The sequence below is a fragment of the Sparus aurata genome, chromosome 6 (assembly GCF_900880675.1).
Source record: "Sparus aurata chromosome 6, fSpaAur1.1, whole genome shotgun sequence".
In the NCBI taxonomy this organism is placed as follows: Eukaryota; Metazoa; Chordata; class Actinopteri; order Spariformes; family Sparidae; genus Sparus; species Sparus aurata.
This window is the reverse complement of record NC_044192.1, coordinates 2934296-3222653: the sequence shown is the minus strand read 5'-3', so window position 1 is coordinate 3222653 and position 288358 is coordinate 2934296. Positions and strand designations below refer to the sequence as shown.

Sequence of the window (288358 nt, the reverse complement as noted above, 5' to 3'; positions counted from 1 at the left end):
CATTGGAGGTGTCTACCTCGACCGCGAGCTGACACTGCAGATCTGGCATGGTGAGGAGGATGAGGATCATGACCACCATCTTGGACTGGTCGGTGGGGAAAGCATTGGGGGTTATTCAAAATGAAATGAGTGGTCAATGAGGAAAGTCCTACACAATCCCAGTTCCCCAGAAAATTGCGCTGGTGGGGCCAACTTACTACCAACCCCGACGATCGGCGTGGTCGGAGCTGGTGCTGCAGCAGCTGCCGGAGCTGCTGTGGTTGGCTGGGCGAACAGGCCCTGTAGCTGGGATGAGAGATGGCCCAGGTGAGAAGCCATCGCCGTCTGGAACTCCTCCTGATGGGATAGATTGGCTTCATGGGCTCACAGGACCTCTGACATCTGTCCCGCCTCTGCTGGGTCCATACGGGCCAGAGTGTACCTTCAGGCCTGGCCTAGAAAGAGGACTCAGATATACAAGCTTTTATTCTGAAATTCTTAGGCTCTTTGACAGAGTGACAAAAGAATAGGCTGTGAGATATTATCTAGAGCAATCAAAATCGAGGAAAAGAAACAAAAACCTACAAAAATCAAACCACTCCAAAAAGGAGGGAAACTCAACGATAAGAAAAGATAACAAATTCAATCAACAGGAAGCAAACAAAGACTCCAATCTAAACTGATCCATCAGATCAAGAGACCCCTCAGAACACAAACATGTTCCTCGCAAATGATTACAGTTGTATTATTAAAATGGTTCAATATTGTTTTGTTCTGATGCCATGTTTGACATTCTTTGTTTCAGGTATAAGTGTAATAAAGTATATAGGATACATGATGCAAGACAGCATTAAGCTAGTATACACTAGTATTAAAAGGTATTCCAACAGGTAAAAGAGGAGCCAGTGTGCTATAATCTTTCAAATATAACCACCAAGAGTGAAATCAGGTCATTTTCATGCAGAAACAACCTTTCAGCCACAAGGTAGGAGCTGCAATCAGTTTTTGATACTGATTGAAATATCTGCAATCGGGGTACTGTTTAGCAAATTCTATCAAATGTTCATTATCATATTTAAACCTCAAAATCCAAATGAAACGGACAACATACTACTTACAGGGATTCTCAAAGACACATGGCCAATTTAGGTGAGCACCAACAAACAGTCACCATGGTGAAAGTTTGGACACAAAGAGGAGGAAGGCCTCCGTTTATAAAGTGGGAAGATCAGTGGGAAGTGCTTGCACCACTATTCCACTTGGTCTCCTCTACTGTCACTACACAAAATTATTTTCAATCATGGATGCAACTCTGTTCACTCAAATCACTCACTAAGGTTTAAAACCAATGGAAGTTATCCAAATGAGTTGACGGAGTCCCAAAAGTCAAACTTTAACAGAAGCCGTCAGAGCTTTGATGTGTGAGTTGAGTTTAATATATATATGCTGGTATTAAATGCACTAAATGCATTACATGCATTAAATGATTCAAGATTTAAACTGTACTTAAATTAACGCCAGCACACATCAACGGTAAAATGAGAGCAAAGACGATGAAGTGGACAAGGCCGTGTGACGTCACACATCATAACATGGAGGAACAGCAGAGACAGACCCAACGTGAGAGGAAACAACCTTTAGCTTTCTCTAAACAAAGTCATTAACTGAAAATGACCTCAAAAAACAATTCTAAGCTCAGCCAACCTGTATTAGTCCCTCTCTGATCTTCTCTCAGACATACTTTTAACAGTTCATCACATTTTGTTCCCCGATATGATGGATCTGCTGCAGTTATCCCTCTCTCCCAAATATGTTCATGAGTTTATTCTTTCTATTCATTTCTTACCTTGTATACAGATTTTGTTTGTTGTTCACCATTATTGTTTTTAAAACACTACAGTCCTTTTGCTGCTGTGGCAAAGAAATTTCCCCATTTGTGGGACAATAAAGGAAAACTGATTCTGATTGTGGGGGTCGTCAAAGGTCATCACTGGATGCTCGTGGTCAAAGTGCAGCATGATGTTTCCTTGCCGGCGTTCACCAAGCCAGGAGAATCCGACCCAGGTACAACCAACACACCTTGGTCAACTAAGCCGCTAAGGACAGCAGCTTTAGTTCTCTACAAAGTTCAGCTGTTCCACATGAGTAGCCACAAACTCACTCAACACAAAAGTCTCCATTCTCACTGTACAGCAGACAGAAATCACACAGCTGGTTCAGAGCCGCTCACTACTGGGGCCAAACAAACTACAGCTGATCCATAAAACTAAACTCAGTCACCACATCTACCAGCAGCGACCGCGGTAACACTGACGTCCGACGCCACAAACACAATTATTACCCGTCCAGCCGTGCGAGAACCAGCTCCTCAGATCCTACCTGTCAGAACTGTACCTGCTCATCTTCTGGAGCGTGCCGGGCTCGAGGCCACTTGAAAGGCTTCCATCAGCGGCCGAGGCCCTGAAACGCCTGCCTCCGACAGGGAACGCTGTCCCCGCCCGGGATTACCCCGAAAATAAAAAAGGCAAAACAAAAGAGTGCCCGAAGGAAAGGCTGATGAACAACCAAGCTGGACACTCACCTATTCTCACCTGAGGAGCAGAATCTCAAACAGCAGCAGCAGCTAAACAGACAAACCAGACAACCAGTACTCACCACAGCCGCTACCGCAGACGGACAACTGTCACTAAAGTTTCTCAGGATCCTTTAACGAGCCCCCAAATATGTTGTTACGTCCCTGTGAGGCTGAAGGGGATGAAGGGAGCAACATGGTGTGAATAAAACCAGGTGTAGAGGAGGGAAAAGAAACTGTAGGTAGAAATAACTCAAACTGGTTCATTTACAAAAAGGAAAAACATTCATCAACAAAGGTTGTAGCTCTCTGGCTCCTGCACAAAACAGCTGCCCAGCCCACTGCCACCAGCAGAACTTTATACCACCGGACTCAGTGGACAGTAGACTCAGGTGTGGTGCTCAACACACCTGGTGAGGAGGAGGAGGAGGAGCCTGAGTAGAAACAGAACACAAACACGCCCACAGCACTGAGGCTGCAACAGCAGTAGAGAGGAGAAGCTGTTCCACTGGGGAAGATACAACACTGCAAGGACGTCACCAGGTCAATTATTCTATCAGCATAGTTTTAAAATGAAAACAGTCTGTGCCTTAAAGGAAAGTATAAATAAAGGATTCATAACAAGTATAAATACTGGACACCTTCAGGGTACTGTACTGGGAAAGGAAAGTTATTTTAGTCATATTGATATTTAGCAGAACCATCAAATAATTATAGAGCATCATGAATTTCACATGATCGGGCGACACATTTAGTTTGAGGAAAGTGTGAAATGTTCAGAGGTCAGAAGCTCAAAGAAAAGGATTGTACATGTTGGAATGAATAAATATAGGCTTGTTAGCAGGTTTAACTATATTTGATCCACCTGCCTCTAAATAACTGTTCCTGTACTGGTTGTATTCTCTCTTTGTTGCTCTCTGGCGCCCTCTCTTCCTTTTGCCTGTGTCATCTTTCAGGAAGACACACCTGTCCAGGTGTGTTGAATCACCTGACGACGTATTTAAGGAGGATTGAGTGGAAGCCTCGCTCTCTCTCTCGGGTGCAGTAGCAGCAGTCATGTTTGGTAGGTAAATATGTGGCGAGTGATGCTCACTCAGGCGCTTTGTGCAGCAGAGATCCAGAGTGAGAGACTCAGGTGAGCCTGTATGTTGTTGAGGCTGCACTATGTAGCCACGCTGTGCTGCTGCACCACCTGGATATCTCTGTAGCTCCAGAAGGTGAAAGACCAGTAAAGGAATTTATTTTCAACTCCTACCAACTGGAAGTTCCTTTGTGTGTCCGGGTGCAAAAAATACAATCAGAAGTGTTTCTGTTTAGCTGCTACATGATGCAAAGATGGAAACTTGACCATGTTGAACTAATTTCACTGAAAATGTCAAAAGAACATCTGTTTTACAGCATTCAGAATGACACAGCCGGTTAAAATGATGTTACTATTAATTTTTTTCCTGACAGGTGAGACAGTGTGTGGCATGTCGGACCTCCACCTCCACCATCTCCTCTGGGCCTTCCGCCACCTCCACCACCTCCTGTACTGGACCATCCACAGGTCGCTGGGACTCTCCTACAGTGGGCTCTCAGATCATCAAGAGTATGTTTCATAATTTGTAAAAAGAATTGATTATAATATTGAGAGACTTTGCACAGTACTGGTAAAAATCTAATTTTTACACTCCTTTTATAGCTGTGAAAGATGCATGGGAGGGCAAGAATAGGTGTGTCCTCGGAGCGATTATTTTTTAAGGACATTTTTTCCACTGCACCACAGAGACCACACAGGTGAGGTGAGGTGTCAATTTACTACTTTTTTAAAAATGGTTTTCCTACTGACAGTTTTCAATGAAATCTTACCTTGATTTTTGACATTACCAAGTGTGTTTTAACCCGGTGTTTTTATGACAGGTAATGAACACATACCTGGCCCTCCTGGTCATTGAGTTTAATAAGGAGGGTCGAGATAAGGCCTATGCACTGGACTCGGGGAGGATGAGGACTGTGTGGCAACACAAAAGGCCAACTAAAACGAAGGTATTTAACAACATTATCTCATGTAGTTGTCCTAGTAAGTAATCCACACATATTATTAGGAGACGAGAGGTCTTTGAGGAGGCTCAGGTAAGCAGTGGACACCGCGGCATCGCTCATGTTTGTGTTAAAATGGCTCACGAGAAGTACAAACACCCAAAACAAGACTGAAACAGAAGATGACCTGCTGTGTCAACAGAATGATTTGCAACTTTTTTTTTTTTTTTTTGGTTGTCCAGTTCAGATTGGCTGCTGTTCCCTCGATGGTCTCGCAGGAGCCCCCCACCTCCTCCTCCTCTGGGCCGGCCCTCCACCCCCACCACCACCTCCTCCTCCTCTGGGCCGGACCTCCACCCCCACCTCCTCCTCCTCCTCTGGGCCGGCCCTCCACCCCCACCACCTCCTCCTCCTCTGGGCTGGCCCTCCACCCCCACTCCCACCACCTCCTCCTCCTCCTCTGGGCCGGCCCCCCACCCCCACCACCTCCTCCTCCTCTGGCCATTGTTTTTAAAACATTGTACTTTTGCTGCTGTGACAAGAAATTTTCCGAATAAAGGAAATCTGATTCTGATTGTGGGGGTCGTTGATGAAGGTCATCATTGGACGCTCGTGCTAATAGTTTCTTCAACTTGATGGTCTTGTGAGAAAAGTCAAGTGTCATGTCAGATTTCTTTTCCAATGCATCTTAGAAGAACACAAGGTGTTCTATCCAGCGTACTCTGCCTTAAAGAAATGCATCGGAACAGTAAATTTATCAATTTCCTGCAAATCTGAGCTCATCTAGATGTTCACCATGCTGTAGTTTCTCTGGACAAATGTTGCAATAATCAAACATTTCAAAACATCGTAATTTAAAAATGTTGAGGACAAAGACGAGCTCTTTCTCTCTGTTCTATGTTGCTTTTATTTTTTTCCACCTTATCCCTGACTTTGTGAGTTTACCCATGGTTCGTAGCGGTATTCGGTTATGCTCTTCGTTTGCGTAGCTGTCATGCTCGCTCTAAAAAACGGCTTTTAACACAAAGAAAGCAACAGAATGGATAAAAGTCGAGGGTGGATACACAGTACAGATGTTTAATAAGTCGTGAAGACAGCTCTCACAGTGCCTCACCCATCAGTTCTCACGGAGTGGGCAGATGACATGACGGATTAGCCCGACGTTAGCATATGTCGATGTAGCAAACGTCAGGCTAATGCTTATCTTACAATTACTGAAGGTGTTGACGGCGGAGAATTACGCAGTTCCAAACGCACAGAAGCATACAACTACCTGCACAGTAACGAAATGGGGAAAGTACCGATGAAGAAACACAGCTAGTTTATATTTCTGAAGGCAGCAGTAGCGCCCAGCCAGAGTGTCAATCCAGCTAAACATACAGCGTGGATAATGCTGAAGAAAGTGGAGTCGTGGAGACAGGCGGCTGCTCCGACGTTGCCGGGTTAGGGAAGTCATGCAGCAGCTATACTATGGAAGATATTCAGAAACCCAAATATTTATTTCAGTGTCAACGCCGCGAGCCGCGCTAGTCTCGTTCCTCTTTCCTCAGCGTGGCGTGTAGGGTGCAGGGCACGGACATGTTTGTCTAAGTTGTTGATGTACTCTACACGAGACATTTCTGAGAAAAACTTTAATTTTCATGAATTGTTGTGACAACCAGCAACGGCACATGTTGTACCTGAGCTCATTTAAAAAAAACAATTTAGCACTTATGACCTAACGCTAGTTGTTTAGGGCTAGCTTAGCGGCGGCGGTCAGTTATGCAATTGCAAGGCAACCGGAAACAGAAAACCGCCGGCGGAAGTAGTTATCTGTCATGGCAGCACCCATAGGCTTCCGAGGAAACAGGTGGATACTCTGATGATCTGATGCGTCTCTAGCAGCTGGTCAGTTAATCACACGTCGCTGGTTGGATCCCCGGCTCCTCCCGTCCACATGTCCAAGTGTCCTTGAGCAACAGGCTGAAGCCCAAACTGCTCCTGATGGTCAGACCAGCACCTTGCATGGTAGCTGACTGCCATCAGTGAGTGAGTGAGTGAGTGAATGGATGAATGAGGGCAGCAGTGATGTATAAATGCGTCTATTAACCAAATCTTCTCAGACTGCTTGTAGAGCTTAAAGCTCCTGACTGAGCTCCACATGTGCTTTAAAACCATCAGACTTCACTGAACTGAAGCTGCTGTTAACGCTGTCAGTCTCTGTGAATATAATGTGACTTTATGTTTTACATTTGTGTTGTTGGCATTATTTGGGTGGAGCCTGTGTTGGTTCTTGTTTGTGTTTTAAGGTGCTCAGCAGTCTGTCAGGTCCAGTTCCACACTGATGGTTCTGTTGTTCACTGATGATGCTCTTGTCGTGTTTCAGGTCATTTCAGGCAGCGCTTCATCATTTCTGTACGTTTGAATAAAACATGAAAACTGTCAAACTGTGTGTTGTGACTGTTTATGATGTTTCTGTGTTCAAACTGGGATCAAAGAAATTAAAGTGAATTTAATTTCTGGGTGTGATTCTGAGATGATCTCTATTTTACAGACATTAAAATAGTTTGAATGAAACAATATTTCAGATACGTCAGATTTAAAACAAAGCTTCTAACAAACAGACAGTTTACTGCACTGACAACTTCATTAATGGAGATTCAAACTGAATATTAATTAAACCAATAGATCATTTATATCCTGATGCAATGAACTGTAGAAATATGAGCTCCTAAAGTCTCATAAGATATTTTTAACTTTGCAGTTTATTATTACATTAATAACTTGTATCAGTGACCTTTTTTCTGTGTGTGAACTGAATTATTGTTCTTCATTATATGAAGTCGTGAGAAATTATGAAGACTCAATATTATTAAATGTTTTGCATTATCTTCATTTATAAAGATTTTGATTGTTAACATTTTTTTTATTTTAAAACTTTAATCAAAGTGAAAACACTCCTCAACAAAGGTTGTAGCTCTCTGGCTCCTGCACATCACAGCTGCCCAGCCCACTGCCACCAGCACAACTTTATACCACTCGGACTCAGTGGTAAGTCGACTCAGGTGTGGTGCTCAACACACCTGGTGAGGAGGAGGAGGAGGAACCTGAGTAGAAACAGAACAAACAGCTCTGAGGCTGTAACAGCAGCAGAGAGGAGAAGCCTGTCTGTAGATCCACTGGGGGAAGGAAAAGGGAAGATACAACACAGCAAGGACGTCACAAGGTCAATTATTCTATATCACCTATGTCACGTCCTGCACCACGTGATGCTGCACACCGCCCACATCTTAATTGGTTAATTGCATCCAGCTGTGTGCGTCACCTGGACACAACACAGAAATCGTAAACGACCATGGAAACGACTATGTTTAGTCAGATCTTCCAATTTAAAATGAATGGAATTTATCCAAACGATATGACGGCGTCTCAGAAGTCCAATTTTGCAGATGGCGAGTACCCACACCGCCAACACCCACTCCCCCTCATCACTCCCTACAAACGGCCGGTGCAATGTGTGGCAGCGGAATGATGAAGACCAGGTTCAGGTCCATCTTCCTGCAAGTGCACCACACCTTTGTGCCTCAGGTACCTCATCACTCAACAGGATTCTTTTATTTTTTTTTTAGTGCTGAAGCAGAGAAAATTTAAAAATATGTACTAAATATGTTTTTCATTTCAGGTTATAACAGCATGTGCCAGAATCTTGGGATATTTCAGAGCGCGAAGGATCGTAGCTGTGCGTCATCCAGAGAGGGAAAAAGAGGCCAGATTTGGAGGAGTCTTCAGACTGGGACAACCTTCTCTGTGCAATTACTGGGTGCAGATAGAAATGCTCAGTTCTGTTCTTTTCCCTGTCTGCTCTCGATAATAACTGGTACATAAAACACATATGAACTTTGATTGCTTTTCCATGGAGTCATAATCATACATTTTCATCCTTGAGCCGCAGAACTCTATTGCACTCGGTAATCGACTTGTCAGGACTTCCCCACAACAGGAAGCTGCTGCAGGAGAGTTGAGAGCTGTGCTCACTTCACAATAGAAATGACTAGCTGAGCTAGTGGAGGTTTGATGCCTCGCACAGTGTGTTGAGACCCTATTTGTACTGTTGCTGTTCTGAGCATTATTTGTGGCTTTTTGGTGGCGGTTTATATTTGGATCCATTTACTGCAGTGTATTGTTGTCGTGCGGCTGTTTCTGAGGTTGCTTAAACTACGCAAATTAGCGGTCTGCTAACTTGATTTGTCAAGAGGGAGTCTAACAGTTTCACGGTGATTTAGACCATGGATTAAATTTACATAAGAATATCCCTTTAATATCGTGTAGTTCTGACGCTGCTTCACCACCTGTATATCTCTGTATCGCCAGAAGGTGAAAGACCAATAAAGGAATTTATCTCTATTAAATCTCACGCACAGCTGGAAGTTCCTATGTGTGTGTTTCTGTTTAGCTGCTACATGAACCAAAGGTGAAAACTTGTTGATGTCAAACACATTTCACTGAAAACCTCTGAAAATCTGCTTTACTCCCCTGTCATTCCCCTCCTCTCTCTCTGATCCTGTTTCATGTCATCTTTCAGCTGTATTTACAATAAAGCCATAAAATAGGCCAAAAATGTTGAAACATTTTGAAAAACTACTGATAAAAAAAAAAAAAAAAAAAATCTCATTTTTTAACTTTATAGAAGTGAAAAAGATGAACGTCCTCATCGAGAATTGGACCATACAAGTTATTCTTCAGTGACATTTTCAACACTGTTCCACAGAGAGAAATGGAAAGTGAGGTCATCAATGCATATCTGACCTCCTGGTGGGCAAATTCAATAAAGAGAGCGCAGACAGGGCTTTTCCACTTGACTTATTTGAAATGAGCATATGGTAACACAAAAGACCAAAAACTAAATTACTTAATATTCTCATTTAGTTGTCCTTTTTATTTCTATAGATTGACCTGCACCTTATGTTTCACTTATCTCAGCATTTTATTGTATATAGTATGCTTATGTTAGTAACGTTCAATTTGATGCATATTGACATTTGCCCACGAGGAACCACAGCAGCTGCGCCAATATCAGGCCTGGGCTAGAAGGAGGACTCGGATGCAAAGTGAGATCAGATATACAGGCTTTTATTCGTTAAATTCTTAGGCTCTTTGACAGAGTGACAAAGGAATAGGCTGTGAAAAATTACTAATCTAGAGCAACGCAGACTAATAGAACAAAAAAACCCCACTCAAATCGGAGGAAAAGAAACAAAGCCTACAAAAACAAAACCACTCCAGAGGGAAACTTAAACTAGAGAAAAGAAACAAAAATTCACTCCACAGGAGGCAAACAACATGGCTATGAAACAACTACACTTAACAGGCCGGACTGTGAAAATTAACCAAACAAAGGATCACTCCAATGGACAGTGAGACAGAGCTGCACTATAAAATAAAAAAACAAAAATCACTCGTAAAGGGGCAAAAGAATACAGACTTAACAAGATCAAGACTAGGACAAGACAAGGACTGTGGCGAAAGGTTGGGGTGCACGGTGGATTGAGACACAACAGGGGAGGCAATCAGACGGATGACACATTAGGAAGGGCAAGTGACCTGAAACGAGAGGCGAGTTAATATTCAAAATAAAGAACAGATAGCAACGAAACAAAAACCCAGTGTAGGATACACTACTTTGATAAATATTTGATAATTAATCACTGGTGATCAATTTACACTCGTTGATCAGGGCACGAACTCCGATATTTGAATTCTAAACAAATTTGAGGTAATTAGTTAAGATATCAACTGTCCAAGTTTGGTAGACAGATAAAATCAATCTCAAGTGAATCTTGTTTAATTTCAATGTCTATTTGCTCCTATTCTGAAGCAGTGAATTCTTTCCATGATCCCATCGATTTCCCACTTCAAATTAAACGTGCACAGACAACGACATAAGATTAAATATGTTTATCAACTAAATAAATGCAGATTAAATGACATGAGATAATGATTCAAACGGGTGACAAAGTAACAAAGTGTGAAGACTGGAATTAATTATTGATTGGATGGATTCAGACAATGGTGGATTTTAACCTATGGAACCGTTAATTCGCAACTACGGGATTAATTTCCAACGAAATTATTTTAATATATATTCGAAGCTTTCACAAACACCAACTCCGATTTCATTCACGTGTGACTCTTGTGTGTGGAGTTCTTAGCCTGCTTTTGTTGTAGAGGGGAGATATCCAGAATTTGGATTCTCCTGGTCAGCTCCGTCTCAGCTTAGATGCAGAAGCAGCGTCTGTCCAGCCACTGGGTGATGATGAAAACGGCTTCCCCTGGTGACGCATTTGCCGGCACAGCGGGGATTCCGTCGGGGAAACTCTGCGGCCTGTCTGCTTCGGAACCACTGTAATGTGATTTTGTCTCGGGTCAAACTTCCTCTGCCCAGCGAAGTGTCTCGCTTGAGATCGCTGCAGGCGGTTTGGGCGCGGTTGATTAACAATTCTGTTAACCTATAGACTGTTTCTTCATGGCTTCTTGAGCAGCTTAACTGCACAGACTTTGTGATGGCTTAAGAATGATCAGAGTCTCGACAGAATTGGTGATTAAGGAGCTCCGAATATATATATTGAATTGACTTCTTGCGTAAAAATAACTGGGAAAGAAACGCCGGCCAGACGAGCTTTCTTCGTAACTGAATACAAGAAAACAAAAAGTTACTTTGGCTTTAAATGCGATACTCTAGCAATAAGAAAAATATGACAAAAATGAAAGAATCAATTTCGTTCTTGCTCAAATTTAAAAGAAAAATCTTTTCAGAATAAAAAGAGCTTCACCTGGAGAGGCATCTTACAAATGGCTAAGATCTCTGGAGATTACCAAGTATCAGAAGCCTCAAAAATCTAGCAAAGTTGCGCGTACTAAAAATTAAAGTAAGTACGAAGGTAGCAAATGAAAAGCAAGCGTGTAGACGAGCATGTAGAGATTACGAGAGAAGAGAGCGAAGAGCGGGATGCGTGAGCTTTTAATGTGTCAACCGAGGGCGGAACCTAGGCGGACTTAAGGCGGCCTGGTCACTTGCTTCCTCCGGTGACGTCACAGCTCATGTTACCGATTTCTTACTCGCTAAATCAAAGTAAGGATTTGATGAGTTTTTAAATCTCGACTGACTATGTGCTGAAATCCACCATGGTCTCACATGAACATTTGTTATAAGAATATAAAAGAACACAACTGAAGTTGCCCAATAGGCAAAAGAGAAACTATTGTTTAGAATAAAACACAAAATCATCAAAGGCACTAATGGCTTAAGAATATCTCGAGCAGTGACAGCTTATACTTCCCAGACATGTATCAGAAATTAAATGCAGTCTAAATACTTCGAAATAGATCATAGAATAGAACATTCCGTTAGTATTGGCCTTTGAAATTATACCAAAACCTACCAGGAGGTGGAGCTCTAGCTCCACCAGAATATTGACATTAACACTGATTCTTGACAGAAGTTTTCTTTAACACAAATGAGAGTTAAAAACATATTGTTAAAAAGAAAATGAGTTTGTAGTCTAATGCTCCTCTAGCATTAAAGGAGAAATCAAGGCTTTTGGTTTCTTTACAATGAATGTGGAGACACCCTGCCGGGTTTGAGTGTCGGAACTTATTGGATGACATCTTAATAGTACATGCCATATGTGGGCCTGGCCATTTGTTGACCAGCACGGTTGTAACAAGGGATAAACCTGATGTTCTCCAGTGACTGAATTGGCACTGAATGTAAACAGTCTGTGGAAGAGTAGACAGGTACTGATGTAACCCAGATGCTGATTGAGTCCTGAGCCTGATGGTCCATAGAATTGTTATAAAAGGCTATTAAGGCCAAGGAGTGAGAGAGGGCAATAAAAGGGGTCAGGTCTTTTCCCAAGGCGGGGGAAGGAACAGAATCAGGAGGTTATCTGGTGATTCCACTCGAGAACTCAGCAGACTGTTCTTTCTCGCAGGCGAAAATGCATATAGCTGGCTCACATGCTGCTTTGTCAATAGTATAGTGTCAAAAAGAAAAGGGGGCAAAGGAAGGATAGTATCCAGGCCACCACAATATGGCCGGGAGTGGGTGAGAGGGGAGATGGACACTGACATGCCGCTCACACCTCCTGTGGTGAGGGGAACAGAGGGCAATGGCTGGTTCCTTCACCAGAATGAGACAACCCTCACCACTGTGTGACATTATCCCCCCCAGGCTGTTCAGGGGGGCCCCCATGAAAATCCTTTATGAGGCGAGGGTCTGGAACATGGCGTGAGGGAACCCATTGCCTCCCTCTTTGTAACCTTCCCAATCAACCAGGTACTGTTTGCCCCGGCTGCATACCGCCAGCAACTGCTTGACCTTATACACTGGGCTGCTATCTATCACTTCAGGTGGTGGGGGAGGTGCGGCGGCTGGGACTAATCGACTCTCTTTGGCTTGTTTGGTATACCGAGGGACTGGGGCAAACAAAGTCGTACTGCTGCAGTGCTAATGACTCTGGTGATGGGGAAAGGACCCATAAACTGTGGTGCCAGCTTCTTGGAAGGGACTAGAAGATGTAGGTCCTTGGCGGAGAGCCATACTCTCTGGCCTGGCTGGTAGGCGGGAGCAGGACGTCTTTTACGGTCTGCAGCCTTCTTTACTCGATCTCCCCGTCGTATCAGCACCTGCCTGGCGGCGAATCTTGGTGTGGGCGGCGGGCACAGACACCTCTTTCTTGTTGGCTCGACAGACTGTGGGCTGGTACCAAACATACACAATTGAAAGGTTGAGAAACTGGTGGCTGAGATGGGCAGTGAATTGTGGGCATAACCCTCCATGTAAAGGGATTATGGGGAACCAGACACTGGAGGACGGTTTCCAGTTGCTGATTGAGGCATTCGGTTTGGTAGTTGGCCTCCAGGTGATACCGAGGTCAGGCTGGCTATAGCTCTGATGAGCCCGCAGAACTCCCTCTAGAACCCGGACACAAGCTGGGGCCCTCGGTCAGAAACGATGTCCTTGGGAAACCTGTGGACCCTGAAAACATTGTTTATCATCACCTCTGCCGTTTCCTTGGCAGAGGGCAGCTTTGGCATATTAATGAATCTTGCCATCTTCAAAAATCTTTCCACCACTGTGAGAAGAGTGGTGTTACCTTGAGATACCGGGAGCCCAGTGATGAAGTCTATGGAGATGTTGGGCCATGGTCTGGAGGGGATGGGAAGCGACTGCAGGAGACCCATGCGGGACCTGGAGGACGTCTTGCTTTGGGCGCAGACCAAACATGCCTCTACGTACACAGAGCTCCGGCGCCATAGATGGCCACCAGAACCGCCGTGAGATGGTGAACATAGTCTTCCGAACTCCCAGGTGGCAAGAAAGCAGCGAGATGTTGGCTCAGTGGATAACCTGTGGGCACAACTCAACCGGGCAAATAGATTCTCTGAGCACCCTCTAGGTGGCGGGGCCCCACCATTAGCCTGCTCAACCTATTTTCCTATCAGCCAAGTCACTGCTCTAACCACACAGGTCAGTGGAAGGATATTTTATGGTCCTCGGGGTCAAATAATTGGGACAGGGCATCTGGTTTGAAATTCCCGGACCCTGGCCTGTAAGAGAGAAAGGAGAAACAGTTAAAGAAAAGCACCCGACTGGCCTGTCGAGAATTGAGTCTTTTAGCTTTTCTGATGTATTCAAGGTTTTTGTGGTCCGTTTAGACAATGAATGGATGGTTAGCCCCCTCCTACCAGTGTCTCCACTCCTCCAAGGCGACCTTGACCACCAACAGCTCCCGGTTGCCCACGTCATAATTCCTCTCTGCTTTGAACAGCCTCCGTGACAGGATGCTGCAGGGGTGTATCTTGTCGTCATGCTCCAAGTGTTGAGGACTGCCCCAGCCCCCTCATTGGAGGCGTCTACCTCGACCGTGAGCTGACACTGCAGATCTGGCATGGTGAGGAGGATGAGGATCATGACCACCATCTTGGACTGGTTGGTGGGGAAAGCATTGGGGGTTAATTCAAAATGAAATGAGCTGTCAATGAGGAAAGTCCTACACAATCCCAGTTACCCAGAGAATTGCGCTGGTGGGGCCAACTTACTACCAACCCCGATGATCGATGTGGTCGGAGCTGGTGCTGCAGCAGCTGCTGGAGCTGCTGTGGTCGGCTGGGTGAACAAGCCCTGTAGCTGGGATGAGAGATGGCCCAGGTGAGAGGCCATCGCCGTCTGGAACTCCTCCTGATGGGATGGACTGGCTTCATGGGCTCACAGGACCTCTGACATCTGTCCCGCCTCTGCTGGGTCCATACGGACCAGAGTGTACCGTCAGGCCTGGCCCAGAAAGTGGACTCGGATATACAAGCTTTTATTCTGAAATTCTTAGGCACTTTGACAGAGTGACAAAGGAATAGGCTGTGAGAAATTATCTAAAGCAATCAAAATCGAGGAAAAGACACAAAAACCTACAAAAACCAAACCACACCAAAAGGAGGAAACTCAAATTCAATCCACAGGAAGCAAACAAAAGACTCCAATCCAAACTGCACTATCAGACCACGAGACCCCTCAGAACACAAACATCTTCCTCGGAAATGATTACAGTTGCATTATTAAAATGGTTCAATATTGTTGTGTTCTGACGCCATGTTTGACATGTTCTATGTTTCAGGTATAAGTGTAATAAAATATATAGGATACATGATGCAAGACAGCAGGTGAAAGTTTGGACACAAAGAGGCGGAAGGCGATGAAGGCGATCACACATAACATGGAACAGCAGAGACAGACCCAACGTGAGAGGAAACAACCTTTGGCTTTCTCTAAAGTCATTAACTGGAAAAAAAACAAAAAAAAAAAAAACAACTCTAAACTCAGCCAACCTGTATTAGTCTCTCTCTGATCTTCTCCCAGACACACTTTTAACAGTTCATCACATTTTGTTCCTCGATATGATGGATCTTCTGCAGTAATCTCTCTCACAACTATGTTCAGGAGTTTATTCTATTCATTTCTTACCTGGTATGCAGATTTTGTTTGTTGTTCACCATTGTTTTTAAAACACTGTCCTTTTGCTGCTGTGGCAAAGAAATGTCCCCATTTGTGGGACAACAAAGGAAAACTGATTCTGATTTTAGGGGTCGTCAATGAAGGTCATCATTGGACGCTCGTGCTAATAGTACAACATGATGTTTCCTCGCTGGCGGCCACCAAGCCAGGAGAATCCGACCCAGGTACAACCAACACACCTTGGTCAACTAAGCCGGTGAGGAGAGCAGCTTTAAGCTCTCGCAGTTAAAACGGGTATCCCATAATCAGCAGCAGTTTCTACACAGTTCAGCTGCTCCACACGAGGAGTAGCCACAAACTCACTCAACACAAACGTCTCCATTCTCGCTGTACAGCAGACAGAAATCACACAGCTGGTTCAGAGCAGCTCACTACTGGGGCCAAACAAACTACAGCTGATCCATGAAACTGAACTCAGTCACCACATCTACCAGCAGCGACCGCCGTGACACTGATGTCCGACGCCACAAACACAATTATTACCCGTCCAGCCGTGCGAGAACCAGCTCCTCAGATCCTACCTGTCAGAACTGTACCTGCTCATCTTCTGGAGCGTGCCGGGCTCGAGGCCACTTGAAAGGCTTCCATCAGCGGCCGAGGCCCTGAAACGCCTGCCTCCGACAGGGAACGCTGTCCCCGCCCGGGATTACCCCCAAAATAAAAAAGGCAAAACAACAAAAGAGTGCCCGAAGGAAAGGCTGATGAACAACCAAGCTGGACACTCACCTATTCTCACCTGAGGAGCAGAATCTCAAACAGCAGCAGCAGCTAAACAGACAAACCAGACAACCAGTACTCACCACAGCCGCTACCGCAGACGGACAACTGTCTCTAAAGTTTCTCAGGATCCTTTAACGAACCCCCAAATATGTTGTTACGTCCCTGTGAGGCTGAAGGGGATGAAGGGAGCAACATGGTGTGAATAAAACCAGGTGTAGAGGAGGGAAAAGAAACTGTAGGTAGAAATAACTCAAACTGGTTCATTTACAAAAAGGAAAAACACTCCTCAACAAAGGTTGTAGCTCTCTGGCTCCTGCACAAAACAGCTGCCCAGCCCACTGCCACCAGCAGAACTTTATACCACCGGACTCAGTGGACAGTAGACTCAGGTGTGGTGCTCAACACACCTGGTGAGGAGGAGGAGCCTGAGTAGAAACAGAACACAAACACGCCCACAGCACTGAGGCTGCAACAGCAGGAGAGAGGAGAAGCTGTTCCACTGGGGAAGATACAACACTGCAAGGACGTCACCAGGTCAATTATTCTATCAGCAGAGTTTTAAAATGAAACAGTCTGTGCTTTAAAGGAAAGTATAAATAAAGGATTCATAACAAGTATAAATACTGGACACCTTCAGGGTACTGTACTGGGAAAGGAAAGTTATTTTAGTCATATTGATATTTAGCAGAACCATCAAATAATTATAGAGCATCATGTATTTCACATGATCGGGCGACACATTTAGTTTGAGGAGAGTCTGAAATGTTCAGAGGTCAGAAGCTCAAAGAAAAGGATTGTACATGTTGGGATGAATAAATATAGGCTTGTTAGCAGGTTTAACTATATTTGATCCACCTGCCTCTAAATAACTGTTCCTGTACTGGTTGTATTCTCTCTTTGTTGCTCTCTGGCGCCCTCTCTTCCTTTTGCCTGTGTCATCTTTCAGGAAGACACACCTGTCCAGGTGTGTTGAATCACCTGATGACGTATTTAAGGAGGATTGAGTGGAAGCCTCGCTCTCTCTCTGGAGCCCAGCTCTCACTGAAAGGAGGAGATGTTTTACCTTGTGTCTCCTTGTTACCTTTTCCTCCTCACATGTTTTCACTGCTGCGTTTTGTTCTGATCATTTGTAGTTGAAGCCACTCAGTTTCATCAGATAATCAATTAAAAAAAAAAAAAGTTTATCCGACAGAATGTCGGCAATCCAGCGGTCAAACTTCAATTGCAAGTGTAAAGAGCTTTGATGTGCAGGTGAGTTTAATAGATGTATGCTGGTATTAAATACACCGTTTTATTTGACTAAAGACTTAAACTGAACTTTAATTAAAGCCAGCACACACATCGATGTACAACGGTGAAATAAGAGCAAAGAACATTCCTTATTCACAAAGATAGAATCCCAAACATTATGCTGCAGTGGACCAGACCGCGTGGCGTCACACATCATGACGACATCGAGGATCAGCAGAGACCCAACATGAGGAAACAAACTTTTGCTTTCTCTAAACGAAGTCATTAACTCGAGAGAAACTCATTAACAACGATCATTGCAAGCTCAGCTGTCTTTAAGTGCTGTGATTAATCTAACATTTCAAAGCGTGTTATACAATTTGTATTACAATAAAGTTGATAAATGAATACATGTACAAATTGTATCCTGTTGATCATGGCATAGTGCAACTGATTCTGAGCTTTTAACAACTCACGTATTCCTTTCACTCATTACAGGTGACTGGTTGTACTACACAAAGTACCCAGGTACAACACGCTCAATGGGAGTGAAGGTCCTCTGTGGGGACAACGAGGCAAAAGAGGCCTTTGAGGAGGCACACTTGAGCAGTGGGCACCGCGGCCAGAAAGCCACTAGAGAGGCAATGTCTCTCAGGTTTTACTGGCCCGGAATGTCTAAGGACATCAATTTGTGGGTCAGTATGCTGCTACACTTTCCATACACACTGCTGGTCTCAAAGATATTGCCGTTCTTCTGATAATACAATGTGTGGTTCGGGTGCAGTAGCAACAGTCATGTTTGGTAGGTAAATATGTGGCGAGTGATGCTCACTCAGGCGCTTTGTGCAGCAGAGATCCAGAGTGAGAGACTCAGGTGAGCCTGTATGTTGTTGAGGCTGCACTATGTAGCCACGCTGTGCTGCTGCACCACCTGGATATCTCTGTAGCTCCAGAAGGTGAAAGACCAGTAAAGGAATTTATTTTCAACTCCTACCAACTGGAAGTTCCTTTGTGTGTCCGGGTGCAAAAAATACAATCAGAAGTGTTTCTGTTTAGCTGCTACATGATGCAAAGATGGAAACTTGACGATGTTGAACTAATTTCACTGAAAATATCAAAAGAACATCTGTTTTACAGCATTCAGAATGACACAGCCGGTTAAAATGATGTTACTATTAATTAATTTTTTTCCTGACAGGTGAGACAGTGTGTGGCTTGTCGGGCCTCCACCTCCACCTCCGAGCCACCCACCACCTCCACCTCCTCCTCTGGGACTTCCACCTCCACCGTCTCCTCTACTGGGCCACCCACCACCTCCACCTCTGGGCCTTCCACCCCCACCACCTCCTCCTCCTCCGGGACTTCCACCTCCACCATCTCCTCTGGGCCTTCCGCCACCTCCACCACCTCCTGTGCTGGACCATCCACAGGTCGCTGGGACTCGCCTACAGTGGGCTCTCAGATCATCAAGAGTATGTTTCATAATTTGTAAAAAGAATTGATTATAATATTGAAAGATTTTGCACAGTACTGGTAAAAATCTAATTTTTACACTCCTTTTATAGCTGTGAAAGATGCATGGGAGGGCAAGAAAAGGTGTGTCCTCGGAGCGAGGATTGGGCCCTTCAAAATATTTTTCAAAGACATTTTTTCGACGGCACCAAAGAGACCACTTACAGATGAGGTGAGGTGTCAATTTCCTACTTTTTTTAAAAATGGTTTTCCTACCGACTGTTTTCAATGAAATCTTACCTTGATTTTTGACATTACCAAGTGTGTTTTAACCCGGTGTTTTTATGACAGGTAATGAACGCATACCTGGCCCTCCTGGTCATAGCGTTTAATAAGGAGGGTCCAGAGAAGGCCTATGGACTGGACTCGGGGAGGATGAGGACTGTGTGGCAACACAAAAGGCCAACTAAAACGAAGGTATTTAACATTATCTCATTTAGTTGTCCTAATAAGTAATCCACAACATATTATTTTGTTTTTGTTTCATCATTATTATCATCATCATTATACAGATCGACCCGGAGCATTTCAAGTACATTGTGGGGGTCTACAACGAAGGCCATCACTGGATGCTCGTAATAGTTTCTTCAACTTGATGTCATCTTCTAAGCAGCACATGCAGTCTGCACAGTGCTGCTGGAAAACTACACAGCTGCTAGTGCAGCATGATTTTAATTTCAACTCTAAAATATGTAGGTGATGAAGCCTGGAGAGAGGAGGACCCTGTTCTTGGATCCACTGGGGGAACATGAAGAGAAGATGCAGCACTGTAAGGACGTGACGAGGTAAATGAGTCTATCAGCATATTTTCAAATGAAAACAGTCTGAGCTTTAGAGGAAAGTATAAAAGGATTAATAAAACTACTGAACTGTAAATACTGGACACCTTCAGGGTACTGTACTGGGAAAGGAAAGTTATGTTGGTCGTCTTGATATTCAGCAAACCCATCAAATAGTGTATCATGCATTTCACATCCTAATGTATTTTGGATTGTTCAGGAGACACTTTTTCATAAGATTTGTTCCTCCCCATAAATCATTCTTGAACCCTTCAGTCAGCTTGCCGAGTGCATTTTGAACGGTTGTCCAGTGGAATTTAATGGATCTCCTTCAGTGCTGACGCCATACGACAGGAGACTGCAGTCTGTCTTCTGGAGAATACACTCTTAAAAATATACGCATGTTGCGTGTGGCCATGACATCACTCACTTAGACATTCATTCAATCACTGTGCTGTGCCTAAACCCCCATGTCTTTCCTTCCTCATCAGGCCGACACACCTGCAGCAGATCCAAAATCTCTACCGCCCAATTACCAGCCTGCTATAAGCCAACAAGTTCAGTTAACTGAGACACAGACCCAGCAACACCTTAGACCCACAGTATGATTTGTTAAATACACTTTTCTTTAAGTAATCTTTGATTTAGTTATTTTACTTTGGCTGGAGATGGCCGGCAGTCCTACTTTTCAGTTTAGTTTATAATGTGGTTTTGTCAGGCAGGGAGGGGGCAGCTTGGACGTCCCTATAGGGGGCGCCTGGTCCCCCCTCCATTCTGCTGAGTTTGGCCGGCTTCTCCAGGTCTCTTTTGGATTGCTGACTTTATCCGGTAAAGTATTTATATTGCATTTCAGATATGGTTTCATCAAAGAATGTTTATTTCCCTGTGGGAAAAGATGGTTAAAACGTCCTATTTTCTGGTGTCCTTTTTATGTAGAGGTCTCCAATTTGAGCCACTGATTCATTAATTTAATTGTTTGGATGCCGTAACAACATTTTAGACTGGTTGGAAACGTGTTTCATGTACATATTTTCAAAACTGTCCAAATGATCAAATTAACTATGATAGTGTTAACTCACACAAACCTTGCTCATTATTAAGAGGTAGTTATTATCTACTTGTTTTTGTAGATGACTTGACTGACCTTTGTCATCTCTGCAGGATGGCGACACCCACTGGATAACTGCTGATGTTTCACATGTTCAGCTTAAAGGATGATCATCAAAAGGCAACATTATCTTTTTATATTCTACAGAACATGAACACACAAAACGAGACTTTAAACAGATGACCTGCTTTGTTAACAGAATAATTTGCAACGGTTACTATTGTCAAACTATCTCACCATGATATTTTAGTTTTGTCTTTTGTCCATTCAGATTGGCTGCTGTGCCCTCGATGGTTTCACAGGAGCTGTGCCAAGAGACCCGACACAGAGGACAAACATTTTTCTGCCTCGCATGCCAGGAAGTAAAATTTATTAAAATGTTTTAATATTGTTTTGTTCTGAGGCTGTTTTTGTTGAAATATTTGATTTTCCAGGTCAGGGAGACCAGGGACAGTTGTAACACTTTTAGCAATAAATCAAAAACCATTTACACTGGAATAACCAATTTGTTATGAACTTCAAACTGTCAACTGCTGAAATAGGTTGCATTTCACTCTTGGTGAAGGTATTTCAACAGGTAAAAAGAGGAGTTAGTGGGCTATAATCTGTCAAATATAAACCTTTAAGCCTTTCAGTGACAAAGGAGGAGCTGCAATCACTTTTTGGCAGGTGGAATATGTTACACTGAGGGGGAAACTAGAGGAGGACCTAAATGCAGGATAGGGGAAACAAAAAGAGAGCTCTAATTTACAAAAACCAGGAGAGCTAGAAAAACCAAAAATGTGTCAAGGACCAAAAACTAAGCGGCAATAAAACAGCTTAAACAAAGTGCAACAGAAAAGCAAAGTTCAAATCAAATGGTAAGAAATGTAAATCCAAACATACCAACGGGGAAGACACAGGAGGAGACACCAGAGGCTGACGGAACCACAGGAGAACTGACAAGAACCTGGGGGAGAACAAAGACTATATACACAGAGACACTAACGAGGGGATCAGAAACAGGTGAGGTGAGTGAGGAGGGAAGAGGACAGGTGAGGCAACCAACTGAACAACACACAAGTAAAAAGCAAGAAGTGACACAAGAGGGCGTGATATCACAAATAAAACAAGAAAAAAAGAAGACTCTGAATCATGACAGAATACTAACTTTTATGAGTTGTATTGGCCCTTTAAAGGTATTTCAACAGGTAAAAAGGAGTGGATTGGTTATAATCTGTCAAATATAAACACCAGGAGGGAAATCAGGTGAATATGATGCAGAAACAACCTTTCAGTCACGAGGTCGGAGCTGTAATCACTTTATGGCAGTAATAACCACAACAGACTAATTTAATGAATATCTCTCTTCAGTCACAGCACATCATTTACACATTTACACATTTACAGTAACCTCCTCACCTGGCTGTGAGGGCGGAAGGTTGGATAGGGACGGTCGGGACAAGTCACAACCAAAGTTTGGAGTTGTCCCTACCAATATCTTGATATATTTTAATAAATACATATATTTATATTTATTTTTAAATATATATTTGTTAAGTTTTACATGATGCATTGAATATAATATTTTTCGCAAACTCATTCGTAGTATTTAGCACATGTAGAGAACTATTTTTCCGACCTGCCCTCTCATCGGTCTTCAGTGTAACCTGCCCGGCAACAGGTTCAGATATGCTGCAATTTGATTGGCTGGAGGGTGATCACGTCCTCAGCACGTGAAGGTATCAGCGCGCCTCTCGTCACCTCCCGTGAAGAACACGCGCTGTCTGTGTGGCAGAGTTGCTGACAGACAGTTGGACTGACGGTGAGATATCAGGCTGCTGCTGCAGACTGTGCTGACGGAAATACTCCAGGAAATCATCAAAGTTCATCCTCACATCAGTCTCTCGTTTGGTCTCAACATTTTTGCCCGTGTTCCTGCTTTGTAGGTAGAAAATACCACTGAAAAGAAAAGAAACATCCGAAGCTGTTTCACCAGCAGAGAGTGAGTAGTAGCCTAGCTGCTAGGCTGTTGTTAGCTAGCTAGCTGCCCGCACAATGCTAGCCTGCTAGCCTAACATTAACACTCATTCTACTGTGGAACAGTGTTATTAAGGTGTTAGTGTAGTGAACGTGGGCTAGTATTAAAGCTAACTGACGGAGGGTTCTGCAATGTTGCCGGTGGATTTGAAGACAAGTGGATGCGCTCCCACACAAAAGTGAACATGCTAGCCTAGCGTAATATCACCAGTCTTCTACTGTGTAATACATAACTGGTGTTCAGTTTAAGTTTCGAGGGTTGTAATAAAGCTAACTGTGTCCCCTCTAGTCTTTCAACCAATGTTAGCAATTACAGGAGTTAAACTAGTGAGTAAGTGGCTAGTAACTATGAATCACCTTTAGGATGCTTTGCAGTTGTAACCTATGAATCTCATCATCATGCTGCTTATTGTGGAAATAAATGTTGGATTTTCATAATTAAAGGTGTCAAGAAGTCATTATTCAAATGTTACCCAAATGTTCATTCTTATAAGTTAGATATGTGTAATGGATATAAAGATTACATTATATTCATTGATGCATTCTTTTGAAATATATTCAGGAATGTCAGAATTCCAGTTCAGATGTAGAGCAGGTGGAGGAAGCAGCAGCTGGACCGTCAGGGCTTCAGGTGAGGTCTGAAAATGGTTCTGGTTGGTTTTATTCGACCTTTTAAATTACCATTTTTTTTATCATAAGTTGTTTCTATTTTTTTTTAATCCCAAAGTTGGGTCCATATAGCCTGAACCTTGGCTATTCCCTTAATATACACAAGTTCTTTCTTATACGTTATTTTTTACACTTTATTTTTTTTCCCTTTTCATAACACAATCATGAGTTCATGTACGTACATTCAGTCACATTGAATGATACACTTGAATACTCGCCACAGGATGATACACTTTGGTTCACAGCTGTTTACAACAATTTCACCCGTCACACTCTGCATCAGCTGAATGTGTAACCCATTTAGCCCAGTAATCGTTCCCCTTCTCCTTCTGTAATCTCAAAGTGAAAGTTATACGCTCCATACTGTATATGTCATTTATTATATTTTTCCATTGGTTCAGGGTGGGAGGTTCTCTAAGAAGCCAGCATCTAGTTATTGCTTCTTTATTGCTGCCATGAGGATCTTTAATAAATATCTGTCCCTGTTATGCAGATCCTTTGATACATTCCACATATAAAAAGAAAGACAAGTAAAGTCAGTGTCATATCCCAGAATCCTCCTTGTTGTTGCCTGTGCTTGAGTACAGAAAGGTCCAAAACATGTGAGCATGGTCTGTCATGAGCTGTCCACATTGTCTCCAGCAGTCGGTCTGATGACCAGTTTGTTTTGATTTTATTTTTGGGGTTTTGAAAAACTTCATCAAATTCTTCCAGCTGGTTGTATTCTCTCTCTCTTTGCCTGTTTTCTCTCCGTCTCTCTCTTTGTTGCTCTCTGGCGCCCTCTCTTCCTTTTGCCTGTGTCATCTTTCAGGAAGACACACCTGTCCAGGTGTGTTGAATCACCTGACGACGTATTTAAGGAGGATTGAGTGGAAGCCTCGCTCTCTCTCTGGAGCCCAGCTCACACTGAAAGGAGGAGATGTTTTACCTTGTGTCTCCTTGTTACCTTTTCCTCCCCACATGTTTTCAGTGCTGCGTTTTGTTCTGTTCATTTGTTTGTAGTTTAGTTTTGGAGATCACCAGTTATCCAGTTTTTGGTTTCTTTAGTTCATTAAGGTGAGATTAATTTCTCTCTCTGATGAGGTTAGAGGGGACAGCTGGGTGCGACGGCCCAGTGATTTCCCCTTTTTGTGTATTTCAGCTGGATCTCCAACCTCTCTTTTGGTAAGTAGTTTTTACTCTTTGATATCTAAATTAAATTTGCTTTATTTGTTAATTTGTTCACTGAGCATCCTTTTTAAACATGTAGCATCCTCTATGTGAGCTACAGGCTCTGTAACAACTGTATCCAACAGTTTAGTTTTCATATTAAAATTGTAAACTACATTATAAAATAACTTTAAAGGTTTCCCAGTACTGAACCCTGAATGTATTCAGTATTTACTGTTTTTCATGTTAATGTTACTCCCTCCTTCTCCATTGTCATGTCTTTGTCAAGTGCTTCAACTTGTTACATGTAATTTATGTTTCTAGTATTAATTGGAGCATCTTTATTTTTTTAGGTCATTCATCAGACACAAAGGACTAAATCCTGGTAGATGGGCGTGTGAAACAAAACCTCACCCACTTCAACAGGATGAAACTTCATGTGGGGTCTTTGTACTGAAGGTCTGTATCACAGCATGATTAAAGTACAATGTGAGGATTTGACTGAAACACATTTTGAATCTCCAGCAGCAAGACCAATTGAATGTTAAACCCCCAAATTTTAATATATTATGCACATTTTAAGCTAAAAACTGTAAATTATGTCACAGACATGTTTTGTCCCAGGTCTCAAGAATCACTGATACTGACACTTTTATTTTTTTCCAGCCTCACCAACGTCATGCTGCACAGCGGCCTACATCTTAACTTCATCCGATTGTGCACACACAGTAACAAATTAACATGGAACCCACTCTATTTGATCAGATATCAATTTTAAAAAGTTTATCCGGACAGCATGTCGGCAATCCAGTTTTTTGTAGTCACTGGTCACATATCATATGGAATAAAACGAAGTGTTAGACAACATGAAAACACACTTTGTGGTGCTACCCATGTCCTGTTTATGATTTTAGTTGGGCTTTTTAAAATATATCATGCACATTTTAAGCTAAAAACTGCTACGTCATGCTGCATGGTCTATATCTTAACTGCATCCGATTGTGCGCGCACACGGTGACCAAAAAAAGATAACATGGAAGCCATTCTATATGAAAAGATTATGAATAAAAAAAATAAAAAAAACTGCCTTCATCCTGCCGATATGTCGGCAACCCAGCAGTCAAACTTCAATCGCAAGTGGAAGAGCTTTGATGTGCAGGTGAGTTTAATAGATGTATGCTGGTATTAAATGCACCGTTTTATTTGACTAAAGACTTAAACTGAACTTTAATTAAAGCCAGCACACACATCGATGTACAACGGTGAAATAAGAGCAAAGAACATTCCTTATTCACAAGGATAGAATCCCAAATATTATGCTGCAGTGGACGAGACCGCGTGACGTCACACATCATGATTGTGTTACAATGGCTCACAACTCACTTCTTCCTTTCACTCATTACAGGTGACTGGTTGTACTACACGAAGTACCCAGGTACAACACGCTCAATGCGAGTGAAGGTCCTCTGTGGGGACAAAGAGGCCTTTGAGCAGGCACTTCAGCAGTGGGCACCGCGGCCAGAAAGCCACTAGAGAGGCAATGTCTCGCAGGTTTTACTGGCCTGGAATGTCTAAGGACATCAATTTGTGGGTCAGTATGCTGCTACACTTTCCATACACACTGCTGGTCTCAAAGATATTGCCGTTCTTCTGATGATACAATGTGTGGTTCGGGTGCAGTAGCAACAGTCATGTTTGGTAGGTAAATATGTGGTGAGTGATGCTCACTCAGGCGCTTTGTGCAGCAGAGATCCAGAGTGAGAGACTCAGGTGAGCCTGTATGTTGTTGAGGCTGCACTATGTAGCCACGCTGTGCTGCTGCACCACCTGGATATCTCTGTAGCTCCAGAAGGTGAAAGACCAGTAAAGGAATTTATTTTCAACTCCTACCAACTGGAAGTTCCTTTGTGTGTCCGGGTGCAAAAAATACAATCAGAAGTGTTTCTGTTTAGCTGCTACATGATGCAAAGATGGAAACTTGACCATGTTGAACTAATTTCACTGAAAATGTCAAAAGAACATCTGTTTTACAGCATTCAGAATGACACAGCCGGTTAAAATGATGTTACTATTAATTTTTTTCCTGACAGGTGAGACAGTGTGTGGCATGTCGGACTTCCACCTCCACCATCTCATCTGGGCCTTCCGCCACCTCCACCACCTCCTGTACTGGACCATCCACAGGTCGCTGGGACTCTCCTACAGTGGGCTCTCAGATCATCAAGAGTATGTTTCATAATTTGTAAAAATAATTGATTATAATATTGAAAGATTTTGCACAGTTCTGGTACAAATCTAATTTTTACACTCCTTTTTATAGCTGTGAAAGATGCATGGGAGGGCAAGAATAGGTGTGTCCTCGGAGCGATTATTTTTTAAGGACATTTTTTCGACGGCACCACAGAGGCCACTTACAGGTGAGGTGTCAATTTCCTACTTTTTTAAAAATGGTTTTCCTACTGACTGTTTTCAATGAAATCTTACCTTGATTTTTGACATTACCAAGTGTGTTTTAACCCGGTGTTTTTATGACAGGTAATGAACGCATACCTGGCCCTCCTGGTCAATGACTTTAATAAGGAGGGTCGAGATAAGGCCTATGCACTGGACTCGGGGAGGATGAGGACTGTGTGGCAACACAAAAGGCCAACTAAAACAAAGGCATTTAACAACATTATCTCATTTAGTTGTCGTAATAAGTAATCCACACATTATTAGGAGACGAGAGGTCTTTGAGGAGGCTCAGGTAAGCAGTGGACACCGGCATCGCTCATGTTTGTGTTAAAATGGCTCACGAGAAGTACAAACACCCAAAACAAGACTGAAACAGAAGATGACCTGCTGTGTCAACAGAATGATTTGCAACTTTTTTTTTTTTTTTTTTTGGTTGTCCAGTTCAGATTGGCTGCTGTTCCCTCGATGGTCTCGCAGGAGCCCCCCACCTCCTCCTCCTCTGGGCCGGACCTCCACCCCCACCACCACCTCCTCCTCCTCTGGGCCGGCCCTCCACCCCCACCACCACCTCCTCCTCTGGCCATTGTTTTTAAAACATTGTACTTTTGCTGCTGTGACAAGAAATTTTCCAAATAAAGGAAATCTGATTCTGATTGTGGGGGTCGTTAATGAAGATCATCATTGGACGCTCGTGCTAAGAGTTTCTTCAACTTGATGGTCTTGTAAGAAAAGTCAAGTGTCTCATGTCAGATTTCTTTTCCAATACATTTTAGAAGAACACAAGGTGTTCTATCCAGCGTACTCTGCCTTAAAGAAATGCATCTGAACAGTAAATGTATCCATTTCCTGCAAATCTGATCTCATCTAGATGTTCACCATGCTGTAGCTTCTCTGGACATCGTAATCTAAAAATGTTGAGGACAAAGACGAGCTCTTTCTCTGTTCTGTTTTTTATTTTTATTCATCTTATCCCTGACTTTGAGTTTACCCATGGTTCATAGCGGTATTCGGTTATGCTCTTCCGGTTGAACTGGCTGACCTCGTGTTTACGCTTGCGTAGCTGTCATGCTTGCTCTAAAAAACTGCTTTTAACACAAAGAAAGCAACAGAATGGATACAAGTCGGGGGTGGATACACAGTACAGATGTTTAAGAAGTCGTGAGGACAGTTCTCACAGTGCCTCACCCGTCCTCACGGAGTGGGCAGATGACATGAAGGATTAGCCCGACGTTAGCATATGTCGATGTAGCAAACGTCAGGCTCATGCTTATCTTATAACTACTGAAGGTGTTGACGGCGGAGAATTACGCAGTCACAAACGCACAGAAGCATAAAACTACCTGCACAGTAACATAGGGAACGTACCGTTGAAGAAACACAGCTAGTTTATATTTCTGAAGGCAGCAGTAGCGCCCAGCCAGAGTGTCAATCCAGCCAAACATACAGCGTAGATAATGCTGAAGGAAGTGGAGTCGTGGAGACAGGCGGCTGCTCGGACATTGCCGGGTTAGGGAAGTCATGCAGCAGCTATACTGTGGAAGATATTCAGAAACCCAAATATTTATTTCAGTGTCAACGCCGCGAGCCGTGCTAGTCTCGTTCCTCTTTCCTCAGCGTGGCGTGTAGGGTGCATGGCACGGACAAGTTTGTCTAAGTTGTTGATGTACTACACGAGACATTTCTGAGAAAAACTTTAATTTTCATGAATTGTTGTGACAACCAGCAACGGCACATGTTGTACCTGAGCTCATTTTAAAAACAATTTAGCACTTATGACCTAACGCTAGTTGTTTAGGGCTAGCTTAGCGGCAGCGGTCAGTTATGCAATTGCAAGGCAACCGGAAACAGAAAACCGTCGGCGGAAGTAGTTATCTGTCATGGCAGCACCCATAAGCTTCTGAGGAAACAGGTGGATACTCTGATGATCTGATGCGTCTCTAGCAGCTGGTCAGTTAATCACACGTCGCTGGTTGGATCCCCGGCTCCTCCCGTCCACATGTCCAAGTGTCCTTGAGCAACAGGCTGAAGCCCAAACTGCTCCTGATGGTCAGACCAGCATAAAAAAACTTTATATACTGGAAATACTTTGAAATACTGGTCATAATGGTTATTCTTAAGTGATCATTTACATGTTTACACTTTTTTTCCTGATATACCTGATAAAGTTAGACACCAATTTACAGTAAAATCCCCTGATTGTTTCCTCTTAATGCAGCGTTGCTCACCTGGCTGAGATGGTTGGGGTCTGTTGTTGGATCTGCTGAGAGGGGCGGAGACAACTGACTATCTTACTGAACTCTGACCTGCACTGATTAAATGTAGGTCAGAAGGAGTGAAATGTAGCTTATGTCCCTGTGGACATCAAGCTAACAGGATCATTTTAACTACTCAGACTAAACCCACCTTTCTTTGAGAAAAAACGGGTGACAAACTAGCATCATTCACACTGCTGTTTGGATGAGGAGATCCTGCACCAATTCTCCACCTCTGTGTGAATCTCTCGGAGGCGACGAGGGGTGAAATTTTACTCCGGCACTGATCCGCCTCTGGAGGTAATATCAGGGGCGCAGTACTGGAGAACTGAACCAGGGTGAATGGATAAGCCTGTGGTGCAAATTGAGGGCGTGTTGATTGGACAGTCTGATAACTACACAAGTCCTTCACTCAACTATATAAAGATCAGTGTCTCCCAAAGCAACGTTAGAGTAAGCAACAGTAAGATAACTGTCTTTGGCAACTGATGAGGAAAAAAATACTGCAGATCTATGTGGAGAAGCTTCTGTTCTCCTGTCTGTCCCCCAGAAAACAGCCTCCGTCCCCGCGAGTGAGGGAGTCAGACAGCGACCCCCAAACCAACATTATGTGAAATGAAATGAATTCATAAAACACAACTGAAGACTGAAGCTGCACAGTGACGAATAAAAGTCAACACAAAATAAATGTCAGAGGAAAACTTGGATTTTATTCACTTCAAATCCTTCAGTTTGAACACATTTGAATCATTTCAATACACGACTTCAGACAGAGGACGAGGATCTCCAGGTTCAGCTCCGATCTGACCTCTGATCAGTCTGACGGGTCTTCACAGCGTTCTGTCCACAGCCGTGAACAGCAGAGTTTGAAAAGGCCTCAGCTGATTGGTCCTCAGCTGCAGAAGAAACAAACACAACATGGATCACAAACACATCAGTGATTTGTGCCGTCACGTTAACAACAATTATTCAAGCAGCCAAAGTTTCACAATGACTTGAAGCTGTTAGAATCTTTAAAAGTTGTTATTGGACCCTTAAAGATAAATAAAGTTTATTCACTTTGTTAAGAAGCTGCTGAGGATTATTATCAGCTGTGTTCAACAACCATGTTCTGATGGGTTCTGTTCTGCTGAGCTGAGCTTCACACACTGTTCTGGACCTGATGTTCCTCTGAGAACAGCTCGTTTATTCACTGATAGAACAACCTTTGTGTTATTACTCTTTAATATTCAATATTAATGCTGTCAGTTTGGATGTCTTCTCCAGAACCAGAACCAGAACCACACACTGCTCCTTTAAATCATCAATAATAAGAAACAGTGTGTTACTTTAATTCAAAACATTCAGTTTGAGTATAAATGTAAGTGTGTGTGTATGTGTGTGTGTGTGTACTTACAGTCAGTTAAGCCTTGATACATTTGACCTGACAGTTATATGGACCTTTCTCCATGGGGGCTTTGATCTTACAGATATCCTTCTTGTCACAGCTGGAAACAGAGAGGAGACGTGATCAGGACCAGAACCAGAGGTGGACCACACACTGCTCATCTCTACATTTGTCCCATAGTAACCAGTAGGTGATTTGTTAATTTTCAACAAGGGGCCTGGTCCAATGGGGGCACCACCCTGCCCCGACGCACCTTCATAAAACCTCATATTTAAAAAGTGTAACAAAACATAAGCCACCATGTTCTGAACAGACACACTTAAAATGCTAACAAAAAGTAACAATTTGGTTTTAGAACATCAATAGCAAACTTTTATTGATCTGATCATTATTTAGTTTTTATACAATTGGGAGTCTGCACATGGCGTTTTATTTTGAAAATTGACCGGATGCTCTATGCCTTTCCTGTGTCTTCCGGTTGGCACGATCTGCTCTGTGCAGCTTGTTGCAGCTTCTGCCAAAAATAAACCGGGTGGATCGCAAAGCAGCCGTGCCCGGCTTGACTTCACTGCTCGTCGGAGCTGATCACGACCGCTTGTGGTTTGCAACACACTATCTGCTGCTAGCGGACGGAGAGTGATGTCATGTTAACAAGGGGGATGCTTTTTGGTATTTTTGCTAACAAGGGGGACGGCATCCCCCCTCAAATCACCTACTGATAATGGCCATGTTTTTGTTGCCCTCAAGTGGACAGAAAAGGAATCATGTGGATGTTGTCTTACAGCGTCTTTATGCGTTTGTGTTCGCCCCTGCTGATACACTGCACGGAAAACCAGCCGAAGTACGGCTTAGAACATGGTCTTGTCATCTTTTTACACGTCCCGATGCTCAGCACCCTGCCAAAACCTGGAGGAGAGAAAAGTGTCACACAGTTAAGGCGTCGCTTCATTAGGTCACAAACTGACAAACGGATTGAACGTAGTCGAAGAGGACAGAAAGACGAGTGTGTCTTACTGCAGTCTATTTTGTCGTACAACACCTTCCCTCCTCTCATCCCTATTCCGTGTCCCACTTTACCAAGGAAACCATTAGCAGTGGAACACCAAGCTGCAACCAGCACTGTAACACGACGCAACACTGTAACACAACACTGTACCACAACTTTGTAACACAAAACCAGCACCAAATCATCAGTGGTCTTTAAATGTACTCCACTACATCTGAGAGGATACTCACGGCCGAGGACGATGAGGCTCAGTCGGACCATGTTTGCTTCTCTCAGCTTCTCTTCTGTCTTCACCTGCAGACCGTCTGATGCTGAGAGCGTCTCTACGACAGGTATTTATGCTTCTCTCCTCGCAGCACACCTGGTGACTCCTGTCCGCCGCCGGCGAAGGCAAACAGGACCTGGTGATGTGACCAACATGTAATCCCCTTTAGAGCTGCAGGGCAGAAGCTGTTATCCAACAGAGGAACTGGTTTACAACATGTGCTGGTTCTGAAGGTTTTCTCACTCGTTCTACACGACTGGTCAAATACAAGGTCTCAAAGGAGAAGTGAATCTTTGTGGCAGATTAAAAACAGACCAGTGATCTTTGGATCTGTCCTTCATTTAGACCAGCTGAGTCATTCAGAACACGTCATGAAGTTAAAGAGCAGCAGTACCAGGTGTGGGCCACAGGGCCGGACCCGTGTGGCCTCTTCTGGGCCCATAATCCATTAACCCTTTATTAGAAACCCAGCAGGCTGAAAACTGACATTTGGGACGATGATCATTTGCAGTGATCATGAAACTCGCTGTATTAACAGCCAGCGCCAAAATGAGCCAAATTACAATTCACCGAAGTTCTGTTCTGAAGTCCAACTGGGAGGAACTTTACTGTGGTACTTCAGTGTTACTTTTTATTTCCACTGCAGTACATTCATCTAAAACATGTAGTTACTAGTTACTCTGCAGATTTAGATTACTAAGTCTTAACTGTGACGTGTGACCAATCAGACAGATAATCGTTCTGTCGCGAGCAGCAATATTCACATTTCATATCAAGATATTGTCCCGGCCAAACATCGCGATGGACGATATTATTGTCTTACAGCAAAGATGATAAGAAGTCTCTTTTAAAGACCTCAGCTGGCCGGTTTCTTCAGCTTCAAAGTAGAAATATTCGTGACAAGCTTTTCTCAGTAACTGAGTCGTCGTGTCTGTATGTTTTCGCGCTGTGTGCATGCAGCTGCATCAGGCCAGTTCACCTGTAGTGACCTCTGTCAGCCCGTCTTATTCTAAAACTCCTGTCCAACATCTCATCGTCCTGATTTGTAAGTTCTGGCACCTCGAGCAACACAGTGTGCATGTACAGCCTGCATACATGGAAAACCAAGGGCAGCAATGTTAGCTGAAGTGTAATGAAGAAACATACTCAGAGTACTGCTGCAGTCAAACTACTGACTGAACCTTCATCTCCCTGAATATTACAGAGGAAGAGAACAGAAGGATTTTCTTTTTACAAGTTGCAATTGGTCTGAATCCACTGAACTCTGTTTAACTGGAAACATTTCTCGTCTCTACAAAGACGACACGTGACAGGACTGAAACAAACACAGTGTCGTGATCAGGACCAACGTCCTGTTACGCTACGTGTCCTGTTTTAACTGGTCTAATGTGTATTTACATGGAGCTGTTGACATATGTTAAGAATTGTAATGTTTCTCAGGAGACAGAGCAGTCAACAGGCCGACTGCTGGAAGCTGTTTGAACATTTACATGTCATCATATTTGTTCAGTAGGTGCGGAGGGCTGATGTCGGGCCTCACGTTAACTCGCCTTCTTGTATTTCTTAATGTCAGTGAATGTCTCACTGTCTCCATGATGTTGGACTGTATCAAGAGCTGCAGCTGTTTCACAAACTACATCTGAGAAGGACGACAGCAGAGATATTGAAATAGATATTAGCTGCAGCTTCTTAAACAGCCTCAAGGAAAAAATGCTGACTTTATTTTGTTATATATTTATAACAAATATTCGTATAAAATATGACGAGCACTAAAATCTATAAGAAAGACGTGTGTCCTAATTATCCAGAGCAGTGAAATGGACCGGCATTGATCTGGAGTCTCTGGGTCACATGACCTGCTATAATCTGATGAACCATATTCATAATATTTATGGACGGGCCCTCAGTAGAACCTCTGTGTTCTGTAGGTGATCTACCCGTCCTCTTACTGCCAACACCAGGTCAAACTAACACAGCTGGATCTGAATCTGGACTCTCACCTCACCACAGTCCCAGGATGTTGTGAGCGACAGCTGCATGCTCGCTCTGGCTTCAGCTACAATCAACCATCCTCCAACATTTGCACAGCGGACCAGAGATATGTTGGACTTCATGAAGCTGGAGAAGATGAGACACGATGTTCGGGGCTCAGCTGACAGGTTGACTCTGATATGACGACCTGTCTTCAGTCAGACTGATGCTGGAGGTTCTGATAACTTGATGTTGGACCAGACTCCTCTCAGCTCCGCTCTCCTGCTGGTTTTAGTACATGTCAGTCATCATTCATTAGTTAGTGTGTATATATACACATGTACATGTATTATTATTATCATTGTATTAGTTATGTGTTGTTTGATTAATGAGTATTGGACAGTATGTGTATGTTGGTTTCTTTATCTTCCTTGTGCATCGTTTCCCTCTGAATGTCATCGTGGGTGGAGGATGTTAATACGTTCAGACATGTTCATGCAACTATTTGTTAACTGTTGTAATCAAATATAGAATATAGAATAAAGGTGTAGTGATCGTTAGCAGCATCCTGTCCTGCTGTGTGTCATGTGACACCTGGAGGCTGTTTAATGTCACCTGGAGCTGTTGACATACGTTAAGAATTTGAATGTTTCTTCTGTTTGAGAACAACAACTCATCATTTTACACCTCATCATACTATCATCATATGTGTTCAGTTGGCTTTAGGGCCTAATGTGGGAGTCTTCTGTAACATAACAGACTGTGGATGGGAGATGAGTTTGCCTGATGTTAATTCATTTGTTACTCCACACCTTGTCATTTCTATTTGTTAACTTCTTCATTTCTAATCTTCTTCTATAATCAGACGGTGCATGTCTCAGTGTCTGATGATGTTGGTTTCCTCTTGTTACTGTCAAGACGTTGTTTTTGTGTTCTTGTACTTTTGACAGTATTTAAAAATGACACATTTAAATACCTTTTATTACAGATATTGTCCTTCAGGCTAATTTCAAACAGCATCAGTTAGAGTAAAAAAAAAAGTGTTATGAAAGAGTCCTGATAAAGTGTCTGTGTGTCACCTGGTCAGTGAGCAGAACAAGGATGACTGTTAACCAAGTGTCCAACTAACTGCCTGTCCAACATCATGCACAATCATTGATCAAGCTCCAGTTTCATACAAATGTCAGAAGATGGCAACAAACAGCTATTTATTTATTTATGGATTTATTGATCTTTATTTTCAGTGGGTTGTGTTTCTTCCTCCAGCATATCAATGAGCATTAATGCAGTGAGCGCTTTCTTCCTGTTCTCTGGGATAGACATTAGTGACAGAAGACACAACAATATTGATAAAATCTAGCGTGTTAACAACACGCGAGATGCTGAGAAATCAACAAACTTACTTGCTAATTTCAGTAAATGAACAACTGCATGAGCCTGATTAATTCTGACTTGCTTCAGGTAACTTACAGCTGCGTGGAAGTTCGGTTTCATGCAGTTTACAACCTGCAAACCCGGCAAGTCACCTCAAAGGACATTGTAATCGGCGGCACCACCAGGGATTTTGGACCCCATGAAACATTATCATATTGGGCCCTATCACCAGCGACCACACTGGCCATGTGTAGCTGCTGTGATCACGTCCCCAGGACCCAATCGACCCATTCAAAGCTTTACAGAACTCCACCTTTGCAAATGTCTTGTCTCTTGTAGTCCAACACTGACAGTCTGATGTTCACTGCCAGGGAGCTGTGCACATACAACACTGTGCAGACTCACATGCAACAGTCTGCATACAGTGGATCCACTATATGATGCCAGACTAATATGCTTTATAAGAAATGTGTAAAGGCATCTTCAGCAGTCTGAATGTCATTTTTATTGTAAAATTGTTGATATTAATAAACAGTAATGCAGAATATTGACCCAAACTACCTGCAGTTCAGTATCAACACCACTGTATGATATTTTATTGTGTTCATTAAGTTTATTTATTAAGATTATTCATAGATTTGGATTCATTTGTACCTCCCGGCTGTATTAGTTTGCATATCGCTGTGTTTTTGTTTTGAGTTCAACAAGCTGCTCAATCTATGGTGGGATTAATAAAGTCGATATCTGTTGATGTCATTAAACTTCAGTCTGCATCAGAGCATCTGAAGGTTTTTACTTTAGTGTCGGCTGTGACTTCAATAAAGACTGAATCACTCAACGCTTCACACTGTCAGCATTCGGTACAGACTGTAGGCTGCTTTGTTTCATATCACGATCAATATGATGAATATTTATATCAATATGTGGGAAAATAATTAGAGCAATAATTTCCACAGACCCCCACAATGATGTTAACTGACATGTCATTCAACACAGTGTTGCTCACAGTGACGGACTGGTAATCTGGAATTTGGGCAGATGCGAGAGGGGCCGCCGGCCCACGAGGGCCATTCAGGCCGGGTGACCAATCAGCGACCGGCCCCAAGATTGTTACTTTCGACCCGTTTAATAAAGTTCTTACGCCAATTGAAAGCAAAATTACTCCCTGGTCTTCACATTAATCTAGGATTTATTCTAATCAGTATTTATATACCACATACAAGTCTCGATGTCACAGTCATGGTTACACTGTACAGTCACAAAGTTTTATATCACTCTGCATTGTTTTGTAGCGAAAAGTGTTATTCAGATATTCAAAAACGTTTTTTATTTGAATAGTTGTTTGCAAAAGCTAATGAAGCAATGCCTTCTGGGAATTTCAAGACTGAATCGAGTGGACCGTCTGGGTGTGGTTGTTAGAAGTTGGAAGTTGACTGAGATTAAGCTAGCAAAAAAATGAATCAAGGCAGCCAATCAGAATGGATTATTCAGTCAAACGCTGGTGTAAGTCATTTATGAAACATCCTTGTATGTTTTGTAACATACGAGGAGTGAACAGCTCGTCTGCCAGCGACCCCTAAACCAACATTATGTGAAATAAAATGTCATAAAAACACAATTTAAGACTGAAGCTGCACAGTGACAAATACAAGTCAACACAAAATAAATGTTGTCAAAGGAAAACTTGGACTTTATTCATTTCAAATCCTTCAGTTTGAACACGTTTTAATCATTTCAATACACGACTTCAGACAGAGGACGAGGATCTCCAGTTTCAGCTCCAATCTGACCTCTGATCTTCAAAGCGTTCTGTCCACAGCCGTGAACAGCAGAGTCTGAAAAGGCCTCAGCTGATGGTCCTCAGCTGCAGAGAAACACGAGCAGTGATGAGAAACAGCAGAAGAAACGAACACAACATGGAACACAAACATAGTTTCACAATGACTTGAAGCTTTTAGAGTCTTTAAGAGTTGTTATTGGACCCTCAAAGACAAAGTTCATTCACTTTGTTAACAAGCTGCTGAGGATTATTATCAGCTGTGTTCAACGACCATGTTCTGATGGGTTCTGTCCTGCTGAGCTGAGCTGAGCTTCACACAGTGTTCTGGACCGGATGTTCCTCTGAGAACAGCTCCTTTATTCACTGATGGAACAACCTTTGTGTTATTACTCTTTAATATTCGATATGAAATCGAAACTCTCGCCAAAATTCAACCTAGGCTTTTTTTGTGAATGTATATGAGTGTGTGTGTGTGTGTGTGTGTGAGTGTGTGTGTACTCACAGTCAGTTAATTCCTCCATATACATGTGTAATCACAGGCATACGGACCTGTCTTGATGAAGCCTGGGAACCTACAGGAAGTCTTATTGAGACAGCTGGAAACAGAGAGGAGACATGATCAGAACCAGAACCAGACATGGACCGCACACTGCTCATCTCTACATTTTTCCCATAATAACCATGTTTTTGTTGCCCTCAAGTGGACAGAACATGATGTTGTCTTGTCTTACATCTTCTTAAAGTTTTTTTGTGCGTCGTAGCTGACACACGTCACAGATTTGTTGGTGAAGGACGGCCCAGAACATGGTGTTTCCAGCATGTACCACTCTCTATCCATATCCGGGAATAAACTGGAGTAGAGAGAGAAGAGTCACACAGTGAAGACGTCGCTTCATTACGTCACGAGCTGGCAGACTGAACGTAGTCGACGAGGACAGAAAGATGAGTGTGTGTTATCTCACCGCAGGACAACTGTTTGTAGATACGTGTCCCGAATTGTAAGTTCTTGATTTGCACTTCCCCTGTGAACACACACAGGTCAGACTGCAAGCAGTGACATCATCGCCATCATCATTTACATTATGTATTTATCACCAGTACATATATTTTGATATTAACACTCATAAACTGTTCATTTAAAACAGAACAGTAAATAATAGTGATGGTCGAACAGAATGAAAACTCACTAGCAGCTCCAGTGGAACACCAAGCTGCAGCTAGCACTGTAACACAGTAACACAACACTGTAACACATCATCAGTGGTCTTTATTATAACTCAAAGCTGTTGTGAAGGAGTGAACGTGTCTGGACCCTGTGAGGGTTCAGAACATCATCACCTGGGATAAGTTCACCTTCAGCACCAACATACGTGTAGGAAAAAAGTCAGTGACACATACGGAGTCACTGAGAGTAACTAAGTACATTTACTCAGTCAGTCAGTGAGTACTGGACTGTATAAATGTACTCCACTACATCTGAGAGGATACTCACAGCCGAGGACGATGAGGCTCAGTCGGACCATGTTTGCTTCTCTTAGCTTCTCTTCTGTCTTCACCTGCAGACCGTCTGATGCTGAGAGCGTCTCTACGACAGGTATTTATTCTTCTCTCCTCGCGGCACACCTGTTGACTCCTGTCCACCGCCCGCAAAGGCAAACAGGACCTGGTGATGTGACCAACATGTAAATCCCCTTTAGAGCTGCAGGGCAGAAGCTGTTATCCACCAGAGGAACCGGTTTACAACATGTGCTGGTTCTGAAGGTTTTCTCACTCATTCTACACAAATGGTCATGTACAAGGTCTCAAAGGAGAAGTGAATCTTTGTGACAGATTAAAAACAGATCAGTGATCTTTGTATCTGTCCTTGATTCATTCACTTAAACCGGGAGTGTCAATACAAGCACACTTCCAAAACACACGTCAAAAACACAGGTAAGTCTCAGGTCTTAGATGTCTCAGAAACATGAACTCTCAAAAGGAAAAGGGAAACTTGTTAGCATGGCTGCTGGCTGTTGTTCTTTTTGCCCCTGTGAACTGTGCTGTTGTCACTTATGGCAGCAGGGCTATGAGCAAAGTTCAAAATAGAAGCCTTTTATACAGCTGCCCCCAAATGTGCATGGCACATTTGCATCAAATAAAAGGCTCAGTCAGTCTTAGAGGGTCTAGAGGTCAGAGGAGGATCTTCCTCTGCAGATGGGAGAGCTGGTAACATCACTAACTGGACTACTGGCCGTGTGAAGATGTGTCCTTTAATGTCGACATCAGCTGATCTGACACGACCATCATCACTGCGATGGACCTTGACCATATACCCAATTGGCCACTGGGCCCGTGGTAGCTGGGCTTCCACCAACATGATGACTGCTTTATCTTGTAGGTCAGGAGGAGAGGACTGCCATTTCTCTCTCGTCTAAAGACCAGGCAGGTATTCCCTTATAAACCGAGACCAGAATTGGTCAGCAAGGACCTGTGAATGTCGCCAGCACCTGCGGCTCAAGATCTCAGTCTCTGGGTACACCACTTGAGGGAGCGAGCCATCAGGCCACCTCATGAGCAGACTGTTTGGTGTCACAGTATCTACGTCCACGACGTCAGCAGATACATAGCCCAATGGTTTTAAGTTGAGGATGGCCTCGACTACCAGAAGCACGATGAGTAGCACTTCTTCAGGAACTGGTTGTGATCCGACACACGTGCAAAAGGGCTGACTTGACTGACTGAACTTCCCGCTCCCATACTCCACCGAAATGGGGAGCAGCAGGAGGGTTAAAGTGAAACTTGATCTTCTGACAGGCAAGCCATTGCTGCAATACTGGAACCATGTTGGCAAAGGTTTCCCTGAGTTCACGTTTGGCTCCTTTGAAATTGGTCCCTTGGTCTGACCACAGTTCAGCAGGAGTCCCTGATGAACCACCTAAATGCCATAAAATAGGCATCAGAATCCATATTCACAAGGAGATCCAGATATTGGGCTCTCGTCATTAAACACTGAAAGATGATTCCCCAAAATGTATCTTAACGTCTGCCTACTTTCACCATCATGGGCCCAAAACAGTCCACACCAGTAGAGTAAAAGGCGGATTTGTGTAGTCTGAGGTGAGCATCAGGAAGGCTGGCCCCTCCAACGCTGACATTCAGCGCAGGCTCTTTGATGTTTACGGACTGCCTCTTGCCCTCTTATGATCCAGAATGATCTCCGCAGCTCTGAAAAACTTGCTCGGGACCACGGTGATGTGGATCACTGTCATACTTCTGGATGAGCAGATGTGTCACTGGATGAGTTGCATCAAGGACAACAGGATGCAGGGGAATGTCAACATCCTCCAACCGTCTGAGCCGACCACCTAATTAGGCCAGAGGTTAAATTGAGGACAGGTGCTAAGGTGAATAGGCGACTCGAGGGTGACACTGGTTTCCCTGGAGCAAGGAGCTTGTAGTCCTCAGGAGAGGACTGCTTCTGAGATCTCAGTTGGATTTCGGTTTCTGCTTGCTGATAATCCTCGGCCGTGGGTGGGGTGTTAGAGGAGGTTGCTCCCTGGAGCTCTTTTACAGTGTCATCCATAAGTCCTTACCAGGAACTATATCCTTTATCATCTGGGCCACAGTCAATAGGTGAGGTGATTGTAGCCTTTCGGAGCTCTGCTTGATCCTCTAGAGGTTCAGTGCTAGGCCTCTCTGGCCAGTTGTCTGGCCTTCGCAGCAGGAACAGAGGTCCCTGGAACAATCTCTTAGGATCCTTAAGCTCTTGCAGAGTTTTACCTCTTGTTAGGTCATCTGCAGGATTTTGGTCCAAATAGCGGCAGATGCAATCCTCCATTAGCTCCTGTATCTCGGCCACTCTTGCCCCAGCGAGCACCTTGAAGCGGCAGGACTGGGAATGGAGCCAGGTAACCACCGTGGTAGAGTCAGACCATAGAGTCATGTGAGTCACTTCCAAAGTGAGTCCCCTGGCGAGGAGACTGCTTATTTGTGCTGCTACAAGACCTGCCCACAGTTCAAGGTGTGGAATTGAATGCACGCGTTTGGGAGCTACTCTGGAACGAGCAAGGATGAAGGAAAGATGAATTCGACCCTCTTTGGTCTCTGTCCTCAGTTAGGCTACGGCTCCATAAGCATTTTTTGAAGCATCAGCAAAGATGTGCACTTCGCTGGTGACAGCCTTGAGGTCAAGGTCTGTGGGCATGTATGCTCGAGGAAAGGTAAGGAGGGGTAGGTACTGAAGCTCATCCTCCCATCCTCCTGACCAGGCTTGAAGCAAAGCTGCAGGTAAGTTTGGGTCATCCTAACCTCGCTGTTGTCCCACAGTTGTCGGATGATGAGCTTTGCCCTGGTGGAGAAAGGTAGAAGGTAACCTAACGGGTCTTATCATCATAAGACACTGGCCTGTGCCTGTAAGTCAGGGAGTCTCTCTCCCAGTTCCAGCTGAGATCCAGGGTGGATTCTTGAGGGTTGGCCTTGTCCTGTGCCAACCACAGGTTTAGGCTCTGCGATTGGGCCTCTTGTGGCAGGTAGTTCATGACACTTGGCTCATTACAGGCCCACTGTCTCAGCTCGAAGCCTGCCAAAGACAGAAGATCTCTAAGACGATCCACCAACTGCTTGGCATCCCGGTTGTACGCACACTCTGTGGGCAGTTATCGACGTATAAGCAATGGTCAACGGAGAACCTCAGGATGTCTTCAGGCTGGCAATGATCGGTAACAGGGCACTGCAATAGGATTAATAAAGTCGATATCTGTTGATGTCATTAAACTTCAGTCTGCATCAAAGCATCTGTATGTTTTTACTTGAGTGTTGGCTGTAACTTAAATACAGACTAAGTCACTCAACACTTCACACTCGACGCCATGTTTGCTGTGTTCTGAACCAAAACAACACAGCACGTGTGTGACGACATTATCCATTTGCAACGAGCGGAATCGATAAGCGGAATCGTTAAGCAGGCGTGCAACAATTCCAAGGAATCGACTCACTGGGCGCCCTTTGTGTTTTCTACCGAGCTTCCTGAAAGGCAGCGAGCCGCAGAGCTCCTCCAGGTCTCGCTGCACAACCTAAGGCTGGACTGGACCATTATAATGCAGATACAGGGGGGTGGTCAATATGGATGGATACTTTTTGCCAAAGTCAAGTAAAGACAAAGAGAATGTTAGATTTGTTACTACATTTTTGTTACACAAGTATCATATTAATTATGGGTTAATAATTTAACATTGTTTTTCTTAATCTAATTTTTGCCCCCCTCCGTCAGTCATGCCCACCCCCATAAGGAGCCAGTGTGAGGATGTTTAATGTCTCTGACAACCTCTGTAGTTTCATTCAGACAGTAAGCAACCGCTAACTGTTTTTAACACATGAAGAGCTTCAGAATTAAACTGTAGAATATTTAATGATGATTTCATTTTAACAAAATGTGTAAATATGTTCAGCCTGCTTATTTCACACATTTAAGTGAAAACACATTCAACACACTCGCACTCACTTTGAGGCGAGGATACAGGATGTGCTAACATGCTAACTGATTTCTGAGTTTTAAGACTGCTGGAAAGTCAATCAGAACCGAGTATTCAGTCAGACACTGGTGTAAGTCATTTATAAAACATCCTTGTATGTTTTATAACATACAAGGAGTCAACAGCTTGTCTGCCAGTGACCCCCAAACCAACATTATGTGAAAATAAATAATAAATAATGTCATAAAAACACAGCCTAAGACTGAAGCTGCACAGTAACAAATACAAGTCAACACAAAATAAATGTTGTCAGAGGAAAACTTGGATTTTATTCATTTCAAATCCTTCAGTTTGAACATGTTTGAATCATTCCATACATGACTTCAGACAGAGGACGAGGATCTCCAGTTTCAGCTCCAATCTGACCTCTGATCAGTCTGACGGGTCTTCAAAGCATTCTGTCCACATCCGTGAACAGCAGAGTTTGAAAAGGCCTCAGCTGATTGGTCCTCAGCTGCAGAGAAACATGAGCAGCGATGAGAAACAGCAGAAGAAACAAACACAACATGGATCACAAACACATCAGCTATTTGTGCCGTCACATTAACAACAATTATTCAAGCAGCCAATGTTTCAAAATGACTTGAAGCTTTTAGAGTCTTTAAGAGTTGTTATTGGACCCTCAAAGACAAAGTTCATTCATTTTGTTAAAGAGCTGCTGAGGATTATTATCAGCTGTTCAACAACCATGTTCTGATCGGTTCTGTTCTGCTGAGCTGAGCTGAGCTTCACACAGTGTTCTGGACCGGATGTTCCTCTGAGTTGCTGTGTGTGTGTGTGTGTGTGTGTGTGTGTGTGTGTGTGTGTGTGTGTGTGTGCGTGTGTGTGTACTTACAGTCAGGCCTTCTAATGTCGGTGAACCCTTCTCGGATGTCCGTTCTATTTACATCTGTACTTACAGACAAATGAACCTTTGATGAGGCTGCCTGGGACTCTACAGGAGTTCTTCCTGTTACATCTGGAAACAGAGAGGAGACATGATCAGAACCAGAACCAAAGGTGGACCAAACGCAAATCATCTCTACATTTGTCCCATAATAACCATGTTATTGTTGCCCTCTAGTGGACGGAAGATGAATCATGTGGATGTTGTCTTACGTCCGCTTAAAGAATTTTTGTGCGCCATAGCTGAGACACCTCACAGAGTCCCATCTGAAGGTCGGCTGAGAACACGATGTTCTTATCTTGTAACACTTCCCGATGCTTATCCTCTGGTTATGACCTGGAGGAGAGAGAAGTGTCACACAGTCAAGACGGCGCTACTTTGATCATAAGCTGACAAACAGACTGAACGTAGTCAACGAGGACAGAAAGACGAGTGTGTGTTGTCTCACCGCAGGACAACTGTTTGAAGACGCGTGTCTTGGATCTTAATTGTTGGATTTTTATTCCCTCTGTGAACACAAACAGGTCAGACTGCGAGCAGTGACATCATCACCATAATCATTTACATTATAAATGTATCACCATTACATATATTTTCATATTAACACTCGTAAACTGATCATTTAAAAAAGCTGTAAAATCACCAGAAAATAATTAGTAAATAAATGATGATGGTGATCAAGCAGAATAAAAACTCACCAGCCGCTCCAGTGAAACACCAAGCTGCAGCCAGCACTGTAACACAACACAGTAACACAACACTGTAACACAACACTGTAACACAACATTGTAACACAACACCAGCACCAAATCATCAGTGGTCTTTAATTGTGACTCAAAGCTGTTGTGAAGGTGTGAACGTGTCTGGACCCTGTGAGGGTTCAGAACATCATCACCTGGGATCAGTTCACCTTCAGCACCAACATCATTATTAGAAATGACAACATACGTGTAGGAAGAAAGTCAGTGACACATACGGAGTCACTGAGAGTAACTAAGTACATTTACTCAGTCAGTCAGTGAGTACTGGACTGTATAAATGTACTCCACTACATCTGAGAGGATACTCACAGCCGAGGACGATGAGGCTCAGTCGGACCATGTTTGCTTCTCTCAGCTTCTCTTCTGTCTTCACCTGCAGACCGTCTGATGCTGAGAGCGTCTCTACGACAGGTATTTATGCTTCTCTCCTCGCAGCACACCTGTCCACCGCCCGCAAAGGCAAACAGGACCTGGTCAGTTATCAATGTAAATCCCCTTTAGAGCTGCAGGGGAGAAACGGTTATCCAACGGAGGAACCAGTTTACAACATGTGCTGGTTCTGAAGGTTTTCTCACTCGTTCTACACGACTGGTCATATACAAGGTCTCAAAGGAGAAGTGAATCTTATGACAGATTAAAAACAGACCAATGATCTTTGGATCTGTCCTTCATTTAGACCAGCTGAGTCATTCAGAACACGTTGTGAAGTTAAAGAGCAGCAGTACCAGGTGTGGGCCACAGGGCCGGACCCGTGTGGCCTCTTCTGGGCCCATAACCCATTATTAGAAATCCAGCAGGCTGAAAACTGATATTTGGGACTGATAATCATTTGCAGTGAAGATGAAAATCGCTGTGTCAAAATATCAACAACCAGCGACGAAATGATCCAAATTACAATTCACTGAAGTTCTGTTCTGAAGTCCAACTCGGAGGAACTTTACCTGAGTACTTCAGTGCTACTTTATATTTCCACTGCACTACATTCATCTAAAATATGTATAATCGTTCAGATAATCATTCTGTCTCGAGCAGCAATATTCACATTCCATATCACGATATTGTCCTGACCAAACGTCGCGATGGACGATATTATTGTAAGACCTCAGCTAGCCGGTTTCTTCAGCTTCAAAGTAGAAATATTCATGTCAAGCTTTTTCTAACTGAGTCATCCATGTCTGTATGTTTTCGAGCTGTGTGCATGCAGCTGCATCAGGCCAGTTCACCTGTAGTGACCTCCATCAGCCCATCTTATTCTAAAACTGCCGTCCAACATCTCATCGTCCTGATTTGTAAGTTCTGGCACAGAGAATCCACCTCGAGCGACACAGTGTGCATGTACAGCCTGCATACATGGAAAACCAAGGGAAGCGATGTTTCTACTGTGTGAGCGATGTGAGCTGAAGTGTAATGAAGAAACATACTCAGAGTACTGCTGCAGTCTACTGACTGAACCTTCATCTCCCTGAATATTACAGAGGAAGAGAACAGAAGGATTTTCTTTTTACAAGTTGCAGTTGGTTTGAATCCACTGAACTCTGTTTAACTGGAAACATTTCTCGTCTCTACAAAGGCGACACGTGACAGGACTGAAACAAACATGGTGTCGTGATCAGGACCAACGTCCTGTTACGCTACATGTCGTCTTTTAACTGGTCTGACGTGTATTTACATGGAGCTGTTGACATATGTTAAGAATTGTAATGTTTCTCAGGAGACAGAGCTTCAGTCAACAGGCCGACTGCTGGAAGCTGTCTGAACATTTACATGTCATCGTATTTGTTCAGTAGGTGCGGAGGGCTGATGTCGGGCCTCAGGTTAACTCGTCTTCTTGTATTTCTTAATGTCAGTGAATGTCTCACTGTCTCCATGATGCTGGACTGTATCAAGAGCTGCAGCTGTTTCACAAACTACATCTGAGAAGGACGACAGCAGAGATGTTGAAATAGATATTAGTTGCAGCTTCTTCAACAGCTTCCAGGTCATTTGACCCCTTGAATCAAACTCAGTCCTGGTTGGATGTGACACTCCTCTTTTTATTGGTCTTCAGTTCCTCCCGATCACAGACATGACAAGACTGACAGCTCAGTCGACGCAGCTCATCCCGGCTCAGCTCACATTATACAAATAAAAGTGTTATTGATAAAAATATGAAGAGCTATAATTCAATAAAAAGAGGTGCGTCTCAGTCAACAACAAGACTTTTGTGGCATTTTGAGTGATCTGGAAGCTTCTGAGAGAAAAATGCTGACTTAATAACAAGTATTCATATAGAATATGATAAGCATTAAAATCTATAACAAAGACGTGTGTCCTAATTATCCAGAGCAGTGAAACGACCCAGCATTGATCTGGAGTCTCTGAGTCACATGACCTGCTATAATCTGATGAACCATATTCATAATATTTATTAACGGGCTCTCAGTAGAACCTCTGTGTTCTGTAGGTGATCTAACCGTCCTCTTACTGCCAACATCAGTCATTAGTTAGGTTGTATATATACACATGTACATGTATTATTATTATTATTATTATTATTATTATTACTGTATTAGGTGTGTGATGTTTGATTAATGAGTATTTGACAGTATGTGTATATTTGTTTCTTTATCTTTCCTTGTGCATTGTTCCCCTCTGAATGTTATCATGTGTGGAGGATGTTAATAAGTTCAGACATGTTCATGCAACCATTTGTTAACTGTTGTAATCAAATATAGAATATAGAATAAAGGTGTAGTGATCGTTAGCAGCATCCTGTCCTGCTGTGTGTCATGTGACACCTGGAGGCTGTTTAATGTCACCTGGAGCTGTTAAGATACGTTAAGAAGGTGAATGTTTCCCCTGTTTGTTATAGTCCAGGAGACAAAGATCAGTCAACACTGCTGGAAGCTGTTTGACCTGAGAACAACCACTTATCATTTTACACCTCATCATACTATCATCATATGTGTTCAGTTGGCTTTAAGGCCTAATGTGGGAGTCTTCTCTAACATGGGACTGGATGGGAGATGAGTTTGCCTGATATTAATTCATTTGTTACTCCACAGCTTGTTATTTCTAGTTGTTAACTTCTTCATTTCTAATCTTTCTTAATCTTTCTTCTGAAACGTGACCAGTGTTTGAACTGCGACTGTGTAAAAAGTATGAATGCTGAGATAAAACTGTGTTGTTCTTCCTGTAGACGAGGAGAAGAGAGAGCCTCAAACTGAACCCAACTCATCCACCTCGTTGAAAGAATAGAGCTGATCCAGAAATGTGACTCTCTCAGTTTACAGAGCTTAAACGATATGACTCGATATTTTTCAAATACATTTTTACTCTGTATACTGTCACTTATTGTCCCATTGTCTCTACAATTCAAAGTTAGGAATGCCTGAATATTAAACATGTGTTTCCTTAAACTCCTTCCATGACAGAGACAGTTATTGTACCAACAGTCATTCTGTTTGTCAGGATTAAAATGTTATGAAACAACTTTAATATCATGAAAATCAAAGTTTTATTTTCAGTCATCAAACAGTTGAAGAGCACAGAAACACGCTGTAGGACTGAAGTGTGTTTGATTGTGTTTTGTTTCTTTTAACAGCTAAAAACATCAGAAACAGTCACAACACACAGTTTGAGGTTTCTCATGTAAATGAAGTTCTTTAACATTCACCAGGTGAGGATTTAAAACAGTTCAAACTGGCTCCACCTGCAGCTGCAGCAGGAAAATGCTGCTTCAGTCACAGTTACAGTCAAATAACTGGACCAGAACAGAAACTTCACTGGTCCAAAGGGACATTTTACCTCTGAAACTAAAAGTGCATTCTGCTGATAAAACTTGTGTACTTTTCCTTGAGTTACTTTGAATGCAGGACTTTAATGGTGGAGGAGTGTGTTTGTGTTGTGTTGGTCAGATCTGAGTATTTCCTGCACCGCTGACCAAACGGTCCAGTGTAAAGTAACTGATGCACTTTGAATGAGAATGAACAGGAAATGATCATCAACCTTTTGGGTTAATTCAGTTTATTAAAGTGAGTAACGAGCGCTGACAGGCTTCATGTTCAGGCTGATATACAGTTCAACTGATCAATGACCAAAAATCTCTTTGACCCCAAACACAGAGTGTTTAATTAAACCAGAAACAATATAATGTGATTGTTGATTGTTTTTACTTGTATTCCTAAAATAAACACAAAATAACGTTTTAAAACTTGTTGTATCTACTAAGTTTGAACCAAGTGAATTGAAATATAATAAATTCAGTGCACATTTGTCTTCGAAGACTCTTTCATAACACTTCAACTATTCAGAAACAGTCATTACAAAACACAGAGTACAAAACCAACACAAACAATAAAAAAACAATAAATCCAAAATCCTCCTGTACTGATAGTAAATGACTGAATGACTTTTAAAGCCCCAGCAGTGATTTCCACTGTTCACACACATGCAGCTTCATTCAGGAACATTTTCACGCTGCAGCTGGATGCAGGAACAGAGACAGCTGAGCGTCTGGCAGCACATCTGGATAACTGCCATGAAACCCAACAGAAGGTCCACGTCGGTGGTCGCAGCACAAACACCAGCTCTGTGTGCAAATAAACATCTTTGTCTTCTGAATACATGAACATCACATCACAATAAGGCCGAGTCTTAACTGCTGCCTGCAGTTTGCTGCATGTCGTGTTACAGCAGAGGATCAGAGGCGCTGCAGCTGCAAGTTAAACTATAACTTCTTATTTTATATTTACATGGCAACACATTATTCCTGCATGAATACACAAATATATACACATATCTACAAACAGGGATAATTTGTGTTGGACTGTAACAACTAGACAGATACTAATAATACCAAACAAGCTGGAGAAAGGTTTTCACCTTGTTTATCTCCAAAAGGAGCTTCGAACAAGTCAGAAAATCAATTATTGATCTGAATAAAATCAATTGGACGACAAAACAAGGTCCTGATTTCTAAAATTCACTCACACGTCCAAACATTTAAAGGCAAGTTAATCATATAAATCCATTCAAAATACTTTGAAGTCAAGAAAACAGGTAAAAGTGGAAATTTCTTATCAGTTCTAGTTTTATCTGTGTGTGAGTGTGTTCCTCCTTCATCTGCATCAAACTGTCCTCACTCACAGATACCAGCTGCCTAAATACATCTGATGTGTTTTTATCATGATCCACATTATTCTCTGAGAAATTAACACAGATGTAAAAGAAAACAAAACATATAATGTTCAAGAAAGCGAGGAAAACACCTTGAATCCATCTCTTCATACAGACCCACCAAAAGTTAATGGGGTCCATTTTGGGCCGAGACACATCCTCCATCTGAGTTCCATGAGAACTGTTTTTGCATCTGCTGACAAACCAGCCAACACACAGACAGACAGTGACATCAAACCGTCCTCGGTGGAAGGAACTAAAACAAGGCCTGGATTTCTACAATCCACCTGCACATCACAAACCTTCAGTGGCCACGCTGGTGTCCTGACTGTTGTGTTGTGGGCAAGTGGACTTTTTTCATTTCCTTGAAGATGTTTCACCTCTCTAGGAAACGTTGCAGCCAAGTTGACCACCTTCATCTCCTGGGTCACAGGCACCTGCAGAACACAAACGTGTGCATTACGTAGAGTCGAGCTTTATATCAAACAGAACAGATTTTGCTGGACAACAAAAGATTTTAATGTTTGTTTCATCTTTCAAACGTCTGTTTTCAAACAGTCAGTAATAGAGAATGAAAGATTTATCTGACTGGTTTAAGTCAGTGTGTTTTAAAGACTCTGAACTCGACACCAAACAGAAATCCTGTTAAATCACTGACTCACATTTAATGATGTCATGATTTCAGCTTCCATCACTTCCTGTCAGGATTATTATAAACATCTATTTTAAGACTTAACTGTTAATATTGATCACTGAGCAATCACAGCTGAGAGTCACAGAGCTGATACCAGAACATGTTCACATGAAATCACACAACTGTAAAGAAATCTTACACTTCATGATCCAAAACAGATTCTAAGTCCTGTGGACACTTCTGTCCCTCTTCCCTGCTCGTCCACATATGAGCTCTGTCTCTCTGCTACAAGTCTGATCACTCCTATCCATCAGTGTTTTAATAATGCCTTGTTTTAGTGGAGCTGCAGCATCTCTGCACCCTTCTTTCCAGACACCATACTTACGTCTCTGTGTAGGCTCAGTATCAGCTCAGTTCACTGACACTCTGCGGTCATCATCCAGCTTCATGTCATGTGGAGTCGTGGCTGTGGTAGATAAAAGAGCGTCAGCAGACCTGGGACCAACTGACAATCTACTCAAGTAAAAGTATTCATGTCAACGGCTCCCCCACCTCCACTGTAAACGGTGTTGGTGGAGGACTGCTTCCCCCAAATTGCCAGAATTTCTTTGAGGCCGACCGGTAGTCCTCCTCAATGGCCTCCCAGAACTTTTCCCAGACCCAAGTTTTTGCTTCCGTGACTGCCCGTGCTGCCGCACGCTTGGCCTGCCGGTACCCATCAGCTGCCTCATGAATCCCCCGGGCCAACCAGGCTCGATAGGACTTCTTCTTCAGCTTGACAGCATCCTTTACTTCCGGGGTCCACCACCGGGTTCAGGAATTGCCGCCACGACAGGCACCGGAGACCTTACGGCCACAGCTCCGGACAGCCGCGTCAACAAGTGGAGAGACATGGTCCCTTGGGATCTGGTCAAAGCTCTCCCGGAGGTGGGAGTTAAAGATCTCCCTGACAGAGGGTTCCGCCAGACGTTCCCAGCAGACCCTCACAACACATTTGGGTCTGCCAGGTCTGTCCAGCTTCCTCCCCTGCCAGCAGATCCGACTCACCACCAGGTGGTGATCAGTTGACAGCTCAGCCCCTCTCTTCACCCGAGTGTCCAAGACATACGGCTGGAGGTCAGATGACACAACCACAAAGTCGATCATTGACCTCCGGCCTAGGGTGTCCTGGTGCCACACATATGGACACCCTTATGCTTGAACATAGTGTTTGTTATGGACAAACTGTGACTAGCACAGAAGTCCAGTAACAAAACACCACTCGGGTGAAGAGAGGGGAGTCTGTTCCTCCCAATCACACCCCTCCAGGTAACACTGTCGCTGCCCACGTGGGCGTTGAAGTCCCCCAGGAGAACGACGGAGTCCCCGGTTGGAGCACTCTCCAGCACCCCTCCCAGGGACTCCAAGAAGGCCGGGTACTCTGCACTGCTGTTCGGCCCATAAGCTGAGACAACAGTGAGAGACCTATCCCTGACCTGAAGCCACAGGGAAGCGACCCTCTCGTTCACTGGGGTGAACTCCAACACATGGCGGCTGAGCTGGGGGGCTATAAGCAAGCCCACACCAGCTTGCCGCCTCTCACCGCGGGCAACTCCAGAGTAGGAGAGAGTCCAGCCTCTCTCAAGGAGTTGGGTTCCAGAGCCCAGACTGTGCGTGGAGGTGAGCCCGACTATTTCTAGGCAGTACCACTCAACCTCCCGCACCAGCTCAGGCTCTTTCCCCCCAGTGAGGTGACATTCCATGTCCCCATGGCTAGAGTCACCGTCCGGGGATTGGGTCACCAGGGCCCCCACCCACGACTGCCACCCAAATCACACTGCACCGGCCCCTTCTGAACCCTCCTACAAGTGGTGAGCCCACTGGAGGGCGGGCCCACATCGCTCTTTCGGGCTGCGCCCAGTCAGGTCCCGTGGGCAAAGACCTGGCCACCAGGCACTAACCTGCAAGCCCCAACCCCAGGCCTGGCTCCAGGGTGGGGCCCCGGTGACGCCAATCCGGGCGACATCAACTTCCTTGGTGTTCTATCTTTCATTAGGGGCTTTTGAACCGATCTTAGTCTGACCCATCACCTAGGACCTGTTTGCCTTGGGAGACCCTACCAGGGGCATTAAGCCCCGGACAACATAGCTCCTAGGATCATTCAGGTGTTCAAACCCATTCACCACGATAAGGTGAAGGTTCAAGGAGGAGTACTCAGGTAGTAATTAAATTAAGTAGTTATTAACAACAATTTTAGACATATCAGAAAGTGAAGGAGGAGAACTCTTTGGTGATTGTTTTGAAGAGACGTGTTTTGGGGGATTTTTAATAAGTGGAGTAAATGTAATTTGTTACCAACCACCATTGTTGAGAGGAGACTTACATAGCATCTCCGGATCATCACAAGAAACCATTACCCACTCACAAATACCTACAGAAAACAAAACAAAAGTAAACATTATAGAAAGTCAACTTCTATATTTTAATGCTGTTCCCTTCCTTCCCTCTGCACCCTTCGTTCCAGCCACCATACTTACTGCTCGGTGTCAGCTCAGAATCAGCTCGGTCCTCTGACACTCTGCGGTCATCATCCAGCTTCATGTCAGGTGGAGTCATGGCTGTGGTAGATAACAGAGCGTCAGCAGACCTCGAACCAGCTGACAATCTACTCAAGTAAAAGTATTCCATAATAAACTACTCAGAAAAGTACAATTTATTCATAAAAGTTACTCAAGTATATGTAATGTAAATAATAATAATCAAACCTTAAACGTATAGAGCTTTTCTAGATATTAAAGTCACTTCACAAAGGAAACAACAAAACAATAACATGTATCTGTGAGTAAAGGGAACATATCAGAAAGATAGGCATGTAACAGTGGAATCAATCAGCCATCAGTCTCTCTGTGACAGAAATCTAACACTGGTAAGAGTATTACTTAAGGTGTTGAACAGTCCCTTTAAAGGATACAGCCTGACATATCCAGGCTTTTAACAAACCGTTCTGAGAGTTAATCCAAAGAATCATTTGTTAAATGATGAACTGGATTAAAGGAGCATTCCGTAGTTCTGTGAAAGACTTTTAATCAGAAGAGAAAGATCGTCATTGACTGATTTGTTTTCATGAATGAATAAACTGAATAAATAAACAATTTCATGCTGTTTTACTTTGTTTATATGTGGCGGACCCTGCCACTTTTCTACCTTCAAGCAGTGTTCTGGGACCTTATTTTCCTCTGAGAACAGTTTGTTTATTCATGTATGGAATAAATAAATATTTCTGAGTTTGTATCATTACATCATTAATATTGTAAACACTAAAATTCTGAGTTTGAAATTCTTCAAAACAAAATTGCGCTCCTTTAAAGGATATTAATTTGTATCCAGATGAGCCTTTTTGTTCAGCAGAAAGCTTCAAGATGTAGAGCCTCCACTTTCAAATGTTACGAAAAACATGGGTGAGTGACATTCAGAGGTCTGTCTGATGGAACTTAATCAATAGTGTTATGAAATTATCCATTTAATCAGTCAGTATTAGAACCAGAGGCCTCATGGAAATAAACAGAAGAGTTCAAATCTGAGGAAACAAAAACAAACTGGACGTGATCGTATCACACAATGTTTCTGTTTGGTTGATGTCTCAACAATGTGTTGATATATATTTATACAATACATAACATTAACTTACCTCGAATACAAGTTAGTGTGATGCACTTTGTAGCTACAAGCAGAGCAAGAACTACAACAAGAAGTGCAGCTCCTATAACGATTCCACCAAACAACAATCCAATGACCACTTTGGTGGATGGGTTTTCTGAAACACGCTACAAAGATCACAGACAGCACAGAAAAACATTTAAAGGTGTCTTAAACATTTCAAACTAAAAACACATGGACAATTTTGAGAGTAAAACATCAAGACACAAATCTCACCATTGATAAACACGAAGGTCTCAGAATGAATCTGATGGTAAAGTTCCTCCTGAGTGGCTTCACAGCGGTAGCGTCCTGTCTTGGTCACAGTGGTGTTGATGGTAACGTAGTAACGACCTCCTCTCTCTGAGACCTGAGGCTCCTCAGCAGGAAGGATGTTTCCAGAGCTGTCCTGCCACTCCACTTTAGGTTCTTGAGACGCTCCTCGAACTTCACACTGCAGCAGAGACCAGTCCTTTGTTTGATCCAGTGTGGTGATGTGTGGCTTTGGAGATGCACCTGTGAACATCATATGAACAACAGCTTATTAAGGGCAGAACAGCATTTACTACTGGACTGTGAGACATTAAGTATAACTGAGGCACCAGTGATGTAATCATGGCATGTTGTTTTTATCCTTCACTGACTGAAACACACTGTGTTATAGAGAGAAGACAGCAGAGAAGCAGAGAAGCACAATGTGAGGCTCACACTAGATTTACAACCAGCTTTGTGTCACTACAATGTTGGAAGTGACACAAATGAACAATGTTAAACTTCTCTCTATCCTGCCTGCACCCACAGACACCTCACCTTCTCGCCCGCAAAACTCCAGCAAAATACTTCATCCGTCAGATTTCAGGGCTGTCACATCAACTACAGACTGTTGATCCACACACACACAGAGTTCAGTCAGATCTTGAGGAGGAGAGATAGCTGCCGTCTCTTTTGTATCCTGTGATCAAACTGTCTAAACAGTGTGTGTGACGGCTGTGTGGTGACAGAAACAAGATTCTGTCACTACACAGCCTGTTTCTTAGTGACTGTTTAGCTGCAAAAGAGAAAGACTGTGAACTGAAAGTCACTGACATGTTGTTTCTGAACCGTGAAAACAGAGGCTGAAATTAAACTGTGAAACACGACAGTGATCAAATAAGAACCACGATCCTGTTCTCTGTCTGTTTCTCTGCTAAAATGCTTTCAGAAACATATTTTAGTGACTAAAGAACATGTTTATCATGTAAGTCTTCAGTTCCAATTATTTCTACAGCTCTTGTTTTTCTGTGATGAATCAGAGGAACACAATCTATTTTGTCACTAAAACATTCATTAAGTTTGCTTTAAATCTGAATGTATTATAAGTCCTCTGAAAATGTGACCAAATCTGCTGGCTCAGAAATATACATACAGTTACTTGAACAATCAATTATAGAAAGTTGTGTGAATCAAATTCTGTAGCACACCTTACAGGTACAGAGATCAGTGACATCATCACTCACCTGTGGTTTCTCCTGATCGGTCCTTCAAGATCCGTCCTGAAGGACAAATAAGAACATTTGCACAGGTCATGGGTGATATTATGAACTCGTTACATGTTATCAATGGATTCATTTTTCAACACAACAAAGGGTTAGAGTATCGACGTACATATTTACTGAGACAGCTGCATGTTCAAACATCTGATAACTGGATGGGTGAAGAGAAAACTGCAGTAAAGCTTCCTGTCCTGAACCGCATACAGGAATGATGTTGATAGTGTCATGACTCTAGATTCATGTCTTTGTGTTATGTTCAGATATTATGGTTTTGCGTCTTGTAGTTTCCTGTATTTGATGTTCCATGCCCTTGTGTGTCCTTTAAGTTCTCCTGTGTATTCCCTTGTTGCAGTTTGTCTCCCTCTGTCTGTCAGTGTCTTCTTCTCCGTGCTTCTCCCCCTCGTTACCTCACCTGGGCTCCTCCCTCCTCTCTCCTCACCTGTTCCTCGTCTTGTCGTTAGTGTCTGTGTATTTAGTCTGTGTCTTCCCTGCACTCCTTGCCTGTTCATTGCCTCTGACCTTGCTTATGTGTCCAAGCTCAAAGATGTTCCTTGTTTTCCGCCTGTGTTTTTTGGATTTAGATTTTTGCATTTTTTTTTTGTACTTTGTTGAAACTTTTCTGTTGCACTTTGGTTTTTGGTCCTCAGACTCATTTTCATTTATGCTCCTTGGATTTTTTGTTGCCATCAGCTTTTGTTTTATTAAAGCTTGCCCTTTGTTCTCCCTCAATCCTGCCTCTTGTCTTGAGAGTAACTGCATTTGGGTCCACCTCCTATTTCCATAGTTTTCCCCTTTAACCCAGACCTGACAGATGATTCTAAGCAGGTTGACAAACGTTTAAAGAACCTGTGCTGACCCGCTAATTTTGTTGGAAAAGCAGCAGAATTCTCTGCAGGAAGCAGAGCTTTTTCTGTGCTTTTTAAAAAAAAAAAAAAAAATTCCCAGGAACCTTAAACTGTTCACCTGTTCCACCTCAGTCTCACTGATGCAGATAAGGATGTGTGTCTTTGCCTCCTTATCTTTAAAATCAACCATCAGTTCCTTAGTGAACAATCTGCTGCTGTACGTCAGCAGATTGTTCACTGTCGCTCTACAAGACTGTTGATTTCCTCCTGACAGCTCTCATCGTTGTTTATAATGCAGCAGATGATGGTGGTGTGTTACTGAGCCCTGTTTAAAATGGTAATCTGACAATTATCCCTATTTTTTTTTTTACAAAAATAATCTGTAATCTGATTACATTGTTTTCTGTAACTAACGAATATAGTTACCTTTTCCTGTTTCCTAATAACATGTTCTAAATTCTGTGTACTCTCTTACTCCCCGAGCCTGCCTGTCATACAGAACATTAACTGTTTAATGAAAATACTCACCAACAACAAGCTCAATGTTGAAGGTTTGTCTCAGTTCAAGAAGTGGAAACAAACATCTGTAGTTCCCGCTGTCGGCCATCTTTGTATTATGGATCTTTATGGAGGCGTTGCCGTTCTTCAGTTGATCTTGAAAATGAGAGACTCGACCTTTGAACTGCTCATCTTGATCTGGGAGGCCGTTCTTGGAATGAAATCCTGAACGATATATGAACACATCCTTCTGACCATCTTTCTTCCAGTCAAAGGTTTTTCCTGTGATGTCCTCCTCTGTGCTGATCAAACAGGGTAAAACAGCATCACTGTCTTCTTCAACGACCACTTTGACACCTGGACATGAAAAATAAAGGAAATTTAATCATGATGTTGAACAGAGAGCTGTCAGGTGAAAACAGTTTACAAGCATGTTAGTTAGTAATCAAATTATTTCTGTCTCTAAATGTTCCTCCACATCACACCTACTGAAATATTCTCCCTCAGGAGAAGCTTTGATAAATCAGTTTGTGTGACTAATGCAACCTCAGCATTATTTCGGTGATGACATCATCAGACCTGGATGACCTGGATATGAAAACTGTGTTCAGAAACATTTGAAGAGAGATATTTTCTGATGTGTCTGGAGCTGCTTCTGACCTGCTGACCTGCAGGCTGACAGAACCTCACACTGTCCAAAGAGATATTCACAACGCTGGACAACCTGCAGCCTTTCTTTACACTCTCACTTCTTACTCAGAGAGGTTAGAGTTTAGAAACATGTGCATATCATCACACACACCATTATTAACACAACACAAACACATTTCTCTACATTAACAGTTAAAGGGCCCCAAAATCTGCCCTGATGTTTCCTTTGCTTTTCTGTTTTAGTTAAATTAACTGGTATATCTGATGGATTGTACATTTTTATAAAAGATGAAGAAATGAAACATGTTTGCACTGCTGACAAGTTTAGCTATAATATCAGTCTAAAGTGAGCAGAAGACAGCCTGTTTATGAAATATTAAAGGGATTTAGTTTTTTAATTCTAACATCATGTTTTCCTACTGTTGCGTCTTTGTCATTGTGAAGTGATGAACTGTCCTTCTGAACTAAAATGAGTCTGCAGAAACATTCCAGTCTTAATTTAGAGGCTTCACAGTGAAAATATATGATACTGTGGTGAACTCTGCTGTGTTATTGGTCTGAGAAGACTCTTAATGACAGTCTGTCATTTAGATCCACATGATGTTTCCAACTTTATCTTTTATCAATAAGTTTGACTCGTTATTCACAACTGTGATGACAAAGTGTTCATATTCAAAGTCACAATCTTTAAAATCCAAATTACAGGCAGAAGTTATTTATTCATTATTAGTTTGATTATTTTCATACATTTGTTAATTTGGTTTCATTTGATTCATTCAATATTGACAGACTGACCTAATGAATGTGAGCTTAGTCGCTTTTATTTTAAAATCAGTTGTTACGATCTTACCGTAATGCCTGGTATATAAACGAAGCGCAAATCATCGTTGTTGATGGATGAAGCGCAGTGAGCAGGCGAAAGTGAAACTAAGTCATATAAATAAAAGTTGAAATTAATCAAAGTTGATCAAATGAGTTAATGAGTCGATACACAAGATACAGAGAAGAATTAAATAGAATTAAAATAATAAATAACGTGTCGACCAGACAGACAGTGGTTTCTTTCATAAAACAATACGATGGAAAAACATTTACATAATCACATTTTGGTGATGATCATCTTTCTTACCGTACAGTACAGGTGTTATTCCACACAGAGTCAGCAGACAGAAACACAGATCCAGAGATGTTCTCATGTTGAAGATGAAGGTGGAGGACGAACTTAACACCAGAACTTCTTCCTCAAAGTTTCAGCTGTTGTCAAATAGTTATTTATAGTCAATGAACTTGATAGTCACACTGGTCACTCCTGCAGTCATGAGTGAACAGAAATAGCTCCTCCAACTTCACACTGCAGCAGCGACCAGTCCGCTGATCCAGTATTAGTGATTAGGACCAGAGAAGTTTCTGTTCTGGTCCAGTTATTTGACTGTAACTGTGACTGAAGCAGCATTTTCCTGCTGCAGCTGCAGGTGGAGCCAGTTTGAACTGTTTTAAATCCTCACCTGGTGAATGTTAATCAAACACACTTCAGTCCTTCAGCGTGTTTCTGTGCTCTTCAACTGTGTGATGACTGAAAATAAAACTTTGATTTTCATGATATCAAAGTTGTTTCATAACATTTTAATCCTGATAAACAGAATGACTGTTGGGACAACAACTGTCTGTCATGGGTGGAGTTTAAGGAAACACTAACTTTGAATTATACAGTATAAAAAGGTAAAAGATATGTTGTTTAATTTCTGTAAATTCAAGTTGAGATTCGAGTCCAAAAAGCTGCTCAGCGTGGGAAGCTTCATTGGACTGCAACTTAATTTTAAGGTTTATGATATAAAACAAGAAAATCTCTTTTTTTATACTAACGTGGAAGATAAAGAGGACTTTGTTATCATCTTTACATTTACAGTGCAGTGCTGAACTTAGAGGATCTCTGTGCAACATAAATGAATAATGACACATTCAGAGGCAAAGGTGTAAAACAACAGAATATAATCAGAACAAAGATAACATGTAGAGCAGGAAGACAAGAGATAAATCTGTAACACTTCCATTTCATCGGCAGTATTCATCACAGTGAATACAGACAAATTATTTTCAAACTGCTGTTAATATGCAGTTAATACATTTAATTCAGAGAGGGAGACACGTACTGATGCAGTAGGAACAGAGATTAAAACATTAACATCAATGTGTAAAAGTCTGAGAGATGATTGGGAAATATAGTGTGTTTTAAACAGACAGTGTGTAAAATGTATTAATTTATATTAAAGCAAACGGGGAAATGTATTATTTTTATTTATTTATTTATTTATTAGCAGCCAAAGGACAGTAATATTACAACAACAACAACAAAATAAATTATATAATACAATATACAATAATAATGAGATAATAACACAAACCTTTTTTTTTTTTATCAGTGAATAAACCAGCTGTTCTCAGAGGAAAATAAGCTTCCAGAACTCTGTGTGAAGCTAGAGAGGTGGCAGGGTCCGCCACATGTAAACACAGTGAAACAGTATAAACTGTGTTGTGTTTTAATGTCAGTTTGTTTGTTCAGTCATGGAAATGAATCAGTCACTGAACATCTGTCTCTGCTGGTACAGAGTGGATCCTTTAACTCATCTGAAGTTCTGTACCGCTGATTCTGATGATGGGCTCGACACAAACTGACAGCAGGGGAACATGTGCGCATGCCTCGTCTGCGGGCGGAAGTGTGCTGATTCAAACTACAGAGAGGCGGGACAACGAGCCATGCGTTCACACCCGAACAGAACTATCTGATACTGAATGTTTCTGAAGATAAAACAGGGCGGGTTTCATTTATTACTGCAGGAACTAAACAAGCTCACCTGGTCCAGAGAGTTACTGAGGTATCGGACCTTGAAGGCAGCACGGAGGTAAGAGAGCCTCAGTATTAACATCATGTTACCAACATGTCGGCTGTCCAACAGTTCAGTTCATCTCCTGATCTCAACTGTTTCTGTGAACAAGTCACATTAAAACGGTGAACAACTGGTAGAAACTACGGAGTCCTGGAGGGGACATGGATCGCTTTTTTTTGTTTTTAAGTCGCACGTGGGAGATAGTAATTCATGCACCTTCTGACGTAATTAAACAGTCACAGTCGGTTAAATGAAGGCTTATTATCATGGATCGAGACCTTCTCATAATTTCAGTTGATTCATTAATTAATAAAAGTGTCTTATTATTGTTATTGTGTAACGGTGAGAGTTGCATGTAACAGTTATTTTGATGATATAACTATATGGCGCATATTTATAATAGTAGCCTGCTACAACGTAACTTTTTTTTTATTTACCATTAAATTTTATTGTATACATTATCATATTTTATAATGTTCTGTCATGGAGTTTATCTCTTCACTGCTGAAAGAACAGAAAGCAGCTCACTGCCAGCTGCAGTTTCTTATCTTGATTCGCAGACTTTATTTATTTATTTATTTATTTATTTTTGTCTCCATGATCGTTATTTTAGTACTAAGATTATCAAAAATTAGTGTATTTATTTTTAAAAAAACGACGTTGGTGCTTTTTATTCTCACAGATGTCACATTTACATGTCAGGATCTGGTTATTTTATCTGAGTCATCACAGTAACAGCGTTACATACATTAGCAGCTGTAAACGGTCATAAAAACATTATAATAACATCCGGTGGTTTGGTGCCGTCCTGTAGGTCGGTAAAGTTAGAAATATATTCACAGATTCGAACTTCCCGGATCAATAACTAATAAGCGAAACATTGTTAAAACACGAACGACGACTCTTTCCTACCGTAGAGAGATAGACAACTTCTAACGTATTTCCATCAGAACCAGCTCCTCCATATTTTTACTAAGGAAAATGACAAAAATAGTAGTAACGCACTGTGATTTGATTACGTAACTTCAATCTGATTAGTGGTTTGGAAATATTGCCACGTTAGATTACTCCTCACTTAACTGAAATAAGTGGTCAGATTAGAGTAACGCGGTACCGGCATCACTAAACGGGCTCGGCTCGGTTCGGCCAAGCTCTAAGTGTAAGTGTGTGCTTATGTATGTTATAAATAATTTACATTTGGGCAATTAAATGCATTTTGCTGAAGGTGCAAATCCTGAAAGTGATTTTGCATCGTGCATCCTGTCATGATATCAAAGCAAATGTTATTGCATTTAATCATGACATGATTTGGCCTCATTCCCTGAGCGGAGTCCATCTGACAGCACAATGATAATCTACAGGTTATATTTTATGTGCACCAATATAGCTATGACAAGGAATTATATGGGGTTTTACGTTTGTGTGTAATGTAAAACATGGACTGTGAGGAACGAGGCTGAGCACTATCAGTGTCTGACTCAGAGTCAGTTTCTGGTTCTGATGGCTCAAACAGGTCGGGCTGGGTCCGTCCGATGATGCTGCTAGCTTCCATTGTTACTGTAGGTTAATTTATTTCTGCTTTACACGGACTTTAATATATAACTTAGGAGGGATGCGTCGGGATGTTTAAATGGTCAAATTTAATGATATCAGCCTGAAAATCACAGGACTTATCTATTGTGGGGAAAGAAGTCAGGAGTATGAATTTGAAAGATGTGTGAGCCTCCTTTCATACTGAACAGAGGGGGAACAGTATCTGACAGTAATATTCCAAGCTGTCAGGATGTGCTGTACCTGCAATGATGGAACTGGATTTAAAACAAATATGATAAAATAGCGATTTATATTCGACTATAAATGAATGAGCACATTTTGTTCCGAAAGTTCATAATATTCGAAATGAAAAGTCTTTCACAAATATAATATTTAAATAACAGTAGTTGCGTTAATAAAGACATAAAAACACAAACATTTGTGCTGTTGTCCCAGTTTAAAAATATAACTTGACAGTCATGAAATTTGGATTTCACGTCTACAATACAACATCCTCAGATAAAACTCGCTAAAAAAATAAAGTCCGTTTCGAACCTCAGCTCTCTCCGTAGTGCCTCTGTGGTACGTGCACAACAGCTCGGGGGCGAGCTTTTTGTGCACACGCGCTTCCTTCGTAATTCGGGGCAGGGGAAACACACTACGGTAGGAAAGAGCCGTCGTTTGTGTTTTAACAATGTTTCGCTTATTAGTTATTGATCCGGGAAGTTCGAATCTGGAATATATTTCTAACTTTACCGACCTCCGACAGTCATACTGAACATATTTGGAGTAGTTAACATTTATAATCATCAGAGAAGGTTACAGGCGATGTTTTTGTTTCCTCACTTTTTCCTGACCATATCCGTACGTGTGTGAATGTGTAAATGAGACATTAACTTACAGCACTTTATAGAAGGAGCTTTATAAAGTTCATTCCGCTGACTTGTATTAGTTCACGGGGCGGAACTGCCGGCGACGTATCGCAGCAGCGGACAGTCCGCCCAGTGTTGCGTCTGTGTGTCTATATATTACCACAACTAAAAAGCTCGACTGGTCGGAACAAAGTCTGTAAATGTGGCACCTTATTAATCTATCAGTGAAGGCAGCACGGAGGTAAGAGAGCCTCAGTATTAACATCATGTTACTAACATGTCGGGTTGTCCAACAGTTTAGTTTATCTCCTGATCTCAACTGTTTTTTGTTACTTTCTGTGTGAACAACCAAGGACGTCACATTAAAACCGTGAACAACTGGTGGAGACCTGGAGAATAATTATACTTAAATAATAACTCGTCCAAAAGCAGCAGAACTAAAGCCTTGTTTCCATCAAGAAGTCTGATTCTGTTCACTTTAGTTCGATACTTTTTACTACCAGGAGCTGTGAATCATAGAAAACACATCGCGCTGTCTGTTTTTCACCTTTACCCAAAAAAATACATTTACTGGATTACAACAGCGTACTCACTGTAAATGATAACAGATCAATATTGTAGTCTGTGCCACGCGCCTCCCAACTGAGCCACGAGGTCTCTGCCTGCAGCTCAGACAGGAGTGGGTCGAGACAGAGGAGCAGTATAAAAAGAATAAGTCCCAAAGAGCCCAGTGGCCTCCATGATTATTACATATAAGAAGGATCTCTCAGAGGACCAACGTGGACAGAGTAGGGCTGTCACTTTTTATTTTAAATTCGAATATTCGTTCGAAAGTGGGGGGAAAAGTTCTTATTCGAAATAGAAAATGCACGCAACAAATAAGCGCAACAGTCCCTTTGAAGTAGTTCGCCTTGTGATCCAGCAGAGGGCGCTCTTACACTTCACTATCAGCTTGACCCATTCAAGTCAGCTGGTAATATTATGTTGTTTGCTACGATTATGGAGGACACCAGCGAGCAGAGCCGCCCCGAACGGACAGTCACGACACCAGAACATCTGAGAAGAAGTAGTGTATGGAAGTATTTTGGACAAAGCAGCTGTCTACGACAACATATCTGCGGACTCACCTAGTTTACAGCCTCATAAGCTAACATTAGCAGGTGAGTTTACAACATCGTCTCTCTGCCTGTTACTGCGCACATTCAGCTTCAGCAGGCCCTTTACAAGCAGCTCTTAAAAAGGCCATCACCGACCAGAAAGCACGATTTATATGCAGTCATGCGGCCCATTGGTACCGTTTCGGGATCTGATGATGGAACCGGAGCCTAATGTTGTGTTGGGTGTGTGTGTGCATACATTTGAATAAATTGCGTGTCATTTCAAATTCGTTTGAAGTTACGTCACAGAGATATCCTTAATAAAAACCTGGTCCAGAGCGCTCAGAACCTCAGACTGGACCGAAGGTTCTAGATCCAACAGGGACCCTCAGCACACAGCTAAGACAAAGAGTCTGAACACTTCAGTCAGTGTGATATTTCAGTTTTGTTTTTTCTTTTTAATGAGTTGGCAACAATTTCTAAAATTATGTTTCCACTTCGTAATCATGATGTATTTAGTGTAGACTGATGAGGGAAAATATGAATTTAAACTATTTTTGCGTGCAGCAGCAACATAACAAATGTGACACAATAATACGTCATCCATATTGTTAATGATCGTATCATTATCAATAAAGTACTCGTGATAATTTTCTTTCCAGTCACAGTTTAATATATTCCATAATACATTTAAATATTTTATTATCTAATAATTTGCTATAATATTCGCTCCTCCTTATTCTCATATGAACTTATTTTATATATTGTTTATATTTATTTATTTATCTTTGGTTCTATTTTCTATGAAGTCGCTTTCTAGTGTATTTTTATTTCTGCAGATATCTTGTAATCCCTTATTGATCCATGACTGTCTGAATCATTTTAGTTTGTTATTGATTTGTTTTATTGGACACTTTTCCTACAACAATATGAATACCCTTAAGAATATTTCATATATCCTTCTTTATACAAAATTTCCCAGTTTTGGTTCAGTAATTGATTGATTGACTCGTCTGTGCTCCAGTTTAATGACCTGCTTTTCCTTCTTGTAGTCACTGTGAGACTGTAAACTCTGGTTGTGATCACTGATCAGGTCATTGATCAGTAATCCATTTATTGCATTGTTGTCTCCAACATTAGTAAACATTAGTGTATCAGTGTGGCTCAGTGAGATATGATCCTGCTGCTCTGATGATCTTTGGATGAAGCCTTAAAATGCTCATTGTGTTGATAAAGTCTTCAGTCGGTTTGTGATCACCTGGATTAAACAGGTCTGTATTAAAATCCTCACAGATGAACGTGACCTTCTAATTTGACTTGTAAACATTTAATTACTCGAAATTTTCAATATGGGTCGAGCAGCTGAGATCAGGAGACAAACAGGATTAATGCGTATTCCATGATCTGATCCCACTCCGCTGCTGTAGGAGGCGGTGACGCACCTCAATATCCCAAAACAAAAAAGGAAGCGGGAAGTTTTTGCTGTCTAGCTCGGTTGGTTCGATCGGAAGCTCAGTGTTTTCGAGATGGCGGCGGAGTGGTAACATTTTCTGCAGGGTCTAGAGAAAATACGTGAATATTTATAAAAAAGGTTAGCTTTGAAGCTAATACACACACACCGCTCCCCCAGCTATCCGGTCATCCGCGATTTAGTTTTTAATATCTCAGTTAACGGTGCTCAACTTGTTAGCTTCGTGAGCTAAGCTGTCAGCATGTCAGCTAAACAGAGCTACAGAATGTTTGGATGTTTGCTTAAAGTTCTGAAGCTTCTGTCAGTCTGTGTGTGGCTGCTGACTTTGTCTGGAACAACAGCTGGACATGAAAACGGTAAGAAAGTAACTTTTATCATCGTCAGAACAGTTTCATGTTATAACTACTAACACCTTATTCATCTTAAGTCCATGGCAGGACCTCAACCTCCACTTACACCTTTCCCCAGGTTCATTAGGTGTTTATCTTAATTTTAGGGTCCGTAAGATAAAACAGCTAATAAACAAACTAATGTGTGAAACAGTCTAAAATAACGTCAGCGTGCTGTTTGTTTGTGTTCCTGCTGGAGAGCTGTGTTGTTAAAGCGGTTTAATGTGTCTTCAGATGTTGTTGCAAAACTATTTTGATCAATACTGAAGTGGATATAACACAAAGAGACGATAAATATCCATTCATTCATTCTGAATCTGGTGAGCAGCTTCATCACTGTGTCACATCACATTTTAGTGTAAGGACTCTCTGTTTTGGTGACTGAGGCTTTGAAAGTGAAATAATTACTTTCTTGCTTAATACATCTGAAGTGTTTTTACCAGTCTGGTGTCTTCATGGTTGTATTTCCTTCTTCATAATGCGTCACACATTTTCAGTGGGAGAAGGTGTGGGGTCGTGGACGCATGCAGGCCCTCTTTTAACTCGAAGCCACAGTGTTGGCTGCAGTCTGTAGTTTGGCGTGGTCTTGCTCCTTACATGCAGAGATTTTCAGTGTTTCCTTTTATTATATTTGGAGTAGAATCCAGCAATTGTGCGTTGACAAACGTTCCTTAAGTTGTTGACCCTCGCTCCATCCTTGCTTGTGAACGACTGAGCCTTTTCCAGGACGCCTTTTTCATACCTAATTGTGATACTATCAGCTGTTACTAATGAACCTGTTTACCTGTGGAATGATCCAAACAGGTGTTTTGGAGCATTCCAACACTTTCACAGTCTTTTGTTGCCCCCTATAAATGCAGAACACTTGACATAACATCCTAAGATTACATTCAGACCAAACGCAGGTCTTCCTATTTATTTTAATGACAGCAGTCCGTTTTGGCGGTGCTGGTATCAGGGGGTTCCTGGAAAGAAAATGCCACCAGATGTGACATTGTGGCGGCCAGTTAAATAAGCTGGTGATCAGACCTGCAGCATGAATGAATGAATGAAACCACAGTGACACATATTATGTGTCGTGTGTTGTCACTCACTTTCACACATCTGTGGATGCTGACGATCACTTTAGGACCGACATGTTTAACCTACTGTAGCAGATGTATGACTTCAGATCAGAGGCACCAGGTCAGCAGCCGGGCATCTTACTCACACTGGATAATTGTTACAGAGGGAACACTACAGTCACTTGTCTGTGTAGCGTGGTGTCACACCTGTGAACACGAGTTATTTTTAATCGGTCAACATCGACAAACAGTCACTCGTAGGCCCAGCGTGCTAATAACATAACAGCATAACAGCTTCGTCTTTCAGCTGATGAAACTGATCGGAGGGGGTGGAAAGTTCACAACACGTCACACACACGGGCCATGGAGTGACACTCCAACACTGCTGCACTGCTGGGTTTGATCTGAATGTACACTCATTCATACTATAGCTGGGTATTGATTGCAATTGCCACCAATGGACAGCAACTGTAGTTGTCCAGATACTAATTACCTAAAATAGGGGACCAAAGAGACCAGGGGGCCTGAAATAACTTTCCACAGACCACTAAAGAATAGATGAAAGATGTATCCTTTACATATAAAGCTACAACAGTTATTAATCTAGCTGTTAAACTAACATTGACCTGTTAGTTTAAGTTATAACTAGCAAATACTGTTTTAATGTGAGCTATGCTAACTTAGATCTCAGTGATAATGTTGAGATGAAGGTCCAGCCAAAAGTGACTGTGATTTAAATAAGGTTTCTTCCCTGTTTGAAAACATGCAGCTGCAAAACATTATAACTGTAAAAATCCATGAAACAAATACCTGTACAGTGATGTTGTTTGCACTACAGCTACGGAGGTAGACAGTTTAGCCATAAGACTGAAGCGTTAATATGAAAGAATCAATTAAGTCCACTGTATTTTGAGACTAGTCAAGTTCTTTGTGGAGAAGAACAGTATAATACTGAACAATGTTGTTGTTTTAGATATCTTATTCATTAATATTATTTATGTCCAGAATTGACAGAGAGGGTTTGTGTTATACGTCCACCACATGAAATGTCTGCATCATTACTGCACTGCATTTTTAGAAATGCGTTATTTATGTTCAGGGTTCGTACGGATGCTTGAAATCCTGGAAAGTGCTTGAATTTCTATGTTGTGTTTTCAAGGTCTGAAAAGTGCTTGGATTTTAGTTTAAGTGCTTGACATTATAACTCTGTGTCTTGGCAACACTGGGATCAGACTGGGTAGTTTTCTTATGACAAGGAGAAATAAAATCAGTGTGTGTGTATCATCACACACACAACCTGGTAGCATTAGAGAAGGATGGCTGAGGAGAAGGTGAATTTGATGCAATTTCGACTGATGACACGTTCAATATTAATAACAGGGTTCGTACGGGTGCTTGAAATCCTTGAAAGTGCTTGAATTTCAATGTTGTGTTTTCAAGGTCTGAAAAGTGCTTGGATTTTTATTTATAAGTGCTTGAAAGTGCTTGACATTATAATTCTGTGTCTTTCACAAAATTGGGATCAGACTGGATAATTAATTTCTGAAGTTTTTGCTATTATGAAATATAATTTTAGATATTTACAGCATAATACAATTTACATAATTGTGATAAAAAGTGAAGAAAAAAATTGATGTATATACTCCTTTAGATATTTATTTTACCCCAGCAATAAGGTGCTGGAGAATCTTAAAAATGACCCTTAAAAGTGCTTGAAAAGTGCTTGAATTTGACCTTGAAAAATGTGTACGAACCCTGTAATAAACTTTGATGAGTAAGCGAAAAGCTTATGAAAGTTTATTTAAAAAAAAAAAATTACAGGGTGCTCTCAGGTCTCTCTTTGTACCTGAAGAACGCCAAGTGGCTTCCCTTTTTTTGGATAAAACTTTGTGTTCTCCTTTAATTTCTAAAATTTTTGCTGTCATGAAACATCATTTTAGATGTTTACAGCATAATACAATGTACATAATTGTGATAAAAAGTAAAAAAAAATAAAAATAATCATGAGTATATAAATTCCTTTAGATATGTATTTTACCCCAGCGATAAGGTGCTGGAAAATTTTGTAAATGACCCTTAAAAGTGCTTGAAAAGTGCTTGAATTTGACCTTGAAAAATGTGTACGAACCCTGTAATAAACTTTGATGAGTAAGCGAAAAGCTTATGAAAGTTTATTTAAAAAAAAAAATTACAGGGTGCTCTCAGGTCTCTCTTTGTACCTGAAGAACGCCAAGTGGCTTCCCTTTTTTTGGATAAAACTTTGTGTTCTCCTTTAATTTCTAAAATTTTTGCTGTCATGAAACATCATTTTAGATGTTTACAGCATAATACAATGTACATAATTGTGATAAAAAGTAAAAAAAAATAAAAATAATCATGAGTATATAAATTCCTGTAGATATGTATTTTACCCCAGCGATAAGGTGCTGGAAAATTTTGTAAATGACCCTTAAAAGTGCTTGAAAAGTGCTTGAATTTGACCTTGAAAAATGTGTACGAACCCTGTATGTAACTGTGCCTCAGACAGAATTTGAGGTAGAACATATAACATATAGGCCTATGTTGCACTGTAGACTAATTAACAGAATGAGTGATTTAAAAGAGAAACTTCCTCCCTGAGTGTTGCCAGAGAACTTGTGAGTGAGGTGGAGGTGTGCAGAGATTGTAAGAGAGTATAACTGCAAACTGTCAAGGCTTTATTAATGGTTATGTAGCGCAACATCACATTATAGTACAGGTGTGAATCGTCACTGGCATCACGATTAATATGATTACAATTCAGCTGTCAGCGATCTCAATATGTCATCATTTATCTCAAAGAATGGCATCCTCAATTTTCTATAATACAGACACGGCGACGTCTTTATCATTTGATAACATTTGTCGTCAAATAAATCCAAGCTCACTTTTTATTTAGGAAGTCCTTCCAGTAATCTGTAAATCTGAAACAGTCTACAATATAAAAGCTGCATCTTTTCAGTAGCAGCTTCTGTGTGACCTGTCTCAGTTCAGGACACACACGAATTTGGCAAACACCAAAAACACGACTTTGCTGCACGTCTCTCAGGTGAACACTGGAGCTGTCAGCGCCTCCTCAGTTCTTGGCTGATGAGGTTCTTAGTGGCTGCAAATGTTAGCTTCAGGTGAAAACTGCTGTCTTCAAATCTAGACCAAGCAGATAATAACAACAATCAGCTGTTTACCAGTTGAACATCCTAAAAAGTTTTACTCCTAGAACATTTAGTCTCAACTTTTCTTGACCTGCAGGTTGTATATAAATAATCTGACTACCATCTAACATACTTTGAACCGTTCTTTCAGAGCAAATGAGGTGACATGTAAATGTGTTACCTGAACTTCTGCTTTACCCTGATGGCTCTCTATGCAACATAATGATTCAAAAATGCTTTGTCTTACAGGTTCAGGTGTCAAAGTGTACGTGAAACAAGACAGTGATGCTGTTTTACCCTGTTTGATCAGCACCAAGGAGGACATCACAAAGAAGACCTTTGACTGGAAGAAAGATGGTCAGAAGGAGGTGTTCCTGTACGATGAAGGCTCTTATTACAATAACGGCCGTACAGGTCAAGATGAGCAGTTCAAAGGTCGAGTCTCACATTTTCAAGATCAGCTGACAAACGGCAACGCCTCCATAAAGATCAAAAATACAAAGATGGCCGACAGCGGGATCTACAGCTGCATTTTTCCACATCTTCAGCCGAGACAAACATACAACATTGAGCTTGTTGTTGGTGAGTATTTTCATTAAACAGTTAATATTAAAGTTTGTCTTTGTAACTTCTGCGCTGTGCTGACTACTAATTCACTTTAGCTACTGTTGCTCTCTGTTAGCGTTTGAAAACACATCAAAGAGCCAACATTTTGTTTTGGGAGTTATGTTCCCTCATTACCACGACCACACACTGACACTAGAAGAATACTATTAAAGTTAAAGGTAGAGTCAGTAGGATTTGTCCCAGCTGTTCCTGAACGCACCACAAAGACAGTTGATTGTTGAGTCTCATTCCCAGGACGTCAAATAGACACATGTTGGGTTGGTAAAGCGTCCCGAGCAGCAACAAAGAGAGAAAATCAGAAACTCTCTGCAGATACGAGACACTAACACGCCTTTTCTCCACATTCCAGTCTCCCTCTCTGTCTGTTTACGCCTTCTTACGGCTTTTACGTCTTTGTCTCGTCTCGCTGCGTCTGCCGTGCATGATGTGCTCTGATTGGTCCACATCAGTCTGCTGATGGTGGGAAAGTGGCATGATGATGCCAAATAAAAAATGATAATAAGTGTGGTGCTGTCTAATCAAGCTCAATTGGACAGATTCAGACACATTTTATCATGCATGTTTGTTCTAGACGATAGTTCAATCTTACAACTCAGTGGCGAGGCTGAGAGCAGATGACATGTTTATATCATCCATGCAGTGTGTGAATACAGATGCTCCTCCTTGTCTTTCAGAGCGAAACTTTAAAGACCGATCAGGAGAAATCCCTGGTGAGTGATGTTACTGATCGCTACATCTGCAATCTTTATCAGCTACTGAAACACACACACAGCATTCACTCTAAACTACTCAGTATTGTTTAGCCAAGGCTCTACAGCCCGTTAAACTCTCATGAATCCATATTTAAGATATGTAACTGTAAGAACAAAGTCATCTGTTTTCTTAAATCAGCTGCACTGAACAACATTTTGACTGATCATTCAAAGCTGATCAGCATCTGAGCTTAAGATATTTCTGAGTCAGCTCTTATTGATCCAGTACAGAGTTGGTGGATGAAAAGGTTTGGTCGTTGGCTACATTGCAGATGTAGAAATCAATGAATCAAGGTATTTGCCGCTGATTTCTCCTTTTCTGGTAATGAGAAGAAACTTTTCTGTGATCAAAATTAAATTGTAATACTGATTAGAATTGAACTTGTTTGAGTTGAAAGCAGATGACATGTACAGTGATCATGAAACTCTTTCTATTTTTTTATTCAATAAATTGATGGTTTAGTGAGAAGTTTATTAGATTTCAGAAACTGGTACCAGAAAATATTTAGACTTTTTGTTGTTAAACAGTAATCATATGTTCATTGATTTAGATGGTCTACACAAAAATCACAATCATCACCAATTTATAAATACTTTTTATATTGGACATGTTCATCAAACATTGTGGGGGTGTGAAGTCAGTACTCAGTTTGCTTTTCTGTTTGTCTTTGTTCATCTCATACAGAAACAGTTTATTCCACATCCTCAGTCATTGGAGGGCTAAACACAACATGCCCTTTGGTATATTTTTATTTCCATAGCTGTTCTTAACAAGCTTTTGTTTATGTGATGTTCACAGGTGCATGCCCAAAACCATACATTGAAATACTTGATGAAACAAAGGACTGGTCTCTGCTGCAGTGTGAAGTTCAAGGAGCTTCTCCAGAACCTAAAGTGGAGTGGAAGGACAGTGCTGGAAACATCCTTCCTGCTGAGGAGCCCCAGGTGTTGGAAAGTGGAGGCAGCTACAGCGTTACCCTCAACATCACTGTGACCAAGACAGGACGCTACCGCTGTGTGGTCACTCAGGAGGAAATTAACCATCAGACTTATGCTAAGACCTTCGTGATTGTCAGTGGTGAGTTTTCTGTCTTGATGTTTTTACTTATCAAATTATTTTAATTGTTCATGTGTTATTAGTTTTTAAAGATTTAGACACCTTTAAATGTGGTTCTGTGTAGTCCATCTTCAGTGTGATGTCCGTTGTAATCAGTAACACTTTGAGTTTTACCTGAACTCTTTGTGATGTGTTTTAGAGAACCCATCCAGTGTTTCAGAGGACCCATCCAACAAAGTGGCCATTGGATGGCTGGGTGGAATCGTTATAGGAGCTTTACTTCTTGCTGCAGTTCAGGCTCTGCTTCTAGCTACAAAGCTCGTCACAGTGACCTGTCATCGAGGTAAGTTAATGTTATGTATATGTATCAGTATATATCAACACATCATGTGCAGACATCAACATTACAGAAACATTGTGTGATACAATCATGTCTCCTCAGATTTGAACCCTTCTGTTTATTTACATCAGGTCTCTGGTTCTAATACTGACTGATTCAAATTAAAAGAAAATGAAATACACACTGACCTTAATATTGTTTCCAGATAGTAGATCTTCAACTATGTGTATCTGTTCTTACTAAATCAATAAACTACAGAGTGATCATTCCTTTTACAGCTCAGTATTTCAAGTAATATGAGTTTATGTGTATGGTTGAAATTATTGGATTAATTTAATACTAAACTGATGTTAAATTAAATCATCGGACATATATACACATCACATCACATTAAACGCTCAAATTAACTTTTACTTGTTATTATTGGATTGTATCTGAATTTGAATGCTCAAATGTATCTTATCACTATTATTCACTATGTAAACCTGCCTACACACTGTATACACAGGCTTAATAAGCATGGCTGCTTTCAGCATGTAGTTGTTTTACGCTCTGACCACCAGAGGGCGCTCAAACATCTCCAATAAACACCTGGAATACCAACAAGTGGTAGCTTTGTTCATAGGTAATAATTGAGCTGAGGCTCTGATGAGGACGGAGGCATCATCAAGCTTTTTAGATATTTTCACGCTGGAGGTTAATGTAAACACACTGAGTGTGAGAATCTGATTCAGAAAACGTTATTGTTATGTGACAAAAGCATTTAATTTTAAATTTAAGGAACCCAGAAACGATCCCATTTCCAGGAGCAGATCAGCCGGACGCTGAATGTTGTTGCTGTGTAGCTGCCCATCTATTAGGATAGCATGAAGTTAGCTACCTGGCTAATATTGATCAGAACCCACATTCAGAGTGTCTCTCTTCTCTTACTGCAGAGACACACTGAAACTATTCAAAGCAACTTTTCATTCTTCATTCTTGACTGTTAAAAAGATGAAACAAAAATAAAAATCTTTGTTGGCCACCAAAATCTGATCTGTGTTTTATAAAAGTTGATTCATTGTAATATCCACTTGTGTTTTCTGCAGGTCCCTGCCGGCAGAGAGGCGATTATGAAGCTCCTCCAGAGAAGCAGCCTAACTCGACTCTTTGAGAAGATTACATCCATGTGAAGGTGGATGTGTGTGTGTGTGTGTCAGCTGGTGACACACAAAAAGAGCAACAAACCCAAAGAGCTTTGTTGATACTTGGATCAGTTGTTGGTCAGACTTACAGAGTGGTTTAAAAAAAAATACACATCACGATATAAAGCAGCTCTTTAACACTTTAACACAGTGTTTCCCATCGGTTGAGAATTTAGTCATTGTCATTGAGGTGAGGTCAGTGAGAAATCAATCAATCAAAGGTTTATTAACTCTTTCGGTCCACAACATGCTGTCCTTTATCCTATCACCCTGGTCAGGTCAGCTGTCGTTGGCTGTCGGATATTAAATTCTGTCCTGTCTCAGCTCGCCATCAGCTTCAAATCAACTAAAAGAACCTGACTTGTTATTTTATTCATGCATCAGTCGACTTTCTGATTTCTGATTTGTCAGAAATTTTAAATTCCCTTTACATTGGATCGATGATGAACTTTATTGTTTTCCCAACAAGAGACAATGAATTTTAACTAAATATGTGCATAAAGTGTATAAATACATTTTACAATCACATAAATTAGGAAATTGAGACTTCCATTTTAACTCAATTGATTTTATATACTTAAAGTATAATATTTAATACTTAAATATTTGAAATACTTGATGAATGACAAACTATACAAAGTAAACTGAACACAATGTTACATCTTCTGTTCTTTTTTTAAAATTAGGTTCAATATACCAAAGAAATAAAATGTTGAGAATATAATTATGTTGCTGCATTAATGAACATTTCAGTAGTTTTACCAGCCAGAAAAATAACACTAATTAATAATCTACACTAGTTGATTTCAGCACATTATGCTAACTCTTTTAGCTCTGGGCTTCTCCACTTGCACTCGTTAGCTTAGCACCTTTCAGCTCAGCTTTTATTTATTTATTTATTTGTTCTTAGCGTCACTCTCCAATCAGGACTTCCTCCGTGTCAAAACAAACACACACACCTACGAGCTGACAACAAGTCCACTCTGTTACCGTTCTGATTTCACAAAGTTTAACTTTAATCATGTTTTGCTGTTTTGTCTCAGCTACATTTTTTCCGCTCAGCATCAGCTCCTCTCACCACATCTGACTGAACGCTGTGACAGATGTTCCACATCCACAGACAGCTGTGGACTTGTTCTGGTCACACATCGTTCCATTCGTACTGTAATGAGCCCAAGTAGAGTATATGTGTGGGAAACACGAGTCAGTGAACCAACATGAGCTGACTCATTAAATCAATCAACATGTCTTAAATGTGACAGCTTTGAACCGTCAGTGTCAGCTGGTCTGTGTGCTGTAGGTTACTGTCACACATTCACAAAATCAACAGCAATGAATATTCATCTTTACTAATATCCTGTAAGGACAAAGAAATGTAATAACTGTGTCTTTACAAGGTCAACACCACTCTGACAGATGATCAGCAACAATCTACCAAGTTTCACAAAGAGCAGTTTTATGCTAATACACCTGTAAGTGTGAATGAATTCAGTGTTTTGTTTTGTGTGTTTTTTGTTAGTTTGTATTTTGTTAGTTTTGTAAATAATAGTCATAGGAAGCTGGAGAAGTGAAATAATTATAGTGGGAGCTCTGGACCAGGAGGAAGCTGGTCCTGAGCGGCTGTAGCTCAGGAGGTAGAGCGGGTCGTGTAGTAATCACAAATGGTCGTTGGTTCGAATCCCGGCTCCTCCTAGCTGCATGTCGAAGTGGCCTTAAGCAAGATACTGAACCCTAGATGGCACCTTGCATGGCATCCTCTGCCATCAGTGTATGAATGTGTATGAATGGGTGAATCTCACTGTGTTGTAAAGCAGCTTTGAGTGCTCAGACTGGAAAAAGCGCTGTAGAAATACTCGTCCACTACTTCTTAATAGCCCAGATGAGAAAAGAGAGAAACAAGTGACTGTTTTAAAACTGAGATTGTTAAAAACATGAATGTAGCAAAGTTTTCGGATTGACTGAAAAAGGGAAAAAGATTCTCTTTTCTCACCTGGATTTTAAAGAAAATGTTGAGAGATAGTGTGTCGTAAATAGTTAAGTTTGTTTAAGAATATTTTTTTATATAATGTGAAATCTTGCTTTTATATACAAATATGCAGTATTTTTTTCAAGGCAAGCCATCTTTGTTGGTGCCTTGTTGGGAGTGTTTACTCTAATATCTTGTCTTAGTGTGTAACGTGGATGCTGGCTGATGTTTCCTCCACCTGTGGTCCACATGTGAGAGCATCACTGCGTATTCAGCCAGTCCTCACCAGTAAAATTATGAGGTCAGGTTTTGGAAAAAAATGTAACCTGTTTTTGTTTGTTTCAGTGCAGCTAAAGTTGGGCTTGTTGACTTTTAATGATGATTATAATAAGCCATTACAATCATTGTCTGTCTTCCTGTGTGACCAGAGTCCTCCAGAGAGCAGCCAAACTATCCAAATGCTAACATGCTAGCTCGACAGTGGTGGGTGCAAATGAACCACTTCTTCTGTCTACGTAATTTATTTATTTATTTTTTAAGAGCCTGACACTAAACTGACATCAGAGAGCTAGCTGCATTAAAGGTCGACTCTTGGTTTCTCTTTACGCTTGACTTGTTGTGCACTGCCTCACATGATCAGACAATCAGTGTGATTTCTCTCACCAGCAAGCAACTGATTCTATGTGCTGAATTTGCCAAAAAGCCTCTGACAAGTTCTGTCCAGCTACAGCCACAGGCGCTCACTGACTGCCTGTCCTGACTGTCGACTGTCAGCCTGGTGTCAATGAGACTTGAGGACGTTAAATACGATTATCAGTGGCAATGATGCATTCACAGCCACTGAGCCCGCTGTAGGGTAGTGCAATGATGATGTATCTTTGTAGGTTACTTGAAGATAGCGTCGTCCTCATCCACAAAAAACACATACATTTTGGAAATAATCCCTGAAAACCACAAGTTTATGATTTTTATGATGATTTGTTCGGCAGGATAATCTTATGACTTTGGGCATAAATACTAACTGAGTTCTTGGTTTTCAGACTACAAACTAAAGTATTAAGCATCTTGATGACTCGCTAGCAATAAGCACACAACCTCTGAGCCAAAGAACGAGTGATCAATAGTGACAGACTCATTCAGATTCAGCCGCTAACGAGTAGCACAAAGCACACAGCTGCAGCAGCGGTAGTCCAGAGGTGTTCGTGTGTTTGGTGGAGAACATCTGGTGTTTTGTAACTGGATACTTTCAAATTGTTGCTGGCTCTCAATGTTTTCTGCAGTTTTACCAACCTGCCTTAATTAAAAAACCAAAACATAAAACGGCTGCCAACATTAGAACTTTCTCTCGTCTTTGAAGAATGATTCTTATGCTGAGGGTCGTATACATTCACCAAATTCATGTTTTTCTACGGTTAAGTGTCATTTGCACTGAAACTTCAAGTTTTTCCTTTGAACTAGTTGACCAGACCAGCTGTATTGTCACCATGTATGCTCATTGTTGAACTAAGATTTTTTATTTATTTTTACTTTTTTGTAACTCACTTTATGGCCTGAAGATTTTTGTGTGCTGAACATTAAAGCTGCTGTAAACTTCCTGTTTGTTTTGCAGTTAGCTTTCCCTGTCCTGATTGTATAAAGTGGGCAGGGACACCAAAAAATGTCTGTTGTCTTTAGTTACTGACCAAACCCTCTGTAACAGTGATTACTGTGGGAATACAGAGCCATTTAACACTGACACCAGCTTTAATAAATATTATGTTTGATGTCTGAGAGACTTCAGTCTTAAAGAATGAGCTGATTTAAAGGACGACTGAATTTGTACATCACTCTGTATACAAAGTTTTGTCAGGCCTTTGTTTATCAAATAAACTGAATAAACACAAAGTTATGGTTTTTGTCTGAACCTTGCTTGATAATCACGTTAAATAATTATCATGTTAGAACATAGGACAGCAGCATGAAGTTATTGTACTCTTTGGTCTGAGGTGGGAGAAGTACTCAGATCCTTTACTTCTGTAAAAGTACTCACACAACTCTGCTGAGTTAAAGTGATGGAACAGAAGTTTTATCAGCAGATTAAACTCAAAAATAAAAATACATTCTCAGTAAAATACCTCTTGTAGCTGATATCTGATGCTATGTGACATTATTAGATGTTAATACTGATGCATTAATGTTCGAGCAGCATTTAAAGATTCAGAACTTTATTGTCTCAGCATGACTTACAGGAATGTGTTTTGGTGAGCTCACTCAAAGCACAGAAGAGAAACCACACACTCGTTAAAAACACACGAACTCCAGCACCTGAAGGACGGATCAGCAGCGACACCATTAGATAAAGTGCACAAGTGCAACATAAATACATCTGCTAGCTGCAATATTATTTAAAACCTCCAGTACCAAGCAGAATGTGAAGAAGGGAAACAGCTTCAGGATATGTGCTTTATTCTGAAAATGTGGTTACTGTAGCTGTTATTATTTTAAGTCTTTTGTTCGAGGAAATGAAGAAGGCAGTTAGCTTGGTGGAACGATCCTTCATCACCTGGCACCATCATATCTGTCTGAACTGATCCACATCCACACACCCTCCTGCACTCTCCGCTCCTCTTCTACCAACCAGCTCTTCACCGTCTGCCAACAGAACCACCACGAGGTCCAGAGCTGTCAGCCGATCTGCCCCCAGCCTCTGGAACTCTCTCCCAGCAGACATTCACACCTCTGACACTGTCTCCACCTTTAAATCTCACCTGAAAACACACTTATTATTCTGAGTGGCCTTCTCTGTGTCAGACTGATCACATAATCACACTCTATTCTCTATTCTCACCCTGGAAGTCTGACCCTGCCTGACCCGGCCCGGTTCACTTCCTGTATGGTGACGACTGCAGAGTCTGAACTCTGTGCCGAGCTCCTGGAACCATGTCATTACATCTTCTTATTTATTTTATTTCATTTTATTATTTTATTTATTATCTTCATTTGCACTAAACTGTCTCCTGTTTTTTGTTGTGCTCTTGTTGTTATGGTGTCATTGAGTGCTTTGAAAGGCGCCTTCAAATAAAATGATGATGATGATTATTTTTACACAGAACTACATTAACACCACACAAATTAAATTAAAACTACACAGAACTACATTAACACCACACAAATTAAATTAAGTTTTTGGGTGAAGCACACTTTACATTAGTTTTAAACTAATCTGCCAAACACGAGGTGACATTTGTAGAGGTGGTAATAAAACCACAGTGCTCAGTGTGCAGGTTAGAGTTTCTACAGAGGAGGGGTCACGGCCTCAGCATGACACTGCATGCAGAAGTTTGTGATCTAAACCACGTCTCAGTTTCCTGCACAGCACCGACCGTGAGACCGCAGCTCAGATGAGGAGGAAGAAGAAGAAGAAGGAAGTTGTTGGTTGGTAGACTTCAATTTACACGTAAATCTACTGAATATCAACGTATTGACGGACGGGATTAACGTTAAACTGGACTGTGTGTTCAGCAGCAGGATGTGAGGAAGAAGTTCTGTTGTGAGGTTCGTCCTCCACCTTCATCTTCAACATGAGCACCTCTGGATCTTTGTTTCTGTCTGCTGACTCTGTGTGGAATAACACCTGTACTGTACGGTAAGAAAGATGATCATCACCAGTAGGCCTACTTCACCACAGTTAAATGTTTTTCCATCTTATTGTTTTATAGAAGGCACCACCGTGTGTCTGGTCGACACGTTATTTATTATTTTAAGTCTACTTAATTGGTTGTGAATGCAGGAGGCAGTCACAACATATGTTCTTTATTATTATCATTATTATTATTAAAATAAAAGCGAAGAAGGTGAGTTCACAGTCAGGTCAGTCTGTCAATGATGGATCAATTAATCAATTAATAAACAAACAACAAGCAAATATAATAATCTGACAAAATAAAACACTATTAATAAATGTGTTTCAGCAATAGATTTCTATAGATTTCAGCTAAGAGTCTCTTGTTTAATATTATTAATCTTGTTAATGTACAGAAATGTGTTTGTGTTGTGTTGTCTCATCAGTAGGTGTGATGTGGAGGAACATTTAGAGACATAAATAATTAGATTACTAACTAACATGCTTGTAAACTGGAGTCTCAGAGCAAATGTTTTCACCTTACGGCTCTCTGTTGAACATAATGATTAAATTTACTTTATGTTTCATGTCCAGGTGTCAAAGTGTTCGCGGAAGAAGGCAGTGATGCTGTTTTAAACTGTTCACCCAGCACCAAGGAGGACCTCACAAGAAAGGCATTTTACTGGAGGAAAGATGGTCAGAAGGAGGTGTTCTTTTATGATAATGTAATATATCACAGTGACAACTTCACAGATCAAGATGAGCAGTTCAAAGGTCGAGTGTCACATTTCCAAGATCAGCTGAAGAACGGCAACGCCTCCATAAAGATCCATCATACCAAGCTGGCTGACAGCGGGAACTACAGCTGCATTTTTCCCCATCTTCAGAGTCAAACCTTCTACATTGAGCTTGTTGGTGGTGAGTGCTTTCATTAAACAGTTAATGTTCTGTATGACAGGCAGACTTGGGGAGTAAGAGAGTACACAGAACTGAGAACATGTTATTAGGATACAAATAAAGGTAACTGTAATCTGTTAGTTATAAAAAAAAGATGTTATCAGATTAATGATACATTTAGTAAAAATAGTTGTCAGATTACCATTTTATACAGAGCTCAGTAAAACCCCAGGACTGTGTGCTCAGCCCCTCCTGTTCACACTGTTCACTGTGTGACTGCATTGAGTTCAAAATAACTTTATTGTGATGAGTGCGGATGACGCCACATTCATCTGCTGCATTATAAACAAAGAAAAGAGTTCACATAAAGAGAAAATCAATAATCATGCAGAGTGGAGTACAGAGAACAATCTACTGCTTCCCCCAGAATAAGCAGGTCAACCTGCCAAAAATCACCTATTGACCTCATTCCCACTTCCTGCTGGAAAGGCAGCCTGTCTGTGATTTTATCTGAAGTGTTACGTTGTACATCAGTGAGGTCATGTTTCACATCATGAATGTGCCGTAACCAGGAAACAACATCAGGTAAAGTAAATATAGCAAGCAGTAGGCAGCACGGAGGCCAGTGATGATGTTCTGTTGATCAACGGTTTGTGTATTTGACTCAAATTTACTTTAACAACTAAACGCTGACTGAATGATTGTCGAGCACCTGTGCATCCCAAATGTCTTTGTTATTAACGTGGCAACACCAGCTGTTGACAACATGTCACCACTTTGTGTGGTGTGAAATATGTCAGAATTTAGTGTGTTCACCCAGTTCTTAGCTTTTAGATCAAAGCTGAGCCGAGGTGATTAAAACCCAAGTCTACTGCAGATACAATTGATGCAGGTGTAAATGAATGAATCATTGAATTAACACATTGATATTGTACACAAAAGCCAGATCTTAGCGGGTTTAGGTGGGATTTTTGGTGATAACAAATTCAGATTAGAAACGTAATGAATGTTTTAGTGACAAAGTAGTTTGTGTTCCTCTGATTCATCACCGAAACATGAGAGCTGTAGAAATGATTGGAACTGAAGACTGACATGATAAACATGTTCTTTACAAGTGTATGTAAAGTGTTGACCACGACTGTTTTACATCTAAACAGTCACTAAAATATGTTTCTGAAAGCATTTTAGCAGAGAAACAGACAGAGAACAGGATCATGGTTCATATTTGATATCTGCCTTGTTTCACAGTTTAATTTCAGCCTCTGTTTTCACGGTTCAGAAACAACATGTCAGTGACTTTCAGTTCACAATCGTTCTCTTTTACAGCTAAACAGTCACTAAGAAACAGGCTGTGTAGTGACAGAATCTTGTTTCTGTCACTACACAGCCGTCACACACACTGTTTAGACAGTTTGATCACAGGATACAAAAGAGACGGGCAGCTTTCTTTCTTCCTCAAGATCTGACTGAACTCTGTGTGTGTGTGGATCAACAGTCTGTAGTTGATGTGAAATCTGATGGATGAAGTGTTTTGCTGGAGTTTTGCTGGAAAGAAGCTGGTGTGTCTGTGGGTGCAGGCAGGATAGAGAGAAGTTTAACATTGTTCATTTGTGTCACTTCCAACATTGTAGTGACACAGAGCTGGTTGTAAATCTAGTGTGAGTCTCACATTGTGCTTCTCTGCTTCTCTGCTGTCTTCTCTCTATAACACAGTGTGTTTCAGTCAGTGAAGGATAAAAACAACATGCCATGATTTCATCACTGGTGCCTCAGTTACACTTAATGTCTCACAGTCCAGTAGTAAATGCTGTTCTGCCCTTAATAAGATGATGTTCATATTATGTTCACAGGTGCATCTCCAAAGCCGTACATCACCACACTGGATCAAACAAAGGACTGGTCTCTGCTGCAGTGTGAAGTTCGAGGAGCTTCTCCAGAACCTAAAGTGGAGTGGCAGGACAGCTCTGGAAACATCCTTCCTGCTGAGGAGCCTCAGGTCTCAGAGAGAGGAGGTCGTTACTACGTTACCCTCAACACCACTGTGACCAAGACAGGACGCTACCGCTGTGAAGCCACTCAGGAGGAAATTAGCCACCAGACTAGTGCTGAGATCTACGTGTTTATTAATGGTGAGTTTTCTGTCTTTATGTTTTACTCACAAAATTGTTCATGTGTTGTTAGTTTAAAATATTTTAGACATCTTTAAATGTTGTTCTGTGTTCGTCCTCTGTCATCTACAGTAACACTGTGAGTTTTACATGAACTTTTTGTTACGTGTTTCAGAGAACTCATCCACCAAACTGGTCATTGGATTGCTGTTTGGTGTCATTTTTATAGCTGCACTTATTCTGCTTGTAGCTACAAAGTGTTTCACAGTGAACTGTAATCGAGGTAAGTTAATGTTATGAATTGTATTGTAGTGGGTGACTACCATCCTTCTCCGTCAAATTATTCCACTATGAGACCATATAAATCCGCTCATAGGTTAAAATCCAAATTAAAGGAGAAACAGCTCTGAGTCTAAGTCCCAATTAGAGGAGAAATCCGCTCAGAACCTAAGTCCAGACCAGAGGTGAAACTGCTCAGAACCTAAGTCCCAAAATTGCTCCAGAGCCTAAGTCCCAATCAAAGACAAGGCAGCAGGTCTTCAGTTCAAAAAGGCGGTAATTCCAAGAGAAGTTATAAATCTATGAGGTACCCCGGGGCAACTGAGAAATCTCCCCGGATCACCCCCTTTTATACCTGGGGTCAGTGTCACCAACGCCCTTCTTGGACCACCCCCCTCGTAATGATCACGCGAGATCATCTTCATTTTATAATGTGTTCCTTAATGCCTACAAAGTGTCTCACCCAGGCCTCCATCTGTGGCCTTGGGTGCTCCCTCACTCCAGCCTTGTTATTATACAGGGAGCACCTGACCTTGGTCTTACATCAGGCTCATATTCACTGTTAGCACACAACTGTAAGGTGTATTTCTCAAATCAATTTATATGCATGATCATGACCCAGTTTATATTTGCCACTACAGTATAAATATATATATGAACACATGTGCAGACATCAACATTACAGAAACATGGTGTGGTACAATCACATCCAGACAGTTGTTTTTTGTCTCCTCAGATTTGAACCCTTCTGTTTATTTCCACGAGGCCTCTGGTTCTAATACTGACTGATTAAATGGATCATTTCTTAACACTATTGATTAAGTTCCATCAGACAGACCTCTGAGTGTCACTCACTCATGTTTTTCGTAACATTTGAAAGTGGAGGCTCTACATCCTGAAGCTTTTTGCTGATAAACATAATTAAGACAAACAAAAAGACTCATCTGGATTCAAATTAAGTAAGGGATAATGCCCAACGAGGTGTCCATAATCAGGAGTTAATGGACGACGCAGAGGCCGCAAAGTCCAAATCAATATCAAGATTTTCATGAACAAATGATCAGCCGTGTGTAACGTTACTGTGGCTGCAGCCTGAAGCAGAGAGCTGAACAGTGAATAGGAGGTGAGATTATTCAGGTAGCAGTAAGTTTAGAGGGGAAGTGAACTTTCTGCAGCTTGTGTGTTACAGTCGCCACCCTGTGGTGTTCAGAGGATAAGACACTGAAGGACTGACGGACTGAACTAAGTGCTGGAAATAAAATATTCAGATTTGATAAGCCAACTAGCGCATTAATTTACAGCGGTGAACAGTCAATTTGACTGGAACTACTTCGTAGGTGTCCATATATCAGGGGTTGATGGACACCCTGCAGCCAATCAGAATCCAGTATTCCCCCAGACCATGGTATAAATATCCTTTAAAGATGCACGATGTTGTTTTGAAGAAATTCAAACTCAGAATTCTAATATTTACAATATTAATGAGACAATAATACAGACTCAGAAATATTTATTTATTCCATAAGTGAATAAACAAACTGTTCTCAGAGGAAAATGAGGTCCCAGAACACTGCATTTAATCCATTATATTATTTAACAAATGATTATTTGGATTAACTCTCAGAACGGTTTGTTAAAAGCCGTCTGACTGCAGAAACAGACTGAAAACAGGATCCACTGGACCAGTTTTCAGATCTGTAGGTTTAATACTTCTGGTCTGAATGTTGTAGGTCTGAATATGTCAGGCTGGAACCTTTAAAGGGACAGTTCAACACTTTAAGTAATACTCTCACCAGTAGCCCTTTTTAGATAGTAAAGGCGGCAATGTGCCGCTCTGTCTTTCTAAAACCGAGGTGTAATATTCCTCCTTTTCCCAAAGCCGCCTCTGAGGTAAGCGTAAACATGTGACATGACGTGAAGCTCCAAGTTGTGCTGTGAACGGTGACATAGAATTTATCTTCAAAATAAGAGCTTTACATTGCACCCCACTGGAGTTTAGAACTGGGTTCTTAGCGGGGGGCTTTTAATTTGAAAGTAGCGACCGTCCTTAGCTTGCTGACACAACAACAAGCTAACACAACCAAACAGCTACAGAGACCGAGGAGACGCTAGCATCTCCTGGATCTCAGCGGCTGTCCAGTTGCTCATCTTAATGTCAGTGGATGAAGTGATGGACTGACTGCTGTGATCAGCTGTTTCCTGGTTTTAAAACTCCCCGGCTGTGAGTCGCACAACAGTGCAGGTCATTCACACCTCCGCCCATCTCACACAGAGGCCGGCACATTTCCGCCTCGTTTTTAGATAGCAGGCGAGGTGGAAATAAGTGTTCCCTCCGAGACAGAAAATCGGCGGACCACAACAGACCCCCAATATGCCGCCCTCTGTCTAAAACCGCAGACCGAGCCGCCAAAAGGACGGCAAATTGGCGGCTTGGAGCTCTGTCTAAAAACAGCTAGTGTTAGCTTTCTGTCACAGAGAGACTGATGGCTTATTGATTCCACTGTTACATGTCTGTCTGTTAATTGTGGAGTTAAAGTCAGGAGGTGGTTAGCTTAGCTTAGCTTAGCTTAGCTTAGCTTAGCTTAGCATAAAGACTGGCTGAATCATGACATCTAATTAAATGAGAGACGGTGATCTAATGTTCTGTTTGGTGGTCGACCTCAGTGGAACATTGAACATTGAGATTCTTCTGTAAAACAATGAAAGTAAAACTGAAACCGTTCAGACCAACTTTCACTCTCCATTCTTGACTGTTTGAAAACAGACTTTTAAAAGATGAAACAAACATTAAAATCTCCACCAGAATCATTTCTGTGTCATATAGAAGTTGACTTTCTGTAATGTTTACTTTTGTTTTGGTCTGCAGATTTCCAACAGAGAAGAAACCGGTCAGGTAAGTCACCTCTAACAATGATGGTTGTTAACAAACTACATTTTCTCCACCTCTTCAAAACTGCTGACAATCACCAAAGAAGTTTGTTCTCCTCCTCCACTTTCTGATATGTTCCCTTTACTCACAGATACATTTTATGTTGTTGTTGTTTCCTTTATTAAGTGACGTTAGTATCTAGAAAAGATGTATCATTATTATTATTTACATTACATAGGCTGCTTGAGTTACTTCTTTTGATAAATTGTACTCCACATGACATGAAACAAGATAATGACTGAAGCTACAGCAGCAGTGTGGCTGTCAAATAACACTCACTGTTAATATTTACAGACGAATCGACTCCAATAGCTGCAGAGCCTCAGAGACCGCAGGTGACATACAGCAGTAAGTATGAACTCTCCCTTTTTGTCCTCTTCTCTCTCTTCATCTTCTTGCTGTAATATGTTGGTGTTTTAGTTTTCTGTCTGTTGTAGTGAAGAATATATATATATATATATAAGTTATTCTGATCATTCAAATTAAGTTCTTTTGTTCTCTAACTCTAGTAGTTACTCTGATTACTGCTTTTACTTCTTGAGTACTTATTTTTGGTTACTCTAACACTGAACATGTATCAGTGATTCTGGAGTGAACTGTCCCTTTGAGCCAGTTCATCATCTGACATGAGATTCTTCACATTAACTCTCAGACTGATTCCTAAAAGCCAGCTGGCTGCAGGAAGGGACGGAAATACAGGATGTTGACCAGTTTTCAGATCTGTAGGTTTAATACTTCTGGTCTGAATGTTGGAGGACTGAATATGTCAGGCTGTAACCTTTAAAGGGACAGTTCACCTGTATTAGCTTTCTGTCACAGAGAGACTGATGGCTGATTGATTCCACTGTTACATGTCTGTCTCTATCAGATTCCATATTGATAATGAATGAATTGATGAGTTTATGAAGCCAAAGAGCTGAACATGTTCTGGTATCAGCTCTGTGACTCTCAGCTGTTGGTGCTCATTATTAACACTCAGGTGTCAAAGTGCTTCATTTGGCAGCAGAGTGAGTTTGAATTCGTTGTTTATAATAATCCTAATCTGTAGTGATGAAGCTGAAATCATGACATCTCTCTATAAAAGCAAGGAATCTCTGTCTGTCTGTGTGACTGTGTCTCAAATATCTCTGCAAATCAGGATCAGACTGACCTGAGACTTTCAACATGGCTGCTGCATGGTTCAAGGGTGTGCAGCTTTGCATTTGTTTGTACTGCAATGATACTGTGATTGAATTATTTCATAAATGCTTTACAAATTCTGAGCATTGTCCACTGGAGCCACCACAGTCACGTGCGCACCAGAGCAAATCACTGCACACTGTAGCCACGTGCGCAACCAGAATACTTCTACTTGAGTAGATTCTCAGTTGGTCCCAGGTCTGCTGACACTCTGTTATCTACCACAGCCACGACTCCACATGACATGGAGCAGGAAAATAACCGCAGAGCATCAGTGAACCGAGCTGATACTGAGCTGACACTGAGACGTAAGTATGGTGTCTGGAACGAAGGGTTCAGAGATGCTGCAGCTCCACTAAAACGAGGCATTATTAAAACACTGATGGATAGGAGTGATCAGACTTGTAGCAGAGAGACAGAGCTCATATGTGGACGAGCAGGAAAGAGGGACAGAAGTGTCCACAGGACTTAAACACTGTTTTGGATCATGAAGTGTAAGATTTTTCTACAGTTGTGTGATTTCATGTGAACATGTTCTGGTATCAGCTCTGTGACTCACAGCTGTGATTTCTCAGTGATCATTATTAACAGTTAAGTCTTGAAATAGATGTTTATAATAATCCTGACAGGAAGTGATGGAAGCTGAAATCATGACATCATTAAATGTGAGTCAGTGATTTAACAGGATTTGTGTTTGGTTGTCCAGCAATATCTGTTCTGTTTAATATAAAGCTCGACTCTACGTAATGCATACTTTGTGTTCTGCAGGTACCCCTGACCCAGGAGATTGAGAAGGTCCTCCACATGGATATGGGTTCTAGAGGCCCCCAGGGTGTGTGTGTGTGTGCGTGTGTGTGTGTGTGTGTGTGTAAATATGTTATCTACAGCCTACAGAGAGACATTTGCGAAACATGATCATCTGTTGGTCAGACTGAGTTGAATTCAACATGATTGTTGACGTCAACATATTATTGTGTATTTTTTTGTTTTTAATGTTTTATTTTAGTTCTGTGACATAATGTCTTGTTTCTTCATCTCTTTATCTTTCTCATTGTGTTTCTCGTCTCACGTTGTTGTTCAAGAAGACTCTCAATTGAACTGTTGTTAATGACATTATGTCACATAAATGAGCGACATGAAGTGTCACAACTCATCAACAAAGAGCAGAAATGTGATGATGAAACTAACCTGAGTTACAGGTTTTATGAATCAACATAATTATTGTTTCCAATATAAATATTTAATTCTCTCCAAGAGGCCAAAGAGTGAAACTAAACCCTGAATCAGGTGACTGTCTCACCTGAAGACCCTGGTTCTTGGGCTGTATTACAAAATATATCATGTATATATAATGTAATTAAACCATGTGGTGCCTTTTAAAAAGGACAAAACTACATCTGGATCAATTAAAGATAACATGACAATAAGAGGGAAGGAGTTAAAGAGTTTTTACAGGAAGCTTCATCAGATAACTCTGATGTTCTGAGTGGTGATATTATTATAGAACAAGTTAAACAGACTGTAGGAAAAGCTCAATTAAATCTGGAATAGAAGATATTAAAACCTCAGAGCCTGGCAGATAAACATTCATCATCAACTGTCATCAGAACTACATGTTGGAGGAAATTCTACTTTTACATGTTTTGTAGGTTTTCAAAAGTCTTTTGATGTGCAGGTGGATTGTAGAAATCCAGACCTTGTTTTAGTTCCTTCCACCGAGGACGGATTGATTTCACCTGTTTCTGATTGTGTTAATTTCTCAGGGAATAATGTGGATCATGATGAAAACACATCAGGTGTATTTCTGCAGATGGTATCTGTGAGTGAGGACAGTTTGATGCAGATGAAGGAGGAACACACTCACACACAGATAAAACTAGAACTGATGATACTTTGCTTGAATTCAAAGTATTTTGAATGGATTAAATGATTACCTTGCCTTTAAATGTTTGGACGTGTGGGTGGATTGTAGAAATATCAGGACCTTCGTTTTCGTCGTCCAGTCTGTATTCAGGAGACAAAGATGTTTATTTGCACACAGAGCTGGTGTGTGTGCTGCGACCACCGACGTGGACCTTCTGTTGGGTTTCATGGCAGTTATCCAGATGTGCTGCCAGACGCTCAGCTGTCTCTGTTCCTGCATCCAGCTGCAGCGTGAACATGTTCCTGAATGAAGCTGCATGTGTGTGAACAGTGGAAATCACTGCTGGGGCTTTAAAAGTCATTCAGTCATTTACTATCAGTACAGGAGGAATTTGGATTTATTGTTTTTTTTATTATTATTTGTGTTGGTTTTGTACTCTGTGTTTTGTAATTAATATGACCAGTTTTGAAATGTGTTACCAAAGACTGAAGACAAACTTGCATCTTTTCAATTTATTAATTTTAAATACATAAAACAAGATATAAAAAGCATTAGTTACTTCACACTGGACATTCAGTCCTTCAGCATGTTTCTGTGCTCTTCAACTGTTTGATGACTGAAAATAAAACTTTGATTTTCATGATATTAAAGTTGTTTCATAACATTTTAATCCTGACAAACAGAATGACTGTTGGGACAATAAGTGTCTGTCATAGGAGGAGTTTAAGGAAACAAATGTTTAAGATTCAGGCATTCCTAACTTTGAATTGTAGAGTATACAAGGTAAAGTTGAGTGTCGAGTCCACAAAGCTGCTCAGCGTGGGAAGCTTCAGGAAGCTGCGTCTTCATTTTGAGGATCATAATATAAAATAAGAAAATCTTTTTTTATGCTAAAGTAAAAGACAAAGAGGACTTTGTTATCATCTTTAAATTTACAGTGCGGTGCTGCAACTTAGAGGATCTCTGTGCAACATAAATTCACCACAGTGAATACAGACAAATTATTTCCAAACTGCTGTTAATATGCAGTTAATACATTTAATTCAGAGAGGGAGACACGTACTGGTGTAGTAGGAACAGAGATTAAAAACATTAATGTCAATGTGTCAAAGTCTGAGAGATGATTGGGAAATATAGTGTGTTTCAAACAGACACTTTGTAGTTTTTGAGGAATTCAAAGTCAGAATTATAAAATCAGAATCGGAAAATACCTTCATTTTCCGCAAACAGGGATTCATTTTTATTTAATTTTTTTACCACAGCAGCCAAAGGACAGTAATATTACAAAAAACAATAATAACAGTAAAAATAATAAACAATATAATACAATATACAATAATAATGAGATAATAACACAAACCTTTTTTTTTTTTATCAGTGAATAAACCAGCTGTTCTCAGAGGAAAATAAGCTTCCAGAACTCTATGTGAAGCTAGAGAGGTGGCAGGGTCCGCCACATGTAAACACAGTGAAACAGTATAAACTGTGTTGTGCTTTAATGACAGTTTGTTTGTTCAGTCATGGAAATGAATCAGTCACTGAACATCTGTCTCTGCTGGTACAGAGTGGATCCTTTAACTCATCAGAAGTTCTGTACCGCTGATTCTGATAATGGACTCGACACAAACTGACAGCAGGGGAACATGTGCGCATGCCTCTTCTGTACAGGCGGAAGTGCTGATTCAAACTAAAGCGCGGCAGTTTAACGAGCCGCGCTGAGAGTTCTCAACGGAACAGAACGATCTGATACTGAATGTTTCTGAAGATAAAACAGGACGGGTTTCATTTATTACTGCAGGAACTAAACAAGCTCACCTGGTCCAGAGAGTTACTGAGGTATCGGACCGTGAAGGCAGCACGGAGGTAAGAGAGCCATGATGAGTGTCCAGGTGTTGGTTTTATTAGCTGTTATTCCAGCCATGATGATGGAGGAGTTGTTGAGGTAATAGTAACGTTAGTTTGGTTATAATTAATTTATGAAATAACGTTGCAGCAGTGACTACTGGCAGTCGGGACAGATGATTAACAATGGAGGCAGGTGCTTATAGAATCAAATACATGTTAAAGTTGTGACAGAAAACCTGAATTTACTAAAATACCTTCAGTTTTCCAGACATTCTCACACATTCTCTCGGCTTTCACACGTTTGTTGTGCTTTGCTCTTTATACCACAAGGGGGCGCTGTTGTACAAGGCAGGTCGACGTTAACACGCTGTACGTAGAGACGTCAGAGTGCCAAGGATCAAGAAACGGTACAGGAGCAGCTTTTGTTGTGCAGGGATGGAATGCCAAAGCTTCTAAGAGAACCTCAAATTTCTCCTCAAAGTGTGTTCACAGTGGAATTTATATGCAATCCTGATTCAGCAGATTCAGAACCATAAAGTGTTGATATGTAGTGACTCAGCTATCAATAGTGTTGGGAAAGGGTCATCAAAGAGTCGACAAGACCTTGTATATGATATTCTTCTGGCAATTAGAGATGTGAAGAGTAGAGGGGTAGAAATATCATTTCTATGGGTCTCAGCTCATGTAGGTGTTGCAACAAATGAAAAGGTTGATAAGTTGTTAAGGAAGCTGCTCTAAAGGAAACTGTAGATGTCAGAATAAATCTATCCAAGGCAGAGCCTGCATGATATGAGGAAAATCTGCGATAACACTGTTCAATATTGCGATGACGATATAACTTGCGATAAATAAACAAATATTGAAGTTTGCATATTATTAACTATACAGTTTATGATGGCTAACGTTAGTTTTGAATTGTTGGTGTAGGTCTTTATGGTTGTATTGCAGCTGGTCATGGAGGTTGGTTGTGTTTCCTGCTCGGCATGTTTTACACAGCTCCTGTGTTTGGAACATGATGCTGATTAATTTTGTCAGGGTAGCTAACGGCTAGCTAACGGCTAGCTGGGGCTTCATCTGATTGGCTGTTGTATCCAGGGCTCCGCTAAATGTTGGCATGCTCAAGGTGCATGGCGCATGTAAACAAAATGATTTTTCTTATTCAAAGCGTGACAGGCAGTCTTTTGCAATGTGTTTTGCAAAGATAAGAAAAATGTGAAAATTAACCCTTTAAATGGTGACTACTGGTGAGATTTAAAATAATAATAATAATAATAATAATAATATAATAATAATTTTCAGAATTTCAGAATCAGAATTTAAGACATGAGACGAAATAGTGTAGAAGTTGAAAATATGTTAACCTCTTGAGCATTAGAGAACTTTTTTGCCTTTATTTTCTTTATATTATATATTTTTTATGGAAACAGAATCTGTTTCAGAAGTCAGTGGGCAACATGACATGGAAGATATTGAGAAAAAAAATCATAATTTCTGCAAATTAATATTCATATACAATAGAGGAAGTACAATAACAAAGAGCCGTGTCTCATTCCTCCAGTTTACTAAAACAATCTGCTGCTGGTTTGGAGTCACTGGGTCACATGACATGGAAGATATTGAAAAAACTACAACTATATTGTATTAATATATTTATGCTAAGTAATGTAATGACGGTCCCTAAATCAGTCTCCAGTGATTCAGCGTGGCTCTGGAGGTGAGCTGACCGTCCTCCTGCTGCTCACACTGGGTTAGGGCTGGGCGATAAATTCGAGTTTTTGGTTTAGGACGATTTTAAAAAATGAAAATCGACTGCAACTTGCAACTTGCAACTAAAGGCAGCGGACCGAACCATTTATTTCAGCATCTCAAACAGACGCCTGGAAACCGTGGGACACTTGTTGTTCACTACGAGAAAACCGCAGCAGCCCACAAACACCCGCAATAAAGCAGCCAACATTAGCGGAATCATGTAATAATTGTGTCCCGTATGACCAGAAAGCGGCCCCAGCTTTTACGGGTGCAGTCACATTCATATAGTTAAAGATATGGTGCCCGTATGTGCAGTGGAAAAGCTGGAGGTTCATCCACATGCTGAAATGTTCGACTGCAGGTTTTTGCTACAAAGCCACATCCGGTCCTGACTCAAACCAGAGGAAGCAGACAGGCTCGTCTTCCTGGTCAGAAATGTGTAAAACAGACAGCAAGCACACACCTCATGTCCTGTACATCTACCAACATGTCATGTTTACTATGCAGTGCATGCAGATGTTTAAATTAGTTTACATATCTTCAGGGATATAAAATACTTTTTTAGAAACAAAAGGCACCTTTTGCAAAGTAAAGGATTTTAATGAAAGTTATATTAACACTTAATCAATACCAATATGGAAACTTACCTGTTTTTATAATAGCAAGCAATCTGACATGTTAAATTTATGTTTAGAAAAGCATTTTATCAAATTGGGACAGTCTTTTCAAAAGGATTCACTTTTATATATTTTTTCAAGTGAGTTTGAAGCTGCACTGTTTACAACGGCAGGGCAAATTTATTTAAAATCATAGCAAAAAAAAAAAAAAACGCAATGCTTTTAATAATTTATTTGTAATTTGAAGTTTGTTCTTGAGAAGGAAAAAAAATCGATTAAAATCATAAATCGAGTTTGGTGTGAAAAAATCGGAGATTCAATTTTTAGGCCATATCGCCCAGCCCTCCACTGGGTGAACCTCAGTAAAGTCTCGGCTGGACCCGAGTGAATGTCCGCCGAATATCCAAACTGAAACTAACTTCAGCCCAGTTCGATGAGTCGCCTGTTGCAGCCTTTGAATAGGATGAGAGGATTTCAGTCACTCAACTTAAACGGTGACTTGTAGAAATTATACAAATAGCAGTAAAGACAATAATAATCGATTTCCAGACAACTTATGTAGTGCTTTCACCGTGTGCAACTTAAATTCGCCATTTGCCCCCCGTGATACTACACCTTACGGTTGTCACGATACTAAAATTTTCAACTCGATACCGATAGTCAAGAAAATACTCGATACCATTTTCGATACCACAAGGATAAAAAAAAGACCCCAAAATTTAAAAGAAATATTTTGATTAACAAGAAAAATGCAAAAATAACCTCTGTTACAACATGTAACAATTAACAGAACCACACGTTAAATATTTAAAATAAAAAACAGTTGTGCAAAAAGAAACTGCAACTCTGATAACAAGTTTCAGGTCTGAGGTAGTGCAAAAGTATTTGGTATCGATACTTTTGAAAATGAGTATCGTATCTGGATACAACATTTTAGTATCGATACTTTTTTGAGTTTCGATACTTTTGACAACCATACTACACCTACAAAAATCATGTCTTTTTAAATGTAATTTCTTTTTGCGGCGCTGAAAATCCAGCAGCAGAATGCATATAGAGGAAACACTGACACATCAGATAACCTCCCGCAACCATTGCAGGCCCTTTGGTGGAGCTCTGCTCTGAATGAGTTAGTTGATTCTCAACACTACAAATAAACGGATTCTCTCTGCACGTGACGGTCGACCTGCGGAGCGGCGCAGGTACAGAGGAGAAGCAGCGCGTGAGAAGAGGATGATACCAATTACTAAGCGGGGGTGTTTCTATTTTCGTCCTTAACATCTACATTTTAAACCACAAACTACGGAGTATGTTTTTGACATAATTTAACCTTGTCAAAGATGAATACAAATTTTAGAATAACAACATTTCTTACTCCAAGTTTTAGGGGAGCCTCGCCCATGGCGATGACAATGAAAATTCGATTTATTAGGCAGCCCTACCCAAGACAGAGGGTAAAAGTATTGTGTGGCAGGGAACAATTTTAAAATGGCAACCACTTTGGGAGCAAGAAAACAAAGGAGGGCACCTATTCTTGTTGGAAAAAAAACGCTGTTTTTTCAAACCAAGACACTGGTCTGTATAGCAGGATATAGTGCACTAAGGTGCTGCTAGTTCCGGGTCAGAAATCATGGTCACGTTACTGCATAAACCCGGCCCTGCTGTGGAAGTGGTATAAATACATTCAGCGCATTAGCTTTGGTGGTTTTTCCGCTCGCTCTTGAGTCTTGGATAGCATCTCTTACAGTAGTTTGCAGCTAGCTAACCAGCTAGCTAACCAGTCAGCTAACCAGTCAGCTAAACAGTCATGTCTCGTCCACATCGCTTGTGCATCTTTCCTGGATGCCACAGTGTGCAGAGTGACGGCGCCGTTAGCTTATTTAAGTTTCCTACGGACGACAACGTAAGGAAACGGTGGATCAATTTTGTCGAGAGGAGCTTCTACTACTGCGGAGAGTTTAAAATCACCACCATCACCTGTCTCTGCAGTGTCCACTTCACAGTGGCGGTTCTAGACCAGTTTTAATAGGGGGGGCCATGGTTGGGGCTGTCTTTTTTGTTAGGGGCACATACAACCCGGAAAAAAGCTTAAATCCCTCATTCAGACAAAGCAGTGTTTACAATTTCAACAATTTTGATCAGACTGAGCTCCTGGAGGAGACAGTGAAATTCCCCCAGGTCCGTGCGTCTAGGGAAGACTTCATGAGCCCAAACAGGACGGCGGGTGGTTTTCCGTCGTTTCTGGGACTTGTACAGCAGGTACAGCGCAGCAACGGCGGTGATATCAGCCATGATCGACGTGGAAAGAGAGCGGGTTCAGAAATTTCGGTCGCGTCGTATTTTTTTCCCCTGAGCGCCAAGTGCGAATGATGTGAATAGTCTAAAATAATCGATATAATATGAATCGATATTTTCAACTTTATTTGCATAACTTCAGACGCTCCATTCGCGCCGCCGCCTGAATCGCGTGTCATCGCGCCATTTTTTTGTTCGTTGTTTGTTCCGGTCTTGCAGCAAACCATCGACGTTAATTAATCGATGCCAAATCGTCACGTGACACCTTGCGATGCGTTGCCACTTAAAATCAGATTATTTTTTTTGTGATCAGTAATTTTTATTGCTTTAAAACAAGACAAAAGACAACACACCAGATAGCATCATCACAATGCTATAAGAAAACCGACAAGACACAAACAACATTGTACAGTTAACAGGGTTTCCGCGGGGTCTTAAAAAGTCTCAAATTTGACAATCTCAATTTTAGGCCTTAAAAAGTCTTAAATACGTCCATATTTTGCACATAGGTCTTAAATTACATATAGTTAGGTCTTAAAAATGTACATTCATTTACCGCTTCTGTCGTCGCCTTATTTATTTTGTTTCGGGGAAATGTGTTGGTGAGATTAACAGTCAGCTCTGTGTGTTGTACTTCTGTCTGAAATATCAGGAACGTAAGTGGCATTTTACAAATGGAATTTATCGCTGCACACTTTACCAGTTCCGGAAAGACTTGGACTGCGGAATCTGCTACAACTATGTGAACATTTATATTTAACACGTGTTGACTTGAACATCCCAAATTCAGTTGGTTAAAAGCCGTACTTGATAATGAATCTGAAGCGCAGTGCACGCTCTGCAAGAGGACCCTCAAACTGGGCACACTCGGTGTGAAAGCACTAGTATCACACACAAAATTGGAAAAACACCAGTTAGCTTCTAAAAGTCTCCAGTGAAGTCATGCTATCACACACTGCTGTATGCTTTTGTCACCAGTTCCCGGTCCAAGTTCATCCACTTCTGCTCGACCAGATCTCTGACGTCTCGTAGTCAGGCGACATTCAAAGCTTGTTCATCTCAACTCCGACGTTGAAATCGGAGGTGCTTTGGATTTTGAGCACCGTGTGTATAGTTTCTGTGTGTGTGTACGTATAATAATCCTGGTGTTTGTGTACAAAATGAATAATAAATAAATCCTATAAAGAAAAAAACAGGGTTATTATAGTTAATAAATTAAATTCCCAGATAAAAACTGAACTAAAGCTACTTAATACCGTGTTAAACTAATTCAAACCAAACTGAAATAAAAAGCAAACTGAAAAAACAAATTAAAATAAAAACTAATGAAATTTGAAAACTATAATAACTGACACACTCACTCCATTCTTAATTGCTTGAGTTGCCCTGTGAATGGCAATAGATTTAGTTATTTTTAAAAGTAATTCGGGGACTTTATTTTTCCTTGCTTTTTCGTAATTCGTGTAGGTCTTAAATTTTGTTGAAAGTGGTCTTAAAAAGGTCTTAAAAAGTCTTAAATTTGACTTCTTCAAGCCTGCATAAACCCTGAGTTAAACAGGAGAGCAAGTCTGCTGACACAGATTGGATCAAATAAAATTAACAATGCAAAATAACAGCAGTTAATTAAAAATACAAAAATTACAGAAAACACACATTCATACACGTTCACACATACGTAACTATACTTTGGCAGATGTGTTGGTAGTTAAACTGCATATATCACAATTAAAATAATTTCCTTAAGATTTGAGCCAGTATGTTGTTACATAGTTATATTAGGGACCTTTGATAAAGGACATGTAATTCCCCAAGTCCACACAGTATTTTAAAGGAAGCTGAGAAAACCACATCCTGACTGCCAACTCAAAGTCTGATGTAAAAAGAGAAGATAAGCTGACATGTGACTCAGCGTATAATGACTGTAAACCTCAGAAGTGAGCGGGTATTGTGCTGTGAAATGATAGATGAGTGTGATTAAAGGGATGGTTCAGGTTTTTGAAGTGGGGTCATATAAAGTACATATCTATAGTCGATCTCTTCTCTACCGTAATCACCGATCAGCGCAGCCTCAGTTTGGAGCAGCAGAGAGCCGCTCCAGTCCAGACGCTCAGCTTTGTACTGCAGTGAACGGAGTCCAGAGAAAAAGCGAAATTAACCACCTACAACAAGGCTCACCTAAAAAAAATCTATATAAGTTCAAGTGTACGTTGTATAGGTAAAATTCACATCGCTTTACATCGCTGACAGACTGCACTTTCTTTTGGCACTACATTTTCTCAACCGTAGAACCTCCGTATCACGCATCGTACATACATACCACATCAAACGTGTGCTCTCAGGGATTGACAGACTGTGTGCAGACACCGTACCGTAACCCTAACCCCCCCCCCCCCACTTCCCCTTCCTCCCCCAAAACCACCATCTTCCTGGAGGTGTAGTGCACCTTCCTGGTGGTGGTTTTCAGCAGGAAACATTGGCAGTTTTTAAACAGAGCTCCAAGCTGCCAATTGGGGGTCTGTTGTGGTCCGGCGATTTTCCTCCTCGGAGGGTACACTTATTTCCGCCTCGCCTGATATCTAAAAACGAGGCGTCAATGTGCCGGCCTCTGCGTGAGGTGGGCAGAGGTGTGGATGACCTGCACTGTTGTGCGACCCACAGCCGGGGAGTTTTAAAACCAGGAAACAGCTGATCACAGCAGTCAGTCCATCACTTCATCCGCGGACATTAAGATGAACAACTGGACAGCCGCTGAGATCCAGGAGATGCTAGCGTCTCCTCGGTCTCTGTAGCTGTTTGGTTGTGTTAGCTTGATGTTGTGTCGGCAAGCGAGGACGGTCGCTACTTTCAAATTAAAAGCCCCCCGCTAAGAACCCTGTTCTAAACTCCAATGGGGTGCAATGTAAAGCTCTTATTTTGAAGTCAAATTCGTTGTCACTGTTCACAGCCCGACTTCGAGCTTCACGTCACATCACATGTTTACGCCTACCTCAGAGGCAGCTTTTGGAAAAGGAAGAATATTACGCCTCTGTTTTAGAAAGACAGGCTGGCACATTGCCGTTCTTACCTTGGAGCAAATGTGCTGCCTTTTCTATATAAAAAGGGCTACTGAAATTCATACAGAGACAACCAATGCTACAGCCTTCCGTTAGCTGAAGTCAAAGCCATTCAAACAAAAAAAAAAAAAAACTGTGCCTGCCTGGATATTATAGGTTACAAATCCCTTCGAGACCGCTCAGCCAGTCCGAGACATTGCGAGACCGAGAGACCAAAGCCGAGACCAAAGACTGTCGAGGCCGTGACAAGACCAAGACCACAAAAAAGTGGTCTCGAAACCAAGACCGGTATCGAGAACTACAAGTCTAGTTACAATTACAGAGCAATGTGCTTAAATATATTTTTACATTTATGTAAATGCTTGTTCAATATTTGCACAGTTGAATAAATGATAATTAAATGCAGAGACACTTATTTGTTACAATATTTTACAGAGTAGTTAAATTCATACAGTCTTACAGTTACAACCGGCCCTTTAAGGGCAACCATAATGTTGATGTGGCCCGGGCCGAAAATGAGTTTGACAACCCTGTCTTGTTATTGCTGTCGCTACTACTCCTTTCGCTTCTCCTTCCTCTGTCAGTCTGCACGTACGCACGCTCCCTCGCTCTCGCTGGCCCACACACAACAATGGCAACTGCAGATGCAGGACACCCATCGACAGAACTTGAACTCACTCCTCTTTCACTGAAGTTGTTAATGTTTTAAATTTGACAATGTAGTGTGGTACATTGCGAACAAAGGTCAGATATTATATTGCTTAAAAGTCTAGTCTAAAAATGGCATAGCAACCTGTGCTTTAAAAAAAATAAATGTAAAAATTGAGAATCGAATGGAATTGTGACCTCAGAATCGAAAATGTAATCGAGTAGAGGAGAATCATGACACCCCTACTAAAGAAGCATATGTCCTGCCCACTAGTTTTGTCCCACTATGATGTCAGCAAGCCTGTGACACTTACCTGTGATGCTTCTCAGTATGGACTTGTTGCAGCATGTTTGCAGGGAGACAAGCCTGTAGCCTATGCTTCACACACACTAACCGACACAGAAACCAGATATGCCCAAACTGAAAAAGAACTGTTGGTGGTGGTTTTTACATGTTCAAAATTCAATGATTACATCTACAGAAAGCCGGTGACCATTGAAACAGACCACCAGCCTCTGGTCACCATACTGAAAAAGCCTATCCATGCAGCACCAGCGAGACTGCAACGGATGATGTTAAGACTTCATAAGTACAGCATCACTCTTGTATACAAGTGCGGAAAAGAAATGCACCTGGCTGACACTCTGTCTTGAGCTCATAGATTGTCCACAGTTCAACAACCTGATGAGATGGAGTCATGATGAAAGGCCACAAGGCAGTCATCCCTGAGTCACTACAAAAGGAGCGCATCAGCATCACGCACAGAGGGCATCCTGGTGCTCAAACTACTAGACAGAGAGCGAGAGGCATAGTTTTCTGGCTCACTATGACAGATAAGATAAACAAAGAGACTGAGTCACGTTCTGTGTGTAACAGTACAAAATCACCTGCCTTGATTTAGATTTAGATAGATCTTTATTGTCATTGTACAACGAAATTGAGATGCAACTCCTTATTAGTGCAAATTATAGATAAAAACATTGATAAATACCAAGCACACACCTCACATACACCATGTCATACTCATTATTGCACACACATTCTTTTATGCCTTGATAGTATTCAGCGACACTATTGCTCTCGGGTAAAAACTGTTCTTGAACCTATTTGTCCAGCATTTTATTGTCCTGTATCTTTTCTTCTTCAACTTTAGAAGTTCGGGTCGGCTGTAGGCCCCGTCCAGACGACAACGCTCTTTTGCGAAAACGCACATGTATTGCATCGTTTTGGCCGATCAACCATACGGATCCTGAAAACGCACTTTTTTGAAAACGGGTCTCAGGGTGGAGAAATCCGAACACGCAGCCCTCCCGTTGTCATGTGGACGGCGAATCCGCATACTTTCCAAAACGATGACGCAATCGCTCGACCTCTTGCCTCTGACCTCTGAACCCCGCGACGTCCCATAACAACAACAACAACAACAACAATGGCGGCCTACATGCTCGTGTTCATGCCGCGGAAGATATTGAGCCTTTCTTGCAACTTACTCTCCTTGTAGTTGAGTGTGAGTCGCAGCAGCAGTTCAACCTCATCGGTCCACACAAACGATTCTGGTTTCCTTGCACTCGCCATTTTCATCTTCTTCTTGTGTTCAGTTTCTCCGTCTACTGTCTGTTTACAGCGCGCAAGCTTAATGCGCGTGCTCCGTGTCTTCTTCTCCGTTTTTGGTGAATGTCAAGCGCCACCTAGAGGCCTGGAATATAAACTACAGCGTTTTCTGTCGTTTTCAGTGGATCCGTGTGGACGCAAATATTCTCGAAACGATGCCGAGGAAGACGGAGAAAATAAAGATCGTTGTGGACGGCCCCTGTAGATGTTATTAACTCGGCTTAAAGTGAACAGTTCCTGTGGGGGGGGCTCTGCCCAGTTCCTGTGGGGGAGGGGCCTCTCCTCTGCTGTCCCAGACTGCCAGCAATCCATGATTGTGAAAAATGTGTTTGTTTTGAATAAACTATGTTAAAAACGCTTGCTGCTGGTGGTGTTTGGAGGATGGGAAGAGGGGAGTCTCATTCTCTTGTTGCACCAGGGTTTCCCCTAGGCCCTGGTCGTAACACACCAAAAGAGAGCGCTCTGAACCGCTGCGTCTGTGCGTGCCGCCATCTTGCCTTCAACTGTGGCAACAGATACCTTGGTGATAGTGGACTCATATTCAGGCTGGTATGAGATCGACCTGCTCCGTGATGCAACCTCTGCAACAGTTATCACAAAACTTAAGAGACATTTGTGACGGTCCCTGTCTAGTGTTGAAGTGCTGAGGTGGTTGATCAGTTATGGTTTTTCCTATGTGTCCTTGAAGGTAACATCAGCAGAGTACAGATTGGGAGCACCTGGTGCAGGCGCTCCTAAAAGGATAAAAACCCAGTCACAACCCGGCCCTCGCTCTCTCTGATTGGGCTGCATCCCCGCCAGCAGCCGCAGCACATTTTCTTTGTTTGGTTTGTGCTTTGTTTTCACTTTACAACATTTACACCCCATTTTGCCCACACATCCACATTTACATGACTGATGTTACTGACTAACACACTTCATGTTTGTATTTATAACCTCAGTTGTATAAGTTAATTTAATAAATTCACTAATTTACTGCAATCTATTGTGTCCTATGCCGTATTTGTCATAACCTATGAGCCGGGTTATGACAAATTGGGGGCTCGTCCAGCCGTGTTTGTTTCCTTTTTTCGTGCAGGTCCTTTAGCGCTTGTTTGTTCTTGTGGGAAAGTGTAGAGGAAAGGACGCGTTGGATAATGGCTTTTTTGGGTAAGTTGACTATTTCAGAGAGATTGTGTAGTGTTTCGTACCTGGATTTGGCCATTTGAGTATTTCTATGCTTGCCGGTTGTTTGTGCTTCTATCAGCTGATCCGGATAACATGATCCGGGGCATGTCCGTGGTTTTGGGAGGGTTGCTAGCTCGCTAGTCGCCTTCCTGATCCAGCGGTCATAGATCCATACTATTCAGTTGAGGTCGAAGGTGACAAACGTCCTAAAGAACGTTAAAACGGCTATAAAAGCTAAACTAATTAATGATGGTATAATGTCTGAGTCTAAGGGGAATTTTTCTCCAAATCCTCCTGCTGTGTCTTCTCAGACTCGTGGATTAACTTTTGAGCAACAAAACGAGATTCTGATGTTGCAGTTGGACCATGAAAAAATGAAACAAGAACTGGACGGGATATCGTTTGTCTCTGAGAGATGGCCTATTGTCCGGCGAGGCTGGGAGAAGGCAGCTGCCCAGGTCTTCGGAGCGGTTTGACACTAATAACTTGCGTTTGTTGCCACGATTTAATGAAAAAGACCCAGACACTTTTATCTTGCTATTTGAACACGTAGCTAAGGCTAGGAGTTGGCCTGATGCCGACTGTGCCCTCATGCTTCAGAGTGTGTTATCAGGAAAGGCGCAGGAAGCATATTCATCTTTGACTGTGGAGGATAGCTCTAGCTACATGGATAAGAGATGGAGAACAGACATGGAGTAAATTGGGGAAACCGTGTCGTTGACAATTAAATTGATTAAATGACATACTCCTGTGTTTGTTTCTATCATAACAAATCAGTAGACAATGACTGTCTATTATTTTAGACCTAAGTATATTTGATTGCAGTGTAAGTTAAATGGGCAAATACACAGATTAGGAGGACCGACAACATTGATATTATTGATGAATAAGATCATCATATACTTACACAAATGCAAACAAATCCTGGAAAGGAGGTTGACATACAAGGCAACTGGTACTGAACATACCCTGTGGACACACACATCAAAGACAGACATGGATAAGAGATGGAGAACGGACATGAAGAAAATTGGAGAAGCTATGCAGTTGACAAGTAAATCAATTAAATGGCATACTCCTGTGTTTCTATCATAACAATATATATCTTTTTTTACCAGAAAACGAATGTTAAAAACTACTAAGCTTTTTTGAAGCAGAATTCATGGCAATGTTGCTGTTCTGGATGGCATTATATTGTACAGATGTGTCAAAAGAAGTGGAATATGAGTATATAAGACAATTGTGATTATATTTCAACCTACTTAAAAAAGGCTCCAGCAGGTCTTGGAGTCATCTTTGCTGGAACGGCTTGGAGCGTCACATTCCCTCTCATCTGCAACATCGCCATCTGCCAATTCCAGATGATGATTTGAGCAGTGCCACACATACAGGTGTGGAAATCTGGTGCAAAGTTGTGTAGCAACTCCGACTCTTCTGCCCAGCATTACTGATGCTCCATCACATCCAAATGCCACAAAACACTCATCCAAGAAGTGGTCATCAAAGCCATTTTTATGAAGACATGCTAGCAGTTTCTCTGTTGTATCATTTGCTGTGGTCCAATCCAACTCAAGCAGGTCAAAAAATATTGTGTCTGGCTCTGCGTTGGCAATAGCTGACCGCAAACACACAACCAATACAGACTTTCCACTGATTGTGGTGGATTCATCAATCAACACACACAATTTTCGTCTGTTCTTGACTATGTCATCAGCTACTTTTTTCTTCCTCTCTGTTGAAACATGATTGATGATATCAGCACGTGTTATTTGAGTAAAGAACTCGACCCATGTTGACTCCGTTCAGCTCCTGCAGTCTCACATCAACTGGCATATCCGAAAATGGACGTCCATGCTTGCCAATTTTGAATGCTGTTCGGGAACACTCTTCAACTAATATCATACTCAGGGCCTGATTTACTAAGATCCCAGATAAGGGGCGCTAAATTGCTTGCGTGCGCTAAAAGATTGCACGCGTTGTTGGTTTGCGTGTTGTGGGTGATCAACTAAGATTGCTTGCGCAATGAATAACATGGGCAAACGTGTTGGAAACCGCCCTATTTAAATGAGGTTTTTGCGTGTGTTACTAGTTTTCACCATGGAGAACGTGGGAGAGAGTGGGCGCAAACGAAAGATGAAATTTGAAGCTATTGAATTGGAGGTGTTAGTGGAGGAGGCAATCAAACATATTCACGAGTTACAACAAAGAATCATTAATATATTAAGGAGAAACGGGAGGAAATATGGGAGGATATCTGTGACAAAGTTAATGCTGTTAGCAAAACAAAAAGAACGGCCGATGAAATTAAGAGGGGATGGCAAGATGTAAGGAGAAGAGCAAACGAAAAAATGGCTTATAATAAAACCTCGGCAAATAAAACAGGTGGTGGACCGACAGAGGACATCCCCTGTCTTCAATTGAGCAGCAGGTACTGCTGACTTTCTCCGATAAACAGATTTGGGGAATTCAAGGATTTGACACCCTTGAGCCAGAAACTGCAGAGCAAGGTGTGCCCATAATAGCACAAACACGCATTTCTTTTATTGGATACATTTAATTTATTCAGATATGTGCCAAAAAAAAGAAAAAAAGAAAAAGAATGTGCTTCCTGTGTTAACGTTTAGTTGAATATGCACTGAAAACGCGTAATTTCATAATTTAGGCTACAAAAGTATTTTTGCTTCTGCATTTATCAGAGGATTTTATTTTCCAAAAGTGACGCAGAAGTGTGTGCGTTTCATTTTACAGTATCACAAGATGTTTTTCCCTATGATGAAACAGTCTGTGGCACTTGAAGACGGGTTACATTCCATGACACAGGAGGTGCGAGCTGTGGCCTCTGTGACGCGCGCGCTCAGGCGGGACACTCGTGCCATCGTTACGCACACCAGGCAGCTGGTCAGTGCTGTATCTGGGCTGACGATGGCCATCAATGCCCTGGCAAAGGGGATCGAGGGTGGCGTACAGGGAGTCGGGAGGTCATTAAACATCAGTGGTGTTTCATCTGAGCAGCCGGGAGAGGGAGGGGAGATCGCAGGAGATGGACTCGCGTTACGCATTAGTGGACACCAGCACAGCCTGCGAAAACGGAAAGAAAATAGATAATGGCAATTTCAACATTCATTATGTTTAAATTTAGGCTGGGTTGTCGTCTTTTGGTGGCTGTTATTGTTTGTTTTGTTTGTTAGAGATAGTTCGTTCGTTGTGCCTATGCCTCCTCCATGTGTGCGTAAAGCTGTGCCAGTTAATACATGACTTTCAAACGTGCTAAATAAAGACGCAAAATCAGCGAACGCAATTAGTTCTAGGTTTGGTAAATCACATTGCGTGCGCTAAATTAATCTATTTGCATCTACTCCTCCCAATATTTTGCGTGTTCTGGCCGAGACGCCCATATTTACATATTCATGAAGGCAAACACGCTAAATGGATTGCGCGTGCTATTTTGCCCGTTTGAGGGACGCAATCCTCCTTGCGTCCGGTTATTAGATCAGCTTTAACACGTGTTTGCACGCGCAATCAAGTTTGCACACGTTTTTACTCACGCAAACCTTTAGTAAATCAGGCCCTCAGTCTTGTGCATATCTTGAATGTGTTTTTGTATTTCGTTGCGTGACGAGATTTTTTCTATCTCGCTCTCTATCGCTTTTATGTCTGACTTAGTATCTCGGTGTACTTTAATCTTCTTACGCAAAGACAACAGTTGTTTTGCCTTGTCAGCTCCAAATACAGAGATTAAACATCCACTCCATTCGTGTGACAACCTCAGTCCCTGTTGTGATTGGATAGCAAGGGAGTTAACTTTACTACATACCTTGCATCCAAGCCTTTTGTCTTTACTTATAAGCCACTCATTCTGTGAGCAAAAATACATTTTTGGTCCTGTGACCAGCAGTCTGGCCATTCTTGTCTTGTGGGGTTATTGTTGACATCACTGGCAACAGGTGAATCAGAAGCCCCCTCTGTGTACAGAGGGGGACCTCCTCTAGCGAGGGGCAGGAGTGCGGTGCGTACCAGTGCACACTGAGTAATGTAGTATAGCCATAGGAGTATGAGTATCACGAATCGCAAAGAGAGAAATAGAAGAGGACAGGGTACTGTGAGCTCATGAGAAGTCCCGGTACGCCGTAAAAAGTCCCGGTACGCCAGAGGCTAAAATTGAGAAGTGCCGGTACTCTGTACCGGTGCGTGCCGGCCCACTTAAAGCACTGGCTATGACAAAATAAAAGCAGCTGTACTTACGGCTTATGAACTTGTACCAGAAGCATATCGCCAACGCTTTAGGTCCTGGGAAAACAAAAATGGTCAAACATATGCAGAGTTTGCCAGAGACTCATTATAAGCGTTGGTTAACTGCGCTTGAAATCACTACTTTTGATGAGTTGTGAGATTTGATGATTTTGGAGCAATTTAAAAATGGTCTTCCAGAGTGCATTGCAACATACAAAACGGAACAGAAAATTACAACAGCTGCTGAAGCTGCGTATTGATCCATAAGAGCAGTTTCAGAGAGCGCTCCGTGGCTCGTGGTGTTGGTGCGCGAGGACATCGTTTCGATGCCTTTTCGTTTGACATGATGCGTTCAAAGGGAATTGGTCATTTCAAACCTGACCCTAAAGCAAGTGCTAATTTTGACAATGGAAATATCTAACTATTGTCACAGGAAAGGACATTGGAAAGCAGATTGTGCTGTATTAAAGGCTAAAACCAGGGGAGTGAAAGCTAAAGTGAGACCTGTTGCATGTGCTGCACCTGTTAAAGATTGTGTCTCTGAGTTGCTTACCCCTCACACTTGTGAATCACAGGTTTTGGAGGCTTATACACCTTCATTTGTGGTGGATCTATGTTGCTGGTGGGAAGTGATGTGGAAGTCCCAATAAAAATCCTGAGGGATACAGGGGCATACAATTCCTATATTGTTGACTTTATATTGCCTTTTTCAGGGGACACTTTTACCGGTGATTCGGTTCTTAGCTGGGGAATCATTCCCCAGCTAAGAACCGGGAAAACGCTTAAACCCATTCCGAATGTTGCTGGTTGTTGGCTCATCTGCCAGAGTCAAAATGCAATGAGCTGTCAGAGTAATATCCAGGGTTGTTTGGTGACATCCCTTCAAGAACTGACTGGATTGAGCACGTTATAGATGTTGGAGATGCTGAACCGATTAAACAGCAGTTCTATCGTATGGCGCCAGTTAAACACAGTTGTTTAGATGCTGAGGTGGCATATATGCTCCAGAATGACATTGCTGTTCCATCATCATCCAGCTGGGCTTCTCCGTGCATTTTAGTACCAAAACAGGATGGAACACCTAGATTCTGTACTGACATGAGAAAAGTAAATTCTGTCACAAAATCAGATTCTTTTCCTTCACTGCGTATGGATGACTGTATAGACCAGGTTGGATCTGCCAAATTTGTCAGTAAATTTGATTTGCTAAAGGATTATTGGCAGGTTCCCTTGTCCAAGCGGGCACAGGAGATATCTGCGTTTATTACACCATCTGGTCTGTATTCCTACAAAGAGATGCTATTCGGATTGAAGAATGCCACTGGCCACAGTGACACACTTGGGCCGTGTGGTGGGACAGGGTCGTGTGGCTCCGGTCCAGACCAAAGTCAGGGCAATAACAGAACATCCACAACCTACTACCAAAAAAGAACTTCAGAGGTTCTTGCAGTTGTTGGGATACTACAGGAGATTTTGCAAACACTGTCGTGTTTCCTCTCACCGAACTGCTCAAAGCCAAGGTGAAATTTGATCGGTCGTCTGATTGTCAGCAGGCTTTTGATAATGTCAGATTGCTGTTATGCTCGTCTCCTGTTCTCGCTGCTCCTTGTTTTGATCGAACCTTTATGCTGCAAGTAGATGGCAGCCAGGTGGGAGCAGGTGCTGTCTTATTGCAGAGTGATGAAGACCAGTCAGTTTCTTCTCTAGAAAGCTTAATAGTTACCAGTGTAATTATTCTGTTATTGAGAAGGAAGCTTTGTCACTCATTGTGGCTTTGCAACATTTTGACGTCTCTGTAGGAGTGTGGGGGCCGACAGTGGTTTACACGGATCACAATCCGCTGACATTTTTGCGTTCATTCAGATGTCCAAACCAGAGGCTGATGCGCTGGTCACTGTTTCTGCAGGCATACGACCTGGACATTAGACATAAAGGGAACAGAGAGTGTTATTGCAGATGCACTGTCTCGTGTTCCTGTGCAGGGAATCGTCTGGTGTGATTTTCCAAGTTGACATGGATTTTTATATTGTTATTAATCTGTTCTTGTTGCTCCTGTCTTCTTAATTTGCTTCTCAGGTACCGGGGTTGCTGAGGATGGATGGGAGAGGTTACAGTTGAAGAATCCAACATAAAGGTCATGTATTTTCATATTGTTTTTGTTGAATATTTTGTTTTTGTGCCTGCGTGGTATGGTGATGGTATGCCGGTGATCCATTTGGGACACCGACTTTCAAGGGGCGGGGTGTGATGTGCTGAGGTGGTTGATCAGTTATGGTTTTTCCTATGTGTCCTTGAAGGTAACATCAGCAGAGTACGGATTGGGAGCACCAGGTGCAGGCGCTCCTAAAAGGATAAAAACCCACTCGCAACCCGGCCCTCGCTCTCTCTGATTGGGCTGCAGCACATTTTCTCTGTTTGGTTTCTGCTTTGTTTTCACTTTACAACATTTACACCCCATTTTGCCCACACATCCACATTTACATTACTGATGTTACTGCCTAACACACTTCATGTTTGTATTTATAACCTCAGTTGTTTAAGTTAATTTAATAAATTCACTATTTTACTGCAATCTATTGTGTCCTATGCCGTATTTGTCATAACCTATGAGCCGGGTTATGACAAACTGGGGGCTCGTCCAGCCGTGTTTGTTCCCTTTTTGTGTGCAGGTCCTTTAGCGCTTGTTTGTTCTTGTGGGAAAGTGTAGAGGAAAGGACGCGTTGGATAATGGCTTTGTTGGGTAAGTTGACTATTTCAGAGAGATTGTGTAGTGTTTCGTACCTGGATTTGGCCATTTGAGTATTTCTATGCTTGCCGGTTGTTTGTGCTTCTATCAGCTGATCCAGATAACACTCGCAGGTTGCTTGTGCGCAGTCTGGTAAATGGTGAGTTTTCCCCTTGTAAGCTGTTGCAACCTTCTCCTTTGGGTTCGTTGAACTGGTGTGTGTGTAGTGTTGTGGTGAACGTGGCAGAAGCGTTGCTCTGGAGCATGTCCGTGGTTTTGGGAGGGTTGCTAGCTCGCTAGTCGCCTTCCTGATCCAGCGGTCATAGATCCATACTATTCAGCTGAGGTCGAAGGTGACAAACGTCCTTAAGAGAACGTTAAAACAGCTATAAAAGCTAAACTAATTAACGATGGTATAATGTCTGAGTCTAAGTGGAGTTTTTAGTCAAGTTAATTTAATAAATTCACTAATTTACTGCAATCTATTGTCTCCTATGCCGTATTTGTCATAACCTATGAGCCAGGTTATGACACATTTTTCAGTTCATGGAGCACCACACACTCTCTTATCAGATAATGGTAGACAGTTCACGAGCCAGTGCTTTAGACATTTTGCTGCACAGTGGGACTTCACTCATGTTACCAGCAGCCCAGAGTATTCTCAATCTAATGGGTTAGCTGAGAGAGCTGTGCGCAGTGCCAAACATGTCATGGAGAAATCTCACAGAGACAGAACTGATGTTTTTCTCAATCTCCTTAATCTGAGAAAGGTGCCACCTGATGCCAAGCTAGGTTCTCCTGCACAAAGACGAATGTCCAGGCAGACACGTGGCACTCTTCCAGTCTCAAGGAAGCTGCTTGAACCACGTGTGTTTAAGCCACAGGAAGTAAAAGCACAGCTTACTAACAAGAGACTGTTGCAAACGTTATGCTATGACAGATCAAGCCTTCCACTTCAACCTTTTGATGGAAGGACATAACGTCAGGCTGCAAACCCCCCACATGGCTACAACCGAACAGGCGTGGTGAAGGTTTTGCAAGGAGCCCAGGTCTACCTCATTCACACAGAGGGAAAGCTGCACAGGAGGAACTGTCGACACATTCTGCCTGTATCCGAGCCTGCTCCAGCACAGCTTGATCTTGGTGACACTGACCACCTGGACAGTGGACTTGGAACAAAAGACAACAACACTGGACAAAGACTTGAAACAGTGGACACTGAACAGCTCCAGGATGATGAAATACCTGTAGCTAAGCTGCCTTTGAACACAACTGAAAATATGTACAAGACACACTCAGGTTGTGTTAGCAAACCAAATCCTAAGTACAGAGACTGAGTTCATCTGTCAGTTAAACATGCATAGCACATCGTTTAGATTAATACAGGATGTGTGATGAGCTAACACTCTGGTGTTTGAGTTTATGTTTCAAGTACATTTACTTGTTATGGTCTCAATTTCATGCTGGTTATTTGTGGTTGACAATTATGTTATTTACATCTCGGCAGGATGTTTATAAGTTTCATAATGATTTGATTTTTCACCTTCATATGGCTGTCATTTTATTATATCTGCTAGATGTTGGTAATGATATAATCCCTGCTACATCTGCTGTTTAGCTAGTTTATCAAGGTTATGGAGCATGAGCTAAGGAAAAGGGATGTAGATCATTTGCTATGTTAAGATCGGTCTGGTTTGAGCTATCACAGCCGCCGTATTTGTAATCAGTAAAGCTGCAGTTATGGTCAAACTTCAAGCTTATCATTATTCCAGTAAGCTCCCAACAATATTCACACATTAAAATTGGCTACAACATGCAGAGAACCATGTTCAGTGCATTTAAAAAGTTTCATTTTGAATTGCAAAATGTGTGTAAAGCAGAAAATGTGTTTAAAGTTTTGGAGAGTTGAGAGGAGGTTCTGCTCTCTGTGTGTCAGTTTAAATATATGTGCTATGCATGTCATTTTAGTGTGTTAGCAACTGGTAAAAACTAAACGTCCTCACACTGGTTCCTCCTGGGGGGGGCAAAGTGTAATCACTAAGTGTGTGTCTGTTAGAACACAGTCTATATGTTCTCCCAAGACTTAAATAAAGAATGAAGCAGGAAACCGTTGATCCCTTTTATGGGACTTTAATACAGTGTAAATATAAAACCATATGCAGTTATGCACAAAGACAAAAATGTACATTATATATTATATGTACATTTTTATTTTAAGTTGTTAGATTACAAAGTAAAGTTTGTGCAAAGCAAAGAAAAGTTGTCATCTGATGGTGCACATCTAATGTTGAGCAACATACAGTCAGTCTCACCTCAAAAAGCTCATACAAACATTTTGCTGTTACTAAAATGACTTTTTCCAAAAGCCCCCTTTTTATTCTTACACCTTATGGCAAAAACCTCATACCACCGCACACTCACTGTGCACCATAAGACATGTTTTTTGGGTTTCCTGTTTGTTCCTGGTGCATTCTCACGTGTCATCAGTTTAATGTTGCTGGCTCCATTTCTCCATATTTGGTAATCTCCAGTGCCCAGCCATCAGATCAATGGTTTCTCTGCATGCAGTTTTATAGACATTTGTTTTCTTTCTTTTTACTGGTGTGTCTTTTTACAGGACGTTGGTCTGTTGAGCGGTACAGTGTACACCTCCAGAAGTGGCGTGTTTGTGTGGTTAAGGGGGATGTGTGGTTCTGGAATAAACCAAAACAGTAACAGCCTTCAATAAACAGCTCACAATATGTTTGACCATGACACACAATCTGAAATAATAATCTAATCATCAATAGCATGAAAAAATATATGAAACATCAAATACAGAAGTAATACACATGATATAATATCACATATATATGTAAGTGACAACAAAGGAAATAGTCATAAGTGGCATAAATAGAACATAAATGACCATTTAAACCATCAGCTGTGATAGCTAACACTGCTAGAAATACACACTGAAGTACCAGATGATGCAAATTCTGGTATCGATCCGATACCAAGTAAATACAGGGCCAGTATTGCCGATACCAATACCGGTACTTTTTAATAATTAAGGAGGATGCATTATCAAATTACAAAGTCTGAATGAATTTTCATTATCTTTAAGTGTTTTTGTGATTTTACCTTTTAAATTATTAACTAGTTAAAAACCAGGACAGGATTTGGGCAAAGTTTATATGTTAATAGAAAAAAAACTTTATTATCTAACGTTGTTGTTCAGAAAAGAACAGAAACAAAACTACAAAAATCATATTACATATCATATTCAGTATATTTGTTTCAATTCCAGTAAATGTATTCATTTAAATACACGTTTTAATGGGATGAATGTATCAAGGTTATTATGTTATTATTATCATGGTCTTAGCCTAATGTACACTTGTTGAGTCGGCTAACAAATGACCAGTTGCACTTAGCAAATTAATATTAACTAATGCCGAAGATGACTAAAATATATATATACCGGCCTTTCCGTCTGGGTCTGTCCGGGTCAGGTGGGGGATTTCTCTGCTCCTCTCTCTCTTTCAGTGCCGGTTCTAAACCAGTTTTAATAGGGGGGCCAGGTTGGGACGGCTTTTTTGTAACGGGGGGCACATACAACCCGGAAAAAAGGATAAATCTCTCATTCAGACAAAACAGTGTTTACAATTTCAGCAATTTTGATTGGGTAGTAAACTGCTGAGACACTTTATTCCTGCCTTTCCATTCAGAACAAAATCATTGCAAGAAAACTTTCATAGTATTATTAATGCAGACTCCCTGTCAGGGGGTCCAGACTCAAGACTCAGAGTTACGGGGGCACTGGCTCCTGTTGCCCCCCCCCCCCAGAACCGCCCCTGCTTAGTTCCTCATATTTTACTCCCTTCTTACAACTGATACAGGTTGCCGCTGTGTCATTTTCCGCCTGAGAATATAACCACACCATAAAACAGCTCCTCTTCCTCTCGCCCACTCTCTGGCTCCGTTTCTGTGTTGCTTGCATGCTGCTAGTTGAGCTGCTTGTTTGTCTGACCACTGACTGCTGAGTCAAAAGGAGAAGGAGGAGGGGGAAGAGGAGGAGATAAGAGTGCTGCCCCTCCCTGTGAGCAGCAGCAGCAGTATCAGAAACTTTATTGGGGGCGTCTGACTACAAGTGTCTCTCTCTAACGAGTACGGAAACATTGAGGAAGAAGTTCTGGTGTGAGGTTCGTCCTCCACCTTCCTCTTCAACATGAGAACACCTCTGGATCTGTGTTTCTGTCTGCTGACTCTGTGTGGAGTAACATCTGTACTGTACGGTAAGAAAGATGATCATCACCAGCACGTCAAGATCTGTAACATTCACTGTAGCGTTAAACAACCGGGAGTGTTCTACTTTGATTTAGCTGTGTACGACAGTGTGAGTGCGGCTGGTGATCTGAGATGATGATGTGATAAGATGCACATCTGGGGCGGGCGCGTACGAAACGTGCTTGTACTCAGGACTTTGGCCAGCAGTCTGCACCTGCTGTCAGGCTTCCAGGTTTTTATTTCACTGGATGAGGTCACGGAGACTGACGCGGAGAACGGAAGGGAGGGGTGTGAGTGACAGAGGGAGTGACAAAAAAGAGAAAGGAAATGCAGCCGAGGTGTGAGCTGCGGTTTTGAGCTGCAGTCATCCCGGTTTGATTATCTCATCGCTGAAGTAACCCTGAGGTTTCATTAGCCACGCAAACTGATTTGACAAAAGTATTTGTCTGAGGGTAGATTTGTGTCTTTATTATTCAATCAAAAACAACTTTGCTTCAATCAAAATATATATTTTCAATAAAAAACTAATAAGACTCAAAAAAAATGCATTTGAGACCTTTTTTCTTTGATAGAAGTAAAGGTTTTTTTGTTTGAAGCAACTTTTTTGATTGAAGTAATGTTGTTTTGTGTTTGGGCCATATTATGGGTAGGACATTTGTGTCTTAATTATCCAATCCCAAACAAGTTGCTTCAATCAACAACAAAAAAATTTCAAGAAAAAAATGTTCAAATGCAAAAATAAAATTGAACACCCTCCTAAAAAAAAAAAAAAAAAAGTCGGTTTTTTTTGTTGTTTTTTTTTTTTTTTGATTGAATTATTTTGACACAAACATCCCGCAGTGGGCGGGTGCTTCCCCATTGGTCAGACATGTTTGAGTGACAAGCGTCTACACCAACGACGTCTCTCTGACAAGCAAGTCATGGCCGCCAGCAGGCCAGGGAGCAGTGGTGGAGTTGTTGTTAACTACAGCATTGAAATGATTGGTGTCATGTTATTAGCCTACTCTGTTTGATATTTCAATTAAACATGAAGCTTGCTAACTTAGTTCACGTTGACTTATTTGTGTGATGGTGTTAAGATATCTAACGCCGTCATATTGTCAGGCAGGCTAGCTGATAACTGATGTTGCTTTTCTTTTTGGCACCAAGTCTTCATTTTTTTTTACCATTTTCTCTTGTTGCTCATTTTTCAAAGTTGTTATCAGCGACTCCCTTCATGTGTAGGGGCGTGGTCTGCTTCAGCACACTGATTAAGAGCTAATGATTGGTGGATTGCTGCGTATATCAGCTACCCTTGAAATTAGATGAGTTAATTTGCCTCCTACATCGGAGGCTCTGCGATGTGACTATTGCACACACGTACATCGCGATGACGATGCTCAGACGATATATCGTGCAGTTCTATTCCCAAGTATATCAGACGAATCTTCAGGATAACGTGAGAATTTCTGTACGTCAGCTGAAACTGTGTAGAAGGTGGGTGATGCAACAGGAAACTGAACCCAAAACACCAGAGCAAGTCCACAACAGAATGGCTTCAGAAAAACAAAATCTGATTTTGGAGTGGCCCAAACCTCAATCCAATAGAGATGAAAGAGTTCTGCAGGAAGAATGGGCTAATATTCCTCCGCAGTGATGTGCAGGTCTGAGCGACACAGCTACAGGAAGTGCCTGGTTGAGGTTATTGCTGCCGGGGGTGTTCAATAAAGGCATGAAAGATCAGAATTCTTTTGTGTTATTATTTTAGACACATTATGTTTGCCGATACCTTTGACTTAGATGAAGATCAGATCACATTTTATGACATTTATTCAGAAAACAATGAAATTCCAAAAGGTTTATACTTTTTCTTGCCACTGTATCAAAGCTTCTCCTGAGGGAGAATATTTCAGTAGGTGTGATGTGGAGGAACATTTAGAGACAGAAATAATTTGATTACTAACTTACATGCTTGTAAACTGGAGTTTCAGAGCAAATGTTTTCACCTGACAGCTCTCTGTTCAACATCATGATTAATTTTACTTTATTTTTCATGTCCAGGTGTCAGAGTGGTCGTGGAAGAAGACAGTGATGCTGTTTTACCCTGTTCACCCAGCACCAAGGAAGACATCACAGCAAAACTGTTTGACTGGAAGAAAGATGGTCAGGAGGTGTTCATGTATGATTCAGGCATTCATTACAATAACGGCCATGGAAGTCAAGATCTGCAGTTCAAAGGTCGAGTGTCACATTTTCAAGATCAACTGATGAACGGCAACGCCTCCATAAAGATCCAGAATGTGAAGATGGCCGACAGCGGGAACTACATCTGCATTTTTCCACGTCTTCAGCCGAGACAAACCTTCAACATTGAGCTTGTTGTTGGTGAGTATTTTCATTAAACCGTTAATTGGCTGTATGATAAGATCTCCAGCTGTTGTAGGTTTGACTGTCGTTTCTTCTGAGTCCTTTTAGTCTCCTGTTACAATCAGTTACACCTGTTGACACCTGATGATCTCTTATAGTTGTCATGCTGTCATTAATTATTGAATTTTAAAATGAAATCTCCAATATCTTTCTAACTTAAAGATACATTTGAAAACGTTTGATTCTTAACGAGGTGATCAGGCCTAAAACTATTCAACATCTATTTAATCCCAATCACAATGTGAAATGTATAATGATCCTGTTTTCTGTGTTGAAAGTAGGGCTGCAAATAACGATTATTTTGGTTGTTGACTAATCTACCAATTACTTTTTCGATTAGTCGATTAGTCACGATTATTTTGGCAGCATCTGTTTCGACTTTGGTTTTACCTTCATATTCTCAGAGCAAATTAAAAACCCATGAAACATGCATCTGAAAACATAATATTTTGAAACACAACTGGATTTTTAATATATCAGTTGGACTAATTAATACTAATTATTACAGTTTTTATTTGATTACATATCTTACAAATGGATTATGTTATAAATCACTGCATTAAGTGGAGGTTTACTATTCAGTGTTTTATCCAATTTATATTATTACTGTTTTGTATTGATTTATTGTCCTACGCAAGAATTATTACTGATATTGTTGCTGTCAGACAGAAACCTTTTATTTGCAAATTTGAGTAATTCTTTCATAATTCATTTTACTGGCCACCCTTCACCTCTGTACACATTATTAACCAATGAATGTATTAAAGAGCTTGTTACCAGCCGCCTCTTGTCAGATGATACATGTGGCAGCATGAGTTCACAGCAACCACACTTGTTGTTGTCATTCGAGATCTGTTGCAGTTTTGATAACTATGAATTTTATTAAATCACTTTTTGCACACTAATGGATGAATGTGTCCAAAAAAATTGCAAATCCGTTTCAGTTTGATTTGCTTGTAGGTTTGTAGGCTGTTACAGAGTAGAGTTTAGATTCTCTGCCCCAGCCTGTTTTTTTTAATAACTCAAAATAATGACTGTATTTCCAGCAACAAAACGCGCATCTCTCTCCTCCCTCCGTGTTGTTTGTGTTGCTGTGTGGCGTTCCACGCAAGTTGTCCTCATGCCGAAAACGTCACTTTTCACACATGTGACATCTAAGGATGTCCCGATCAGGGTTTTTTTTATTCCGATCCGAGTCCTTTAATATTTAATATCTGATGATACCGAGTCCAGATTCGATACTCAGCCTTAACTAATATTGTCCTGGATAATACAGCTGCATTAAGCAAAAAGGCACCTGCATCCAAGCTGTTCCTTAAGTTTTTATTTTATTTTGTTGAAACAAAGTATATACTTTCATATTGCTCTTCCTTATTCTGCATATGCTATTACAACATTGGCCTCCACCTTCCTTGTGTTCAGCAGGTGAGTGTGTGACGCTGCACTTTGACAGCAGACCCTTGTGCACAGCAGCTGAAGTGTGTGAGACGCAGCTCACGCTTGATATCTCCATATCATCTATTGCTTTTTCCATATTACTTACGTTGTCACGTAAAATGACGTGGACACGTTGCTTGTCTATTTCACAGCGTTCATCTCCTCTATCGCCTGTTTTACATGCTCTGCTGCATGGGACCCAGGAAACTAGTGCACGTACCGGCAAGTTGTAACTCGAGAGTGCAGCAAATGTAATGTAATGCAGAGATGGTCGGGCATACCAGGGATTCACTCCAGGTGACGAAGAAAACCCTGATCATCTACCACAGAGATGAGCTGGTTATCCAGAGTGATTAATTTAATCACCTTCTCTGTAATGTTTGTGGTCATGTCGCTGTCTCCAGGATATTTCTCTTTCCTTTTGAAAGTATCCGCGACGGTTTGCTGCTTCAGTGTCTTTGCCTGTCCTCTCGAGTGAACACGTTGTATTCTTTGAGTGTTAGTTGTTTATATACGTATCAAATGAGAAGTATTACATGCAGCTCCGTGAAACGGTCGTATTGCAGATGTTACATGTCGCCGTTGGACTGTTTTCACTTTCTAATTTAACTTATTTCCACACTGCAGACATTTTATCCACAAGTTTGCCAGAGTAACGTTAATGTTCTGCCACAAATTGTGCTTTGACGTAAAAAAAAATAAATCGGGCTTGGGTCCACGTTCAAAATTGCCGATTCCGATCAGCGGAAAAATGCCCAGATCAGATCGGGACATCCCTACTTTACTGCGTGAATCAGCGCCTGGAGCGCCGAGCACCGTACAAAAAAATGATCTTCTTATTTATGTTTCAGAACGGCTCTTGAAAGACCGATCAGGAGAAATCCCAGGTGAGTGATGACGTCACTGATCTCTGTACCTGTAAGGTGTGCTACGACTCTCTGTGCCTCAGTATCATTCAAAACTTTGATTCAGTTAGCAGGTAGAGATGTGCAGATGGTTAGAACTGTGTAACTACAGGTTAACAAACTACATGTTAGTCCATCACTTCGATCATTAAATATACAGGGGTCATTCATTCCATACATACTCAACAAAGCACTCCGAGATTATGACATGAATTTCCTTTAAAAATTAACTTATAAACTTCTATTAAATTCATGGGACCTTGTGAAACCCTATAGCTGCAGTCCAAATACTTTTTTAGTTAAACATATTTGAAATCTGTGTGTAAGTGATTTGAGATATTTGCTCTTTTTTAAAAAAAAAACTGAATAATGGAGTTAACACCTCTAAAGTTTTTATATGTATGCAATTAATGTTAACACCAGCACATAAAACGTTTCAAAGAGTCAAAATAACCCTTTTTGGGAAATCCACTGTAAAGTCATCTTTAAAAGTCAGGTTTACAGCTCCAAAGCTGTATTTAGTAAAAATCTATGACACTCATTTTATTTTATGCAGGACTACACAGAATTCACGTTTTGTTGCAAGAAACTTATTATTCAAGAAAATTATGACAACAGCTGGAAATAAATTCTGAATTCCCACAGTGCATTAAATCAAGATTTGATTGGTTCTATATTCAAACATTTCCCCACTGCTGATTGATTAGACTTTTTTTTAACTTCCTAAATTGTGGTAATTAATCACAAATCAGAACTTTTAAATCATCACTACAGATGCACATGCATGATTGTGATGTCACTGATCTCTCCATCTGCAATGTTCATCATACATTTATCATTTAACTTGATATACTTGATATTGTCATTGTTCAGCCTGGCTACAGAGTTTTTACTGGTACATTTCCATATTCATTTCCTGTTAACTGACTATAAATACACTTAAATGCTGCTGTATCGTCAGAGGCAGCAGCACTGAAACTGTCTTCAGCAACATTTTGACTGATCACTTGAAGCTGAAGTTTCCCCTGAGCTGAAGATATTGTTGTGTTTGCTCAGACTGAAACAGCACCTTCTGTTTAAATGAAGATATTGTGTCTAAAGTTTAGAATGTGAGAAAGTTGTAGCACACATTGCAGATATAGAAATCAGTGACATCATCAATGGATAACTGATTTCTCCTGATCCGTCTTTGAAGGTACGACTCTGAGTCATAATCTGAAAGTCCCATCAGCCCTTTCTGACGAAAAGTCGTTCCCACTATTTAAAGTAATGATTCAAACTGAAAGATGATTTTCTAGTAATGACAAGAAACGTATCTGTGATTACATGAAAATCAAATCATTCATATTTGAATTTAGCTTCATCTATGTCAACATTTTACTTAAGTAGTGCTGCAGCTAATGATTCCATTATTGATTGACCCCTTGATTATTATTTTATTTAAATTAATGGTCTATAAATCATCTCTATAAAAGTGTAAGAATCTAATGTGACTTCTTCTCAAAACCCAAAGATTGAGCTACAGAAAAGGAATTGTTTAACTTTTCAGTTTGAATTTAGTCAACACTATTAGTTTATAAAAGTTTTATAGATTGAAATCAAAGTAATTTTGGTGTCCAGACTTATGTTGGTACATTAAGTGGCAATTAAATCCTTGGTTTCTATCTCACAAGCACTAAAATCAAGTCGAGCCAAATATCCACAGAGGAGGGATGTCACATGTTCAGAAAGTTCATCATTCTAACCTGTGTACTCTTTCATTCTGTTGGCCGGTTCTGAACAAATAGATCATGAAATAATGTAAAGGATGTGGCTCCGGGGAGACGGAGCCGGTTTAGATGTTTACAAGTGGTGCCGAGGTGCCCACTGTCCCTTCAACTCCTCCAGAGATTTATCAGGCGCTTTTGTCCAACGTGACTTACAGTAGTTCATACATACATTCATACGCTGATGATGGTGGCTGCCATACAAGGTGCCAACCAGCACATCAGGGGCAGTTTGGGGTTCACTTTGTTGCCCAAGGACACTTCAATGTGCAGACCAGGGAAATCGAACCAACAACCTTCCAATAACAAGACGCTGGCTCTCCCCCTGAGCAACAGCCGTACATCGGATAACCACTCCTCTGACTGCAGTCACAGGCGCCCTGTTAATCAGAAGTTAACAGACTTTCTTGTTGACAGGACAAACATGGATTATAAGTAGGCGACTAGAGTTAAGAGAGTCATCGAGGAAAAAAGTAATAGTAACACATGTGAGGGCTGAGCTAATCTAAGAACACAGACATTAAAGCAAAGAAATTAGTTTTAAGTTTGGATTTAAAGCCTGAGCAGAGGCAGATTGTCTGATGTCAGCAGGGAGGGTATTCAAGAGGAAGGAGAAAGGCCTGCAGACAGTTGACTCCTTTTTTTAACCTCTGGAGACAGACAGGAGCCCTGAATTCTGAGAGCGTAATAAATGAGGTGGAATATAAGGTTTAATGGGGTTGGATGGGTTTGAAGGGGCAGGACAATTTACAGGACATCCACAGTTAGTGAGGGGAGAAACACATAAAAATGCTATATTCCAGTTACATGTATAGCTGTCATTAATAAACTTCTGTTTTTATGATGTTCTCAGGTGCATCTCCAAAGCCCTTCATCACCACACTGGATGAAACAAAGGACTGGTCTCTGCTGCAGTGTGAAGGTCGAGGAGCGTCTCAAGAACCTAAAGTGGAGTGGCAGGACAGCTCTGGAAACATCCTTCCTGCTGAGCGTCAGGTCTCAGAGAGAGGAGGTCGTTACTACGTTACCCTCAACACCACTGTGACCAAGACAGGACGCTACCGCTGTGTGGTCACTCAGGAGGAAATTAGCCATCAGATTCATTCTGAGACCTTCGTGTTTATCGATGGTGAGTTTTCTTTATTTATGGTAAAATCATCAAACATATGTTAATTATCTGTGTATCATTAGTTTGTAAAGTATTTTTAGAAACTGTTTATGTGTAGACTATGACGAGTGTGCCTCTGTAATTTTTTCGCTCATTACAGTTTGTAATTTCCCAGAACAAATAACACAGTGTAGTTATTCCATGACTGAAAAAAGGAGCGAAGAAGAATAAATGTTACTAGCTGCCCTTTTCTTAAAGGAGCAGTCTGTAGTTTTAATCGGAGGTAAAATATCTTCATTGGCTGATTTTTTTTTTCTTCTTCTTCTTCTGCCTAAACAAACTAAATAATCAAACTCTCTTTGTTTTCATGACTCAACAAACCGATTAAACAAACTGACCTTAAAGGAAAACAATTCATACTGTTTACTGTATTTATATGTGGCGGACCCTGCCATCTTTCTAGCTTCAAACAGAGTTCTGGGACCTTATTTTCCTCTGAGAACAGCTTGTTAATGGATAAATACATATAGTTTGTATAATACTATAAATATTAAATTCTGAGTTTGAATTTCTTCCCTTTAACTAAATGTGCCTCTTTAATAATAACATAACATGAATACAACCCCCCCCCCCCCCCCCCCCGTTAAATTATATTTTATTTTGACAAATCAGAAAAATTTTAACAATATTTACTCAGTCAGCGACGTCATCTTAACAAAAATGTCATTTTTTCTCTACATATTTTCTTAAATATAATATTTTAGCAACATTTTATTATTCAGGGAATTCTACAGTTTCACACCATTTACTAAATTAAACTTCTGCTCATTTTATAAACAACTTCTGTAGATTTCCACGTCCATTTCTGACTTTTTACGTCTGATATGGATTTCAAAACAACTCCATGTTTTCAGCATGAGTTCATGAACTGTCTGGTTCTCTGTTCTTCTAAATCTGCCTTGTTATCAGTCTTACTGTTGTTGTTTTTTGTAATACACATAAAGGTTTAGCATTTAGCAGCTTTCTTCATGTTACTACCGCTGTGAAGTCACTCAGGAGGAAATTAGCCATCAGATTTATTCTGAGACACACGTGTTTATCAGTGGTGAGATTTCTGTCTTTGTGCTTTATTTATCAACCTTCATCACCTTCAAAATGTATTTTGTGTAGTCTGCCCCATGTGTTGTACGTGACATGCAGTTTTGAGTTTTACATGAACTCTTTGTGATGTGTTTCAGAGAAACTCTGTGAGGACTGCTCCACCAAAGAGATCACTGGATGGCTGGGTGGATTTGTTTTAGGAGCTGCAGTTCTTGCTGCAGTTCAGGCTCTGCTTGTAGCTACAAAGCGCATCACAGTGACCTGTAATCCAGGTAAGTTAATGTTATGTATATGTATCAATATATATCAACACATCATGTTCAGACATCAACATTACAGAAACATTGTGTGATACAATCACATCCAGACAGTTTGTTTCTGTCTCCTCAGATTTGAACCCTTCTGTTTATTTACATGAGGCCTCTGGTTCTAATACTGACTGATTTAAATTAAAATAAAATGAAATACAGTCACAGATCACTGACCAACACTATAGATACTATTGATTATTGACTACTGACTCCATCAAACAGACCTCAGAGTTCTCATGAGTGAACAGTTGAAGGTGGAGGCTCTACATCTTGTCTCTGTCTGCTGATAAACTTCATTAAAATAAACAAAAAGACTCTTCTGGATGTAAATAAATGCTTTTTAATCCAGTTTATCATTTAACAAATGATACAAACTGGCTGGATTTAAATCAGCTGGCTGCAGAAAACAATGCAAAAAATAAAATGCACTCAACTTTTTGTCCAAATCTGTGAGTTTAATGCTTCTGGTCTGAATATCTCAGCTGTAACGTTTTAAAGGAACAGTTCAACGCTCTTAGAGATAACACCTTCCAGCTTTAGCTTTAGGAGATGAAGTGGTTAGCTTAGCTTAGCATAAAGACTGGAAGCAGGAGCAAACACTCAGTTTAAAAAGCACATCCAGCAGCACCAGGCTAACTGTCTGACTGCTTACAGTTTGTATGCTATCACTTATGTTATTTTTAAAGGGACAGTGTGTAACGATTTAAGTAATTTATTAACTCAAATCAACGTCTTCGTTCATAAGTAAGTCCTCATTGGTGTACAATTACCTCTGCCAACAATCTGACTTATCCTCCTGAGTGAAGAATTACCTATCTGAATATACATAGCACGGGCAAGCTCTATGGAGGCCGCCACGTCTTTCCAGTTTTAAAAAAACTATGGATTGCGGAGAGGGACACAAAGCACTACGTGGTACTACGTAGTAAAGCTAAACGCGTTTTCTCTCAGAGCTAGCTTGACTGCGGAACTGAGAGGGAACCTCTAGTTTTACAGCCTTAATAACTAACTACATCTTTACCTCATTACTTGAATCAGTAGAAATACTCGACGCTGTTGGGAAAGAGTCCATATTCTGAAAATGAGTTTCTTGTCCATCAGGGCCACCGTAGCTTCCGGAACGTCTCCAACGTCTTCAGAACGGGAGCGGTGAGCAAAGGAGTGTTGCAGTGTAGAACCTCACAGCTAGATGGTGCTAAATACTTGATATATTACATACTGTCCCTTTAAGGCTCAAATATATCTCATCACTATTATTCACTATGTAAACCTGCCTACACACTGTATACACAGGTCAATGTTGCTGTCAGCATGTGGTTGTTTTATGTTCTGACCATCAGAGTGCGCTCAAAGTTTAGCAATAAACACCTGGAATACCAACAGGTGGGAACTTTGTTCTTATGTAATGATTGAGCTGAGGCTCTGATGAGCTCTCTGATGAGGAGGAAGGCATCGTTCGTTTTTTAGATTTTTTCATGTTAGAGGTTAATGTAAACACACTGAATGTGAGAATGTGATTCAGAAAACTTTATTGTTATAACAAAAGCGTTTAGATAAAAAAAGAAACCCAGAAACGATCCTACAGAAACAGAGAATCCACTTTTTGGGAAGCAGATCGGCTGGATACTGAATGTTGTTAGCTGCTGTTAACACTCTATTAGGTTAGCATTCAGTTAGCCAACAGCTAATATCCATCAAAACCTACATTCAGAGCCACATTCAGAAATGGTGCATGGATCAGGTTTTTTTTTTCTTTTGTTTTAAGCTCCCATCCAGCCCATTATGAGAGTTAAGCCACACAGCCAAACCCACAAAACAAGTTTATGTTAGATATTAGAACAGTTGTTGGGACTGAGAATAAGACAAAAAGCAAAACTGTACCTCTGTGTTCTCCGAGGTTCTGATCCTGCTGCTGGAGCGGTCCAGTCTGTTACAGAGCTCTTTCTTTCTCTTTTCTCTCTTCTTCTTTCTCCTCCACTCACAGTTTGGGAACAACTTGACTAAACATTTTGTATTTATATTTTTTTAATGTTCCAAATGTTAATAGTAATTGTTTAATGGCAGCATAAGAAGTTTGAATATATGAACACATCTGTAGTGTTTTAACCTGGTGTTAAAAAGAGTCCACAGTTCCAGAATTTTACCTGTTTCGTCGACCTGTGAGGACACGGTCAGCTGAGATGAGACGAAGCTCGCTGCATGAGTTTGTTAATAGAATACGCAGCACTGCTTGAACCAGTATGGAGAGGAGACGGTCTGTGTAAAGGCAAGATCTCCAAAAAACAAATGATTTCTTCTCTCTCGTTGCACAAGGTCTTTAAACTTAAGCATCAGCAGCATTTGAATGACAATATTTAAAAAAATGTTTTAAAGAAAATTGACTTTGGGTGCCTCGGTCGCTCAGTTGGTTCCATGTATAGAGGCTCTGTCCATGCAGCAACGAGCCGAGGGTACGAGTCCAAACTGTGGCCCTTTGCTGTGTTTCATCCTCTCTCTCCCTCCTGTCAATTAAGCCATGAAAAGCCAAAACTTTGACATCAGATAATATGTGTGTTTCTTTGTTTTTCTACAGGTCCTTGTCATCTGGGAGCTGATTATAACCCGTCTGCATAGACCGAGTCCAATTCACCTGCTTGATACCTTTATCTGTTGTAAAGGTGTGTGAATGTACAGCACGTAAATAATCAGTATAATATGCACACGGCTGCCTTATGATAGATCTTTGTGAAACTTCATCAGTTGTTGGTCAGAGTTAAAGTGGATTTGACAATTAGACAACAGTATATTTATTACAATTTAAGGCAGTTCAGCAACATTAAAGTCTACAGCTGCTAAATCATAATAAGACTGAAGGTTCTCAAAGATCTCAAAGAGCATTTGTGTGAATTTTTTTAATTTGTATAATGTTACGCAGCAAAGTGCTTCATTTTAATGTTGTATTGTCATAATTTGTTTTATTGTCCTCTTTCATGTTCCGATTGTGAATCTCAGTTGCAGTTTGTATCCTCTCACATTGTGTTTTCTGCTGGATAACAAACTGCTGTTACTAACATTATATCACCAAAAAAACAAAGATGCTGCTCAACACAACAGGTACACTCTGTGATAAATGAGATAACAAACTTATGTAACTTACAAGAAGTTTTTTATGGGATTATATTTGTCATAGAAGCTCAGAATGTTTAACTCCAAAAACTCAGGGTTCAACCACAAGGTGATTCTTAGTTCTCAGGTGTCTGTCAGACCAACAGATTCATGGTTTTGAGGCTGTTTTTTAACTTGTAGTCTGATCATGTTGTGCCTTTTAAAAAAAAAAAGCAAATATCAAAACTTAAATAATATAACTTAATGTAAGATGTACCTGCCTGAGCAGTGTGAATCAGCTGGTGGGAAGAGACTTCAGGGTGAAGTGGACCAAGAGCCAGTAACAATTCAGATGAGAAAAGAGACGATTATAATGATTTATTTTTATATCTGAGAATGTTACAAACATGAATGTAGCTAAGCTGAAATTCCCTTCTCCTCCATCATTTGAATTCTAATGAAACATTGGAGAACCTGTTGTACGTTTTGTTTGTTAACAAGTTTTACTGCCTTTTATTCTTGATGACGTCTTCTGGGTTGGAGACGGTTCTGTACATTTTGTACAGCAGCAACACAGATGTGTGTATGTTAACTTTTACAAAGAACCAAGTCAGAGTGATCAGATCTCTTCTGCTGTGCCTTCGATCACTCCACTGTCTCATGACTGTAAATCTGCCATCGATGCTGAATGTTAAACCCTCACTGTGACTTCTGTGATGCACAAGGTGTGAAACTTGTTTGTACATATTCTGTAAATGTGTTTGTACAGTGTACATGTTTGTATATATAATATTAGGATGATCATGAGCTTTTTCTGAATAAATAAATAAAACTTGTCTTCCTATGAAAATAAAGCAGATTTTCTTGTGTTATTGTGGAGTAAGAATACCTGCAGGTGTAACCGGCTCTACAGGAGCTGTCACTGTGTCACATGATACAGTAGCTGTTGTGGTGTTGCTGGAGGACATTAACAATGTTTTCTCCTCAACACTAAACTTCATTCTGACCTTTTACATGCAAACCAGGTTATTGGTGACATGTTTAGAGTCATTAATAGTGAATCATCTGGATGGTTAGACATGTGTAACGTTCCAGGATGATTGAGATGTACGAGGAGAACACAGCTGGGAACAGACACACGTTGAGTTTTATAAATCTGTTTCCTGTTTTGAGTCCTGATGAATTTTATACATTCAGCCTCAGGTTGGGTAGCAACTGATTAATAAGTTGGTAATGAGAGATGATTGGGAAACATAGTGTGTTTAAAACAGACACTGTGAAATTTTGGAGGAATTCAAAGTCAAAATTCTACTGAGAATTTCCTTTGTTTTTACGCAACCGTTGAAATGTATTTGCTGCATCAGAGCAGGAGATGTTCAGCTGTCAGCGTCCATACTTCCAATCACGCATGCGTGAAGCCGCTGCTGGCTGATTCATATGTAAAATTTTCTTTGTCTAAATTAAATCACTTCACTAAAATACGTTTTATTTGTAGTTCTACACTTAATAAGGATGGTTTTTATTCACTTTTTGTCTCTCCCACTTCGTTATTCCTCTCTCTCCTCTCTCCTGACAACTAACTGCACATGGCCAGTTATGCAAATTGGGCAATGACATCATTTTAGCGACTTTTAGGACAGCCAATAGCGACCTCGGAAGAGTTGGCAACAGTGGGAAGTGTTGATTCAAATTACGGCGCGCGGCGAGCCATGTGGAGTGTTCACAACGGATCAGAACTATCTGGTACTGAATGTTTCTGAAGATAAAACAGGACGGGTTTCATTTCTAACTGCAGGAACTAAACGAGCTCGACTGGTCGGAACACAGACTGTGAATGTGTCACCTGGTCCAGAGAGTTACTGAGGTATCGGACCGTGAAGGCAGCACGGAGGTAAGAGAGCCTCAGTATTAACATCGTGTTACCAACATGTCGGCTGTCCAACAGTTTAGTTCATCTGCTGAACTGAAGTTGAGATGTTTGATGACAGAAAGTCACAGAAACAAACTGTTTCTGTGACTTTCTGTGTGAACAAGCACGGAAGTCACATTAAAAACCGCGAACTGGTAGAAGTACGGAGTCCTGGAGGGGACATGGTCGCTTTTTTTTAAAGTCGCGCGTGCGAGATAGTAATTCATGCACCTTCTGACGTAATTAAACTGTCACAGTCGGTTAAATGAAGGTTTATTATCATGGATCGAGACCTTCTCATAATTTTAATTAGTTAATAAAATTTTATAAAGTGTCTTATTATTGTGTAACGGTAAGAGCTACATGTAACAGGTATTCTGATGATCCATGATGAGTGTCCAGCTGTTGGTTTTATGAGCTGTTATGATGATGATGGAGGAGTTGTTGAGGTAATGGTAATATGGTTATAATTAGTTTATGAAATAACGTTGCAGCAGTGACAACTGGCAGTCAGGACAGATGATTAATAATGGAAGCATATAGAATCATATTCATGTAAAATGTGGGTCAGAAAACCTAAATTTACTAAAGTACTTTCAGTTTTCCAGACGTTCTCACACAGTCACATTCTCTCGGCTTTCACACTAAAGACGTTTGTTGTGTTCTGTTATTATATACAAACAGATGTACTGCTGGTCTTTATGCCACAAGGGGGCGCTGTTGTATAAGGCAGGTCAGAGTTAATATGCTGTAAGTAAAGAGGTCAGAGTGCAACAGGAGACTATGATGCTCCTGCTGAGAACTGTGTTGCAGTAGAAGTTGTTGAAGTAAACAGCTCTTGTTCATGATTCCATCGTCCTGTCAGTGTTGAGTTAACAACACAAAGTTCACTTCATTCAATAATTCGAGCCGCTGCTTCTTACTGACTATCACACATGTGACTCACTGCATCTCTTCCTGAAGCTTCCCACGCTGAGCAGCTCTGTGGACTTTACTTGACAGAAATTAAATGACATGACTTGACATTTTTTAAATGTACTTTTACTTTGTATACTGTATACTTCAAAGTTAGGAATGACTGAATGTTAAACATTTGTTTCCTTAAACTCCTCCCATGACAGACTGATGCACTCAGGAAATGATCATTAACGTTTTGGGTTGATTCAGTTTATTAAAGTGAGTAACGAGCGCTGACAGGCTTCATGTTCAGTCTGATACACAGTTCAACTGATCAATGACCAAAAATGTCTTTTGACCCAAACACAGAGTGTTATCGCAAGATTAAAAATATAAATAATCATCCATGTCACCTCCAGGGCTCCGTAGGAAACAACATGTCCTCCAGGAGAAACGACAATAAACGCTGTATTTAAACACACATCATCAGCGGGAGGCTGCGTTTACTCAAGTAATGTTACTGCACTTCAGACCAGATTTGAGGTACTTGTACTTCACTTGAGTATTTCCATTTTAAGCAGGTTTATTTAATTACTTCACTGCAGCTGAAAGACAGATACTCTACTTCTTTACTCCACTACATTTGTGGCTTTTGCTGGCTTTAGTTATTCAAATGTTTTATTGATTCAAGAAAAATGTAGTCCTCCTCATGTTTTACATTTCTTTAATGAAAAATCTCAATCATATACTTTTTATATAAAATGTAATGCTATCTATCATGTCCATCTTTTATTTCCTACTAAAGTTTCTCAAAAATCTCTTGTTTGCTTATTTTGGAGGCACTTAAAATCAGATTTTTTTTATAATCAGTAACTTTTCTTGTTTTAAAACAAGACAAAAGACAACACACCAGATAGCATCATCACAAGGCTACAAGAAAACTGACAAGACACAAACAACATTGTGCAGTTAAACAGGAGAGCAAGTCTGCTGACACAGGTTGGATAAAATGAAATTAACAATGCAAAATAACAGCAGTTAATTAAAAATACAAAAATAACAGAAAACACACATTCATACATACATAACTATACTTTGGCAGGTGTGTTGGTAGTTAAAACTCATATATCACAATTCAAAATGATTTCCTAAAGATTTAAGCCAGTATGTTACATAGTTATATTAGGGACATTTGATAAAGGAGATGTAATTCCCCCACTTCACACAGTATCATAAAGGAAACATTTATGTGCCACAGTACCAAGCTGAGAAAACCACATCCTGACTGGCAACTCAAAGTCTGATTTAAAAAAAGAAGATAAGCAGACATGTGACTGTAAACCTCAGAAGTGAGCAAGCTTTGTGCTGTTTATTGATAGATGAGTGTGATTAATTTAGGTGTGTGCTCCCTCATAAGAAAAGAAGACTGTGGTTTAAATCTGTGCATATTTATGTTGATGAAGGTCATTATCATCCAGCTCTGGTAATCCTACATGCTGTTTCGCTGTAAACTGGATTTATCAGTATCAGTTTGTTGAAGATGTTTAAACTCTCATCCAAGAGGCTTCTTCAGTTCCAACTAACTGGAGGGGAGTTGCAGGTTTCAATCCCTGCATGGTTGAGACCTCACAGAGTGGTGATGGTCATGTTAAGGTCACGAGTTTCACTTGTGAGGCGTTCGTTGACCCAACTGGCATTCACTTGGGTCGTTACAGGTGGGACCAGGTGTGACTGGGTGGACCCACCTAGCCCCAACGATCCACGTGAATGCCTGCTTATAACCTGCGACCGTCACTTTTTAGTTGATTTTACGAGTTGAAATCACTTAAATGATGTCAGTGTCAACACATAGAAGAAAAAACAAACTAGAATTCAACAGAAGAAATGTCACAAATATGGTTAGTTTCTTATTGCATTGAAATCCCCATCACTGTTAAACAAACTGAGCAGAGCCGGTGGGCAGCCTCATTTAATTTAGTGTTTTCTACAGGGAAGAAAGAGTAACTGGAAGGTTTTTGTTTGTTATTTACAAATTAGTTTGATTTAAACCTTTTTCTCTGAAACACACTTAATGTTCCACAGATTCAATGTTATTTACGATTATTGAAAATAAACAAAGGTTTAAAATATCTTCAAATGAACTGGATACCAATAAAATGCCCTTTTAAATTAAGAAGATGTGTAAATGTAATTCTTATTTGCAGTAAACTTTAAAGAAGAGGTTTTTCTCATCTGTGATCAATGAAACAGTTATGATGTCTCCATAAGGCCTGAATCTGATGTTGTGTGCTCTGTCTCAGCGTTAACTCATAGAACCAGAAACAAGACGTGTTCCTGTGTACCGAGAGAAACAAAGGAGAGGGGTAGAAGTATCATCTGTATGGGTCCCAGCTCATGTTGCAACAAATGAAAAGGTTGATAAGTTGGCCAAGGACGTAAGACATTAGACATAAGGAAGAGGTTATTATTTCTAGAATTAGAATCGGTCACACGTTTCTGAACAGCACTTTACTTATTTTAGGAAAACACCAGAGTGGCTTGTGTTCCTGTCAGGAACCTGAGACAGTGCAACATGTTTGGATTTCTTGTAGAAATTTTGACCGACAAAGACGAGATCTACTCAGAGAATAGCGAGAAACTGGTTTGGAAGAAGTATCTCTGAAAAGTATTTTAGAAGTAGAGTCAAGCAGGAGGGGAAAACGCTGTTTATCACTATACACTCGTCTGTATAGCAGGATGTAGTGCAGTAAGGTGCTGCTAGTCCCATAGATGGCAGCAATGCAACTGTTTGGATGCTGACTGCTGGAAAACCCCGGAGGAGGAGGGGAAGGGGAAGGAAGAGGAGGACTTGCAGGGATCCTGACGGCGACGCAGAAGCGTAAATCAGGCTTTACAGTCTTGAGCAGCCATCGCAGCTAACCGCTAACTAAAGCTAAAGTAGTTTCGAGTGGAGTGTAAACGACGTTATCCACCTAGTATTCAGTTCACCATGAGTGCCTCAGTATCCGCGTTGTGCCTCTTTTACTTGTGTAGTTATTTACTGGCTTTGACTGAAGGAATTGTTGAACAAGGTAAGAAAGCGTCGATCAACTCGTAGCTAATCAGTGTTGGCCACAATCTGTGATGCTAGTAGTTAGCATTCGTGTCAGCTAGACTCTGCTGTGTTCAAGTTGCAGGAGCTGCAGTTATTTGATGATGTTAAAATGTGAAAAACAGCATTATGACGAAGGACTGTAATGCTGTAAAGACGTCCTGACCTGCAAATCTGAGACAGGCTTAATTCTCTGAGTCCTTTGGTACTTTTACACGGAATCGCGGGCGGACTGTTGGCCCGTTAGCCTCGTTGGCTAGTTAGCCTCCTCGGCTAGTTAGCCTCCTCGTTAGCCTCCCACTGCACTCTGCACTGTGCAATAACTCTGTACAAAACTCTGTTCTTCACCTTTTCCTCAACGACTCATGTGATTTGATCTGATCACAGCATCGTCTTGATGTGTTACAGACCATGTTTTTGATGTTTAACGTTAGTTTAGTTTAGTAATTTTGGAGCTGTCAACCAGCTGAGGTGGGTTGTTGTTAGCATCACGGCCTCCTTTTTAGTAGTAACGTTAGTAGTCAGACTCTGCTGTGTTCAAGTTGCAGGAATTGCAGTTATTTGATGACGTTAAAATGTGAAAAACAGCATTATGACGAAGGACTGTAATGCTGTAAAGACATCCTGACCTGCAAATCCAAGACAGACTTGATTCTCTGAGTCCTTTGGTACTTTTACACGGAATCGCGGAAGGACTGTTGGCTAGTTAGCCTCCTCGGCTAGTTAGCCTCCTCGTTTGCCTCACACTGCACTCTGCACTGTGCAATAAATAACTCTGTACAAAACTCTGTTCTTCACCTTTTCCTCAGCAACACATGTGATTTGATCTGATTACAGTATCCTCTTGGTTTGTCACAGACCGTGTTTTGATGTTATCGTGCTAATTTGGGAACTGACTTGTGCGATACTCCAACCAGCTCAGGTGGTTTGTTGTTAGCATCATGGCTATGTTACTCCAGGTGCCCAAACTTTGTCTGGGTTTGATGAAGTTTGTTCAGTTTGTCATGATTTTGTTACACATACAGAACTCGTGTAGTATCCATATAAACACAGCTGGCATTTGTGTTAGTAGTAAACTCATTCATGTTGCCTACATGTTTTGTATTCAGGCTAGGCTAGGCTAGGGCCAGGCCAGAGATGCCAAATTGACTTTCAAGTCTGTCTGACAGTATGCCACGATCTATAGCATCAAATGCAGCACTGAGGTCGAGTTAGAGTCTAAAGTAAGTAGAATGTCATTTACCACTTTAGTAAGGGCGGTTTCGGTGGAGTGAAGCTCTGAACGCTGACTGAAAAGGTTCCAGGAGATTATTATTGAGTAGGTAGCCTGTAAGTTGTTGGGACACGAGTCTTTCTAAGACTTTCGAGAAGAAGGGAAGGTTGGATACTGGTCGATAGTTGTTTAGTGATCCTGGGTGGAGGTGTGGTTTCTTAAGTAGAGGCTTAACCACAGCAGACTTAAAACTAGAAGGGACAACACCAGTCATGAGAGATATGTAATATTGTAGGTCCCAGTGCTGGCCATAGTTCTTTAAACAGTTTTGCCAGAAAGGGGTCCAGGACGCAGGTAGTTGGTTTAGAGGATGAGACAATTTTAGACAGTATCTCAAGGGAGATATTTTCAGAAGTGTTTAGAGCTGAGACTAACTCAGAATCGGCAGCAGGACAATTTTTTGACAACGTTTGACGAGGAAGCCAGAGATGATGAGTTAATTTTAATTCTGATCTCATTAATTCTATTGTAAAAGAAATCTAAGAAATCATTTGCATTAAAGGGTGCACAGCTCACCGACTGTGGTTTTTGAGTAAGTTTAGCCACAGTGTTAAAGAGAAATCTAGGATTGTGTTTATTATTGTTTATTAGGCTGGAGAAATATGCAGTTCTAGCAGTATTTAGAGCACGCTTATAATTTAGTACACCATCATGCCAGGCGAGGTAAAAAACCTCCAGTTTAGATTTACGCCATGCTCGAGACCAAACAGTCTCATATGTGACCGTTACAGCTCATTATGTCAGCAGTTAATGGAAGCTAATGTCCTAAGTACCGGTACTTCAGATGAAAACTGTGGATGATCGCCACACAAACGCGAATATGTGTGATTTTCTCAATGCAATCGCAGACGAGTGGGGAATAAAGAAACACGCCCTGGTTCTCATCACCGACAATGCTTCTAACATGAGTCCAGCTGCTGAGCTTGGCAACTTTCTTTTAACAGTGAAAGACTACAGAAAAATTAACAGATCCACAGGCCGATTTTTTTTTTCTTCCCCCCGTCGCGGCACATCCTACGTCACTTGTCAGCAGCACGTGTGTTTAGTTGAGTTGAATTAACCGTTAATCAATACGCAGTGAGCCAAAGAGTCGGCTGCGTGGAGATGTGTCTGCAAATTAAATATTTGAGGGACGGTGGTCGCACTGCAAAGTACAATACTACTGATTTATTCAAGCACATCCAAAAGCAGCACGTGAAGGAGCACACAGAATTTCTGCAGCTCAACAAAACCAAAGGAGCTGCAGACAGTTACAGCCCGGCAACTAACTTTGGGAGATGCACTTCAAAGCTTGAAAGCATCAACAATAACACACATTTTTAGAATTAATTGTTTTAGATGCTTAACCAAATTCAGTTGTTGAAGATGAGGGCTTAGAGCATGCACGCACGTAGTTTTCCGAGACCGGTATACAGTTTATTATTAATTCACCAGTGGTATCGGATCAGGTATCGACAGGCATCGGTTTCAGGGTTGAAAAAGTCAGATCGGTGCATCCCTACTTTGTACCTTGATAATACATGAAAAGTGCCAGAGAGAGTGTACGTCTGTGTGTGAGGTTCGTGTGTTTGTGTTACAGTTTTAGATGCTGTGAGACCAAATTGACCAGCTGAAACAGAGGATGGCTTCCACACAGAATGGAAATAAAGAGAAGCGTGTATAGACAAAATAGTTGTTTTCCCAGATTGTTGCCCCTGTTTGGTTAAAAATAAAAGTTAGAATTTGGAAAAGTGAACTGATTATACAAGCAGAGTGCTGCTCATGGTAAAAATGTTTACAGCTGTGTCAGTTTGGTCAGAGAGAGGTTGATGCCTTACAGGAAGACAGGAAGTGTTATAACCACACTCTTCCACAGAGAGGAAACAAGCCACATGTCTCCCCGTCGAGACACACCGCGAGGGTACCGTCCCACCGGAGCTCAAATCAAACTCTCGCCCCTTCCGATCGACAGGGACATGGCTTGTTTCCTCTTTGTGGAAGAGTGTTGTTCAGTCGCGCACCAACACTTCCTGTCTTGCTTTGTAAGACATCAACCTTCTTTCTTTCTTACATGTAAACATGCAGCAGTACTGCCACACCTTAATCGCTGTACTCATCATCATTTCCATGGACACTGAGAAACAAAGCTGCACGCACGAAAAATTAAAGGTTAAATAATATTGAATGTTAATAACTTAAAACACTCTCATATTACAGCTGAATAGTTCAGTTGAACTGCGTAGCTATTTGCTGTTTTGCAAATGGAAACACAGCTTAGGTGTTTGTCTCTCTCTGGGCTTTTGTTTCAGACAATACATCAAATGCTGTGATGAGATTTATAAATTCTTCTGTTATGTTACTAATCGTTAGTCAGATTTATACAAAGTGTAACAACAGTCAGACTCTCTTACAATGGGCTGTGCTGTATCATAAATACACTTAAACTATGCCAGTATGAAAAATAACTTTAGAAATCTGATTTCTAACTAACGTACTTGTAAACGGGTGTTATCATCATGACTTGTTAATGTGATATGTGACTCTCTGCTTTAGCCTGACAGCTCTCTGTTAAACAGAATGATTAAACACTATAGATGGAGAGATACTTGATTTATCCTAAGTGAAATTACTATTGCTTTGTCTTTCAGGTTCGGGTTACACCAAAGTGGTTGTGGAAGAGGGAACTGATGCTGTTTTACCCTGTATGCCGAGCACCAAGGAGAACATCATAGCCAAGATCTTTGACTGGAAGAAAGACGGTCAGAAGGACGTGTTCATGTATGATTCAGGCGACAGCAAAGCCAACAGAGGTCAAGATCAGCAGTTCAAAGGTCGAGTCTCACATTTTCCAGATGAACTGATGAACGGCAACGCCTCCTTAAAGATCCATGATACGAAGGTGACCGACAGCGGGATCTACAGCTGCATTATTCCACATCTTCAGAGTCAAACCTTCAACATTGAGCTTGTTGTTGGTGAGTATTTTCATTAAACAGCTGATATGTCTTTTGTCGAGATCTCCAGCTGTGACTGACAGTCTGACTCTGACTGTTCTTGTTGTTCATTGAATCTTCTGTTTAGAACGCTTTAAGTGAGGGACAGTTTGAAAAGAGAAATTTAATGTTGACAGCTGAGAATCAGGTAAAGTTATCTTACTGTCAATATCAAAATATTTACACAAAAAGAAATGATAAAGAGTTCTCACAGTTGTAAAAGAGTAGACTCCAGGTGAAGGCAAGGTGCTCCTGAAGAGATCTAGAGAAGGAACAATCGCACACAGGCAAAACAAATGATCATTAGGGCTTTGACTTTTGGCCAAAAATCATATTCGAAGTTTGTTTGTTTATTAATAATAATATTCAAATATATTTGAATATTTATGAATAATATTTTGATCATTAAATGCCTTCAGTAAGACCTATATTGGTATCAAACTTAAGTTGTACATTGTCCACCAGAGGGAGTGTATCAATCAATGTCAATAGGCAGGCAATGATGTTTTCAGAAGAAAAACACACTTTTTTTTATTTTATTAAAAGTCAGACCGCTCCTCCTCTTCCAGCTGACAGGTGGATGTAGTGTTGACAGGTCTCAAGTCGCTGGTATGTGAGTTTGGTCCTACATATTTTACATGTCACTTTGTCCTTAGTCATGATTTTTCCCTGTTCCTTTGGGAACCCAAAGTAGCGCCACACGTTGCTTTTCGGATGGTCTGGAGTGTAGATTTGGAACTCCTCACGCGTAGTTGTTGTAGGCTTTGGTGCAGCCATTGTTCTGGTATACAAAATAGGCGCTAACCAGGACGCTAACGTCACCTACAGGAGCCCAGATGACCAATAATAGCCTAATGAGCTCACGATTCACAACTTCAGCAGGCGTGAAAAAGCCTCGGAATCTGAATTGAAAACAACGTTTAAAAGCAAACACCTTTACAAAAAATAATGCCCATAACAGGTTCGAATATTAACGAAGTTCGGAGTCAAACCTTTAATGATCATACAGGAAAGTGATGAGTGAAGTGCTGCGTCATCGATCCAACTTACTGAGCTCAGTTTGATCAGATGCAGACGTGTCTTGTCATCCACTCAGTTACCAGATAACAGCCTGAACATGCAGCTCCTTCATTAATCATGTGTGTGGAGAGTCTCTGCTCCGTTTAAATGTTAAAAAAAGATTCCCTTACTCGGTTAGGTTCATAATATCATCCATGCACTGTACAAAAACTGATCTTATTTGTCTTTCAGAACGGCTCTTGAGAGACAGATCAGGAGAAACCCCAGGTGAGTGATGATGTCACTGATCTGTGTACCTGTAAGGTGTGCTACAGCTCTCTGTGCCTCAGTATCATTCAAAGGTTCTGATCCAGTAACTCCATGTAGACGTGTTGTTCTCACAGTGCAGCAGGTTGACATGAGCAGAGGGTTGGTGCTGTGTAGCTACGAGTTAACAAACTACATGTTAGTCCTTCACTCCAATCATTGAACATTCATTCATTATTTACCAATTCAACAAGTCACTTCCAGTTCATGTCATGAATTTCCTTGAAAAGATTAACACACAAACTTCTACTAAATTCAGGGGACTTTGCAAAATCCTATAGCTGAACTCCAAATACTTTTTAGTTGAACATTTTTTGTCTGTGTGTACGTAGTTTGAAAAATGTGCTCTTTTTAAAAAACTTATGGAATGATAAAGTTATATAACACCTCCAAAATGTTTATACATACTTATTTTAATATATGAATATTAACGCAGATGTTGCAAATGATCTTGAGGGATTTCTTGGATGTTCTGAACAAATTTCAACCCACTGCGGTTAAAAATATCGGCAGTACACATAGAAAGTATCACAAAAATCAGGAAATCTAGATTTCACAAGTTCCCAGAGTTTTAACATGAATTTAATTTGGGCTGAGTTGTCATGTATTGACCCATAGTGCATGATGATGTCACCGATCTCTACATCTACATATGTTCATCATACAATTTATCCTGATATCTATATATCTATATCTATATATCTATATATATATAGATAGATAGATAGATAGATAGATAGATAGATAGATAGATCTATCTATCTATCTATCTATCTATCTATCTATCTCTATATATATATATATATATATATAGGAGTTTCTCCAAATTCATTGCCCTTTAACTCTTCATATAAATACACTTAAACTCTGCTGTTTTCTTGGAGGCATTTCTAGCGATCACTTGAAGCTGAAGTTGCTCCTGAGCTTGACACTCTGATGTGTTATTGTGTGTAAAGTCTTGAATGTAGCCGTCTCTGGTCTAACAAGTTGTAGCACACATTGCAGATGTAGATATCAGTGACATCATCAATCAGCTCGGGACACTGATTTCTCCTGATCTGTCTCTTAATGTATTACAACTTTTCTATGATCATGATAATTAAGCTGTCAGTCATTTTTGAATTTGAAAACACAAACATACCATCAGTGTCTGATTTCTGCAGTGAGGCAGCAACTGTATTCAAGTTACATTTATCGCTGTCATTAATAAACTTTTGAATGTTATATTTTCACAGGTGCATCTCCAAGGCCATATATCACCACACTTAAAGCAGCTGATGGGCAGCTGCAGCTTCAGTGTGAAGTTCCCGGAGCTTCTCCAAAGCCAGAAGTCCAGTGGCTGGACAGCGCCGGAACCCTCCTTCCTGCTGAGAAGCTTCAGGACACAGAAAGAGAAAATCACTTCTATATTACTGTCCTCACCACTGTGACGAAGACCGACAACTTTCGCTGTGTCGCCACTCAGGAGGAAATCCGCCATCAGACTTTTGCTGAGACCTACGTGCCTTTCAGTGGTGAGATTTCTTTTTGATATTTTAATCATCAAAACATTTTAAATCTGTGTCATTAGTTTACAGTGTCTTTAGAAACTTTCATTTTTTTGTGTAAACTATGACGAGTGTGCCTCAGTAATTTCTCGCTCATTACAGTTTGTAATTTCCCAAAACAAATAATACACTGTAGTTATTCCATGACTGAAAAAAGGAGCGAAGAAGAATAAATGTTACTAGCTGCCCTTTTCTTAAAGGAGCAGTCTGTAGTTTTAATCAGAAGTTAAAGATCTTCATTGGCTGATTTTTTTTCTCTGCCTAAAAAAACTAATTCATCAAACTCTCTTAGATTTCATGACTGATTAAACCAACTGATCTTAAAGGACAACACAGTTTATACTGTGTTACTGTGTATATATGTGGTGGACCCTGCCACCTTTCTAGCTTCAAACAGTGTTCTGGGAAATGATTTTCCTTTGAGAACAGCTTATAAATGGTAAAAAAATTCATATATCTGAGTTCGTATTATTACCTCATTGATATTTTAAAGATTAAAATTCTGACTTTGAATTTCTTCTCTAACACTACATAGTGGCTCTTTTATAATAACATAACATTAATACAGATGCCCCCCCTTAAGTTATTTTTTAGATTGTCAAATCAGATAAAATTTCACCAATATTTACTGAGTCAGTGACGTCATCTTAACAAAAATGTCACTCAGTCATTTCTTCAGTCATTTTGTTCTCTACATATTTTCTTGAATTTAATATTTTAGCAACATTTTATTATCCAGGGAATTCTACAGTTTCACACCTTTTACTAAATTAAACATATTATAAACAACTTCTGTAGATTTCCACGTCCATTTCTGACTTTTTACGTCTGATATGGATTTCGAATCAACTACATGTTTTCAGCATGAGTTCATGAACTGTCTGGTTTTCTGTTTTCCTAAATCTGCCTTGTTATCAGTCTGACTGTTGTTGTATTTTGTAATACACATAAAGGTTTAGCATTTAGCAGCTTTCTTCATGTTACTACTGCTGTGAAGTCACTCAGGAGGAAATAAGACATCAGATTTATTCTGAGAGACACGTGTTTATCAGTGGTGAGATTTCTGTCTTTGTGCTTTATTCATCAACTAAGTTTAATATTTAAAGTAATATTAATTTTAAAGATTAATTTTGGTCACCTTCAAAATGTATTTTGTGTAGTCAGCCTTGTGTGATGTACGTGATATGCAGTCACACTATAAGTTTTACATGAACTCTTTGTGATGTGTTTCAGAGAAACCGTCCAGTGTTTCAGAGAAACTCCGTGAGGACTGCTCCACCAAAGAGATCACTGGATGGCTGGGTGGATTTGTTTTAGGAGCTGCAGTTCTTGCTGCAGTTCAGGCTCTGCTTGTAGCTACAAAGCGCGTCACAGTTACCTGTAAACCAGGTAAGTTAATGTTATGTATTGTATCAGTATATATCAACACATCATGTTCAGATATCAACATTACAGAAACATTGTGTGATACAATCACATCCAGACAGTTTGTTTCTGTCTCCTCAGATTTGAACCCTTCTGTTTATTTACATGAGGCCTCCGGTTCTAATACTGACTGATTAAATTAAATGAAAATGAAACACACTCACAAATCTCTGACCAACTCTATAGATACTATTGATTATTGACTATTGATCAAACAGACCTCTGAATATCCCCCAAACATGTTTTTGTCAGAGTTCTCATGAGTGAACACTTGAAGGTGGAGGCTCTACATCTTGTCTCTGTCTGCTGATAAACTTCATTTAAATAAACAAAAAGACTCTTCTGGATGTAAATAATTGCCTTTTAATCCAGTTTATCATTTAACAAATGATACTTTAGATTAGACCTCAAACTGGCTGGATTTAAATCAGCTGGCTGCAGAAAACAATGCACTCAACTTTGTGTCCAAATCTGTGAGTTTAATACTTCTGGTCTGAATATCTCAGCTGTAACGTTTTAAAGGAACAGTTCAACGCTCTTAGAGATAACACCTTCCAGCATCAGCTTTAGGAGATGAAGTGGTTAGCTTAGCTTAGCATAAAGACTGGAAGCAGGAGCAAACACTCAGTTTAAAAAGCACATCCAGCAGCACCAGGCTAACTGTCTGACTGCTTACAGTTTGTATGCTATCACTTATGTTATTCTTAAGGCTCAAATGTATCTTATCACTATTATTCACTATGTAAACCTGCCTACACACTGTATACACAGGTCAATGTTGCTATCAGTGTGTGGTTGTTTTGTTTTGTTCTGACCACCAGAGGGCGCTCAAACGTCTCCAATCACACCTGGAATAATAACAGGTGGGAACTTTCTTCATAGGTAATAAATGAGCTGAGGCTCTGATGAGCTCTCTGATGAGGAGGGAGGCATCGTTAGCTTTTTAGATATTTTCATGTTGGAGGTTAATATAAACACACTGAATGTGATTCAGAGAACTTTATTGTTATAACAAAAACATTTAATTGTAAAGAAACCCAGAAACGATCATACAGAAACAGAGAATCCACTTTGTGGGAGCAGATCGGCTGGATACTGAATGTTGTTAGCTGCTGTTAACACTCTATTAGGTTAGCATTCAGTTAGCCAACAGCTAATATCCATCAAAACATACATTCAGAGCCACATTCAGAAATGGTGCATGGATCAGGTTTTTTTTTTCCATTTTCTTTTGTTTTAAGCTCCCATCCAGCCCATTATGAGAGTTCATCCACACAGCCAACCCCACAAAACAAGTTTATGTTAGATATTAGAACAGTTGTTGGGACTGAGAATAAGACAAAAAGCAAAACTGTACCTCTGTGTTCTCCGAGGTTCTGATCCTGCTGCTGGAGCGGTCCACTCTGTTACAGAGCGCTCTCTCTCTTTTCTCTCTTCCTCTTTCTCCTCCATTCACAGTTTGGGAACAACTTGACTAAACATTTTTTATTTTTTACATCCTCCAAATGGTTATATTATTGTCAGATGGCAGCATAAGAAGTTTGAATGTTTGAACACATCTGCAGTGTTTCATCCTAGTGTTTGGCTGCACTGTGTAGAAAAAGAGTCCACAGTTCCAGAATTTCGTCGTCCTCTGAGGACACGGTTAGCTGAGATGAGATGAAGCTCACTGGATGAGTTTGTTAATAGAATATGCAGCACTGCTTGAACCAGCATGGAGAGGAGACGGTCTGTGTAAAGGCAAGCTCTCCCAGAAACTGTGGACTCCTGGCGGTCGTTAACAGTGAGGAGACTCTGCAGGTAACACTGCTTTGTCACCCATTGCCCGCCTGGCTGCATACTTAATTATTATCTTGTGAACTGACCCAAACCCGACCTATCCGGGGGTCAGTTGATGGGTCCTGCAGGTTGTGGTTCAACCCAGGCATTAATGATGTTTGGAATTTCTCTCTATGGACAAGTAGCCCAAGGCATACGAAGAGTAATTGCAGCATTTGAATGGCAATGATTTTTTTCACTTTGGTTTCCCTGGCAGGGCAGTACGTAGATCATACCCCCCTCCCCTCTCTCCCTCTCTTTCTTTCTCTCAATTTTCAATTTCAACAAGCTTCATTGGCATGACTGTGGTTCAGAAAAAAAGTTAACAATATTAACAATAAGAATGATAATAATAGTAACAATAATGGCAACAATAACAACAATAGTAAACAGAATATCAGTGTGCAGGTAAGAACCCAGTCAGGATCAGCTGGTTCATGTTGATGAAATCATGTCAGGTGTTGTTGTGCAGCTCGTCTCTTCTCCTGTGGCAGCATTCACAGATCTCGCTGCATCGACAGCAGTGGCAGTTTTTTCTCCCAGTAAATGTTGTCATTTTTCTTGGTCTGGTAGTTTGGGGAAGTCTGGGGTTGTACCTGTGATTTTAGTGTATATCTGGGTTCAGATGTCTGTGAATGTGTCACAGTGCAACAGGAAGTGCTGCTCTGTCTCCACCTGTCTGTGTGGACAGAACCGACTCAGCCGGTCCTGTCTGGACAGCCAGGTCTGTCTGTGTGGGCAGAACCGACACAGCCGGTCCTCTCTGGGCAGCCGGGTCTGTCTGTGTGGACAGAACCGACACAGCCGGTCCTCTCTGGACAGCCGGGTCTGTCTGTGTGGGCAGAACCGACACAGCCGGTCCTCTCTGGACAGCCAGGTCTGTCTGTGTGGGCAGAACCGACACAGCCGGTCCTCTCTGGGCAGCCGGGTCTGTCTGTGTGGACAGAACCGACACAGCCGGTCCTCTCTGGACAGCCGGGTCTGTCTGTGTGGGCAGAACCGACACAGCCGGTCCTCTCTGGACAGCCAGGTCTGTCTGTGTGGGCAGAACCGACACAGCCGGTCCTCTCTGGACAGCCAGGTCTGTCTGTGTGGGCAGAACCGACACAGCTGGTCCTCTCTGGGCAGCCAGGTCTGTCTGTGTGGGCAGAACCGACACAGCCGGTCCTCTCTAGACAGCCGGGTCTGTCTGTGTCTGCTGCTCTCTAAGGCCCGGCTGAGGTCGCTGAGTCTGTACATAGTCAACGTTTTCCTCAGTCTCGGGTCAGTTACAGAGCTCAGACAATCTGCCATGGAGTATTGTCTGTTTAGGGCCAAATTGCATTGGAGTTTGCTTTGGGTTTTGGTTGTGGATGTCCAATAGTTGATGTAATTGTCTTTTTCTTGCTATAATTTGGTGGGGCTGGATGGTGTGAGGGCGGTCTTGGTGCCCGGTGCTGTTGGAGCTCAGCCTGTGGACCAGCTGGCTGAGGGGACTTCCTTCTTTGCTCTCCTCTTGGCATTGTGGGGCTTTGTAGTGGTAGGAGCTGGGCTCACTGTCTCTGAGGTATTGGTAGAACTTTATTGCTCTTTTTTGGATCCGAATTAAAAGGGGGAACTGGCCCAGTTCAGCTCTGCATCCATTATTAGGGGTGTTCCTGTGGACTCTGAGGATGCTTTTGCAGATCTCAGTGTGCAAGCTTTCCATGGGGTGTTTGTCCCATTTTTGGAAGTCTTGGTTCACGAGAGGGCCCCACACTTCACTGCCATACAATACAACTGGTTCAATTATTGACTGAAATATTTTGATCCAGATTTTTACAGGTATGTCTATGTTTGAAGACATTTTTATAGTTCAGAAAGCTCTTCTGCCTTTTTCTCCTAGATCCTTAATGGCCAGATTGAAATTTCCCGTTGATGTGATATTTAGTCTTAGATATGTGTAGCTGTGTGTGTTTACTATGTCCGTAGAGTCCAGGTGGAACCTGTAGGGATGTCAGGGCCCGGGTCTGACAGAACTTTTGCAGGTGATCTAGTTGCTTTTGTAGAGCCTCCTTTGATGGAGCGAGCAGTATTAGGTCATCTGCAAACAGTAAACATTTGACTTCTGTGTCAGAGAGGGTGAGACCAGGGATCTCTGACTCTTCCAGGGATTTGGCCAGTTCATCGATGTAAATGTTATACAGGGTGGAGCTCAGACTGCAGCCCTGCTTCACTCCTCTACTTTGGGGGAAGAAGTCTGTTTCCCTGTTTTGATATGGCAGTATGCCAATATGGCAGTCTTGATTTTATGGCTGCTAAACTGAAGCATTTCATTTAAGATGCCGTCAGGGCCACTTGCTTTCCTCGGCTGCAGGGCCTGGATCTTAGCCAGCAGTTCCCCTTCACTTATTTCACAATCCAAAGGATTTTGGTTGTCTTTAATGATTGATTCAAGGATTTCTAGTTTGTTGAGCAGATTATTTTGGGTTGAATCCAGTGTGATTGCACTGTATAGATTTTCAAAATGTTTCTTCCATATTTTCCCGTTTTGAACAGTCAATTCTTTCTTGTTGGATTTGTTGAATGAATGCCATTTTTTCCAAAAAATGTTAAGTCTCTCCCCCTCCCTTTAAATGCTGGCCTATCAATAAAGCCAAAATGTTGACTTCATATAATATGTGTGTTTCTTTGTTTTCTTCAGGTCCTCGTCATCTGGGAGCTGATTATAAACCACCTGCAGAGAACGAGTCCAATTCATCAGCTTGATACCTTTATCTGTTGTAAAGGTGTGTGTGTGTATATACAGTTTGTAAATATCAGAGTAATATGTATTCTGCAGCCTTATAATAGATCTTTGTGAAACTTCATCAATTTTTGGTCAGATTTGACAATTAGAATAGATTTTTTATTGTCACTGTTTCAGACAAAACAACGAAACACAGGTAGCAGCTCTTTGACTTTGACAAATAAATACAAAATTTTAAATATGGGCAAGTATGAAAAACAATACAACACTATTTACAACAATTAAAAAATATTTACAACAAGATAAATAGACACAAGATACAAACAAGTGAGTCAGAGCGCCGGGCCGTTGCGTCAGGACGAGCCGCCATCTTGATTGACAGATTGACAACAGTATATTATTTTATCACAATTTAAGGCAGCTCAACAACATTAAAGTCTACAGCTGCTAAATCATGATAAGACTGAAGGTTCACAAAGATCTCAAAGGGCATTAAATTTGTATAATGTTATGCAGAAAAGTGCCTACTGGCTTCATTTTATTGTTTTATTGTCATAATTTGTTTTATTGTTCTCTTTCATGTTCTGATTGTAAATCTCATGTGTAGTTTGTATCCTCTCACAATGTGTTTCCTGCTGGATATCAAACTGCTGTTACAAACATATCACCAAAAAAGCCAAAGATGCAGCTCAACACAACAGGTATACTCTGTGATAATTAATGAGATAACAAACTTAAAAAGGGACCTCATTAAACTTACGTAATTTACAAGAAGTTTATTAGGGGATTATATTGGTCGTAGAAGCTCAGAATGTTTATTTCCAAAAATTCAACCACAAGGTGATTCTGAGTACTCAGGTGTCTGTCAGACCAACAGATTCATGGTGCTGAGGCTGTTTTTTAACTTGTAGTTTGATCATGTTGTGCCTTTTTAAAAGCAAATGCCAAAACTTAAATAATATGAATTAATGTAAGACAAAGGAAGCTTCAGAAAAAAAGCAATAATGGTCGATAACCTGAATGTTAAGCATGAGCAGAGTGAATAAGATGGTGCGAAGGGACTTAAGTATGAGCCCTGGACCAGGAGCCAGTAACAATCCAGCTGAGAAAAGAGACAAAACTAATTATTTATTTTTATATCTGAGAATGTCACAAACATGAATGTAACTAAGCTAAAATTCCCTTCTCCTCCGTCATTTGAATTCCAATGAAATTGTACAGAACCTGTTGTATGTTTTGTTTGTTAACAAGTTTTACTGCCTTGTATTCATGTTGAAGTCTTCTGGGTTTCAGACGGTTCTGTACATTTTGTACAGCAGCAACACAGATCTGTGTATGTTCAGTTTTACAAAGAACCGAGTTAGAGTGATCAGATCTCTTTAGTGCCTTCGATCACTCCACTGTCTCCTGACTGTAAATCTGTGCTGATGCTGAAAGTTAAACCCTCACTGTGACTTCTGTGATGCACAAAGTGTGAAACTTGTTTGTACATATTCTGTAAATGTGTTTGTACAGTGTACATGTGTATATATTATATTCATACATATATATATGCTTGTTTTTTTTTGTTTTTGTTTTTTTACGAATAAAACTCGTCTTTCTATGAAAATAAATCAGATTTTCTTGTGTTATTGTGCAGTAAGAATACCTTCAGGTGTAACCGGCTCTATAGGAGCTGTCACTGTGTTACATGATACAGTAGCTGCTGTGGTGTTGCTGGAGGACATTAACAATGTTTTCTCCTCAACACTAAACTTCATTCTGGCCTTTATATGTAAACCAGGTTATTGGTGACGTGTTTAGAGTCATTAACAGTGAATCATCTGGATGGTTAGACGTGCGTAACACTCCAGGATGATTGAGATGTACGAGGAGAACACAGCTGGGAACAGACACACGTTGAGTTTTATAAATATGTTTCCTGTTTTGAGTCCTGTTGAGTTTTATACATTCAGCCTCAGGTTGGGTAGTAACTGATTAATAAGTTAGTAATGAGTAAGTGTGAATCATGGTGGTCTACTTCAGTGCAGCACTACCTGTAACAGGTGTGTCACAGTGAGGCTCTGTGTTTCTGACTGACAGATGCTCAAGTTGTTGATTTTGAAAGATGTTTTCTTTTTTTGGTATAATGTGAAATAAATGGATTTACTTATCTGACGATAGTTTTTTGTTAGCTTGAGCATCTTGTAATGACGGCAGCTGATACAAAGAGCAGGAGGCCCGACATCTACACCTGAGCCACACACACATTACTGAGCAAACAAACAATAAGTCAAACCCTCCTCTGTATGGAGTCAGTGACACTCAGGGAGGATCCGGATCTGCTGTTCACTGTCCAACAAAATGGATCGGGCTGTGAGTTGGCTGGATAAGAACCTGCGACCAGAACACAGAGTCAGAGACCCGAGGAGGACAGGACTGACAGTGTGCTCGACTGAAATCCCAATGTAATGGTGTTTTAATTCAGAGTAAGAGACAATGAACATGTAAAGGTTTACACAAGGAGAGTAAAGTTTTTGTTAATTATTTTTTATTATTTCTGTTGTAAATGTCTGAATGAAGAACTGGACAACAAAGATAAAACAGATGTGAATCAAGTTAATGAAGCTGATTTGTGAGACGCTCTCAGAGATATTCTGTCAGGAAACAATCAGTGAAACTTTCAGCAAAGACATGACTTTGTAAAATCAGTGATTTAAAAAAAAAAAAAGTAAATCTAAACTAACTAAAGCTACCAACTTAAAAGACACAGTTTGAGGGTTGAGCCTCTTTACGAAGCTGAAATAAAAAAACACAAATATCAAATGTTGATCAATGACGCAAAAAGTGCAAATCATACTCACGCAAATCGTTACATTTACAGCTGACATCATTAATAAACCTCAGAATTGTAAAGTTCTCAGGTGCATCACAGCTCTGCACCACAATACTGTCGGAGGAGCTATTTCTGTTCACTCGTGACTGCAGGAGAGTGAGCAGTGAAAATCACTGGTGGGGATTTAAAAGTCATTCAGTCATTTACTATCTGTGAAAGAGGCTTTTGGATTATTTAATCTAGAAGTTTCTTTTTTTTAATTATTTGCATTGGTTTTGTAATCATTGATGGTCTGAAGGTTTGATTGTTAGCGGTTCTTATGTTTCTTCATTGTTTCTTTATTTAATGTAAATGCTGCAAGTTGTTCCTGCTTTGTATGAATGTATGGTGTCTGTTTTTGAATAGATAAAGTGTTATAAAGAGTCTTCAAAGATAAATATGCACTGGATGTATCATCTTTTCAATTCAGTTGGTTTAAACTAAATGCATAAAACAAGTTATAAAAATTAATTTTGTGTTTATTTTATGAATAGAAGTTAAAACAATCAACAATCACATTATATTGTTTCTGGTTTAATGAAACACTCTGTGTTTGGGGTCAAAGACATTGTTGGTCATTGATCAGTTGAACTGTGTATCAGCATGAACATGAAGCCTGTCAGCGCTCATTACTCACTTTAATAAACTGAATTAACCCAAACGGTTGATGATCATTTCCTGTTCATTCTCATTGAAAGTGCATCAGTTACTTTACACTGGACCGTTTGGTCAGCGGTGCAGGAAATACTCAGATCTGACCAACACAACACAAACACACTCCTCCACCATTAAAGTCCTGCATTCAAAGTAACTCAAGGAAAAGTACACAAGTTATATCAGCAGAATGCACTTTTAGTTTCAGAGGTAAAATGTCCCTTTGGACCAGTGAAGTTTCTGTTCTGGTCCAGTTATTTGACTGTAACTGTGACTGAAGCAGCATTTTCCTGCTGCAGCTGCAGGTGGAGCCAGTTTGAACTGTTTTAAATCCTCACCTGGTGTCGCTCCTCCAGATGGTCACCAGGTCAATCTGAGGGGAGAGAAAACAAGAAAAAAACAAAGTTCTGACACAGAAATCTTTTTTCTGATCGATTCGGTTTTTTTGTGGCATACTGAATAATTTGACCTCTTCTGGATTTCAGCAGTTACTAATGAAAACATGTCAGAAGTTCAGAGGAGAAACAACCACAGTGCAACTCAAGTATTTTATTTAAGTACAATTCTGAAGAAGTGTTGATGGAAAACTTCTATTAATGCTGGCAAACAAAACATTCATGATGTTACTTTGTAGATATTATAACACATTTATCATTAATAGTGATACTGTTGGATTTTAAAAGCAGTTTATAAGGATTGTAAGAGCATGTTTTGAGTTCTGGTGGGCTGGTTTTATAAGACAGACCTGGCAACCCTGTGACACCTGACGTGTATTTTACTGCATCTAGAAAGAGAGTTCACCCTCTGAAATGTTGACAAACTTCAGCTGATCATATTAAAGGAGCAGTGAAGAAAAGTTAATGAACAGAGAAAGATCTGCCTAAACAAACTGAATAATCAAACTCTCTTTGTTTTCATGACTCAATAAACTGAATAAACAAACTGAGTTTAAATTAAAAAAAAAATCATACTGTTTTACTGTGTTTATCTGTGGCGGACCCTGCCACCTTTCTAGCTTCAAACAGTGTTCTGGGACTTTATTTTCACTTGTGGAAAATATAAATATTTGTAGTTTGTATTATCACCTCATTAATATGATAAATATCAAAATACTGAGTTTGAATTTCTTCTCAAAAACTACATAGTGCTCCTTTAAATACATAATAAAAATGTGCTGAAGTAATCCAAAGTAAACTGAAGTTACATTACTTTGGCATTGTGATACTTGGATTACATCACTGAATACAATTTTAACAGGTAATTAGAAACTGTGATGGAATAATTTAAGTAACACTCTCAACATTTAAACCAGGTGAGGAGGTTACTGTAATGTGTAAAATCAGTGGTGTGATTGAAGAGAGATATTCATTAAATGACTCTGTTGTGGTTATTACATCATCTCCAGCTCCGTCTGGTTGGGACCGCCCCCCATTCCATCTCCTCCATCACTCTACTCTCTCCACATTTCACTACTTCCTGATCTCCAGGAGACGTACGCAGGGCTCTCAAGTTTTGAACTGAGTTCAGAGTGAGATTTTGGTGGAGGACGGGGGTCTGATCTCATAAATGACACAAAGTCGTACAAATAAAAACATTTATTTAATTCAGCATTTCTTAGTGCAGGTGTGTGTGTGAGAGAGAGAGAGAGAGAATGGTTAGTGTTGTTTAGTGTAGGTGTTGGTGGCAGGTTTTGAGGCCTGGCTGCATCTCCTGAGGTGTGATGTCTCCAGCCTCAAGGAGCCTATTGAGGGCAGCTCTGGTGGTGAAGCCGACATTTAGCTTTTCTCCTACAAGACAGAGAACAGAAAGAGATAAAGAAAATTAAGTACACGTAGTTTGAACAATATCTCAGAATCGAAATCACTTTTTATTAGGGGTGGGCGATACTGCAAATGTTGATATCAATCCGATACCAAGTAATTACAGGGCCAGTATTGCCGATAATGATAACGATACCGACACTTTTTACTTAAAAATTCCTGATCATTGAATTATTTTGTACTTTTGCCTTTAATTAGTTGATTATTATGATAATAACAAAACACAGGACAAAGATTTTAGCCAAATACGAAAATAATATTTAACATAATTAAATCTATAACCTATAATCTGCATGTAGCCTAAATAGGAATACTAATGTTCCTTCAACAGACACACAAAAGGGTTATTATATTCTGCCATATTCATACTTCAGAGTGAACCTGAGTGAGCGGAGTGAGAGAGGTGGAGAGGAGCGCTGAGCATAAGGACTGAGAGAGATGCTGCAATCACACAAAGGCTGTGAAGAAATACAAGTGATTAGCTGAACTTATAGAAGAGAAACTACAACAAAAATATCGATCTCATCGCGCTATCGATATTTGGATCGATCCACCCACCCCTACTTTTTTTTCGCCAAATGCATCCGGTAGACACACAGGAATCTGACTTGGCACTCAGCACTTTAACTCAAAACTCGATGGACAAACAGTAAGTGCACATAGATTCAGCAAGATATGCACAATAAGTGCAAGTGGTTGAAGGTATTCCTCTATGTAAGCATGCTATTTTACCCAGGGACTACATATACATTGTATGCCTACATACATGTTATGCCTTTTCCATCACATCAGAGATATCACCCAACACATAGCAACAAACTTCCCCAAAAGTATATTTGAGGTCAATGAGCATACAGGTTTATCTCCTTATGTGAGACTTAAAAATATTAAATATTACCTCAGTGTCAGAACATTACTGATTACCAGCTGCCTGACACAATATTACCCAGCAACAGGTGACTTACTGTACTCAGAGGATATGGTCTTCTCTCATATCCATCCGTCTGTAGCTACTTCAGCCAGTGTCTGAATCGGGAACATCTACATCTTACCCGGATACAGCAATGCTATTTTTTGGATTGGCTGCTCTATTCTTGTTATTATTGGCTGGTGCGTGGCTTGGCAGGCGCCTCCTCAACTCTGTGTGTAACCCACTTGATTCCAACCTGTTCCACTGTTATAAAATAATAGCGGGCATTATCCTGGTTAGAAATACAAGGTGGGCTGCGTGTGACTTGAGAGCTTTGCGTATTCATGCTTTGGTCTCTTTTCATCACTGTTAGATTCTGACTTTTCCTGTAAGCCTTTTGGATGATTGTTACCTTGTGCCAGTGTTGAAGTGCTGCTGTTACCCAGCAGCACTTTATTCAGGACATTTAACCTCAGATATCTCAGTTAACGGTTCGCCGCGTGCAGTCAGCTTCACTAACCGCCGCTAGCTAAACACAGCTTAGCTCTGAGCTAGCTGTCACCGGGACACCATGTCGGGATTTAAACTTCCACCGACAGCTCTGGAGAGTCTGTTCCTGGGTCTCTGCCTGCTGACGTCGGTTGGGGAAATACTCGGAAACAATAACGGTAAGAAAGTTAAAATGCACTATTGGGTTTTGGGCGCCGGACCAGTTCGGTAAAGTTGGAAATATATTCACAGATTCGAACTTCCCGGATCAATAACTAATAAGCGAAACATTGTTAACACACAAACGACGACTCTTTCCTACCGTAGTGAGGTAGAACCAGCTCCTCCAGCTGGACAGTAACTCTGGTCTCTGTGGTCAGCCAGCTGTGAGACGAGGGCGCAGGGACCGTCCACAAAGTGCAACACCTCAAAGAGATACTACAAAATATATTCAGTAGTGGAGTGATTTTGTTGACACTACAGTAAATATTAGTAAAGTTATTGAATATTATTCCCAATGAAAATTCCCCCAAATTATGCTAAACCACATTTGTCCAAACTAACAGTTGTAGTATAACCAGCAGGAGACCATTGATGTGTGGGGTGATTTTGGTGAATTACTCCAAAATGACGTTCGAATATCCGCTCCAAAAAAACACATAGGTTCAAACCATTCGAATATCTACATTTGCGCATCATGATAATAACAGGAGGACAAATTAATACAATGAGACATAACTACTTGTATAGGTATTTTTGGGATACGGTACCTCGATTCCAATTGTTGACAAAACTCCATCAACGATACTGATCATTGGCCTCATGTCCGTGCATATAAACGAAGCAAGTTTCTTCGTGCAGCCTCTTGTCGTGCTGCAGACAAAGAGCTTGTGGCGGGCGGTGAAAAATATAAATATGAGCGGAGACGTGGCTGTTTAGTTGGAGTTCCAGACATCAAGGCATGCTCATTTGGGTGCACATTTTCAAGATGTGCCCTCATGTTGCTAGTGGTGGAATGCTAAGCTAACTGTAGCTAGCTTGCATACAACTTTATCTCAAGGCTCCACATTTTTGCCGTCTACCAACCAAAATTCAAAGTATTTCCAAACGGGTCTTTTTAGGTTGCTTGGAGTCCAGACCACTCTGTCTGCTGCCGATTTGGGCTCTGAACTTTCTGCCAAATAATTTTTCCTCTGTCATCTGCATCTGCCACAGTTTTTAGTCGCGTCTCACTTTCAGCAGTGAGTGACGCTGTGCAAATGTGACTTCTGAGACTTGTCCCTGACCCGTCAGTCTCCCAATTGAATCTCCGTTTTTTAAAAATATTCTAATATATATTTGAATTTAGAATATTCGTTGACAGCTCTACACTACACTGAATAATAGTGAAGTTATTAAATATTTCACCCAGTAGAAATTCCTCAAAATGATAGAAGACCTTCTTTCTCAAACTAACAGTTGTAATATAACCAACAGGGAAACCACTGGTGGTTGAACTAAATTTGGGCACACTACACTGAATAATGGTGTTATTGGAGTTGTTATTGGACATTTTTCCCCATAGAAATTCCTCAAAATTATGCTAAAGCAATTTTTTTCCGAAGTAACGGTTGTAGTATAACCATCAGGAGACCATTGATGTATGGAGTGATTTTGGTGACACGACACTTAATAATAGTGAAGTTACTGAATATATTTTGTAGTTTCTCTTTTCGGTGTTGCACTTTGCAGACGGTCCCTGCGCCCTCCTCTCAGACAGCTGACCACAGAGACCAGAGTTACTGTCCAGCTGGAGGAGCTGGTTCTGATGAAGATACGGCTGCAGCTCGTTGTACCTCACTACGGTAGGAAAGAGCCGAGTTAGTAGTTCTGTATCAATACAACCAGCTGACTGGAGGCGCAGCCAGAGAGACATGCGCTGTAATGTTGTGAAGGAATCCACCCTCACCTGTCTGTCCTGCCTGTCCTGCGTTGCCATGGTGATGAATTGCGACGTGCTGTGCGGGCGACGATCCGATGACTGTAGTTTATGAATGTGAAGTCAGCAATGTTTAATTACATGTTTTATTCCTTAAACAGGCACCACGTAGTTTAGGAGAAGAAATTCAAACTCAGAATTTTAATATTTACAGTATCAATGAGGTAAAAATGCAAACGTTGATCCATCAGTGAATCAACAAGCTGTTCTCAGAGAAAAATAAGGTCCCAGAACACTGTTAGAAGCTAGAACGGTGGCAGGGTCCGCCACATATAAACAAAGTAAAACAGTAGAAATTGTTTTGTCTTTTAAGGTCAGTTTGTTTAGTCAGCTGATTCAGTCATGAAAACAGAGAGAGTTTGTTTAGGCAAAATAAAGTTGTTCAGTCAATGAAGATCTTTCTCTTCTCATTAGCATTTCTGTAGTGCACCTTTTAGTTTGATCCGTCTGAAGTTTTTCTGTCAGTAGCCCCATTCACACAGGAGAAGACGCTTTAAACGCCTCAGCCACGGTTCGTCAATTCTCCGCCAATGGTGATTCACACAGAGTGAACTTAAAGACAAACCGCCATGAATTCACACAGAAAGCCGACGCTGCGGCTTGTTAGAACAAGTTTTACCCCTGTCCAGGAGTTGGCGTTGTCTACTCTGGTTTACATGAAGAACAAGAGGAGGTCACAGCTCTCTGTTGAACAGGACTTGTGAGTGGCCCTCTCCTCAGTGCCACCAAGGATTAAAAAAATCTGCGCCCCGACAGGCACATTGAATTGAATTGAATTTCTTTACTGTCACTGTAACAAGTACAACAAGCTTAAGTGCAGCCATTTCAGTGCAAATAGAGCTTGATAAATAGTAAAAAAAAAAACATAAAAAACAATATAAAAAAACACGTAAGAATAGGCACGTCCAGTGGAAATAAAAAAAAAAAAAGAAGTGCATTTCAGTGGCACTCGACCAGCTCTCTGTTATAAAGTGTTAGATCCCTAAACCTACAAGAGGTTGCTTAAAACGTGGAAATTTAAATAGGGATTTCTTAAGCTGGTAGTGAGGAGACTCGCCTAGCTTCTAACCCCTGGTTGCCCCCTCATGGGCCAATTGTTGAATAAAGTGCCCTCTTGGGAGCCAAAACGCGCACTATAGTGCCCTCTTGGTTGGCAAACACACCAAACTGCCCCCTTGGCTAGTTAAAACATGATAAACTGCCCTCTTGTGTAGCAAAAACGCGCGCTAAAGTGCCCTCTTCAGTGGCGAGAAGGCACAGTTTTTCGACACTGTCCTTCAAAAAGTCTGTGCACGCCACTGAGCAAGACTGGTTTTTGGATTGTGTGTCTGAAAAGGCGATGGAGGCTAGTTACATGCTAGCGGAGCTTATTGCAAAGCAGAAGAAACCTCACATAATAGTGGAGACACTCATCCTCCCCGCTTGCAAAATAGTTGCAGGTGTCATGCTGAGTCCAGATGCCGCAATTGAGCCATCCAAAGTGCCATCGTCTGTATGGAATTAGATTTGTGCCAAAAGAAACAAGCAAAACTTCTTAAATGTCAAACAAAAACAGGAATTTGAGAGAACATAAATCTCATTTCAAAAATAAAACTTAGAACGTGCAATCAAATAATTTGTCAGATAGTGTAAAATATTGGTCTTTTACTCTTCTAATAATGCATTATTTTGTTTACGGTTCCCTCTGCTGGTTTCTCTCCTCTCAGACTTTTGCGCTGACTCTCAGCTTTGCGGTCTCTCTGCAGCTCTGTCTCGTTTGCGCTCCCCGACTTTTTGTTTGCAGTTTTGGCACAAACCTCTCGGGTAGGCGGGCCTTTTCAGCAGAGCGTCCCCATTGGCTAATTAGATTATGACTGACACCACTCAGTACCTATGTGTAGGTAGCTAGCGCGCTAAATGACCCCGGCTTTAAAACGGAGAGAAGAAGAGCTGACGAGGACGACAACGACAATGAAGAACAATATATGTATGTCATAACTACTTACATTTCACTTGTTTTTCTTGTTGTGGGTTGTTACTGTTGATCTTCATTGTCGTCGTCATCTCCAGGTGTCAAAGTGGTCGTGGGAGAACACATGATGCTGTTTTACCCTGTTTGATCAGCATCAAGGAAGACATCACAGGAATGCTCTTTGACTGGAAGAAAGCTGGTCAGAAGGAGAAGAAGGAGGTGTTCATGTATGATTCAGGCCTTCATTACAATAACGGCCGCACAGGTCAAGATCTGCAGTTCAAAGGTCGAGTCTCACATTTTCAGGATCAACTGATGAACGGCAACGCCTCCATAAAGATCACAAGAACAAAGGTGGACGACAGCGGGATCTACAGCTGTGATTTTCCACGTCTTCAGCCGAGACAAACCTTCAACATTGAGCTTGTTGTTGGTGAGTATTTTCATTCAACAGTTAATTTGCTATGTGACAAGATCTCCAGCTGTTGTTGTAGGTTTGACCGTCTATTCTTCTGAGTCCTTTTAGTCTCCTGTTACAATCAGTTACACCTGCTGAAACCTGATGATCTCTTATAGGTGTCTTGCTGTCTACATCTACAATATCTTTCTAATTTAAAGATACATTTGAAAACTTTCATTTGAAAACTTTTCATTCTTAACGAGGTGATCAGGCCCAACACTAGTCTGCATCTATTTAATCCCAATCACAATGTGAAATGTATATTGATCCTTTTTTCTCTCAGTGTTGAGATGCTCTGTACATTATTACACCTGACTTAGCCGATCAGTTTCTCTGTTTGCACCATTTTTTTTCGCCAAAGCTCTTCTATGAATAAAACTAGAGAAATAAATACAGATCAGCCATATCTGCTCACTAGACGTGTTTGAATGTGTATATGTAAACATATTTTCTGATTAAAATGATTCTTTCAAATCAACGACCTGCAAGTTTTCCTGCCTGCCTACAGGATCTTCTCTGCCTCTGCTTGGTGGAGGAGCTGCAGCTCTTCTTCTGCTCTCTGACCAGTCTGCCTGTAATCTCAGCTCAGGTGTTTAATACAGTTGCTGCTGCTCCTGCATGTTCCAAACATTCCTGCTTTCTATTGTAAACAGACATGAGTTCGGTGTCACTCACCACATAATGTAGATACAATGAATTTACTTCTTACTTCTGCAAAGCTGATTTTATATGCTGCAGTGTTTACATGTTTGTAACTGCATGTCTTTATGTTGTTCTTCTCTGTTTTACATGCTGCCAGCAGCAAGACTCTGGTAGGTCACCTGTATGTGAAACAGTGTGAATTTGTTGTATGCTCAGGCACAGAGACGCACTCATAGAAATACTGCTGCATAGAGTGACTAGAGGCTAATTTTACATTTAAACACAGCCATGCCAACTGTTTCCCCTACTTACAGTCTTTATGCTAAGCTAAGCTAACCAGCACTAATTGCTGCTTGTGGTGTCAATCTTCTAAATCTGCAACATGATACATGTATTTGTACAGAATGTACCTGCTGCCATCTATCTATCTATCTATCTATCTATCTATCTATCTATCTATCTATCTATCTATCTATCTATCGTTCGTTCGTTCGTTCGTTCGTAAATAAGGAAATGGGAAGCTGCTGAGTGGAGTGCTGCCTAATTACTTCTTCCTGCTTAGTTCAACCAGACAGATTCAGACACATTTTGTCATCCATTTAATTGGTAGATCACAGTTTAAGAATGCAGCTCTTGGGGCGCCGTTTAGCTCACTTGGTAGAGCGCACGTCCCATGTGCCGAGGCTCTGCAGCGGACCTGGGTTCTACTCCCAACTTGGGTCCCTTTGCTGCGTGTCACTCCCCCTCTCTCTCCCCCCTCTTCCTGTCATATCTTTAGCTGTACTATCAATAAAGCCATAAAAAAGGCCCAAAAAAATACAAAAAAAAAAAAAAAAAGAATGCAGCTCTCTCATTAGATATTTGGCCTTTGTTGTGTGAATTAGCGCCTCTGCTCATGTTGAAAAAATAATCTAGTATTGACATGTTGACAGTGACATGATAAGTTCACAAAATTGCCCATTCATGTCACAAAAAATAATGTTCTTATTTATCTTTCAGAACGGATCTTGAAAGACCGATCAGGAGAAACGAAAGGTGAGTGATGATGTCACTGATCTGTGTACCTGTAAGGTGTGCTACAGCTCTCTGTGCCTCAGTATCATTCAAAGGTTCTGATGCAGTAACTCCATGTAGACGTGTTGTTCTCACAGTGCAGCAGGTTGACATGAGCAGAGGAACCAACCAACATCATGTCAGCTGATCACTACATGGAATCAGCTTTGATTTGGTTCTTTTAAATCAGTATTTTTTATTGTTTTAAAACAAGAGACAAGACAACACACCAGATAGCATCATCACAAGGCTACAAGAAAACAGACAAGACATAAACAATAGAAAAAGGATACAATATTGCACAATTAAACAAGAAAGCAAATCTAACTCTGCAGACACAGACTGGATAAAAGAGAATTAACAATGCAAAATATCAGCAGTTAATTAAAAATATAAAAATGACAAAAGATATACATTCATATGCATTCACACATACATAAGTATACTTTTGCAGATGTGTAGGTAGTTAAACGGCATATATCACAATTCAAAATAATTTCTGATTCAGATTTGAGCAGGTCTGATGTTACATAGTTATATTAGGGAACTTTGATAAAGGAGATGTAATTCCCCCACTTAGCAGTGTATTTATCTACCTGATTAGTCAACCTAAAGAAAAGGTGCTCATGTGCAGCCACAATACCAAGCTGAGAAAAACATATCCTGACTGGTGGCAGGGAGGTCGCTTTCCATTCTGTTACAATAAGTTTTCTCCCCAACATAAGAGATGTCTGGACCCAGTCTGCCTGTGATACAGGTAAATGTTTCAGAGGGAGAGGGTCACCAAGTACAAACACATTCGGGATTCGGGAAATGGAATATCTAATTTGAGGATAATTTTTATATTCTCATGTATAGCAGTCCAAAATGTTTGTACGACAGGGCAGGACCACATCATGTGGAAAAGAGTGCCAACGCCCGCCCCGCACCTCCAGCAGTTTGGGCTGTCTCTTAATTTCAGCCTAAATAACCTGGAGGGGGACCAGTATACCCCTGTTTATTATTTTAAACTGTACTAGTCTAGTTCTGAGTTCCTGAGATAATTTTTTATAGTTCTTTAAAATGAGCTTTGATTTGGTTCTTAAAACCATAAAAGTCTCCACAATTATTTTATTAGATCTAACATTTAAGGCATTTTTACCCTCGTATCTTTAAAGGCAGAAGGATTAATAGGCGGTGAGTCCTGATTAAGATTTGCAGATCCTGATCTCCACTTGATATTTTTCTGTCCGGCTTCTACAGAGTTCTTTACTGGTACATCTACAAATTAATGTCCTGTTAACATCTGACTGTAAATACACTGAAACCCTGTTGTTTCCTCAGAGGCAGCTGCACTGAAACTGTCTGCAGCAACATTTTGACTGATCATTTGAAGCTAACGTAATGTAATGAGCTTAAGAGAGTTAAGGGAGTGCTGTCCATTATTTTTTTTTTGTTTATTCACTACAAGAGGGATTTGGCATCCCTTACTGAAGCTTTATATGTCAGTTAAGCGCGTTATTTTTTTTATAAGCCAGTAAATATCAAAGACCACTAATTAATACAGCCTACAGAACTATTAATGTTCTACAGTTCTCTTAAGCCTGGCCAGAGTGGATAAACAGCCAGGGAACACTACAAACACATTCAGTAATTCAGTCAAAGCAAGAACATCTGTGCAAACAGATAAAACAATATTCATACTCAGATTTTCTGCAGCATTGATACAACTTCCTGTGGCAAAAACCACACAGTGATACGAACAGTTCTCTCTTATCTAAATTATATACGTATTTCCAAGTCTTGTACTTATTGTATGTCTGTCTACTGTCAGAAATGAATTTCCCCGATGTGGGATCACAGCTTAACTTTGATAACAATTTCATAGAATCATGAAATCGTTACAGAAGAAAAGCATCTTTCAGCTTTAATAGTAATTTTAAATACTGGTAATGACTTTTTGTCATAAAAGGCTGATGGTCTTTTGGATCGTGACTCAGAGTCATTTGTTAAAAGACAGATCAGATAAATTAATGACACCGAATAAAGCCATGCAGTTACAGACTTTAGACTTTTATTCATGATTGATATTTGAATTGAGCTTGAATAAAAACTTAAGGTAACACTTACAATAAGAGTAAGTCAATAAATATGAATTAATACCGTAATAAGAATTAAGAAACGGTTTATTAAAAGTTGAAGTGTCATATAACCATTTACTAATGTTGTTGCCATTTTCAACAACGATTATCGGTTAATCATTAATAATATATGAAATATGTTGGACTTTCTTCTATTAGAAAGCTGTTTCAACTATTGAAATGATCTTTGTTTGATGTAAAATCAGATTGGCTACGTTAAGAGTTAAATCGTGAGAATGACTCATTGTAATTGTGGAACTTCTGTTTATCGTTATTTAGGAACTGGCTCACCAAAATCAATACCATATTTGAGATACTAAATGTCTAAAATATAACAATATCAGTTTGTATAAAATATCTTTTTGTATCTTTGAATTATATTATTATTGAATTATTATTTATTCCTATCGAAAGAAGATCGATAGGAATAAAAACTTCAGCCAGTTGACTTCTTGAATTCACTGAATTTGAGGGTGTGATGCACAAGATGGAATATGAGGTTTAATAAGGTGAGCTTATTTAAAATACAACCACAGTCAGTGAAGGCAGAAACACAAAAACATGCCATTATTACATTTAAATGTTTGTATTTTTTGTTATGTTCACAGGTGCATCAAAGCCCTTCATCACAATACTTGATCAAGCAAAGGGTCGCCTGCTGCTGCAATGTGAAGCTAGAGGAGCGTCTCAAGAACCTAAAGTGGAGTGGCAGGACAGCTCTGGAAACATCCTTCCTGCTGAGGAGCCTCAGGTCTCAGAGAGAGGAGGTTGTTACTACGTTACCATCAACACCACTGTGACCAAGACAGGACGCTACCGCTGTGTGGTCACTCAGGAGGAAATCAGCCATCAGACTAGTGCTGAGACCGTGTTTATCAGTGGTGAGATTTCTGTCTTGATGTTTTACTCTCAAAATTGTTCATGTGTCATTAGTTTAAAGTATTTTAGACACCTTTAAATGTTGTTCTGTGTCGTCTATGTTCAGTTTGATGTCCACATAACATGTGATAATCAGTAACACTTTGAGTTTTACATGAACTCTTTTTGATGTGTTCAGGAAAACTCGGTCAGGACCCTTCCACCAAAGTGCCCCTTGGATGGCTGTTTGGTGGAATCGTTATGGGAGCTGTAGTTCTTGCTGTAGCTCTTGCTGCAGTTCTTGTTGGGCTTAAAGCTTCAAAGTGCATCACAGTTACCTGTAATCGAGGTAAGTTAATGTTATGTATTGTATCAACATATATTTATACATCATGTGCAGACATCCATATAGCAGTTGTACTGGGACCCGATACAGTTCACTCATGTTTTCCTCTGAGTTCTGGCTCCCGAGCCAGACCCCCTCCGGCTCGTGGCTGCGGTTAGAAATTCTGTCCATAAAAATAATGAACAGAACCAGTGACAAAGGGCAGCCCTGCCGGAGTCCAACATGCACCGGGAACAGGTCTGACTTACAGCCGGCAATGGGTCGTACAAGGACCGTACAGCCCTTAGCACCGGAGCACCTCCCACAGAATGCCACGAGGGACACGGTCGAATGCTTTCTCCAAGTCCACAAAACACATGTGGACTGGTTGGGCAAACTCCCATGAACCCTCTAGCGCCCTGCGGAGGGTATAAAGCTGGTCCAGTGTTCCACGGCCAGGATGAAAACCGCATTGTTCCTCCTGAATCCGAGGTTTTAGCTGAATTCTCGTCTCCAGTACCCAGGAATAGACTTTCCCAGAGAGGCTGAGGAGTGTGATCCCCCGATAGTTGGAACACACCCTCCGGTCCCCCTTTTTGAATATAGGGACCACCACCTCGGTCTGCCAGTCCAGAGGCACTGTCCCTGACTGCCACGTGATGCTGCAGAGACGTGTCGGCCAAGACAACCCCACAACATCCAGAGACTTGAGGTACTCAGGGCGGATCTCATCCACCGGTGCTTTGCCACTGAGGAGCTTCCGAACTACCACAGTGACTTTGGCTTGAGTGATGATTGAGTCAACCACTGAGTCCCCAGCCTCTGCTTCCTCTATGGAAGGCGTGTCAGTGGGATTGAGGAGATCCTCAAAGTATTCCTTCCACCGCCCAACAATGTCCCCAGTCGAGGTCAACAGCTCCCCACCTCCACTGTAAACAGTAGCCCTTTTTAGATAGACAAGGCTGCACATTTGCTCCAAGATAAGGGCAGCAATGTGCCGGCCTGTCTTTCTAAAACGGAGGCGTAATATTCCTCCTTTTCCAAAAGCCGCCTCTGAGGTAGGCGTAAACATGTGACGTGACGTGAAGCTCGAAGTTGGGCTGTGAACAGCTGACAACGAATTTGACTTCAAAATAAGAGCTTTACATTGCACCCCATTGGAGTTTAGAACTGGGTTCTTAGCAGGGGCTTTTAATTTGAAATTAGCGACCGTCCTTAGCCTGCTGACACAACAACAAGCTAACACAACCAAACAGCTACAGAGACCGAGGAGACGCTAGCATCTCTGCATCTCAGCGGCTGTCCAGTTGCTCATCTTAATGTCCGCGGATGAAGTGATGGACTGACTGCTGTGATCAGCTGTTTCCTGGTTTTAAAACTCCCCGGCTGTGGGTCGCAAAGCCGGGGGCACTTTTCAGCCTCATTTTTAGATAGCAGGTGAGGCGGAGATAAGTGTACCCTCCGAGGCGGAAAATCGGCGGACCAGAGCAGACCCCCGATTTGCCGCCCTCTGCCTAAAAACGCGGACCGAGCCGCCAAAAGGACGGGCAAATTGGCGGCTTGCTGCTCTGTCTAAAAACGGCTAGTGTTGGTGGAGGACTGCTTCCCCCTCTTGAGGCACCAAAATTTCTTCGAGGCCGACCGGTAGTCCTCCTCCATGGCCTCCCCGAACTTTTCCCAGACCCGAGTTTTTGCTTCCGTGACCGCCTGTGCTGCCGCATGCTTGGCTTGCCGGCACCCGTCGGCTGCCTCAGGAGTCCCCCAGGCCAGCCAGGCTCGATAGGACTCCTTCTTCAGCTTGACAGCATCCGTTACATACAGAGTCCACCACAGGGTTTGCGGATTGCCGCCACGACAGGCACCAGAGACCTTACGGCTGCAGCTCCGGACAGCCGCGTCAACAATTGAAGTAGAGAACATGGTCCATTCGGACTCAGTGTCCCCAGCCTGCCTCGGGATCTGGTCAAAGCTCTCCCGGAGGTGGGATTTGAAGATCTCCCTGACAGAGGGTTCCACCAGGCGTTCCCAGCAGACCCTCACAATACATTTGGGTCTGCCAGGTCTGTCCAGCTTCCTCCCCTGCCAGCGGATGCGACTCACCACCAGGTGGTGATCAGTTGACAGCTCAGCCCCTCTCTTCACCCGAGTGTCCAAGACATACGGCCGGAGGTCAGATGACACGACTACAAAGTCGATCATTGACCTCCATCCTAGGGCATCCTGGTGTTACGTGCACATATGGACACCCTTATGCTTGAACATGGTGTTTGTTATGGACAAACTGTGACTAGCACAGAAGTCCAGTATCAAAACACCACTCGGGTTCAGATCAGGGAGGCCCTTCCTCCCAATCACACCCCTCCAGGTAACACTGTCGCTGCCCACATGGGCGTTGAAGTCCCCCAGTAGAACGACAGAGTCCCCAGTTGGGGTACTTTCCAGCACCCCTCCCAGGGACTCCAAGAAGGCCGGGTACTCTACACTGCTGTTCGGCCCGTAAGCCAAAACAACAATAAGAGACCAACCCCCGACCCGAAGGCGCAGGCAGGCAACCCTCTCGTTCACCGGGGTAAACTCCATTACATGGTGGCTGAGCTGAGGAGCTATAAGCTAGCCCACACCAGCTCGCCACCTCTCACCGCGGGCAACTCCAGAGTAGAAGAGAGTCCAGCCTCTCTCAAGGAGTTGGGTTCCAGAGCCCAGACTGTGTGTGGAGGTGAGCCCGACTATTTCTAGCCGGTACCGCTCAACCTCCTGCACTAGCTCAGGCTCTTTCCCCCCCAGTGAGGTTACATTCCATGTCCCCATGGCTAGAGTCACCGTCCAGGGATTGGGTCACCAGGGCCCCCACCCACGACTGCCACCCATATCACACTGCACCGGCCCCTTCTGAACCCTCCTGCGGGTGGTGAGTCTACTGGAGGGCGGGCCCACGTCACTTGTTCGGATTGCGTCCGGCCGGGTCCAGAATGATAATATCAAATGTTACTGCTTGACCTGATTCGCTGATAATTAGCAGATTTCTTGCCAATTTGGAGCAATTATAACACATTCCTCATCCAAACTAAGACAGGACAGTAATTTTACATGACCTGCTAATTTATAGTTTATGTATATCATGTTTAGTGGGCACAGAGGAATTAAAATCCTCCCGGAAGAAAACATGAATGCTTTTAGTCCAGTTAAGAACATGAGGTAGTGATGCACCTCAGGCTCTTGTAGTCAAAATGAGCCTTATAAAAATGTTTTTTTCCCTGCCAAAACTATTTCTGCGGATTTCTTTTCTCCCACTTTTTCTCCTCTTGTTTCATCTCTGTTTTGCCACATGACAATTGTTTTTCTCTCCTGAACATTTTTCCTCTATGTTTTTTTCCACCTGTTCTTCAGTCATGAACACAGAAGAGAAAACTATTTAGATCAGACTCAGAAAATGGATCAGCAGAAAATGAAAAATCTTCACTGGCCCCTCAGTTTTCCGTACAGTTCACCCCAAATCAAAAAGACATATTTCTTTTCCTACCTTTAGTGTTTATTATCCACCTCGATAGTTTTGATGTTAGTTGCAGAGTTTTGCAGATTTGGGCCATAGAGATGTCTGCCCTTTTTCAGATATTATTGAGCTTTTGGTGCTCAAAGTGGCCAAAAAAAATACATTGAAAAACTCAACAGCAATGTCTCGTTACAGAAATCATGAGCTGGTTAATTAAGATAATCAACAGCTAATCTCTTGTCCACGAGTAGATGCACGCTTTCTCCTGTCTGGTGATACGGAAATAAAATAGTTCCTACAGGAACATGAACAAGGTCTGTGGATTATCTTTAGTCACTGACTGAACTGTCCTTTTCAGCCTATTTATCATTTAGCTGGCTGCAGCAGCGGATGTAAAACAAAATACGCTCAACTAGTTTTCCAAATCTGCAGGTGTGATGCTCCTGTTGTGTGTGTTGTCGGCCTGAATATCTCAGGCTGTAACCTTTAAAGGAATAGTTCAACACTCTGAGATCAGTGTTAGCTTTCTTTAAAAGAGAGACAAGACACTGATGTCTGTTAAAGTGCTTCACTGCTGGAGGGATGGCCCTCAGTAGGAAAATGAAAATACCTTTTATAATTGGTGCTACATGACCTGAGAAAACAGTGCCAAATAGAATAACAGAAGAAGTAAAAGAGCCATTAAATGCAATCAGACTTTTGAAACATCACACAGAATCTTTTGTTGGCCTCCACAATCATTTCTATGTAATATAAAAGTTGTTCCTCACAACATTGTGGCAGCTGTGGAGTTTTCTCTGCATGTTTGTCCTTCATTTAACAGCTGTAGTCAAACTTATACTGCCCTCATATGGAAAAGAACATGACCCACACATTTAACTGGTGCCTGGTAATAACACACATCTTTTAGATGATAATCGCATAAATGAAATCATGACCTGTCGCTCGTCCTTAACAAGCTTTTGTGTCTATGACTCACAGGTGCAGCTCCAGATCCAACTACCACCTCTGCTGATCAAACAAGGGACACACTACTGCAACAGGTTGGAGTTACAGGTGATTATCCAAAATGTTCTGAGTGGCAGGACAGTTCTGGAAACATCCTGCTCCAGAAACACAGGTCTCAACTGTAATCTATACTTTATGTATGTTATTACTTTATTTAATGTAGACTTTTCTTTTGTTCTCTGCAGGTGAACATCAGCATCAAAACGGTTCATCTAATGCTCCTCTAGAGACATCACGCGTTTGACAGCTTTTCGTTGTAAAGGTGTGTGTGTGTGTGTGTGTGTGTGTGTGTGTGTGTGTGTGTGTGTGAGCTGACATGTAGAAAGCAAAAGCTGGTTGTAAGATTTACAGGAAAGAGATGGCAAACTGTTCTCTAATCACAGTTTTAAACTCACTCACTCATGCTGAGTACGACGGCTCTGCAGGCGGAGCTCCAGGACGAAGTGATGATATTCACCGTGGTGTTGTCTCAGATGGACTGTGTCATGTACTCACATCTTCTTTGCTCTGTGGCTCTCAGAGTGATTGCCAGCAGTGATAGTAGTGATATGTTGTAGAAACAAAACCTACATATGGACCCAGGCTCTTTCAGAGCAGCTTGAAAAATACAAGACAATTTTTTTGTATTCAGGGTTGAACCCTGTATGAGGCTTTATGTGTTGTATGTTTTTATCATTATTGTTATTATTATTATTATTATTATTTTTGTACTGTAACATTTTTTGGGACCCACAGATGAAGCGATTCATTGTGGATTTCAAAATGGAATCTAAACTGACCTCAGTTTCCCAGAATTGTCAAGTCTTCACACCTAGGTACAAATTCAGCTTTGAGCTACTATTGGTCAGGGTGACAGACTTCCCGTTGATCAGATAGACAAAACTCCAGCTGCTTCCTTAGTTCTCTCTTCTCCACCTCTCTCCCACGGAGCTGCCTGTCCTCAAGTTCTCTTCTCCTGGACTCTTCTGGTCTAACAGCTGCTGATAGCTGCAAGCGACATTCCCAGCAGGTCCAAAGAACTTCTCACTGCAGCAACACGAGGTCCTGTTAGTATTCCAGATCAGTTAGCACCAGCAGCTGCGACACAAAGCTTACCCGCTAACTTCACACTCTGAGGAACACCAAGCAAGTTAGCACCAAGCTGCTATCCCTGCAAAGGAAGGAGCGAACAGTTTCCTCCGCCTGCTGACTTTTATCGGACTTTGCACAGCAAGAAGAGCATTCAACATTGGAGTTCCAACCTTCTCCTGCAACCACCAGCACCTTTTCTCCATAGACTGGTAACATTGAACTGGGCTTAGATAGCCTAGCATAGCATGACTAAGCACAGGACTTTAAACTCTGGTCGACGTGATCAATGTGCTTGTTCACTGTTTGGGTGTTATTGTGATCTCAGGTCAGGTTATTGGTAGTTTGCTTTCCTAGACGGCTAATTTGAGGTTGAATGCTGCTTCACACAGACTCAGGGTCTCTGCATGCAACTAACCATCTTCTCTAACTGGGCATCATGTCACACAAGAACTCCAAATCTTCAAACATTACGGCTGCTATGGTACATTTGGGTGTAGTTATCAAGTTAATAATTATTTATCAGAGTTATAAACAGTTTACTACCTTTTTATGAGACCGATTTGGTAAATTTGCAATGTTTTCCCTTCTTCGAGGGTGGTACCCCGAGGTGATCTAATGTAAATTGGATCTTAATATTTATCATAATTATTAATTGTCCTGATAATCATTCATTATTATTGATAGCCAAATTTAACCCAAAACTCCCCATTAATGTTGCATGAATCACTACACATTAAAAGCACTGAAATCTGTCAGCATCTAATAATAGCTTTTTTTGTCAAATCTTTATTAAACTGAAACTCTCACCAAAATGCAACTTTTTTTGTGATGTATATGAGTCAAACCTTCATGTAAAAGCATAATTACGATGAAAGAGCCACTTTTAAGATTTACCGTATTTTCATTTTCAGGTCAAACTCATTTTCAATGGGAGTGCTACGGGCACTTTTAAGATAGCATCAAAATCTCTCTGTTTAAAACAGTAAGAAGTCTCGACACAACATGAAACTTTGCTCGTAGTATCACCAGGGTCTCTACACATGAACACGAGCATTGAGAACATTGTTTGTGTACACAGAGTTTACTAAAAAGTAATTATGCTTTTACACGAAGGTTTGCCTAGGTTGCATTATGGCTTGAGTTTCACTTTAAGCTTTAAACCACTGATCCAATCAAAATCCTTAAAATGCATATAAACACGTCTTATCTGGCGTTCAGGCAGAGCCGGCCCAAGCCTTTTTAGGGGCCCCCTTCCACCACCGCGGTGTCCCCTCTGCTTGACAATTATTAACACAAATATCACACTATAATGTTACATTATAAATTGTATTAATACAGTGACGGATTATGAACGACTGTCCCCCTGGGCACAGATGCATAAGGATGTAGGCAGGTATATTGGTCATGAAATCAGAATAATCTTGTCTTATTATTCATTCATTCGCTCAGGGTTCTATGGTTAATGTGATTATGTCAGCACATTTTACTTTTTCTTTTTTTTTTTTTACCTGCACTGTTTATCTTTCTTGTTTGTCGTCAGATAAATGTCTTGTTTTGTTTTACTTCAATGTCCTGTTTTATGATGTTATAACCCTTTTTATGCTCTGAACTGTTTTGGACAGTCTACTTGTTAATTAAATGTAGGATTACTCTTGTTTTTCAAAGAAAAAACTAAAACCAAAGATGATACAGTAATAAATGCCTGTACCTTTTTTACTTACTGTTACTGTAATACTGAGCAGTAAAAGTGACTCAGTATGTCATATATTTTATAAACAGACAAGTCAGAGTTATCAGCAATTATCTGTGGTACCTTGTTACATTTGCTCGTTGTCATTGATTCACTGAATTTGCATTTATGAGGTTGTTTGTCATCGAGGTCAAAGAGATTTTATATAAGTTTAAAAAAGGGAAAAATAATTATTAAAAAAAACATGAATCACACTTGATAAAGTTTCTGCATCTGAATACAATAATCCAATGTCCTCTGCTTCTGTCAACTTTTAAATAATGACAGCACAGTGTTATACTAATAATAGTTAAAACTCCCCTGGAAGAAAACATGAATGCTTCCAGTCATATTCAGTAGATGGTGGAGTTGTACACTTCAGCCTCTTGTGAACAAATGTGAGTTTTACAAAGACAAACACTGATGTGTTGCAGAGATGTCTACTGAAGTTAGCATGCATGTTTGTCAGTTTATCATCAAGCTAATTAAACACCAGACTGTGAAAATACGTCATAATAAAGACGACACAGCCAACAGTCATTAGTGATGTCGTCTCCTCACTTAAACATTGTAGAGCTGTTCCTGTATATCAGCAGCTCACAGAACTGAACCAGAACCAGAACCAGCTGTCCTCTCACAGAACTGCAGCTGTCAATACGAGCAGATTTATTGTGATTTTCATCTTCTTTATGACCTTTTCTGAGCCCAGTTGGCTCCATGTCAAGGTAGATTAAGTAGTAAAACAATAAACTACATGATGCGTACCATACAAAGTTGTTCTGAAATATGGCCATGTGACTTCGACTCTCTATTGGCCACACAATATGGAAGATCCAGGTGTTTTCATTCTCAGGAAGTTGAGTTCTTTGGCTTCAGAGCACCACTGAGCAGCACTTTCATAGGAGTGACGACGCTACGCCTCCCACAGTTTAATGTTTGTCATTAATCATGGATCCACAACACAGCAGTTTGTTTAGTGAGTAGGAAATTAAAGAATGTGAGTATTTACATCTACTGTCCTACACATACACAGTTTACACCCATGCTAACACAATAGAGACTTTTATATACAAGAAATACACGTTTTACAATATACATATACAATACGTCTTCATCATAATGTAATGGATTGTTGCATCTTTGTGGATTACCTCAAAGGGTTAGGGATCAATCCATCATAGTTTGACAAAATAAGGGCCCTCAAAAAGACAGATTAAAAGTAAAATTAGCCTACTTACAGTAATGTGTTAAGTTAGCATTGTCAATAAAGATTTTTTTTTGTATTGTGGTTTCTGGACTTCTCTTCTTTAAGGTGTCGGCGTGTAATTTGATCATAAAAGGAGTCTGCGGAGTCAAGGCGGGTGGAAGGAAGAAGCAATCTTTATTGAAACAAAATCTAGCGCCTTGAGTCCTGATCAGAAGCGGCCGTGTTCTGATATTATCAAATCTGTGGACAAAACAATGCCAAAAAATGCTCTGCCCTCTGCTCCCTCAAAACCTCAGCCTTTTGCTCTTAGGAGGTTTTTCCAAGTGCCACCCCCTGTTTCTTTCCCTGCACCGGCCTTTAGAGCCCCTTTCCCAGTAAACACCCATTTCTTCTAATTGGTTATTTTGGCATATTATCCAATAGACTAAAAGAGGAGTTGACCCGTTTCCCTACTCTTCTTCCTAACTCATCTGACCTGGCTGCGGTCAACTGTAGGTCTTGTCCCCAAAATGACCCAAATGGGTTCCCCATCCCTCTATGGGAACATAAACGTTTGGGCATCTCCCACCATTTGGTGGGGGCCAACTTCAGGTTTTAGTACTTTATGATGGCCTGCCGTCTACTAACCTTTAGCCTTCACCAGTTGAAAAACTACTTTAGGACCCCTGGAGCTGTGAGCTTCCCACTGTCTACACTCTTTAACTCATATGAGGAGAAACAATTAGTCATCATTTAATCTACACTAAGTAAATTCAAAAATCAGAATGTGTTGCCATCCAGACACCTCATATTCCCCCCTTCGAGACCTGCAGGGTCTCGAAAAAATCGTACAAACACATTCACAATGATTTTTATCTTTATCCAACTTTCTGGCGCCGAGCTTATCTGTTTTCAACAAAGGGTTCTTCATCCAATCTTGTTACTAAGTTCAGAGTCCTATTTTGAACTGAAATTTATGGAAAGCTATTTAATTAATTTCTTATTAGGTCCTATAGCACCTTATTTTAAGTTACTTTATGACTAGATAACTAATTATTTATCCTAATTAGGTCGAATTCAGCTACCCTTAGCCTCTTGCAGGACTCCTCTCAGGTACACTCCTTTTCAAAAAACTCTGAAACTTTTTATTCTCGAAATCTTTGCTTATGGCTTCTCAGGTGTAGTTGTAGAGGAATCCCACAAATCAGCTGTTGCATCCTATTCCAAAACTCTACCCCTCCTAATGAGTATTAAAAAGAAATAGGAAACCTTACTAATAAATTATAGAGAATCCACACCTTCAAGCCAATCCAGACGGGGAAACTCCTTTAATAATTACCAATTACCATTTATCTTCTAATTGAATGACCATATGCCAATCGGCCATTGAACTCCAAACCTTTCACAGGTCCTATTTTCAACTATTAATAAAAAGTGTACATCGCTGTGCGACGGTATAAAGATTAAAACCTAATTAAAATATTATAATATTACGATTATTGCTCATTCCTTAATTCATTTGCAATTATCACATGGTTACAATAAAACACAACAATTCCCACATCATGACATATGGATATACATATATATGAAAACATAGAATTTGTCCAATTCTATATAACATAACAAATCAACTGAATTCTTGGTCTTCAGCAGCATTGCCATCTAGAGCGGCATGTTGTCCGTAACACTCTGAATTGATGAATTCTCTCTCAGTCCTGTCCCTGGGCAGGTTAATCTCTCCCTTGTTGTCCTGAGAAGAGAAAACCAACCACTATCTTTGCAAACAAAAATCAGATACTATATACTACGAACACAACATCCATCACTATTGTTGTGTGTTGTAGATCAGGCATGTCCAAAATCCAACTCCTGGATCCGAAATGGCTCTCTATTAATCTCCCCTTTACTTCTATTTTGCTTTGTATGGCATGTTATGTATGTCTGCTCATATACATCTGTCATGTCATACTAATCACCTGATATAGCCTCGAATAACCACTGTGCAACCCCAATTTGCTTTAATTATCATGCATTTTCCAAATTTTCAATCTTATATCCTACTTTCAATCTACAGTTTTGCATTAATATTTTCTATATTTTTTTTTCCCCATTCCCTTCTTCATCCATTCTGATCCCCATTCAAAGTTTGGACACCTCTGCTCCAGGCAACACTGCTGCCTTCCTCCGTTCTTGTCATCAACACCTCATGTTATTTCATTTTATCCCCAAACTAATTATCATACATCAAACAGCATTTTTATTTTTCAATTGTATTTTGCTTAAACTCCCTGGAACAGCCTATTCTGCTGCCTCTGAACCATGGTTTGAATTGATGTCACCGAATCTTCTTTTTTATTCATTGCCTGTAATGACATTTCCGACCTCTTTCCTTGGTGTTCCAGTACTTCCAACTTCTTGTCCCTGGAGAGATAGATGTAAGAGCAACTGCCTTTGGAGCTGCACTGGGTCAGCAAACCTGTATAAACGTTATATACCGATACACAGACAGGTGGACGTTAATGTTATTTGGAATTTACTGTTGACTGCGACATTCTTTCCTGTTCCTAGAAAGAAAAACCTCAAGTTATTGCCACATTTTTAGCTGCTTGAGCAGACATGTCATTACATATTGCTTACGAGACATGTGTAGATCCATTGGTTGGATGTTTCACTAGCAGAATCATCTGAAAAGAAATTGAGTTCGGGTTAATGTGGGGCGTGTGTCAAACAATGCTGAGTTGGTTTGACGCAGTGTCGACCACTTCCAAACATGGATCCGGACCTGTAGGAAGTTAAACTAATGTGTTAAGGACTGTACATCATTTCAGAGTGACATGCAACATTGTTAGTAACACCTTTGTTAGTTCCACACTCATGCTTTGATTAAGTGAGTAATTGATCTAAGTCAGTAAATTTAAGTCAGTAGAGGTTATCTCTGCCTCACAAGTCAGTCGACGTCAGTCCTGTCAAATGTTTCCCCATGTGTTATACATGGGTTGGGAGATCTCCACAAAATTATAAATCCATGGACAACAATAGCCTGTTAAATCCAATAAGGCAATCGTTTGTTTTCCTTAACAATTTTCGAACATCCAAGATTGTCTGGATGTAATCGGAACCCAATTCATGACCCTCCGGAGTATAATAGCGCCTTAGATTTTTTGTGAAATAAGTTGCAACTTGTCCTTCCAAACTTTAGGACTGTTTTCTGCCAGAAAACAAAGTAGAGACATTGTCTCAGTTTAACTATGCCTTTGTATAGTAATACCTATACACAACCATAGGCTATTTTAATTAGCTCCACCCCCCTTGGATTTATTTTCAGACAAGATGATACATGGCGAGATTAGCGATTCAACAATGGCACCTTGATTTATAATAGACTGAACAACAAAAGCCTTGACCTCAACAGTTTCCTTTACATAGTCTACAAGTCTACAACATTAACACAATTTGCTTATATAAATCTCTTATATTTCCAAACTAAACTTTTGCTTAAGGCCATCAAACTACCAAATGTTGTTAGAAGCTATGCTTTGTCTTTAGCAACCAATCACAGTTTCTGTGTACGTACGTGTCTCATCAATATTTGTATCTTATTGTGTACTTATCTATGTACTGCTCAATGCTCTGACCTTTAAACATTCTATACTTACTTTTACCTTTCAATGGCAACACCCTACTCGTCTGCCCCTATTTCAGTGGTTACTCTAAAAGGTCAGATTTCCTAATTTCCCCTTTTATTCCTCATGTTTCGGTGACTCACTGGGACAGATTTGCCTAAACTTTCAATGGGCTTATCATTCTGACAAACTTCACCTTCACTCTGATCTTCTTATATGCTGGATCTCATCAAACAAACACTTTAAGTAGTCTATTTAGCCAAGTGGGTTGTTTAACACCTTCGTTCTGAGCAACGCCAATTTATAGCCTGCAGGCTGTAAACTAGTCACTGAATGTCACCAGACTCACACTGATGGTCTTGTAGGTTGGCCCAGACCACGTGCCTTGTCCTCTTCAACTCTCAAGCTGTAAATCCTTATAAGAACACTTATATTCTCCTTGGTCTTCTGGCTATACTCTACGTATAGAGGTAAAGAGATTGTAGTTTCCTTTAATCCTTCCTCCTGTGGTCATTGAGCCATTTCCTTCTCAACCCCTTCACAAACACCTTTTCTCCAGGTCTCCCTCTGTCTCTTTTTTGCTTCTCAAGACTCTCTAACACCTCCTCCTGGTTTTGCCTGTCGGAGACATACATGAATATACTCCCATGTAAATTAGTCAAATATTTAATATACACCTTCATTTTTTCCTCCAAAAGGGATAGATTCTCTCGTAATTTACTCAAGCGATACCCAATTTAGACCTGTGTGTTGGCAGATTTTAACAATGCGTTTTTTCAGGACTATTGATTTTCGCAGATGTCTTGGTTTTCAGGAGATGATAAACCGCTCCTACATGTCAAATTCCCGATTTCTGTAGAATCAAATCTACAATTTTATCCACAAACTCTCTCCCATTATCTGAGGATATGCGATCTGGGAGTCCCCATCGGCTTATGACCTCTCGACATAAGAACTTGGCAACCGACTGAGCATCTTTCCGTTTGGTAGGACAAGCCTCAGGCCACCGTGAAAATCTGTCTACGACCACTAACATGTATCTTTTACCTCCCACTGGTCTTATCATGTCAACAAAATCCATAACTAGTTCACGCATGGGGCCTTTTGGAGTTGGAATGTAGCCAGGAGGGACCGTCACCCCTTTTCTGACATTGTTTTTTAAGCAGATTGTGCATCTGCTTATGACATGATCAATTTGTTCAAGCAAATATGGTGCCCAAAAACCATACTCTTTTAGGATTTTTCTCTTGACCTCCCCCCTTGCAACATGGGCTTGCCCATTTGCTTCTTGACACCATCATGTGGTACCTCATTTTCTGGGGTTGGCAAATGTTCAACAAAATTCACTGCTGTGTTCCTTGTTAAAATGACACTCTCCTATTCCTATAGCCCAAGATATTCTACAAATGTATCCTGACCCTCCTTTGCCATGTTTCTATTGAATATCTTATTATTTTACCCTTGCATTCTGACTTGGGAACTTCTGTTTGAAACATAAAAGCTCACTCACCCAAATATTAAACCAGTTTAGCCAGCTGCTTAGTGTGCTACAGTTCACCTTGGAGGCCTTGTATCAAAAACCTGCAGCATCTATGTGGTCTAATTTAAATGACAGTTCCTGTCTATCACACCCTGATCTTCAGTTTATCCCTCCTGAGTGCAACTCAGCTTGCTGCGTTTATTTATTTACCCCTTGCTGTATTTATTCATTTATCCAATTTGTTATATTTTACTCCTTCTGTATATTTTACAACCTTACATTTTTACTGTTTTATTTTGTTATATTTTCCTTTTTACTATGAGTATTTTAGTTCTTCTTCAGTATCTTAGTATGATCGGGGCCTGTAAGAACTTTTTAAATTCATATTTCTTGTTTCAATTTCCACTCCACTAAATTAGGTATATGATGTGTGAGGTGTCTCTATGTTTTTTCCTGTATGTAAAACCGAACAACTCCTAGGATTCAGCACTAAGAGAACGCTGCAGAAGGTTGCACACAAATCTAACACTGTGAAGTACATAGCTTTTGGAGGAACCTGAGCCACCAAGGCATGTGGATTAGGAACATCTGTTGGAAAGTCAGCCACCACTTTATTCATTGCTCGTGAACCGTGCACAAAGTGATAAGAGTCGTCTGGTTTCTTTACAGGCGGCAGCGTGTTGCCCTTGGGATTTTGAGTTGTCTTCAGGACATTTGCTTGTAGCAGCCCTTTACTTTGTGATGAAATCCCCTTGGATTGCTTCCTCCTTTAGTGAATACTGGTTCTTCCATGGAGGCCAGGCTCCGGTCTTGGTTGATTTCATGAGTCCAATGTCAGTGGTGTGTTGTAACCACAAACATTCTGGAACATGTCGCAACATTTTCTTCTTTCGGGCGACCCGACTCTGACTTGACACTGTACATTGATTTGTGTGTCAGTTGTACTGTCTGTGATTGTCCCAGTCCTTGGGTGGAGATCATAAGTATTATGAACCCCTGGTCTTTACTTTCCCAAATGGCAGCGTTTTCTTTTTGTTGAAACACAAGTGGCATCTCCCAGTTCTGCCGTCATTTCTCCCACATGTTCTTGTTCATAATCCTTGACTATCATCAGAGTCATGTCTGGGATATCCCCTTCTTTGCCAAGATACTCATCCTTGTTTGTTTTCATAGGTGCTTCCTTTGGTCCCACAATTATGCAACTGGAGCTGAGCAGAGTTTGTTTTGATTGGTGACTTACCCCTTCATCTGACCCTGATTGAGCCGCACACCTGAAGTACCCGATTCCTCCGCAAGCTTCTCCTTCTTTTCTTTAGATGTCCTTAGCTTTTCTATCCCTAGTTTTCAAACAACTCTACAATAACAACATTTCGCTTATGAATAGTAGTATCTGTAGCATCTTATTTAATTTAATAATAATCCGCTGATAGGCAAAGCAGGCTCCTTTCTGTGACTCGTTGAATGAAAAACTTTAGTCCAATTCCAGATAAGTTTCTCGAGTTTATTAACGAAAGTTATGGTCAAAATCAAGTAGAAAAATGATGGCCAAAGTTACATCAAAATTACGGTCAAAGAAAAAATATAGGGCCTCACTCAACCTTCTTTGTCTACTAGCGCACCCGCGAACAAACTGCGCAGGTGAAATAATGTGGAGGCCAAACCCACTTCCTCTTACCTGAAATCATAACAAGAATACAAAACAAACAACAATAATGATAATAATAATGTGCGCTGCCTAAACAAAAGTAAACAATTCAGAACAGATGCACATTTTGGCTCCTACAATACCAGCCCCTAATTATTATGTTTCAAATAATAATTACAATGAAATTATAATCAAACTCAATATATTCTAACACACAATATTTTCAATGTTTTGTGTAGATCTTCTTTCTTCTTCCATATAGTCGGAGTTTATCAGTCTTATAAGAGGAGTGATCTTCACCACCTCACTCTTAATTAATCCAGTCCATAGTCTAATTTGTGCTGTTGGTAAGGTCAAGGTCTGGGGGTCAAAAAGGTCAATTGGGATTTGTCAAAAAATCCTCTGCTTCCAGTAGGAGACAGATCTTGTTGATGGGTCTGTTCAGAAAGCCGGTCTTGGTCTTGATCTGAACATGACGCACAAGCCCCTTTTTGTCCACGATGGTCTCGATGATTTTCCCAGTTAGCCAGGAGTTTCGAGGTGCGGAGTCGTCCACGATGATCACGATGTCTCCTGGTGTGAAGTTGCGTCTGATGTTAGACCATTTTTGTCGTTCCTGCAGTTGGGGAAGATATTCTTTTGTCCACCTTTTCCAGAACAAATCTGACATATACTGAACTTGTCTCCACCTGCGGCGATCATATATGTCTTCTCTCTGAAACTGTCCTGGTGGCAGTGACGGTTTGGTCTTAAGAAGCAAAAGGTGATTCGGGGTAAGTGCTTCAAGGTCATTTGGATCTGTTGAAGCTTTGGTGATAGGACGACTGTTAAGAATGGCCTCAACTTCACATGAAACTGTGTGAAGACCCTCCTCATCAAGGTTTTGCACGTTGAGGGTGGAATTAAGAACCTTTCGCACTGATCTAATTAATCTTTCCCATACACCTCCATGGTGTGAGCCAGCAGGGGGATGGAAGATCCAGTTGATTCCCTTTTGGAGTAGAGTATTATGAATCTGATCTTGATTCCAGCTTTTAATTGCCTCCCTCATTTCACGTTGAGCTCCCACAAAATTGGTGCCATTGTCGGACCGTAGTTCTTTCACTTGACCACGTCTGGCTATAAAACGGCGAAGGGCATGGATGAAAGAATCTGTGTCCAGTGATGATGCCACTTCAATGTGAACTGCTCTTATAGCTAAACACGTGAAGATAACACCATAGCGCTTCACAACAGTCCGTCCTCGTTTTACTCCAAAGGGTCCAAAATAATCAACTCCAACATATGTGAAGGGGGGTTCATCAGGAGAGACTCTGTCCATCGGTAAGTCTGCCATCTTTCGTTGTCCAGGAGTAGCATTTAAACGCCGACAAACAACACACTTTGACAAAATTTTCCTGATTGACACAGTGGCACCAGGAATCCAATATTTCTGACGTAGTCTCGCTAGCATATGGTTGCGACCACCATGACCCACCTCTTCGTGAACATGACGGAGAATTAACTCAGAAATGTGAAACTCTTTGGCCAGTATAATCGGATGTTTCATCTCTTCTGGCATTGCTGCCCTGCTGAGTCGCCCGCCAACTAGCAATAATTTTTTGTCCAGAATGGGGTTGAGTTTATGAATGTGGCTCGTCCTTTTAACATTCATTCCTTTTTTCAGACTTGAGATTTCATCTGCAAATCTTTTTCTCTGGCAATAGCATATGATCTCCAGCTCAGCGTTAGCCAATTCTTCAACTGTGAGTCTACTGTTTTCCTGAGCCTCATGATTTCCTGTTTTCTTTCGTTGCAGATTTTCTTGGTGGGTGCTGTCTGCATGAAGCTGAACATGAGCACCATGTGCATGTTTTCGTTTTCTGCTATGATGTAAGAGTGTTCTTTTAACTCTGAGAATCCATGCTACTGCTCTTTTCAAATCAGTCCAGGGTGAGAAATGATGGATTAGACTGGTTATTGGATCTACTTCATTTGTTTTTGTCTGAGTAGCATTGATGGTTATGCTCCTGACTTCAGAGTCTTTTGGTGAGATTTCCTCTAGTCTGTCAGGATTTTGAGGCCACTCTCCCTGAGGCAGCAGAAGAAACTGAGGTCCAGATTTCCAAATTTCTTTCTTTAGAAAAGACAAAACTGATAAACCTCGGGAGGCCAAATCTGCTGGGTTGTTAGCTGTGTTCACATATCTCCACTGTGATGGATGTGAGACTTTGGCAATTTCAGAGACTCTGTTGGCTACAAAAGTTCGGAACCTTGTGGTCTTATTGTTGATGTACTTGAGAACGGAGGTGCTATCGGTCCAGAATATGGATTCTGCTAGCTTCATCTGCAGTTCTTTTCTCCACATTGTGTCCATTCTGCTCGCCATGGTAGCAGCAGTTAACTCCATTCGGGGAATGCTGGCTGGCTTTAATGGAGCCACCCTTGCTTTCCCCATTATGAACCCACAATGTGCCTGGTCGTGACTGTTATGCAGTAACAGATAGCTAACAGTTCCATAACCGTCCTCACATGCATCAGCAAAATGATGCAGTTGTGCAGATGTCACTGTTCCAAAGTTGGTAGGTTTAAGGCATCTGTCAACTTTAAAGTCTTCCAATTTATGAAGTTCTTGAATCCAACTCAGCCATTTCTGTACAATTGAGTTTGGTATTGTATCATCCCAACCGATCTTTTTCCGACACAAATCTTGCAGGATCTTCTTGGCGGTCAGGACTACAGGTGCCAGTATTCCTAGGGGATCATATACTGAGCTGACTATTGAAAGAATCCCCCGTCTGGTGAGAGGTCTGTCTTTAAGGATGATTTTGAACTTAAAGACATCAGATTGCACACACCATTGAACACCTAACACTCTCTCCACAGGAAGGTTGCCACTGTCCAAATCCAGATTTTTTATTTCATTTTGCTCTCTCTGTTTCAGGTATGGCAGCCAATACATGACGACTGTTGCTTATCCATTTGGTAAGTAGAAAGCCTCCCTGGAAACAGATTGCTCATAGGTCATGATAAAGAGCTATTGCATTCTCTTCTGAAGCTGCTGAGGCAAGGCAATCATCAACGTAAAAGTTGTTTATGATGGTGTTTACAGCTTGCGGGCTGAATTGTTTCTTGTTGTCCTCAGCACATTTCCGAAGAGCAAAGTTCGCACAACTTGGAGATGAAGTGGCTCCAAATAGGTGCACTGTCATTCTATATTCCATCATGTTCTGACTGTAGTCTCCATCAGGCCACCAGAGGAACCGTAACAAGTCACGGTCCTCATTTGGTACTTTCACTTGGTGAAACATTGCTTCGATGTCTGCAGTGATGACGACAGGCTCTTTACGGAATCTGGTCAAGACTCCTATCAAAGTACTGGTCAGGTCTGGCCCCTGTAGGAGCTGAGAATTCAATGAAACTCCCTGAAATGTTGCTCCACAGTCAAATACCACTCGCAGTTTCTTCTTTTGTGGATGCAAAACTCCATGATGTGGCAGAAACCATTTTCTGCCATCACTGCGTTCCAAGACATCATCTGGCACCATCTCTGCATAACCTTTAGATAACATGTCTGACATAAAGTTAGTGTAGTCCAAATGAAAAGAACAATCTCTCTTGAATCTTTTCTTTAGGTTTAGTGTCCGTTGTTCTGCAACACTTCTATTGTCAGGCATGTGTATTTTCCTCTCCTTTAAAGGTAATGCAATGCAAAAATGACCATTGATTAGTTGGGCAGATTTTGAAACTAAATCCAAGAACTGTTGATCTTCCTTTGAGGGTTCTTGGTCATCCCTAATGCATTCAGGAAAGTCGTTCTTGAATTGTTGTTGCCACAGCTCATCAAGTTTCATGACTGCGATCCTGTTCACATTTATCACAGACTTCTCTTGAACATCATTTCTTCCTCCTAAAGGGCCATTCACTGTCCAACCAAGCATGGTTTTGACTGCATAAGGTCCATCTCCCATGCTGCGTATTACATCAAGAGGTTCCAGAGCCTTTGGTACATCTGATCCAATCAGCAGCTCTATCTCAGAGTTGATTTCAGGTAGATGAACATCACTGAAATGAGGCCAGTTATCAATATCATTCTGATGTGGGATGTTTCCTTTGTGCACAGGCATAATTTTCTGGGTGTATATGCTTGGCAGATCACAAAAATCATTGCTGTCCAGTCCACTGACTTCAAGGCCAGAAACGATGCTAGTTTCAACAACTTTCCTTTGTCCCATAGTTTGTAATAGAATGCTTGATCTCTTTCCCTGAAGGTTAAGCTTATTCATCAATCCCACTGTGCAAAATGATGCGGTGCTACCTGGATCGAGAAAAGCATAAGTATGCACAGTTATATTTCCTTTTTTAGCTTTAACTTGTACAGGTACTATTGAGAGCTTGCAGTTATCTTCGCCGGCCCCACTAAGACCACTTGTCTGAACAGAGGCTACGGCAGTGTCTTTAGCTCCTTTCCTTTTTTCTGCCTGTTCTTTGTCAATTTCCTTCCTTTTCTGGTGGATATGCAGCATTGTAGGATGCTTTAAACTGCATACATCACAAGTGAGTCTCTTCCGGCAGTCTTTGCTGATATGTCCCTTACACAGACAGCCAAAACATACTCCATTTTCTTTCAGGAACGTGATTTTCTCACTGTGTGCCCTTTTTTCCAACTGTGGACACTTCTCTAAAGCATGTCCACCTCCACAGAACAAACAACTCCTGTCCACAGGTAAGTTTTCCTTTGTTCCTCCAATTTTCTTTTCTGCAACTGTCACAGTCGTAGCAAAGATATTTCCTTTTATCCTTGAATGAGGCTGTGTCTTAGACCTCATAACATTTTGGCTTGTTGCATCCTTGATGTCTCCAAAGAGTGGATCTGTTATGATTTTTACCTGCCTCTCCAGGAAATTCACCATGTCTTTAAAGGTAGCTCTTTGTTTGTTTTTCTCCTGGAGATCACAGGCCACTGTTCTCCATTTATCCCTCAGCCGGTAAGGCATTTTCTTTATGATGGCTAGCATATTAGAGGGCATGTCAAGCTCATGCATGTAGCTGACGTCCTCCATGGCGTTGCAACATCCTCTTAGAAACAGAGTGTATACTTGTAGAGCCTTTGTGTCATCTGGTTTTATTGATGACCATGATAGAGCCTTCTCCATGTAAGCTGTAGCAATCTTATGCTCATGTCCAAAATGCTCCTGAAGTAAAGATTTAGCTTTCCTGAATCCTCTGTCAGAGGTCATATGTAGGCAACTCCTTACTAGTTCTCTTGGCTGTCCTCTTGTGTATTGTTCCAGATAATAAAGACAGTCTCTGGGATTTTTGCTATTGTTTTCAATACTGTGTTCAAAAGATTTAATGAATGTTTGGTACTGAAGTGGGTCACCATCGAAAACTTGAATATCTTTCTTGGGCATGGAAGACAGGCACTGTTGTTGGACTAATAATGCAGTAATTTCATTTTGCTTTTCCAAGACAGAGACTATATTGTTCTGGTCACCGTTACTTGAAACAGGTAGTGTAGTTGGAGATATCACATGTGCGTGTTCACTTGGATTCCTGTTACTTAGTTGAAGCATCGAGGGACCTGCAGTGAAAGATTGTACTTGACTCGCAGCTCTGTCCGTAACTGTTATTTTTTTTGTTTGTGGATCACATACACTGTGCCTTAGGGGTATTTGTCCCTGTGTATGTATCTGGGGTACAAAAGTATCTGCTTCAGCATCAACTGTTTTCTTTTGTTGTTGTCCTCTGTCGAAATATGATTCCATACCGTCAGACACTTTTGAGAGGTTACTTTGTACACTTGATCCCTTTGCAGCACTTAATACTTTTATTTTGGCCATTGTAGCAGCAATGTTTGCTTCCAGTTCCAGTTGCTCCTTTTTCCTCCTCAGCTGTTCCTCTTGTGCCTCCAAGATGTGCTTGTCCTTCAACGTTTTTTGTCGTATGATAAGAGCAGCCACTTCAGCTTCGGCCTTTATATGTGCAGATGCTGTACTTGAAATTTTAGAGCTTGACCCAGATGAACTTTTCTTGCTTCTTCTGCTTTCAATATTTGACACACTGTCACTTGGTTGTATTTCATCATGAACATCGGATGTTGCCTTCATGTTCGATTGATATAAGGGAATGTTATGTTGTCAGTGTGGATAATTGTTTCTTTAAATTCCACAGGTGCCTCGGGTGAAAGTGGGAGAAATATCTGTTTCTTCAGCAATTGGTAAATCTGCAGTCACGTGACCTGTTTGAGGAAACGGCCTTCCAGTTTCAGACAACCATCGGTTTGCATCTTCCACGAATTCTGTTTTGCATTTTGTCATGTGTTTGAACCAGTCACTATGAGTTTCCTGTTCCTTTTGAGGAAGCAATACAACAACTGACTCATGTGCATCCTTTGCATTGTCGTACAGATGAGTCAATTTCTCCACTGCGAATTGCACATCCTTTGCATTTTCATCATTTTTCATTAGCTCTTTAGTTTCCTTTATAAGCTCTTTAATTTTTCTCACGTTTGTTTGTCGTTCTTTCTGAAGATTTTCAATTTTGTAAGCCAAAGCCTTAGCCGTAAGCTTGACTGGTCTCCTCTCATCCATTTCATCCACTCCTTTAGTGTCACTCATTTTGCATTTTCCAATATGCGCATTTCATCCATGAACACAGCAAAACACGTAATTCACAATTGCTCAACAGTGGTCAACATGATTTTCCATTGCATTTTCATCTCAACGGAGCGCGGCAGTCAGCGCGTAACAAGCAGTCAAACCAGCTCCAAAATCTCCAAAGACGCACAAAGCAGGCCAACCAACAGTCCCCAATGGACAAGCGACAGCTCCTCCGACTGTGTTCAAACTTATAATATACACAGAGGGAATTAAAACAGCCTACCGCTTCCTGGCCATGATGCGCTGCCGTTGAAAGTCTGCGCCGCGGCATCAGTCAGTGCATCTCCTCCGTCCTTCCGAAGAGTGAAAAGCCAATATAATCCAGTGTTCTTTCATTCCAAACACCATTGCGCTTGCCGATGCGATGAAGTCATGTCTGTGCCGTGTCAAGGATGTATAAATTTTTTCTTTGACTAAATTGTAGCGTCTTATTTAATTTAATAATAATCCGCTGATAGGCAAAGCAGGCTCCTTTCTGTGACTCGTTGAATGAAAAACTTTAGTCCAATTCCAGATAAGTTTCTCGAGTTTATTAACGAAAGTTATGGTCAAAATCAAGTAGAAAAATGATGGCCAAAGTTACATCAAAATTACGGTCAAAGAAAAAATATAGGGCCTCACTCAACCTTCTTTGTCTACTAGCGCACCCGCGAACAAACTGCGCAGGTGAAATAATGTGGAGGCCAAACCCACTTCCTCTTACCTGAAATCATAACAAGAATACAAAACAAACAACAATAATGATAATAATAATGTGCGCTGCCTAAACAAAAGTAAACAATTCAGAACAGATGCACATTTTGGCTCCTACAGTATCTCTAGATTGAATGGGACTCCTGTTGACAGGGTTCATAGTTACAGATATCCCAGCATCTAAGTAGATGATGAGCCATCTTTTAGATTCCTATTTCTGAACCAACTTAGAACTAAGGAGTAAATGATCAATTATTTATCATAACTGAGCTTGCTTTACTTTGAAATGTAGAAAATAACTTGCTCAAGTCATTTTTCTATTTGTTCTAGATTATACTGATGTCATCTACATTCATGCTGCTCTCCCCCCTTTGAAACCCCTTGAGGCAGGGTATCACCCTTTGTTTATTACAGGCAATGGGTTTAGAACTCATCACTGTGTCCTTCACAACAAATCTGGATCACCATTTTTATCTGTAAGGAGGGAACAGTACTGCATGGTTTTTATCTAAAGGCCCTGCTGCATGTTTTCTCCGACTATCTCAACAATATTATCTCATTGAGAAATTGTAATTTTCATTCTTGTTTACTAGAGTCCTTAATGTTAGACATTCCCACTATACGAATTGTATTGGGGAAGAGTGCTTCTCAAGCCAGTGTTCCTCAGAAGCGGAATGGTTTATAGTCAGCTCTTGAGCTAAACCATCTTATCTCTTTGGATATTTCCAAATTGCCTGTTGTTCAATGTTCTACAGTCTGAAGGTAATCGTGATTTATGAACATATTGTGGACATATATTCATGCCGTTTGTGGTCAGGGCGTCTCTGGAAAAGAGAGCTTGTTCTCAAGTGACCTTCCCTGAAAAGAATAGAGGATTAATTCATTCATTAAGGGTTTCATTCACTGGCTAGGGTTGATCAATTTATAGCCACGCTTATGCCATTTCTTTGATATTTCTGCAATCTCTTTAGCGAGGAAGTTGCTTTTCTGTACCGCACCAACAGGGGTAGTTGCTGTTAAAATTCCAGAGTTCATCTTTGGCATTGCATGAGTATTTCTTTCTACTTTCTTTTTCATAAACTTTTAGATACTGTAAAAATATCATTTTCTCCATCCAAAGAACTCACGTTAATCGAATCAAATTCATCAGAAATGTGTTTTAGGAACACCATGTCACCATAACCACTTCCCAAGAAATAATGGAGTAAATTTGCCAACCTCAGAAAAAAGCCCGTAATGTATCGCCCTAAAAAATTGTTAACTTTTCTGGACCTGACTGTCTGTGAGGATACAAGAAAAAGTCCAACAGCTCCCTCTGAGAACCAACAAACTATCTCTGATGTCTGCGCCAATCTCCTTACCGTTTATGTCCTTCTGCAATTATAAACCAATTCTGACATCAGATACTAAATCCTCCAAGATTAAATCAAATCCTATGCTTGGATAATAAAATCACTATCAACAACCGATGATCTATTATAGCTGATCAGTTAATTGCCAAGCTGTACTTGTAATTCTTCCCTAATTCGTACTCCCCATACATGTGCAATAACAGTCTGGCATGTACATGTTGTAGCCTTAACGTATGTGAGTGTATGCCCGTGTGTGTTTGCGTGGCATTGTGTTTGTGTGTGTGTTTCTGTCTTCTTGGGGTTATCTCAAGGGGGTGTATCTGTGTGTGTGTCCTCAAAGGGTTTGTGAATAAAATCGCGCTGGCCTGACAGGTTTAGTGTGAGTCACACAGGCGGATGACACCAACAGATGTAACGGGTGTCCAGTGACTCTTGTCCATCCCCCGACCTTAGATGTTATTCCTTTCTCTCTGGGAGATTGTCATTGTCATTGTCAATCCTGAATCAACTCTTCATCTGCCAACCGTTAAACAGGCATTTTAGATCAAAAACCACGTCTTAAATAAAAATATTGCTAGACTCATGACAACTATCATCATTCATTAATTTCAATTAAATCATTTGCTCGCAGGTGGTGTCTATAGAGAAAACTTAATGTGTATGATTTGGTTGTACTCCCTGTACGAAATTATCCAAGCTCTACTACATATATGTCTAACTACACAGCTTTTGGATAACCCCAAATTCCCCAATATATTCAAATACTCAATCTTGTCAGCACTGTGGTTTGGTGTTTGTTACACCACCCAATCATGCATTTTTAGCTGTCTCCTGTCTTCAGATCTTTAACGGTTTATGTTTTACATTTTACGTCAAATTTCTTGTACCGGTACTTTTGGGTTTTTAAAATATTGCTGGCTCCCTTCACTTAAGTTACCTTTACCTTACCTCACGACTTCCCACGACTTCCCACTCTAATATGCGGGGGCTACAGTGCATAAAGGCCAATTTCGAACTTTGCCAGCTACACCGGTCAACCAAATAAACACTTGTCCGTACGTCCACAACTGCTTACTTAGCGTACTCATTGAACTTCTCCACCATGAAACAAATCAAGCATCATCCCCAGGTATTCACATCTCCCCCGCTTGATAACGACAAAGAACACCTCCTTGAATTCCTCCGATCCACATTCAACAAGGATGCATTTCCTTTAGTCACACAAATCATGTATGTGTGTTTCAATCTTATACTTGACTTGCTATCATTTTTCGCCAACGTTTTTCATCTTTTCGCCGCGTAATATCCCCTTAGCTTTTCCTTATTGCTTCTACTCTTTCTTTTTTATGTGATCATGGTGCTATTTATGCATATAAATAATAACTTTACTAATAGGTACCGTTTCATACCACCAAATCTTCATTTCCTTTATTAGACAGCCAATTTATACCAATTAATATTTCCTCTATGTGAAATCCTGTATAGTTCTACATTTGTTAATTTCAGTTTGCTTACAGTTTATCAGGCAGGTCTCCTGAGACCTTGTTCTAATTTACAGGACCAACCTTATCTGAAGGCGAAAAACACCTAGAAAGCATACTACTCAATTTGGCATGGAGGACAAGGAATGGTATTACTAAATAACTTCTTTTCCACCTTTCCGAAATGTGATAGTTACGAGACTCAAACTGTCACCTTCTTAGTTGCAGGGCAAAAGTGCATCCCTCTTAATCCCATCCCATCACTGAGAAGTTAGATGGCACATCCCTCCTTAATACATTCCCATCATTTATTTATCCATTATTATATCTGTTATGTATCACGTTATCAATTACAATCCTTATGCATCGTATACGATGTATTCTAATAATGCTCATTTATATAGATTACTTATAATTAATTCCATGGACAAACAATCAGTTTTCACATCAACTGTTAGCTGAAACTCAAACCCCACACACAGCTTCGGAGGACACAATAAGCACGATCAACACTGAACACTTAACACAACCGGGCCGGTGTTATACCAGTCTAGGGATCGGTGTATGCCGCTGAGCAGTAATCGACATATCTTCAGCCACTTTTGGATCTCGGCGCTATTGTATTTTGTTGTAACGTTAGTTTGTTGTAGGCTCAGTCTGTAACAACTAAAGTAATCCAAAGGTAAATTGAAGTTACATTACTTTGGCATTGTGATACTTGGATTACATCACTGACTACATTTTTAACAGGTAATTAGAAACTGTGATGGAATACATTTTTACAGGGAGCTTTAGGGAGTGGTTCTCTGTAACACCACACCTTCTTCACTGTCCTCCTGCCGTGCGCTTCACTTCATTGATAGCAGCCGTCCGCAGGTTGTGGTCTGTGGTTATCACTGTTAGATTCTAACGTTTCCTCCAAGTCTTTTGGATGATTGTTACCTTGTCCAGGTGTTGAAGAGCTGCTGTTACCCAGCACCACTTTATTCAGGACATTTAACCTCAGATATCTCAGTTAACGGTTGGTCGCGTGCAGTCAGCTTCACTAACCGCCGCTAGCTAAACACAGTTGAGTTCTGAGCTAGCTGTCACCGGGACACCATGTCGGGATTTAAACTTCCACCGACAGCTCTGGAGAGTCTGTTCCTGGGTCTCTGCCTGCTGACGTCGGTTGGGAAAACACTCGGAAACGACAACGGTAAGAAATTAGCGCTTTACCTCGTTTGAGCGAAGTGTGGAATTAAAGAAATACTCGATAACAAGCGTCACAAGTTAACCTGGACCCCGAGCAATCACTGCCACAGCTAACGGCTAACTAACAGCGGTTTCTACGCTGCTTACGAGCCGCTCGGTGTGAACAAACGCCTCAGACTGTTCGTGTTTGTGAGAACATACTTTCTTGACAAAGATATACGAACGACATTATGTACTTTTGGACTTTTCATTGACATTAAGGTTTATTTTGGACAGTCATCGTCACTGTGTGCTCTGTAGCGCTCGTCTAGTGGTTTACAGACTCCGACATCTCCGGGTGGAATATTGGTGTTAAAACCTCGTCAAAAGGAATATAATGCGGCCAAAATGTGAGACAGAACATTCAGTCGTGCATGTGCGACGATTGAATTTGCCGGTGATTTTTTCTTTTCCATGCTGCATGTGGAAGTGGCGAATCTGGGATAACAGGTTTGAGCGGAGTGTGGAATGAATGAAATACTCGGTAACAAGCGTCACAAGTTAACCTGGACGCCGAGCAATCACTGCCACAGCTAACGGCTAACAGCCAGTGGTGACAGTAACGGAGTAAATTTACTTGAGTACTGTACTTAAGTACATATCCAAAGGATTTGTACTTTACTTGAGTTTTAGATTTCTTTGGTACTTATTACTCTTACTTGAATACATTTCCAAGACAAATATTTTTACTTTTACTCGAGTTAATTTCTAGGAAGGCTGAAAAGTACTCGTTACTTTCAGGTCTGCTCTTTTTTTTTTTTTTTTTTCTAAAATACTATTGGACACAAGCTGTGTTTGTCAAAGAAGGAAACCTATCACAGTGCACGCTCTCCACTGGGATCTACGTAAAAGCGGAAATACGTCATCCCTCCCCATAAGGAAACCACCAAAGTAGCCACGCTCTCGACTGCGTTTGTCAACACAAAACCGCGACAATGGCTGCATCAGATGTAGTTTTTTGTAAAGCAGTGATTCTCAACCAGTGGTCTGGGGACAACATTGGTCTTTGAGGGGGTTCCAGTTCCCAACTTAGCAAAATGATAGAGAGTTAGTTGGACGGTGCAGGTTCATTTGGTTACAGTTTTAATGATTGTTAATAAACATCTGCATCTGCAACATCTGCTGTCCTCCTGTGATCCCATTCATTTGATTAGTTTTTATAGGTGTTTCTGCAGGCTTTATATAACATTGTGGTTCTAAAAGCAAGCACATCAGTGCAGGTGGTTTCAAAGAGTTAATTCTCAGAAACAAGAGTTAAAAGGTACTTAAATTCATTTAGAAAAAATTATAGTAATTCATTGATGTGAAAAATAAGAAATTTACTCTTACTCTTACTCTTACTTTTACTTAAAGTAAATTTAAAAGCATGTACTTTTGGATACTTAAGTACCTTTAAAAGCAAGTACTTTTTTACTCTTACTCGAGTAACATGTCGACTGAGCTACTTTTACTTGTAACGGAGTAAATTTTGACCAGTAGTATTTGTACTCTTACTCAAGTACTAGGGTCGAGTACTCTGTCCATCTCTGCTAACGGCTAACTAACAGCGGTTTCTACGCTGCTCTCGAGCCGCTCGGTGTGAACAAACACCTCAGACTGTTCGTGTTTGTGAGAACATATTTTCATGACAAAGATATACGAACGACATTATGTACTTTTGGAATTTTCATTGACATTAAGGTTTATTTTGGACAGTCATCGTCACTGTGTGCTCTGTAGCGCTCGTCTAGTGGTTTACAGACTCCGACATCTCCGGGTGGAATATTGGTGTTAAAACCTCGTCAAAAGGAATATAATGCGGCCAGAATGTGAGACAGAACATTCAGTCGTGCATGTGCGACGATTGAATTTGCCGGTGATTTTTTCTTTTCCATGCTGCATGTGGAAGTGGCGAATCTGGGATAACAGGTTTGAGCGGATTGGGAATGGCGCTGTAATTGGCTAATGTGTGGAGGGGGCGAGTCCTAAAGTTCCAAGTGCGGAAGAAGAAGGTTTCACCGCCAGCGAACAATGGCGGAACGAACTCTGGGCGAATATTTTATCCAGATAATCTTAGTAGTGAGGGGAACCCGACATTTGCAGGTCATGCTGACACTACACAGGTAAAACATGACACATTGGTCAAACACAGTGCTAGTTTATGTCAGCAGTGTTTAGAAGGCTAGAGGCTTTTAGTCAGTGCGCTGAGGAGGCCGAATTAGTATTTTAAATTTAACACGGCCTTTTTCATCGCCAAGGAAGAACCACTCTTTACCAAATATTACATACATTTAAAGTGTTTGTTAAGTTGTGGTCTGTGTATTGTGAAAGGATATGAAGGTTAACGTTACTGAGCACATAATTAGTTTACATTTCTGAATATAGCTTTGCATTTTTGATTTCTGAATCCATGTTCATTAATATCGTACTGTAATAACAGTAATGGTTCTGCCTGTATATCTTTCTCTTATTTTGCTTCTTCAAAAGTTCACAATAAAATGTGACAGAGAATCTAAGATAAGCATTTATTATTATTTATTAAAGTATTTATTAGTTATACAGTACAAATGAGAGGAAATGTGACTATTTACTTTGCATATTGATTTTACAGTGTGCACCCCTAAATTTAGTTATTGTGCTCCTAAACCTTTCAGTCAGAGGTCACTGTGCTCCTGGTATGATAAGTTAGTCTGGAGCCCTGATATACATGACTTGGATCGATAAACAGAGTGATCGGAATGTTTTTCCTGGTTAGCAGACAGGGCAGAGGACCCTCTCCAAACCACACCAGCACATCTGGGACCCTCAGAGCCGATAGGCATCATATCATTAGTGGTACAATAACGTTACGTCACTGCGCTTGTGACGTCTTTATCTCGCTGACAGCTCCCTCGGCTCGACACGTCATTCTGAGTTGTTGTGAGTGGGAGGGGCCAAACACGTGCACCCACCACGTGCATTTGTTTCTCTGCTGTGTGATTGGCTGTTGGTGTGTCGTTTTCTAGATAGACATCAGCGAGACAGAGCAAATGTTTTCACCTGACTGCTCTCTGTTGAACATCATGATTAAATATCCTTTTTTTTTATGTCCAGGTGTCAAAGTGGTCTTCGATGAAGACAGTGATGCTGTTTTACCCTGTTTGATCAGCACAGAGGACCTCACAGGAAAACTGTTTGACTGGAAGAAAGATGGTCAGAAGGAGGTGTTCATGTATGATGAAGGCAAAAACGATGCCAACAGAGGTCAAGATCTGCAGTTCAAAGGTCGAGTCTCACATTTTGATGATCAACTGATGAACGGCAACGCCTCCATAAAGATTCAGAATGTGAAGATGGCTGACAGCGGGATCTACAGATGCATTTTTCCACGTCTTCAGCCGAGTCAAACCTTCACCATTGAGCTTGTTGTTGGTGAGTATTTTCTGTTTGACAAGATCTCCAGCTGTTGTTGTAGGTTTGACTGTCTATTCTTCTGAGTCCTTTTAGTCTCCTGTTACAACCAGTTCCACCTGTTGACACCTGATGATCTCTTATAGTTGTCTTGCGTTCTACATCCACAATATATTTCTAACTTAAAGATACATTTAAAAACGTTTGATTCTTAGGGAAGTTCCAGAATCTTTTTTACAGATTTTTTTCAACTGATACTGAAACATGATGTTGTTTTATGGTATTTGATGGGAAAGATAGAATGACACCAGCCTTATCTTTAGGGGTTGGTGATTGGTCCTTTTTTCTCTGTGTTGAGATGCTCTGTACATTATTACACCAGACTTCGCTGATCAGTTTCTCTGTTTGCACCATTAAAACACAATATTGCATCAAAAGTTATATGAATGAAAAAGCAGAAAAGAAAACAGATCAGCCATGTTTGCTCACTAGACTTGTTTCAATGTGTATATGTAAAGATATTGTTGTCTGATTTATTTTTCTTCTTTCTTTCCTGATGAGCAGCTTTAATCAACCTGCAAGTTTTCCTGCCTGCCTACAAGATCTTCTCTGTCTCTGCTTGGTGGAGGAGCTGCAGCTCTTCTTCTGCTCTCTGACCAGTCTGCCTGTAATCTCAGCCTGTAATCTTGTTTTATATTCCAGCAGCAGGACTCTGGTAGGTCACCTGTAGGTGCAACAATGTGAATTTGTTGTATTCTCAGGCACAGTGACCCACTCATAGAAATACTGCTACATAGTGTGACTAGAGGCTGATTTTACCTTTAAACAGAGCCATGCTAACCATTTCCTCTGCTTACAGTCTTCATGCTAAGCTAAGCTAACCAGCACTAATTGCTGCTTGTGGTGTCAATCTTCTAAATCTGCAACATGGTTAAAAAATGAAATGTGAAGCTGCTGAGTGGAGTGCTGCCTGATTACTTCTTCCTGCTTAGTTCAATCTGACAGATTCTGACGCATCTTGTCATCCATTTAATTAGTAGATGATAGTTTACGTATGCAGCTCCTCATTAGATATGTGGCCTTTGTTGTGTGAATTAGCGCCTCTGCAATCCAGTAATGACTTAAGGCAAGTTCATAATATCGCCTGTTCATGTCACAAAAACTAATCTTCTTATTTATCTTTCAGAACGGATCTTGAAAGACCGATCAGGAGAAATCCCAGGTGAGTGGTGATGTCACTGATCTCTTTACCTGTAAGGTGTGCTACAGCTCTCTGTGCCTCAGTATAGGGCTGGACGATTATGGAAAAAATAACAATTACGATCATTTTGATTGATACTGAAATCACGATTAATAAACACGATTATTCATTGATTTCCAAAAAGTAGCTATTTATTGAGCAACCAAAACTCAACTTTAAATATAACTTTAAAAAAATATATATATTAGATCATATATGTTACGGGTCCCAGGATTGATACCGAAGTAACAAAAGAGATGTCTGTAAAATACAGATAAAGATCAGCAGTAATGAAGACACATGTTAATTGTTCGTCATCCAGGTTGCATCTGGGGCTTTATTTATCAGTAACATAGTCAAACATATTTTCCTTAGTGCTAGCTTCTGTTTCATTCCATGTTCTCAAGTGTGTATCTCAAGTGCATTTAAAGTCCATAAAACATTATCATTCAAGTCAAATCCAAAATACTTCACAATATGTAAACCTTTCCCACATTTTAGTGAGCATTTTACAATTTCAAGCATGTCAGGTAGCATGCAAATATTGTCCCACACATTTTAATGTGAATCAAGGCTACTATATTAATATAGTGCAAATTACAGTTATCCTTAACTGTCTTTAAAGCAAACACTTATTCGAGTGTAACTCTGGACCTAGGCACTTACTTTACACATAACCATCACTCATGAGAAAATATAAATAATTTCAACTGCAAAACAACTAAACATCACATAGGGTTTCACATTTATAACTGCATACTGTAAATCATCATTTTAACCTTTTCCACAAATTAATAAATTTCTATTACTCTTAACTGTTCGTTGAAATTATTACGTGTGCAGGAGCCCAAATAAAGTATTTGCATTGTAAACATCAAAACTAACAACCTGCCTGCAAGACCTTGCACAGGTGATAAAAACCCACGACACCGTGTGCAGCAGCGGTGTCTGCTTGCTGCGAAACAAAGGCAGAAACTCCAGTTTGTGAAGTTAGACAGAAGTATCCGAAACGATCTCAAAATATCGGCACAACACTTGCTTACATAACGTTAAGCTTATAGAAGTTGACATTTATGTTATTTTATCAATTACTAACCTGTAAAATACAGATAAAGATCAGCAGCAATGAAGACACATGTTAATCGTTCGTCATCCAGGTTGCATCTGAGGTACGTGCGGGAGGTCCCCCCGAAATAACCTGGGGCACAATAGTTCCTGTCTCACATGTTCCACCTGTTTGCTGTTAACATTTCCCACACATATTTGTCACACATGAAAAATGAAATAATTAGAGGGTTCACCATATTATTTGGCAGAATATTACACCCAAGAAATTAAAGGATATTACTTTTCATCTTACCATCATCTTTCAACTTAGAGAAACACCACGAGTGGTCACTATATTTTTGGGGTGTACCACATATATAAAAATAAATACCCAGTCTACATGCACTCAGACCGTTCTCCCTGCAGTTTGCTTCCTACAAACTGAGGTTTTTGGCAGGAACACCAGTCTTTTTTTACTTCAGGCTTCTTCTGGCTTCAGTGATAATGGCATATACCAATGTAAAAACAATTAATGATAATAAATAACCACAATCTACATGCAAAGCACTTCTGCAAAACTTGCTACCTTTCCAAAGTCTTGACCAGTGTCTTGAAGACTGGGTTGCTAACTGTACTGATAGAGCACATGTCCTTAGCTAGCATGAATGTCACAGCCTCCGTTTTCTCTCGCTGTTGCCGGGAACCGGTGGGATATGGAGCGGCATTGTAAAGAGTCAATTGAGGACTGTGTTGCGGTGGCTGAAGTTGACGCTCTTGCACATTTTGGGGTCTTTTGCTCCTTCAATAGACCACTTTATGGCTGAACTTTAAATGGTTAAATACATTTGTCGTGTTGCCCTTAGTGTTTTCATGATCGTGAGAAGCCAAAATCGAAATCGCGATCAAAATTCGATTAATTGTCAAGCCCTACCTCAGTATCATTTAAAGGTTCTGATACAGTAACTCCATGTAGACGTGTTGTTCTCACAGTTCAGCAGGTTGACATGAGCAGAGGAACCAACCAACATCATGTCAGCTGATCACTTCATGGATTCAGCTTAGATTTGCTTCTTAAAACCATAAAAGTCTTCAGTTATTGTATTTGACGTCACATTAAAGCATTTTTACCCTGGTATCTTTAAAGACAGAAGGATGTTACTGATCTCTACATCTGCAGTGTTTATCAGCTGTTCAGACACCAACACAACGTTCACTCTGGTCTACTTGATATTTTTCAGTCCGGCTTCGACAGAGTTCTTTACTGGTACATCTACAAATGAATGTCCTGTTAACATCTGACTGTAAATACCCTGAAATTTGCTTTTTCCTTAGAGGCAGCTGCACTGAAACTGTCTGCAGCAAAATTTTGATTGATCCTCTGAAGCTAATGTAATGTAATGAGCTTAAGATAATGTTTGCACACAGTAGACTGTTTTCTTTTGTTTATTCACTACAAGAGGGATTCGACATCCCTTACTGAAGCTTTATACGTCAGTTGAGCGTGTTATTTTTCTTAAGCCAGTAAACATCAGAGGCCACAGCTTTGTTCGGTGGCATTAATTCATCTGATCTGTCTTTTAACAAATGACTCTGAGTCACGATCCAAAAGACCATCAGCCTTTTATGACAAAAAGTCATTAACCGTATTTAAAATAAAAAATTAACGCTGAAAGATGCTTTTCCTCTGTTGCGATTTTATGATTCTGTGAAATTGTGATTAAAGTTAAGACGTAAATCATAATTGAATTGAGCTTATTTAAGAACTGGCTCACCAAAATCAAAACCACATTTGGGGTAATAAAAGTCTAAAATATAATAATATCTGTTTGTATAAAATGTCTTTTTTTAATCTTTGAATTACAAATTGCTTCATTTTTAAATACATATTCATATGCCAGGGTTCTTATTTTGATTTGCTTAGCATTTTTTGTAATTAAGAATAAGATCCTTATGGATGTATTGTGTCCATCTCTCAATAAGTCAACATTGATCCATAAGGGAGATGACAAAGGGGCGCAAAGTTTATATTTAAAGGCCTCAACAGAGTCAGATTGTCTGATGTCAACAGAGAAGGTTTTTCAGTCACGATCCAAAAGACCATCAGCCTTTTATGACAAAAAGTCATTAACCGTATTTAAAATTACAATTAATGCTGAAAGATGCTTTTTTTCTGTAACGATTTTATGATTCTATGAAAATGTTATCAAAGTTAAGCTGTGATTCATATTTGAACTGAGCCTTAATAAAAACGTAACTAATGTTTTTACTATTTACTATACTATTACTGTTGTTACTATTTTCAACAATCAATTATCGGTTAATCATTAATAATATATGAAATATGTTGGACTTTCTTCTATTAGAAAACTGTTTAAACTATTGAAATGATATTTGTTTGATGTAAAATCAGATTGGCTACATCAGGAGTTAAAACATGAGAATAACTCATTATAATTGCGGAGCTTCTGTTTATCATTATTTAAGAACTGGCTCACCAAAATTAAAACCACATTTGGGGTAATAAATGTCTAAAATATTATAATATCAGTTTGTATAAAATGTCTTTTTTTTATCTTTGAATTACAAATTGCTAATATTTTAAATACATATTCATATGCCAGGGTTCTTATTTTGATTTGCTTAGCATTTTTTGTTATTAAGAACAAGATACTTTTGGATGTATTGTGTCCATCTCTCAATAAATCAACAATGATCCATGAGGGAGACGACAAGGGGGCGCCAAGTTTAAATTTAAAGGCCTCAACAGAGTCAGATTATCTGATGTCAACAGAGAAGGTGTTTCAGAGGAAAGGAGATCGATAGGAATAAAAACTTCAGCCAGTTGACTTCTTTATTTCACTGAATTCTGAGAGTGTGATGCACAAGGTGGAATATGAGGTTGGACAGGTTTGCAGGGGTGAGCTAATTTACAATACAACCAAAGCCAGTGAAGGTAGAAACACTAAAACATGCCATTATTACATTTACATTTTTGTATTTTGGTTATGTTCACAGGTGCATCAAAGCCCTTCATCACCATAATACTTGGTCAAGCAAAGGACTGGTCGCTGCTGCAGTGTGAAGTTCGAGGAGCGTTTCAAGAACCTAAAGTGGAGTGGCAGGACAGCTCTGGAAACATCCTTCCTGCTGAGGAGCCTCAGGTCTCAGAGAGCGGAGGTCGTTACAACGTTACCCTCAGCACCAATGTGACCAAGACTGACCACTACCGCTGTGTGGTCACTCAGAAGGAAATTAGCCATCAGACTAGTGCTGAAAACTTCGTGGTTATAAATGGTGAGATTTCTGTCTTTGTGGTTTAATCATAAAATAATTGTGATACCGTATTGACCCCAATATAGGACAAGGTTTTTTTGGTTGAAAATTATGTGAAAAAGTGGGGTCGTCCTATAATCGGGGTCTAACCATTGACACATGCTGGTAGTTGTCTGGGTCGCTACACGACCGCAACGGCAGAGGGCGCCAGCTTATTTTAGAGACGTCACTGACACTGTGGCTGCGGTTATCTGTCTATCACAGCGGAGAAGAAGTGACAGGAGATGAAAAATGGAGAGACGCGGTGATTTTACGGATCAAAAGTGGGGCAAGTTAACAGACATCTGAGGCAGAACGATGATGCTAATTTTAAGATAATGGAGATCAATGCAGCAGAGGCGCCAAACAACTGTCAGCCAGCCAAGAAATATGGAGTTACGGAGTGTAACGTCCGCAGATGGCGGGTCCAAAAAGATCGTCTGAAAACGCTAACAGTAAGAGAAAAGCTTATCGTGGTCCTCTAAGCGGCTGCTTAAGAGATTGACAGGAGGATATGTGAGTTTGTTACTGAGAAACAAATTTTGGTTATCAGAGACTTTTTCTGAAGATTAGTCTTGAAAAGAGGGGTCGTCTTATAATCAGGGTCGTCCTATATTCGGGTCAGTACGGTACTTCATGGGTTATTAGTTTGTATCTTTAATTGTTCATATGTGTAGCTATGACCAGTGTGCTGTAAATATCATGCACAAGCCACCCATACTGCAGTGGACTTCACTTCAACATATTTATATATTAGTGCAAGTAAAGAATTTAGCATCCACTTTCCTGTGCTCCATTAAATTATTTTCCTTCTACTCTGCATACTAATGTTTCCTCCTTCAGTACTTGGTCGTGGCTCTTTTTGCACAAATGACTGCATCACTGTGTGGCATGGAGGTGACCAGCCTGTGGCACGAGTGAGGTGTCATGGAAGCCCAGTTTGCTTTGATCGCATCCTTAGGCTCACCTGTATTGTTGGCTCTGGTGTCTCTCATCCTCCTCTTGACAAACCACACAGATTCTCTAAGATAGTGGTCCCCAACCACCGGGCCGCGGACCGGTACCGGTCTGTGGGTAGTTTGGTAGCGGGCCGCAGAGAAAGAATAAATACATGATTTTATTTCCGTTATATTGACGATCATACTCGGAAAGTTGTTTTATTTTGAAAAACGGATTCTCTTTTAACAACATCCGTCTCTTCCTCTTGGCGCGCTTGACACGTACCTGTTTCAGTCACGGACCGGTATTCCCTAAAAAATCTAGCTAGCTGAGATTAGTGGAAAACAAACGTCTTCGGAGAGCTCATTTGCAAAGAAAAAAGGAAATGGCCCAAAGATGAGATGGACAACTGTATTGAAGTTGGCTGTTAAAGTGGCTGAACTGCAGCTGCGGGGACAGTGAGTGGACAACTGCTATAATTTTATTACCGCGAAATCACATGCGCACCCCCTCCCCTGGTCCGGCAAAATTTGTCGTACATGAAACCGGTCCGTGGTGCAAAAAAGGTTGGGGACCACTGCTCTAAGGGGTTCAGGTCAGGTGAGTTTGCTGACCATTGTATTACTGTGCTTGATTGGCCAGCCAACTCACCTGACCTGAACCCCTTAGAGGATCTGTGGGGTTTGTCAAGAGGAAGATGAGAGACTGAATAATACACACAAAACACTTTTGAAATTACTTTTTCAGAAAATAACAACTTTTCCATGATAATCTATTTTTTTAGATGTTCCTGTCAGTTCTCTTATACGCTGCTGCTTCTTTACAGCCTTTTGCACTGAAACTCTCACCAGCAGCATTTTGAATGATCACTTAAAGCTGTTTTGAATCCTGAGCGTTAGATACTGTTGTGTTTGCTCAGTCTGATCCAGGACAGTGTGTTTAAATGAAGGTATTGTGTCTAAAGTTTTGAATATAACACACTCTGGGCCACAAAGTTGTAGCACACATTGCAGATGTAGAAATCAGCGACATCATCATCACATCAGATTTCCCCACTTGTTTTTCTTTTACTGGTAGTGACAAGAAACTTTTCTGTGATTCTTATTTGAATTTAACATTTTATAAGAAAAAGATGTAATTCGTTTCTCTACTTAACTTGAGGGCTGCAGCTAATGATTTTATTTCATTTCTAGTTGACCTTAATGAGCTGCTGTTTATATGATGTTCACAGCTGCATCTCCAGAGCCCTACAGTACTTTTAATGCCACAAAGGATGGGACGCTGCTGCAGCATGGAGGTTACTACTTTACCCTCAAGACCAATGTGACCAAGACTGACCACTACCGCTGTGAAGCCACTCAGGAGGAACTGAGCCATCAGACTGAGACCAATGTGTTTATCAGTGGTGAGATTTCAGTCTTGATGTTTTACTCATCACATTATTTTAATTGTTCATGTGTTATAAGTTTAAAGTGTTTTAGACACCTTTAAATTAGGCCTGGGCGATAAACCGAAAATTTACCGATACCGAAATTTACTACGATAACCGACGTCATTTTGGCCATGTCGGTATATTCGGTGTCATAGGCATAACATCCACTAGGGACAGGGGACATGTTCGGTCCACTTGATTAATCTACCCCGGCATATACCGATGTGCTTATTTTACATTAATTTGATGGCAAACTCCGCCCTCCGATGCGACCCCAGCTATGCCAGGTTAGTAATCAAGTGAACCCACTCTCGCTGTGAGTCACGGACAGTTTGTGTAATGATGCTGCATTCAAAGGCTGCAACAGGCCACTGTCTTCGGCCGGCCGGTCCATTGATCAAACATTTGTGTTTTGTTTTTTATTCACTCAAAATAATGACTGTATTTCCAGCTAGAAAACGCGCATCTCTCTCCTCCCTCCATTGTTGTTTGCATTTGTGTCTCTGCGTGGTCTGACACGTGAGTGTCCTCATGCTGGAAAACGTGACTTCTCGCGTACGTGACGTCACTCCCCGAGACGCAAGAAGAAAGCAAAAATATATATTTTTTACTAAGGAAAATGACAAAACTAGTAACGCGTTACCGGCATCACTGATTGTGTAGCTTAAGTGCAACATGGAGCATGAAGATGTAAAGAAAATAATAAAAACAGTAGAATTAACTTTGAGCAAGTTTGGAGGAAAGTCGGAGGTGTGACTGTGGACCCATTTTAAACAAGTCGTGGGCCATGATAATAACATTTGTCGGCTTTGTCGAGTTCATTAAGTGCGGCACTTGTTGCATTATTCATTAAGATTTCTGTAGTTCAAACAACTCGCAATTATAGTCGAGAACGTCTGTTATAACAGCCCACGTATTAAACTGTTGTCAGGTTTAAATCGGTCTCGGGCTCATAATTACATTCAGTGTGTCGGGCCGGACTCGGGTCGGGCTTCATTCTAAGCTCTACTTGGGTCCAGCCGCGACTTTACTGAGGTTCACCCAGTGTGAGCAGCAGGAGGACGGTCAGCTCACCTCCCAGAACATGGCACTGAATCGCTGGAAACTGATTTAGGGACTGTCATCAAATGACTTAGCATGGATATATTAATACAAAATAATTGCAGTTCTTTAAATATCTTCCATGTCATGGGGCCCAGTGACTCCAGCAGCAGATTGTATTAGTAAACTGGACGAATGAGACACAGCTATGTTTATTGTACTTTAGTGCTTCCTCTATTTTATATTAATATTAATAAGCAGAAATCTTGATTTTTTTTCTCAATAGCTTCCATGTCATGTGACCCACTGACTTCTGAAACTGATTCTGTGTCTATCAAAAATATATAATGATAAAGAAAATAGTGGTAAAAAAAAGTTCTCTAATGCTCAAGAGGTTAACATATTATTAAGCAGCAATGTCAACTTCTCTACTATTTTGTCTCATGTCTTAGATTCTGATTCTGAAGTCCTCAAAATGTTAATTTACATCCAACCTCTTCCACCACCTGCAGTACAACCACGTGATTCAATTCGAAGAAATAAAAAAAGCGAGAAGCGACAAGCTTAGATTTGTTTATAAGGGACTGTATATTTGATACTTTTAAACTTGTTCAGTTGTCATTTCAAGTAATCTGTGCTTTTCAGCTCTTCAATCGTGTGCCTATCAGTTGTTCTTAACTACTAAATAAATAATATAAATCTTAACTACAATGTAGTTTTACAGTCCTTTAAAGTGGCATTTCTGTAAATACACAGGATTTTTTTCCCTTTTTTTTAGGTGTGTGGGGGGGGGGGGGGGGTGTTACTTATCGTTCATTTATCGTTATCGAGGTGAGTTGCTCAATATATCGTGATATTGATTTGAGGCCATATTGCCCAGCCCTACTTTAAATGTTGTTCTGTGTCACCTATGTTCAGTGTGATGTCCATGATCTACAGTAACACTTTGAGTTTACATTAACTCTTTGTGAGAGTTTGTGTTTGTGAACTGTTTGTGTTTCAGAGAAACTCATCGAGGACTGCTCCACCAAAGTGGACTTTGGATGGCTGTTTCTTGCGTTTGTTATAGGAGCTGCAGTTCTTGCTGCAGTTCTTGCTGCAGTACTGTTTTGGCTTAGAGCTACAAAGCGCATCACAGTCTGCTTTAATCGAGGTAAGTTCATGTTATGTATTGGATCAACATATATCAACACAGGAGGTTTGCCAGGATAATATTCATAAGTTCCTTATTTCTTTGCTCCATCTGAGAACAAACCAGGGGAAAAAGTTTTAGTTAGAAGAACATGTGGAACTGAGCTCTCCCTCAACAGTTGTGTGCTCCCCCTGCTGGAGCCACATGGTAACTACTGCTGATGGTGTAATAACAGCACCTTGAACATGAAACATAAGAAAACACAAAAACACTGTAACTGCTGCGACTGACTGTAACCATTATAACATCAACTATGATGTAACATATCAGAATGAAAGCATTGAAATAATTTATTAACGGTCCAAACAAATCCGACGTTGCACACCCTTGAACCACACAGCAGCCGTGTTAAAACTCTCAGGTCAGTCTGATCCTGATCCGCAGAGATATTTGAGGCAAACATACACAGACAGACAGAGATACCTTGCTTTTATAGAGAGATGTAATATAAAAGTTGTTCCTCACAACATTGTGGCAGCTGTGGAGTTTTCTCTGCATGTTTCTCCTTCATTTAACAGCTGTAGTCAAACTTATACTGCCCTCATGTGGAAAAGAATATGACCCACACATTTAACTGCTGCCTGGTAATAACACACATCTTTTAGATGATAATAGCATAAATGAAATCATGATCTGTCGCTAGACCTTAACAAGCTTTTGTGTCTATGACTCACAGGTGCAGCTCCAGATCCAACTACCACCTCTAATGATCAAACAAGGGACACACTACTGCAGCAGTTTGGAGTTACAGGTGATTATCCAAAATGTTCTGAGTGGCAGGACAGTTCTGGAAACATCCTGCTACAGAACCACAGGTGTCAGATGTAATCTATACTTAGTGTATGTTATTACTTTATTTAATGTAGACATTTCTTTTGTATTCTGTAGGTGACCATCAGCATCAAAACGGTTCATCTAATGCTCCGGCAGAGATAGTGGACGTTTGACAGCTGTTTGTTGTAAAGGTGTGTGTGTGTGTGTGTGTGTGTGTGTGTGTGTGTGTGTGTGTGTGTGTGTGTGTGTGTGTGTGTGTGTGTGTGTGTGTGTGTGTGTGTGTGTGTGTGTGTGTGTGTGTGTGTGTGTGGGAGGGGTGTCTTTTCTCTCTTTGCAAGTGTTTTATCGCAGCATCTTTTCCGCCCGAGAAAACTGCTGTATGAACACAGGCTGGTGTTGCTCTGTGGCTGGCTTGAAAAATGTTACACTTCGGGCCGGGACTTTAACGCGTTAATTACGATTAATTAATTTCACAAAAAATAACGCGTTAAAAAAATTAATCCTTGCATACAACGTCTCTGCTGCAGGGGAATACAGACAGGTTAGCTTCAGTGAGTTATGTTACTTGATGGAAAGATGGCAGAGGGTGAGGAGGACGGAGACGAGTTGATCCCGAGGGACGCAAAAGACAAACTTGAATAATAAACAAATACAGTAACAGAGAAACATTACTCTGAATTGTTACTTTTGTAACTTTTAACCAGCACAGGATACAGCAAAAATGCAATTTCTACAAAACCAAAGTATGGTGATTAGTCAAAATGATTAGCTGAATCATACATAAAATGTATGTAGATATAGCTACTACTACAGAGTGGGCTTAATAAAAATACCACTTTTGAAACTGCCAGTTATATGAGACACTGGTTGATGGATAGAGTACTTTATTAATCTCAAAGGGAAATTAAAGTGTTACAGCCACTTGACATAAATCAAAATCCAAAAACAATGAGGTAGGTAAAAGAAACAAATACAATTAAAGGCTGAATTATATACAATAACTAAATAGACTAACTCAAATATCAAATATAAATTATAAAGCTGAAACTAGAAGACTAGAGAACCTTAACGAAAACTACAACTATAATATACTATTTGCTGTTTAATTATGTTAATATGCTACAGTGTAGGACACTGTCCATTAGTGTAAGTCAGGTGGATATTGCTGTGGTAGCAAGGTGAATGACTGTCCATGGATGTTAGAATTAAGTGTGCGTTGATAGTTGAATAATAAAATAGTGAAAGCACAAATTATTGTTTAATAAACAATTGAACAGTAACATTTTTGCCTGCTTATCTGTCTGATTGATAATTTTATTGATCACTGAGATAGCTTTGACTTGGAATGAAGTTGTTCCAATATAAAAAAAAATAGCTTTGATGTAGTTAAGCTACTTTTGCCATTTTGCTGTAGCTTAGCTTGCTACATTTCTCTGGGGAGTAGCTTTGGTGTAGTGAAGCTTCATTTAATGTAGAGTAACTTGTAGCTTAGCTCACTACTTTTTTCGAGTAGCTTGCCCAACAGTGCGTTCATGACTTCAGACAACAACAATGAACGAAGAAGCAGATGAGACCGCTCTGGTTGGCCCCGTGGATGGGAAATTTTGTTTTAAAAAGCGGACAGATGGCAGCGTAGATAAGAGCACGGTTGTGTGCAAATTATCAAGAAGGAGTTTGCGTATCACCGCAGCATATCAAGCCTCAGGTATCACCTAAATGCTAAGCAACTATTTATTATGTTGTTGTTGCAACTGGCACTTTATGTTGAACTGTTTATTGTTTTGGCCAAGGTTATTTACAGAGAGTTGGACTGAAATTGATTTGTTTAGATCAACTGTTGGTAAAGTCTGTTATGGCCTCTGAAGATAGATGTTTTCTAATAGTCAGGGTTTCCAATGTTCTGAATGTACTTGAAAGTATTGTTTTACTTAAAAAACAAAGTGTTATAGTTTACAGAAGGTCTACCTACCTATAGACTACCTGAATCTCTGAAATGTATTCCTAAATAAGCTATTACTACACTTTATGGCAAAAATTGCACTGGTCTGTTGGTCTTGAAAAAAAAAAACCCAAACAATGTTTTGTTGTTCTGTATTCAGACATTATTCAGTGGTATACTAAAATCCATGTGAAAAAAAATGCTTCTCACTGTTCTCAGGTCAAATATTTATATGCGATTAAAATGCGATTAATTTCGATTAATTAATTACAAAGCCTCTGATTAATTTGATACATTTTTTTAATCGAGTCCCGGCCCTAGTTACAATACAAGATTTTTTTTTTTAATTCAATGATATAAAGGCTAAATTAGTACATACTTTTTTGAAATGTACAATTTATATTTGCATTTTAAGTTAAAAATAGCTTGCTAAACAAACAAAAATGAAAAAATAACTGTAAAGTCACACATGTGAGGTTGTGCTAAAGAAAATGACACCAAACAAGGCAAGGTAAAGAGTTTTTAAGTTGAAATATAAAGGTAACATCAAAAGTAGTCAAAAACGGCCAATTATATCCCGGACCTCAGGGTTAAGTGTTGATGTTGTATGTTCTTTTTTTTTTTTTTTTTTTTTGTTTCTGCTTGCTGCAGCAGCTTATAAAAAGGTATTTTTGTACATTTGTATAAAGTCTTGAACCACCGATCCTCTCCAGATGCTTAAATGCATATAAACACGCCTTGTTTGGCGTTCAGGGTTACTATGCTGACTGTTTATCTTCCTTGTTTGAGCTCAATGAGTCGTATGTTTATATGGATATAGTCACTTCTATTTCAATGTCCTATTGTATGGTGTTATAACCTTTTTATGCTCTGAACTGTTTTGCAAATATCCAAAAACAGTTAATAAGTTGATTTAAAACACTCGCTGGCTCTGTCACTTTCTCATGGTGTTTGCCATTATATTTTGTTAGCAGGATACTAAATGTGAAACATTGCTGTTAGCTGTTATGTGTTTTAATTTCAGTTATTTTTAGACATATGTTGAAAAAAATACGTTGCCCGTCTCATCATTTCTCTGTCCTTTAGCAATTATCAGCAATTATCTGTGGTACCTTGTTACATTTGCTCGTTGTAATGCATTAATTGAATGTGCATTAATGAAGCTGTTTGTCATCGAGGTCGAAGAGATTTTATAAAAGTTAAAAAGAAGGGAAAAAATAATTATTTAAAAAAACAAGAATCGCACTTGATGCAGTCTCTGCATCAGTGTTACATAATATAATATCCTCTGCTTCTGTTAACTTTTAAATAATGACATCAAAATGTTCTGCTAATAATAATAAGGCATTTTAAACATATTGTTTAAACTCAAGTGTGTGACTGGATATTTTCATTTTGAATTAAAGCAGATTTTCTTCCTGATGCAGCGAGTCTGATATATTCTGTTCTAATCTGCCGTCAGTGTCACAGGTGGACTGTTGTGTTTTATCAGATCAACAGTAACATTTAATGAACTCATTCTGAGATACGAGCCTCCTCGAGTTACATCGTAGCTGATGGTTATATCAGTTACTGTTAAAACTCCCCTGGAAGAAAACATGAATGCTTCCAGTCATATTCAGAAGATGGTGGAGTTGTACACTTGAGCTTTTTGTGAACAAATGTGAGTGTTACAAAGACAAACACTGATGTGTTGCAGAGATGTCTACTGAAGTTAGCATGCATTTTTGTCAGTTTATCATCAAACTAATTAATCATCAGACTGTGAAAATGCATCATTATAAAGTTGTTAGTGATGTCATCTTCTCACTTAAACATTGTAGAGCTGCTCCTGTATATCAGCAGCTCACAGAACTGAACCAAAGTTCCATGTTAAGGTAGATGAAATAGTAAAACAATAAACTACATGATACGTACCATACAAAGTTGTTCTGAAATAAGGTCATGTGACTTTGGCTCTCTATGGGCCACACAATATGGAAGCTCCGGGTGTTTTCATTCTCAGGAAGTCGAGTTCTTTGGCTTCAGAGCACCACTGAGCAGCACTTTCATAGGAGTGAACGATGCTACGCCTCCCAAAGCTGTGTCCTGATTTAACGTGACCTCCTCGGTCGCTACAGCCAAGGATAGCTACAGCTAAGAGTATAGAGATCAGCAGTTAGCGGTGATGCTGCTGCATATAGTTTTAGATTAACCTTGGAATTTTTGCCATTTTCTTTGTCATACAATTTACATGTAACAGAGTATTTCAACACTGATCTAAAGGTGAAATGAAAGCCGGCTGAATCACAGCAGAGTCAATAAAACATTACAGTTTAATGTTTGTCATTAATCATGAATCCACAACACAGCAGTTTGTTTAGTGAGTAGGAAAAAAAAGAATGTGAGTATTTACATCTACTGTCCTACACATACACAGTTTACACCCATGCTAACACAATAGAGACTTTTATATACAAGAAATACACGTGTTACAATACACATATACAATACGTCTTCATCAAAATGTAATAGATTGTTGCATCTTTGCATCAGGCTCAGTCTGTAACAACTGAAGTAATCCAAAGGTAAATTGAAGTTACATTACTTTGGATTGTGATACTTGCAGGGGCGCAGCCATCATTTCAGAAGTGAGAGGGACAAATTGTTCAGAGGTCTACTGAGTGATTTATCATCCTCTCGCATTCAATTGCACCTTTCCTCATATTATCAGTTCTAGATTTCTTTTAGACCTCAGCAGAAACAATAATATAATCAAAATAAAATAACAGTTCACAAAAAGTCTCTTTGTTGATGATCCTCTACAGTTAAATAACTGTGATGTTAATGTTTGTGTGGGGGCTAGACCTGTATAAATGAAAAAAATGAATTAAATATACATATCTATCTGTGATAGGCCAGTTTCTCTGAATCCTCTATCATGTAGGAATAAGGAAGCCTCCCGCAACATATCCCGTACATATCAGGACACTGATCGCTGAGCAATTTGTCTCCTATTTAGTTTGTCCAGTTTATATTTGTGGATATGACACACATTGTGCTTCAGATCCAGGTTTTTAACCTCTGAAGACCACTGAAGCTTCTGTCAGCCTCAGCGGAGGAGGCAGGCACAGTAAGAAGCCACCGCACAACTTCTTCTACTTGTTCAAAGAGACCCCGACTTCTGGCAACATTCCTTGCAGCTTCACTGCTTGACTGAAAGTCACACTTGGACTTGAACATTGCTAATTGCACTTGAAGAGAATGTCTGTACACTTCTGGGTACTGCAGCAACACATCATCATCTGCATACTAACAGTGTCCAGAACCTTGAAAAAATTCTGTTCTGAAGTAGTCAACTGAGGAGGGAGGAACATGGGCAGCAGCCTCGCCAGCCAGGCGTTTGGGAGGGTTTCGGACCCGAGGCTGTTCCACTGGAGACCGGTTGAGTTTTTCACACATTTGTGATGCTTTGTTGTAGAGACTTTGAACTCTCTCAGGTGTTCTTTCTTCAGCTATGCTCTCTTTAACAAGTGACAGCAGCAAGCATGCCATCAACTGTCTGTGTACGACTCTGAAGAGACTTATTGAGGCACTCCAATTCCTCTGTAACCTCCAAGGCAAGCAGAAGACCAAGAACTACATTACCCTTTTGCAGTCTTTCAAGCAAGCCATTTGCCCTGCTGGCTGAATCTGACTTACCAGATGCCATTTCCTCTAAAGCAAGCAAGCAGGCTGATACTGGTTCAGTAGTGAATGAATGGCACCTGTACGTACAGTCCACCTTGTGGGACTCAAGGGTCTGATAGACCGGGCTGGCCCGCTCTCTGCTTTTGCAATATCCTGAAAAATGGACTTCATTTTCATTGACTGGCCGAACAGAACTCCCAGTTCATGAGCCCACTGCAAAGAGTCAGGAACAACAGAAGAGGCTGTGCAGGCATGTTGGGTGATGAGGTTCACACAATGGGCCCTGCAATGTACATAAGGAGCCAGAGGCTGATGCTTCTTGATAACGTCCGTGCTCCTGAATATATCCCTGCCATGTTTGCAGCACCATCATAGGCTTGCCCTCTCAACCCAGTGGCTGACAACTTCAGACGGAGCAGTGCATCCATAAAAACCTTTGCAAGGTTTTCTCCTGAAGTCACAGACGCTTCATACATGCCAACAAATTCTTCATGAACTATCAGATCATGATCACACATACTGCCTCCTGCTCCTTTCCTGACACGTCCTGTGTTCCATCCATAATCACAGAAAACTGCAGTTGTGGAAGCGACCTGATGTTATTCTGCAATTTCACGAATGATTGAGAGGCTCAATAAATTCAGGATCTCGTTTTGAACTTGGGGGCATGTATAGTCAATTCAGGAACTCAGCCATTTCTTTAGATCAGGGTCATCCTCAAAATATTGTATTTATTTTTGTATACTGTATTTATTTTATTTGATTGTGTTGCTGTTTTTATGTTAACTGTGTTTTAAACTTGTGTTGTTTTTTTTTCTAATTTCCACTGCTTTTTGCTGGGGACAATAAAGTTTTTCTGATTCTGATTCTATTTCAATAGCTGTGCAAAATTTCCTTCACTGTCATCATGCCCTCTTAGAGCTACACCCTGCCTTGCCAAGAACTGCACAGCACAGACCATTTTTAACAGACAGGTTTGTGCCTCCTCTTGCTGTGTTGCCCGTACATTAGACAGTTGCACATCCACTGATCTAGTCTCATAGATTTGTTGTTAAGGCTATTTTGTGACATTCTGATCGAGCATGTAATGAAAACCTTTCACGGCCCTTCCTCCAGTTTTTAAAACCAGTGGACATGAATGTATCCTCTGTGTTTTTTGCAAGCTGTGATGTTTTCTTTTCAAATGCTTTGCGACGGTAAAAGCACAATGCTCCTTCAACACCTGGGATGAAACGAAGCCAAGGGAAGTCCTGATACCGTTGTCTCTGAAATCTTAGGCCCCGTCCATACAGAAACGCTCTTTAGTGTAAACGCACATGTCAGTGGTGGTTCTAGACCAGTTTCAATAGGGGGGCCAGGTCGGGGCCGGCTTTTTTGTTAGGGGGCACATAGAACCCGGAAAAAAGGATAAATCCCTCATTCAGACAAAGCAGTGTTTACAATTTCAGCAATTTTGATTGGGTAGTAAACTGCTGAGACACTTTATTTCTGCCTTTCCCTTCAAAACAAAATCATTGCAAGAAATCTCTCATTGTATTATTGATGCAGACTCCCTGTCGGGGGGGCCACAGGGGGGTCCAGACTCAGAGTTACGGGGGCACTGGCCCCTGCTGGCCCCCCCCCAGAACCCCCCTAGCACATGTTGTGCATCGTTTTGGTCGATCATCCACGCGGATCCTGTTAACGCACTTTTTAGAAAGCTGGTCTCAGGGTAGAAAAATCCAAAAACGCAGTCCTTGTGTTCTCATGTGGACGGTGAATCTGCATACTTTGCGTATCGATGACGCCATCGCCCCGCCCCTCGACCTCTGAACCCCGCGACGTCTCACAACAACAACAATGGCGGACTACATGCTTGTGTTTGTGTTTCTTGCAACTTACTCACCTTGTAGTTGAGTGTGAGTCGCAGCAGCAGTTCGACCTCATTACCGGCCCACACAAACGATTCTGGTTTCCTTGCACTCGCCATTTTCATCTTCTTCTTGTTGTGTTCAGTTTCTTCTTCTACTGTCTGTTTCTAAACAGCACGCAAGCTTCCTGCACATGCTCCGTCTCTTCTTCTCCGTATTTGGTGAGTGTCAAGCGACACCTAGAAGCCTGGAATATGAACTACAGCGTTTTCAGTGGATCCATTTGGACGCAAATATTCTTGAAACGATGCAGAGGAAGACGGAGGAAAAAAAGATCGTTTCGGTACGTGTGGACATGGTTGAAGAGTTTTATCTGCAACTTCTGAGACACAGCGGTCTTAGGATCTGGCTGATGTGGTTCTAAAGTGGCCACAGAAGATCCATCCTCTGCTGTATCTCTGTCTGAAGCCTCTCCCTGACTGTCAGTGCTGCAGCCTGGTCTCTCCCCTGTGCTACCTGTTGCAACTCAGACAATAACATAATAGAGTATAAATAAGACTCGTTCTAAAATAGCTGTGGAAATGCTAATCTTAATGTCTCTTATCCTATAGACATTTCCTTAGCCAGTTATAATTTCTCCTGCAATTAAATAGATAATAAATGTGCAAAGCAAAATTTATAAATAGAATTAAGAATAGTAGTGGTGACATAGCTGTGGAAATTAATCGCAAAGTCACTTTCATGCTATCGATATTTTCTCTCAGCTAGTTATATTCTCTTCTCACCTGTGACCCTGCATGATCATCCTTGCTGGGCTCTGGTCCACTGTCTCCTCCCTCACACGGCTCTTTCTATTGTGGCAATAAAGATTAAATAATATGTGAAAAGCAACATTTTGAAATAGAATTAGGAATACAGTAGAAGTAGTGAAATTGTTGTAGAATTTAACCTCAAGGTCCCTTTTATGCCATCGATATTTTCTCTCGGCCAGTTATAACAGAGACGTTGGTTATAATTTCTCCTCACCTGCTGTGAAGACCCTCCATGTTCATTCCTGCTGCTGCTGGCCTCTGGTCCACTGTCTCCTCTCTCACCCGGCTCTTTCTATTGTGTAAACATTTAAAAAAAAATATGTGCAAAACAATAGAGAGCACAACATCTGTGCAGAAATTAAGGAGTGGGTTTATTCCTAGGTGGTAGAGAAGCCAAAAATTGTAGTCAAGTAAGAGTATCGTTACTTTAGACGATATTACTTACATAGAAGTAAAAAGTAGTCATCCAAATAATTACTTGAGTAAGAGTAAAAAAGTATTTGGTGAATAGAAACTACTCAAGTACTGAGTAACTTTTGAGTGGCGAGTAATGTCTGATTTATTCATCAAATAAGAACATTCATGTAATCATTCAACCAAAAATAATTATCAGCAAATTCATGTATTTTAAACTTTAACTACCACAAAATAAATTAAATCTTTGCAAAAAATAAATTCAAAGGTCAAAGGAACATAAATACATTTATATTCTTACATATATTAAGTAAGAGTACTTTAGAATAATATTGTTCAAGTAAAAGTAAAAAGTATTTTGCAGTAAAACAACTCTTAAGAGTTTATCCAAAAAGTTACTTAGCAAGCGCTTTAACATAGGTAACAGTTAACAATAAGTTAACTAGCTTAACTTCATATATTGACATCTATTTATGAGTCATCATTTAGCTAAACATTATCTACATGCAACAGCATTACTCAGCTTACACGGTTTGTTTGGAAAAAACTAAGAACAGTTTTTTTGCCTCTCGGCTGATTTGCTGAACAAGATCTGAATAAATCGACATCTGTGTGAGTCAGTGTGACATGACTCAAAACTACACAGCGGTGTGTGCGGCCTGCCTGCCATCAGGGCTGTAGCTGACCGTCAGGTACAGCCCTGCTCCGTGTGTGACACACAAGAGCAGGGGTCTCAAACTCAATTTACCTGGGGGCCGCTGGAGGCAGAGTCTGGGTGAGGCTGGGCCGTATTCCACAAAAAAACTCCAATCTTCTCAACAACATTATTAACAGTTCTTTAACTCAAATGGGTTCTTTAGAACGTGAACGGTTCTTCTGAACATGAACTGTCCTGAACATGGATGAACATTGAAGAACATGAACGGTTCTTCTGAACATGGCTTCTCTTGCTTACTCCTTGCTGCCAGAGACCTGGCAGCGCTTCCTCTCACAAAGCTGAGCCACATTTGGCTTGAGGGAGGAAGCAGTTGAGACCCTCAATATGGCTTGAAGATGATCATCACTAAGTCTGGACCTGTACTTGGACTTATTGAAGTTCATGGTAGAGAAGAGCTTTTCGCACAGATATGTGCTCCCAAAAAGGCACATGGTCCGCTTGAACATTCGGGAAAGCTCAGGGAAGCTGGGGGGCAATTCTCTCAAAAATTGCCCCCCAGCTTGTCTGCTTTCCCACACACCTCCCTGAACTTGGCTTTGAGGTCAGAGTTGCACTGCAGGTCAATGAGCTCCATTTGAAGCACAGGAGGGGCATCTTGCACATCAAAGGAGAAGGGATCTGCAAAAATTTGAAAAGTGGCTCTGTGCGTCTTGAAGTCTGCAAATCTGTGATCAAATTCCTCCTGTAGCTTCACAATGGCATCAACATACTTCTCACCACTGAATGATGTGCCTGCATCCACGAGTGCCTTGCATGCTGGGAAATGGCAAAGGTTTGTCTGAGAGAGCTAGGCTTTCCATAAAACAAGTTTTGTAGAAAATGCTCTCACGTTGTCATAGGCAGCACTGACAAGCTGCCCCTGGCCTTGTAACTTCTTGTTCAGTACATTCAGCTCATGCGTGATGTCAACAAGAAAAGCTAAGTCCATGAGCCATCTGGGATCACTTAGCACAGGAACAGCCACCCCATCCTTCTCCATGAAGGCTTTTACTTCTGCTCTCAACTCAAAAAATCTCTTTAAGACGTTTCCTCTGCTGAGCCAACGTACCTCGGTGAAGTAGAGCACATCCTCATATTCTGACTCCATTTCCTCCAAAAAAACACGGAACTGCCGGTGCTTTAAGCCCCTGGATCTGATTTGGTTGATGCATTTCACAATGACAGACATCACATTGTCAAACTTAAGGCATTTGCTGCAAAGGGCCTGCTGATGGATAATGCAGTGCAGAGCACTGGCCTCCTCCACACCCTCCTCTTCCAGTTTTTTTTGAACAAGTGCCACCAGTCCATTTTTCCTCCCTGTCATTGATGGCGCTCCGTCGGTTGTTATTCCAACAAACCTGTTCCATGGCAAACCTGCATCCACAATGGCATCACACAGCTGGCGAAATATCTCCTGAGCGGTGGTCTGGCCATGCATTGGCATTACTCTGAGCAACTCCTCCATCAATTCAAAATTGTCATCAACACCACGGACATACATTGCGAGCTGGGCAGTGTCAGTGATGTCTGTGCTCTCATCAAGAGCGACTGAGTAAGCATGGAAACATTTGGCTTTCTCACGCAGTTGATCGTAAATGTTATTTGCCAGGTCAGAAATACGCTCTGCCACAGTGTTGGCAGAAAGGCTGATGTTGTTAAATTGACCCTTCTTTTCCGGACAGACTATACTTGCAGCCTGTAACATGCACTTTTTAACAAACTCGCCTTCTGTGAATGGCTTTCCCGCCTTAGCAATCATCTCACTAACCATGTAGCTAGCTTCGACTGCTGAGTTATTCTCTTTGGTTGCTTTCTTGAAGAAATCTTGTTGCCTCAGTAGACAGGTTTTAAGACTGGCAACCCGGTTGGCTCTCTCATCTCCCTGGTATTTTGCATACTCCTCAGCATGTCTAGTTGAGTAATGACGTTTTAAGTTGTATTCCTTGTTAACCGCAACTTTCTCTGTGCAAATAAGACAGGTCGGGGTGCCTCTGTGCTCAACAAAGAAATATTGCATCTCCCACTTCTCCTGAAATTGTCTGTGCTCGTCATCAACCTTTCTCTTCATTACAGGCTTTGAAAAAGACATGACTGGGTCTGTGTGACAAGATCAATTTATTCCACTTGATGTCACTCCGCAATAAAGTTTCAAACAAGTGATTAACGTTGCTAATTAGCCAAAGTATGAATGCAGATTCTGTCAGCTCAACAGTTACCGCCCACTGTTTAAAGGGCTCCGGTTCCGGAAGTGAATTTCGCGGCTTGGGTAAACATTTCCATGGTAACAGCGAGCTCCACCAATCAGAGACGTCGCTGTTACACTACAGGATTGTGGGTAGTGTAGTACTTTTTTCCATGACATCGCAAATAAAACATGTTTTTCTGAAAACAAGGTTGATATCATACGGACTTGTGGCTTCTACGGGATCATTTACCATCATTTCATAATCTCATAACTCGTGGTAAATCTGCTTTAGATGGTTACGACATTATGGCTGCTAAGCTAGCGGCGTTGTACGTCCTAGCCAACACCGATGTTCCGCTGACCACCAAGGCGGACAGACCCCCGATGAAGCCACAACCCAGCCTCATTCCACCGGCCCCGACACGGGACGGTGGGCCGGCGCTGGCTGAGTGGCCCCGTCGGAGGTCTGGCCGCCTCGGTAATGCCGTTAACATTGACTTCGTCCAAGAAGTAGTACTTCTATTACGGCTTTGCGGTGTTACACGGGCGCCGCCATTGTTGTTGTGAAATGTTTCTCTGCTTGCATCAAGCCCTGCCGATGACCCGCCCCCGGGAGCCATATACCCCACTGTGATTGGTAGGTTCGTTCACCTCCAGATTGCGCAACAAAGGGACCTTCCACACACAACGCGGCAAAGTGCCATTCACACGAAACTCACGGGCCGCACTAACTTTCAACTTTTCTATCAAGGCGGGGGCCACAAGCCCGCGGGAAGCGAGTCTGAGACCCATGCACAAGAGGGAATACGCACGGCCGCGTTCAAGACGGCTCGGAAAAACGCGTTTCCACGTGTTAAAAATGAATTAAATGGTTGTAATAGTTGTAAAAAGTACGGGGACAGAGTGCACAGATACGGGAAGTGTACCCCGCGTCCGCTGCGCCCATGGATACTTGTATCACATCACTAACTACAGTTTTAACAGGTAACTAGGAACTCTGCTGGAATCCATTTTACAGTATCACAGCCAACCTTCCAACACTGAGTGGAACTTAAACACCGCACCACTCCCACCACTCTCATCCACAGTCACACCTCACGCAGGTTTTCATCTTTTGCTGTCACTGTGGACAACATGTCGGGGTTTAAACTGCTACCGACAGCTCTGGAGGGTCTGTCCGTGTTTGTCTGCCTGCTGATGTTGGTTGGGCTGATATTCGGACAGGACCACGGTAAGAAATTAGTGCTTTACTTCGTTAGAGCGGAGTTTTGAATTAAAGAAATACTCATGACAACAAGCTTGACACGTTAAGCTGGACGCTGCTCTCGAGCCGCTCGGTGTGAACAATCACCTCAGACTGATCCACCCATGAGCTGTTTGTGGGAACATACTTTAATGACAAAGATATAAAGACGACAATATGCACTCTTGGACGATTTGTTGACAGTTGCGTTTATTTTTGACAGTAATCGACACTGTCACTGTGCTCTGTAGTGGTTTCCAGGTCGCAGACTCCGACATCTCCAGGTGGAATAGTGGTGTTAAAACCACGAAAAAATTAATATAATGCGACTAATATTTCAGACTGAACATTAAGTCGTGCATGTACGGAGCCCTGGAGGTGACATGGATGTGGATTTTTTTTTTTTTTTAACTTATTCATTTATTTATTTATTTATTTTAGAAAACACGCGAGATAGTAATTCGTAATTAGTTTGTTTTTCACGATACATTTTATTTTCGATGTTAACATTGATTTTCACTGTTGTACGGAGAGGCCCCTCCCTCTCTCTTAACCAGGTAGTAACTGTTCAGGCTCCGTTTTGAGTCGACGGGACGGCAGTCAGTCAGTCAGGGTGAGTGTTAACACACATTTTATCTTTAAATCACAGTCAGAGTCTCTGAGTCTATTTCTCTCTGTGAGCTGAAGAAGACAAACATGTTAGGATGAACTCAGGAACGCTTCATTCAGAGACTTTAACTTTTTATCTGTCGAAGACTAAACTGTGTCACCGTGTGTGTGTGAGTGACGTGCGTTACTTCCTGTTCTGTGTTCATGAGGACAAACTCGTTCACCTTTCACTGTCGTGTTCTTGTTGTTTCTGATGCAAAACTAAAACTTTGTGTGAAGAGACAGAGATATTCTAGTGAACGCTGTCAGCCCATCTACACATAACATAAAAATCGATCGCGCGTCTACACTACTTTATACGGTAAAACGGGGCTCTCATGGAGCATTCAGGGACACTACGAAAGTTATGAAATCATAACTTCAAAGGCTCAATTGTTTCGTACTTTCCTTTGTTGACCAGCATCAGCTGCTCATGTCATTAATGTCTTGCTGTTACTACGCAGCTTTTTAAACATTATTATTTGTAAGATCACATTCGGTTATATTAGCAGACACTAAAAAAGATAAGCTTAAAATCAAATTGTTATAGTTTGTTGTAACTCCTCCAGAATCTTCTTAGAGAGACTCAGTCCTCTATCTGTTCACACTGCAGTTCATCTGGATCTCTTGGAGATCTTTACACCTTTGAATTATTGAATAAACTCTTGATGCAAAAAACAAAACAAAAAAGAGAATCTTCTGCTGTAGGTCCCAAAATACTCCTGTGAGAATATTAACACGTGTTTTCACTGCAACACTTTTAATAATGTAATGCTAAAATAATAGGGCAGCAGCAGTGTGAGTTAGGGTCAACATACACTTTATCTTTATATTACAGTCAGAGTCTCTGAGTCAGTTTTCTCTCTGTGAGCTGAAGAACACAAACATGTCTAAACTAAACTGTGTCACCGTGTGTGTGTGTGTGTGTGTGTGTGTGTGTGTGTGTGTGTGTGTGTGTGAGGGACACTGTGTGTTACTTCCTGTTCTCTGCAGCTGATGAACAAACGTCTTTACCTCCACTCTTGAGCGTTCATTTCATGATTCATTCAGGGACATCTTGTAAATTATGAAACCACCACATGAAAGTCCAGTAAAGGTTTCTTTTGTCGTGTTTTCCTTTGTTGACCAACATTAGCTGCTTCTGTCATTAATCTCTTGTTCTTTCAACGCAGCTTTTTAACTGATTATCAGTAAGATTTCACAGTCAGTTACACAAAAAAGAAACTTATAACCAAACTTTCATGATTAAACTCCACCTGATTCTTTTACAGTAGGTACTAAATACTCCTGTGAGAGCAGCAATACGTTCACCGCAACATCTGTAATAATTTAATGCTACAATAATGAAGATAATTAATAATTAGCAGACACTGTAACATTGTTGTAAACTTCAAATCACATTGTATCATAACTTCTCCCTTTTCTCTCATAATTCTGACTGACACACTGAATATTTATTAACAAGCTCAGTTTTCATCTCTTTTCTCTAACTGGCAGTAATGAGCTGCTGTGAAGCCTGAAACAGACACAGACACAGTGTGCAGCAGGTGATAACAGACAGTGTTTTACTGTACTTTAATTTACTGTGTTTTATTTTTACTGTACGTTACATTTCACATCATGTATCCTGCGCCAATTCTCCGCACCCTCCTCTGTGTGAAAGTCTCAGATGTGGAGAGGGGGAATTTCGCTCCGGCGCTGATCCGCCTCTGGAGGTAGAATCAGGGCCGCATCACTGTTGAGCCGTCCCAGTGTGAACGGATAATCCAGAGGCGCGGAGCGAGGGCGTGTCGATCAGACAGTCTGATAACTACACAGGTCCTTCACTCATTTAAATAAAGAGACATTTTCCACAAAGCAACGTTACAGGACCGAACAGCAGTACAGGGTTCGTACGGGTGCTTGAAATCATTGAAAGTACTTAAATTTCAATGTTGTGTTTTCAAGATCTGAAAAGTGCTTGACATTATAACTCTGTCTTTCACAAGATTGGGATCAGACTGGATAACTAATTTCTGAAGTTATTGCTATTATGAAACATAATTTTAGATGTTTACAGCATAATACAGTGTACATAATTGTGATAAAAAGTGAAGAAAAAATAATGAGTTTGTATATTCCTGTAGATACGTATTTTACTCCAGCAATAAGGTGCTGGAAATCTTAAAAATGACCCTTAAAAGTGCTTGAAAAGTGCTTGAATTTGACCTTTGAAAAATGAGTACAAACCCTGAAAGTAACATAGTACTGAAACTGTCTTTGGCAACTTATATTAGGGAAAACGAATACAGCAGCTGTACTTGGAGAAGCGTCTGTCCTACTGACTCTTTGTCACATTTCTGCCCGAAAAACAGCGTCTGTTACCGATGAAAAACTCACAGAATGTTTGTGATGAAATTAATCACCGCGACTGTCAGTCCTCCAGACCGAGACTTTAGGGAACTTTCCCCCAGAAAACAGCCTCCGTCCCCGCGAGTGACAGAGTCAGAGAGCGTCCTGTTTACTGATGGTGATTATGTGTAATTATGTAATTTTGCACGAAAAACGTAACTTTGTCATTTTCTAGGATGTTTGGTGGGTCAGGATCTCAATCACTACACATTATAACAGCATCTATATGATTATAAACTGTCCGCGGGTTTAGATTGACAGGGGTACACCTGGGAAACACGTTGAAAACACACAGATGTCACCATCATGACGTGTACCGTCACGCCTCTTCAGGAGCCGCAGCGCCAGATTTCTGTGTGAATTACTCAGCGGTTCGTCAGAGATGCTTCACTCTGTGTGAATCATCATCGGTGGAGAATTAGCGAACCACCGCTCCGGAGATTATACAGAGAAGATCCATGATAATGGGTCTGCATTTCACTGACTAGGACTGTTTAATTACTCCAAAAGGCGCATGAATTATTATCTTGCACGTGCGCTACTTTTTGTCTCAGTAACCATCCATGTCAACTCAAGGGCTCCGTATGCGTGTGCGACCACAAGTACATGGAAGGGGTACATCAAAGAATCTGGAATTACAGATGGCAGCCAATGTGTGTGAGAGGGGCAAGAATAGGGAATGGCTCTGTAAGTGGCTAATGTGTGGAGGGGGGCGGGTCCTAAAAATGTTCCGAGTGCAGAAGGAGAAGGTTTCACTTTCAGCGAACAATGGCGAAACTCTATCTGGACGCTTTTTTTTCCTCCCGATAATCTTAGCAGTGTGCCAGAGTCAAATCCTAACTTAAAGGATGAGTCCGAGTCTGAGACTCAAGTGTAGCGAAAAAGGACAGAAAATTCTGTTTTTGTGAAAAATGGCTGTGTGAATTCGACTGGTTAAGGTCTCAGAGAGTTGGATTCCATGAACTGAAAATTTTGCAGTCGATACCCGCAACATGTGGGGAACTCGACATTTTCCGGTAATGCTGACACTTCAGAGGTAAAACACGACACATTGGTCAAACACAGTGCTGGTCTAAAGCATAAAATATGCTGTGACTTGTACTCCAATCAAAGTGCAACTCCACTGTCAGCAGCATTTAGAAGGCTAAAGGCTGTTAATCAATGCGCTGCTGAGGAGGCCGAATTAAAATTTTTAATTTAACTTTTAATTTTAACTTTTTTTTTTAATTTCACCTTTTCATCGCCAAGGAAGAACCACCCTTTACCAAATATGACATACATATAAAGTGTTTGTTAAGTTGTGGTCTGTGTACTGTGAAGGGATATGAAGGTTACTGAGCACATAATTAGTTTACATTTCTGAACTTAGATTTGTAATTATGATTTCTGAATGTATGTTCATTAATATTGTACTTTAATAACAGTAATGGTTCTGTCTGTATACCTAATTTCTCTTATGTTGCTTCTTCAAAAGATCACAATAAAATGTGACAGAGAATTTAAAACAACACATTACACGTTATTTCTGAATTTATTATCAAAGTGTGAAATGTGAATATTTGCTTTGCATGTTGATTTTACAGTGTGCACCCCTAAATTCTGTGATTGTGCTCCTAAACCTTTCAGTCTGAGGTCACTGTGCTCCTGGTATAATAAGTTAGTCTGGAGCCCTGATATACATGACTTGGATCGATGAGCAGCGTGATTAGAATGTTTTTCCTGGGTTTTTTTTTCCAGCCATTAGATTCTTGAAGCCTTGTTTTGTGCTTATTAGCATCATATCTTTAGATACTAGAGGCCGACCGATAAAGGATTTTTATCACTCGGCCCTAAGCAGATGTGATGTGGAGGAACAATGAAAGCCATAAATAATTTGATTAATAACTTAAATGCTTGTAAACTGGAGTTTCAGAGCAAATGTTTTCACCTGACGGCTCTCTGTTGAACATCATGATTAAATATCCTTATTTTCCATCTCCAGGTGTCAGAGTGGTCGTGGATGAAGACAGTGATGCTGTTTTACCCTGTTCACCCCGCACCAAGGAGGACATCACAGGAAAACTGTTTGACTGGAAGAAAGATGGTCAGAAGGAGAAGAAGGAGGTGTTCCTGTATGTTTCAGGACTTCATTACAATAACGGCCGCACAGGTCAAGATAAGCAGTTCAAAGGTCGAGTCTCACATTTTCAAGATCAACTGATGAACGGCAACGCCTCCATAAAGATCCAGAATGTGAAGATGGCCGACAGCGGGATCTACAGATGCATTTTTCCACATCACAGTCAAACCTTCAACATTGAGCTTGTTGTTGGTGAGTATTTTCATTCAACAGTTAATTTGCTGTATGATAAGATCTCCAGCTGTTGTTGGAGGTTTGACTGTTGTTTCTTCTGAGTCCTTTTAGTCTCCTGTTACAATCAGTTACACCTGTTGACACCTGATGATCTCTGATAGTTGTCATGTTCTCTACATCTACAATATCTTTCTAACTTAAAGATACATTTGAAAACTTTTGATTTTTTGGGAAGTTACAGAATCTTTTTTACTGATTTTTTTCAGCTGATACTGAAACAGATAATTACCTGCTTCTCATGGAAGTTGCTGATAAGATAACTTTTCTGACAGTTTTTGCTCACTAGTCTTCTACTTCATGTGTAGCTTTAAAGGTGTGTATCACCGCCTTCTGAGTGTGTAGATGTTGCGTTCTGCTAAAACAATTTAGCTTCAGATTATCGGCTATATTCAGTGTTTTTATCGGCGAATGACCAGTAATATAAGTTTGTGTATTTGCTGAGCATCCCTGTGTTCTTTAAACATGAGATCGAGATGAGACAAAAGCATTTTTTTTGAAGATTTACATCTTTAGTGTGCTCGAGGCTGAGAGTTACTGACAGAGTGGAGAAGTTAGAGTATATTGATAGACAAACGAACATGATGTTGTTTTGTTGTTTTATGGTATTTGATGGGAAATATAGAATGACACCATCCTTATCTTTAGGGATTGTCATTGGTCCTTTTTTCTCTGTGTTGGGATGCTCTGTACATTATTACACCAGACTTAGCTGATCAGTTTCTCTGTTTGCACCATTCAAACATGAGATTGCATCAAAAGTTATTATATGAATGAAAAACCACGAAGAAAAAAAAAATCAGTCTGCCTGTATTCTCAGCTCAGGTGTTTAAAACAGTTGCTGCTGCTCCTGCACGTTCCAACCACTCCTGATTTATCTTGTAAACAGACAACAGCTCAGTGTCACTCACCACATAATGTAGATATAATGAATTTACTTCTTACTTCTGCAAAGCTGATTTTATATGCTGCAGTGTTTATATACATGTTGTCTTTATGTTCTTCTTCTCTGTTTTACATGCTGCCAGCAGCAGGACTCTGGTAGGTCACCTGTATGTGAAACACTGTGAATTTGTTGTATTCTCTGCTGAGTGGAGTGCTGCCTGATCACTTCTTCCTGCTTAACTCAATCTGACAGATTCTGACGCATCTTGTCATCCATTTAATAAGTAGATGATGGATTAAGAATGCAGCTCTCTCATTAGATATGTGGCCTTTGTTGTGTGAATTAGCGCCTCTGCTCATGTTGAAAAATGAATCCAGTCTTGACATGTTGACAATGACAAGTTCATAATATCTCCCATCCACTTGACTTTGTCTTTCAGAACGGCTCTTGAGAGACCGATCAGGAGAAATCCCAGGTGAGTGATGATGTCACTGATCTGTGTACCTGTAAGGTGTGCTACAGCTCTCTGTGCCTCAGTATCATTCAAAGGTTCTGATCCAGTAACTCCATGTAGACGTGTTGTTCTCACAGTGCAGCAGGTTGACATGAGCAGAGGAACCAACCAACATCATGTCAGCGGATCACTTCATGGAATCAGCTTTGATTAATCAATTATTTTATTAGATGTAACACTGAAGCATTTTTACCCTGATATCTTTAAAGACAGAAGGATTAATAGATGGTGAGTTCTGATTATGATGATGTTACTGATCTCTACATCTGCAGTGTTTATCAGCTGTTCAGACACCAACACAACGTTCACTCTGGTCCACTTGATATTTGGTAAATGTCAGAGGCCACTAATTAATACAGCCGACAGAACTACTAATGTTCTGCAGTTTTCTAAAGGCTGGCCAGCCTGGATAAACAGCCAGAGAACACTACAAACACATTGACTAATTCAGTCAGAGCAAGAACACCTGTGCAAATGAAATAAAACAACATTCATATTCAGATTTTCTGCAGCGTTGATAAAGCTTCCTGTGTCAAAAACCACACAGTGCTTTGTTCGGTGGCATTAATTCATCGTTACAAGTGCAACAGGTTTACATATACATATAATGTATTCCCTCAGCTTAGAATATGTATAACTGGTGATTATAGAGTGACGCTATGTGTGTTTATATGAAGTATTGTGTCTAATGTTTTGAATGATACTCAGATTCTGGGTCACAAAGTTGTAGCACACATTGCAGATCTAGAAATCTGTGACATCATCGATCACCTCGGGCCTGTGATTTCTCCTGATCGTCTCTTAAGACTCGACTGAGTCGCGATCCAAAAGGCCCAAAAGCCTTTTATTACAAAAAGTCAATACCACTATTTGAATTACAATTAAAGCTGAAATATGCTTTTCTTGTATAATGATTTTATGATTCTATGAAAATGTGATCAAAATTAAGCTGACCTGACTTAAAAACTTCAAGGTAACACTTTACAATAAGAGTAAGTCAATAAATATTACTTAATGGCGTAATAAGAATTAAGAAACAGTTGATTAAAAGTTGAAGTGTCATATAACCATTTTCTTATGTTGTTATTAAAAGCTTGAACTAGCAATTAATGAATAATATAATCAGCTTTAAGTAAATGTTACCAAATGTCTTTTGTTAATGTTTTATTAAAAGGGTTTACATTAATTAAGGTACTGTTATTAGTGTAGCTGATAAAGTTGTTAACATGTATGTCACGTCATTTCACTGAGAAAAAAATGTTTGTGTAAATCAACTTCAGTGATGCTGATACAGTTCAAACGGCACTATAATATTAAGGTTAAATATCAGTTAAAGAATGTGTGTTTACATGAAGATAAAGGACAGAAATCCTCTTCATGGACATTTATTAGCCTTAAATACACATTTACACACACAGTAAATGAAAATAACAGGACATACGTGTTAATTAATAAGTTCATATATTAATTAAGTAATATTAGTAGCAACTTTAAATAGATTGTAAACGAGGCATTTTTTGTTTTCATTAACTGCTAGTCAAAACTTATTACTGTATTAACTAATGCTGATTAATTTGCCCTTACTGTCATGTGTTGCTTGAAAATGTTAAGCTATTCTTTAATTGTTAATCGGCTGCCTTAACAATCAATTATCGGTTAATCATTAAAAATTATGAAATATGTTGGACTTTCTTCCATTAGAAAACTGTTAAAATGATATTTGTTGGATGTAAAATCAGATTGGCTAGATCGGGAGTTAAAACATGAGAGTGACTCACTGCAATTGTGGTTCTGTCTGTTATTTAAGAACTGGCTCACCAAAATTGAAACCATATTTGGGCTAATGAATGTTTAAAATATATCAGTTTGTATAAAATGTCTTTTTGTATCTTAGATTTAAAAATTGCTTCTATTTTAAATACATATTCATATGCCAGGGTTCTTATTTTGATTTGATGAGCAATTGTTTTGTAATTAAGAATAAAATACTTTGGATGTATTGTGTCCATCTCAAAATAAATCAACATTGATCCATGAGGGAGACGACAAGGGGGCACAAAGTTTGAATTTGAAGGCCTCAACAGAGTCAGATTGTCCGAGGTCAACAGAGAAGGTATTTCAGGGGAAAGAAGATGGATAGGAAAAAGCTCTTCAGCCAGTTGACTTCTTGAATTCTGAGAGTGTGATGCACAAGGTGGAATATGAGGTTGGACGGGTTTGAAGGGATGAGCTAATTTACAATACAACTAAAGCCAGTGAAGGTAGCAACACAAAAAACATGCCATTATTACATTTTAATTTTTTTTGTTATGTTCTCAGGTGCATCAAAGCCCTTCATCACAATACTGGATGAAACACAGGACTGGTCTCTGCTGCAGTGTGAAGGTCGAGGAGCGTCTCAAGAACCTAAAGTGGAGTGGCAGGACAGCTCTGGAAACATCCTTCCTGCTGAGGAGCCTCAGGTCTCAGAGAGAGGAGGTCGTTACTACGTTACCATCAAGACCACTGTGACCAAGACAGGACACTACCGCTGTGAAGTCACTCAGGAGGAAATTAGTCATCAGATTAGTGCTGAGACCTTCGTGTTTATCAATGGTGAGATTTCTGTCTTGATGTTTTACTCATCAAATGAATTTCATTCTGCATGAGTTTTAAGTTTAAAGTATTTTAAACATCTTTAAATGTTGTTCTTTGTAGTCCGTGTTCAGTGTGATGTACTGTGATGTACTTGATATGCAGTAACACTTTGAATTTTACTTTGTGATGTGTTTCAGTGAACCCATCCAGTGTTTCAGAGAAAGTCTGTGAGGACTGCTCCACCAAAGTGGCCTTTGGATGGCTAGTTTTTGCATTTGTTTAGGAGCTGCAGTTCTTGCTGCAGTACAGTTTGGGCTTGTAGCCACAAAGCGCATCACAGTCGGCTTTAATCAAGGTAAGTTCATGTTGTGTATTGGATCAACATATATCAACACAGGAGGTTTGCCAGGATCATATTCATAAGTTCCTTATTTCTTTGTTCCATCTGAGAACAAACCAGGGGAAAAAGTTTGAGTTAGAAGAACATGTGGAACTGAGCTCTCCCCCTGCTGTAGCAACATGGTAACTACTACTGATGGTGTTAGAATAGCACCCAAAACATGAAACATAAGAAAACACAAAAATACTCAAACTGCTGCGACTGACAAAAACCATTATAACATCAACTATGATGTAACATGAAGATGCTCGTATATCAGAATGAAAGCATTAAATAATTTTTTGCTTTTTAGCAGATTTTGGGAAATAATAACATGTTCCTCATCGAGACTAAGACAGGACAGTAATGTTACATGACTTACTTACATAAAGTAGATTTATCTCATGTTTAGTTTGCACAGAGGAATTAAAATCCCCCCAGAAGAAAACATGAATGATTTTAGTCCTGTTGAGAACATGAGGTAGTGATGCACCTCAGGCTCTTGTGGTCAAAATGAGTATTACAAAAACAAAAGCTTTTTTCCTGCCAAAACTGATTTGTTTCACACATAAAAAAAATTACTTTCTCCTGATTCTCCTTGATAGTTTTGCTGATTTGTGCCATAGAGATGTCTGCATTCTCTCAGATATAAAAGAAGACATTGAGCTTGTGCTGCTGAAAGTGGCAAAAAATACAAATACAATGGAAAAAGTCAACAGCAATGTCTCGTTAGAGAAATCATGAGCTGGTTACTTTATATAATTAACAGGTAATCTCTTGTCCATGAGTAGATGTACGCTTTCTTCTGCCTGGTGGTACGGAAAGAAAATAGTTACATTTACATTTTAGGGCGTTTATCAGACGCTTTTGTCCAAAGCGACTTACAGTAATTCATACACACATTCATACACTGATGGCAGCGGCTGCCATGCAAGGTGCTGACCAGCACATCAGGAGCAGTTTTGGGTTCAGTATTTTGCCCAAGGACACTTTGATATGCAGATCAGGGGAAAAGAACAAGCGACCTTCCGATAACAAGATGCTGACTCTACCCCTGAGCCACAGCCGCCTGAGATGTAGTTCCTACATGAACATGAACAACATCTGGGATTATCTTGAGTCACTGACTCACTCCAAAATAAATAAACATCATATCCCCAGCTGTAACCTTTAAAGGAGCAGTTCATCACTCTGAGATCAGTATTAGCTTTCTTTAAAAGAGAGACAAGACACTGATGTCTGTTAAAGAGCTTCACTGCTGCAGGGATGGCCCTCAGTAGGAAAATGAAAATACCTTTTATAATTGGTGCGACATGAGCAGAGGAAACAGAGAGAAAGGGCCGTGGTGTTCCCTTCTGCTCAAAAGGTAGAAAGCCTGGCTGACACACTGGATATTACATATTAGTGAAATTTAAAAAATATATAAAATTTTGTGTTTAGGGAGTTAAAAAAAAACAACAGTGCTTAATAGAATAACAGTAGAAGTAAAAGAGCCATTAATAATGCCTACATAATAATGTCTATGTAATATAAAGGTTGTTCCTCACAACATTGTGGCAGCTGTGGAGTTTTCTCTGCATGTTTCTCCTTCATTTAACAGCTGTAGTCAAACTTATACTGCCCTCATGTGGAAAAGAATATGACCCACACATTTAACCATTGCCTGGTAATAACACATCTTTTAGATGCTGTTCATGTTAAATCATGACCTGTCGCTTGTTTTGTGTCTATAACTCACAGGTGCAGCTCCAAAACCAACTACCACCTCTAATGATCCAACAAAGGACACACCACTGCTGCAGGTTGGAGTTACAGGTGATTATCCAAAATGTTCTGAGTGGCAGGACAGTTCTGGAAACATCCTGCTACAGAACCACAGGTCTCAGATGTAATCTATATTTTTTGTATATTGTTACTTTATTTAATGTAGACTTTTCTTTTGTTTTCTGCAGGTGAACATCAGAATGAAAACGGTTCATCTAAAGCTCCTCCAGAGATAGTGAACGTTTGACAGATTTCTGTTGTAAAGGTGTGTGTTGGTGTGTGCGCATTATTATCTTTAATGTCACAATCCAAACCACATCTGTAACATTAACTCCTCCTCATATTGGTCAGGGTGACAGATTACCCTCGAACCAGATGGTCAAAACTGCAGCTGCTTCCTTCGTTCTCTCTTCTCCACCTCTCTCCCACGGGCCTGCCTGTCCTCCAGTACTCTTCTCCTGGACTCTTCTGCAGGTCCGAAGAATTTCTCCTCACGCAGCGAGACAAGGTCCTGCCAGTATTTCAGATCAGTTCGTACCAGCAGCTGCGACTGAGGAACACCAAGCAAGTTAGCACTGAGCTGCTATCCCTGCAAAGTATAGGAACGAACTGATTCCTCCTCTGCCTTCCTGCACAGCAAGAACAGCATTCAACCTTCTCCTGCCTGGCTCATCAGCAAAGGAACCACCAGCACCTTTTCTCCATAGACTGGTAACATTGAACTGGGCCTGAATGCGTTGCATAGCACGACTAAGCACAGGAGTTTAACTCTGGTTGATGTGATGCATATGTGTTCAATCAGTGTGTTTTTTTTACTGTTTTGGTGTTATTGTGATCTCCGGTCAGGTTATTGGTAGTTTGCTTTCCTAGACGGTTAATTTGAGGTTGAATGCTGCTTCACAGACTCAGGGTCTTTGAATGCTGCTTCACAGACTCAGGGTCTTTGCATGCTGCTTCACAGACTCAGGGTCTTTGCATGCATCTCGCCATCTTCTCTAACTGGGCATCACCACACACACACACACACACACCTGTATATAGTACATGTTCGTTAGATTGTTTGTTTTCATCTTTGTGTTAAATTAAGGCTTTTGGACCTTCTTACTGTCTATTTAATATTGTACAAGAGTGAATGTTGCCAACCTCTACATTGTCAAAAGCTCAAAAATCCTTCAAGCATTATGGCTGTTCTGGTAAATGTGGTTGTAGTTAATTATTAATCAGAGTTATAAACAGTTTACTACTTTTTATGAGACAGATTTGGTAAATTTGTGATGTTTTCCCTTCAAGGGTGGTGATCAAATGTAAATTGGATCTTAATATTTATCATAATTAATAATTATCCCTGATAATCATTAATTATCATTGAAAGCCAATTTAACCCAAAACTCCCCATTAATGTTGCATGGAGCACAACACATTGAAAGCATTGAAAGCTGTCAGCAGTCAATAAAAGCTATTTTTGTCGAATGTTTATTAAGCTTTGAAACACTGATCCAATCCAAATCCTTAAAATGCATATAAACACGTCTTACTTGGCATTCAGGGGTTCTATAGTGAGAATGTGATTATGTCAGCTCATTTTACCTTTACTTTTTTTTACCTGCACTGTTTATCTTTCAATAAATTCAGGATCTCGTTTTGAACTTGGGGGCATGTATAGTCAATTCAGGAACTCAGCCATTTCCTTAGATCAGGGTCATCTTCAAAATATGTCCTCATTCTGTATTGTACATATTGTACTGTATTTATTTTATTTAATTGTGTTGCTGTTTTTATGTTAACTGTGTTTTTAACTTGTGTTTATTTTTTTCTATGCACATCTGTGAACACGTCAAAGATGAATTTCCACTGCTTTTTGCAGGGGACAATAAAGTTTTTCTGATTCTGATTCTATTTCAATAGCTGTGCAAAATTTCCTTCACTGTCATCATGCCCTCTTAGAGCTACACCCTGCCTTGCCGAGACTGTTTTTAACAGACAGGTTCGTGCCTCCTCTTGCTGTGTTGCCCGTACATTAGACAGTTGCACATCCACTGATCTAGTCTCATAGATTTGCGTTGTTAAGGCTATTTTGTGACATTCTGATCGAGCATGTAATGAAAAACTTTCACGGCCCTTCTTCCAGTTTTTAAAACCAGTGGACATGAATGTATCTTCTGTGTTTTTTGCAAGCTGTGATGTTTTCTTTTCAGATGCTTTGAAACAGTAAAAGCACAATGATCCTTCAACACCTGGGATGAAACGAAGCCGAGGGAAGTCCTGATACCGTTGTCTCTGAAATCTTAGGCCCCGTCCATACAGAAACGCTCTTTAGTGTAAACGCACATGTTGTGCATCGTTTTGGTCACACGGATCCTGTTAACGCACTTTGTAGAAAGCTGGTCTCAGGGTGGAAAAATCTGAAAACGCAGCCCTTGTGTTCTCGTGTGGACGGTGAATCTGCATACTTTGCGTATCGATGACGCCATCGCCCCGCCCCTCGACCTCTGAACCCTGGGACGTCTCACAACAACAACAATGGCGGACTACATGCTTGTGTTTGTGTTTCTTGCAACTTACTCACCTTGTAGTTGAGTGTGAGTCGCAGCAGCAGTTCGACCTCATTACCGGTCCCCACAAACGATTCTGGTTACCTTGCACTCGCCATTTTCATCTTCTTCTTGTTGTGTTCAGTTTCTTCTTCTACTGTCTGTTTCTAAACAGCACGCAAGCTTCCTGCACATGCTCCGTCTCTTCTTCTCCGTTTTTGGTGAGTGTCAAGCGACACCTAGAAGCCTGGAATATGAACTACAGCGTTTTCAGTGGATCCGTTTGGACGCAAATATTCTTGAAACGATGCCGAGGAAGACGGAGGAAAAAAAGATCGTTTTGGTACGTGTGGACATGGTTGAAGAGTTTTATCTGCAACGTCTGAGACACAACGGTCTTAGGATCTGGCTGATGTGGTTCTAAAGTGGCCACAGAAGATCCATCCTCTGCTGTATCTCTGTCTGAAGCCTCTCCCTGACTGTCAGTGCTGCAGCCTGGTCTCTCCCCTGACACATGACCTTCTCCCTGTGCTACCTGTTGCAACTCAGACAATAACATAATAGAGTATAAATAAGACTCGTTCTAAAATAGCTGTGGAAATGCTAATCTTAATGTCTCTTATCCTATAGACATTTCCTTAGCCAGTTATAATTTCTCCTGCAATTATATAGATAATAAATGTGCAAAGCAAAATTTTTAAATAGAATTAAGAATAGTAGTGGTGACATAGCTGTGGAAATTAATCGCAAAGTTACTTTTATGCTATCGATATTTTTTCTCAGCTAGTTATATTCTCTTCTCACCTGTGACCCTGCATGATCATCCTTGCTGGCCTCTGGTCCACTGTCTCCTCCCTCACACGGCTCTTTCTATTGTGGCAATAAAGATTAAAAAATATGTGAAAAGCAACATTTTGAATTAGAATTAGGAATACAGTAGTAGTAGTGAAAATGTTGTAGAATTTAACCTCAAGGTTCCTTTTATGCCATCGATATTTTCTCTCGGCCAGTTATAACAGAGACGTTGGTTATAATTTCTCCTCACCTGCTGTGAAGACCCTCCATGTTCATTCCTGCTGCTGCTGGCCTCTGGTCCACTGTCTCCTCCCTGACCCGGCTCTTTCTATTGTGTAAAGATTTAAAAAATATGTGCAAAACAATAGTGAGCACAACATCTGTGCAGAAATTAAGGAGTGGGTTTATATCTAGGTGGTAGAGTAGCCAACATTTTTAGTCAAGTAAGAGTATTGTTACTTTAGAACAATATTACTTACATAGAAGTAAAAAGTAGTCATCCAAATGATTACTTGAGTAAGAGTAAAAAAGTATTTGGTGAAAAAAAACTACTGAAGTACCGAGTAACTTTTGAGTATCGAGTAACGTCTGATTTATTCATCAAATAAGAACAATAATGTAATCATTCAATCAAAAATAATAATCAGCAAATTCATGTATCTTAAACTTTAACTACCACAAAAACAAATTAAATCTTTACAAAAATAACATAGTCAAAGGAACATAAATACGTACATATTCTGAAATATATTTGTTATGGAGGGCAGAGAAAAGAATACCTGTTATGCTCGGCCGGTGGTCTCTCTCTCTCCTGTTCTCGTGTTTTCTTTATCTCGTGCAGGGGAAACCACCGGGCAGTGCGCAATCAGCGGGAGGAGGTACAAAAGGCAGATGAGCGGAGGCCTCGCCCTCTAGAGAGACTTCCTCAAACCGTCTGCGGGAGGAGAGGCGCAAGGCTGTGCCTCCACCGCGACGCTTACCACTCTGTTTTGAATGTTGGGTTTTTCCTTTGTTCGTCTAATGTGCAGCAGGGCTGGGGCAGGAGACCAGCAGCAGTTAGATTTTCGGATCTTCATTTCTGTTGTGTTGATAGTTAGATTAGTCTGGGTTGCTTATAGTTTAGGTTAGAGGGGAAGGAGCCGGGTACGACGGCCCATTGCGGGTTGGCCCGGCGTGTTCCCCTTTTTGTTTTCTTTTCTGTCTGGTTCTCCAACCTCCTGTGTTTGACGCGCATTATTCTTGTTTCACCGGGTGGGTGAATAATAAATCATGACCGAACAACTTGTAGTCTGAGTGTCCCCTTTTGAATGTGTACGACCTCTACACAAGCCGTGTAAAAGAGAGGGACCGTAACAATATTAAGTAAGAGTACTTTAGAATAATATTGCTCAAGTAAAAGTAATAAGTATTTTGCAGTAAAACAACTCTTAAGAGTACAATTTATCCAAAAAGTTACTCAAGTAAATGTAACGGAGTAACGTTAAATGTAACTAGTTACTACCACCTCTGCACCTAGCAAGCGATTTAACATGGGTAACAGTTAACAATAAGTTAACTAGCTTAACTTGATATATTGACATCTATTTATGAGTCATCATTTAGCTAAACATTATCTACATGCAACAGCATTACTCAGCTTACACGGTTTATGTAGAAAAAACAAAGTAAAGTTTTTTTTTTTTTGCCTCTCGGCTGGTTGAACTGTGTGACAGTAATAGAAACCACACTGCGATGTGTGCCGCCTGGCCAGCAGTAATTGAGGTTGAGACCACGGAATCAGGAACAGCCCCTTCTCCGCATGCGCTCCGTGTGTAGCGCACAAGAGGGACAAGCTGCGTTCATAGGCGGCTCGGAAAAACGCGTTTTCACGTGTTAAAAATGAATTGAATGGTTGTAATGGCTGTAAAAAGTGCGGGGGACAAAGGGCACAGATACGGGAAGTGTACCCCGCGTCCGCTACGCCCATGGATACTTGTATCACATCACTGACTACAGTTTTAACAGGTAACTAGAAACTCTGGAATACATTTTTACGAGTGGGTAACGGCTGCGGCCGGCTGCAATACCAACGTCTGCGGCGGGAGGCGGGGCTGGACCGGCCTCCCGCCGCCAGCTGGACGGTCAAGCCCTGCCCTCACGGAATCACCCCCAAAGTTAGTCCACCCCGGCGAAACTGGAGAAAGGACAAATTCTGTTGGAAAGTGATGTCGGTGAGTAAAGAGAGAGAGATATCCTACGCGACGGTAGCGTTAGCATTTTAGCCTAAGCGGAGGCAGGAAGTAACGGTCACTATGGGACCTTAACTCGGAAAAAGGCTCCATGTAAGTGAACGGGAGTCAAAGTATTATTTCATGATCCGATTGAATTGTGCCATGAGAAAAAAAAATATGACCTCTACCTGTTTAAAACATCATGTTTCACGCCGAGAAATCAGCAGTTTGTTGTAAAACTATTTTAAAATAAAATTTAGAAGAATCCGTAACCAGAAAGACTACAAGTCGCGTAGGTGACGTCACACACCAAATGCCGCCCTTTCCCATGTCAGTTGGTGACGTATTTTTTGTGGGACACCCGATTTGTAGTCCGTAGAGCGGTCTTCACACAAAATACATTCTTCCGTTGCTGCTTTACGACAAACTGCTGATTTCTCGGCATGAAACGTGATGTTTTAAACAGGTAGAGGCCATATGTTTTTCAATAGTCATTGCAGATGCTAATTTATTAAAAACCTGTAAATATCTATCCATATGTAATGCTGGGGGATGTGTGAAAGTTATGGGCATGTGTGCAAAAGACGCTATATGTGGAACACAAGAGAAAGGTTAATAAATGAAAACAATTTTCTTGAGTCCTTGATTCAATTTATCTGTAGTATATGCTGCAGATGATTTATCAGTCTGTGGTGGCAAGATTGTCGTTTTTTTTCCATTCTGCTGGCGAGGTGGCATCAGACACAAGCATGCAAGGCAGCAGGGTAAACTACTTGGTGGTGGAGAGATGTACACTGAAGATGTGGGAGGCCATTCAGAACAACCACCAGGATCATCCACTTCATAACATCTTTATGGATCAAGAAAAAAAGGCAGTGGTGGACATCTCCCCTTTCTTCACTGCAGGATAGATAATAATTGTACTTTTTTTTACAGGGAAATAGCTTGGTCTGCTTGAATGCTGCACCCATATTATATATGTGTGTGTGTATATATATAAATCATCTATCATCATGATATTCCATGAAAAGGGTAGCACTTTTTTATTTACTTAACCAGTCAGCTGAGAACCACTGCCCTTGATTAGCTGAACAAGTCCCAAAATACACTCCACACAAACGGGCACATACAGTAACAAAGGCTATGACACATCAATACAGGACATGACGCTGTATAGGTGTGAAGTGGTTAAAAAAAGTTTTCCAAGGTATGTTTTTTTAGACTGATGCAGACCTACATCATTAGAAGATAGGACAATTACATAATGCTTTCTTTGATTGTTGTACAGTCTGCTGATTGATGCCTACATGATAATTTATGTAGCCTATAAAATAATCACTCACTTCTCTGCATTTTGCTGTTCTCGGGTTTCCGTTAATGACATGAACAATGACAAACCTATTTGTTAATAGCAAAAACACAATATGTCGCTGCAAAAGACATTGCAAAGAAAGTTTTATGTTCACTAAAGTTTTATCAAAATTTTAGATCAATCTTCAGTCAAATAGTCGTTTAGTAAATGTACAGCAGTAGGGAAAAATCCTCCATCCAGGCGCTGCTTCTACCGAGTTTCCGAAACCCCGACTGTCCCTGAACCAACCACGATTACGTAGTGCACCCTAGCATAGTTGCCAACTCTCCCGATTCACGCGGGAGACTCCCGATTTTTAACCCCATCTCCCTCGATGCTCCCGGTCAGTAATTTCTCCCGTTAATCTCCCGATTTTACAGTAAAGGAAACAAATAAGATTGTGGGGTATATTTGTTGCAGTATCTGGCAACCCTGGCCTGCCTGTGCGGATGAGCAGGTGTGTGATTGTTCGGCTTTTCCGACCTGATCTCGTGAATCATGCAAATCCGTTTTTTTTGGGGGGGGGGGGGGGGGCGTTGCGCAAGGCACGGGTCGGGTATTGGACGTGATATTACGAGCGAATGGCGAATTTAAGTTGCACACAGTGACAAGCACCACACCCCAAGTTATCTTGAAATTGATTGATATTTTCATTACTGCTATCTGTATAATTTCCACAAGTCACCGTTTAAGTTGAGTGACTGAAATCCTCGTCATCCTATTCAAAGGCTGTAACAGGCGACTCATCGAACCGGGGTGAAGTTAGTTTCAGTTTGGATATTCTGTGGATATCTACTCGGGTCCAGCTGAGACTTTACTGAGGTTCTCCCAGTGTGAGCAGCAGGAGGACGGTCAGCTCACTCTCAGAGCCTTGCTGAACCACTGGAGACTGATTTAGGGACCGTCATTAAATTACTTAGCATAAACATATTAATACAAAATAATTGCAGTTTTATTCAATATCTTTCATGTCATGTAACCCAGTGACTCCAAACCAGCTGCAGGTTTCATCAGTAAACTGGACGAATGAGACACACCTATTGTTATTGTATAGTGTTTTCTCTATTTAATATGAATATTAATATGCAGAAATTATAATTATTTTTTCTCAATAGCTTCCATGTCATGTGGCCCACTGACTTCTGAAAATAAAAAAATTCTCTAATGCTCAGGATGTGAACATATTTTCAGGCAACAATGTCAGCTTCTACACTATTTTGTCTTAGATTCTGATTCTGAAATTCTGAAAATGATTTTTTTTTTTTTTTTTTAATTTTTTAATCTCACCAGTAGGTGAGATTTAAAGGGTAATTTTGCTATACAAAATTTAGGGGAAACACTGTTCTAAGAATTTTGGACATGTGTGGTTTAAAATACAAGGCAAGAAATTATGACAAATAAATCGCACAACTGGCGAAGGAACCTTGTTACTTGGGCCGATACACCAATGAAAAAAATCTCCCTATTTTTCACAACCCAGTGTTGGCAAGTATGCTCTAGGTATGTTTTTTTAGACTGATGCAGACCTACATCATTAGAAGATAGGACAATTACATAATGCTTTCTTTGATTGTTGTACAGTCTGCTGATTGATGCCTACATGATAATTTATGTAGCCTATAAAATAATCACTCACTTCTCTGCATTTTGCTGTTCTCGGGTTTCCGTTAATGACATGAACAATGACAAACCTATTTGTTAATAGCAAAAACACAATATGTCGCTGCAAAAGACTTTGCAAAGAAAGTTTTATGTTCACTAAAGTTTTATTAAAATTTTAGATCAATCTTCAGTCAAATAGTCGTTTAGTATATTTACAGCAGTAGGGAAAAATCCTCCATCCAGGCGCTGTTTCTACCGAGTTTCCGAAACCCCGACTGTCCCTGAACCAACCACGATTACGTAGTGCACCCTAAGGCAGAGCTTGGCCAACCTTCCAACCCTGAGTGGAACTGTAATCACCACACCGTGTAGTGTACGCTTCCCTTCCAGTCCTCCCACTGCACTTCATTGATAGCAGCCGTCCGCAGGTTGTTGTCTGTGGTTATCACTGTTAGATTCTAACTTTTCCTGTAAGCCTCTTGGATGATTGTTACCTTGTGCAGGTGTTGAAGAGCTGCTGATACCCAACGGCACTTTAATCAAGGCATTTAACCTCCGTTAACGGTCGGTCGCGTGCAGTCAGTTTCTCTAACCGCCGCTAGCTAAACACAGCTGAGCTCTGAGCTAGCTGTCACCGGGACACCATGTCGGGATTTAAACTTCTACTGACACCTCTGGAGAGTCTGTTCGTGTTTGTCTGTCTGCTGATGTTGGTTGGGGAAATACTCAGTCAGCAAAACGGTAAGAAAGTTAAAATGCACTATTGGGTTTGGGCAACTTGGGGAGTTCGGTAAAGTTGGAAAGATATTCACAGATTCGAACTCACGGATCAATAAATCTGAATTGAAACGTTTTTCATATACAAATGATGCCTCTGTCCCACCGTAATAGCATAGACTTCGAGCTACAAGGACCAAAACCCCGATTTTTTACAAAAATAAGCCATCCTCCGAGCTCGACGGACAGCATTGATCTCTATGCGCCGCCGGCAGCCGGGCGAGTGCGCATATCAAAAATCCGTCTGCAAACAAAAATCAATAACTCCACTGTTATACAGTACAGAGACTCCAAAATCACTACACACATCAAGGGTCTCCCTATGGTCATACTACAACAGCTGTTTTGAAAAAATTTGCCTTTTTATAATTTTGGTGAATTTTCATTGGTATTAATCATTACTATCTTCCTATAATCATCACTAACTCCACTGTTATATAGGCTAGTACAGAGACTCCAAAATCACTACACACATTAAGGGTCTCCTTATGGTCATACTTCAACAGCTGTTTTGAAAAAATGTGCCTTTTTATAATTTTGGTGAATTTTTGTTTATTTTGTATTCGGTCATCGACACAGTCGCCCTCACTGTCACTGTCACTGTCTGCTGTAGCGCTCTAACAGTGGTTGACAGGTCTCAGACTCCGTATGGAATTGTTGTGTTCAAGCCACGTCAAAATTAATACACATATACATGACTTGGATCGATGAGCAGGGTGATCAGAATGTTTTTCCTGGTTAGCGGAAATGGTTACTTGGTGTTAAAGATGGCGCCACGGTGTGTAATTAAACACGGTTTAAGTGTTTCATTCCTGTACAGCTCTTCCACTCTTCCGTCTTTATTTATCAATCATCTCACACTTTATGTCCCTGTTTGCTTACATTGTTTATATAATAGTCACTGTTTGTTAATTGTTTATTGTCTTCAATGCATGCACCTTATTCATAAACTACACCTCCAGCACATCTGTCACACCACACAGCTAGCCTGACGTCACAGTCAAACTGTAGTCTTTTAACACATACTTCTGAATTATCTCAGAATTGATTGTGTATCGAAGTGTGAAGAGAAACGTTAATCGTGAAGGATACGAGACAGCTAACGGGTTAAGCGTGGTGGTAGCTCTGTATCAGTACAGCTGTGTACAACCAGCTGACTGGAGGCTCGGCATGAGAGACATGTGCAGTAGTGTTGTGAAGGAATCCACCCTCCCCTTCCTGTTCTGCATTGCCATGGTGATGAATTGTGACGTGCTGTACACGCAATGATCTGTAGTTTATGAATGTCAAGTCAGCAATGTTTTATTGCATGTTTTATTCCTTAAACAGGCACTATGTAGTTCAGGAGAAGGAATTCAAACTCAAAATTTTAATATTTACAGTATTAATGAGGTGATAATACAAACTTTGATCCATCAGTGAATCAACAAGCTTTTCTCAGAGAAAAATAAGGTCCCAGAACACTGTTAGTAGCTAGAGAGGTGGCAGGGTCCGCCACATATAAACAAAGTTAAACAGTAGAAATTGTTTTGTCCTTTAAATTCAGTTTGTTTATTCAGTTTATTCTGTCATGAAAACAGAGAGAGTTTGTTTAGGCTAAATAAAGTTGTTCAGTCAATTAAGTTTTTTCTCTTCTTGTTAACATTTCTGTTGTGCACCTTTTATAATGATCTGTCTGAAGTTTGTCTGTCAGTGTTTCAGAAGGTGAAGTCATCTTTTTAGATGCTGTAAAATAGATATCACAGGGTTGCCAGGTCTGTCTAACAAAACCAGCCCAATAACCAGCCTACCAGAACTCAAAATGTGCCCTTACCAAACCATATACACTGCTTTTTAAAGTCCAGCAGTATTGCTATTACTGATAAATGTAGCCAAAGTTCTGTGTTGTACTAAGTAAAATCAGAAAATATAAGCATTTTAAATAATCAAATATATTTCTTGTGTGTGCCCTCGTATTTTATGGTATAGCCTCTTAATTTTGCTTTCAAGGTGTAGCAGATTGATCTATTTAACTTTAAAATGTGCAGAGCTTCTCTAAAGGGTGGTCCACCCACCATAGTCTCACAAAATCATCAAACAACACATCAGAAAATATCTATCTTCAAATGTTTCTGAACACAGTTTTCATATCCAGGTCATCCAGGTCTGATGATGTCATCACTGAAATAAAGCTGAGGTTGCATTAGTCACACAAACTGATTTATCAAAGCTTCTCCTGAGGGAGAATATTTCAGTAGGTGTGATGTGGAGGAACATTTAGAGACAGAAATAATTTGACTATTAACTAACATGCTTGTAAACTGTTTTCACCTGACGGCTCTTTGTTGAACATCATGATTAATTTTACTTTATTTTTCATGTCCAGGTGTCAAAGTGGTCGTGGAAGAAGACAGTGATGCTGTTTTACCCTGTTTGATCAACACCAAGGAGGACATCACATTAAAGCTATTTGACTGGAAGAAAGATGGTCAGAAGGAGGTGTTCATGTATGATGCAGGCAATCATTACAATAACGGCCATGGAAGTCCAGATCTGCAGTTCAAAGGTCGAGTCTCACATTTTCAAGATCAACTGATGAACGGCAACGCCTCCATAAAGATCCAGAATACAAAGATGGCCGACAGCGGGAACTACATCTGCATTTTTCCACGTCTTCAGCCGAGACAAACCTTCAACATTGAGCTTGTTGTTGGTGAGTATTTTCATTAAACAGTGAATTTGCTGTATGAAAAGATCTCCAGCTGTTGTTGTAGGTTTGACTGTCGTTTCTTCTGAGTCCTTTTAGTCTCCTGTTACAATCAGTTACACCTGTTGACACCTGATAATCTCTAATAGTTGTCATACTGTCTACATCTACAATATCTTTCTAACTTAAAGTGCAGTTTGGATCATCATACTGTAATATTTATACTTCTGTTATAGGCTACTTAGGGAATTTCCTTTTTCCTCTGGTTATAATGCTCTCACACAGCCATCATGAACTCTAATATTGTAAACAAATACTGTTTTTATTATTTGTTTCAAGAGAGGAGTTATCTAATGACCATTTTAATCCTCTAGCTAATTATCAAGCTAAATATCCAACACGTTAGTTAATGTCAAAGACTGCGGTGGAAGACAACGGTAAAATATTTCCTTTCTCTAACACTGGATTTATTTATGCCTGAATTTTTAAAGTGTGGGGGCTTTTATTTTGCCGTGGCGGTGCGCCACAGTCAATTACATGTAGAGGAAACCCTGATAAAGATATGAATGAAGAACCAGGAAGAAAAACAGATCAGCCATGTCTGCTCACTAGACTTGTTTGAATGTGTGTATGTAAACATATTTTCTCATGGATTTTTCTTCTTTCTTTCCTAACAAACTGGACCTGCAAGTTTTCCTTCTGTCTGCCTGTAATCTCAGCTCAGGTGTTTAATACAGTTGCTGCTGCTCCTGCATGCTCCAACCACTCCTGCTTTCTCTTGTAAACAGACAACAGTTCAGTATCATCACATAATTTAGATATAATGAATGTATTTATTTACCACCAAATTCTGCAAAGCTGATTTTATATGCTGCAGTGTTTACATGCATGTTGTCTTTATCTTCTTCTTCTCTGTTTTACATGCTGCCAGCAGCAGGACTCTGGTAGGTCACCTGTATGTGCAACAGTGTGGATTTGTTGTATCCTCAGGCACAGTGACCCACTCATAGAAATACTGCTGCATAGTGTGACTAGAGGCTAATTTTACCTTTAAACAGAGCCATGCTAACTGTTTCCCCTGCTTACAGTCTTTATGCTAAGCTAAGCTAACTAGCACTAACTGCTGCTTGTGGTTTCAATCTTCTAACTCTGCAACATGATACACGTATTTCTACTGAATGTGCCTGCTGCCATCTATCTATCTAACTTCTTCCTGCTTAGTTCAATCTGACAGATTCTGACACTTCTTGTCATCCATTTAATTAGTAGATGAAAGTTTCAGAATGCAGCTCCCTCATTAAATATGTGGCCTTTGTTGTGTGAATTAGCGCCTCTGCTCATGTTGAAAAATTAATCCAGTCTTGACATGTTGACAATGACAAGTTCATAATATCGCCCATCCATTTGACTTTATCTTTCAGAACGGCTCTTGAGAGACCGATCAGGAGAAATCCCAGGTGAGTGATGATGTCACTGATCTCTGTACCTGTAAGGTGTGCTACAGCTCTCTGTGCCTCAGTAACATTCAAAGGTTCTGATCCAGTAACTCCATGTAGACGTGTTGTTCTCACAGTGCAGCAGGTTGACATGAGCAGAGGAACCAACCAACATCATGTCAGCTGATCACTTCATGGAATCAGCTTTGATTTGCTTCTTTAATCATAAAATTCTTCACAGTTATTTTATTAGATGTAACACTGAAGTATTTTTATCCTGATATATTTAAAGACAGAAGGATTAATAGGTGATGAGTTCTGATTATGACGATGTTACTGATCTCTACATCTGCAGTGTTTATCAGCTGTTCAGACACCAACACAACGTTCACTCTGGTCCACCTGATATTTAGTAAATGTCAGAGGCCACTAATTAATACAGCCTACATAACTACTAATGTTCTGCAATATTCTTAAGGCTGGCTAGAGAGGATAAACAGTCAGGGAACACTACAAACACATTCACTAATTCAGTCAGAGCAAGAACATCTGTGCAAACAGATACAACAATATTATTACTCAGTTTTTCTGCAGCATGCTGTAACTGCTGTAACTGCACAGCTTTGTTTGGTGGCATTAATTCATTGTTACAAGAAGAACAGGTTTGCATGTATGTATAATTTATTCCCTCAGCTTAGAATACGTAGAACTGGTGTTTATAGAGTGACGCTATTTTCGAAGTGAAAGGACATTTTAGCCCATTTCAAGTAGAAACCTTGGACCATAACCTGACAGTAACCTGTAAAAGTAAACGTGCTGTGTGTTTATATGAAGTATTGTGTCTAACGTTTTGAATGATACTCAGATTCTGGGTCACAAAGTTGTAGCACACATTGCAGATCTAGAAATCTGTGACATCATCGATCAACTTGGGCCTGTGATTTCTCCTGATCGTCTCTTAAGACTCGACTGAGTCACGATCCAAAAGGCCCAAAAGCCATTACCACTTTTTGAAATTACAATTAAAGTTGAAAGATGCTTTTCTTGTGTAATGATTTTATGATTCTATGAAAATGTGATCAAAATTAAGCTGTGATCCATAATTGAACTGAGCTGCAGTAAAAACTTAAAAGGTAACACTTAAAGGGATATTCCGATGTAAATTTAATCCATGTTCTAACACACCTTGACACCAAGTAGGACCCCCCTCTCGAGAGATACAGTTTGCAGAGCGCTAGCATACGTAGCTTTAGCATCCTCAGAAACGACCGCACGACAACAATACACTGCAGTAAATGGATCCAAATATAAACCGCCACCAAAAAGCCACAAATAATGCTCAGAACAGCACCAAACTTCAGCAACAGTACAAATAGGGTCTCAGCACATAGTCCGGGGCATCTAACCTCCGCTAGCTTAGCTGGTTAAAGCTCTTCAGCCAGTTGACTTCTTAAATTCTTGAAGAGTGTGAATGCACAAGGTTGAATTTGGTTTGTAGTGGTGAACTAATTTACAATACAGCCACAGCCAGTGAGGGTAGAAACACAAAAACATGTCGTTACTACATTAAAATGTTATTTATTTTTTGTTATGTTCACAGCTGCATCTCCAGAGCCGTACATCACAATACTGGATCAAACAAAGGACTGGTCTCTGCTGCAGTGTAAAGTTCGAGGAGCTTCTCCAAAACCTAAAGTGGAGTGGCAGGACAGCTCTGGAAACATCCTTCCTGTTGAGGAGCCTCAGGTCTCAGAGAAAGGAGGTCGTTACTACGTTACCCACAACACCACTGTGACCAAGACAGGACGCTACCGCTGTGTGGTCACTCAGGAGGAAATTAGCCATCAGATTAATGCCGAGACCTTCGTGTTTATCTGTGGTGAGATTTTTGTCTTGATGTTTTACTCATCAAATGAATTTAATTCTGCATGTGTTATAAGTTTAAAGTGTTTTAAACACCTTTAAATGTTGTTCTGTGTAGTCTATGTTCAGTGTGATGTCCATGATAATCAGTAACACTTTGAGTTTAACGTGAACTCTTTGTGACATGTTTCAGAGAAACTCGTCGAGGACCAAACCACCAAAGTGGCCGTTGGATGGCTGGCTGTTGCATTTGTTTTAGGAGCAGCAGTTCTTGCTGCAGTACCGTTTGGGCTTAGAGCTGCAAAACACATCACAGTCTGGTTTAATCGAGGTAAGTTCATGTTATGTATTGGATCAACACAGGAGGTTTGCCAGGATAATATTTATAAGTTCCTTATTTCTTTGTTCCATCTGAGAACAAACCAGGGAAAAACATGAAAATGCTCGTATGTCAGAATGATAATATCAAATGTTACTGCTTGATCTGATTTGCTGATAATTGGCAGATTTCTTGCCAATTTGGAGCAATTATAACACATTCAAACCTCATCCAAACTAAGACAGGACAGTAATGTTACATGACCTAACATACAGTAATGAAGGAGGTAGTGATGCACCTGGTCAAATGAGTTTTACAAAAACTTTTTTTCCTGCGAAAACTCTGATTTGTTTCACACATTATACATTTTTTATTTTTTATTTCTGCAGATTTTTTTTCCTCCCACTCAGCTTTGTACATGAGCGAAGAAAAATTCTCCTGGGGACTTTTTGCTCACTGTTTTGCCACATGACAATTGTTTTTATCCCAGAAAATCTTTTCCCCCATGTTTTCACAGATGGGAAAACACATTACAGACATGAGATGATTGATTGTGGCAAAACAGTTTTTTCCACCTTTTCTTCAGTCATGAACACAGGAGAGAAAACAATTTAGATCAAACTCAGACAATGGATCACCAGAAAATCACCCAAAAAAATAAAAAATCTTCACTGGCCCCTTAGTTTTCCATACAGTTCACCCCAAATCAAAGAAAAATATTTCTTTACCTACCTTTAATGTTTGTTATCCATCTCGATAGTTTTGGTATTCGTTTTGCAGATTTGGGCCGCAAAGATATTTACCTTCTCTCAGATATTGTTGAGATTTTGGTGCTCAAAGTGGCAAAAAAAACAACAACAAAAAAAAAACATTTGAAAACCTCAACAGCAATGTCTGGTTACAGAAATCATGAGCTGGTTAATTAAGATAATCAACAGCTAATTTTGTGTCCATGAGTAGACGCACGCTTTCTTCTGCCTGGTGATACTGAAAGAAAATAGTTCCTACAGGAACATAAACAAGGTCTGTGGATTATCTTGAGTCACCAACTCTCAGAGGAACAAAAAATAAATAAACAACACAACCTTTCAGCTTATGTATCATTTAGCTGGCTGCAGGAATGAATGTAAAACAAAATACACTCAACTAGTTTTCCAAATCTGCAGGTGTGATGCTCCTGTTGTGTGTTGTTGGCCTGAATATCTCCGGCTGTAACCTTTAAAGGAACAGTTCATCACTCTGAGATCAGTGTTAGCTTTCTTTAAAAGAGAGACAAGACACTGATGTCTGTCAAAGAGCTTCACTGCTGGAGGGATGGCCCTCAGTAGGAAAATGAAAATACCTTTTATAATTGGTGCTACATGAGCAGAGAAAACAGAGAGAAAGGGCCGAGGTGTTCCCTTCTGCTCAAAAGCTAGAAAGCCTGGCTGACACACTGGTCCCAGGTAAAGATGATAAAGAGTATTACATATTAGTGAAATTGAAAAAATATGCAAAATATTGTGTTCAGGGAGTTAAATGAAAAAAAAACAGTGCCAAATAGAATAACAGTAGAAGTGAAAGATCCATTAAAAATGCAAACAGACTTTTGAAACATCACACAGAATCTTTTGTTGGCCTCCACAATCATTTCTATGTAATATAAAAGTTGTTCCTCACAACATTGTGGCAGCTGTGGAATTTTCTCTGCATGTTTCTCCTTCATTTAACAGCTGTAGTCAAGCTTATACTGCCCTCATGTGGAAAAGAAAAAGACCCACACATTTATCCATTGCCTGGTAATAACACACACCTTTTAGATGCTATTCATGCTAAATCATGACCTGTCGCTTGTTTTGGTTCTGTGACTCACAGGTGTAGCTGCAGATCCAGAACCAACTACCACCTCTAATGATCTAACAAATGAAATACCACTGCTGCAGGTTGGAGTTACAGGTGATTATCCAAAATGTTCTGAGTGGCAGGACAGTTCTGGAAACATCCTGCTACAGAACCACAGGTCTCAGATGTAATCTAAACTTAGTGTATGTTATTACTTTATTTAATGTAGACTTTTGTTTTGTTTTCTGCAGGTGACCATCAGAATGAAAACGGTTCATCTAAAGTTCCTCCAGAGATAGTGATCGTTTGACAGCTTGCTGTTGTAAAGGTGTGTGTGTGTGCGCATTATTATCTTTAATGTCACAATCCAAACCACATCTGTAACATTAACTCCTCCTCCTATTGGTCAGGGTGGCAGATTACCCTCGAACCAGATGGTCAAAACTGCAGCTGCTTCCTTCGTTCTCTCCTCTCCACCTCTCTCCCACGGGCCTGCCTGCCCTCCAGTACTCTTCTCCTGGTCTCTTCTCACTGCAGTTAGACGAGGTCCTGCCAGTATTTCAGATCAGTTTCCACCAGCAGCTGCGACTGAGGAACACCAAGCAAGTTAGCAGTGAGCTGCTATCCCTGCAAAGTATAGGAACGAACTGATTCCTCCTCTGCCTACCTGCACAGCAAGAACAGCATTCAACCTTCTCCTGCCTGGCTCATCAGCAAAGGAACCACCGGCACCTTTTCTCCATAGACTGGTAACATGGAACTGGGCCTGAATGCTTTGCATAGCACGACTAAGCACAGGAGTTTAACTCTGGTTGATGTGTTCAATCAGTGTGTTTTTTTTTACTGTTTTGGTGTTATTGTGATCTCAGGTCAGGTTATTGGTAGTTTGCTTTCATAGACGGTTAATTTGAGGTTGAATGCTGCTTCACAGACTCAGGGTATTTGCATGCAACTCGCCATCTTCTCTAACTGGGCATCACGTCACACATACACACACACACACACACCTGTATATAGTACATGTTCGTTAGATTGTTTGTTTTCATCTTTATGTTAAATTAAGGCTTTTGAACCTTCTTGCTGTCTATTTAATATTGTACAAGACTGAATGTTGCCAACCTCTACACTGTCAAAAGCTCCAAAATCCTTCAAGCATTACAGCTGTTACGGTACATTTAGTTGTAGTTATGAAGTTAAATATTAATCAGAGTTATAAACAGTTTACTACCTTTTTATGAGACAGATTTGGTAGATTTGTGATGTTTTCCCTTCTTCAAGGGTGGTGATCAAATGCAAACTGGATCTTAATATTTATCATAATTAATAATTGTCCCTGATAATCATTAATTATTATTGATAGCCAATTTAACCCAAAACTCCCCATTAATGTTGCTGTCAGCTGTCATTAAAAGCTATTTTTGTCAAAAGTTTATTAAGCTTTAAAAAAAATGATCCGAATCCTTAAAATGCATATAAACACGTCTTATTTGGTGTTCAGGGGTTCTTTAGTGAGAATGTGATTATGTCAGCTTTTTTTTACCTGCACTGTTTATCTTTCTTGTTTGAGCTCAATAGAACAAGTATATATTGGAAAATAGTCAGATACGTTTGTCGATACAATGTCCGATTGTATGATGTAAAACCCTTTTCTACGCTCTGAACTGTTTTGTTTTTCTACATGTTGTTAATGAAATTAAGTATTACTCTTGTTTTTCACTGGAAAAAGTAAAGGATGGTACAGTGATGACTGGCTGTAACTTGGTTAGGACAGGTCAGATGCAGATGTTTTTCTTTACTTACTGTTACTGTAATACAAGTCAGAGTTATCAGCTATTGCCTATTTGCTACGTTTGATCATCGTCATTGCATTAATGAGGTTGTTTGTCGAGGAGGTCAAAGATTTTAAATAAGTTAAAAAGAAGGGAAAAAATAATTATTTAAAAAATTCTTCTTCTAATCTGCCGTCAGTGTCACAGGTGAACTGTTGTTTTTCATCAGATAAACAGAAACATTTAATGAACTCATTCTGAGATACGAGCCTCCTCGAGTTCCATCGTAGCTGGTGGTTATATCAGATGCAGCAGTTACGAGTATTTTTGTGTTTTCTTTCTGTTTTATGATCAAAGTGTCGCTCTAACACCATTAGTAGTCAGTTACTGATCCAGTGCAACTGTTGCAGGACAGCTGACTTCATCTTTTCAGTCATTATACACATGATCAGAGGAAAGTTTGAGTCCCTGCAGTTTTCATTCAAACACTTTCCAGGAGAGTTAAAACTCCCCTGGAAGAAAACATGAATGCTTCCAGTCGTATTCAGAAGATGGTGGAGTTGTACACTTCAGCCTCTTGTGAACAAATGTGAGTTTTACAAAGACAATGAAGAAGAACTTACCAATTACCTCAACTCCTGTTTGTCAAACTAACACAGAGATAACTTTTTGCTGCAACTGTCATTTTCTCTTCCCCTGACTGCTCTCCACTTGATCGGCTCTAACGTAAGTTTGTTAGTGATTGGTTACTGCTGCTACATCCAAGGACCAAATTAAAATATCAAATTGACAGACTTTCATTGATTTTTTTGTATCATTAGGGCCCGAGCACTATTTGTGCTAGGACCATATTGTTTCTGTAAGTTCAAATTGTTCATAGAGTAAAACCACAAGCCGACACACACTTTTTCCTTTGCTGTGATCACATTAAAAACATGAACATTATTATTTAAAGTTCAGAGAGCATTTTTAGGCTCAGACTGAATTAGCTGTAAACAAACAGTTGAAGTGAGAGTGGAAAAAAAGCATTCAGAGAAAAATCTGCCCATCACTGGTGCAGCTGAGGAGCCTGTGAACTATCCTGACTAAAAGGCCTTTTGGATTTATTTCAGGTCCCGTTTTCTATTTTATATAAATAAGTACTTGGTTTAAAACAAGGTTGACATGTAAAAACCTTCAGTCAAATAAAGCCTCATTCAGAGACATAGAAAGTAATCAAAACTAAAACATCAAGACATTAAAACAGCATCTGAAAGACAGAACGGGAAAAAAAGCTGATATAATAAGCTACAGATAAAAAAAAATGTATTAAATTAACGACTTATTTGAAAGCCACAGTGAACAGTTATGAATTAGATGAGTGGACAGTTTTACTTCAATTACATTACTGACTATTTTTAAATAAGTGACTGTATCAGAACAAACATTTTAAATAACCCTCCTGATCCCCGTACAAGTAAACCAAACGTGTTCAGTCCTGAGAACATTTAGTGCTTTACAGACCAGTAATATGATTTTAAAGTGCAGGTAACAATGAGGCTGCATAATGATCATATAAACTACTGTAGCTACTCAACATGACCTTTTATCTGTCTGCTTGGTGACATCACAGGCAGCACTTCAGGTATATTGATCAGCTGCTGGTAAAACATTATAAACTCTCACAGCTGCTGTTATCATGTGATAAGAGATGGAGAGAGGCTAACTTACTCAGACATTATACAAAACACATGGTTCCTAAATCAGTCATTCCCAGAATAGGAATAGATAATGAAGGTAATGGAAGCCCTGCTCTCCATTACAGAAAGAAAATGTATACATCAAATATAGTTAAAGCTTTGAAAATGCCACTGAGAGGAGACATTGGACTCCATCAAAAGACTCAACACCTTCTTTAAAAATCTATAAAAGCCACAACAGAGTGTAATTAAAAAAAAGGTTTTATTATGTAAATAACCAGCAAAGACAACAGCGCTCACTGTCTGAGCAGGTGAAACCAGAATCAACAAACACCTGCAGCACCTGAAGGAGTTTCATCAGAAGACGGATACTCAGTTTTCCTGCTTCAGGTCCTGTGGCGGCTTGTCTTATTCGTCTCAGCTGCTCGTCCGTCACCTGCAGGAAGAGAAAGAGGAGCAGTGGTAGTTTGATGTCTCTTTGTGGAGGTTAAGTGTTTGTTTGTTTTAAGAGGTTTTGTGTTGTTTTATGTTTGTTTGTATGTTTTTAGAGGTTTTGTGTGTTGGTTTTAGGGGGTTTTGTTTGTTTTTAGGGATTTTGTGTGTTGGTTTTAGGAGGTTTTGTTTGTTTGTTTTTAGAGATTCTGTTTTTGTTTTTAGAGGTTTTTGTATGTTTTTGGAGGTTTTGTGTGTTTGTGCAGGTTTTTATTGTTTTTGGGGGTTTTGCTTGTGTGTGGAGGTTTTGTTTTTGTGGTAGTTGTTTGTACTCCACAAAGAGACCTGGGTCTATTTTTGATGAGTTTTGAGTCTCCTTATGGAGCTTTGAGTCCCTAACTCAGTTGTATTTAGCCTGAAATCACTTTTCATAATTTACGTGGAGTTTTAATTTAATTTGGAAGTAAATTCGAACATTTACAGGTTTTGTTTTACTGAGAGGAAATATTAAAGTCTGGTTACAGTGCCTAAATGCATTTATTTGATCTATTTCATAAAGTATTTAACATGTGTATACACTGAGTGCAACAACATTAGAACCAGTGACAGGTGAAATAAATAACATGGATCATTGTGTTCCAATGTCATGTTCGGCTGTGAAACCATGAGTCCTAGCATTCATGTGGATGTCTCTTTGACAAACACCAGTCACCCAAACACAGCTGCAGACCGAGTACACCCCCTCATGGCAGCAGCACTCCTTGATGGCAGTGCCCCCCCAGCAGGACAACGCGCCTGCAACGCTGAAAAAACTGCTCAGGAACGACCCGAGGAACGTGGGAAAGAGCTCAAGGTGTCAACCTGGCCTCCAGATTCCCCAGATCTCAATCCAACTGAGCTTCCACTGGATGCAGTCTGAGCCAAGAACAATCCACGGGGGCCCCAACGTGGATGGGAGTTGGTTCTGACGCATCCAATAGATGCTCAACTGGAGTGGGATCTGGAGAATGAGGAGGCCAGTTTGACACTTTGGGTTCTTTGCCATGAGGGGGTGTAGTTGGTCTGAACGGTGTTTGGGTGGGTGGTGTTTGTCAAAGAGGATCCACAGAAATGACAGAAGTCAAAGTTTCCCAGCAGAACATTTGATTGAAACAAGATGATCAATGCTCACTTCACTTGTCAGTTGTTTTAATATTGTGGCTGAACAGTGGAGATATACATGTTAAATACTTTTCATATTAAGCATAAATTGAGTTTTTAACTATATTATTCATACTTTCACTGCACTTTGTCTAACAGCTTTAGTTACTAGTTAATTTGCAGATTTATATAAACAATATTAAATATTCTCTGATCAAACATGATGTATTATTATAGATTAAGTTATCCAGCATTAAAAGCAGAAAGTTGAGAGCCAGTGTGCTGCATATGGAGGAAAATTATTAATCAATTGATTAATTGGGTGATGTCGGTATACTTATAAAGCAATTCTGTAGAAAGACAGCTGATTTTTTAGTCTCATTCTCAGGTCGTCAAATAACGCACTTTGTGGCCTATTAACAGGACCCATAGAGTGTCGAGTTGTTAAAAGTGAGAAGACTTATATTTTCATACACATTTTATTTCAAGATACATATATTTTTTAAATCCAATAGCTGTAAAAACATTCCTTGAATCCTGTGGGTTTTGAGGCGGGGCCTCAGTCTGCTCTGGTTGGTCGGTTCACACAAGCCTGATAACCAGGTTTGCCTAGCAGACTACTCACAACTGGATCACTGTTACTCAACTTTTGTGCCTAGAACTCTATGGTGGTGAACTGGCTGTCGTAGCTTACTGCGCTCAACATTGTTTAGCCAACACTGTTAGCCTGAAAAGCTTTATACCACAATGTTTCTCCAGCAAAACAACAACTTCAAAGGCTTCATAAAGCTTATCAACCACTCTCTGAACGCACATTGGTGCACTCGAGTGGAGATGAACCTGAACTGAAAACAACCTTCAGTACACTCATAAGGAGGCAGACAAACTAACAACCGCTCAAGCTGTCTGTAGCTATCAGTTTGCTGAACTTCTACCATGAACATGACCACAACAACTGCTTCCAAACGAAAAACGTCACCACAACACAATCAGATCGTTATTAGTGGCCTGCTGGGCAGTGAGGCCGAGGGCCCTGTAACAGCTTTGTAATGATCTCTGCATGGTGTTATCAAGCAGGATGCTGTTACACACAGTTGCAAAGAAATTGAATTCCTGCAATTTTTTATTTTTATTTTGTTTTATCACAGAGTTCAACATTATCTTCAAGCAAATGCATCGCGCCCATACACACTGAGCTCGCGAGTGAAATCGGCATGGACAGATGAGGGCAGAGACCGGAGCCGCTTCAGTGGCGTCAGGCGAGCTTTTACCGTGGCCCTGAGCATGTCCCTAGCCAGGCACGAGGCCCAACTAAACACATACACATTGTGCACGATTCTACCATACCATAGGTGTGTAACAACAGGGGCCTGTAAGTTGGCGGGATGGCACAAGGGCTCGTAGGATACGCTATTACCAATACCAGCAGCTGATCAAAGGCCTGACTACTGCCATTCATAGAAAACACTGCTATCAGCTCCGATGGACAGCACTCGGGCATTTGCCATTGAAGATAGCTGAAGTCCGGTTAAGTTAACCTGTAACTTACAATGAGAACACCAGGTTTGCCTGGCAGACCACTAACAACTTGATTACTGTCACTGAACTTTTGTCCCTAAACAGCTCTATACAACGAGGCCTCCAAAACAACAAGTTTCTGCTCAGTTCTGATGGTGTTGTAGCTCTTACTTCACTGCACTTCTACCACGAATAAGAATGCAAAGTTAACACCAAGCTCTGCTCAACATAGTTTATACACTCAAAGGACGTAGACAAACTTACAACTGCTCAAGCAAAACCTTAAACATGCTGACAGAATTTAACATGTTTCTAGTAATTCTGCTGGTGTTTGGAGCTCATATGGCTGCATCTCTACCATGAATGAGACCACAAGAACCACCTCTCAACCAAAAACTTCATGACCACGCAGTTGCATGTCAAAAACTGAATACGATCCTTATTAGTGGCCTGCTGGGTGAATAGGCCAAGGCTTATGTTAATGTTGAATCTGCATAAATGAAGCTGTCCATTTAAAATGTATAAGTCTTAGCTCAAAACCCACAGGGTTCAAAGGAAGAGGAAGTCATTTAAACAGGTTTTGTTTTACTGAGAGGAAATATTAACAAGTCTGGTTACAGTGCCTAAATGCATTTATTTGATCTATTTCATAAAGTATTTAACATGTGTATACACTGAGAGCAACAACATTAGAACCAGTGACAGGTGAAATAAATAACATGGATCATTGTGTTCCAATGTCATGTTTGGCTGTGAAACCATGAGTCCTAGCATTCATGTGGATGTCTCTTTGACAAACACCAGTCACCCAAACACAGCTGCAGAGCGAGTACACCCCCTCATGGCAGCAGCACTCCTTGATGGCAGTGCCCCCCCAGCAGGACAACGCGCCTGCAACACTGCAAAAACTGCTCAGGAACGACCCGAGGAACGTGGGAAAGAGCTCAAGGTGTCAACCTGGCCTCCAGATCCCCCAGATCTCAATCCAACTGAGCTTCCACTGGATGCAGTCAGAGCCAAGAACAATCCACGGGGGCCCCAACGTGGATGGGAGTTGGTTCTGACGCATCCAATAGATGCTCAACTGGATTGGGATCTGGAGAATGAGGAGGCCAGTTTGACACTTTGGGTTCTTTGCCATGGGGGGGTGTAGTTGGTCTGAACGGTGTTTGGGTGGGTGGTGTTTGTCAAAGAGGATCCACAGAAATGACAGAAGTCAAAGTTTCCCAGCAGAACATTTGATTGTAACAAGATGATCAATGCCCAATTCACTTGTCAGTTGTTTTAATATTGTGGCTGAACAGTGGAGATATACATGTTAAATAAAATATGATTATATCATTTATATTATATATAAATGAGATCAAATAAATGCAGGCGTTCTAAACAGACAGACTGTTTATATTTCCTCTCAGTAAACAAAAAACATTTAAAATACTACTAAATTTAAAGAGCCGTGTCCTAACAGAGACACTATAGTGGCTTCTGCCAACCCAAACTGTCGGTATTCAACGACCGGTGAATGAGACTCGACTATCCTCTAGAATCATTTACTGATCCTAGAGTATTAATGAACAGCAACTGACAAATCTCACACTTTCTGCCTTTAATTTTTGCGCCTATACTGCACTGACCTTGTTGGACCAGGTGTCTCTCCTCTCCGGGTCTGATCACCATACAGGTCAGAACTGTTCCACCTGAAGCTGAAGACAAGTCCCACTGTTCACCTGGAGAGAGGAGGAAGTACTTTAATACAACATGATGACTACATGCATGTGTGTGTGTGTTTGCGTATATATATTCTGATCATAGCAGTAAAAAAGAAGATGTAGGCTAATCAGATTACAGACACATCGGCAAAAAGGGGATTTCTTAAACAATTATAATTTCATAATAAATAATGTTATAACAGTCTGTAACCATGTGCATGACATCACTTTGGGAGTCTTACATCACTCTGCACTATAAAATATATGATAAAATGATTTAATTAATGTGTTTTTCTAAAGGTAAACCAAATGTATTAAATCCTGAGAACATTGAGTGCTTTATAGACAAGTAATATGATTTTAAAGTCCATCTTTTGACACACAGGGAGTTAGTGCAGCTATTTAAATAACACATTAAACCAGAACTGAGACAAACACACTAAATCCATTCTATGCAGGCTACAATGAGGCTGCATATTGTGTGTTAAACTACTTTAGCTGCTCAAAATGACCTTCTAGATGCTGACATATTAACATACTGAGACATTATAAAACACAACACATGGAGCCTGTTAGCTAACTGTGCTGTACTCTGATATTCAGCTGTAAGATGCTAGTATTAACAAGCTAACATTACACAGATAAGCTAACATTACACAGCAGGATAATGCCTTCATGCTAACACTCTCCAACAGACACACACGCTAGCTAACATGCAAACCTGTCTGTAAAAACATGACGATTAAATGACTCAGACGTCTTTATAAGCTCATTATGGTGTCAGTACCCGGTAATAAAGGCAGCTGAGCCGCTGCTAACCTGTTTCCGAACCATGCAGTGCATCTGCAACAACTTTAAAGTCAGCTAGCTAACATAGCATTACCACTTACTTATACTGACCAGCTAACGTTAGCTAAACAGCTTTCATGCGTTCTAAATAATAAATAAATGTAATGCCGACTTTACCGAAACTACCGTCTTGTTTTTAGATAGTGACCAAAGTTTAGTTAACTGTGCATTATTTATGTAATTAACATGGCAGAGATTAAACCGACCAAAATCACAATGGAGTTTGGTGCATGGAACAAAACACAACGTCCATCACGGATTTAATTGGCTGTAATCAAAGGATTATGTTCCAGCTGAATTTACCTCGACAGTTAACAGTTAAATGAGACGTCTTCAGCTTCTGTTCAGAGTTATTTCAGAAACATTTGAGGTCGAAACAAATCTCACCAACATGAGAGGGAGGCTGGCTCCATTTTAACCCGCACATAAGTAGCACTTACTGGGCTTAAACAAGGCATGACGGTAGTTAATATGTGGAGCTGCTGATATATGAAGGAACATCACCTGGACTTATTACCTGAGATCAATAAGTATTAACTATCTGTACACCTCCCACACAGACATGGATACACCTGTACTGAGCAGGTAACTGGACACAAAGCAGATTCCTACAGAACAGTTTACTCACCGTGTTCGTGTCCTCAGAGAAGAGCAGCTCCAAACAGAGTGACGATCAGTCAGCCATTATTTATACACATCTGACTTTTTGGAGGGAAATGCGCTAATTTCACGCGGGAAACGAGAGAGACCGCCCCTTTTGACGTGCACAACATGGATTCGTCAGAAAATCTGTGGGTTGGACTTATTTGACGTGGTTTACGTCATTACAACTAGAGAATTTACCAGTCATTCAGAGCTGTTTAGCTCAGTCGGTAAGGTTGGAGTTCTATATTACAGCAGTTGCTTTTATCCCGAGTTCGAATCCCTGCCAGAGAAACTCAACTGTATCATATTTACTGTAACTTCTCTTGTCAAAAGTTAAGATAAAAATGTATAGAATAAACACAGATAAACACATGTTAACAGGATACACAAAAAGCTACTTTTTTAAAATTGATATTTAATTTCTCTGGTCTTCATTTATTATTAATCCAAAACTAACTGAAAGTAATCAAGTTACATTACTTTAATATTGTAATCGGGTGCATTCAGGTAATTTGGACACCTCAGCTCAAGTGTTATTGATTTCTGTTCTGTACTTTTACCATAAAATTAATTAAATTAAATGTGAATGATGACTTCATTGATAGCAGCCGTCCGCAGGTTGTGGTCTGTGGTTATCACTGTTAGATTCTAACTTTTCCTGTAAGCCTCTTGGATGATTGTTACCTTGTGCAGGTGGTGAAGAGCTGCTGTTACCCAGCAGCACTTTATTCAGGACATTTAACCTCAAATATCTCAGATAACGGTTCGCCGCGTGCAGTCAGCTTCACTAACCGCCGCTAGCTAAACACAGCTGAGCTCTGAGCTAGCTGTCACCGGGACACCATGTCGGGATTTAAACTTCCACCGACAGCTCTGGAGAGTCTGTTCCTGGGTCTCTGCCTGCTGACGTCGGTTGGGAAAACACTCGGAAACGACAACGGTAAGAAATTAGCGCTTTCCCTCGTTTGAGCGGAGTGTGGAATGAATGAAATACTCGATAACAAGCGTCTCAAGTTAACCTGGACCCCGAGCAATCACTGCCACAGCTAACGGCTAACGGCTAACTAACAGCGGTTTCCACGCTGCTCTCGAGCCGCTCGGTGTGAACAAACGCCTCAGACTGTTCGTGTTTGTGAGAACATACTTTCATGACAAAGATACAAGGACGACAATATGTACTTTTGGACTTTTCATTGACAGTTGGGTTAATTTTGGACAGTCATCCTCACTGTCACTGTGCTCTGTAGCGCTCGTCTAGTGGTTTACAGACTCCGACATCTCCAGGTGGAATAGTGGTGTTAAAACCTCGTCAAAAGGAATATAATGCGGCCAAAATGTGAGACAGAACATTAAATCGTGCATGTGCGACGATTGAATTTGCCGGTGTTTTTTTCTTTTCCACACTGGCAAGTGGAAGTGGCGAATCAGAGAACCGGGAATCTGGGTGACGGACGGGTATCAGCTGCCAATGTGTGGAGAGGAGCGGATTGGGAATGGCACTGTAATTGGCTAATGTGTGGAGGGGGCGGGTTCTAAAGTTCCAAGTGCGGAAGAAGAAGGTTTCACCTCCAGCGAACAATGGCGGATTTAACTCTGGACTCTTATTTTCTCCCGATAATTTTCGTAGTGAGGGGAACCCGACATTTGCAGGTCATGCTGACACTACACAGGTAAAACATGACACATTGGTCAAACACAGTGCTAGTTTATGTCAGCAGCGTTTAGAAGGCTAGAGGCTTTTAGTCAGTGCGCTGAGGAGGCCAAATTGATATTTTAATTTAACTCGGCCTTTTTCATTGCCAAGGAAGAACCACTCTTTACCAAATATTACATACATTTAAAGTGTTTGTTAAGTTGTGGTCTGTGTACTGTGAAAGGATATGAAGGTTACTGAGCACATAGTTTGTTTACATTTCTGAACTTAGATTTGTAATTATAACTTCTGAATGTATGTTCATAAATATTGTACTGTAATAACAGTAATGGTTCTGTCTGTATACCTTATTTCTCTTATGTTGCTTCTTCAAAAGTTCACAATAAAATGTGACAGAGAATAAGTTATTTCTGCATTTATTGTCAAAGTATTTATCAGGAAGTATTTTGTATACAGTAAAAATGAGAGGAAATGTGAATATTTGCTTTGCATGTTGATTTTACAGTGTGCACCCCTAAATTCTGTGATTGTGCTCCTAAACCTTTCAGTCTGAGGTCACCGTGCTCCTGGTATAATAAGTTAGTCTGGAGCCCTGATATACATGACTTGGATCGATAAACAGGGTGATCGGAATGTTTTTCCTGGTTAGCAGACAGGGCAGAGGACCCTCTCCAAACCACAGCAGCACATCTGGGACCCTCAGGGCCGATAGGCATCATATCATTAGTGGTACAATAACGTTACGTAACTGCGCTTGCTACGTCTTTATCTCGCTGACAGCTCCCTCGTGCTCGGCTCGACACGTCATTCTGAGTTGTTGTGAATGGGAGGGGCCAAACATGCATCCACCACGTGCATTTGTTTTTCTGCTGTGTGATTGGCTGTTGGTGTGGCGTTTTCTAGATAGACAACAGACTCAAAAATTGAAAATAAATGTCATGAATTTTTCATCGTTATTGTGTAAAATTTTATCTTGAAAATGATCGAGATCATTTTACCACTCGGCCCTAAGCAGGTGTGATGGGGAGGAAAGTTATAGCCGTACATAACAGGATTACTAACTAACGTGCTTATAAACTGGAGTTTCAGAGCAAATGTTTTCACCTGACGGCTCTCTGTTGAACATCATGATTAAATATCCTTTTTTTTCAGGTTCAGGTGTCAGAGTGGTCGTGGATGAAGACAGTGATGCTGTTTTAAACTGTTCGCTCAGCGGCAATGAGGACATCACAGAAAAACTGTTTGACTGGAAGTAAGATGGTCAGAAGGACGTGTTCATGTATGATTCAGGCAAAAACAAGGCCAACAGAGGTCAAGATCTGCAGTTCAAAGGTCGAGTCTCACATTTTCAAGATCAACTGATGAACGGCAACGCCTCCATAAAGATTCAGAATGTGAAGATGGCAGACAGCGGGAACTACAGCTGTGATTTTCCACGTCTTCAGCCGAGTCAAACCTTCAACATTGAGCTTGTTGTCGGTGAGTATTTTCATTAAACAGATTTGACGAGATCTCCAGCTGTTGTTGTAGGTTTGACCATCTATTCTTCTGAGTCCTTTTAGTCTCCTGTTACAATCAGTTACACCTGTTGACACCTGATAATCTCTTATAGTTGTCATGTTGTCTACATCTACAAAATTTCTCACTTAAAGATACATTTGAAAACTTTTTCCGCTGAAACTACAACATGATGTTGTTTTATGGTATTTAATGGGAAATATAGAATGACACCAGCCTTATCTTTAGGGGTTGGTGATTGGTCCTTTTTTGTCTCAATGCTGGGATGCTCTGTACATTATTACACCAGACGTAGCTGATCAGTTTCTCTGTTTGCACCGTTAAAACACAATATTGCATCAAAAGTTATTATATGAATGAAAAAGCAGAAAGAAAAACAGATCAGCCATGTTTGCTCACTAGACTTGTTTGAATGTGTATATGTAAACATATTGTTGTCTGATTCAAAATAATAAATAAATGTCTTAAATGTAATAATAGTTTGTATAAAATGTCTTTTTGTATCTTTGAATTACAAATTGCTAATATTTTAAATACATATTCATATGCCAGGGTTCTTATTTTGATTTGCTTAGCATTTTTTGTAATTAAATTTATATTTAAAGGCCTAAACAGAGTCAGATTGTCTGATGTCAACAGAGAAGGTTTTTCAGAGGAAAGAAGATCGATAGGAATAAAAACTTCAGCCAGTTGACAGGAGGTTGGACGGGTTTGAAGGGATGAGCTAATTTGCAATACAACCAAAGCCAGTGAAGGTAGAAACACAAACACATGCAATTATTACATTTCAATTTTTTTATTTTTTGTTATGTTCACAGGTGCATCAAAGCCCTTCATCACCATAATACAATCAAGCAAAGGATCGGTTGCTGCTGCAGTGTGAAGTTGAAGGAGCGTCTCAAGAACCTAAAGTGGAGTGGCAGGACAGCTCTGGAAACATCCTTCCTGCTGAGGAGCCTCAGGTCTCAGAGAGAGGAGGTCGTTACTACGTTACCATCAAGACCACTGTGACCAAGACAGGACACTACTGCTGTGTGGTCACTCAGGAGGAAATTAGCCATCAGACTAGTGCTGAGACCTTCGTGTTTATCAGTGGTGAGATTTCTGTCTTGATGTTTTACTCACAAATTGCTTTAATTGTTTATCTGTCATTAGTTTACAGTGTTTTAGACACCTTTAAATGTTGGTCTGTGGAGTCTGTGTTCAGTGTGATGTACTGTGATGTACTTGATATGCAGTAACATTTTGAGTTTTACTTTGTGATGTGTTTCAGTGAACCCATCCAGTGTTTCAGAGAAAGTCTGTGAGGACTGCTCCACCAAAGAGGCCTTTGGATGGCTGGCTGTTGCATTTGTTTTAGGAGCTGCTGTTCCTGCTGTAGTTCTTGCTGCAGTACCGTTTGGGCTTAGAGCCACAAAGCGCATCACAGTCTGCTTTAATCGAGGTAAGTTCATGTTATGTATTTTATCAACATATATCAACACAGGAGGTTTGCCAGGATAATATTTATAAGTTCCTTATTTCTTTGGTCCATCTGAAAACAAACCTGGGGAAAAAGTTTTAGTTTTTTATTTCTGCTGATTTTTTTTTCCTCCAACTTGGCTTTGCACATGCGTGAAGAACATTTTTTTCCAGGATCTTTGTTCCTCTCTGTTTTGCCACATGACTATTGTTTTTTCTCCTAAAAATCTTTTCCTCCATGTTTTCACATTACAGACATTCAATGATTTTGGCAGAACTATTTTTTCCAGCTGATTTGAAGTCATGAAATCAGGAGAGAAACCAATTTAGATCAGACTCAGAAAATGGATCACCAGAAAATAAAGAATCTTCACTGGCCCCTCAGTTTTCCATATAGTTCACCCCAAATTGAAGAAACATATTTCTTTACCTACCTTTAGTGTTTGTTATTCACCTCGATAGTTTTGGTGTTAGTCGCAAAGTTTGCGTTACAGAAATCATGAGCTGGTTAATTAAGATAATCAACAGCTAATCTCTTGTCCATGAGTAGACGCACGCTTTCTTCTGCCTGGTGATATGTAAAGAAAATAGTTCCTACATGAACATGAGACAGCAGCTCAGAGGAAAAAAATAAATAAACATTTTGGGTGAACTGTCTCTTTCAGCCTATTTATCATTTAGCTGGCTGCAGGAAAGGATGTAAAACAAAATACGCTCAACTAGCTTTCCAAATCTGCAGGTGTGATGCTCCTGTTGTGTGTTGTCAGCCTGAATAACAGCAATAAAAAATGCAAACAGACTTTTGAAACATCACACAGAATCTTTTGTTGGCCTCCACAATCATTTCTATGTAATATAAAAGTTGTTCCTCACAACATTGTGGCAGCTGTGGAGTTTTCTCTGCATGTTTCTCCTTCATTTAACAGCTGTAGTCAAATGTATACTGCCCTCATGTGGAAAAGAATATGACCAACACATTTAACCGGTGCCTGGTAATAACACACACCTTTTAGATGATAATAGCATAAATGAAATCATGACCTGTCGCTTGTCCTTAACAAGCTTTTGTGTCTATGACTCTCAGGTGCAGCTCCAGAACCAACTTCCACCTCTGATGATCTAACAAAGGACTCACCACTGCTGCAGGATGAAGTTACAGGTGATTATCCAAAATGTTCTGAGTGGCAGGACAGTTCTTGAAACATCCTGCTACAGAAACACAGGTCTCAGATGTAATCTATACTTTATGTATGTTATTTATTTAATGTAGACTTTTCTTTTGTTCTCTGCAGGTGAACATCAGAATGAAAACAGTTCATGTAAAGTTCCTGCAGAGATAGAGATTGTTTGACAGCTTTCTGTTGTAAAGGTGTGTGTGTGTGTGTGTGTGTGTGTGTGTGTGTGTGTGCATAATTTTATTTAAAACAATAGGTTACGAAGCTCTGGGCAAAATATCAACAAGACTCAGCTCAGAGATACGAAATTCCTTTTGTTGTAAGTGAAGTCAGAGTTATCAGCATTTATCTGTGGTACCTTGTTACACTGAATTTGCATTGTGATGTTGTCATCGAGGTCAGATTGATGACAGAGAGATTTTATATAAGCTAAAAAGAAGGGAAAAATAATTATTTATTTGTTCTGCTTTGTTTGTCAAAGCACTTTGTAAACCTTGTTTTTAAAAGTGCTATATAAATAAAGTTATTATTATTATTATTATTATTGTTTTAAAAAAACAAGAATTACACTTGGTACAGTTTCTGCATCTGTATAGCATAATGTCCTCTGCTTCTGTCAACTTCTGTCCGCTTCTGACTGCACAGTGTTACACCAATAATGATAATAATGATAATAGTAATAATAATAATAATAATAATAATAATGATAATGCCTCATTATTATTATTATTATTATTATTATTATTATTATTAGCATCATCATGTTCAGATTGTGTTTCAACTGTTGTCCCCAACTCAACTGTGTCACTGCATGTTTCCATTTTTAACTAAATAAAGGTGATTTTCTGCCTGATGCGAGTCTGATATATTCTGTTCTAATCTGCCGTCAGTGTCACAGGTGGATTGTTGTGTTTTATCAGATCAACAGTAACATTTAATGACATTCTGATATACGAGCCTCCTCGAGTTACATCGTAGCTGATGGTTAGGGGAGACTGGGGTAAGATGAGCCACTTTTCATATTTAGGATCACTACATCAAGGCAATCATTGTTTTGTCACTAACTAATATATCTGCATATATTTCAGGATGTTGTGCATCCCTTCAAACAAACAGAATGAGTGCAAACATAACTGTTTCCATGATATAGCATGTCCAAAAAAAGTGGTCTTGTGGCTCAACTTACCCCATGTTTGGGGTAAGTTGAGCCGTATCCCTACTTCCCCCCACCCTCCTCCCCACCTTCACCCTCCCTAAATAACTGTCACTTCGTCACATTCATGTGTATTTTTATCCATGATACACAATTGAACATTATTATTGCATATTACTGCCAAACAACTGTTTTGTAAAAAAAAATAAAAAACATTTCAGTATGAGAATACCTTAAAGTGCGCTTGGGAAGAGAACACGACTGTTTCTGGAAAGAAAACACTAGAACTGAATTCTTGGTCCAGAATCATTGTTTCTTGGTGTCCTTGCTGACAGTAAGGTTGGTTATGGACTAGTAACACATTTGAACAATCTGAACTGAAACTCTCGTCATCCTTCCTTCCTTCCTTCCTTCCTCTATCCATCCTCTCTTCTCCATCTTTGTTAAACTCCTCCCTCCATCTCTCCCTCGATCCATCCATCTCCCACCTCTGCTGGGTGGCTCAACTATGACCTCATGTTGTAGCTCATAGATACCACAGCTGATGTATAAAACAAATTTAAAATGATCTATTTTGGTCGAAACACAATTCTCATGAAACTTATGATAGACTAAATTCACTTTCAAGAGTGAAAAATGTTTTATTTGGAAATAAATGTTGAACCACTTTACCCATGTGGTGCTTACCTTCACAGACTCCATGAAATGATGCCTTCCTCCTAAATATTTGGTCACATGATCAATGTTTTTCACCGTTTCCCAGCAACAAGGGGTGGCTCAACTTACCCCAGTCTCCGCTATATCAGTTGCAGCGGTTATGGTTATTTTTGTGTTTTCTTTCTGTTTTATGATCAAGGTGTCGCTCTAACACATCAGTTGTCAGTTACCATGTGGCTCCAGTGCAACTGTTGCAGGACAGCTGACTTTATCTTTTCAGTCATTATACACACGATCAGAGGAAAGTTTGAGTCCCTGCAGCTTTTATTCAAACACTCTGCTGTCCGCTGTGAAAACTAAACTCTGATTTTGAATGATTTACATGTAACAGAGTATTTTAACACTGATCTAAAGGTGAAATGAAAGCCGGCTGAATCACAGCAGAGTCAATAAAACATTACAGTTTAATGTTCGTCATTAATCATGAATCCACAACACAGCAGTTTGTTTAGTGAGTAGGAAAAAAAAGAACGTGAGTATTTACATCTACTGTCCTACACATACACAGTTTACACCCATGCTAACACAATAGAGACTTTTATATACAAGAAATACACGTGTTACAATACACATATACAATACGTCTTCATCAAAATGTAATAGATTGTTGCATCTTTGTGGATCACCTCAAAGGGTTAGGAATCCATCCATCATAGTTTGGCAAAATAGGGGCCCCCAAACAGCATCTTGCATAGGGCCCCCAAAAAGACAGAAACGGCCCTGATTAATGTCTTTTATGTTTGTTGTAGTTTTCATGTGTCATCTGAGACAGAGAGAGCAAATACACCTTGAAAAGACATCTGTATGAATCGTAGCTATTATTTAATTGGTCTGTAACAACTAAAGTAATCTTTGGCATTCGAAACTGTGCTGGAATACATTTTTACAGGGAGTATGGAAGGTTGGCAGGTCGGAGTTATGGCTCCCTGGGGAGTAGTTCACTGTAACACCACCCCTCCCCCATTGTCCTCCATCACTGTCCTCCCGCAGCTGCACTTCATTGATAGCAGCCGTACGCAGGTTGTGGTCTCGTTTCATCACTGTTAGATTCTGACTTTTCCTGTAAGCCTCTTGGATGAGTGTTACCTTGTGCCAGTGTTGAAGAGCTGCTGTTACCCAGCAGCACTTTATTCAGGACATTTAACCTCAGATATCTCAGTTAACGGTTCGCCGCGTGAAGTCAGCTTCACTAACCGCCGCTAGCTAAACACAGCTGAGCTCTGAGCTAGCTGTAACACCGGGACAACATGTCGGGATTTAAACTTCCACCGACAGCTCTGGAGAGTCTGTTCCTGGGTCTCTGCCTGCTGACGTCGGTTGGGAAAACACTCGGAAACGACAACGGTAAGAAATTAGCGCTTTACCTCGATTGAGCGAAGTGTGGAATGAATGAAATACTCGATAACAAGCGTCACAAGTTAACCTGGACCCCGAGCAATCACTGCCACAGCTAACGGCTAACGGCTAACTAACAGCGGTTTCTACGCTGCTGTCGAGCCGCTCGGTGTGAACAAACGCCCCAGACTGTTCGTGTTTATGAGAACATACTTTCATGACAAAGATACAAGGACGACATTATGTACTTTTGGACTATTCATTGACAGTTAGGTTTATTTTGGACAGTCATCCTCATTGTCACGGTGTGCTCTGTAGCGCTCGTCTAGTGGTTTACAGACTCCGACATCTCCGGGTGGAATAGTGGTGTTAAAATCTTGTCAAAAGGACTATAATGCGGCCAGAATTTGAGACAGAACATAAAGTCGTGCATGTGCGACGATTGAATTTGCCGGTGATTTTTTTTCTTTTCCACACTGGCAAGTGGAAGTGGCGAATCAGAGAACCTGGAATCTGGGTGACGGGTGTCAGCAGCCAATGTGTGGAGAGGAGCGGATTGGGAATGGAGCTGTAATTGGCTAATGTGTGGAGGGGGGCGGGTCCTAATCACCGCCAGCGAACAATGGCGGAACGAATTCTAGAATCTTCTTTTCTGCGGATAATCTTAGTAGTGAGGAGAACTCGACATTCGCAGGTCATGCTGACACTACACAGGTAAAACATGACACATTGGTCAAACACAGTGCTAGTTAATGGCATTAAATATACCGTGATCTGTACTCCAGTGAAAATACAACTCCACTTTCGAAGGCTGTTGAACAATGCGCTGCTGAGAAGGCCGAATTGATATTTTTAATTTAACACGGCCTTTTTCATTGCCATGGAAGAACCACCCTTTACCAAATATTACATACATTTAAAGTGTTTGTTAAGTTGTGGTCTGTGTACTGTGAAGGGATATGAAGGTTACTGAGCACATAATTAGTTTACATTCATGAACATAGCTTTGCATTTTTGATTTCTGAATGTATGTTCATTAATATCGTACTGTAATAACAGTAATGGTTCTGCCTGTATACCTTATTTCTCTTATGTTGCTTCTTCAAAAGTTCACAATAAAATGTGACAGAGAATTTAAAACAAGACATAGTAATGTTTGCTTTTATTATCAAAGTATTTATCGCTAATACAGTAAAAATGAGAGGAAAAGTGAATATTGTTGTTGATTTTACAGTGTGCACCCCGAAATTCTGTGATTGTGCTCGTAAACCTTTTAGTCTGAGGTCACCGTGCTCCTGGTATAATAAGTTAGTCTGGAGCCCTGATATACATGACTTGGATCGATAAACAGGGTGAAAGGAATGTTTTTCCTGGTTAGCAGACAGGGCAGAGGACCCTCTCCAAACCACACCAGCACATCTGGGACCCTCAGGGCCGATAGGCATCATATCTTTAGTGGTACAATAACGTTACGTCACTGCGCTTGTTACGTCTTTATCTCGCTTCAATTTCTTTCTTCGACGTTGACAACTCCCTCGTGCTCGGCTCGACACGTCATTCTGACTTGTTGTGAGTGGGAGGGGCCAAACACGTGCACCCACCACGTGCATTTGTTTCTCTGCTGTGTGATTGGCTGTTGGTATGGCGTTTTCTATACAGACAACGGACTCAAAAAAAGAAAGAACTTCATTGAAAATAAACGTCATGAATTTTTCATCGGTATTGTGTAAAATTTTATCTTGCAAATGATCAAGATCGTTTTACCACTCGGCCCTAAGCAGGTGTGATGGGGAGAAAAGTTTATAGCCGTACATGACTGGATTACTAACTAACATGCTTATAAACTGGAGTTTCACAGCAAATGTTTTCACCTGACGGCTCTCTGTTGAACATCATGATTAAATATCCTTTTTTCCATGTCCAGGTGTCAGAGTGGTCGTGGAAGAAGACAGTGATGCTGTTTTACCCTGTTCCCTCAGCACCAAGGAAGACATCACAGGAATGCTCTTTGACTGGAAGAAAGATGGTCAGAAGGAGGTGTTCATGTATGATTCAGGCAAAAACAACGCCAACAGAGGTCAAAATCTGCAGTTCAAAGGTCGAGTCTCACATTTTCAGGATCAACTGATGAACGGCAACGCCTCCATAAAGATCCAGAATGTGAACATGGCCGACAGCGGGATCTACAGATGCATTTTTCCACATCTTCAGCCGAGAAAAACCTTCAACATTGAGCTTGTTGTCGGTGAGTATTTTCATTAAACAGATTTGACGAGATCTCCAGCTGTTGTTGGAGGTTTAACTGTCTATTCTTCTGAGTCCTTTTAGTCTCCTGTTACAATCAGTTACACCTGTTGACACCTGATAATCTCTTATAGTTGTCATGTTGTCTACATCTACAAAATGTTTTAACTTAAAGATACATTTGAAAGCTTTTTCAGCTGATACTACAACATGATGTTGTTTTATGGTATTTGATGGGAAATATAGAATGACACCAGCCTTATCTTTAGGGGTTGGTGATTGGTCCTTTTTTGTCTCAATGCTGGGATGCTCTGTACATTATTACACCAGACGTAGCTGATCAGTTCCTCTGTTTGCACCATTAAAACACAATATAGCATCAAAAGTTATTATATGAATGAAAAAGTAGAAAGAAAAACAGATCAGCCATGTTTGCTCATTAGACTTGTTTGAATGTGTATATGTAAACATATTGTTGTCTGATTGATTTTTCTTCTTCCTTTCCTGATAAGCAGCTCCAATCAATAACCTGCAAGTTTTCCTGCCTGCCTACAAGATCTTCTCTGTCTCTGCTTGGTGGAGGAGCTGCAGCTCTTCTTCTGCTTACTAACCATTCTGCCTGCAATCTCAGCTCAGGTGTTTAATACAGTTGCTGCTGCTCCTGCACGTTCCAACCACTCCTGCTTTCTCTTGTAAACAGACATCAGTTCAGTATCACCACATAATTTAGATATAATGAATGTTTTTATTTACCACAAAATTCTGCAAAGCTGATTTTATATGCTGCAGTGTTTACATGCATGTTTGTAACTGCATGTTTTTAGTTCTTCTTCTCTGTTTTACATGCTGCCAGCAGCAAGACTCTGGTAGGTCACCTGTATATGAAACACTGTGAATTTGTTGCATTCTCAGGCACAGTGACCAACTCATAGAAATACTGCTGCATAGTGTGACAAGAGCTTTTTTTTTACCTTTGTACAGAGCCATGCTAACTGTTTCCCCTGCTTACAGTCTTCATGCTAAGCTAAGCTAACCACCACTAACTGCTGCTTGTGGTTTCAATCTTTTAACTCTGCAACATGGTTAAAAAAGGAAATGTGAAACTGATGAGTGGAGTGCTGCCTGATTACTTCTTCCTGCTTAGTTCAACCAGACAGATTCTGACACATCTTGTCATCCATTTAATTAGTAGATGATAGTTTAAGAATGCAGCTCCCTCATTAGATATGTGGCCTTTGTTGTGTGAATTAGCGCCTCTGCAATCCAGTAATGACTTAAGGCAAGTTCATAATATCGCCTGTTCATGTCACAAAAACTAATCTTCTTATTTGTCTTTCAGAACGGAACTTGAAGGACCGATCAGGAGAAATCCCAGGTGAGTGATGATGTCACTGATCTGTACCTGTAAGGTGTGCTACAGCTCTCTGTGCCTCAGTAACATTCAAAGGTTCTGATGCAGTAACTCCATGTAGACGTGTTGTTCTCACAGTGCAGCAGGTTGACATGAGCAGAGGAACCAACCAACATCATGTCAGCTGATCACTTCATGGAATCAGCTTTGATTTGCTTCTTAAAACCATAAAAGTCTCCACAGTTATTTTATTTGATGTAACACTGAAGTATTTTTACCCTGGTATCTTTAAAGACAGAAGGATTAATAGGTGATGAGTCCTGATTATGATGATGTTACTGATCTCTACATCTGCAGTGTTTATCAGCTGTTCAGACACCAACACAACGTTCACTCTGGTCTACTTGATATTTTTCTGTCCAGCTTCTACAGAGTTCTTTACTGGTACATCTCCAAATTAATGTCCTTTTAACATCTAACTGTAAATACCCTGAAACTCTGTTGTTTCCTTAGAGGCAGCTGCACTGAAACTGTCTGCAGCAACATTTTGACTGATCCTCTGAAGCTAACGTAATGTAAAGACCTTAAGACACTTTTTGCACACAGTAGACAGTTTGACGGGAGTGCTGTCCTTTATTTTTCTTTCATTTATTCACTACAAGAGGGATTCGACATCCCTTACTGAAATCTTTATATGTCAGTTGAGCGTGTTATTTTTCTTAAGCCAGTAAACATCAGAGGCCACTTATTTATACAGCCTACAGAACTATTAATGTTCTTCACTTTGCTGCTGTAACTGCACAGCTTTGTCCGGTGGCATTAATGTGTCTTATCTGCCTTTTAACAAATGACTCTGAGTCACGATCCAAAAGACCATCAGCCTTTTATGACAAAAAGTCATTAACCGTATTTAAAATAAGAAATTAACGCTGAAAGATGCTTTTCCTCTGTTGAGATTTTATGATTCTGTGAAATTGTGATCAAAGTTAAGATGTGATTCATAATTGAATTGAGCTTATTTAAGAACTGGCTCACCAAAATCAAAACCACATTTGGGGTAATAAAAGTCTAAAATATAATAATATCTGTTTGTATAAAACGTCTTTTTTTAATCTTTGAATTACAAATTGCTTCATTTTTGAATACATATTCATATGCCAGGGTTCTTACTTTGATTTGCTTAGCATTTTTTGTAATTAAGAATAAGATCCTTATGGATGTATTGTGTCCATCTCTCAATAAGTCAACATTGATCCATAAGGGAGACGACAAAGGGGCGCAAAGTTTATATTTAAAGGCCTCAACAGAGTCAGATTGTCTGACGTCAACAGAGAAGGTTTTTCAGAGGAAATAAGATCGATAGGAATAAAAACTTCAGCCAGTTGACAGGAGGTTGGACGGGTTTGAAGGGATGAGCTAATTTGCAATACAACCAAAGCCAGTGAAGGTAGAAACACAAACACATGCAATTATTACATTTCAATTTTTTTATTTTTTGTTATGTTCACAGGTGCATCAAAGCCCTTCATCACCACACCCAATCAAACAAAGGATCAGTTGCTGCTGCAGTGTGAAGTTGAAGGAGCATCTCAAGAACCTAAAGTGGAGTGGCAGGACAGCTCTGGAAACATCCTTCCTGCTGAGGAGCCTCAGGTCTCAGAGAGAGGAGGTCGTTACTACGTTACCATCAACACCACTGTGACCAAGACTGACCGCTACCGCTGTGTGGTCACTCAGAAGGAAATTAGCCATCAGACTAGTGCTGAGACCTTCGTGTTTATCAGTGGTGAGATTTCTGTCTTTGTGGTTTAATCATAAATTAATTGTAATACTTCGTAGGTTATTAGTTTGTATCTTTAATTGTTCATATGTGTAGCTATGACCAGTGTGCTGTAAATATTATGCACAAGCCACCCACACTGCAGTGGACTTCACTTCAACACTTTTATATATTAGTGCAAGTAAAACCAGAAAACCAGTTAGTAGTTATGAGGCAAGTCCTGCTGGACTACTAACTGGTTTGCTGACCATTGTATTACTTTGCTTGATTGGCCAGCCAACTCCCCTGACCTGAACCCTTTAGAGAATCTGTGAGGTTTGTCAAGAGGAAAATGAGAGATTCAATAATACAAACAAAACACTTTTGAAATGACTTTCCAGAAAATATCAACTTTTCTATGGTATTCTCTTTTTTAAGATGTTTTATGTGAAAAAAATAAAATGATTTACTCTACTTAATTTGAGGGCTGCAACTAATGTTTTTATTTCATTTCTAGCTGACCTTAATGAGCTGTTGTTTATATGATGTTCACAGGTGCATCTCCAGAGCCGTACATCACCACACTTAATGAAACAAAGGACTGGTCTTTGCTGCAGTGTAAAGTTCGAGGAGCGTCTCAAGAACCTAAAGTGGAGTGGCAGGACAGCTCTGGAAACATCCTTCCTGCTGAGGAGCCTCAGGTCTCAGAGAGAGGAGGTCGTTACTACGTTACCATCAACACCACTGTGACCAAGACAGGACGCTACCGCTGTGTGGTCACTCAGAAGGAAATTAACCATCAGAGTAGAGCTGAAACCTTCGTGTTTATCAGTGGTGAGATTTCTGTCTTTGTGGTTTAATCATAAAATAATTGTAATACTTCATACGTTATTAGTTTTTATCTTAAATTGTTCATATGTGTAGCTTTTCCATGATATTCCATTTATTTAGATGTTCCTGTCAGTTCTCTTATATGCTGCTGCTTCTTTACAGGCTTTTGCACTGAAACTCTCACCAGCAGTATTTTGAATGATCACTTAAAGCTGTTTTGGCTCCTGAGCTTTAGATACTGTTGTGTTTGCTCAGTCTGATCCAGGACGGTGTGTTTTAAATGAAGCTATTGTGTCTAAAGTTTGGAATATAACACACTCTGGGGCACACATTGCAGATGTAGAAATCAGTGACATCATCATCGCATCAGATTTCTCCACTGGTTTTTCTTTTACTAGTAGTGACAAGAAACTTTTTCTGTGATTCTTATTTGAATTTAACGTTTTATAAGAAAAAAATTATTTCGTTTCTCTACTTAACTTGAGGGCTGCAGCTAATGTTTTTATTTCATTTCTAGCTGATCTTAATAAGCTGTTGTTTATATGATGTTCACAGGTGCATCTCCAGAGCCGTACATCACCACACCTGATGCCACAAAGGACTGGTCTCTGCTGCAGTGTGAAGTTAAAGGAGCTTCTCCAGAACCTAAAGTGGAGTGGCAGGACAGCTCTGGAAACATCCTTCCTGCTGAGGAGCCTCAGGTCTCAGAGAGAGGAGGTCGTTACTACGTTACCATCAAGACCAATGTGACCAAGACAGGACGCTACCGCTGTGTGGTCACTCAGGAGGGAATTAGCCATCAGACTAGTGCTGAGACCTTCGTGTTTATCAATGGTGAGATTTCAGTCTTGATGTTTTACTCACAAATTACTTTAATTGTTTATCTGTCATTAGTTTACAGTGTTTTAGACACCTTTAAATGTCGGTCTGTGGAGTCTGTGTTCAGTGTGATGTACTTGATATGCAGTAACATTTTGAGTTTTACTTTGTGATGTGTTTCAGTGAACTCATCCAGTGTTTCAGAGAAAGTCTGTGAGGACTGCTCCTCGGCTGTTGCATTTGTTTTAGGCGCTGCAGTTCTTGCTGTAGTTGTTGCTGCAGTACCTTTTGGGCTTAGAGCCACAAATTGCATCACAGTCAGCTTTAATCAAGGTAAGTTCATGTTATGTATTGGATCAACATATATCAACACAGGAGGTTTGCCAGGATAATATTCATAAGTTCCTTGTTTCTTTGCTCCATCTGAGAACAAACCAGGGGAAAAAGTTTTAGTTAAAAGAACACGTGGAGCTGAGCTCTCCCTCAACAGTTGTGTGCTCCCCCTGCTGGAGCCACATGGAAACTACTGCTGATGATGTCATGAAGATCCTCGTATATCAGAATGATAATATCAAGTGTTACTGCTTGAGAATCTTCACTGGCCCCACAGTTTTCCATACAGTCCACCCCAAATCAAAAAGACATATTTCTTTACCTACCTTTAGTGTTTGTTATTCACCTTGATAGTTTTGGTGTTAGTTACAGAGTTTGCGTTACAGAAATCGTGAGCTGGTTAATTAAGATAATCAACAGCTAATCTCTTGTCCATGAGTAGACACACGCTTTCTTCTGCCTGGTGATATGTAAAGAAAATAGTTCCTACAGGAACATGAACGAAGTCTGTGGATTATCTTGAGTCACAGACTCACTCCAAAAATATCTAAACAGCTCAGAGGAAAAAAAAATCAACATTTAGCTGGCTGCAGGAATGAATGTAAAACATAATGTTCAACTAGTTTTCCAAACTGTCGGTGTGATGCTCCTGATGTGTGTTTAAAGGAACAGTTCAACACTCTGAGATCAGTATTATCTTTCTTTAAAAGAGAGACAAAACGCTGATGTCTGTTAAAGAGCTTCACTGCTGGAGGGATGGCCCTCAGTAGGAAAATGAAAATAACTTTTATAATTGGTGCTACACTTCTGCTTAAAAGGTAGAAAGCCTGGCTGACACACTGGTCCCAGGTTAAGATGATAAAGAGTATTACATATTAGTGAATTTTAAAAAATATGCAAAATATTGTGTTCAAGGAGATAAATGCAAAAACTAGTGCTTATTAAAATAACAGTAGAAGTAAAAGATCCATTAAATGCAATCAGACTTTTGAAACATCACACAGAATCTTTTGTTGGCCTCCACAATCTATGTAATATAAAAGTAGTTCCTCACAACATTGTGGAGTTTTCTCTGCATGTTTCTCCTTCATTTAACAGCTGTAGTCAAGCTTATACTGCCCTCATGTGGAAAAGAATATGACCCACACATTTATCCATTGCCTGGTAATCACATATATTTCAGATGATAATCGCATACATGAAATCATGACCTGTCGCTCGTCCTTAACAAGCTTTTGTGTCTATGACTCACAGGTGCAGCTCCAGATCCAACTACCACCTCTAATGATCCAACAAAGGACATACCACTGCTGCAGGTTCGAGTTACAGGTGATTATCCAAAATGTTCTGAGTGGCAGGACAGTTCTGGAAACATCCTGCTACAGAACCACAGGTCTCAACTGTAATTTATAATTTATGTACTGTATGTTATAGGGCTGGGCGATAAAACAGTAACGATATCCGTTGCGATAGACCAATCGATCAATATCAATAGAAAATACTTCCGATAGAGAGTTCGATAATTTCAGTGAACTCTGTTGGAAACAGGTGATCTGCGAGCGGCGAAACACAGTGCGAGGCCCAGTTGCTGGACGAAAGGTTTATGCACGCAACTCTGTTTACTTTCGATCAAAACAAAACTTCTGACACAGACCGTAGAACCTCCGTACCCCTACACATTAGCGCAGCGGCCCGGTTGCGCTAATGCGTAGGGATACAGAGGTTCTACGGTTGAGAAAATGTAGGGCCAAAAGTGCCAACAGACCAACTTTAGATATGTACTTTATATAACCCCACTTCAAAAAACCCGAACTATCCCATTAACATGATTCTGATTCTGAAATCTCACCTGTAGTCACCATTAAAGGGTTATTTGTCAAAATGTTCTTATTTCAAATGGGTAAATAAGAAAATCAAAAATTATCGATATCGACTGATAAGAAACACTTATATCGTGATACATTTTTCAGCCATATCGCCCAGCCTAAGTATGTTATTACTTTATTTAATGTTGACTTTTCTTTTGTTTTCTGCAGGTGACCATCAAGATCAAAATGGTTCATCTAATGCTCCATAGACGCCACTCGCTTGACAGCTTTATCTGTTGTAAAGGTGTGTGTGTGTGTGTGTGTGTGTGTTGGGGGGGGGGGGGGGGTGAATAGTTCTATATGCTGGTTGCTGTGAGGACAACCAGCAGTGCAGTGAGCCAGGAGGAGCTGAGGCAGACCTGAGCCTGAGGCATTGCCTTCATTTTAAAGTGAATAGTTTTATATAACTTTATTGTTTGCTGAATTTGTACATATGTTTTTGAAACGTACAATTTATATTTGCATTCTAAGTTATAAAAATGGCTCGTTAAACATGTTTGTGGTTTTCCAGTAAGAAATCAAACTTGACCCTACTCGGACTTTAAGTCCAACGTATTAATACTAGGGCCGGGACTCGATTAAAAAAATTAATTGAATTAATCAGAGGCTTTGTAATTAATTAATCGAAATGAATCGCATTTTAATCGCATATAAATATTTGACCTGAGAACAGTGAGAAGCAATTTTTTCACATGGATTTTACTATACCCGGGTCCGCTGCAGAGCCTCGGTACATGGGATGCGCGCTCTTCCCACTGAGCTAAACGCTGCTCCGACCAGTACAATTTTTGCCATAAAGTGCAGCAATAGCATGCTCTTATCTACGCTGCCATCCGTCCGCTTTTGAAAACATTTCCCATCCACGGGGCCAACCAAAGCAGTCTCATCTGCTTCTTCGTTCATTGTTGTTGTCTGAAGTCATGAACGTTAGTTGGTGCTCCAGTATAATCGGTACCCCTGAAACTCTTCCAGTGAGAAACGTTCCGCGGTGCAAAAATAAGTGCGATTAAAATGCGTTAATTTTTTTAACGCGTTAATTTTTGTGTAATTAATTAATCGTAATTAACGCGTTAAAGTCCCGGCCCTAATTAATACAGTTTGTCAAAATTAAACAATAACTGTAAAGTCACACATGAGGTTTCCTGAATGAAAAATGACACCAAACAAGACAAGGTAAAGGGTTGTTAAGGTGAATTAAAACTGCAAGCAGTGATGAACGTGCCCTCGCAGTCCGTGTGCGTCGGGCTGTGGCGTTGTTGGACTGCGCGCTCACCTGTTACAAGCATGTCATGACCGGGAGGAAACAAGCAGTGAACATCATGTCAATCGGATGATGTTTGTCTGACTTCCTGTGTCCAGTGGGTGGCGCTATGAATAAGACACAGTATTGATGCACAGATCTATTCATGGCGACTCCCTCTAGATTTCTGAGAGATTTGGCCGAGATAGGAAATAGTATGAAGAAGTTATTAGGACTTGATGCTTCATGATGAAGGATTTTTATGGCGGGCACTGTCACTGCCAGCAGGTATGACGTAGGACAAAGATTTTCCTAGTGTGTCTTTGGCATGGTCTGAGGAGATACTGACAGACTGTGAAGTCTTTGGTGTCCAATCTGTAGGAGAAGGAAGCGAAAGTATGATGTACAGCAATATTTCATAATGGCAGCCAAATTCAAAATGGCTGACTTTGAATGAATGTGTAGATGTATTCAGGGCGAGACTGTCTACATTTATGAGGAAATCTGTCGAGATGGGGCATTGTATGTGGAAGTTATAAGGACTCGATGTTTGACAGCAAGGACAAAAATGGCGTCCGCCGTCACGGCCACCAGGTTTGACGCAGCTGAATGATTTCCATAACTTTTGTTCTTCAAGGCATGAAGAAGATAAGTGAGTTAATGTGAAGACTGTGGTGTTTAAGCTCTACGAAGATATAGTCAAAGTAGGTACGAATTTGTCAAAATCGCCGCCACACATCAAAATGGCTGAGAGTATGGGTCCAAATGGGTTTTTTGTGTGTCTGGTCATGATGAATGTGTGTACCGAATTTAGACCGTTTGTCTACGCGTATGTGGAAGGCAGGGAAGAACATTAGGGGGCGCTACAGAGCCGCAGGTCACGACCACGCTCAGTGACAATGCAGGATCGTAATTTTCGCCAGTGTGACGTACATTCCGAATTTGGTGAGTTTTTGGGGATGTTCAGGCATCCAAAACTGCAGTCAAACTTGGAGAAGAACATTTCTTTCCTTCCAATTACAATAGGGACCTCACAGGTCTACCTGCTTGGGCCCTAAATATAAAGGTAAAATCAAAAGTAGTCAAAAACAGCAAATTATACCTTGGACCTCAGAGGGTTTAGTGTTGAAGTTGTATTTTTTTTTTGTTGTTGTTTTTTTTGTACTTGCAGTCAGAAGCTGATAAAAGGTTTTTTTGTAAATTTGTATTAAGTCTTGAACTACTGTCAGCTGTTATCAGCAATTATCTGTGGTTACATATGGGGCGGCTGTAGCTCAGTGGGTAGAGCTGGTGGACCAGTGATCGGAAGGTCGCTGATTCGAATCCCCTGCTCCCCTGGGATGGGACTGAGCTACATGCCGAAGTGTCCTTGAGCAAGATACTGAACCCCAGAATTGCTCGTTGTAATTTATTCATTGAATGTGCATTAATTAAGCTGTTTGTCATGGAGGTGGAAGAGATTTTATATATGCTAAGAAGAAGGGAAATTATTTAAAAAAACAAGAATTGCACTTGGTACGGTTTCTGTATCTGTATAGCATAATATAATATCCTCTGTTTCTTTCAGCTTTTAAATAATGACGCCAGAATGTTATGCTAATAATAATAATAATAATAATAATAATAAGGCATTATCAGTATCATCATGTTCATATTGTGTTTCAACTGTTGTCATTAACTCAACTGTGTACCTGGATATTTTCATTTTGAATTAAATAAAGGTGATACTTCTCTCTGATGCAGCGAGTCTGATATATTCTGTTCTAATCTGCCGTCAGTGTCACAGGTGGACTGTTGTGTTTTATCAGATCAACAGTAACATTTAATGACTTCATTCTGAGATACGAGCCTCCTCAAGTTACATCGTAGTAGGGATGGGTATTGGCAAGAACCTTACGATACGTATCACGATACTTTGGTCACGATACGTATCATGATACTTTGGTCACGATATGATACGTATCACAATATTGCGATATAAATAAAGATGAAAACACAAGTACCTGTATATGTACATCAGATGATATTGATCAGAGGACAAACTGAGTCAAAACTATATCATTCAAAACAGCCTCTCCATTTTATTAATTCCCATGAAATTTCCGGGTGGTAATATTCTCTTTGTCCAGCTCGTTGTTCTTGCTATCTCTCTTAACTTTGAAGCCAAAGTGCTTCCAAACGTCAACTTTAAATTGCAGAGGCGTTGTTAACTTGCCATCCATTTTGCAAAGACCTCAGCCACTCTCTCTACTACAGAAATACACCTGCCGCACAGCAGAGTCGCTCTTCGGCGATATATCGATATTTGGAGTTGAAAAATCAATATTGTATTGGGCGGCAATGTATCGCGATATATTACCGTATCGATATTTTTGCCCACCCCTACATTGTAGCTGATGGTTATGTCAGTTATTGTCAGTTGCAGCAGTTACAAGTATTTTTGTGTTTTCTTTCTGTTTTATGATCAAAATGTCGTTCTAACACATCAGTAGTTAGTTACTGATCCAGTGCAACTGTTGCAGGACAGCTGACTTTATCTTTATCATTATACACACGATCAGAGGAAAGTTTGAGTCCCTGCAGCTTTTATTCAAACACTCTGCTGTCCGTCGTGAAAACTAAACTAAAGATTCACATGTAACAGAGTATTTCAACACTGATCTAAAGGTGAAATGAAAGCCGGCTGAATCACAGCAGAGTCAATAAAACATTACAGTTTAATGTTTGTCATTAATCATGAATCCACAACACAGCAGTTTGTTTAGTGAGTAGGAAAAAAAAAAGAACGTGAGTATTTACATCTACTGTCCTACACATACACAGTTTACACCCATGCTAACACAATAGAGACTTTTATATACAAGAAATACTCAGTAGCATCGTTGTACAAAGGAAAACCGTCGCAGTAACTCGACTATCTGGATTTGTCGTTGATGCAAAATACACAAAATAATAACGGACCTCCGCTCAGCTGCCCTGAAATCATCAGAATCATTAGACAAAAGGAAGTTGTGTTGTTTAGGTTTAAAAACAGTTTTACATCAGAAAGTACAAGGCAAGACGATCACAATCTACATGTATACAAGGTTTGCCCTTTATGATCAGTATAAATACACTCTGTCCTCGTTTATGTACACACAACTCACCGTCGGCTTCCCTTCACATTGATCCAACAAGACAGTTTGTGTTCAGTGTGTTAGTGTCACGACGTGTTCGCTGACCGTCTGCTCACCGTGTGCTCTTCTTACAGGAAACTAACTTTTATAAAGTTCCACATTTTTACTAAACTCCTCTCGAGCATGCTCATCGTTTGTGTTTTGTTAAAGCAACTTAGAAACAAAGTGAAAAAACTTATTTCAAACTGGACGTCAAAATAAAAAGAATCTCTGATCATGACGGGCTTTGCATAGTTCTTAGTTCTTTTTTTTTTTAGACGTGAAAGATCTTTCAAACATCGTGTGAAGGTTTGACTGCAAGATTTCTTTATATATCCAGTTTATTTGGTAAAACTGGCTGAACTAATGCAGTGGAATACAACAACCCTGCAGTTACACTGTTTAAATGAAGCTCATGATGTTCAGATTGTGCTGACGTTCTCTCATTTCAGGTGCAGGGAAGAAAAGTATTACACCATAATGTGTGAAGGTAATTATCAAGAAGAACATTAGCTGGAAATAATCATTCTCATATTAACTAAAAGTTTGAATAACAAAAGATTTAAAACCAACATTTGATGTTATTAGATCAATTAAACAGCAGCTGGTGGAGCTGACAGCTGTTTCTATTATTCTGTCCACCCTGTGTTTGCCAGCGAGGTCGACTATAATACACAAACAGCTCTTTAAAACAGTTTCAACACAAACTGAACATTATAACTTTCATTCAGTTGTATTAGACTGTAAACAGGAGGAAACAGAGTCATTGCTGAGGGACTATTTACAGCCGCGGATTAACACATCTGGGGCATCAAACTGTAGATTAACGTAAAGACAGATACTATTCAAAGTTTTTTTCAATTGTATGAAGCTGTGCATACGTCTGACTCTTATAAGTGCTCGAGCTTCATTTCCACGCCTACGTTTATCTATAAATGTGACGTAGAAACGCCTTTCGATGAGACGTTTAATGTCCCGACAGCCTCTGTAGTCTCATTCAGACACTCGTTAGCAACCGCTAACTGTTTTTAGCACATGAAGAGCTTCAGAATTAAACTGTGGGACGTTAAATTATGTATTTAATGTTGCGAAAGGTGTAAATATGTTCAGCTTGTAGTAACCACACAACTTAATTCATACATTTAACTGAAAACCCGTTTGAAAACTGACTTTGAGACGAGGGAACAGGAAGTGCTAACATGCTAACATGCTAACTGATTTCCGGTGTTTCCGTGTCTTTTAACGTCTTATTAATTCAGAACTTTTATCTTTCAGAGGTTCTTTGAGACTTTATGATTCAGATCTGTGCACATTAATAAGTTCATAATCTTCTTCTGTGGTTAAAGTGTGGCTGTGATCTGACATCAGGCAGGAAACACTGAGCGGGTTAAAACAGGTTTGATAGTTTGGAAGCTAAACCAGACGAGCTAACAGCTGTTCACAGTTCAGTTTTGTTCATTTCAGCCTAAACAGGGCGAGGAGAGACTCGCTGGATTACAGGACGACAGGAAGGACACAATCTGAGCTGGTGGCTAAAAAGTAAAAAGCTTAACGTCTTTTTAAAACAAACAAAATACAAAAAAGTCCTTCACAGTAATTTAAACACCGAGAGTAAATCATCCGTCACGATCGAAGTGCTTCTTCTTCCTAAAACTATAAAGTCCTCAGTGCAGACAGAAGTTCTCCAGTCGTTCGCTCACAGTCTGTTTCAGCTCCAACGACTCAACATGCCAAACATACAAAACAGTTTCCTGATTAAAAAATTCATCACTTTCATAAAAAAAATGGCAAAAAGTGTGTGTTTATTATCGTTAATATTCTCTATAAAGACCCTCCGTCTGACGCCTCGCACGTGTTCAGCTTCCTCCCTTCACTCCTCCTCAGCTAAATAATTAAAGAAAAAATCCCTCACGGCTCATTTTTAACATCAAAAGCTTAAATTAAATTATTTGTCGACTCTGAAACTTTGTGAAGCGAAAGTTTGTGTCGTCACCGAGCAGCTACTGACGGCTCCGGAAGCCTTTTATCTTGCATATTTCTACACCTTCAATCAAAAGTAGAACGATTAAATATAAATTATATACTTCTTATATAGAGAATTACATTTATCTACATGTTTCTTGTTGGAAAATATAAAGTGTGTTTTTAGTTTCAGCAGTCTGTTTGAAGTTGGACGATCTCGATTATTATTTCTCATATTACAATTTCTTTCTTTTCATCGGTTTGTCGTCAATATCTGTGATTCCTTTCACAGTTCTGGGTTTTATAAAAAATATGTTAAGATTCTTTTTAATGTGTTTTGGTGTTTTTTGTTAAAGTGCTGCTTGTCGAAACGTCTTCAGAGAAAAATCTAAGTTAGAATTTGAGTCTAGGATCTTTGACCTCCTGATGTTTGTGTTGTGTTATCAATGGAAATGATCAATAAGTAACATTAGAAACTTCTGTGCGGTTTAGAAATACGTATCTGTGAACATTATTATGACGGATTTAGTGAAAAAAAGCTGATTAAATATTATTTTATAAGCTTGATGTGCTCGTTTAAGGATGCAGCGACAGGAGGGAGGTCGTTTGGTTAACGGACGCTGAGAGCCGATCAATAACAACCTTTATCTTTAGTGATTAGTTTGGTTATTGAACCAGGACAGCTGACAGGTCATCACTCGCTCTCTTCTCTCTTTCCAAAAGAGTTTATATCCTGTTAAATCAACGAGTGTCACCGTGGTCGTGAGTCGCCCCTCACTCCTCGCTGATGCCGTGCTCCCACGCCACTTTAGCCTGCTCGTCCTTGGTCGCTGCGATTATCGGCTGGGAGATCTTGCGCGGCATCGGTCGAGGTGCCGGAGGAGGAGCAGGAGCACACTGGGTGTTCAGGGGGTCTTCTTCAGGGATGCACCCCTCTCTGAGGTAGGGCTTGGGGGGCAGGGCGGGGGGAGGCTCGTGGAGGTGGTAGAGAGGCGGGTGGTGGGGGATGTAGTGTGGGTGGAAGTGGTGGTAGTAGTGGTGGTGCTGCGGGAGCGTCAGCCCGTCCTGCTGCTGCTGCTGAGGTTGTTGTGGAGCTCCGGTGGAGGCCGGACCCGGACCCGGAGCCTGGGGCTGGATCTGGACTCCTGCCTGGGCCGGGGCGACGCCTCCAGGGGCGGAGTGGCTGCGGCAGGGTGGGGGTTTGACTCCGTCCAGGACTTCGGGCTCGGAGATGCTGTACCTGACGGGCTGGTAGAGCGAGTCCAGGTCTTCCTGGTCGGTGGTCCAGGCCTGGCTGCTGGGGACGGAGTCCAGGGTGTCTGTGCGACTGGCCGGGGGGTCGGAGGAGGAGGCGGGCCCGAAGTTGCTCTCACTGAGGGAGGAGACTCCGGAGCTGGCGCTGCCCGACAAGGTGGAGTTACTGCCATCCAGGATGGACTGTGGACTGGTGGGCGAGGCAGGTATAGGGTGCAGGGGAGACTACAGAGAGAGAGGGAGGTGAGTCGATTCACACTGGCACAATCCAAAGTGAAGAGAAGGACAAACACACATTTATTCTCTGGAGCTCAGTTTGTGGGATTATCCCCTGAAAACCAACCGAACATGAAGCTGAGAGGCATCTGTGTGAAACAGGACTGAAGGTAACAGAGTCACCACGACTCTCTGGATGTAAACATTCACTGTGTGTTCAAACGGACATTCAACTCCAACGTCCAAAACAAGACGAGATGGAAACCAGACCGACTTTTGCCGGCACTTTCTCTCCATAACTTTTAACTTTTTAACTTCTTATTCAGTACTGACAGCTGCCGTTGTTAGAATATCACATCTGGATTAGTGAAGATAGCAGATTTGTTTGTTTTATGTCTTCTATATCTTCTAACTATAATTTATTTTAGGGGTAGATGGAGTTATTTTACAACAATAGCTTGACTTCATCTTGATGCCTTTTTGCAGATTCAAATCACAAACAGCAGAAGACAGAAGTTCAGTTTGTTACAGATCAGTTTCTCAAACATGTCCAGAGTGAACCCTCGTCTAAAACAAATCAATAAAGGATCTCTGATCTCATCGACACTGTCAGCTGATCGTCTTCATCACACAGGACAGGTGACGCTGAAGGCTAACGCTAAGCTAGCTTCGTTCAGTTGTTTTCTCTGCAGTGAAGAGAAAGAAAAACAGACTGAGAGAATTTAAAACTCATTTCAATACATTTTTGAATTAGAATAAAAACCGTGACAAGCTTCTGAACTTTTAGACTATTATTTTAAAGTCAGTGTTGACACTGAACTGTGTCGACATCCAGAACGTTATTCAGAAACTAAAAGTGATGGATGAAGTCCGTCTGTGATTGGCTGGTTGTGTCAGTAAAGTTCAGCATCACATCTGTGCAGTTACCTGAAAGTTACAGCGTGTTAAGTAAAACAAATAAAACGTTTTTCTTGATGAATATAATATAAAGTGTTATTACAGTCAAGGTGCAGAGGTGGTGCTGAGGAAAAGAAGAGAAACACCACGTGACGACATTTAGTGTAAACGGTCCCAACAGAACCAACAGAACCAACAGGACGACACAAAGAGACACAGAGAGTGATGCAGCTTTTCTTTCTCGGGGAGGCAAACAGACAGACAGTCATCCAGACCAACAGCAGGAGTGAGGAGGAGGAGGAAGAGGAAGAGGAGAGGAGGAGGAGGAGGAGGAGGAGGAAGAGGAGGAAGAGGAAGAGGAAGAGGAGGAGGAGGAGGAAGAGGAGGAGGGTACCTTTCTTAAGGAGCGCGCAGGGAGAGCTGGAGGGAGGTCGCTGACCTGGTGGTGGAAAGCGTCAAAGTGCATCGACACGTGTTGGCCTACAGGGGGAGACACAGCAGGACTGACTGAGAGAGATGCACACACACTCACACACACACACACACACACACCTCAGACTAGAGAAGAAGAAGGAGAAGTAGAAGAAGTAGAAGAAGAGGAGCAGAAGTGAGCTGGAGGAGGAGTGTGGGGAGGAGGGAGGTGTTCGGAGGTGTTTCAGCTGCTAAACTTCTTTTCTTTCTATAATTTTCTGTTGGTATCAACAAACTCTCGGTGACGTCGTCCTCTCAGCAGCAGGGAGAGTTCACCTGTCGGCAGATGTGTACCTGTTCACAGCAGCTGTCAATCACTGAGCTACAGTCTGACATTACACCTGAACACACAGCACACACAGACTCACACACAGACTCACAACACAGGCAGACACTCATCCTGTAGTTTCAGATGCTGCTTATTTTTCGACAGCAATTTTTTTTTTGTCTCAGACTTTTTTTCAAACTTTTTCTCAAAATTTCTGATCTTTTGTTTTTTTTTACTTCCCCCCCAAATTCTGGATTTTTTATCTTGAACTTTTTCTCAAAATTTTGTCTCAATATAATAAACTTCAATATAATTGAAACTATCTCAACCTCATTTCTTTACTAAAACGTAACAAATGTTTGACACAATCACTGTAAACCGCTGACACAGCAGATGGGTCGCTGAGACGCCTCACAGTCTCTACGTTAAACAGAAGAGGACGCTGAACAGCCAATCAGGTTGCAGGAAGAGAGGATCACTTACAGAGTTACACGTGCTGCTTGTTTTTCTATCTCTCTTAGACTTCCCCCCAAAATTCTGACTTATTTATCCTTTTTCTCATTATTTTTCTCTTATCTTATGACCTCTGACTTTTTTTTTCAAACTTTTTCCTCAAAATTCCTACATTTTTTTGACTTTTGAAATTCTGACTTTTTCCATTAGCTTTTTGAAGCTTCTTACTTTAAGTTTTCCTCAAAATTCATACTTTTCCCCCTTATCTTTGTCTCAAAATTTTGACATTTCTTCCCTCAACTTTCCCCCCAAATTCTGACTTTTTTTATCCTTAACACTCTCTCAAAATTTACACTCTTTTCCCTCATCTTTTTTCTCAAACTTCTGATTTTTTTTTCAAACTTTTTCTCAACATTTTGCCATTTTTTTAAGACTTCCTCTCCAAATTCTTTTTTTATTCCCTTGACTTTTTCTCAAAAAATTCTTCCAAACTTTTTTTTTTTCAAATTTTGATATTTTTCTCCAAAATTCTGATTTTTTTTCTCCAAAATTCTGATTTTTTTTTCCAAAATTCTGATTTCTGTCTCCAAATTTCAGATTTTTTTTTTCTCCAAAATTCAGATTTTTTTTCTCCAAAATTCTGATTTTTTTCCTCCAAAATTCTGATTTTTTTTTTCAGAATTCTGATTTTTTTTTTTTTTCGAAATTCTGATTTTTTTTTTCAAAATTCTGATTTTTTTCCAAAATTCTTCTAAAAATTTTGACTCAATATAAGATAATAAATGTCAATATTATGGAAACTATCTCAACAAATTTCTTTTACTGAAATGAAGTGAAAAAAAAATATTGTCACACATGAACACATGCTTTTTTTTCACTCAAATGGAATTTGATGTCACACAATGTTTATAGACTTTTACAGAATTTATGTGATAAAATGTTTTTATTTATTTATTTTATTTATAAAAATTTAGTGAGTTGACTGTGTTTTTATCCTGATTCATGATAAAATCTTATATCTTGCACACAATCAGTGAATCACACACACACACACGCAGAGTCAGCACTAGAGTCATACCATGAGGAAGGTTGCGTGGAGGAACAGGAGGCGCCATGACACTTCCAACATGGGCTGACAGGAAGGGGAGAGCTTCTCTGGTCCCGCTGTCCAAACTCCAACTGCTGGGAGTGGTGAGGACTGCAGGAGAGGAGGAGGAGGAGGAGGAGGAGGAGGTGAAGAAGTGAGGAGAAAATAATAGAAATGATAATAAAAACTTTGCGCACCTTGTCAGTCAGCGTGTGTGTGAGTGTGTGAGCTCGTTACCTTTCTCAGCCACAGACAGGTTGGGGTCACTGCAGGGTTTGCACGGACCAATCACCTGATGGAACAACGCTCGCTGGAAGTTGGTTGGCTGAAGAGAAAAACACAAACGTCACAACATTTAGCTTCTGTCCTCACGACCTTTGACCTCACGGGTGTTTCTGACTGTATTCTCTCACTCATCAGTATAAAACAGTCCTCAGTTGTCGGCTCTACATTCAGCTAACAGCTTGATGACGCGGCGTCCTCTCACCTGTCCGTTCTCGGTGATGTTGGTGTACATGGCGCTGCTCGGCCTCTCTCTGTGCGGCGGCAGCAGCATCAGCATCTCTCGGTTGTGTCTGTATTTATCCGGCAGAGACGGTGATCCGACTGTAAACACACAGATACACAACTGTGTAAAACACTTGACAGGCGTTTGTGTCTGTAAAACAAAAAGCTGAGGAGCGTCTGAGCTGCTCACCTCTGATGGTCGAGGGGGCGGAGTTTATCATCTGGGAGGGCGCTGAGTGGGTGGAGCTAAGGCTGGAGGAGGAGGGGCTTGCCTGCAGATGAGGATGTTGTCATAATAAGTTAATTGAACCAATCACAGTGTTTGTTTAGAAGCCTGGCAGTGCAGGTCAGCGCTCACCTGCATGCGGTAGAAGTCCTCGGGATGCTCCACCACCATCCCGTCAGCCAGGATCAGCAGGCTGCCAACGGTTCCTGTCTCACTGGAGTTGTGAGAGGAGAGAGAGGAGGAGGAGTTTCGCACAGGAGTCAAAACAGCTATGGGACTGGGAGGAGGAACAAACAAAAAAAAACAGGAGAGGAGGAGAAGGAGAGGGATGGAGGGAGGAGAGAGAGAGGGCAGAAGCAAAGGGAGGAGCCGTGCAGAGTCCAACCAAACAACCAGAACATGCATGAAGAATAAAAGAAATGCAGAAGATCATGCAAGAAGTAAAACATGAAGGGAAAGAAAGACAGAAAGAGAAAGAGAAGAGAAGAGAAGAATGGTCTGATGTGTGCAGCCGACTGTAGAAGATACACAGATGAAGTGAAGAAATCAGCGCTGATCATTAATGAGAGACAGCAGATGAAATCAGTTTGACGAGTGCTGCAGGAATAAGTCTGGGTGATAAAACATAATATTCTATCTCAACACAATCTGAATAAAATGTCACAAAGACAGTTTTCACTTTAATTTGGTGTCACATGTGAACTAAACATTTTTTCACTTGATGTCAAATGAAATAAACTGTGGGAGTGTCTTTTTTTATTTGGTGCCACATGAAAACATTTTTTACTTGGTGTGACTCATCAATTGTTTTTGGTGACACATTGATTTAAAAATAAAAAATAAGATTGTGTCATGCATGAAATGTTTTGACTTTTTCCCTTCACTTTTCTCTAGGTTCTGACTTTTTTTTTTTCAAACTTTCCCCCCAAATTCTGACTTTTTCAATGAACTTTTTCTCAAGGTTCTGACTTTTCGTTCAAGCTTTGTCTCAAATTTTTTTAATTTTTGCTGATTTTTTTTCCTCCAAATTCTGACTTTATTCCCATAACTTTTTATTTGAAAAATTTTTTTTTTTTCCTGAAAAGGAAGAGAAACTTTTCTTTTCTTCTGTAAAACTGAGTAAAGTTGAAAAAGTTTTTTTTTTTCTGAAAGTAAGTTTTTTTTAAGAAGCTTTTTTCCCTACAAGAAATTTTTTCAAGAAAATGAAAAAACATTTCTGAATAAGTCCCGCCCCCGCCATTTTTTTTCCCCAAAGGAATATTTTTATTTCTGAAAAATTTATTTATTTTTTCATAAAAATCTTTCCTCCCCCCAAAATTTTTTCATCCCAAGATTTTTATCCTGACAAATACGTTTTTTCCTTAAAAAATACTTTCAAAACAGTTTTCAAAAACTAAATTGGTGTCACGTGCGGAATTAAAAAAAAAGGTGTTTTTATGTTGTTTTTATCAAAAATAGTGTAAAGCCTGAATTAAAGAAACACAATTTGGGTGTCAGGCATGAATTTTGTTTTAGCAAAAAATTGTTGTCATGTAAGACTTTTTCATAAAAAAAAAATGGCCTCAGGCAAAAAAGAAAAAAAAAAGCCATCAGAAACACAGAAAAAAAACCTGAAAACAGTAAATTGTGTCACCAGAAGAAAAAGGCTCCTCAGTTGCTCCTCTGACCTTCTGTGCTCACCTGAGCAAAGAGGAGCTATTTTCCTTTTTCAGTAAAATAAATATCTGTTTATGATGCGTGCAGAGGCAATTAGTCGTAATGTTTTGTTTGCCAGAGCTCATAAGGTTTGTCTCTTGGATTTTGGAGTATTGCAGAAAATAATCCAAACCCGGTGGTTCTGACGTCAGAGAGAAACTGACTTCAGGAGAATCATCGCTGCAGCACTCTGAAGAGACGAGGAGTGTCGACTGTATGTGAGGATGAAGATGTGACGTCACGGGTGAATGAGATGAGCGCAAAGTGTGTGTGTGTGTGTGTGTGTGTGTGTGTGTTGCTGACCTGTGCCGGTGCATGAGTTTGAAGCTCTCGGGGCTCATGGGGCTGTGGGAGGCCAGGATCCCTCGGGGAGTGTTGGCTCCTGAGCCGGCCTTGTCTAAACCAGGCAGACCCTGCAGAGCCACATAGAAACACTGCTCTGAATATTCACACTGCCCTCAGCGATCACATGACGCTCTGAGAAGTAAATGTTTAAAGCTCCTATACATTCAATTAAATTAGGAGCTAAAAAAGTGAAAAGTTCAGATTGTTAGCGGTGACACACTTCTGTTAGCTCGCAGCACGATAACATCGTCTTTGATGAAGCTGCTAATTAGCTGCTCGCCCTTCAGCATGTTTACAACAGAGGGAATCTGTTCTGACCCAACAGTTGTTCATCGCGTCATGAAGAACACACAGAACTACGTCTGAACAACAACATGTTGGTGTGTTTTTGAGCTCTGCAGTTTAAAACGCTGCCTGACTGAATGTTTCTCAGCGCTCACGTGGCAGAGGCTGCTCCTCATCATCTGGAACTGATCAATCAGCTTCTTGTGCAGGGGACGCATTTCTGGGTGCACCAGCTTCTCGTGCACAGCCAGGCCGACTCCGAGCACGTGAACCTGCAGGAGAATACCAAAACATCGTCAGATTGTTACTGGACATTCCTCTTTTTAATCATAAATCTGCTCTGACTTTCCTCGTCCTTTCTTTCCAATAATCTTAGAAGCATATTACAAATATGACGTTTCAATGACATGTTTTATAATTTCTTGTGCGCCTGCAGGCTGTAGTTCATGTCTGGTTCAGCATGTTGAGGTTTCATGATGTCTCACCTGCTCCTGCATCAGATCTTTGAGCTGTGTGATCTTCTCCGTGTCTTCAGGGTGGCTGGTGATGTAATCTTTATCAAAGAACGCCTGGAGACAAAGGAAGAGGACACTTCATGTGCTAGCAGGAGTTGTGTTAGCATTAATAATTAAAGGTTGTACTTGTAAAGGTTCAGGTGTGTCTTCCTGTCTGACCTCTTGGTATCTGGCGATGCCTCCGTTGACGGCGGCGTCGATGACTCCGTTCAGCGTCATGCTGAGCAGGTTGATGTTGCCGTGCAGCTGCTTGTGCTGGTACTGGCTGATCAGAGTCCGCAGCTCCTGGTTCTTATTCTCCACCACGGAGATGGCGTTTTCTAACGGGCTCACCTCCACCTGAAAGGGAGTCGAGGTGAGAGACACAGACACACAATGAGAGACTTCCTGCTGATGGATTATCAGTTTTTCTGCTCCGTCATGATAACTTCCCTAATCTTGTTTCTGTTTGCAGCTGCAGGAACATGAAACACTTCACGTCCTGTAAACTGCAGCGTGTCTCCAACTGAGTGCAGGATTGAAGTTTAAAAGGCTGATTGATAATAACTGATCTGTCATTAAATATAAAACTCCTTCGTCAGTGACTCACCAGCTCTCTCTTGTCCACCTCGAACCAGCGGGAGATTCCTGGCAGAGGGTGAGTGAGGATCAGCGTCGTCCTCTCGATCCAAAGACTCTGAAACACATAAAACAACCAGCGGTGAGACAAACGGGTCGTCTCGACACGAGCAGCACCGAGATCTGTCAGAACGGCTCTGACGAAGCGTCTGAACTTTACTCCTGCTCACCTTGAACTCGTTGTCTCGGTCTTTGGGTCCTTTGTGGAAGGGTCGGTCGTAACGGAATCGGCGGACGTTGTTGACGCGGTAGAAGCTCTTGATGCGGTCGGGGACTCGGTCCATCTGGAGGACGGTGACGCTGTCCGGCACCGGTGTCACCGCGTAGATCTGGAGGTCTGAGCCGAGGACGTCAGAGATATAACAGGACGTATGGAGGATGTTAACTGACTGTGGTGAACATGAACTGACACTTTATGAGCCTAAAATCAGTTCACACACATGAAGACACAGTTTAGTTCCTGCAGGAGAATAAAGGGATATTCCGGGATATTCTGCTGACAGCTAGCTTAGCTGGATTTCTATTGTGAAGCTAAAAACAGATTTCAACTCTCCTCCATCAGCTTCCGGGTCGGGGAAGTCCCGACGCGACGATTACCGAGTGCGGTTAGAAATGCTCAATTCCGTTCTTTTCCCTGTCCGCTCTCGATAATAACTGTTATAAACTGGCAGGTAAGACACATATGAACTTTGATTGCTTTTCCATGGAGTCATAATCATACATTTTCATCCATGAGCCGCGGAACTCTACTGCACTCGGTAATCGACTCGTCGGGACTTCCCGTCAACAGGAAGCTGCTGCAGAAGAAGGGTAAATTTAGTCAGCTTTTCAGTAGAAATCCAGCTAAGCTAGCGGAGGTTAGATGCCCCGGACTATGTGCTGAGACCCTATTTGTACTGTTGCTGAAGTTTGGTGCTGTTCTGAGCATTATTTGTGGCTTTTTGGTGGCGGTTTATATTTGGATCCATTTACTGCAGTGTATTGTTGTCGTGCGGTCGTTTCTGAGGTTGATAAAACTCCGTAAATTAGCGGTCTGCTAACTTGATCTCTCCGAGAGGGAGTCTAACACAGTTTCACGGTGATTTAGACCATGGATTAAACTTTACACCAGAATATCCCTTTAATGACCTTAATGATTTTCTGAACACACACAGACTCTCTCTGATTGGCTGAAGGATACACTGAGCGTCACACTGCAGAATGGCCTCGTCCGGCTGATTGGGGTGCTGCATCGCGATGGCCTGTGGGAATTCTCCCAGCATCCTTTGCTGGAAGGCCTCCAGCCGCTCGTAGTCGTGGCCGCGACAAACAAACTCCTTGTTCTGGTGTGAAGAATCAAAATCAGAATCAGAACATTATGTTAAGTTAAGTTTACATCAAGGAAGCAACGTTTAAAGGAACAGTTCACCAAAGATTTTTGGCTGAACGACAAATCCAAAACATAAAGGTTGAACTCACTCTGAGGAAGAAGGGGAACTTCCTGCCGTAGAACCCGACCCTGAAGAACTCGGGCTCCAGGCGCTGCTGCTCCATGATGTTGTCGTAATACGCAGCCTCCATTTTCTACAAACACATCGCAAAAGGAAGATGAGGATGAGCTCACATTTACAACGCCCTTCTAATAATTACAACAGCGAGGGACATTATTGATTATTCAGTCAATACATATGATCCCTCATCAATCAGACAACAGAAGTGACATCATCGTTGTCTGTGTGAGTCTCTGGTGTTGATGCTGCTCACCCGGATCCAGCTCAGACTCTGGTAGTCGTACAGAGATTCATACTGGAAGGCCAACTCCCTGCAGAGAGGAATACCAAACTCCCAGCACTGCACACACACACACACACACACAGACACACACACACACACACACACACACACACACACACACACACACACACACACACACACAGTTAACAGGAGTGTTTACAGTAACCATTAGAAGCGAACAGTGCTGACTGTGCGTTACGCCACAGCGGCCACAGAGAGCTGCAGGTATTGATTACTAATCAATAGTCAATCTATTCATGTATCAGGTGAGTGAGAGCTGAGGGAAACAGCTGGAGGACAGCAGGTCATAATAACAATAAAGTTGCATATGTTCCAGTGGTGTCATCAAAAATGTAATAAAGCATTGATTTAAAATTGCTGATGTGTTTTTCCTGTGCAGCTTCCATGAGACACACGTCTGTTTTACTGGATCTTAGTCGTCGTCATATCTCAGATTAATGTTTAAAAGGAGCTGTTTTGCTGTATTTCGATCTTTCTCTCAGTTTAGTTTTGTTCGTTGTTTTTGTCTTTTCTCACCCTCGACTCAAATCTTTCTACTTTAAAATACATAAATAAAGATGGAGGATGATTTGATCCCAGCGTCTCTTCCTGCCTGTCGACACC

At 40.7% G+C, this 288358-nt stretch overlaps 9 protein-coding genes and 5 long non-coding RNA genes across 49 annotated transcripts in view; 10 read left to right on the top strand and 4 right to left on the bottom strand.

Annotated features, from left to right (window-relative positions):
- Nucleotides 1-392, bottom strand: part of LOC115583315 (uncharacterized) — a 1633-nt gene extending 1241 nt beyond the window's left edge. Inside the window, exon 1 of the long non-coding RNA XR_003984350.1 lies at nucleotides 1-392. This exon is cut by the window's left edge and continues 105 nt beyond it. This is a non-coding gene — a long non-coding RNA (uncharacterized LOC115583315).
- Nucleotides 393-7993: 7601 nt separating this feature from the next.
- On the top strand, nucleotides 7994-8455 carry LOC115583320 (uncharacterized). Its single transcript, XR_003984354.1, has 2 exons — nucleotides 7994-8140; nucleotides 8235-8455. It is a non-coding gene; the product is annotated as an uncharacterized LOC115583320 (long non-coding RNA).
- An 8784-nt stretch (nucleotides 8456-17239) lies between these two features.
- Nucleotides 17240-18865, top strand: LOC115583314 (uncharacterized). Its single transcript, XR_003984349.1, has 3 exons — nucleotides 17240-17591; nucleotides 18069-18265; nucleotides 18769-18865. It is a non-coding gene; the product is annotated as an uncharacterized LOC115583314 (long non-coding RNA).
- A 3852-nt stretch (nucleotides 18866-22717) lies between these two features.
- On the top strand, nucleotides 22718-27913 carry LOC115583306 (uncharacterized). 8 transcript variants are annotated; one of them, XR_003984336.1, is made up of 8 exons: nucleotides 22718-22773; nucleotides 22898-22953; nucleotides 23551-24821; nucleotides 25160-26397; nucleotides 26897-27032; nucleotides 27127-27228; nucleotides 27342-27552; nucleotides 27702-27913. It is a non-coding gene; the product is annotated as an uncharacterized LOC115583306 (long non-coding RNA). The 8 variants fall into 8 exon arrangements; XR_003984340.1 differs by lacking the exon at nucleotides 22718-22773 and having other exon boundaries at nucleotides 22780-22953; nucleotides 23551-23619; nucleotides 24746-24821; XR_003984337.1 differs by lacking the exon at nucleotides 22718-22773 and having other exon boundaries at nucleotides 22780-22953; nucleotides 23551-23619; nucleotides 24705-24821.
- A 21391-nt stretch (nucleotides 27914-49304) lies between these two features.
- LOC115583255 (butyrophilin subfamily 2 member A2-like) lies at nucleotides 49305-58684 on the bottom strand. Its single transcript, XM_030419905.1, has 9 exons — nucleotides 58574-58684; nucleotides 56824-57150; nucleotides 55415-55450; nucleotides 54156-54434; nucleotides 53911-54036; nucleotides 52760-52840; nucleotides 52606-52653; nucleotides 50629-50709; nucleotides 49305-50046 (listed from the first exon to the last, which is right to left on the bottom strand). The coding sequence occupies exons 1-8, from the start codon at nucleotides 58638-58640 to the stop codon at nucleotides 50654-50656; spliced, it is 1020 nt and encodes a 339-aa protein (XP_030275765.1). The 5' UTR covers nucleotides 58641-58684; the 3' UTR covers nucleotides 49305-50046; nucleotides 50629-50653.
- A 4466-nt stretch (nucleotides 58685-63150) lies between these two features.
- Nucleotides 63151-89018, top strand: LOC115583277 (butyrophilin subfamily 2 member A2-like). 5 transcript variants are annotated; one of them, XM_030419946.1, is made up of 8 exons: nucleotides 63156-63894; nucleotides 70175-70507; nucleotides 82200-82478; nucleotides 82633-82740; nucleotides 85603-85629; nucleotides 85960-86013; nucleotides 87072-87152; nucleotides 87613-89018. In XM_030419946.1, the coding sequence occupies exons 2-8, from the start codon at nucleotides 70429-70431 to the stop codon at nucleotides 87633-87635; spliced, it is 651 nt and encodes a 216-aa protein (XP_030275806.1). In that variant the 5' UTR covers nucleotides 63156-63894; nucleotides 70175-70428; the 3' UTR covers nucleotides 87636-89018. The 5 variants fall into 5 exon arrangements, with proteins under 5 accessions (XP_030275807.1, XP_030275808.1, XP_030275804.1 ...); XM_030419944.1 differs by having other exon boundaries at nucleotides 63152-63894; nucleotides 87072-89018; XM_030419947.1 differs by lacking the exons at nucleotides 82200-82478; nucleotides 82633-82740; nucleotides 85603-85629; ... (1 more) ...; nucleotides 87072-87152; nucleotides 87613-89018 and adding exons at nucleotides 71227-71262; nucleotides 72104-72382; nucleotides 72561-72704; nucleotides 73790-77735 and having other exon boundaries at nucleotides 63151-63894.
- A 23749-nt stretch (nucleotides 89019-112767) lies between these two features.
- On the top strand, nucleotides 112768-125890 carry LOC115583268 (butyrophilin-like protein 10). Of its 2 annotated transcripts, XM_030419929.1 has the most exons (6): nucleotides 112768-112926; nucleotides 114959-115282; nucleotides 117613-117648; nucleotides 120286-120561; nucleotides 121779-121913; nucleotides 124525-125890. In XM_030419929.1, the coding sequence occupies exons 1-6, from the start codon at nucleotides 112860-112862 to the stop codon at nucleotides 124563-124565; spliced, it is 879 nt and encodes a 292-aa protein (XP_030275789.1). In that variant the 5' UTR covers nucleotides 112768-112859; the 3' UTR covers nucleotides 124566-125890. The 2 variants fall into 2 exon arrangements, with proteins under 2 accessions (XP_030275789.1, XP_030275790.1); XM_030419930.1 differs by lacking the exon at nucleotides 117613-117648.
- Nucleotides 125891-130580: 4690 nt separating this feature from the next.
- LOC115583263 (V-set domain-containing T-cell activation inhibitor 1-like) lies at nucleotides 130581-145112 on the top strand. Of its 3 annotated transcripts, none has more exons than XM_030419918.1 (6): nucleotides 130581-130913; nucleotides 134834-135160; nucleotides 136430-136465; nucleotides 137740-138018; nucleotides 139306-139440; nucleotides 143957-145112. In XM_030419918.1, exons 1-6 carry the CDS (start codon nucleotides 130832-130834, stop codon nucleotides 144019-144021), a joined length of 924 nt encoding a protein of 307 aa, XP_030275778.1. In that variant the 5' UTR covers nucleotides 130581-130831; the 3' UTR covers nucleotides 144022-145112. The 3 variants fall into 3 exon arrangements, with proteins under 3 accessions (XP_030275778.1, XP_030275776.1, XP_030275779.1); XM_030419916.1 differs by having other exon boundaries at nucleotides 139285-139440; XM_030419919.1 differs by lacking the exon at nucleotides 136430-136465 and having other exon boundaries at nucleotides 130582-130913; nucleotides 139285-139440.
- Nucleotides 145113-150586: 5474 nt separating this feature from the next.
- On the top strand, nucleotides 150587-259210 carry LOC115583254 (putative selection and upkeep of intraepithelial T-cells protein 1 homolog). Of its 9 annotated transcripts, none has more exons than XM_030419903.1 (8): nucleotides 234144-234647; nucleotides 237049-237375; nucleotides 238791-238826; nucleotides 240406-240684; nucleotides 240862-240999; nucleotides 242842-242922; nucleotides 243060-243136; nucleotides 243227-245367. In XM_030419903.1, the coding sequence occupies exons 1-7, from the start codon at nucleotides 234551-234553 to the stop codon at nucleotides 243116-243118; spliced, it is 1017 nt and encodes a 338-aa protein (XP_030275763.1). In that variant the 5' UTR covers nucleotides 234144-234550; the 3' UTR covers nucleotides 243119-243136; nucleotides 243227-245367. The 9 variants fall into 9 exon arrangements, 5 of the variants coding, with proteins under 5 accessions (XP_030275760.1, XP_030275763.1, XP_030275761.1 ...); XM_030419901.1 differs by having other exon boundaries at nucleotides 243219-245367; XM_030419900.1 differs by lacking the exons at nucleotides 234144-234647; nucleotides 240862-240999; nucleotides 242842-242922; nucleotides 243060-243136; nucleotides 243227-245367 and adding exons at nucleotides 150587-150907; nucleotides 257016-257165; nucleotides 258267-258341; nucleotides 258475-259210.
- Nucleotides 186370-227280, top strand: LOC115583248 (butyrophilin-like protein 10). 2 transcript variants are annotated; one of them, XM_030419885.1, is made up of 9 exons: nucleotides 186370-186715; nucleotides 189823-190140; nucleotides 191306-191341; nucleotides 195422-195700; nucleotides 197889-198062; nucleotides 200134-200283; nucleotides 225394-225468; nucleotides 225606-225682; nucleotides 225769-227280. In XM_030419885.1, exons 1-8 carry the CDS (start codon nucleotides 186619-186621, stop codon nucleotides 225662-225664), a joined length of 1188 nt encoding a protein of 395 aa, XP_030275745.1. In that variant the 5' UTR covers nucleotides 186370-186618; the 3' UTR covers nucleotides 225665-225682; nucleotides 225769-227280. The 2 variants fall into 2 exon arrangements, with proteins under 2 accessions (XP_030275745.1, XP_030275746.1); XM_030419886.1 differs by lacking the exons at nucleotides 225394-225468; nucleotides 225606-225682; nucleotides 225769-227280 and adding exons at nucleotides 200999-201073; nucleotides 201211-201322.
- LOC115583276 (butyrophilin-like protein 10) lies at nucleotides 213791-224523 on the top strand. The gene is made up of 6 exons (XM_030419943.1): nucleotides 213791-213896; nucleotides 218929-219258; nucleotides 220623-220658; nucleotides 223017-223292; nucleotides 223472-223629; nucleotides 223725-224523. The coding sequence occupies exons 1-5, from the start codon at nucleotides 213800-213802 to the stop codon at nucleotides 223555-223557; spliced, it is 825 nt and encodes a 274-aa protein (XP_030275803.1). The 5' UTR covers nucleotides 213791-213799; the 3' UTR covers nucleotides 223558-223629; nucleotides 223725-224523.
- LOC115583311 (uncharacterized) lies at nucleotides 228077-231490 on the bottom strand. 2 transcript variants are annotated; one of them, XR_003984346.1, is made up of 5 exons: nucleotides 231142-231490; nucleotides 229523-229821; nucleotides 228994-229071; nucleotides 228753-228818; nucleotides 228077-228483 (listed from the first exon to the last, which is right to left on the bottom strand). It is a non-coding gene; the product is annotated as an uncharacterized LOC115583311 (long non-coding RNA). The 2 variants fall into 2 exon arrangements; XR_003984345.1 differs by lacking the exon at nucleotides 231142-231490 and having other exon boundaries at nucleotides 229523-230228.
- A 1987-nt stretch (nucleotides 259211-261197) lies between the features above and the next one.
- LOC115583230 (butyrophilin-like protein 1) lies at nucleotides 261198-271619 on the top strand. Of its 6 annotated transcripts, none has more exons than XM_030419859.1 (9): nucleotides 261198-261571; nucleotides 263487-263807; nucleotides 265146-265181; nucleotides 266668-266739; nucleotides 267547-267750; nucleotides 268303-268581; nucleotides 268750-268899; nucleotides 270154-270228; nucleotides 270936-271619. In XM_030419859.1, exons 1-9 carry the CDS (start codon nucleotides 261475-261477, stop codon nucleotides 270974-270976), a joined length of 1275 nt encoding a protein of 424 aa, XP_030275719.1. In that variant the 5' UTR covers nucleotides 261198-261474; the 3' UTR covers nucleotides 270977-271619. The 6 variants fall into 6 exon arrangements, with proteins under 6 accessions (XP_030275719.1, XP_030275717.1, XP_030275720.1 ...); XM_030419857.1 differs by having other exon boundaries at nucleotides 266668-266943; nucleotides 267472-267750; XM_030419858.1 differs by lacking the exon at nucleotides 261198-261571 and adding an exon at nucleotides 262163-262276 and having other exon boundaries at nucleotides 266668-266943; nucleotides 267472-267750.
- A 4766-nt stretch (nucleotides 271620-276385) lies between these two features.
- Nucleotides 276386-288358, bottom strand: part of LOC115583217 (dedicator of cytokinesis protein 3-like) — a 17106-nt gene continuing 5133 nt past the window's right edge. For 2 of the 7 annotated variants that reach the window (XM_030419806.1, XM_030419810.1), the window contains 16 exons: nucleotides 287705-287791; nucleotides 287420-287524; nucleotides 287142-287283; nucleotides 286132-286298; nucleotides 285933-286019; nucleotides 285503-285682; nucleotides 285314-285397; nucleotides 284984-285100; nucleotides 284502-284632; nucleotides 282636-282780; nucleotides 282468-282549; nucleotides 282258-282376; nucleotides 282008-282095; nucleotides 281762-281881; nucleotides 279886-279998; nucleotides 276386-278603 (listed from right to left, as the gene is read on the bottom strand). In XM_030419806.1, coding sequence (XP_030275666.1) covers nucleotides 277899-278603; nucleotides 279886-279998; nucleotides 281762-281881; nucleotides 282008-282095; nucleotides 282258-282376; nucleotides 282468-282549; nucleotides 282636-282780; nucleotides 284502-284632; nucleotides 284984-285100; nucleotides 285314-285397; nucleotides 285503-285682; nucleotides 285933-286019; nucleotides 286132-286298; nucleotides 287142-287283; nucleotides 287420-287524; nucleotides 287705-287791 — 2472 coding nt within the window. In that variant the 3' untranslated portion in view covers nucleotides 276386-277898. The remainder of the gene's footprint in view (nucleotides 278604-279885; nucleotides 279999-281761; nucleotides 281882-282007; nucleotides 282096-282257; nucleotides 282377-282467; nucleotides 282550-282635; nucleotides 282781-284501; nucleotides 284633-284983; nucleotides 285101-285313; nucleotides 285398-285502; nucleotides 285683-285932; nucleotides 286020-286131; nucleotides 286299-287141; nucleotides 287284-287419; nucleotides 287525-287704; nucleotides 287792-288358) is intronic. The other 5 variants (XM_030419808.1, XM_030419811.1, XM_030419807.1 and 2 more) reach the window with 5 other exon arrangements.

Bases quoted from the DNA above. Each gene is read 5' to 3' on its own strand.
- LOC115583255 (XM_030419905.1), bottom strand. From the start codon at position 58,640: ATGAGAACATCTCTGGATCTGTGTTTCTGTCTGCTGACTCTGTGTGGA. The intron at 54,435-55,414 runs GTGAGTGATGAT...TGATGTTCACAG, and splicing joins CCGATCAGGAGAAACCACAG to GTGCATCTCCAAAGCCACAC. The intron at 54,037-54,155 runs GTGAGATTTGTG...AGCGTGTTTCAG, and splicing joins GACCTTCGTGTTTATCAATG to AAAACCCATCCACCAAAGTG.
- LOC115583277 (XM_030419944.1), top strand. From the start codon at position 70,429: ATGGCCGACAGCGGGATCTACAGCTGCATTTTTCCACATCTTCAGCCG. The intron at 85,630-85,959 runs GTAAGTCACCTC...TAATATTTACAG, and splicing joins ACAGAGAAGAAACCGGTCAG to ACGAATCGACTCCAATAGCT. The intron at 86,014-87,071 runs GTAAGTATGAAC...TATCTACCACAG, and splicing joins ACCGCAGGTGACATACAGCA to CCACGACTCCACATGACATG.
- LOC115583268 (XM_030419929.1), top strand. From the start codon at position 112,860: ATGAGAACACCTCTGGATCTGTGTTTCTGTCTGCTGACTCTGTGTGGA. The intron at 112,927-114,958 runs GTAAGAAAGATG...TTTCATGTCCAG, and splicing joins AGTAACATCTGTACTGTACG to GTGTCAGAGTGGTCGTGGAA. The intron at 117,649-120,285 runs GTGAGTGATGAC...TGATGTTCTCAG, and splicing joins CCGATCAGGAGAAATCCCAG to GTGCATCTCCAAAGCCCTTC.
- LOC115583263 (XM_030419916.1), top strand. From the start codon at position 130,832: ATGAGTGCCTCAGTATCCGCGTTGTGCCTCTTTTACTTGTGTAGTTAT. The intron at 136,466-137,739 runs GTGAGTGATGAT...ATATTTTCACAG, and splicing joins CAGATCAGGAGAAACCCCAG to GTGCATCTCCAAGGCCATAT. The intron at 139,441-143,956 runs GTAAGTTAATGT...TGTTTTCTTCAG, and splicing joins CACAGTTACCTGTAAACCAG to GTCCTCGTCATCTGGGAGCT.
- LOC115583254 (XM_030419900.1), top strand. From the start codon at position 150,811: ATGTCGGGATTTAAACTTCCACCGACAGCTCTGGAGAGTCTGTTCCTG. The intron at 240,685-257,015 runs GTGAGATTTTTG...CCAGTGTTTCAG, and splicing joins GACCTTCGTGTTTATCTGTG to AGAAAGTCTGTGAGGACTGC. The intron at 258,342-258,474 runs GTGATTATCCAA...TGTTCTCTGCAG, and splicing joins GCTGCAGGATGAAGTTACAG to GTGAACATCAGAATGAAAAC.
- LOC115583248 (XM_030419885.1), top strand. From the start codon at position 186,619: ATGTCGGGATTTAAACTTCCACCGACAGCTCTGGAGAGTCTGTTCCTG. The intron at 191,342-195,421 runs GTGAGTGGTGAT...TTATGTTCACAG, and splicing joins CCGATCAGGAGAAATCCCAG to GTGCATCAAAGCCCTTCATC. The intron at 200,284-225,393 runs GTAAGTTCATGT...TATAACTCACAG, and splicing joins CACAGTCTGCTTTAATCGAG to GTGCAGCTCCAAAACCAACT.
- LOC115583276 (XM_030419943.1), top strand. From the start codon at position 213,800: ATGTCGGGGTTTAAACTGCTACCGACAGCTCTGGAGGGTCTGTCCGTG. The intron at 213,897-218,928 runs GTAAGAAATTAG...TTCCATCTCCAG, and splicing joins GATATTCGGACAGGACCACG to GTGTCAGAGTGGTCGTGGAT. The intron at 223,293-223,471 runs GTGAGATTTCTG...GATGTGTTTCAG, and splicing joins GACCTTCGTGTTTATCAATG to TGAACCCATCCAGTGTTTCA.
- LOC115583230 (XM_030419857.1), top strand. From the start codon at position 261,475: ATGTCGGGATTTAAACTTCCACCGACAGCTCTGGAGAGTCTGTTCCTG. The intron at 263,808-265,145 runs GTGAGTATTTTC...TTTGTCTTTCAG, and splicing joins CAACATTGAGCTTGTTGTCG to AACGGAACTTGAAGGACCGA. The intron at 270,229-270,935 runs GTGATTATCCAA...TGTTTTCTGCAG, and splicing joins GCTGCAGGTTCGAGTTACAG to GTGACCATCAAGATCAAAAT.